At 40.6% G+C, this 288,358-nt stretch overlaps 1 protein-coding gene and 1 non-coding gene across 2 annotated transcripts; both read right to left on the bottom strand.

The window, feature by feature from the left end:
* Positions 1-72,611: 72,611 nt before the first annotated feature.
* epha7 (eph receptor A7) lies at positions 72,612-266,392 on the bottom strand. Its single transcript, XM_042333027.1, has 17 exons — positions 266,272-266,392; positions 262,626-262,690; positions 254,023-254,692; positions 195,659-195,814; positions 194,606-194,941; positions 124,599-124,723; positions 118,552-118,720; positions 113,720-113,873; positions 109,359-109,414; positions 102,468-102,593; positions 100,788-100,973; positions 94,255-94,316; positions 92,893-93,120; positions 86,824-86,973; positions 84,967-85,160; positions 82,952-83,107; positions 72,612-74,514 (listed from the first exon to the last, which is right to left on the bottom strand). The coding sequence occupies exons 1-17, from the start codon at positions 266,369-266,371 to the stop codon at positions 74,400-74,402; spliced, it is 3,048 nt and encodes a 1,015-aa protein (XP_042188961.1). The 5' UTR covers positions 266,372-266,392; the 3' UTR covers positions 72,612-74,399.
* On the bottom strand, positions 119,801-119,872 carry trnav-uac. The gene has a single exon. It is a non-coding gene; the product is annotated as a tRNA-Val (tRNA).
* Positions 266,393-288,358: the final 21,966 nt, after the last annotated feature.

Genomic DNA, 288,358 nt, shown 5'->3' with positions numbered 1-288,358 from the left:
ATGAAGTCAAATGTATATTAAAAATAGGCACTTCAGGTTAATATAGGACTAAGAATTTCTAATATATTATAATAAACTGAAGCCAGTGATGGCCTCACAAAGTGGAAGTGAGCATGCAATTTCCTTTGTTCTTTGGTTTAGATTTAACACCTCCATTTGTCTTTTGAGCTCTAAAATTGCAAAGCAATGAGTGAAAGTCTGGTATAGATCCCATGACCTGGGATTGACCAGATCAACAAAATGATCTTATCTTAAAAAGATAACATCTGATCAGCAGGGATTGGGCATTCTCCTTTTGATTTGTCACCAAAATAAACAGATTACAAACATACTTAGCATCAGAACTGATATTCTGGACTCCCACCCCCTGAGAAATAGACTGTACCAAACTACCTCACTGCCATCTTTCCCACTGCACCCACACACACAGGGACTCAAGACACATATAAAGAACCATCTTCAGACATTTATGCCAACTGACTTAGAAACTGCCTTCACGTGCTACATGTGATAGTGGCGCACAAATATCAACCAATGTAGATAAATAAAGGAGCATATGCTCTTGTTTGTGTGTCTTTATCCACACACAAGATAATAAGCCAGGTCAAGACAATATTCAATTGATCTAAATTTGGTAACATTACAAACAAGTTTGAATTAATTCAATTTGAGTCACTCCCATTATGGAATCAATGTTGTATCTTACTCCTGTGATCACAAGTGTTTTGAAGGTTGGTCTACATGTTTACAGGTTTTTAATTACGTGGAAAAGCCTACTATTCAATTAACACAATTCCTTAATATGTTGTTCCCTAATGTGTTAGCAATTATGCTCTTTAAGTTTCATATAGATCAGACACAAGGTTTGAGTTCGATGGGGAAATCAAGTTTCTAATTAATGTTATTTGCATATGCAAATTAATCTAAATTGTTGCAATTGAATTATTGTATTCCAAATTATATTCCTGCATTAAAATAGTGTTTATTGACTTTAATTTTAAAGGAAAGTCTGTTTACTATTTATTGTAATTTACATAATGTAAACTGATCTGCTTTGTAATCAATGTGACAATTTAAACATTTGTCTTATCTATTACTTTCTTTGTTAACAAACTGGAAGAACTAAAGTAACAGATTTTTGAAACACCATTGTTTTGGATGCTCACTGATATTTCATTCAGGACAAAGTGTGAACGAGACTCATTCATTTACAGAAATTTACTATAATTAAAACAATATCAATTGAAAAATGCTGAGATCCATGTTATAATAATAAATAATAATCCTTGCATTTGATATAACGCTTTTCACATCTTCACAGAATATACTGTAAAGTGAATTGACTGCATATTTGTGGGTAAATTTGTTATGAATACTTCATGAATTGAATAAGTTCAAGCTTCAAAAAATTAATAGTCATTTGGATGTGTGCAACCTGTCTAGAAAATGCTGTGAGGAGGAAATGAAGCAGCAGAGATACACACCTCGGGCAAGATAGAGAACAAATGCAGAGACAAAGAAAAGCAGTCCTGACAAAGAAAGTCTATGTTTTGAACCTGCTCTTAATATCTTTTGTGTCTTTTCCTTAATCCTTTATAATCTGTGCTATATACAGTGATGCCCCATTATAAGGCGCACCCTTATAAGGTGGGTTCGCTGATAAGGCAAGAGGCCTGTTGGTTTTGGCACTCAGACCAGCTGGCTTTCTGTGTGCTAAATGACTGATTCCTGGGTCATCTGGTCGCCGCTAATATTACTTCCTCGATGCTACACAAGCTCACTGTGTGTAGGAAGCGTTTGTGCATTGCACGTATGTACAACACATAGAAAGTGACATAATAATAATAGCAATAATAATCTATGCATTTGATACCATAAAGTTACCAGTTGCACACAGTAGTGTCCCACAAACAGCCATAGAGTGAGTGACCAATTTTATTTATCTGGGGGATTGTTGGCCCTGGACACCAAGAGAAACTCCCTTCTTTTTTTTAATAGTGTCATAGGATCTTTAACATCCACCTGAACAGGCTTAAACCTGGTTTACCGTCTCATCTGACTGATGTTGCAATTACCGCCCGTGGAAAAGGCTACCCCCTGAGACCCTCACAAAGGCCCTCTCATCAACAAACATCCTATCCTTCTGGCCTTCCACCTGCAGAGATCCTGAAGCAGCCGTCCAGCTACTCCATGATCGCCTCTCCTCCACCTTCAACTCTCTCGTCCTCCTGAAATCCAGCACCATCTCCAAACCCACCCGATCCCCCTGGTACAACAATTATCTCCGCTCTCTAAAAACCCAAACCCAGCTGCTCAAGCGCAGATGGCAGAAAACTGGCCTGACAGTTCACCACCAACTGCGGCTCGAGCATCTCCACAGCTACCGCTGTTCTTTGACGTGCGCGGAAACAGCCTTCTACTCCAACATCATCTTGGATCCGAGAGTCTTTTTATCTACCACCCACTACCTCCTCCGTGTGCCTCCTCAGGCCTCCACAATCTTCATATCCAATGCCAAGTGCGAGGAGGACTTCTTTTCATCCAAAATACATAACATCTGCCAGGCAGCCTCATCCACCTGCCTCTTGTCACTCACCACCATTCCCTCTCAGTACCCTCACCCTCCCCATCATCAGCTCCTACCACGAGCCCCATCCTACATTCCTTCCTCCCCATCTCTCCCTCTTCCCTCTCACCCACCATCAACTCCATGAAACCCACCACCTGCTGCCTCGACCCTCTCCCCACCAACTTGCTGGTCACCCAGCTCCCCCTCCTCTGCCCACGACTGGCTGATGTCATCAAACAGTCCATCTCCTCTCGATCAGTCCCTGCCCCTCTCAAAACTGCTGTCATCAAACCCCTCCTCAAAAAACCTTCCCTAGATCCCTCAAATCCCAGCCATTACTGCCTTATTTCAAACCTGCTCTTCCTCGCAAAAGTCCTAGAACGCGTTGTTGCCAATCAACTTCCCGCACACCTCTCCTCCCATTTCCTCTTCGAACCCCTCCAGTCTGGTTTCCCCCCTGCCCACAGCACAGAGACTGCGCTTGTGAAAGTCTCAAATAACATCCTCTCTATCTGTGACCAGGGTTCCTTCTGCCTCTTTGTCCTCCTGGACCTCACCGCCACTTTCGACGCAGTCGATCACGCCATCCTCCTCCACCGCCTTTCCTCCGTCATCCACCTTAGTGGGACTGTACTCGTCTGGTTTGAATCCTACCTCACGAACCACCAGCAGTACATCTGCACAAACAGCTTCTCCTCCCGCTCTCACCCGGTTACCTGTGGGGTACCCCAAGGATCCATCCTTGGCCCCCTCCTCTTTCTGATCTATATGCTCCCTCTTGGGGATGTCATCCGCACACATGGAGTATACTTCCACATGTATGTGGATGTTACCCAACTCTATTTTTCCACCTCTCTTTGCAACCCCCATTTCCCTGATGTTCTGTCAGCCTGCCTGTCAGACCTCAGAGGCTGGATGAGCGCGAATTTTCTTCATCTGAATGTTAACAAGACGGAAGCCATAATGTTAACGTCTAAAATTACATGGTTCTCACCTCCTCCATCTACTCGACCTCCCCCTAAAACTCTCCGAACCCGTGCACAACCTAGGCATTAACATCGACTTCAAGATCCTCACCCTTGTCTTCAAATCCCTCCACTCCTCTGCACCCCCCTACCTCTCTGACCTCCTCACTCCTCATAACAGTACCTTTTGCCTTCGCTCCACTGGGTCTGGCCTCCTCTTTGTCCCCCAAATCCTCAGCTCCACCATCGGCAGCCGTGCCTTCAGCCACTACGCCCCAAGGCTCTGGAACTCCCTTCCTCACACCCTTCGCCTCGCCCCCCCTCTTCCCATTTTCAGGTCTCTGCTGAAGGCCTTTCTTTCCGACCGCGCCTTTGGTCACCTTCTTCCCCCTCCCCCTGGCTCGGCCCCGGGATCCATTACTGTGAAGTGCTCTGAGACGCCATCCGGCATGGAGGGCGCTATATAAATCCAAGTTGTTGTTGTTGTTGTTGTTATCTGTTCTGTGACAAGTTGAGCTTGTCATTTGCACCTGTGGATGTAAGGTCACACCACACAGGCTGGAGAGGAGAAGCTTTGGGAGCAGCTGAAAGTGACTGCCCTCCACCCTCCTCCCATTGAAACTGAGCAGGTAACGGAGGCTTTCGATAAACTGAAATTGTACAAATATACAAAATTGTGGCATGTAACTTTAATGTATAGTCAATCAGAAATCTTTAAAAAATAAACATTCCTTTCAGAGGAAACATTAAAAGTCAATTGAGGACATTCAGCCCTTGTCATAGATACCTTCACAAGCTGCTCAAGCACGTCAAACAATTTCCTTTTACAAATGAAGTCAGTAAATAAATTCCAGATTTGCTTAATTACCTTGGGAATATGTAACAAATCTCGACATGCATAAGGCTTGTGTTGTTAAAAAACTCCAATAATTACAGGCGAGATATTCTGATTGCAGCTAAGTGTCGCATAATTTCACGATGGTCATTTATAATGGCAAAATCCTACTATAAGTGCACATCATCAAGGTTGGTACGCTCAGCAGCAAGCAGATATCAGCCTTGCATTGTGCTGGACACATGCACCAGATAGCAGACACCCTAGAATACTCAAGAATAAGTGGGAGGAACCAAGTGAGACAATACCCACAGGCTAACATTTTCAATATTTAGCATATTCCTTCACCCTAGTATTTACATAAATGCAGAATCTGTACCTGTAGTATACCAGATATTATTTGCCATTCTGATATTGAAAAATGGCAAAAGACAAGCTTGAAATTATATAGATCAGTTGGGCTAAATTTGGTTGCAGGGAGAATAATTAAGAACATATTACAGGATATTATCTGTATTCATTTAAAAATTGCACAAACTGGAATATTGGGGTCTGAATGACAAAATTTGTAATTAGCAACTCTGCAACTAAGCTCAGATGCCAATCTCTTGCCAGGAACCAAGGCCACAATCGAAAAGGTGAAACTGCATTCAGAGTCTAAGTGGATTTCTGGAGAGATGCATCTACGTACAGTACATCTTGGATTCTCTATTACATAAATGCTTTGGTGAATCTCCTGTTGTCCCATCAGCTTTTGAATTAATATCATTGTTAATATTTTATAATGCTTGTGGTTTGCTGTAAACAACAGCTCATGATTTTGTTCATCTGCCTCTTCACAAGAATATAAAAGCCAGAGTATGAATACGTCATTCAGTCCATAAAAGCTCATCTCTCTCTATACCCTCTAGCTAACTCCTTATAGAGTCCAACATTTTGTACTGGACTTACTTGAGGAATCCCATTTGAAACAGTTGCATTTTATGCCCAATTATCTTCTCAATGCTCTTTCTCACTTTGTGCTACATTTTGTATCTCTCTTTGAAACTTTGCGTTTTATTAGATATCTGTCAGGACAGGATGCTTGTCTCCTTATGTGTGCCAAATTCCCTCCACAGTTGTAACATTTGCTAACTGTAAATGGTACTGTAGTTATTATAATAATAATAATCCTTGCATTTGATATAGCGCTTTTCACGTCTTCTAGATGTCCCAAAGCGCTTCACTGAATATACTGTAAAGTGAATTGACTGTATATTTGTGGGCGAACGCGGCAGCCAATTGCGCACAGCAATGTCCCACAAACAGTTATGGATTGAAAATGACCAATTTGTTATTGTTTTTTTTTGAGGGATTATTATCAGGCGTGTGGAGTAAGGAAACTTGCCCAAGGTTTCGCCCTGCCTGGAATTGAACTCAGGTCTCTCGCTTGCAAAGCGAGTGCTCTAACCACTCTTCTTTGTTGCCATATGGCTTATGTAACGTGTCCTTTGGGGGTGCATTGTCTGACCCTGTTAAGTTTGTTCTCAACATTTTGGACTTTGTTCAAGTCCTCTCTACATGTAACAACTCTTTTAGGGTCAAATTTGACTCTCCCTTTCCTGTCACTTTAAGCAGGAGGAGGTACAGCTCAGGATAATTTGTACCTTTCAATCCCTTATTCACATCTGTGCACTACAGCTGGTGGTTGTCAAAAATATATATGATAGGTGTTCGATGGCTCACTCATCTGTCCAGCTTGTCTGAATGTATGGACTTTATATTTTACATTCCTCCTCAGCGTAAAATAATCCCTGAGTTTTCTCCCAGCTCTATTCCCACTTTTATACAGCCATTTTGTCTCTCTGGTTTCTGATGGTGCATAAAAACATCATGAAACTCTTCACCAGCACAACTGTAATAACATGACATTCTTTGTAACCTTGTCTGTTATGTCTCAAGCAATGAAAAAATGTCAAAGAGTTGATTTCACTTTCTGCAAGTGAATTTGTGCAGAATCAGTGTCAGCCTGTAAATGATGTAAACTTGTACTATTTCCATTTGCTTTTAGTTCGGTGCCCTGCACCGCAAGTTGCTGAAATGTTTCCCTTTGTACAAGCTGCTAGGTTAGGTTTTTTTCTCAAACACATCATTTCTGCAAGTCTTTGAAGAATTTAACATCCACATTGACTACATTATACTGTACTATTATTTATATTCAGTGACTAAAGAATACAAGGCATACTAGTATCTCAAACCTATCTTAAAGCATGATATATAGTATAATTATTACCAAATATGGAGTGATTGTTTCTAAGGAGGGTGGGGACAGGGATGGATTTGAACAGGCAAGATTGGCTGTTCTAGATATCAATCCAGGACTCACCCAATGTTCTGAAGTAAAGAAGCCAGTGTCTGACTTTCATTGTTTGACTGATACTGTACCTTTAATGATTGATATGCTGGATGGTGCTTAATAAGCAGTACTTTATTTGCAACCCAGACTCGTCCAACAAGTCTGTACCTACTGATAAAAAACACCACCAGAGTATTCAAGCTAATCCTACTACATTCTTGTACTGTTTAAAGTACAATCTGAGCATAAAACACATGTCCTTCAGGAAACAAGTGTCTGCTTTACAGAGTGAGCCACTCACAGGTCAGAGACGAGAAACCATTAATTTATCTTTACTACTGTGAACCTGAGACTTCCAATTTGAATATATGGGTGGAGGGATGCACGTTTTTCACCTTCTTCACCAGATAATGGCCTCAAAGTATTGAAAAATTAAAGAATTTAAGGTAAAAAGGAACTTTGGGTGTGGTTTAGGAGTCAGCTTGACTCAACAACAACAAGTTGCATTTATATAGCGCCCTTCATGCTGGACACATTCTCAGAGCACTTGGACTGAGTTGATAGTACTTGTAAATCTCCCTTTAGCCTCAATTTCAGATTTGCAGGAATCAGAGTCAATCAGGAATCAAAAGAAACCTAAGAAAGATGATTAATCCATCTTCTGCTATGACCAAACAACAACAACATTGATGCATTTATATAGTGCCTTTCATGTAGAATAACAACTTGAAGCACTTAACAATAATGCAGTTGGATACCAAGCAGGGGAGAATAGGGAATGGGCAGGGAGAATGGGGAATGGGCAGGGACCATAGGCATGTTGAAGAGGTACGTTTTAATACAGAACTTGAATATAAATACAGAGGGGTAAGATGGAGCGGTAGAAGGAGGGAGGTCCAGATGTTAGGTACCTAGAACCTAAAAGCTTGGCCACCGATTATGGAGAGCTATTATGGGGATGCACAGCAAGCTCAAGTTAGCTGAGTGAAGATAGCTAGTGCTGGATTGAGCTAGGAGGGTACTGGAGAGAGATGGGATCTTTAACATTCACCAAGAGTCAGACCAGACTTCAAACTTTGGTCTCATCTTATGCAAAGTCAGCACTTTCAAAAATCCAGCACACCACCATTGGTGTATTGGAGCGTCTGCATAGACAGGAGACAGTGGAACCTGGCAAGGACTAGGATGATGGATGTGTAGAATTTGGTCTGGGTGAGAACGCAGACAGCAGAATTTTGGATAATTTGGAGTTTATGGATGGAGAGCTAGGGAGATCAGCGAGGAGTGTATTTGAAAAGTCCAGGCAGGAGGTAGAAAAGTGAGAGCAATAAGAAGTTAAGCAGAAGGCCCATGAATGTCAACTCAGTCGAGTTCAGATTTACATGGCCATATGTTGTCAGGCTACACCTTGAGTACCGAGTACAGTTCTGGTCATTGCAACATATGGAGCTGACCAGGACCCAAAGAGATTGCAGTGAAGAGCAACTAGTTATTCCCCAATGTTAGGGGGATGATCCATGAAGAAAGATTAGATCAGCTAGGGCTTCTCAACTTTGAAAAAGAGAATCTCAGAGGACAGAGGACAATGTGGATCCTCTGCACCATATATATAGGATAAGATCATAATTGCCCAAATCATGAGTTCCTGATCATAATTGTGCTAGCAGATACATCAAGGGAATATTATAGGATGAGTCACCTTATAGCAAAGAGATGAATTATGTTATCTTCTCTGCCTTTTGCTTTCCCAGGCACAGGGAGATCCACAGACAAAGGGGAGAAAATCAAACAGTAAAATAGAGGTAAACCCCACGGTTTTAACTATTGTTCATTATTATTAAATGTTAGATTTTGTACTTATGACGCTCGCCTCCACTCCTTTTGCTGAGATATCTCACCCTGTTGATTTCAGGGCACAAAGAAAGGTCATAACTCCTGTCTCAGAAAGAATAACAAAAGTGCTTCCTGTTTTCAGTCATTGCTGATAAAGAAGCAAATCTCTTGAAAAGTAATCCTGTTTGGAATGTAATTCACTCCCCCAACCCCCCCCCCCCCCCCCCAGTAAACTGTTTTACCTCTTTTCTGGACAGAAAAATAATTATAAGGCACTCTAGCTTTAAAGAACAGTTTTCTGGTAAAAAGGGTTCGAGTCAGAATGAGTGATCTCAATGCCTGGAATGAACAATAATGATCAAGCTATGATCATAGATATGAGGGCTCACTAATTTACAATACAAAGCAATTTGCTCCTACTGCAAGGGCAAATTATTGCTGAGAGGGATTGTATCTTGTGGAATCTGAAGCAGAGAAAAGGAACAAGAAAGGTAACAGCAATGCAGGTCGCTTAATAATAACAGAAGTCGCTGGGAACACTCAACAGGTCAGGCAGCATCTATGGAGAAATGAAAGTGAGTCAACGTTTCGGGTCCATGACCCTTCATCAGAACTGGGGCATGTTGAGAGGGAGAGGCTTTTAAGGGCTAACAGAGAGTGGGGAGGCAGGGCATGGAAGACAAAGGAGAAAATGGGGTAGAGGATAGGGGATGATCGGTTAAAGAGATGTTAATGATGCAAAACAAAGGAGGGAGGATTGCAACAAAATGGGAATAGAGATGTTAATAATGCAAAACGGGGTGGGGGGGTGCGGGGGAATTGCAACAAAACAAGTTGCCTGTTTTATTGCAATCTTTCCCCCTTTTGTTTTGCATCATTAACACTCTTTAATCCATCTTCCCGTGTCCCTGACTTCTATCCCATTAACATTGAAACCATTTATGATACGTAACAATTTCTTAAAACATGTAGGCCTAGATATCAGCTTGACTTAGTTAATCACACTCTCACCGCTTTTGAGTCCAAATACCCAGTGACTTGAGCTCAGTCTAGTGCAGTCTATTAGCATTCAAGTGCAGCACTGCATGGTGGAACATGCAGTCTTTAGAATGAGATTTTAAACAGAGATCCTTTTCAGATGGAATTTAGAAGATCCCTTGACACTACGTGTTTCAGTACTTCGAGACACTGTCCCACGTGAAGGGTGTTATGTAAATGCTAGTCGTTGTTGTTATTGTTGCACATGAAAAGAGAAGGAAATTAAATTTTTTGTCTTGGATATGCATCTTCTATATAAATTGATCTTTGAGCTGAACTCATGGCTATTTTGGGAATTTTGTGTTACAGACACTAAATTGAGAGTAATTACCTATGAAGCTCTTTGAGATGTTCTGAGTTGTTAAAGCACATTGAAAATACACTATGTTCTCTATTTATTCATTCTGTAATATGGTCTGATTCGTCTATAGAGAGTTTATTGATGTTGGTCTACACTTACAGTTTGATGTATCCTGGAGTCCCAAAAGACCACTTCACAAGATGGGCATAATTGGAACTCTAAAATACAAAATAATAATTATAATTATACTTGTAGTTGGTTTTATCTTACAAGAAAATGCTACAGAAATTGATTTTCACATGTTATTCATTGCCATGGATGTGCAGTACAAACTGAATGTAGGAATAGCAGATTATAGTAAACAGGTATGGCTGAATTGCTAATATACCTGACTCCTACCTGAGGCAAATGGGAGTTAGGTGTTACTGTACTCATTGATTTAACTCCCTTAAACCACCAGATCTGATATGTATCTTCTGCTTAATAGCATCTAGGGACAAAAAATAAAACATAAAAATGTAAATGCACTGCAGGTCGATCAGCATCTGAGAGAGAAAGACAGGTTAATGATTCATGTGTGACCCTTCAGCAGAACTTCATCACAAAGGGTCATGCCCAAAACATTAAATTGTTCTCTCTCTTTCAGATGCTGATCGACCTGCTGTGCATCTCTAGTATTTTTGTTTTTCTATTTCAGGTTTGGATCATTCCGTTTTTCTCTTTAGTCACAAGGGGAGAAATTATATTCACAATCCAACAACAACAACAATAAAATGACATTTGTATAGCACCTTTCACGTTGGGAGGACGTCCCAAGGCTCTGGACAGACAGAGTTATGGAGCCGGGCTGAGGGTCGGGATGGGAGAGGGGGGAGGACAGGGGGAAGCAGGGAGATTGAAAGCACGGTCGAAGAGGAAGGTCTTGGGGTGGGTCTTGAAGGTGGCGAAGGTGGGCACGAGATGGAGGGACTGCGGGATGGAGTTCCAGAGGGTGGGTGCAGAGTGTCAGAAGGCCTGCCCGCCGATAGTGGGGCGAGCAAGGTGGGGGACATGAAGCAGGCCGAAGCCCGCCAAGCGGAGGGAGCGAACAGGGTGGTAGGAGGTTAGGAGGTCAGAGAGGTAGTGGTGGAGCAAGACCCTGGAGGGCTTTGAAGGTGACGACTAGGATTTTGAACTGTATCTTCTGTGTGATGGGAAGCCAGTGGAGTTGGGCAAGGATGGGGGTGATAGGGTTGCGGAGCCTAGTGCATGAGTTCTGGATGATCTGCAGCCTGTGGAGGGAGGAGTTGGGGAAGCCGACAAGCAGTGAGTTTGCATAGTCGAGCCTCGATGTAATGAAAGCGTGTATGAGGGTTTCGGCGGCCTGCGGTGTGAGACAGTGTCGGAGCCGGGCAATGTTGCAGAGGTGGTGAAGGCAAAGCGGGTCATGGTGCGAATGTGGGGTAGAAAGGATAGTTAAGGGTCAGACAAGACCCCAAGGTTCCGGACTGGCTTAGCAAGATTGAGTGTGCAACCATGGATGGTGATGCTGTCAGCGCCTGAGGTGTGGAGCCACCGATGGGAGCTAATCAGGAGATCCTTGGTCTCGTTGATGTTCAACTGAGGAAAGTTAGCTCTCATCCAGGACTTGATGTCTGATAGATATTCTGTCAGCACAGCAGTGGTCCTGGAGTCGAGGGTGGAGGCAGAGAGGTAGAGTTGGGTGTCATCTGCATATATGTGGAAGTTAACCCCATGTATGTGGATGATGTCACCAAGAGGAAGCATGTAGATGTTGAAGAGGAGGGAACCAAGGACGGAGCCCTGAGGAACGCCACACGAGACGGTGTCGGAGCTAGAGGAGAAGCCGTAATGGAGGAGAATCCCGAATGTAATGAATGCAGTTTTATAACCTGGTTTATCTGCATATTTACTGAAGAATGTCTGTCTCTCAGTCCCTTTTTTTATTATGGATGTGAACACGGATGGACAGAGGCAACCTAGGAACAAACATTTCTGTAGCCTTTCCCTACACTGACATCATAAGGTTCTGCTTCAGCAGCATAATAACAGCTCTAGTGATTCTAAATGTCACTGCGTAATATGCATTTTCCCAGACTGCTTGTATCTAAAGGTTTTATAGGATAAAACGTGGAAACAGCTACAAGACTAAAAGGCAGCATTAATATACACGTGAGGCCCTTTATAACATTTAGAATTATGTGATGATTTAGATGAATGCAGTTCTTAATAATATTGGTTCTCTGCATTTGAAATTTAGTGCCCTGTTAGTATAAATTAAGAGATTGAAATTCACATCAAAGAATTCTGACTTTGGTATTGCATTGACATTTTATTCCCGTGCAAAGCACAGATACAACAACTAGCAAATTCAAAAGTACTGTACACTTCATTAGTTTAACAACAGGTCTTACTTGAACTACAAGGGTGAAAATTGCAACCTGGGATGTTTAACACTGGTTAATTAACACATTCCCGTAACTGCCGCCCAGTCGATAATTAAAGACATCAACTGGTCTGCGGGTGTGAATTCCCCTATGACTCCACTATAATAGATGGGCCCAAAGCTGGATTGTGGTTTGTGGTAATTGGACTGACTGTGAGCAGAATGTGGATTTGGAGGTTTGGTTAGTAGGACACTTGATATACTTTGATATTTTTGTTTGGGTTTAGCTAGTATCCCATTAACCAGCATACCAACATGTAGTTCATTACACATCATTGTATAGCTACAGGTCTAACCATAGGGACAGAAATGGGGGAGAGATAGGTTGAGGGATGGGGATGGTTATTGACAAGATGTCTTTAGTTATTGATAAGATGGAATTATAAATAATTTGTTAATTAACACATCACAGGTGACAATGTTCATGCCACAGTGTACTAATTATGGTAACCTTGCTAATTTCAGGTTTAGGTGTTGTAGCAAGTTTAGTGACAATGCTTTCTTGAGGGAATTAGAATTGTTTACTGTGATAGTATGGATTGCAGGAGGGTAATATGAGAGATAGAGAGCAACAATATTTTAGAAACTGGGAACAGTTCAGGCAGACTTAGTGGTCCTTGACAAATGATATTGTACTTTCCCACAGAGAAATTAAACAGTTTGTACAATACATGATATTAGGTACTGACACGGACAGGTTAGTGAATGTAGTCACACAATTACCTGAAATGAGGTTTTGTGGTTTATATCCTCAATCAGTATTCTTTGAACATCTGGGTTGACATCCAATGGAAATATTGCAACTTCACATCACTTGGCTTCAGAAGTTAGGTAGGGTTTCCTAGTCATAAAGAGGTTGTTCTGCTTCAATTGTTAAATGGAACAAATCCATCAGGATGTACTGGTCTATACTGTTACTTTTGTTTAGGTTAGAGAGTTGTGTTCAAAAATAAATAAAAACACATTAAAAGTTGAATAACAATAAAATCCCAGAAAATTGCAGCATCAGGAGACCAATTGGTCCATCCAGTCTGTACCATTTCTGAGAGCAAGCTGTCCATTCAATCCCACTACTCTGCCCTACCCTCTTACCCTTTGGTGTTTTTCTTTCATATACTATAAAATATAATTCAATAATTTATAACTACAAAATGTTATTAGTATGCAACAGTGACAAAAATTGCTAAACATAGAAATCCTCAAACACAATCCTCAAAGAGGTTAACTGTATATATGTTGGTTAAATATAATTTCAGGTTTGTGTCTTCTGATGAAATTATTATATCTTCTTATATAGTTTCCTTGGGATTAAAATAGCAGACCTATTGCTGGGCAGGTAGCAGTGTTTGCTGAATCAGCTGTATATATGCTGTACCAAACAGGCATTTATGACATAACACAATGGGAATAAAAATTATGACAAATGCAGAATTTTCCAATCTCATCCAAGGCTACTTGTCAATAAAAAATAGTTTCACGAGTGGTATAATATTTTATTCCTATGTTTTTGTAAGTATCGATCACAACTACACAGGAGCTTTTCCAAATATTTTTTGCTGCAGTGTTAAAATAACCATTTCTTTGTACATGAGTGTCAATAGTTCAGATAGAATTTGCTTGCATTGGTTGGTTATTATGTGTTGTATTTATTTTTTCCAAAACAGTTTGGAAAATATCAGTGACCGTTTCAAAGTTTTCTTCGGAAGCTTGACAGAGAATGAATTAATTCTCAAGTCTTACGTATGCTTAACAAATTTGTTTGGAGTAACCTTAATGAAATCCCAATAGTGACAAGCATCCCAAATAAAATTATACAATCTGTAAGGAATCACCGGCAAGACTCAGATAATAATAATTCTTGCATTTGATACTGCATCTTATCACATCATTGAAACACCTGAAGGGCTTCATATATTTTTTACTGTAAATTGTAGTGATTATGTAGTGTTAGGTGAACATGAAGCAGTTTAACTATCAAATTGAGGTGTAGAAAAGTAAGAACATCTGTGAATCCAGCTGCAGAGTATGGCTTTCTCTGAGCCATGGCTCAATGCCAACATTACAAAAAAATACATTTTTTAAAAAAGATTATGTTCGAAAGATAATTTCTGGAGTTCATGCAGACTGGAATGGACTGATCCAATTTAGTTTGGAGAAAGAGATTATCTCTTAACATACAATTCAATACTGAACATTTGAATAGATTTCCCTTTACCAATATAGAATTGAATAATAAGGGTTATACTTATTTCTAATGAGGGGGTACCTCCTAATAATTCCATAATAAAACAGTAAAATATTCATCAGACAGCGCTGTGTTTGGAAGTCATGTGAAAGTCTGATTTTAAAGAAGAGTGAGTATGAGGTACTTATAGGTTCCTACTATATACTTCATTAAGAATGCAAGCATGACCAACGTACATTTTTTGACAGATTGAGATGCTGCATGTCAGAGTATGTTGGAATTCTAAGCTTTTCAATATTGCTCAAAACATTTTTGGGCTGTACATTTGTGCTTCTTGTGAGTGTTGCTCCAATACGTATGCAGTCATTTTATTACTGATATTGGCAAATTAAAATTGTGACTAACATAAGATTTCTAAACAACATTGCACAGTTCCTGCATTAACTTGTCGATTTGAAATCTTTAAAATCAAATAGCCCTCCTTTATCTACTCTTCAGGCTCCTTCTGTTCCCCCATCACAAACATTTTGCCACCAGTATTCCCAAGTTAGCTGTAGCACCCACTTGCTGTAAAGAAGAACATCTGACTGTGACATTTCCCTTCTTATAGAGCTCTCTTTGTGGTCTTTCTTTGTGTCTACAACAAATGTGTAGGAATTTTCGAGAAATTGACTAATTTTCACTTGGAACTGAGTTGTCTCTTTTCACTTAGAACCATTAGAGTCAACATAAAGAGAAGTCTATCAACTCATCATAGAATCATGCAAGTCTGCGCTGTTTTTCTCCACATAAGCCACCTAGTCTATGCTCATGGCTTTGCTTTTGCCCCATTAACATTTTTTTCATTAATCTAATTCTATTTTAAATAGTCTAATACTAGGTACGCTATTGTACCCCCATCATAATCTTGAATAACTCTTTCCGACCTTAACCCTTTCAACTCAAATGAATAAACTTTTAACTGCTCAAGACTCTTAACTAAAAGCTTTCATTCCTGGTGATATTATCCTGCAACATCTGTTCTGGCTGCAGTCAAAGGCAAGTCCCAGAAATCAAAGAACAGTGCTCTAATCTACCAACCTCCCCACTTCCAGCAACAAATAAATTGGAGGATATCTTTTACAACACTACCGAAGAAGAGCTAGCAAAACAAAACACTGAAGAGTGGGGTTTGGTGTAACATTGTTATTGTTGGTTATTTACACTGAGTTATTTAAATTGTGATCCCAAGCATGTTAATCTTAAATGGATTTGTTCTTATCAAAGATCCTAACTCTCATTTTCTGTGCCTTGATTTGTAAACATTCAAGAGGAACTCACCTCAAGTTTTAATACTTGAGGATTCAAGTTTGGTATTATAAATTAGAATAGTCCATTACCAATAATTCTCTCCAGTCTGATATCCTAAAGTCAACAATTGTCATCTGTTGGCTCAACAATGGAATGGTTGCAAGTCTCCCACCCCTGGGATGATAAGGAGCTGATTATTTCATTCCTTTGTATCAAAGAAATACTCTCAAAGACCCATCTGATGACTTTAACTTGAAGTGATGGAACTACAGTGTCACTATCCATTGTTCAAACTTTGGGCATCCAAATATGTTAAATGTAAACATGACCCCATTTATACAATACATTTTAAAAAATAAGTTATGCTACATTTGTTAAAAATTATAGTTACACTAATGATCATGGTTTAGACAGCAATAAACTGCTATCAATTTTCTCTTAGCTAACTAAAGAACACTAAACTTTTGGTACTGTAAATTAGATTAGTTTCAACAACAACTTGCATTTATATAATGCCCTTCACGTGGGGTAGCATCCCAAAGTGCTTGACAGTGGCGGAGTCTGACACCAAACCAGGGGAGAGGGAGGTGGAAGGTGACCATAAGTATGATCAAAAAGGAAGATCTTTAGGCAGGATTTGAAAGTGGGGAGGGAGATAGCAAGGCAAAGGGATTGAGGGAGAGAGTTCCATAGCTTTGGGGTGTAGTGGCTGAAAGCATGGCCACCAAAGTTTCACTACTATATGTTGTGATTCCCTTCCTGGTGTTCTTCAAGCTGCTCAATGTTTTTAATCTTATTTGACATCAAAGTAATCCTGTCTGAGCAGCAATGCGGATCTTAAAGATGCCAACAAGGGCTTACAGTCCAGCAGAACGAAGCAGTCACTCAAGCAGTCACACAACACCATGCTAGAGGTGGGTAATCAAATAAAGAAACCCAAGACCTGGATGTATTGCCACTGAGACGAACCATCTCAATGAACCAAATACTTCTCTATCCTAACACAAAGAGGTTTATCACTCCAGGAATCTTGCTTTCAATTTCACCAAAATAAGATGTTGCTTCGAGCCAGTTTTACGTGACTAACTCTGATACAATCAAATTGAGTCATGTTAGTCTGGCTGGATTTTTAAATCTTTGCCTATGTAATGCAGATAGAGCTGTCAACCACCGATATAAATTAAACTATGGAAGAGCTTAAGAGTGTGCCATTCTTTTACAATGTGAGAAAGATATATTATTTAACAATTTAAGCTTTTCAAACTAAAAGGAACACCTGTGACAGATTAATCAAAAGAGAATACAGTTATATGCAGAAGAATATCAATCTGATTTAAACAATTGCAAAATATTACATTCATGTCTGTCCTACATCTGCTTTCCTCTGCTCCTGGGTATATAACTCAAACTTTTTATAAGGGCAAGTGAACATTTACAGAGCAAATTTCTTCCAGAAATCCCCCACATTCTAAAATGTCAGATGTTTCAGTGGGTGAATAGTCTAATGCTTGGTGAATTCTGCTTCACAATCATAGGAAGAGCGAACATTAAAGAATTGAAAGCAATGCCGTTGTGAAACTCCCAGCAGCCACAAGCCAGTTGTCCCTGTTATAATATTTCTGACATCTCCTGCTTAAACCGCCAAATCCAGAAAAATCCCCCCTGGTAAATATAGTTTTATGATTAAGTTCTGCTCACTCCAAACATGGACAGCACAAATAAAATCATAAACAAGATTGAAAAACACTGTATGAATGTATTCTTGCATATCTGAGGAATGCGACCACAAGCTTGTGTAAATCATCAGTCGAAGGTGACTAAATTAATATAATGTTGTAAAGGAAAATAGAAATGTGATTTGTGTAGAGCAACGCAAAATTAACCAGTAACAACAACAACAACAAAATTAGTTGTTAATTAATTGTTAACAACATTAGTCAGTAGTGGGCTACTTGTGGCCCGCGGGCCAGAGGTGGCCTGCAGTCCAGTCAAGAAGCATCCGCCGAACATTCTCACAAGTCTAGGCTCGATCAATAGTTCGTTTTCAGTTTTTCTTGATTATTTTTCAGATTATTTAAGAAAATGTGTTTGATGGCCGGCCATAAAAATTGATAATCACTGAAATAGACAATGATATATTTTTAGCTGTATGTAGTTGGAAATGTGCTTAGCATCAAATAGTTTTGTTTAAAGGGTAGGTTTGACAAAAATGTTGTGCAAAATAAAGAAATGGCAGATGCAGACCTTTGCCCCATCACTCCCTGGTGCAGCATTCCTGAGATTGGCTCTTGAGAAGCACATTGGATCGGACTTTGGCCCCAGTGAGTCAAACTGATCTGACAGAAGATGTAATTAACAGTCTTTTAATAACAGTTACAACAACAACAACAAGATTCCATTTATAGAGCGCCTTTCAAGTTGGGAGGACGTCCCAAGGCGCTGTACAGTTGGGTCAGGACCCGAACAGGGGGGAAATTGTCAGGGTGAGGGGAGGGAAGGGAGGGAGTGAGGAGGGGGTAGAGAGTCGAGAGGAGAGCTGAAGGCACGGTCAAAGAGAAAGGTCTCAAGACCGGCCTTGAAGGAGGAAAGGGAGGAGGCGGCGAAGGCACTGGGGGATGGAGTTCCAGAGCTTGGGGGCTGAGAGGCTGAAGGCCCAGCCACCGATGGTAGGGCGGTTGGGGCGGGGGATGCGGAGCAGACCGGAGCCAGAGGAACGGAGGGTACCGGCAGTTAAGTAGGGGGATAGTAGGTCAGAGAGGTAGGACGGAGTAAGGCCGTGAATGGCCTTGTAGGTGAGGATGAGGATCTTGAATTCGATCCTCTGGGGGATGGGGAGCCAGTGGAGGCGAGCGAGGGTGGGAGTGATGTGGTCGCAAAGCCTGGTGCGGGACAGTACACGAGCTGCAGAGTTCTGAATGACCTGCAGCTTGTGGAGGGAGGTGCCGGGAAGGCCGGCGAGGAGAGAGTTCCCATAGTCCTGCCTTGAGGTGATAAAGGCGTGGACCAGAGTTTCAGCAGCGTGAGGGGTGAGGTAGTGCCGTAGTCTGGCGATGTTTCGGAGGTGATGGAAGGCGGTGCCAGTTGTGGCGCGGATATGAGGAAAAAAGGACAGCTCAGGGTCGAACAGAACCCCGAGGTTCCTGACTGGCTTTGAGAGGTGGAGAGTGCAGCTTTGGATGCTGATGCTGTCAGCACCAGAGGTGCGGAGGCGCTGACGCGCACCAATCAGGAGGGCCTCAGTTTTACGCAGGTTGAGCTGAAGTTACTTTCTTATTGGGCTTATGCTTTGGGCTACTTCACTGTTCAGTATAGATTGTATCATTTGTGCTATGTTTCCAGAGTTTGACATTAAACATTTTAGTCAGACACACCCACTGTTTACACTACAACATTGGTGGTCCATGGAAATGGGCCATGTGTTTTGAATTTCAACCCAAGTTTTTTTCGCTATGCATATCATTGAATATTGCAATTGTGGAGGAAATGAAGGGATGTTGGTGAGGTCAATTAATTCTCACTTGCACCAGTGCAAGACACTGTACCTTATTTTCAGCTTGCTTATTTTGTGTCAATCCTATGATATATGAGCTATTCCATTGATTTTACTCAGCACAAGGATAATGTAGTGTTTATTGTTTCATCAACTGAAACTCAATTTGGGGGAAAACTGGCACATGTGATGTGATAAGTATCAGGCTACAATGAACATCTTCTCACCTGGAAATATCACAGGGAGATAAACAAATGACAGAAAATAACACAAAATAAGAACATTTGAGACAAATTAGACTGAGTTGTTCAATGTTTCATGATACCTAATGGCGAAGAAGAGCAAGGGTGGGTGTAACTTAGCTTTCTTGAAATGATGCTTTAAGACCTTGAACTAGTGAGTGTATGAGAGTTGTCTTATGCTGACTCACCCTCTGATTTTCCCACTTTGATTACCTCCAAGAAACATTCCCAGTGCAGAGGATTACATCTCACTAGCTTTCTTTTCTTTTCTTGATTGTTGACCCTGGTCCTCTCCGCTCCACCATCAGGGGCCATGATTTCAGTCAGTACACCCTGAAACTTTGGAGTTCTCTCCCTCAATCCCTCTGTCTTGCCCCCTCCTTCCCCATTTTCAGATCACACCTGAAGACCTTCCTCTTTGACTATGCTTATGGTTATCTTCACCCTCCCCCTGGCTTAGTGTCAGGCCCTGCCAATGGTTAAGATACTTAACTATCTAAGTGCAATATGTTGTTGTTGACGCTCTAAAATACAATGTCAATGATGATTCATTGCTTCACAAGCTTTCAATTTTCCACCAAGCTCAATAAAGCCAAGATCATGATAATATTACACTGGTATTAGTTGATGCTTATACTGAAAGAACCAATATGTATAGGAATGGTGTAAGTGGAATAGAAAATCCAGTATTTCCAACCTGGATTTGTAAAGGATTGCAAGTACGAAATCCTTATAGAAACTGTTTCGCAATAGCAATGACTTATGCTCTCTGCTTGGAAGCACTTGGAAAGAGATTGTGTTGGAGCAAAATTCCTGTGGTTTGGGGTGATCCACATCTGGTGATAAGCAGGATTTTAATATTTTACAATAATTTCAGAAGCCATGTTGTGAATAACTTAAAGAATGGTAAAAAATCCCAGAGAATGGAGGCATTGAAGTATGAACATCCAACTAATGACAGGAATATAGTCCAAAGAAAACTGGAAGGAACAATGTCCAGAAGACAGAGATAGAAGATCCAGCTCTGTTACAAATGGTATTGGTAATTTGACCAGAGAAATTGAAATATTTAATAATCAGTGCTCTATCAATTGATCACTGATGGCAGCTGAATTGCATGTGATTCCTATTGGGAGACTGAAGCTCCTTGGAGTCTGATTGTAAAGTCTGCACTTTGTTTAATTTATAAATCTGATAATAGATTTCTTCAATAAAAAATGGAGACACTTGGCCAAGACCATTTATGAGCAATGAATACAGTATAAGAATTCTATTGGCTGGTTTCCTAAGAGGAGAGTGGCTAGAGACCAAATGCGGCAAAGCATCAAACCATGAGCAGCTGTTCTGTAAGATTGCATCCCCTCCTGCCTGGAGCATGCTCAATGAGTAGGAAGAAAGAGACTGCTGCTCCATTCTGCAAAGATAAATACGAAGTTGGCTCATCCTCATAGCAAAACATTTTGAAGGTCATTTAAACTACACCACTCAAGTCTCAGCTGATGTCTAGCCAATTTGAAGGCTGAAGAATGATGTCCCCACCTTGATATCGAATTTATTTTCCTTTTTGCAACTCTGTTGTCCCTGAATGAATCATGTATTCAGGACAATGGAAAATGGTGACTGCCTCAATGACTCCATTCTGGATTCCCTCTGACTCTCTCCCTCCCTCACTTCGCTCAAGGTCCATTTCAAGACCTATCTCTTTGCTTGTGCTTTCTCTCATCTCTCCCCTCCACACACCCCATCCTCCTCAGTGTCCACCTCCAGGTCAGGTGCCAAGATAAGATTGTCCTTCTCCTTGGGGAGTCCTCCCAACATGAAAGGTACTATATAAATGTAAATACTCATTGTATTGTATTGTCAATTCTGTCTTACCAGTAAGCTTCTTGGGACCATAACATTTTGGGGAAGATATGGGGTAACCCATTCTAAAACAATGTTCCAATAGATAAGTGCAAATTAATGCTTATGTCTCTTAGGGTATATATTTTACAGCAAAAAAATTAATAAAGTAACATTAGACTTACAATTTCCCCAGTGTGAAAACAGTAGAGAACATAGAATCATAAGAATTTATAAGGCAAAAAAGGAGACTATTCGATACATCACTACTTCTCAGAGAATACTCCACATTTAATCTCACTGCCCTGCCCTGTCTTATCCTTATACCCCTTCAAGCCTCAAAATTTCAAGTATCTGTCTCTTCAAAGGTAAAGTCTGATTGAGAAGATATGCAGAGATTCAACCTTGTATTCTCTAACCATGATTCTAAAAATCCTCTGTTAGAAAAATAGTAAGCAATTTTCACACATTCTAAGTCAATGGGCAAATATCGACCGATTAGCATTGGAGGGTATGTACAGGCCTTTTTGTCAACATTTTATGATAATCTTAGTGTCATGAACTGTAAGTTATTTTATACTTAGTAATTCCATGAGTTAGTGGCATCCACACATGACGTAGCTTGAGATAGTTGTTTTCCAAATAATAATAATAATCTTTGCATTTGATATAGCACTTTTTACGTCTTCTAGACGTCTCAAAGCGCTTCACAGAATATACTGTAAAGTGAATTGACTGTATATTTTGTGGGCGAAACGCGGCAGCCAATTGCGCACAGTAGTGTCCCACAAACAGTCATGGACTGAAGTGACAAAATTATTATTTTTTTTGTTGAGGGATTATTATCAGGCGTGTAGAGTAAGGAAACTTGCCGAAGGTTTCGTCCTGCTGGGAATTGAACCCAGGTCTCTCACTTGCAAGGCAAGTGCTCCAACCGCTGAGCTACAGAACTCCACGTAACCAAATGTAACCAAATAAATGGGACAATCCTAGTTGAATTAAATCATATTATTTATCTACATCTTCTATAAAATGGAAATAGATCAGGTTGGGGGATCTCAAAATGTTCCAGTGAAGAGATGCTTACAGCAATTATCAGTAACCCTAGTAAACCTAGTTAGCCTACTGTACTAATGAAATACATTTTAGTCAGAAGTGTCCTTTCTCTGTGGCTTTTAAAACGTTCAAAGAAAAATTGCTGTCAGTGCTATAAAATCTAACCTTCTTCACTTGGCAATGCATCATCTGCACTGCAGAGCACATTGGAAGATAATAAACTCAAGTTGGTTATTGGCAAAGGAACAAATTGATTTGATGATATTATTTTCCCTATGGACAGAAACCTGAGTTCTGCCCTGGGACCATGTATCATTGCAAGCTGCCTGGATGTGTTGCCTATTTACTCTATGGGCTTTATCTTGGAGTGATAAAGTTTATCTTGGAGTGATTCAGTACACATTCAAATTTGTTTTGAACATGAATCTTAATTGATGAAGCCATGCAAAAAGTTGCCCGTTGAGTTATGGATTTCAGATCAGAATTGCTTAGGTGTTGGTGTAAATATAGAACATGGTGGAGGAGGGAGGAGTATCAAAAAGGACTCAAGCCTACATTTGATCCTGACTGATTACTGTATTTATGGGAAAGAGGATTATCCCAGTGTAGCAATTTAATGTTGTCACACCATACTACCTTGCATCTTGAGGATTTGTGAAGCTGGATTTAAAGGTTAATGCTTAGAAATGAAGTGAGCTACTTTCACCAGAGAAATAGCCATCCAATTTACTTCATATCTGCCCTTGTGTTGAGACGCATCACTCAGTAGCCGGCTCATCGATTGGCACTGGGTTCAGAATCAGGTGAATTGTACTGGAGATTCGAAGGAATCTGTCATTCTATTCACCCAGTTTGTTAGTGTACAGCACAACTCCACTAATTATTCCAATGATCGCCACTGATAGCTCTTGCATGAGATGACAGCAGTGGATAAAGCAATGCAAAGCATGGCATAGATTCAGGAATAATAGACAATGACCGTGGGAGGGGGCAATTCAGGCGGCAGTCGCCTTGCCCTTGAAAAGGTAAGAGTAATCACAAAGACAGAATCTATAGCCTGCAGGTCAGTGAAAACTTCAGAAGGCTGGTAAAATTCACATATAGTACACAGTAAGCATTATTTTGTTGTAGTTTTCACATTGAATCAATGCTATAAGTGTAGTATTAGTCCAGTTTGTGACTCAATCTAGAGCCCTTCTCCTCAAACCAAATACAAAAGATGATTTCAGAATTGGATCAATATGTGGGATAAATCTGATTTTATTGCAGCCAGCTCAAAGGGACAGCTGAAAGACTTGTTAAACTTAAAACTTAAAAGATTTTTAGCAATATTACAGAATCTTTAACACTCCCAGCTATCAAAAATACCTTTAAGAATCAAGCATTGTTTGGTCCAGCCAAGAAAAATTCAGAGTGGGTAATACAACTGTAGATACGCATTGCAATCACCCCACTACTGGAAGCAATGTCACCTTGTTTCTGTAGAATGACAGGAGCAAAATAAACCCATTACATATTGAGCTAAAAATCAGGTTTAAAATCACATTTAGGGATGTTGTTACACATATAGTATTTTAATATTTCCCCTTGAGGCTAACACTTCTCCATTAACACATTATTGAACAAGTTTGGTTGATCTCAATTCTACGACATTGGTCAAAGAGTTGGAAACTGGTTGTGTTACGACAAAGGTCATGCAAACATATAAATAGAGAAATGTCAATTTCAATGGAAAATGTCTTTAAACATATGACCAGAATGTTTGGAGCTGTGCTTACAACTAAATAAATGCAAACCACTCAGTCCCATTTTCAGGTTGTAAGGATTTGCATCAACCTTATAAAACAGCAATGTCGAGGCATTTGTGCAATCTGAGCGTTTAATTGTCTCTGAGCATCTTGCCTTGCTAAATCCTACAAGGTATTTGACACCAAACTATTTCTGCTCGCAATTTGCTCAATCTGTATTTTGTTCTTTGGACATTTACTTAAACAGTTTCTAATTTATTCACCTGATGTTTGCTCCAGACATTTTCAAGAGCCAGAAGACAATTGATGTGGAGTCAACATTTCAATAGGGTCCACCAGCTGGTCTGAGACCCACAACTTTTTCATCATGCAGGATTCATTGATACTTTTCTTGAAAGTGGAAGGTCCTTCTGATCTGAAATGCGCTATACCAAATGCAAGGATTATTATTATTATTATATTCATATAGCACCTTTTACATTGGGAGGACATCACAAACTGTTTAACACCGCTGTCTGAGGACCCAAGCTAGGAATCCCAGACTAGATGGTCGTGACAAAGGATTAGGATTTGGATGACACCAATTGATATTTCCTGTGGAACAATCTGATATACTGCTAACGTACCACGGTACTTTCTGATAGTGAACATTCATCACGATTGGAGGTCATGCTGAAGGCCAACCAGCCACAAATATAATAATAAAAATAATCTTTACAGTTGATTTAATGCCTTTTACATCAATAGGATTCCTTAAAATGCTTCACAGGATATACTGTAAAGTGGAATGACTTTATTTTGTGAAAGATTTTGGTACCTATGATGGATTTCATGGCCTGCATTATTGCTACCTGTGAAGCTTGGATATGACTGACAATGTTTTGGGGAAAAGCATGGACATTATTTGTAAAATGATCCACCTTGTTCATTGCACAGCTTGAACAGCTGTGATGTGTGGGTTTGGGACTCTTTCATCTGTCTGCACATCTTCAGCATCAGCTGGTTTCTCCCATGCCAGCATTATCATAAACATTCCCAATGACCAAATGCTCACGTGTGCCACCCATTCCTCTCAGCAGTATCTCTGTTCTCTTCCTCCTCTGCCCTGCCTTATGCACCGACAGGACCATCAGATGCTTTATCTCTGACAGCACTTCCTTTGTTGTGTCCTATTTATCTCTGCAATGCCTCATGACAAACCATGTAATTGTCCTTTCTCTGCAGTATCCTTTGAGGTGCTTGTTTTTGGAGAAGCGATGTGCTGGGATTGTGCTGTATGTAGAGTCTGATTGGATGTGGTGTGTGGGCCTTCACCAAGGTCTTTAATGATGCTCCCTATCCTCCTCCTCTTGCTTCTTCTCTTCTCAATTTCTGCTTTATTTGTTGAAGGGCAGGTGGAGTAGATGGTGAAAAATTTAAAATATAACAATGGGGAAACCGGAGAGAAGATTAAGAAGTTTATTCATCTTTACAATATATCATTGATGATGCATTTCATAAATATAGACCGGCCTTGAAGCAGTATAGTTTCTTGAAATTTGCTTACCTGTAGACTTACTTTGTACAAGTCCTTTTAACAAGTGAAACTACCATTTCCTTTGCTATTGATGGCTTTTCCTTCACAACTTTCCCTTCACATGCCTCCCTGTGCTCTCTAATGTTGTTTGGGATCTTCTCCTTGAGGAAATCCTCATCCTCATATTCAAGGCCCTCCATGCTTTGCTCCTCGCTACCTCTGTGACCTGCTGACCCATATCAACCTGTCCGCTCCCTCCGCTCAGCAGGCTCTGGCCTGTTCCACGTCCCCCTGCCCACCTTAATAATAATAGTAATAACAATAATTCTTGCATTTGATATAGCGCTTTTCACGTCTTCTAGACAACAACACAACAACCACAAGATTTCATTTATAGAGCGCCTTTCACTTTGGGAGGACATCCCAAGGCGCTGGACAGTTGGGTCAGGACCCGAGCAGGAGGGATATGGTCAGGGTGAGGGGAGGGAAAGGAGGGAGCGAGGAGGGGGTAGATAGTTGAGAGGGGAGCTGAAGGCACGGTCGAAGAGAAAGGTCTTGAGATCGGCCTTGAAGCAGGAAAGGGAGGAAGCAAGGCGAAGGCACTGGGGGATGGAGTTCCAGAGCCTGGGGGCTGAGAGGCTGAAGGCCCGGCTACCGTTGGTAGGGCGGTTGGGGCGGGGGATGTGGAGCAGACCGGAGCCAGAGGAACGGAGGGTACGGGCAGGTAAGTAGGGGGATAGTAGGTCGAAGAGGTAGGAGGGAGCCAGGCTGTGAATGGCCTTATAGGTGAGGATGAGGATTTTGAATTCGAACATCTGGGGATGGGGAACCAGTGAGGCGAGCGAGGGTGGGAGTGATGTGGTCGCGAAGCCTGGTGCGGGACAGTACACGAGCTGCAGAGTTCTGAATGACCTGCATCTTGTGGAGGGAGGTGCCGGGAAGGCCGGCGAGGAGAGAGTTCCCATAGTCCAGCCTTGAGGTGATAAACGCGTGGACCAGTGTTTCAGCAGCGTGAGGGGTGAGGTAGTGCCGTAGTCTGGTGATGTTCCGGAGGTGATGGAAGGCGGTGCCAGTTGTGACGCGCAAGAAAGGACAGCTCAGGGTTGAACAGAAGTCTCAAGGCGCTTCACAGAATATTCTGTAAAGTGAATTGACTGTAGTATATTTGTGGGTGAAATGCGGCAGCCAATTGCGCACGGCAGTTTCCCACAAACAGTCATGGATTGAACTTATTATTTGATTGAATTCATTATTGTTTTTTTTCTTGAGGGATTATTATTAGGAGTGAGGAGTAAGGAAACTTGCCCAAGGTTTCGCCCCGCCAGGAATCGAACCCAGGTCTCTCGCTTCAGAGGTGGGTGTTCTAACCATTGAGCTACATATCTACACCATTGAGCTTGCCCCAACATTGGTGGTCGGGCCTTCAGCCTTTTTGTCCCCACCCTATGGAACTCCATTCCACATTCCCTTCACTTTGCTCCCTCCCTTGCTTCCTTCAGGGCATGTCTCAAAACGCTCCTTTTTGACTGAGCCTTCGGCTACCCTCCCTACCCTCTACCCTCCCCAATCCTGACCCCAGATGGAGTCCAAATCCTTGACTGTCCAGCGCCTTGGAATGTCCTCGGAATGTGAAAGGCGCTGTACAAATGTGATTTTGTATTTTATTGTATCTGTTATCAACTGTTGCATTTTCACCCCAATGTTAAATAAATATTGAAATGCACATATAATAAGACATAAGGAGAATGATATTGGAAAGTTCTACCTAGCTATGACTGGCTAATCATAAGTCTGCAGCCTCGGAGGATGTTCTGTGATATGTATTATCTAGAAATAGTGGTTCTGTGGAGAATAAGGTATCAGCCAATCTCCACCAGGTAAGGTTCCTATGAGCTATACTGAAGTTTTTCAGAAACTATACAACGCAACTTACTTTAACCTTTTCCACCCAGACTGGTCGACCCCAATCATGCTGTGGCAGCTTTTATTAACTTCATGCTGTTAGAGATGAGGAGCTGTGCTGGGCTCAGTGGATATTATAGGAATCAGAGTTCAGACTGGAAAATCACTGCTCAGGTGTTTGGGCTTTTCTCTAGGCAGACGATAATGGTTCATTAGTTGGAAATCCACTGAATTACCGCTAGGGCACCAATTGTACCACATTAAGCCATCCAACTAATTGTTAGCTGAAAATAAATTAATAGTTAATAGTTGTAATTGAACTACTGGTCTGTTTCCTTAGGTGACAAAGTGGCCAAAATGCACAAAGAAAACAGATGTTTCAAATGCCCTCGTTGCCGATCTCCCCAACTCCACCATGCACAGGACCCAGCTGATCCAAAATGCCACCACCCGCATATTCACCCAAACTAACTCTGTACACCATCACTCCAGTTCTAGCCAGTTCTGGTACCCTATCGCCAAACAGACCGATTTCAAGATCCTCACAGTTGTTTTCAAATCATTTTATGCCCTGGCACCTCCCTACCTCTCCGACCTTCTTACCCACCAACCCACAACCCTCTGCTTGACTGGCTCTGGCCTTCTTGGCTCTGGAACTCTATCCCCCAGTGCCTTCGCCTTGCCTCCTCCCTTTCCTCCTTCAAGGCCGGTCTCAAGACCTTTCCCTTTGACCGTGCCTTCAGCTCCCCTCTCAACTCTCTATCCCCTCCTCGCTCCCTCCCTTCCCTCCCCTGACCATTTCCCCCCTGCTCGGGTCCTGACCCAACTGTACAGCGCCTTGGGACGTCCTCCCGACGTGAAAGGCGCTCTATAAATGGAATCTTGTTGTTGTTGTTGTTGTTCTGCATGTCCCTCGTGCCCTCCTTTTCACCACTGGTGGCCGCACTCTCAGCCACTATGTCCCCAAACTCTGGAACACTCTTCGTCTTAACCTTCCATCTTGTGCCTTTCTTCCCCCTCTTCAGGTCATGCCTGAAGACCTTGTTCTTCAACTGTGCATACTATCACTTTCCCCTTCCCCTGACTCAGCATCATGCTTCACCACTGTCAAGCGCTCTGTGATGTTACCATGCATGAAGGGCGTTATATAAATGCAAGTTGTTGCTGTTATTATAGAGACATATCTTGCCAGCCTTACTGATTCAACAATCTCAAATGCTTTGTTTAGGGGGAGCAGATGTTGGTGTTCTCAATTATCCAAAGCATTCCCAGGTTAGGGAAACGTATAATCACCTCAGAATCATCACCCATGCAGAGTGTTATCCAGTGATCCCTGCTGAAAGAGTATATCTGCAGATGTTAGAAGAAATGACAGGATCATGCTCAGCTGTAATGGAATAATTAATAATTTATTTATAAATTTTACAAGATTTTTTTCTTGATGAATATGTAGTTTAAAAAAATGCATAACCCCCAAAAATTGCATTTATTCTATTTATTTTCATACATGGTTTATATTTACATATAAATATAAAATATAAGCCTTTCATATTGGGAGATGGGATACTTTAAGTATCCAAACCAGACTCATTCTGCTTCACAATTTCACAGTCAACTTGCTCACCCACACTCATTGCCTGTGAAACTGTGAAGCAGAATGAGTCACTGCCTCTGTGAGAAACTGGCAAGGGAATAAGAACAGGAGCAAACATTAGAGTATGCAAAAGCGGTTTAAAAATTATATTCTAAACTGCTCAACTCACAGTAAACAAAATATTGCATTTTTCATTGTTTAAATAAAATTCCATCAAATTGTAATTTGATAAATAAATTGTTAACTTATCCATTAATTTATCCATATACATTTTTCAAGTCTTAATTTAAAAAGTACATTAATTAGACCTCAGAAGTCAGACCTGTAATTTTTTGGGGGTCAACCGGATGTTTAACATACATGGAAATCTACCACACTTATTAATAAGACTTATTTTCCATTTAAGACAATATTAAAACAATTTGCATTTCATATAATGCCTTTCACATCGGAAGATGGGATGCTTAAAATATCCAAACCAGACAGAGATTCACATTGAAATTTTCCTCCCTCCCTGGAGGGATTATAATAATAATAATAATCCTTGCATTTGATATAGCGCTTTTCACGTCGGGAGGGCGTCCCAAAGCGCTTCACAGAACACACTGTAAAGTGAATTGACTGTATATTTTTTGGGCAAACGCGGCAGCCAATTGCACACAGCAATGTCCCACAAACAATTGTAGATTGAAAATGACCAATTTATTATTGTTTTGTTATTTTGGAGGGATTATTATTAAGCGTGTCGAGTAAGGAAACTTGCGCAAGGTTTCGCCCTGCCTGGAATTGAACTCAGGTCTCTCACTTGCAAAGCGAGTGCTCTAACCACTGAGCTACAGGACTTTTGTTTTCATTAGAGAAATTTTCCTAGTCTGGAATGGAATGTGTACTCTCTACCTGGAGAGCTGCACCATGCTTACCTTATTCTGGAGAAAATTAGGTACATGTTAGTAAGAGCCGCAGCTTGGAGACCTCAGAATGGTACTTTTGGGGGTACTGCTGTAGTTTAACCAGCTAAAAATATATTATTTGGTATTAAAACCAAATAAAGTGTGTGATAAGCTTCCTGATGCTTGTCCAGCTAGGACCACCCACCTTGTTAGGGCTTTGGCTTACACGAATAACAGGAACTGAGTGGGAAGATTCCTTGCTCCCAATGACAGAGCTGCTTGTCCCACTTCAACCGGTCTGCTCCTCTGCATCCTGCCAATGAGCCAGGATAGCTTGTGTGATATTAGCAGTGCCCTAGAGTATTGAGGACCCATCTGACTTTGGAACCAAACTACCAAGTCTGTCACAGAGGATCGAATAAATTATGTTATTCTGTTGCCAAGCATGTTATATTGGAGCCAGCTCAGCTGCAAGGAAACCCAGATTACCTCCTCCCTAAGGACAATAGTCAAAAGAACAGAGCTAGGCTGTATTGCATATTTACTTTCTCTAGATATCTACGGCATGTTCAAGGTCTCTTTACCAGCAATCCTTTCACATGTACTGTGCAGATACATAAATAATAGGCAAATCTTGCTTAATTACTGTATAACCAGTAATTTTTGCTGTCCCCATATTTTTTGCATGTTCGTACATGGAATTTTGTTTTGCATAATTAAAAATAAATTATATTTTCCTCATTAAATTGAATAGCCAAGTGCAATCCTTAGTAATTGTGTGAAAATATAGATCTGAGAACCAAGAGCTGTGCCAAAGTAAGCAGCTCTACATCATAAGTAGGCTGTAACAGGAACAATGGCCAGTTGTTGTTGGTAATTTTGCTAAATTATTTAAATTTGAAGATCCTACAGCAATATTCTGCCTGGGTTTGCCAAAGCTCAGTGTTTCATGAAGTTGAAGTGGGACAAATAGCTCTTTTATATTGAGAGACATTCTTATACGATCTTTGACCTGCTCAAACTGAACTCATGTCAGTAGTGTTTAACATCGACTTGTGATTTGACTATTTTTGAGTTTGAGTTACATCCTAGCTTTGTTATTGGATTAAAAGTTCCTTTCCCTCTGGGTATCATTGCTGATAGAAATTGTGAATTAATGATAAATCGACAGAATTTCATTTATACACTATTACTGTCCATCTTCTATTTCTGGTTGGAAAACCGAGCTCTATTAAAGCAACAGTAGAGTATAGCAATCACTGTACACTACTGAATAAGGGAAAAAAGGAACACACCCAAAATCTCACTGAAATCAAGTATATATTTATTTTAACACAACACTTTATAGTGAGCACTAAAATAAACTCAGTTTCTTTATAAAATTATGTCAAACTAAATTTGAGCAGATACTAATTTAATCTCTCCTTGAATAAAATAAAGCAATTTGTTCAGAAAGAAAAAGAATGGTTAAAGGGCATTCAATAATTCCACTGCAGCACGAAATTTTAGGACCAATCACCTCAGAATCACCACCTCTGCATAATTTTGTGCTGTAAATTTCAACGTTTCTATATTTGGAGAAAAACCTGGTTAGTAAGGTGATCATCCTCCTTCTTGAGGTTATGTCTCCCACGCTCACAGGGCCTCCAAAGCTTCCTACATTAGAACCCATAGGGATGCCTGTGTTTTCAGCAATACTGTGAAGAGTCCTGCATGTAATGATAAGCTGGCAAACTTTAATGGAGGTGATATTCCAATGCTCCTCCAGAGTGATCCAAACAAAGGAAAACTGCTTAAAGGGTGTCCTCAATTACAACTTTGCTGCTTGTATGCTCTCTACTGTTAGGCTTTTATACATCTGGGTGACAATTCAATAATGGTGTCATTAAGCATGGACTTAAAATATAATCCATGCCCCCAATTAACTTTGCAGCCTCGCACCGTCCCATGGCACTTGAATGAATTACAAGCAGATGATGCATGGAAAACATGCGAGTCGTTTGTGAAATTAGGTTACCAATAAGTACAATGTAAATTTCTACCATTGGTGTCATAATACAAGGGAAATATGTAATATGTTTTGGATATATGTTTTGGAGGGAGAAAATATTTCATTGCGCCTTAAGGAACGTGCCTGTTACTTCATCAGAGAGTGGCCTAACTTTAAACGTGAAAAAACATGAAATTAAAAATATGTTAGAGTGGCTAGGAATCGATTATTAAAAATCCTTGCAAGGTTAAAATTCAAGATGGCAGTGAATAGATTCTTCAATGATTACAGGGAAAAAACATTCTGCAGCATTCATCTTAATTGATACCTTCGGGCGGCATTGAGTGCCTTTATAAAGCCAGGGAGCAAAATGTCATTGGCCTGTTTCACTTTCTGTTTTTTTTTGGCATTTTGACAGATTTCAGATGTCAATGGTTTAGGAAAATCAAAAATACGTCTCAATAAATTTTTTTCTACATTTTACCATCTGTTCCTCGATCAGAAAAGCACATGGTTATTTCCTACCTTCCCATTCTTTAATGTCATGCCCAGGGTTGGCATGACATCTGCATTTAGTTTAATGACTGTGGAGTTTTAACCGAAAGCCCAATTATTGGAGGGTTTGTGCAATTTCTGTGAAGAGTTACAGTAATTGGTTTCTGGAAGCCACTGTTGAAATTAGTGTCTCCTAAATCTAACAAGGCAGATTTCCACACATTTATTTAGACTGATTTTTATGTCAAATTATAACACTGCTTGTTTTTATGCACCTGACTAATACATCAAAGGATGAAATTTACCTCAGAGTGTGTTATGCTCATATTAAATACATAATAACGCATAAAGGAAAAGCAATCAGCCCTCTTAAAGTGAGGGTAAAAGAGCATAAAGGTTGTCAAAGAAGAACATCATATTTTGACAAAGCTGCCATGTAGGATAACTCATGTTGCTGTCAATTGTCCATTTCCCTAATACAACACTCCATTATTTATCGAAACAATGCATGTTCAGACTATGTAAAATTATAATTAAAATGTTCCATGTTTCCAGAATTTCACCCAGTGGATTGCAAAGTGACTCACAGGCATTATGCCTCGATTACTAAGGTTTTGCAGCCAGTACATAGGTGATCGGCTAACAAAGTGAGTAAGGGAATTAAACTGAAGTTAAGTGTTTATTTGCTTTACTTTTTATATGAAAAGGTAATTTCATCTGCAGAGTAAGAAGTGTCGGTTATTCCCCATACCAGCTAATTTGAAGAACTTGGCTTAGAATTCCTTACTTTTCTCTATCAGAAAATAAATAACTTTATTGCAGTATATTCAATCTCTCAGCACAGCCCCAGGTTGTGTATTTTTTTTAAAAAAAGACTATTTCTCCCAGGAGGTAGGAGTGCTGCATAGACAGATAACAAACTCTTAAAAAGAGTTCTAATTTGCTGTATTTCTTAATGGGATTCCTTAATAAGAAATTTGAGTTGCAAGCTCCTTCTGGCAGCCAGAAGTTCCTCCCGGTGAGCAGTGGGATCTCTCCTCCGACCTGACAGACTTTCAGAGCAAAATTCTCCCGTGTCAGTAGGATTCTTCACTAAAAAATACTGTCAAGAAATACAGTATTGCAAATGAGACTCCCTTATCTTTCAAACTCTTATTCTACAACGAAAAGAAACAAAATTAAGTTTCTGAAAAAACAAGATGTCAAACACTGCCTTAACAGGAGACAAATGAGCTCCTCTAGCCAGTATGCATGCCCCTCCCTGGCTCCACAATCCCATTCAAAATTCTTCAGAGCACTGCAGTCAAAGCTCCTTCCCACAGATACAGCTCACGATCCTGAATGAGACAGGGGAACCTCCACTAATTATGTCAAATTTTGACGGATTCAAAGACAGTGCAGTGATGTTCTCGCTTACTTGCTTCAGTTTCCTGGCATCCCAGAAGGTAAACCCCAGGATTAAATAAAAAGGAGAGGTGCCCTGGAATAGATTGAGCTCTGGCCCCAACAAGCCATATGTGACTGAGCATTATCTTGAAATGAATGGAGATTTCTGGCGTAATGTCTAGTCGTAATGAGAAAAAAAGGCCTGGCCAGTGGCCACCCATTGTCCTGCTTTTGTTAAAGGAAATAAGAGAAGGCTCTCTTTCAGCTCGGTTTGTTTGGATGGCTGAGGGGAATGTGGCCAGAATCCAGCTGAGTGTTTGATGTCTTCAGTTTCCCCTTCTCTCATTCTTGTTCTTTTAAAGACACAAGATCCCTTCAGTACGCTTGTGTAGAATCAAGTGGTCTGTCAACAAAAAAAGCACAATTTAAAAAACAGAATTCTCCTTATGTTTGGACTGATTACAAGCTTACTGTACAGGCATTCTGAGAAGCTGGTCACAAACATTCGCTGTATAACTATCAGCTGCCAGCCTTTAATTACTGCTTTATACCCACTTCTGTGAAACAGTCACTGACATTTTGTAACTTTCTTACAGAAAGAGACTGAATGTTATCGATTCATGTTATGGAGAGTGGAGGTTTTCAGTTTTGGCCACATTTTAAATCAAAATTAACAGTTCTTTGCTTTCTGTATGGCCCAGTTGTAAAATGCATCCAATCTAAATTGAATTCCTCAGAAATAAGCATCATTATATTAAATTAATTTGCTTTTATTACCATGGCTATGTGAATGGGGTCTAGGGTGACTTTGCACCTGCTGCCACTTAGCNAAAAAGAACCATGAAATCTCCCAGAGGGGCCAAGGTGTTCATATCCGCAGCCTGTGCACAGTGCAGCTGACAGATAAAGCATTTGACAATGATATATTGCTTTAGGAGAAAACTAAATGACTGGAATTTTAAAGCGTGATCTTTCTCTGCTTCTGGAAGAGCTGACATCTTCAGGAAATGATTTGTGCAGAGATTAGGGCGACTGTCTGTTGTTTAGCCTTTTGTTTACAGATAAGGAAATGTCGGTAATCTCTTTGGATATACCTCCCTGGATACTGATGTTTCAATAGAAGATGAATTATTTTCTGAATCATTTGAACAATCATTAACTCTATGTGAGAAATATTCATTATTGATTTAATCTGGAATAATGACAACAATGTAGATTAATATAGCGTTTTTCACGTCTGGAGAACATCTCAAACCACCACTTCACACAGCTAAGATATAACCAACTACATCCCAAATATTGTTACTTATTAAGCCACAATTTTCAATTTTAACTGAAAAGGAATGAGGGCTGATGAGATTTTTTATTCTTCACCCACTCTGTGAGTCGATCTCCAACTCTTATTGAATTAGGGCTTGGGATAGGAAGATTCTGTTTGGAGGGCTATGTGTGATCTCTGACTCTGTGTCCACTCAGTTTACCTCAGTATCACATCCACACATTGTTCTGCCTTGGAGCTGCGTCTGAGAAGTGGTGAGAATTGAGGAGAGCTGGAAATCAATACAAAAATATCATTAACAAGGTGAAACCTGGGGCAAGTTTCCTTACTCCACACTCCTGATAATAATCCCCCAAGAAAAAAAACAATAATTTAGTCGCTCAATTCACGACTGTTTGTGGGACACTGCTGTGCGCAATTGGCTGCCACGTTTCGCTCACAAATATGCAGTCAATTCACTTTACAGTATATTCTGTGAAGTGCTTTGAGACATCTCAAAGATGTGAAAAGTGCTATATCAAATGCAAGGATTATTATTATTAAAAATTAAATAAGAAATCCATAACCTACAATCTTACTATAATCTTAGTATTACTGGCATGCATGTACTTTTGCATTCAGCCTTGGAAGACAACCCTTCTAAAGCTACAAATAATAATCTCTGTAGCTTTTTCTTATCTGGATATATGTTTCAGAGTGCTGGATAACGAATGAATGGAACAGAATGATGGGATGCAAAGGGGTAAATGTATTACGAAATAAGTGTTGAAATAATTTTATCTAGTTCAGATTGGTATCTGAATGTCCATAAAGTGTAATTGTGCTACTTCACTAGAGAATAAATTTACTAGAATTGCTGTGTATTATAATCATCCCCTTGTCAATAAATTGGCTAACAGTATGTGTATTATAATGTCCATTTGTCAATGAATTTACCAACATTTGCAGCATGTGATCAACTGAGAAAATCCAATTCTTTATGCATCCTCAAGGCCAGTAAACTTAACAATAAGCAGGGAAAGATACCCTCACAATTCCAAGATGGGTAAATCTATTACAAGCGTCAGAGTAACTTTAAGTGTTTATTTACCCCAACAGGCACCTCTTCTCTTTCCCCCACTCAGTGTCAAGTTCCAATACTGTTAAGTGCTCCGAAACACTACCCGCTTGAAGGGGGTTATATAAACACAATTTTCTGTTGTTATATTAATGTATATCATATTTATTTCTTATATAAGTAAGAAATGTAAATAATTTGGACATTTATACAAAATAGAGTCTGTCTCTCAACTAGTCTTGTGGGGTTTGGCTCCCAGTGTTGCAATTGCCGTAACTGACTCCCCTCAGCTCTCCCCGAGTCAATAGATGGAGTGCAGGTATGGCAGGATGGTCACAATGCAAGAGGGACAATTGGTATAAAGGATTGCCCTGTCACAAGCACATCTCCTGCTGATCAATAGAATTACAGCATGGGCACTGATTGTAGTGTATTCTATAGAGCAGTTATTCCTGTATCTCCCACCCCCATTATAAGTAAAGAACCATTGTGAATGGATCACACCTCTGATTCCAGAGAAATGCTCACTGTGGAGCTTCTCGAACTTACCTGTCTTCATGGCTGAATGGAGCTGTTGAACAGTCAGTTTCGACCCAGACTGACTTGTCCTGGCAGTGCAATGAATGAGATTGTACAGTAATCAGTAAACAAACTGATCAGTACTAACAACTAACTATATAGGTTACTAACTATATAGATAACTACTTCAGGTCTTTGAACATACCGTCTAGGGTAGACTTCATATTCTGTGAAGTGCTTTGAGGCCTCTAAACAATTTGATAAGGTGCTATATCAATTGCAAGGATTATTATTATATTAATATAGGATTAACTAAATAGTCTACATACAGTATTGACAGTTTTTCACAGTTCTTGAAAAGTACAGGCTCCAAAATTAAAAATGTATTTAAGAATTTGCCTGGAATTCTGCACAATCTTAAACATTAAAACAAAGTAGCCTTGCAGGCTAAGACAAGGTTGAATTTTGGGCTCATTGTATTCACAGAGGATTTATAAATAATGTAACCAGCTGTGCATCATGCAAGAATTCCGCTCCGACAGAATCCCCTTCGGGTCATATCAGTTCCCACTGATCTGCGCATCGTGACCAGCAGGTTTGAAATATTTATGAATTCTTTGTGAATCCCATTACAAATGTCATATTTTTAATAATAATATAGTAACCCTTGCAATTGATATAACGCTTTATCATGTTGTTGAGACGTCTCAAAGCGCTTCACAGAATATACTCTAAAGTGAATATACTTTGTGGGTGAAAATTCGATTCCTTCGAGTGCAGGAGCAGGCACTGTTGTAATAGAGCATCCACTCTCTGCCTGCATTCGCTGCATAAGATTGCTCATAAAAATACTGACACAGGTGAGGTACTGATCGTGTGCTGGCAATCCATACAAAGAATTTGTGGCACTACACACTCGTATGATACACCATCCTGAGGAGATAGAGAGAGAAAATTAGGGGAAAAATTGGAAGAGTACATTCAAGCCCAAGGTTCACATACAAACCTCTTCAACAATTCAATTATATTTCTGCCTTCTCTTGACTCAAGAGTGTTTAAAGTCTCAGCTGTTTACTTTTGAGTAAAAATACTGACAAAGGAGGCTGCCTGCCAGCCACTGCTCAATTTAAACTGATAAACTTTCTGATTCACTTTGAAGATTGCACATTGGGGTGTCATGTCAGCCTTGCAATGGCTGTTGAGAGCCCCACAAGAGTCTATTCTTTCATAAGCACTGGCAGCCAGTTTGTGCTGTCAGAGACTCTTTCGTTTACATCCCTCACAACTATTTACAGCTCGAGTGTCAAGAGATAGAATTATCTTGTTTCCTCAGTCTTATGATTCAAACTCAGCAAAGGGAATCAGCTTTACAGCTCATTTAATGAAAGCCCACATATGAATATACAAAGACAGAAGTATGAGTAGATTATTTAGCCCATCGGGTCTGTTCCACTATTTTATTGTGGTTGATCTGCAACTCAGTAACATTTCTCTGCCCTGTCACCATATCACTTGAAAGCTCTGCCCACCAAATATTAATTTGACCCCCTGTTACAGATTGTAACTGATTTGGATATAGGTGGGAATCCAAGCAACCGGAGCAGAAATTAAATACTTAATAATAGGGAAACTCAGTCACATAAAATCGCTAACATAAACTTTGAAGTGAATAGTTTAATAGAGAATAGTTTTCACTTGGACAGCGAAATGTCAGTATTTTCACAGTACAACAAAATGATCACTTTTTAATAGAGATATATTCATTCATTCTTTGGGGAAAGAAAAATCCCTTAAGTCATACAGCAATCCTGTTGTTTTTATGATTATTGGACGAGTGTTCATAGTTTAGGCTGACAACTCCAGGTTAGTGCAGAATGCAGATGCGGTGTGGTGGTGGGTGGGGGGTTGTTTGGGGGGTGGTGGGGGGAGATGTTGTACATTGTCAGACTAGTTGTCATTTGGATTAGATATTAAACCGAGATCTTGTCTGTCAGTTCTCCAGGTGCCTGAAGGGGTGGGTGGATGTTTTAGCAATCCTCCAGAATAAATTGATCATTCACTTGTGGCACTTTGTGGGATCTTGCTGGCCTCAAAATGACCATCACATTTGCCTACAAATATGCTTTTGTCACTCCAGTTGACAGTAATTACCTATGAAATATTTGGAAATGTGTTAAAGCACTATAACAATGCAAGTTCTTTCTATTTATAATTTTATTTATCTCACAAGCATTGTAGTGATAATAATAATCCTTGCATTCGATATAGCCTAATCATGACTTCAAAATTTGTCAAAGTACTTTGTAAGATTTTTCCGTAAAGTGTATTGTGTATTTTATAGGAAAACTACAAAGGGGAATACTATAGTAAATTCCTGATAACTCAAACCTGTCTTAACTTGTCACAACCACTTAAGTCATCATGCTGTCAATATATTTGCTGTATTTATTTATGTATTTATACATATGCCTAACTAACCCGTCACTGAGCCTTTTCACTTGAAGTGATGAGTTATCAGGAATTTACTGTGTTTCCTCTCCATGAACTAAAAGCAAGATCCATCCTATGTTAGCTTTTCCCAGTAAATCACACAATCTGACAACAGCAGTCACATTTCTGTATTCTGCCAAATAAATTAGAATATAAAAGCGTACTATAAATAGAGTCCAGGTGTCCATTCTCTAAAGTGTTGAATACCTAATAAACAATCATGTAAAATTCCAGGGTAGCTTCATAAGCTGGTTACACAACACATTAATTTAGAGATATACAACATCAACTAAGTATTGAGGATGTTGACCCAAAGCATAATCAAAAAGAAAGTTAGCTTTTTAGCACACAAACGTCCAACTAGCTTCACAACATTGCTTATGAATTGGATAGAGCCTTTCACATCTGATAGCCCCACTCTGCAACCTTGCATTGGCCAGCCACACAGAAAGAGCATGACAGAGCGAGAGCTGGTAAGAATAATTGGTAAGAAATCATTAATAATCGTCATGACAACATCACATCCAAGTGCTTGAATTCAAGTTCAAGCATTTTATCAGATAATGGTTTCTCTGATTCCTGAAAATATTTTTTCAATGTAATCAACCTTTTCTGTTTCTAGTGATTGTTACTTTCTTTTCTGCTCTTACTATGTTACTCATTATTCATTGAGCTCAGTCCCTTTCTTTGTTAAATTTCAAATAACCGTTAGAAAAAGAATGTATTTTCCCTCTTTTTATTTCTCAAAACAAATTAACTTCAAACATCAGTTACCTAGTGTTTTTCTTAATAATAATAATCCTTGCATTTGATGCAGCACCATATCACATTTTTGAGACGTCTCAAAGCGCTTCACAGAAAATACTGTAAAGTGAATTGACTATATTTTTAATATAATACTCAGTTTCGCCTATTTGAAGATGGGAGCAATATTTCAAACAAAATGTATTTTATTTGGTTAAAATCTCTCTCAAGGAGTTTCTTGTTTGTCTAATTGAAAGCCAGAAGAGGTACGGAGGTATTCATATTGTAGAAGTTACCAATTCAATCTGTGTCCAAACAACCAGCTCAGTCTCTAATGCTTTATTTTTGGTCAAAACAAGAAGCAAGTGCCTAGTGCCTAGTGCCAAAGTAAAACAAAGGGTTCAATCCCCTGCTATTATTTCCTTTTATAAGCAGAAACACATCACCAACATTAGATAATAAAATGAAATGCAAACAAATGAAGTTAGCACTATACTACAGAGGGAATTTTAAATGATTTTTTTTGCATTTAGAAAAGGATTGCCAACAATGTGTTGGCAGTTAATATCTTAAACTGCAATAATTTATGCACCAAAAAACATCAAAGTTGATGGATTGCACTGTGTATTCGTAACCATTATGTCTTGTGGATTGACCAAATGTTTAAATGTTGTGGCCCACTGAAAATAAAATGGTCCTATTTTTAAAAGTACTTTTCATTAAAGGTTTTCAAAAGCCTAAAGGCAACACCTAATACAGATTGACCCACATCAAATCTTTAAACTGTTGTGAGAATAAGTCATCACGTCTCCCGTTTCACCCCGAAGATTGGCTGCAGAGATAACCTCAGTTCTCTCTACAAGGCAATCACGTTGATGCTAAGCATATTGTGTGATTTATTGCCCATTAACTATCCTGGGATGTATCCCTAGAACTAATGAAGGCAAGGAGCTCTATTGAAACAATTGAATGATCAACTTGCAACAGAGCAAAATCTGAATTGGGTTCAAATATAGTTATAATGATTTATCAGTTCACACCTTTAAGTATGTATGTATTTAGTATACATTTTCTGTAGTTGTGTGCCATTCAGTTTGTTTGAGATTTTATAACATTTGCAATAGTTTTTTAGTTAAATTATATCATCATCTCTCCCAATGCTTCTGATACTACTCCTTGCAGGTCAAAACTGAGTGTAGCATGGAGACACAAATAAACAAAGTGTTGCCACTTTTTATTATCTCTTACCCAGAACAGTGTGAGACTTTAAGCACGCCGCTTCACTGCGGCTGATGAAAGAGGATGCTAGTGACTTTAGCTTTCTGCAAAGCCTCTTAGCTTCCTTTCGTAACAACTCTTCATCTTACGGCTCAGTTATGCTCAAGGCACTGTGCCAAACCATTGCCTGCAGTGCAGTAACGTCTGTCAGCAGAATGCAGTTACAATCACAACTAGATTTAAGAAAGCATCTCACTGCACACAATAGACTTACTCTCATGCACAAGGCTTCGCTAACCAACATCCAATTGCCGTTCTTGTAATGTCAGCGATCAACTGGTCAGTTTTTCACTAGGCTACACATATGAAGAGTGGGTTCAACAGACAACCCAACAAATCTACAAACTTTAAAGATGTTTTGTTTACACCTTTAATCTATANTTTTTTCTTCTCAACAGCACTGACTTAGACTGTGGTGTGGATTCACACACTATCCCTCGGTACCTTTTCCATTATTTATGAGACATCACAACCAAACAGATATTGTCTTTACCTGATATCCACACACATATACTTTCCAACACAAACTAGAGCATAGGGTTTAAGAATAGAAATCTTCCCTATCTCAGAAAGTACTGGAAGTACTTCTAACAGGCAAACTATAACTATAAGTTGATGTCACATGATCACTGATGCATAATCAATATATTGGAATCTACTTCCTGGAGCTGGTCTCCCATGACATCTATCGAATAGAAATGCACTCCTTAAACTGCACAACTGCAACATCTGATTGTGATTGCATCACACGTGTTCTGTGATTTGAACGATATTCACACAGCATTTGCTTTCCAACATAAACTAGAGCATTCAGTGCGTTCAACAAAGAATGTTTGGTATCCATTTTTGGTGTCCGTTTGCCACCTAAATAGATAGTCACAACACTTTACAGTAAATCCTGTGAAGTGCTTTGAGACGTGCTCCTGACGTGAAAGATGTTATAGCAAATGCATGGATTATTATGAATTTATTATCTCCTGTGTTGCTGTCCGTGTTGGACTGCATACATGTCCAAGGAAATCCTCCACAGTTATACAGAATCATACAGATGTGTGCACAGAAACAAAGGAAGACAAAAGTTTAGGAGCTTTCTCCTTATTATGTGTGCCAGCCTGGTAGAATTCCCACCTCTGAGTTAGAAGGCTGTGGGTTCAAGCTCCACGTTGGGTTTGGAATCATATAGTCTAAGATGACACTCCAATGTAATGCTGGTGGGGGTTGCATTGTCAGAGTTGCCATCCTTTGGATTAGACGTTAAACCAAAATCTCATTTGCCTGTTCAAGTGGACATTAAAGGTCCCATGGCACTATTTGAAAAGGGAAGGGAGCTTCTCCTGGTGTCCTAGCCAACAAATCCCCCAAATAATGATCATTCGCTCAGTGGATGTTTGTGAGACACTGCTGTGCGCAATTGGCTTCCATGTTTCATTCACAAAATACAGTCAATCCACTTTACAATGTTGTGAAGCCCTTTGAGATGCCTGAACAACGTGATAAAGCACTGTATAAAATGTAAGGATTTTTATTATTATCACAGCTTTAGAACTGAGGCACAGTTGTTGCCAGTGGGAAAAAAAATTATCAAATGCTTGACCAGCTGTCCCTCAAATGAATAAATGTTGGGTTGGCTGTCTTGACATTTCACTCGCAATATTTTACATTTTTGCCTGCAAAATATACAGTCATTTCACTTTACAATATATTCTGTGAAGTGCTTTGAGACGTCTCAAAGACGTGATAGGGCTATATCAATTGCAAGGATTATTATTATTATTAATATCTCAGTTCTATTTTTAAATGATGAATCTCCCTCACTACCTGCGGCATGTATCCCAGATAAGGACAATTGAAATACTGGGAATCTGCCCTGCTCAGTGGCCCTGATTATTAGTACCAACTGTGTCTCAAATAACTGCAGGAACAGCCTGCAAAGGATATCCAGGGTTCGAAGGGTTAATCGGAATACTGCTCTCACCACNAAAAAGGGGATTCTTGTGATATGATTAACACTCAGAACTCCAGACCATTTCTTCCCATCAAGAAGAATTAGGCTGAGCGAAGACAGACCTTCAACAGCATGAAGATAGTGAATGTCACAAGAGATTTTTAAGAAAGCCAGCTCCAGTAATAACCTGATTAGTCTGCTTTTCATTTGCTGCCAGTGATTAGCTCGCAGACATTTACATTCCTTTCATTAGACGCCTTGCTTCCTTTTCTTCTGGCAGGCATACAATAATTAACCAGTGACAGCTCTCACATACAGAGCACTGAAGCCACCTCGAATGCTTTTGGTGTAAGGGCCAGGCACCATATGTCAAAGAAGTTCCCAGTCATGACACTGACAGGTATCATCCCAACCCTCACCTCCATTCTTTTGAGAGGAAAAGTGACTCTTTCCCCGGAACATTTTATATCACAATCCTTGTATTATCTATAATTCCATCCTTGGTGGGGGATGGGCATTTAAGCAGCATCTTCTTGAGGCTTAGATAATTCCAAGGTTATGTGCTTTGCAACGGAATGTTAGAATTGACTTAGCCCACTGTGGCGGTCTCAGTCATCCAGTTCCTAAGCCAGGCGGGTCCATGGTATTCCAGGACAATACTGATAACAGACCATAGCCCTGTCTTTGGGAGCAGGGGTTATTTCCACTCACCTACAAGCTGGAACCTGTACGGATAGGGTGATCTTAGCCTGACAAGCAACAGGAAAGCTTACCAGACAGTGTTCTGAATGGTAAGCTGTGTGATTTTAGCTAGTTACCACAACACGCACTTTGAGGTCTCCAGGCTTTGGGTCTTCCCAACTTCTACCAAATATTGTCCAGAATTAGGTAACCAGGCAGAGAATATGCTTTCCATTCTCAGGGAAATTTCTGTGTGTAGGCGGCATAGAAATGTGGATCATTGGTTTGGATATTCTAAAGCATAGTGATGGGTTTTCACAGGTTTCAGGCACCCAGTTGACCAAAAAAACCTCTTAGAATTCCAAAAGACGAAATAATTTCCCATTCATTTCTAGAAAACTAATCCCGTTTAATGTTTTGGGTTTTCTGATGCACTTCCTTTATTTCCTTTGTTCAGTTTTATTTTATTTTCTCCTTTTTTATTTTAAATTAAGTTTCCCACAGGCCACATCCCTCCCCAGGCAAATGGGTGGCTAGTAACATTTTACCCGACTGCTCTTAGTGCATGAGGTTACCTTGGTCCCCACTGAGACACCTCACTTTCATTTTTAATTGCCTGCCCTCATCTGAATCTCTCTCTTAACAGTACAAACTGTGGTGGCAAATTACCTCATGCAAATTCACAGTACCTCAATTTCATTTCATTCTTTGAACTATGATTCATCCTAATATTAAGCTTAAGAATAGACTTCCACCCCCGCCCCATGTGGCTGGGCCCTTTAATTCCATCAGATTTCCATATCATTCCTGACTCTGTACTCCTTGATTTATATCACACTGGAAGGCTATATTGCCTTTTTTTAAATGTAGTCAATAGAGGAAGTATGCTAATGTAAGGGTTAGGGAAAGGAACATTTCACTGAAAACCATGCAGAATGTATCTTTCCGTCACTTTTAGTTTACCTTTAGTCATGGAATGAAATTGTTTCAACTAACACAAATGCAGCAATTTAACAGGTGTTAATTAATGTAATAATATGTTCTTGAAATCTACTCACTTAAATAACACAAGACTTTCCAGAATAACTAGCTCACTTATTTCATTACAACGTTAAAAAGCATGGCTCAGAACCGTTTAACAAATTTTGCTCTGACTTGGAAGTTAGAGGCAATAACTTATACAACAATGTTATCACATAGTAATTTTTGCGATGCATATGAAGTGGAGGGACAGTGAAGAGAGTTATAGAATCATAGAATCATAGAATCGTACACCACAAAAAGAGGCCATTCGGCCCATTGAGTCTGTGCCTGCTCTTTGAGAAGAGCAATGTAATGTCAATCCCATTCCCCAGCCCTTTCCCCATAACCCTGCAAACCCGTTCTCCTCAAATACCCATCCACTGCGTTTTTAAAAGTAGTTATTGAATCAGCCTCCACCACCCTTTCAGGCAATGCGTTCCAGATTCGAACAACTCACTGCGTGAAAAAATGTCTTCTCACCTCCCCTCTGCTTATTTTAGATACTATTTTGAATCCGTGACCTTGAGTCACTGACACACCCACCAGTGGAAACAGTTTTTCACTTTCTAACCTATCAAATCCCCTCTGATTTTGAAGACCTCTATTAGGTCTCCACGTAACCTTCTCTGCTCCAATGAGAATAATCCTAACCTCTCCAGACTTTCCTCATATTCAAGGTCCCTCATTCCTGGTACCATCCGCGTAAATCTCCTCTGCACCCTTTCCAATGCCTTAACATCCTTCCTATAGTGCGGTGCCCAGAACTGGGTGCAATATTCTAACTGAGGCCTAACCAGTGTTTTATATAGGTTAACCATAACCTCCTGACTCTTGTACTCTATGCCCCTATTTATAAAGCCTAGTATCCCACATGCCCTTTTTACAGCTTTATCTACCTGTCCTGCCACCTTCAAGGATTCATTTACCTGAACCCCCAGGTCTCTCTGTTCTTCCACCCCCCCTTAAGATTGTATTAACCAGCCTATATTGCCTCCCCTAATTCTTTCTACCAAAATGTATTACCTCACATTTCTCCACATTGAAACTCATCTGCCATGTGTCTGCCCATTTTACCATTCTGTCTATGTCTTCCTGCAGTTGGCTCCTATCCTTCTCACTGTTTACCACCCTACCTAACTTTGTGTTGTCCGCAAACTCGGAAATGGTACTTGCTATACCCAAGTCCAGATCATTTATGTATATTAAGAAGAGCAGTGGTCCTAATACCGATCCCTGGAGGACGCCACTGTACACTTCCCTCCAGTCAGAAAAGCAGCTGTTCACCACAACTCTCTGTTTTCTGTCTCCCAGCCAGTTCTGGATCCATGCTGCCACTGTCACTTTTATACCATGGGCTTCTATCTTTCTTACAAGTCTTTCATGTGGCACTTTGTCAAATGCCTTTTGAAAGTCCATATAAACTACACCAACTGCACTATCTTTATCCACCCTCTCCGTTACCTCATCGAAAAATTCTAATAGGTTTGTTAGACAACATCTACCTTTAACAAATCCGTGCTGGCTGTCCCTAATTAATCCATATTCTTCTAAGTGAAGATTTATTTTGTCCCGGATTATAGTCTCCAGGAGTTTCCCCACTAATGATGTTAGGCTGACTGGCCTGTAGTTCCCAGGTTTGTCCTTCTGTCCCTTTTTGTACAGGAGAGTCACATTGGCCACTCTCCAGTCATTTGGCACCACCCCTGTGTCCCCTGTGTTTCAATCCAAGATCGAAAAATTGTAGCCAAAGCCTCTGCTATTTGTACCCGTGCCTCCCATGGTAACCTTGGTTGCATCCCGTCCGGACCGGCGACTTATCTACCTTCAGCCCAGTCAACCTTTTCAGTACTTCCTCTCTGTTTATACTTATCTAATCCATTTCCTCTACCCTCTCCTCCGATACTGCGGTATTTGGTGCTTCCACTTCTTTTGTGAAGACAGATGCAAAGTACTCATTCAGTACATCAGCCATGCCCTCTGCCTCCACAATAAGATTTCCGCTTTGGTCCTTAATTGGCCCCACCCTATCTTTGACTAACCTTTTTTTCTTGATGTGTTTGTAAAATATTTTAGAATTCCCTTTAATGTTACCCGCTAACCTTTTTTCATATAATCTACTGTACGAAATCTATTATGTTCTACTGAAATGGAATGAAACTTCTGATTTATTCATACATTGCTGAGGCCAGGGCAGCTCTTGTGTTGTCGAGACCTGTGGCTGTACAGCATTGAATTACATTGTGAGACAAGCTGGTAAGCAGCAGGGAATGGGATATATGGTTAAGATTGAAACCAGACTTTGCTCTGATTCAAAAGCCAGGAAATAAACTGTATAACCAGAGTCCATTATAGGTTTGAAAAGGGCAGTAGACAGGAATATGAAAGTTAGAGGCTTGAAGGGCAGAGCTGTACTTTCAGTCTCACTTGCTCAAAGAGCCATTGCAGAATCGATGGGCTAAATGGTGGTCTTCTGTGCTGTAAATTTCACCCACAAAATATACAGTGAATTCACTTTACAGTACTTTCTGTGAAGCCTTTGCGATGACTCTAAAATGTGATAAGGCGCTATATGAAATGCAAGGATTATTATTATTACATTTCAAAATTTTAACCTTTGAAACATACAGCACTGAAAAAGGCTATTTAGCCCCTTTGTGATGTGTTGGCTCATTCAGTCCCATTTACCTGCTTTTCTGCATAATACTATAGATATAAACTGGCTTGATGACTCATATTTGCAGCAAATTATATATTAAATCATTAAAGGATGGGTTTCTGTTGCATCATATTTCTGACTTGCAAGCCAGAAAGTCAAGTTTCTAACTAACAAAAAGTGTGATTGGCATTGCAGTACTGATGTTGGCAGATTGTCCAGCATGCACTTTGACTGCTGCAGCTGATATCACAGAGAACTATTATAGCACCAAGGATTGGATTTTGCTGTGTTAATGGTGATGTCCGGTTTGCGAATATTGGATTGCAAAATTAAAGCTTCAAAGAGCACAATGGGTCTGGGTTTGATAATATTAAAAATTGCACCCCAATATTGTCTTGTAATCTAATTATTCATGCCACCAGACTTTGCAATTGGTTGCCCTATTGTTGCAAACTTTTCTCTGAGGATGGTGATATCAGCACATTCTCAGTGGTGTGAATCAAAGGTAAGCATCTGTACCAGCAAACTTCTCATTTTTGCATGGCTAGCAATGCTATCAGTTTGGAGGTGGCACTCTGAGTCAGATTGAGGCACAGGAGGAGATCAGACACATGAGACTTTGCTGAGTCAGCCAGATGGAGCTCTTGCAAGCTGATGGTCAATGAACATTGGAAGGTAACAATACTGGACAGGATACAAGAAAAGGCTTATCGTCTGGTAAGCGATCCTTCTCTCACCTTCGGCTTTCAATTCTCTCTGCCCATCATAGGCTTTCTGTCCTTATTTATTTTTACAATAATAGTAATAGTACCTTATCACGTTGTTGAGACATCTCACAGAGCTTCACAGAATATATAGTAAAGTGGATTGACTGTGTATTTCGTGAGCAAAACGGGGCAGCCAATTGCGCACAGGAGTCTCTCACAAGCAGTCGTGGATTGAGTGACCCAAATTTTTTTGAGAGGTTATTTCCCCCCGGAAAGCGACTAACGGCTGGGTTCCTACTTACTGCTAGACAAAAAGCGGTACGTGGAGTAAGAAAACTTGCCTAAGGTTTTGCCCTGCCACGGAATCGAAACTGGGTCCTCTCGTTTGCAAGGCAAGCATGCTAACCACTTCGTTATGCAACCCCACATTTTATTGATACTATTAAAGCCATTGCTGCACTGAACTTTCCTGTCTTGGTGCTTCTGAGCTCCAAATATGTGTATCCTCACTATGTTGAAAACAAAATTAATTGCATCTCTCTTTGTCTCTCTCTCTCTCTCTCCCCATATTCAATCTCAAGCTGCACCATCTATCTCTTTCTCCCAGCCACGTTGTATCTCTCTCTCTATCTTTCTCGCCTCCACCTGACAGGACCACATTTTGTACTTCGACTAGTGTTGCCAGCTATGTGACCTAGATAAACGAACATGAAGTGTTCCAATCTCTCTTTGCTAATTGTCTTTATGTTTTCAGCTCCCAGACCATGATATACAAGTGCCTTGAGACCTTGGTATGGTAAATGGTTCTATTCTAACAGCAAGTTGTGTAATTGTTGATAATTTTTCTTCCACCTTTCTTTGAGAAAAATTAACACTTAAACACAAAACTTTAATACCTTTTCTTACCTTCTTTTGGCTGTCACTTTGGAGTCAAGAAACATTTTCTTTTATTGGCTTCAAAATGTTATTTGTTTCAACCCTGAAAAGGCCGAAGACTGAAGATTGGCCTCAGATCAGTTTCTATCAACAAAACAACTACAATTTACACTTGTATAGCACCCGTCACATTGGAAAGACTTCCCGGGGCGCTGGATAATCAGGGGTTTTTGACCCGAGCAGGGAGTTGGGGTCAGAAGGGTAGGAGGGAAGGGGGGTAGGGGTTGGAGGGTGGCTGAAAGCACGATCGAAGAGGAAGGACAAATGGGACTTGAAGGAGGCAAGAGATGGGGTGAGGCAGAGGGATTATGGTATAGCGTCTAGAGTGTGGGGGCAGAGATGATGAATGCCCAACCGCTAATAGTGGTGCGGGAAATGCGGTGGGCCTGAAGCCGGTCGGTGTCCGCCGAGCAGAGGGAGCGGACAGGCTGATATGGGTTATGAGGTTGGAGAGATAGGGGGAAGCAAGACTGTGGAAAGCCTTGAAGGGTATTTCTATATCACAAAAAAATACACTAAACCCAGTGGATTATCCTTCCCTCTGAACAATTAAACTCATTCACAATATCTGATAGTTAAAGTGGAAATACTTTTTTTTTGAAAATATCTATTTATTTATGAATAAAATATTTGGTATAACAGAAATCCAAAACAAACACAAAATCTTCTGTTACAATGTTTCCCTTTTCTCCCGATACAAAAAAATTCCGTTGATTATGGTACATTCCTTCACTGCACATAGGTTGTGCACATGTTTTTTGGGACATTCCCTTTAACAGGCGGGCAGCGTCCCTTTGTACATCACATCCATGTGCACGTCTGCACACACTCTATTAAGACGCGCTTGCTGCTTTCGGAAGGCGCCCCAATGTGACCGTATATGAACATGTTTACCATATATACATTTTCGTGACAGTCTTTGGTTACATCTTGAGTGTCCTTCTGTACTCTTACTTCAGTCAGTTTTGGGTGCGCTCGTGGGTTACTTGGTGGGTGCAGCCTGAGTGGTTTGTGCTGGAGCAGGTCCTGATGGGGACTGTCCCCTTGTTTTGCCAGAAGTACACCTGGTTTCAGGAGCCAAAGAGCCTCCTTTACCGAGCTTATGATCTTCCAGGCACACTTGATGTGGGTTTCACTGTGAGTGCCAAGAAACAGGCCATACAGCACCGAGCGGGACGAACCGCGAGAAAATCCATTCCATCTTTTTTCCAAACTGCCTTTGTGAAACAACACTCCAGGAAGAGGTGGTCCACTGTCTCCTGGCCTCTGCAACTGGCCCGAGGGCAACGTGCTGACTGACCCAGACCTCAACCGTGCATGAAAGCCCTGAGGGGGAGGGTCCCTTTTATCGCCAGCCAGGCCATGTCCTGATGGTTGTTGGTTAGGGCCGGTGACTAGGCGTTTGCCAGACGTAGCTAGCCGTCGCCACAGGGTACATCCCGATCGGGTCTGCCTTCTCCCCGTTTTGTATTGTTTCAACTACCTGCCGCACAGACCACTCAGTGACTGCACGAGGGTCTGGATGGTGTTCTTCAGGAATTTCTCAACATAGGATAGGTGGTCAATAAAGGCATACACAGCATGAAATGATGGTACAGTAACAAGCTAACACTGTGCTAATGTGCTTGTATACATCTGTAATTCATGTTCTACTCATCGTAAATTGCTTTTGTTCCTTTAATAAAAGGATGGAATCGTATGTCCGTGACAATCGGTGAAATCAGGATTGATTTGCCACAACTCCCCTATGAAACTTTGGAAATATCCTTGTGACATTTTCATGGCCTTTTCCGTAACAGGATTCCACTCTGTTTAGCTGAGATCTTATCTCTGTGAGTGCACTGCAGTAAGGCTTCCATTTCCACTGAAGGGTGAACTCTCCTTCAGGCTCATCACATACAACACTAGTTATACAGCACATTAACCAAAAGTGAATGAAGTGTGGATTCGGCTCTGGGATTAAGCCTCATGTTGATATGCATATCTGACCCTTTCACTCTGTTCAGAACTGCAGTTGATGCCAGCCTCCAGGGCTCAGGTCAGCATCAACAGTTGTTCAGGTACACAGGTCTTTCATTTTATATACACTGAACTGTTTGACCAAGAAATCTCACACATATTGTAGAATTTTATAAACTGAGGTTAAACAGCTCCAGTTTCTAAATCATCACAGCAGATTCCATTGCTTGGCATTTTCTACAGTTTAATGCACGCAAAAACAGGGTGGAATTGTACTTCAGCATTCCGAGATGCTACCTCATCATGTCAAGAGTGAAATATAGCCGCAAGTTGTTGCTGTTGTTGTTGTATGTCCGTTCACAAGGTGAAATCATGACCTCTTCACGCTCAATGTGACTTCCAGTTTGTGCTAGCGATCATCATTCTGTTTATCAACTATCGTTCTGCTTTCAACCCATTTCCCATCTTGCTGTCTTCCCCGTCTTCTCTCCCTCCTGGACCCTCCCACAGCCTCTCTCTGCTCCAGTTTGGGCATCCTCCGCTGGGCTCACAGCGGCACTTTGTGCTAGTTATCCCAGAGCAGCCACCCCCAACTGCCACATCGCCCACCTACTCCGCAAGGCCCTCCTTCGACAGGTAAACCTCCCCTCTCTGATCCACATCCTTCTCTACTCTGGCCCCTCATCCTTGACAGTCATTCCCTCCCACAATCCACAACAACACCTCAACTCTCTCCTGCCTGTGTTCCCACGTTCATTAGCCTCCAAAATGTCTGCTCCCTCTCAAATAAAGCTCTTGTAAACCACAGCCTCATCCTGGAAGAGCAAATAGACATTCTTGAGTTCATGGAAACCTGGCTCTCCCCCCTGTGACCCCATTCCCCTCATCGAAGCCTCCCCACATGGTTACACTTCTCACCACACCCCCCGCTTGAACCAATGCGGCAGTGGGGTGGCTCTCATCTCCCAAAGCTCCCTTAGTCTATCCCCCTATTCCTCTGGCTGTTTCCCCTCTTTTGAACACCTCATCCTCTACCATCCCTCCTTTCTCTCCTTCAAAATTCTCCTTGTCTACCACCCCCCCAAACCTCCTGACTCCTTCCTCATGGATATTTCCTCTCTCCTCTCATCCCTGTCCCCCTGCACAAAACACCTGTTCATTATGGGCAATTTCAACCTTCATCTCAATTCCCCGTGTTCCATCTCCTCCAACTTCGCTGCCCTCCTCTCCATCCTAAACCTCACCCTCCACCTAAACTTCCCGACCCACATCTGTGGCCCTTCCCTCTACCTCATCATCACCAATGGCCGAGACATCACCAATCTATCCATCACAGACAAGGCTATCTCAGACCACTTCCCCATCTCCCTTTCCTCTCACATTATCCTCCCCTTCTCCAAGCCCTCCACCATCTCTATCTGCCCATGGAAAAAGCTTCCCGCGATTCCCTCACAAACGTCTTCTCATCCTCGGACCTTTTCTCCCTCCAGCCTTCCACCCAGACACAGCTGTCAAACTGCTAAACGATCACCGCTCCTCAACTTTCAATTCCATTGTTCCCCTGAAAACCAGGTCCGTTAAGACTACCTCCTTCCCCTGGTACAACAATCACCATCAATCCCTCAAATCCCAAACCGGTTGCTCAAGCGCAGATAGCACAAAAGCAGCCTCACAGTTCACCACCAACTGTGGCTCGAACATCTTCATACCTACCCCTGCTCCCTCTCTCAAGCCCAAACCACTTTCTACTCACAAGTTCTTCTCAAGGTCAAGAATAACTCCAAAATCCTGTTTTCTACTACCCAGCACTTCCTCCATGGCCCCTCTCCAGCATCCTCGATCCTCACATCCAATGCCAAGTGCAAAGAGGTCCTGGATTTCTTTATCGCTAAGATAATAATAACAATCCATCCATTTGATAGAGCGCTTTTCATGTCTTCTAGACTTTTCACGTCTTCTAAAGTGAATTGACTAGATAGATAGATAACATCCACCTGGCTGCCTCCTCCTCCTCCCCCCCACCCCTCCCCCTGTCCTATGTTGCCTTCAGTAACACTTAAGTTAAAACAATGTTTCTTTGCTTTTCAATCAGTGAGACGACGAATGCTACCAACGCCTCGGAGAAATGGGCAATAATAACTGCATACTTTGCAAGAGACAGGGCATAGATGAATGTAACATGGGCAAAACAATGTCTTGCCAAGGCTGACTGACGGGGAGGAGTACGTTTCTGTCAATCTTTCTGCCCAAAGGGAGAGAGATTTTGGCTCACAATTACCACATGCCTATTTATATTATAGTTCCTCTGGAGCGATGCTGGTGAGAAATCAAGCCTGCAGGAAATAAACTTCAGCAGTGTTTATACGACAGGTTAGCTTTGAAGCCAGGCAGTGCATCATCTCCCTGTCTACCTCAAAAAGACTTTGGCAGTGCAGCTGGATATAATGTATCACTGGGTACAGAAAGCAGGCATGCTAGGAATGTATTCCTTTGATGAAGATTGAACAATCAGCAGTTTAGGATGGGTAACATGATGGAACCATTCATTTTATCATTTTCATAATAAAAATCCTTGCACTTGATATATTACCTTTCATATCAAGAGGATATCTAAAAGCACTTTACTATAAAATTTAGTGTATTTTACAGGTGAAAACATTTTTACTGGCAGATTTAGATGTCATTTTGTAGCCTATTTCATAATACATCATTGTTAAATGGGTCCATTATTTACAAATTCATTTGTAAATCTCACAATGTCAGTCATTAAAAGCCATAAAAATGTCAGTGGGAAATAGCTTTATGGATGACTTAAACTTCGTTGGGGTAGGAGAGAGGGTAAACTCATATTCCCACCACCTGCACCATTATCCTTGAGCTCTCTTTTTTTTACATTCATTTTATTCCAACTATGTTTTTGGCTCTGAAAGTTTTTTAAGGAAATCATGCTTCTCTGGTGCAGTCCCATCCCCAACCTGCAGTTGCATGGCCGAGCAGAGCATTCTGCAGGCCTGCATGCGGGCCTTTAGTAACGTTGTTCATTAAATGAGAAGGATCTTCCCCCCCCCACCACCACCACCACCAGAGTGGTGGATTGATAAAACATACTTCCAACAAGAGCAATTGATGTGTTGGTTTACTTCCTCAAAAGAAACTAGATACATATCAGTTTAGGAACAGCACTTAAGGTCATAAGAAAAGGTGGAAACTGAGATAAGTAAATGCTCTATTCAGACAATTGAGGTAAGATGGTTTCTGTGCTACTGGGAAGTGCAGCATGGGCTGAATAATAATAAAAATAATAATCCTTGTATTTCATATTGCACATTTCTCATTGGAAGAATGTCTCAAAGTGCTTCACAGCATTTACTGTGAAGTGGTGAATTGCCTGTGTGTTTTGTAAGCAGATGTGGCAGCCAGATTTGCACAGCAATGTCCCATGAACAGCCATGAAGTCAATGACCAGTTTTATTTGGTGGATTGTCAGCCAGAAAACTAGGAGGAACTCTCTTCTCTTTTGGAATAGTACCATGTAACATCCACCTGAACAGGTACAGATGGGACCTTGGTTTAAAGGTCTCAAAGGAACATAAGAAATGCTAGGCGAAAAAAGACCAAGGTCCATCTAGTTTGCCTTCCACTTTCCTGGCAGTCGCGTATACATATGTCCTGAACTACCTATGTACTTCCAAAGGACAGAATAGAAGAAATGTGGAAATAGATGAATATTTTACATTTGTAGCTTGATTGCCTTAGGGAAAGCAGAGGGTATCTTTACAGAATGTTCCTTTGGAGATACTTTGTGTGGGTTTGTGAAGTTCTAGGTAGGATAGGTTTTGTTTGGCTTTGTGGAAGGGGAGAAATTGATGGGCTTTTCACTGGCAGAAATATGAGAACAACAACAACAACAAGATTCCATTTATAATAATAATAATAATAATCCTTGCATTTGATATAGCGCTTTTCACGTCGGGAGGACGTCCCAAAGCGCTTCACAGAACACACTGTAAAGTGAATTGACTGTATATTTGTGGGTGAACGCGGCAGCCAATTGCGCACAAACAGTCGTGGATTGAAAATGACCAATTTATTATTGTTTTTGGTTTTGGAGGGATTATTATTAGGCTCTGTGTGGAGTAAGGAAACTTGCCCAAGGTTTCGCCCTCTGCCTGGAATTGAACTCAGGTCTCTCACTTGCAAAGCGAGTGCTCTAACCACTGAGCTACAGGACTCCACAATATAAAGCGCCTTTCACGTCAGGAGGACATCCCATAGACAACTTTCTTTAATTTTAACTTGTTCGCACTGGATATCACTCGAGCTTCTCTCTTCAATTATGTTCCTTCCTCCTGCGTTCACAGTGAAATTTGATTTATTTTGAAATCTGAAGCCTCTCAGCTTCACTTCAAATGCTTGACGTCTTCAGTTAGTTTGGTATTCGAATTGCAAAACAAATTATGAAAAGCATTTAATGAAATACTTGAATAAATATCTTGGTGCCTCAGTATTTGTTTCTGCTGAAAAAGCTATCTTTTGATATTTTTGTACTGCGAGCGAGTGGGGTTGAGTTTGAATGCCTGCCTCAACATGATTGGTTTCTGGAGCTCAGTGCACCAGTGGGTATCCATGTTGACCAGCTCTGGGCTCACCTGCAATATATTCTGATGAAAGCTCTCCATCATACACACACACACACACACAAACATATAAACAAGCTAGTTCTACAGAGGTACACTATTTCTGGGAATCTATAACCTGAAATACACAATACAATTGAGGTCTTTTTTATTTATTTTTATTATTGCATTTCTCCCACAAAACACACAGTCACTACACTTTACAGTATATCCTGTGAAGCGCTTTGAGACATCTCGATGACGTGATAAGGCACTATATCCAATGCAAGAATTATTATTATTATTATTACAATATAATTTACATTCATATAATGCTTTTACGTCAGGAAGATGACTCAAAGCACTTGATACTACTAGCTGGGGGTGGGAGTCAAGAGGAGCGGGGAGGGAAAAGATGATTCAAAGCACAGCCAAAGAAGTACATTTTTAGTAATACACTGGATAGTTTATTAAAGGTTAATCTCACATGTTGCTTGCAATGTTAATATGTATCTGTACTGCTTTATGAGCAATTTATTTGGTTAAAGCCTGGCCTCCAGTATAAAACCCCTTCCAAAACAAACTGGCTCCATAGAGGTACATCATATCTGGGAATCTACACCATGACATTAATATGCATCGTGAAATGATAAGGTTTAATCTCCTATGGTGCTTTCATTTCTAACATGTATCTGTATTTTTTTTAGAGCCAGGTGCATTTGTCTCTCCTGTGGTTAGTAAACAGATGTTAAGAAAAAGAGACATTGGTCTAAAGTGAAATACGACAAGGTCATATCTGATGGAATGATTCCACCTTGTTCTTATTGATGGGGAATTGTTGCTGCTGTAAAGAGACTGGCCTGAGATGTCCTTGTTAGTTGATCAAATCAACGTGAAACTAATTCAATCTTGATTTTGTTTGTAGAATAAGTGTGCAAAGCGGTTTGATTTCAATCAAAGTTTTATTGAGAACAAAAGATTAAGCTGGAATGAATGCAAAGAGTCTAAGGCTCATGGCTGCCATATCTTTCCAACAGCGCCAAGTCATTACTGCTTCAAGACATCTGAATAAAACAAGCGTTGGATCTTAAGATCTTTCTGGGCTCTAAATATCTAAGATGAATTGAACTTTATTTGAGCTGGGGTGAGGGACAAAACATTTTCTGAACCAGAACTGGCTTGGGTTGACTCGAATCAACGTTTTGGATATTTGGAGGAACACAAATTTCATGTTCATTTGGGTCATTGAATGTAAAAATGCTGACCATTTCTCCAAAAATGTACATTTTACCTGGTTGATCTGCTGGACAAGTGGAGCGGGACAAAGAGGAGTTATCTTTTATTCATTTTCATATTCCTTTTTTTGACCGAGGGCAAATTTATTCATTTTCACCACAATAATCGAGTGGTTTTGAAATTACTTACACCTGACCGGTTCCTTGTAATCTCTGACAGTCAGAAATCTGTGAACTTATAGTGGGGAGTTTCAGTATCATTCTTTCATCAGATACATTTGTGGTGTTTTCATTGGTAATGACAGTGAGACATCTGGATACCTTTTCCCATTGGGTATTTAAACTGGTACTGTTTTAATATCTGACAAAGCCTGGCCTCCCTTTGTATTTCTGCAGCACAAATATCTTTGAAGTAGCATAGACTAAAACACCAGCGAGCCGGGCCGATGATTGGGGGGTTGGGGGTGAGCGGAATTTCCGGCTAAGCGTAATTGCAATGCCGGTATCATCACTTACCATCTTGTTTGGCGCCAGCTTTTTTCAGTGGTACCAGCATTGTAATTGTTTGAATCCTGTGAGTAGAAGACAATGAATAAACTGTCTTCTACTCGTAGGATTCAAACTGAGTCAAAGTGGATATCCCTGGCCACTCAAGGCTAGGAAGTGAGTTGGGGGAGTACGATAGAAGAGTGGGTCAATGGGAATCTGCAAACAACTTGCGTAAATGTTTAAAACATTTTTTGCTTTTGGGCCCGGGGTTTACTGTATATAATAATAATAATCCTCGCATTTACTACAACGCCGTATTACATCATCGAAACGTCTCAAAGCACTTCACAGAATATACTATGTGACAGCAATGTCCCACAAAGTCGAGGATTGAGTGACCAAATTACTATTATTGTTACTTTTTTGAAGGACTTATTACCCCCGGAAAAGCAATCCACCAATCGACTAACAACCGGGTTCCTACTTACTGCTAGGTAAACAGAGGTGTGTGAAGTAAGGAAACTTGTCCAACGTTTTGCCCTGCCCATAAATCGAACCCAGGTCCTCTTACTTAGGAGGCGAGTGCTCTATAATAATAATAATAATCCTTGCATTTGATATAGCGCTTTTTCACGTCTTCTAGATGTCTCAAAGCGCTTCACAGAATATACTGTAAAGTGAATTGACCATATATTTGTGGGCGAAACTACTAAGCTACAGGATTCCACACCCCATTATAATAATGGATAGTTCAATTACCAACAACAAGAAATTGCAAATTTCACCTTTCACATTCCAAGGTGCTGGAAATCAAGAATATTCTGCTAATGCTCTGGTGAAAATAGTACTCTAATGCCTAGCATTTCAGTGTTTGATGGAAAAATACATGTGATGATAACTATTATCGCTGATAATTATTGTTACTATCCACATTCTGGAAAAATGTAATATAAACCTTGTGTTTAATATAGCGCCTTTCACATCTGTAAAAATCTCAAATTGCTTAAGAACATAAGAACATAAGAATTTGCCACACGATAGAAGACCAAGGTCTAAAGAATTTGCCTTTCACCATCCTGGCAGTGACATGACATGTCGTATCCCAAACTATATATTGTATCCCGAGATATTATTTCCTTACAGGCATCTATATAATTTGTTCTTGAAAGAATCAATGCTTCATAGGAACTACTATAAAGTGAAGTGACTGTGTATTTTGCTTATCAACAGATTTGGAAGTCAACACATTTGGACAAGTTAGAGGGTACTGTCATCTGCAAGAATGCAGATGACAGTACCCTCCAGACAGGAAGGGAAATAAACCAAGGAGAGTAAAAATCCTTCATTCCTCTGTCAACAGAAATGTTAATTTCACTGAATTTTCTAGGTTTTCAATGTTTGGGTTGTTCCCGATCTTTGCATTAATATATTCCTAAAGAAATCTACTTTCTAATTGTGCCATGCTTGAGTTCCAACTTTCAGGCACACAGCTTTAAGGGTTGTCCTGCTCTCATGGAGATGCGAAAGATGACATTTTGTCCTTCATATTTTCATTCTGATCTGAATTTGTCACCTGGTGCCTCTATCTCACAGCTGACATTTTCAGGAAATAATGACATTTAAAATGTCATGGCAAACAAAATTGAAGTAAAAAACATACATAAATGTTCACTCAGTTGAACTTTCTCTTCCCATCACAATCGCACTATGCAGACTTTATTTTTTCTGTATCATAATCCTGCTCTTTTGTCCTCACTTCCTCCTCTCTTTTGTCCTTACTCCTTTTCCTCCCTCTCTCTATGCTATTTCTATTTTCTCTCTTCTTTCTACCTGATTATTTCTGTCTCCCTCTCTTGTTTTTTCTCTCTCTTCTCCACTCTGCTATCATTTCCCTCTCATCTCTAAACTAAATTCTTTGCTCACTTTCTTCTGAGTTTGAGTTCATGAAATGAGTCGTAACTATAGGTTTAACTCCCTTTCTCTCTCTACACAACCTATCAGATGTACATTGTTTACCTTTCCTTTCCCCATTAATCTACTGGAGACACAAGACATACTAATCCATCCCAACTAGTTTGCTGCAATGAGATATTCAGATACCTCTGTTTAGTTTGTAGCTCCAATCAAGGATGCCAGCTGTCAGCATTATGCAGAGGAAAAACATTTGAAAGACGAACTATAGATTTATACTGAAGCATTTTGTTTGCCTCCACATGTTCACGATCATTTGTGTTTTAAAAGGATGCATTGGATGGGCTCGAATCAATCTGGCCTCGCTGGGGAAGCATTTCATTGTCAGTGTTGTCATCCTTCAAACGAGATGTTAAATATCTATTTCTCCTGGTGTCCCAGCTGACAACCCTCTAGATAAAATTGCTCATTATTGTTATATTATTATTATTATCACTTTCCAAGTCCACACTTGGTGAGGTGTAATCAAGAGCAGGAGATAAATGTTATTGACTTTTTGTTTAGAATAGCCCATTGTACACCATTTATCTTTCAGCACTGAAACCTGTTTTTGATTTCACTGCTAGTTTTGAATTATCCAGTCCTCAAACTAAGCAAATTAGCTGTGATGCAGAAATCCTCCCTTACTAAGATACTGACAGGGAGCACAAACTACCATCTTGTGGCCTTCAATTCTGCTGACTGAATCAGGCTGACAATCACTCATTGGTAACATAATACTGTCTGCAATATGAAGTAAGTGCACATAAATTTAAATGTTACGATCCTGATCTGAACTAGTTCCAGTGATATGTCTGAATTCAGCCATACTTTCCAACAAGCTACCGTCAAACTAATCCAATTAATGCTGCAAGCTCCAATATATGTCACACAGAGTACATGCAAGCCACGCTTAATTCTGTCACTGGTACACAAAGAACTTCTACTAATTCCACTTTATTGTTTCGTTCTAGGAATTGTGTTCATTTATAAACTCTTTCACTGTGAGCATGTCCGGTCTTCTCTATCAGGTACACAATAGCTGAGGTACATTCAATTCCCTCCTTCTTGCACTTATTCAACAAAATTACTAAGCTCCTTAGGAGATTAGAAGCCATACAATAGCTCTGAAAATGCCCAGCTGTTTTAAGTTCTGTGTGGAATGGAAAAGTAAGAGCCTTTTAGAATATTTCAGTGTCTGGGTGGGTGGGATGGACAGCTATGGCAGATAACCAATATATTTGTTGTTTATACATACAAGCGTATAAAATGTGCTTAAAACAAATCCTGAATCAGCAAAACATATCAAGGGAGTGGACTGTAATGGGTGAGAAGCAATTCTCCGATCTTCAACACATCTATTGACCAATTGAGAATAATATTTGGTTGTCTGCCCATGGTGGTAAGTTTACTGTCGATCAGATACATCACTCCTCTGATTTTAATTTAAGGGACAACAGAGGATAGAAAAGGAATGAGAACATTCCCAGAAAAGGAATGAGAAACAGATCTGACGAGTTATGGGAGACTGCAATCAATCCCACCAATGAAGAAGTAATAAAACGTTAATCCTTACATTTGATATTACGTTTTATATGTCAGGAAAAAGTCTCAAAGTGCTTCACATGATAAAGTGTAGTGACTATGTATTTTAAAGGCAAACTTTTTATTATGAATTGTTGGACATATAGCATGTCGGCAATTCAGTCCTGCCTCAGTTGTTAACATTAGCGTTATGAAAAGATCAGTAGTGTTAGCAATTAGCATATAATGTAATCACTAGACTTGATATATATATAATCACTATACATATAATCACTAGACTTGATCATAATTGTTGAACTGCTGTTATGCCAGTTCACTATGTTGGCACAATTATGCTTACTCTGCTACGACTGTGCATCCCTTCTAAACAGTATAATCTACACAGCCAAAATAATGACAATAAGACTTGTATTTGATATTATTCCTACAATGCCTCAAAGTGATTTGCAAAGTTTCTGTAAAGTTAGTGTCTGTATTTGTAGGTGGACTCGGCAGCCAATTTGCACAGAGCAATGTCACAATACAGACACAAAGTAAGTGATGAATTCTATCTGGGGGATTGTTGGCCAGGATACCGGGAGAAACTCCCTCCTATTTTTAAATAATGGAATGGGATCTTTAATGTTCACCTGAACAGGCAGGTGGACCTCATTTTTAACGTCTCATCCAAAAAATGGCAACTTTGACATTACACTTATATGTGTTACAGTGTTTCTCCAGAATGAGTCAGGAGTTTATGAATCTTGGAGCATTTTTGTTAACCTTTATACTCTGTAGCTACAATGCTGGAGTAAATGACAAAGTAATATGTGACCCAGAATAAAGTGGAGCATTAGATAAGTTGGACCATACATCATCATGCAGCAGCAACAATGAACTGAGCAAGATGGAGTAGTACAGTTCCTTTAAATAATGGATCTGCCACATGCCGTTCAATTGGTGAAATAATCCCAGTGACACAGTATAGTATGCTGAGGCTGTGATTGTGTGTGCTACTGGGACATCAAAGACTCAACATTTCACATGGTCTCAGCTTTGAGATTATTTCCTTCAAAATTGCTGTCACACAAACCTTTAAAAAATCTTAAATGCAGTAAATTAAAAAATGAAGCTAAATTTTAAAAAGTTCCAGAATTCTGTTCAAAAACGTATATTTTAAGACCATAATAATAATTATCTTTACAGTTGATATAGCACCCTTCACATAGGGAGGACATCTCAAAATTCTTTACAGGGTTTTCACTATAAAGTGAAGTAACTGTTTTTTGTGGGCAAACAAAATACCATGGGATATGGTATTTTGGGTCTTTGCTGGATACAAATTGAGGTAATGTTACAAATCCTGCAGCCTTAAAGGGAGTAGATTTATTGTAGTTCTATTGTTCATCTCAATCCACAACTGTTTGTGGGACACAAAATACACAGTCAGTTCACTTTACAATATATTCTGTGAAACACTTTGAGATGTCTCAATGACATGATAAGGTGCTAAATCAAATGCAAGGATTGTTAGTATTATGTTCTTTTGCTCCGTATTGAGACTGCACTTAGCAGTGTCCCACAAACAGTTGTTATACCTCAAAAACACTCCTCGACGGTCTCCCCAGCTCAATCAGAACACTGCTGCCTGCATGCTTACCCGGACCAAACCCCATACCCCCATCTCACCAGTTCTGGCCAGGCTCCACTGGCTCCCCATCAGCAGACGGATCGACTTCAAGATCCTCACACTCGTTTTAAAATCTCTTCACTCCCTGACACCTCCCTACCTCTCCGAGCTCCTCACTCCCCAATCCACCTGGTGCCTCCACTCGACTGGCACTGGCCTCCTGCTTGTCCCTCGCACCCTCTACTCCACCCTCCACTCCGGAACACTCTCCCTCAATCCCTCTGCCTTGCCCCCTCTCTCCCCTTTTTCAAGTCCAGCCTGAAAACCTTCCTTTTGACTGTATGCATAGTCACCTTCCCCTCCCCCGCTCGAAGTCAGGCTCCACCACTGTTAAACGCCCTAAGACACTTCCCTGCGTGAAGGGTGCTATATATGTGCAAGTTGTTGTTGTTGTTGTTAACCCTGACACATCAAAAGGAAGCATTTTTAAAAAAAATAAAGAATTAATTCTCTTTCCTCTTGCAGCGATGGGTTGATCGCAGCAGCTGTTCAGTTTGTGCAGAAAGCGACATGATTTCTCTATGGTACTGTCTGGCATGTTTGTTTAGCAAGTAGTTGATTTCTGTGGGCAGTGTATCACCGTGGTATCATGTCCACAGGGGCAGGGGTTGCTGGAAATCCTTTCACCTGTGAATCTTAACAGCTGTCAAAAAATTTGACCTTCTGTTGCCCATCCTTGGGCTGCATTTGGACCCAAGATTCCTAATGTAAATAACCAGGATTTTAGGACACTGCACCATCTGCTTGTTCATTCTCTATCAGATAGGATAAGCCTTCATACTCCACCAAGGAAAATGGACCACAGCAATGGTACAACCAAAGCTGGATACATGCCATTGCAATCGTTGCAAAACGTGAAACTTAAGGGTACAAATTGCGCTGTTTCTTAACAGACTCAATGTGATAATTGTCACATTGAATCCAGTAAAATTACAATATTTCTTAACTGATTTGATGTGGTAAATATCACATTGAATCTGTTAAGAAACAATGCAATTTTCATCCCCAAATTCTGATTAGCACCAAAAGGATCAATATATTATCAGTGAGTAGAAGAATTCATGACTATCACCCCTGTATCTTTTGTTCTATCTGCTTTTGTTTTCTTAGGCCTGCCCTGGTTATCCTCTTGAACCCTAAAAAAGGAGATTCATCAGACATTTTAAGAAGGCACAAGTTTAAGATTGTCATGGGTATTTTTAGGACAGATGTTAGAAAGAATTGCTTTACACTGATGACTGGAATGGGTTACCTGGAAGTATAGTAAAGGCCACAATGCTAGGACTCATTTAATAAACACCTTGTTGACCAAAATTCTGGATTCATGTACTGAAAGGCTGAGATCAAGATCAGATTGATGGAACGCTTTTAGCCTTATGCTTTGACTTAATCTGATAATCCAGGCTGACACTTCAGTAGAGTACTACGGGACCCTGAATTGTTATAGTTGACATTCTTTGGACGAACGTTAAACCCAGATCCCATTTGCAATGCTAGTTAGATGTTACTTATCATAAAGACTGTTTGTAAGAGAAGAATAGAGTCCTCCACGGTGCCCGCATCCAAATTCATCTAAAAAAAATTAATAGCTCATTGCTGTATGTGTGATTTTGCAGTTGCAGAATAATTGTTGTGTTTGTCTGCATAACAGCATTTAACATTACACATTGTGTTAAAACAAAAGCTATAATTTAGACTTAATGAGGCAATGTATTTGTTTTTTATTATTAATTTTGTCAGCAATGTTAAAAGTTCATAATAATGCTTGCATTTGATATAGTACCTATCAAATCATCAAAATATCTCAGAATTTTTAACGACTGTATGTTTGTAGATGAACACAGCTAATTTGTGCAAATAGGCCCTCTGATGTGCCAGCCTGGAATCTGTCAGATCCTACCTCTCACACCATCTCCACTTCATCTCCACAAACGACTTCTCCTCTAGCCCGCGCATTGTCTCGTGCAACGTTCCTCAGGACTCTGTCGTTGGTCCCCTCCTCTTCAATATCTATATGTTCCCTCTTGGTGACATTATCCACAGAAATGGGGTCAATTTCCACATGCATGCGGATGACACCCAACCCTATCTCTCTGCCTCCAATCTCGATTCCAGGACCACTGCTGTCCTGACAGAATGCCTGTCAGATTGTCAGTCCTGGATGAGAGCTAACTTTCCACAGCTGAACGTCAACCAGACCGAGGCCTTCCTGATTGGCTCCTGTCAGCGCCTCCATACCTCAGGCACTGGAAGCATCTCCATCCAAGGATGCACACTCCACCTCACTGAGCCAGTCTGGAACCTTAGCGTCTTGTTTGACCCTCAACTGTTCTTTCTACCCCACATCCGTGCCGTGATCCACTTTGCCTTCCCCCACCTCCGCAACATCGCCCCACTCCGCCACTGTCTCACACCGCAGACTGCCGAGACCCTCATACACCCATTCATAACATCCAAGCTCGACTATGCAAACTCACTGCTTATTGGTCTCCCCAACTCCTCCTTCTATAAGTTTCAGATCATCCAGAACTCTGCAGCCTGTGTCCTCTCCTGTACCAGGCTCCGCGACTCTATAACCTCCATCCTCGCCCGACTCTGTGGCTTGCCATCACACAGAGGATACAGTTCAAGATCCTGGTCCTCACTTTCAAAGCCCTCCATGGCTTCCCTCCCCACCATTTGCGGGCAGTCCTTCAGCTATTCTGCCCCCACTCTCTGGAACTCCATCCCGCAATCTCTCTGCCTCGCCCCCTCCCTTGCCTCATTCAAGACCCTCCTCTTCGACTGTTCTTTTGGTCACCCTCCTGCCCCCTACCTGGAGTGTGGAGTCCCATAGCTCAGTGGTTAGTGCACTCGCCTCTCAAGCAAGAGATCCAGGTTAAGTTCCTGGCAGGGCAAAATCTTGAGCAAGTTTCCTTACTCCACACACCTGATAATAATCCCTCAAAAAAACAACAATAATAAGTTGGTCACTTCAACCCACAACTGTTTGTGGGACACTGCTGTGCGCAATTGGCTGCTGCATTTCGCCCACAAATATACAATCAATTCACTTTACGGTGTATTTGGTGAAGTACTTTGAGACATCTCGAATATGTGGAAAGCGTTATATCAAATGCATAGATTATTATAACCTAAAACCTCCCGATCCTGATTCCCCAGCTCGGGTCTGAAACACTAATGGTCCAGCACCTTGGGATGTCCTCCCGATGGGAAAAGCACTATACAAATGTAATTTTGTTGTTGTTATTGTTCAGTGTCCAATGTGAGACTTAAACCCACAACCGTCTGACTCATGTGTGAGGCATTCTATAAACTGAGCTAGACCGACACTTAAAGGGTGAGATTAATATTAACACAACAGCAACAAGAAATTGCATTTGAATAGTGCCTTTCATATAGGGAGGATGTTACAAGACACAGGACAATTGAGGTTTTGCATCTGAGCTGGGGGTTGGATTCGGAAAGGGTCGGGACCAATGGTGTGGGGATGGGAAGATGATTGAAGACACGGTGAAAGAGTAAGGTCTTGAGTTGGACCTTCGAGGAGGTGAAGGAAGGGATCACTCGAATGGACACTGGGATGGATTTCCTGCATTGTGTCACATTTCTAAATCACTTATTTTTTTCTTATGTATGTTAATAAATACATTGCAAAGCAGATTTAGCATTGTGCTAAAGCCAGGCAACACAGTCATTATAAAGTCAGAAGGAAATAGTGAAGGTTAGAGGCCCAAAGTCTATTTAAATCTGTAGTTACCTGATAAGGAAAATAATATTCTTTTAAGCTATTCCTACAATGTAATTATATCGTGCCATTATTGTTTGAAGATGAAGTCAAAATTAATTTGTTCAAAGTCTTCATTTTGTCTTAGGGAGCAGTGACATCATGCAAGAGCATGTATTCCATAGCTACCCACATGAATCAACTGTTTCTTTGTGACTTTGAAGCAGTCTTCCACATTGGGTGCAGGTAAAACTTCCATTTTTCCCAGCTCTCTCTGTTTTTGTTTCAGATTCCAGCATCTGCAGTATTTTGTGTTTTGTCAATATAAACAGGGTTTTAATGTTTCAATTACTTTCTGACCTCAGCCTTTTGGTGATCTCTTTATTTTATCTTTACTACATGCCAGCTGTGACTCTAAAATGCATGCAAACCCCTCGCTGTGATTAAGAACGTTGATTTCCAGTTACTTAAAACTCTCAGAAGCAGCGTTTGCCAGTCCTGGGATTTGAAATCCTCCTAGAAAGACATGCTCTGCTTCCCTCAGCCCGGAAAACACTGGGGAGGGCTGGCTGAAGCCAAGGCATTAGAGAATCCAAAGTGTGCACTAAGGGTACAGCTGAAATTTAAGCAGTTACAAATGTGGAGCTTACCAGTATGAGACATTAGTACTTTTCCTACTACTGTATTTGTCTGTCTGGGCTCATCCTGTGATAAGTGTGTTAGTTTTCAGGGTTATTAGGAATCGAGTGATGAGAATTATAATCCCCAGTGATATGTTGATCTCTCCAAGTCAAATTGATGAGTAAGTAAGACTGGTCTACCATCAACAGTGCCTCAGAGCACTGTGAATCTGCTTGGCTCAGGCATCTGATCACTCAGCCCATCAGAAAGAACTAATTTGGCTATAATCTGCTTTAACCAGGACTATCATCTTCCTGTAAGTGCGCCTAACTGCAGAGAGATCCCACTTAATAATAAAAACATAAGAATCTTTTTTTTACCATCTGATGGTGTGGCAAATTGGGTGGGGGAAATGAAGCAGGACTGTGAGCAAAGGGAGCCAGTACGGTTGCAGGAGATGGCAGATGTATGGTGCGGTGAGGCCGCGGAGGAGTTCAAATGTGAAAGCTCAGTGAAGGCTGTACTTGTTGCTTATTCTGAAGTATGCAATTCTGTCTAATAATGCTATTATTCTGAAAGAAGAGATTAGGGGCATGAATTATAGTGCTGTTTATACAGTAATACAGAAACACAGTGATCTTTAATAATGTGCATCAAAAAGCAGGATTCTATATTAGCATTGTTAAGAGATAAAATCACTGAAATCAGCACTGACAATCTACCAAATAAAATATGTTTTTGAAAAAGTAATTACAAGCGGTCCATACAAGGACTCCAAATTTCAAACTGGGCACGATGAGGGGACTATCACAGGACGTTTCTGATCATCTGCAGCCTGACTCTGTTTCTCTGGCAGTCAGTGACACATTGACAAATGTGCTAGGTTTCTGTTCGCATCTGCCACTTTGACTGAGCCAGAGGTAGGGTGTAAGGGAGGTGGGATTGTGTGAATCAGAGGGAATCAATTCCTCATAAATCTACTGTAATTAAAAGAAAATCCCGTTAGGGCAGAATAAGCAAAGAAAATTTGCATTTAAACTTATTAATAGAATGTGCTAAAGCTGCGGACCTCCTTTAATAATGGCTGCTGATGTTTTACGGCTATGGCAACATTTGAATTTCAATATTTAACACACCGCAAATTGATGGCACAAAGCCAATTTGCATAGAACGGGTACAATATCAAGTGGCACGGAGCAGAAAGCTGAACCCATTTATCATCAGTATTTCTGAGAAATTGAAAGAAAAAAGCAAAGTTTGCCTCTAAATCTTTGGAACAATTTTGATTTTTCAAAGGTTTAGTAATACTGTAATGGCAGTGACTCTTTAAGAACATTCCCTGGGAGTTTCTTTTGTTGCCTTTGCAACACTGCAATTCAACCGAAAACAAAGAAGATAAAACCAATATGTGACGTTTGATTAAAACATCACTTTCTTCACAATTGTTTGGAGATCTTCAGAATATAATATTAAATCCACAAATGGCAATGGTTCTAAGATGCACATAATTGGTTCTGAATTCTGGGGTATAGATTAATGTTGTTTCTTATTTGTAGGGGTAAACTTTACATTGTCAATGTTACTTTTAGATAAGCCACAATGTAACATGTAGCTTGGAACAAGTAGCCCAGTGTGTTGCATCCTTTGAGTAATAGAACAAACTGCATCCCTGATGCGATGCATGCAATGAAATGATATTCAAAAGCCTACTGATTGCTACTAAGCCAGGCTCCACCCACTCGAGTAGAATATTTTTCCAGAATAAAGCCATCATCCTCTGACAGTCAGGGGCCTGTGGGATTGCTGTAGTGTCGTGAGGGATATTGTAAGATTCACAAACTACTAATGCTATTAAAATGCAATAAAAGAATAAATTCAAGTGGCAGAACCATGAGAATTAATGCACGCTGTGCAAACAAACATGTCCAGTTATACGCAAATACATTTTTAGACTGTATTTTGTGTTATTGCAGAGGCTGTCAATTCTATTACTTGCGTATTGTGACAGATTAACATAGCTGCAGAGTAGCAATTGTATGCATCCTTTGTGTTTCTTGTACCTCACATCTACTGAGGCATAAAATAGCATTTGTCAATGCATGGCCATTTTCATTTCACAGCCAGAATCTAACACGAGCTGTTCAAGCATTTTTAATTAATTGTTGCATTCAATGGGGAAAATGGCTGAAAATGCAACATTTCAGAGATTCGATCATCACCTGGAATCTTCTGTGAAACATGGTATTTTCAGTGCAGCATTTCTGAACAGAATATGCTCTTTGCAGTCTTTTCAAATAAGAAAGACAAATGAATAAAGAGAAAAGATACAGAGGACATTAAAGATATATTTTCGCTCATCATCTCAAGGTTATCTTGAATATCAGTCATATCTGGCAATATATCACACAATGCTTTGAAAACAGGGTCAATCTGAGTGCCACAGGGGCTTGAGTCACTTAGCCGACTCGTACTGAAAATAGTCGTGGGCTCCCAGGAATGTATCATTGCTTAAAATTTGGATACTTTCGCCCCCCCTGAATGTTTTGTGCATTTCATAAACACAGGGAAATGCAATATTTTCCTATTATGGGCATTATTATTATCATTACTATTATCGATCACTCTCAGGTCAGGTGCAGCCCCGGCAGCAGCAGAGGTATGTTTACTCAATGTGAGCGTAGGGCAATTGTGTGCAGATAACAAGATTGGTTTACTGATTCAAGTAAAGGAGTAAACCAAGCCTTGTCAATGATTTGCTTTATCTGAAATCTTAATGTGCAAGAATATGTGAGATTTCCCATCAGTGCAGAGTTGATGTGATGGGTCTGATTTCCCCCAGATAGATGTATCCATTTTCTCACCTTGGCACCGTGCATGTCCTCACTGTCCTTACCAGTGTCCTGGCCAACAATCCCCCAGATAAAATTAGTCATCCACTTCATACCTTCTTTTGTGTGTGTGTGTGGCACTGTGTGTGTGGCTGTTTGAGAGTGTGTGTACTGTATCGCTTCACAATGCTGCGTAGGTCTACAATATATAATCCATGCATTTATCATCATCAGGCTAGATAATGCCAACTCTGTGCTCACCAGATTATCCGCCTCTCCCCTTCAGAAGCTGCAGACTATCCAGAACTCTGCATCTCATGTCCTTTCCTGCACTAGGCTCCAATAGCTTATCCACCCCCATCCTTGCCTGGCTCCACTGGCTCCCCATCCCCCAGATGATCAAGTTCAAAATCCTCATACTAATCTTTAAATCTCTCAAACCTCCTCAAACCATACCAACCCACCCTGCTCTGCCGTCCAGTACCTTGGGATGTTCTTCTGATATGAAAGGCATTATATAAATGTAAATTTGTATTGTACTGTAAGTAGACTTTACGTAAATCCTTTGAAGCTCTTCAAAGTGCAGTTATGTGTTTTGACAAAATCACCACCAGTGATAACATATTCAGAGCAGATATGAGCTTCCCAATTGCAAGCAAAATAAGTGTAGTCATCGAAGAAATCATGTGTTAATATTTGACACACTCAAGTAATTATGTTCTGTAAAGTCTAAATATACTTCTTACCTATTAGTCACCACATGAATTCAGTGACCAAACAGAGTTTCAGATTGGTGGCCTGAGATAAATCAGCGTACCTGCAGGATTTGCTACTGATGTATTAATTTGTGAATATCCCAAATTGCACTGTAATATCTGGGCTCTTCTCAGATTATTCCTAATTCATATTCTCCCTGGACGTCATACCAGTGCTCCCTGTCTTACCACTGTATTTTTCCGTCATTAATATTATCAAGTTGACCATTTTACAGAAGGGATTACATCTGGTTTCAATGAAGCTGCAGACCAAGGAATATCTTTCGATACTTCAGAAATACAAAGATCTCATTGGGAAAGATATGGCTCCATTGTCTGTGGTATGAGACATGGCCACCTTCTTTTGGCTCCATCCATTTACAAAATTCCACTAAAGTGATGGGTGGTGGTGGGCGGTGGGGTCGGGGGGGCACGGGGAGGGAACCACACTTCAGCACATGAGCAAACATAAACTTCTTGACCCAATATTCATGCTTATTCAGAAGAAATTGCCTCTGGCAAATGTGGTCAGACAATTATTCATGATGACAGTACATAATTACTTAGACTTCAGAAGGATAAACAAAGCGAAATAAAAAGTCGCAAAAGTCAATAAAATTGACCAAAATAAAACCACTGGGAACCATGAAAGTACTTTCCAAAAAAATATATTTACAGTCTTTTACAAAGAATTGAAAAATAAGACCATCAGAATAACAGAGCAAAAAAAAACCCTAATAAAATATTTATACACATTCCAAGTTAAAAGAAGAAAACATATCCTGGTGAAATATCTTCATGAAATTATACTGGTTCCTAAATTAAAAACAAATAAATAATAGAATGTACAACAAAAAAAGTGAAAAAAAAACAATTATAAAAACACAGCAAATGATTTGAAAAATTTAGGAAATGTCATCTCTTCAGATTATTTTTTAGACATTGTTTACTAATCTAAAACCTTCTTTGGTCCTAAATGGGATTTTTTAAATTATTATTATGTACAACTGAAAATAAATGAGTTGTCTGTGATTCTCTGTAAGTGAAATAGAAAAATATAGTGCATTTTCAATGTGTACTGAATTCACTACAGACAGACCTGTGTAAAAAAATGACAGTATAAATAAATTACAGCTTTTACATATAAGCGTTCACATCTTGCAACGCCAATGAATGAGACTGGAATTTCAATCTGATCCGTGGGATCTTTCATTACACAATCAAAAGCAACGTAATGGCTCCTCTCTTTGGAATCCTCTTGTAGTCAACGAAGGCCATGTTGCCACAATGTCCGCAAATGAATGAGCAAAAATCTGGGTTGGCAAAATTCAGGTTCTTCTGACTTTGGTTGACTTGAGAGGCCAACACCCTTTGTTTTAGTTACTTTACCCATGTCAAATTAGTTTAAAAATCTGGAATTTTGAATTGGACCTGGATTTTAACCCAACTCGCTCAAGAAAAAATTGATTTTTCTTGAGGTTTCCTGGGATTGGAGTGATTGGAGATTACTTATCTCATCTGTAGATTCTGTTAAGGATGCACAACCTGCCCACATTTTGAAACTTTAGGAAATTTCACATTCATTCCATATACTGTAATCTCAGCTCATTTGGAACATAAATTTCCTAACATTCGCACAGGATTTGTCAATTCACTTCACTGACAGGTTCAATGTATTCTTTGTCTTGGACTGGTCAAATCTATGAAGTGCAGAAAGAGTGATTGTTTTCATTAGGCACACAATAGCCTTTCTTTTTATACTGTTAATGTCTTTTTATTATTACTATTGTTATTTCATTTTATGAGGGTCGCTGTAGCTGTATTTGTATTTAGAAAACAACAAATTGCATTTATATAACACCTTTCATGTTGGGAGGATATTTCAAGGCGCCAGACAGTTAAAAGTTGGCACCTGAGTTGGGGGTTGGAATCAAGAGGGATGGAGGGCAAAGGGCGGAGGGGGTGAGAGGATGACCGAAGGCACGATCAAAGAGAAAGGTCTTCTGTCAGGCCTTGAAGTTGGCATGGCAGGAGGTGAACTGGAGGGATTCTGGGATGAAGGTCCAGAGGATGGGACAGAAAGGCTGAAGGCCTGACCACTGACAAGGACTGAACTATGAAAGTGGAGCTGAGTGGAAAGGCAATGGAGAAGAATAGAGTGGTCAACAGTGTCGAAGGCTGTAGAGAGATTGAGAACGATGAAGAAACAGACACAGCCCTGGTCACAGATGGACAGAATATCTTTTATAACTTTGACCAAGGCTGCCTCTTTCCTGTCGACAGCATGGAAACCCAATTAATGGGGTTTATATAGGGAGAGGAAGTCTGAAGTTGGGAAGAAAACTAATTCCAGAATCTTGGAAAGAAAAGAAAAGGAAGGTTGGAGATGGGACCATAGTTAGAGAACAGAGGCAAGTGAAGGTTTTTTGTGCCTGGGATTGATGACGGCTGTTTTTAAGTAGGTGGGAATAAAGCTAGTGGACAGAGAGAGGATGACAATGTCTGTTATTATGGGGCAAGTAGGTCAAGCTGGGAGATAAGGAAAGGTGTACAAGTAGGGTCAAGGAACAGACGGTGGGCTTCATTTGGGAAATGATGGAGATGAGGGAAGGGAAAAGGGGTCAAAAGTGTGGAGGGAGGGATTAACTGGAGGCCAGATGGGCATGGAGTAGGTGGGGAGGCAGTGGTGGTAGCAAGGATAGAGGCAGCAGACTGGATCCCATCGATTTTTGACTTGAGAAAGTCTCCTGGCATTTGGAGTTTGAGGAGAGGGAGGGTGGGCAGAGGAGTTAATTTGTGGTGGAGAAGAGGAGCCTGGGGGTTGTCCTTGGCCTCCAGGATAATCTCGGAGTGGAAGAACAATTTGGCTGAGGTAAGGGGAGGTTTTGATGCGATCCAGCCAAATTTGGCGGTGGACCGTTAGATTGGATTTATGCCAGAAAATTCTAATGTGATCTGACAAATATTACCCCTTTTTTTACACACACAATCCAGCTTATTTATATAAAGGTTCTTATAAACTCAATGAATTTCTTAGGAAATGGCAAACTTTCTACCGAAAACTATAGAAATGGTTTCATCACACTGAATAGTCTTAGGAAGGTCAAGTGCAGTGAAATGGAAAGCATACCCAATTAAAAGGGCCTAAGTGCACCATGTATGAAATACCAACTAACTTTAAATCATTAAGCAGATAAAATATGGTAATGCGGATAGAGGCAGGTCAAAGACTGATAAAAACCCAGACGGGGCAAAGAGGTAACCTTCTTTTGCTTCTACCCAATATTGCAGTCTATTAATGAGAAGATGGCTGAATAACCACATAAGTCAGCAAGCAGAAATCTTGAAAATAGTTTCATTGATCAACCATAATGTGTTGATTTTTTTGACAAATATAGTCTTTGTAACAGATATTTACACTTTTAAAAAGCCCAGTAGACAAAAAGGAGGTTAGAGCGCTCAGTTTTTTTGGGTGTATATGTAAAGTTCTATATGTTGCAGGTAGTAGTTTCTTCAAAATGCGCATATTCCAACCATCAATACTGTGTCCTAATTTATGTCCTTTTTGTTCTTTAGATGGCCTAGGGGAATATTGTAGAACATCTCTACACATCTCCCTGGATTCTCTGATTCTTATCAGGAAGGAATGGTGGTACAGACAGTACTTAGCAGCAAACGGCATCTTTTTTCCCCCACATTTCTGTAAAAGTCTGTTCCCTTTGTACTAAGGGAAACACATCTGTTACACTTGGATTCCTGTGCCATGCAAGTGCAGCATCTGGGCTCTCATAGTCTGAATGCTGCTCATGATTTTCTTCTGGTGGCCTACTAGTGTAATCCCCAAACTCATCACGTCCCTGTATAACAGAAAAACAGCATGGTTAGAAATTGAATCACTCAACTCACAATGGCATTTTGAGATTTTCAAATTTTCAATAGCTCATTCATATAAAAAATACTTTCGATGTTCCCATCCCTAATTCAGTTACATTGTGTAACTATAGCATGAAACTACAGATACATTGACTGCAATGACTGAAACTGAACACAATAAATGGGAGTTATTCTTCACTTTAATACATTTGTGAGAAAATGCCTTATACATGCATGCTGCCAAGTTGGTAAGTTTCCCATCAAGTGGAAAATAACCTCCAACATGTGGGCTCTCACTACTGCTCTACTAAATGATAGGGTCACCTATTTGGATGTGTACTTTATGGATCAAGTTGGGAGTTACAGTATTTTATTTGCCTATCCAAATACAACCATACATAATGGTGAAACATTTATCGCTTTAAATCCTGTTTCTCCACACACACAATATTAACTAAAAATCTAGACTCTCCAATTACAATACCCTTGAGGTACCTTACAAATACTGTGAACAGCAGGGTCCCCCTGATCAATGGCTTGAATATTCTAATTGGAAATATCACAATTGATAACCCACATTTCTTATTCAGTTTATTTATTTCAGAATTTACAAATAACTTAGCTTCCTGTGAATTTTCATTAGAACCGCAAGCTCTTGAGAAGGGTTTCCAATTCATTTGTTACGTCATGATTTGGTTAAGTTGACTTGTAAATATTACCCTCACTTTATTGACTACAATTCAATTTCTTCCTTCATCTTGAAGTCTTATCATTTTTCTATCAAACCTCCAATTTTCAGGATTGTGCTGCTGGCTTTTTTATACAGTGCTGGAATGTTTCTGTGGTCAGGTATTATGGCCATTTACACTGAAATCGGTCAGTAACAGACCAATTTATTTGACTGCTAAAATATGAATGGTAATACTAACCAATCAGTCAAAGTAAGGAAGCCCTGCAGTACTCAATGTCTTCATAATGAGCTTGCAACAAGGTCATTTTGAGAGAATGTGAAGGAGGTTTGAAGGTTTCAGATGCAACACCCTTAATCGCTTTGGGAACCCCACACCTCCCAAGAATCCGCTCCGCGGTCACTCCCCCTCCAACTTCCACCCACCCCCCACCCCTTCCCTCCCACACTCCGACTCCTACCCATCCTCCCCTACACACCTTCGAACCCGTTTCCCCACCCTCTGTCACCAAACTCATCCTGTCCCTGAAACCCACCACCTGCTCCCTTGACCCCATCCCCACTCCACTCCTTATCTCTCAGCTCCACCTCCTTGCCCCAACAACAACAACAACAACAAGATTCCATTTATAGAGCACCTTTCACGTCAGGAGGACGTCCCAAGGCGCATCATCAACCTGTCCCTCTCCTCTGGCTCTGTTCCTATTCCCCTAAAAAACATCACTCCCACTTTGAAAAAATCCTCCCTTGATGCGTCGCAGCTATCAAGCTACCGGCCCATCTCCAACCTCCCCTTCATGTCCAAGGTCCTTGAAAGAGTTGTCGCCTCCCAGCTGCGCTCTTTCCTCTCCACCCATGCATTATTCGAATCCCTTCAGTCGGGTTTCCTTGGTGCTCATAGCACAGAAACCACCCTGGTCAAGGTCACCAATGACATCTTGACATCAGCGACCAGGGCTCCCTCTGCCTCCTCGTCCTTCTCGACCTGTCGGCAGCATTCGATACGATCGACCACGCTATCCTCCTCCACCGCTTGTCCTCCCACCTCAACCTTCAAGGCCCTGTCCTTGAGTGGTTTAGGTCGTACCTCTCCCACCGTCTTCATTTTGTTTCCACAAACGGCTTTTCCTCCAGCCCCCGCACTGTCTCGTGCGGTGTCCCTCAGGGCTCTGTCCTCGGTCCCCTCCTCTTCACCCTCTATATGCTCCCCCTTGGTGACATCATCCGCAGACATGGGGTTAACTTCCACATGTGCGGATGACGCCCAACTCTACCTTTCCTCCTCTACCCTCAACTCCACGACAGCCTGCCTGTCCGACATCGAGTCCTGTACAAGAGACAACTTTCTACAGCTCAACGTGCGCAAAACTGAGGCCCTCCTGATTGGCTCGTGTCAGCGCCTCCGCACCTCAGGCGCTGACAGCATCAGCATCCAAGGCTGCACTCTCCACCTCTCAAAGCCAGTCAGGAACCTCGGGTTCTGTTCGACCCTGAGCTGTCCTTTCTTCCTCATATCCGCGCCACAACTGGCACCGCCTTCCATCACCTCCGAAACATCGCCAGACTACGGCACTACCTCACCCCTCACGCTGCTGAAACTCTGGTCCACGCCTTTATCACCTCAAGGCTGGACTATGGGAACTCTCTCCTCGCCGGCCTTCCCGGCACCTCCCTCCACAAGCTGCAGGTCATTCAGAACTCTGCAGCTCGTGTACTGTCCCGCACCAGGCTTCGGGACCACATCACTCCCACCCTCGCTCGCCTCCACTGGCTCCCCATCCCCCAGAGGATCGAATTCAAGATCCTCATCCTCACCTACAAGGCCATTCACGGCCTTGCTCCCTCCTACCTCTCCGACCTACTATCTCCCTACCTACCTGCCCGTACCCTCCGTTCCTCTGGCTCCGGTCTGCTCCACATCCCCCGCCCCAACCGCCCTACCATCGGTGGCCGGGCCTTCAGCCTCTCAGCCCCTAGGCTCTGGAACTCCATCCCCCAGTGCCTTCGCCTTGCCTCCTCCCTTTCCTCCTTCAAGGCCGGTCTCAAGATCCTTCTCTTTGACCGTGCCTTCAGCTCCCCTCTTGACTCTCTACCCCCTCCTCGCTCCCTCGCTTCCTTCCCATCACCCTGACGATTTCCCCCCTGCTCGGGTCCTGACCCAACTGTCCAGCGCCTTGGGACGTCCTCCCGACGTGAAAGGCGCTCTATAAATGGAAACTTGTTGTTGTTGTTCTTGTTGACTGACAATGATGGTCCATGAAGGGAAAATAAACAAAGATAAATATCCTTGTTGGGATTTGCTGGAACCTATGTAACAATGGTTTACAAAGGTCAGTGTTTCCCGGCAGGATGCTGCTTGATGGTTCAGTCAATATTATACTATCCATCCTATGGGGCTTCAAACGTTTAAATGGAGGCTGCCATTTAATTACTTTAATATTGCTTTCTACTGAGTTTTCTTTCTGAGCACTTCTCTAAGTACATACAGTAAATGAAGAAATGCATATCTGAGACAAATCTTGACAAATAGCACTCTCTGCAGCATTGCTATTCCCTAGCAGAATCCAAGAATTCTTCAAAAAAGAGACTTCCAATATAAAGAAAAGGGATTGAAGTGCAGATGTTTTTCACAAGTATGTTATACTCATAATGCTTTGAGATTCCCTATTTCATGAAGAATGTACACCAGCCTGAAATAGATGGCATCTCTTTTTACCGTTTCTTATTTCCACAGCATCTATGTCTATTTACTGTTCTATCTAAATCCATCTCTCCAAGTCAAAACCATTACTTGGAAAGATATGAATTAGTTAATCTATGCAAACTGCAGATGCAATTACTGAACATGATAAAAGACAACAAGACTGTTTGGAGTGAGTTAATCATTGATTTCACCATAACAGTATGTTAGTAGGTTAGTGCTGTATATTATTATATGATTATTGTTAGTATAGACAGTTCCATTGTGTCCACCATAATCTTAATCAATAAGATACATTCATTCAATACACACACTTTTATTTTGCTGTTCTCAGGAACTATACACTCAACAGGATGTTCTTTGAATTCTACGAAAGCCACTTAGGAATTGGAATGAGTAAGTTTCGGCTGTGCAATTACTGAGTTCTCAACACACTCTGCCAAAGCTAAAGTGCTCTGTGAGTAGATCAAAGCATTACCACTAACCATGATTAGTAACCCATGTCTGGAAAGCCTCAGCACAGCGGAAAATATATTTAACTAGGATTAATTGGCTTGTAGCTACAATTAAATGCCTTCATTGTTGTTCAGAGCACTTTGTGAAACAACTGGTATCCAAAACTATTATTGGAAGGTAGAAAATTGTACCCTCCATTTATTGTGGAAGACAAATCCGTACTGTTCAAAAAGTGATTTTCTTTCCAACACCAAGAATGCTGTAACTTTCCCACCAGGGAACATTTTCCTCACTGAAACATTAGCTTTTTCCATTAATTGGGAACAGCACCAGTGGTCAAATAAATAGTTTAAAGTTTCTGCTACAGCTAGCTCCCTCTACTTCCACCCATCATTTAGAAAAATAACTGTAAGGATGTAATGCCACAATCTCTGAATATTTAAGCACTCAAATTTTTCCCTTCATTTTCTACCCTCCATAATTGAGCACATTGATCCATGCCGAAATAAGATTTTCAATGTCACAGATACACCATGTTATTGCTTGACATCGCACACGGGCACCTTTCACAGGGGTCACTTGACAATGATCAGGAGCGGAAATCCTGACTTATTTTTCCTTTTCCCTAACCAAAGCTACTGAGGCTAACTGTAGCACCTTGATTGCTGCCAACCTGAGATTCAGTTATTTCAACACAAGATAGGTTTCAAATCAAAACCTCCCCAGTTTATCTATCAGTTTCACATTAGGTAGTAGTTTTACCAACTGAGCTTTTAGGATAGTCAGCCTACCAGGTTTTTAAATAACTATTTCCTCACGGACCTATAAACATAAAAGCAACCCATCCATCTGATACAGAACAGAAATACTTTCTAGAGTGATAATACTGTGGAACAAATCTATTTCTAAATCTTTTGCGATTCTGTTTATTTCATTTACAACCTCATCTTTCTTATTTCTCATCTCACAACTTGTTCTTTCATACATTTGTTCCCAAGCCTATCTAAAGAATTCCTTTTTTTCCCCCTTGATCCATATTTGCATCTTCGTTAATGAACGAGTGAGCGCTAATCTGCCTAGCAGTAGTTGTTTCACACAGACCTGCTGCCATGCGGATAATATCCATTCCAGGTGTCAAGGTGCATTTGGGCGGTATTAATTCTCCTTTACAATTTCTGATGTTGGTTTGGCACAGCGGTACGTCTTTTTTGCTGGTGTACTAAAAGCATCAATTAAACCAATTATATGGGGGCTGATCCAATTAGTTTTAGTCATGTCACAATTCCCAAATGGTTACATGTTCACTCATCTGGAGTTATTCCACACTGATCAGACTATTTTCTTTGGTCATCTGAAATGTCTGACACCTGCAGAAATCCATTACCAGGCTTACGAATCTCCAAACAAAACTACTGAGTGTTCCACACAAATATGTATGGAACCTTATCTTAAGGTGGTGGAAAGTCAATGGAATGAAACGTAGTTCATATTATCAGTAGGAATATCATATTGAAACGGAGTGACCACATTATACTGAAACATTTGGAGCCATCAATGCAGAGTGGTAACAAACGTTGGTTTGTGTGCTACTCATCTACTGTACAGTACAGCGCAATGGTGCATTGTTAGGAATTCACACCTCCATGCAATGTACACCTAGTGGAAATAATTAGGCTCTTACAGGGCAATCCTCCATCTAAATGTTACAATATCCTCCAAGAGAAATGACTTAAATCGAATTAAGCATGACAGAGAGACACATCCATCTGGGAGGGTGCACATACACCATGGTGAAGGGTTAACACCACACATCAATTGAGTTTGAAAGAGTCGGAAAGGAAGAGGAAAAGAAAACACTGGAGACGTAAGAGAGAAGAATGAATGCCTTTTACTTCAACAACTAAAAATGTTACAGGGAAATCAAATATTATTATTCAGTAGAAAAGTAATTGTAAAGATTATTAAGCTGGGAAATTTCCAGGTTTCCTCTGTCTCTGAGGTTTACTGAACATTGAGGTATTTAATCATGGTCTGAGAAGACAGTAACTCTGAGAGTTGTTGGTCTATTGCTGTAGCTTTGGCACATTGTGGTGCGATGTCTGTGTTTGGAAACACATTTATTTACTACAATTGTAGCTGCCATTGAATTGCCCAAGGAGAAGAGGAGAATATTGCCTCACAAGTGAGAACCTGGGTTCAACTCCCAGCAGGGTAAAATGTTGGACAAGTTTCCTTACTCCACACGCCTCTGTTTACCTAGTATTAAGTAGGAACCCGGTTGTTAGTCGATTGGCGGATCGCTTTTCAGGGATAATAATTCCTTCAAAAAAAAATAATAATAAATTGGTCACTTCAATTCACGACTGCTTGTGGGACACTGTTGTGTGCAATTGGCTGCCGCATTTCGCCCACAAAATATAATCAATCTACTTTACAGTATATTCTGTGAAGCGTTTTGAGACGTCTCGAAGATGTGATAAGGCGCTATATCAAATGCAAGAATTATTATCATTAATATGGGCCACAGTGAGAATTTTCTTTTAGAAACCATATCAACGAGAGAAAGTCTGCAGATCTGTACTGTCCATTCTGAACCCCACTGTTACTGTTATCCTGATTGATGGTGATATTACTGATTACTGGTGGGAATCCTAAAGGCAGATTGTAAAGTTCCTGCCCAACAGCAGTGTGACGTGATCATTTAGTAATGCTAAACTATAGACTAAATTATAATACAAACAGCATATAAAAATGTTAGAAATAAGCCCTCAGGACTGACAGAACATTCTGAAAGTTTTTTCCATTTGTATCTAGATTTTTGTATTTGATGTAAATAACAAAAGAAAAATTTGATCCACCAAACCATATTTCAATGCCTTCATATCTTATAGTTATTTCTTGTTTTAGATAATATACAAAATGAGAACAGTATTTTTGCGAAACTAGATGAAACCTGTTTCTCAAATCATTATTTTCCTGAACTATTTTAAAACTCTCCCTCAAGTACAATTCTGTGGTCAAGAGGGTGGGCAAGTAACCTGTCCTCAGGTTTGCCAAAGTCACTCTTCAAACCACTGCTGGAAGGTTCATGAGCACCTCTGACCTGCCCTCTGTCCTGTGATGAAGAGAACAGCTTGTGCTCAGTATCTCTCTGTGACAGCTGAGTTTGGATCAGGATCTCGCCACGTGTGGAGTCGCAAGCATGAACCTCTGACTCAATTAGTGGATTGCACATCATATTTTGAAATCCTACACTACCGCTGAGCTTCTGCATATATTCCAAAAGTAAGAGGAGAAAGTTATAAATGTATGAGGAAAGATTAGTCAATCTGGGACTTTTCACTCTTGAACAGAGTGTAGGTTGTGGAGTGTAGTAGGAAGACTTGGAGGATTTAACAGCTACGAGTGGTGGAATAAAAAACAATAACATCTTTCAAAAAATAATAAGCAAGTTCCAGGAAATGCAATGGATTCAGGGCTACTTGACAGATGCGCCACATGAAACTGTTAGTAAATTGGATGGATAACTGTATGGTCTATTCTTGCTTGAACTTTACTATGTTAATATGCAAGGCTATGTTTAGTGGGTACAGCAGGAATTCTGATTACTGATGATCAGTGCAACTACTGCAAGGTATTGGCGACTGCAGTTTGCTAGAATGTTAGTTTTGTGCAAGTTATAGACTAATAATGCTGATAGTTGTTTTAGTATGTTTTCAAAAAAAGATTAAAAATCAATTATACAAGTATTACTAAAAATAAGTATAAATAATGAATGGAATTTTTTGTGAAAGAGATAGCGAATGAGCTATAAATATAATAGTTAGAACCTTCCACAAGGCCTTGAATAAGAGAAGACAAAGAGAAGAGTTGGGAGAAGGGGAATTCTGTAGCCAAACAGCATGATATATAGCACAATGAGTTAATGCTTTACATTAATTCATAACCATTGTTATTTTTATTAGGATTTTATTATTTTTAATCCGTGTATAGTTTTCTCTTCTATACTTTTTTCCCAAAAGACAATAAAATGTTAATAGGAACAGTAAACTCTTCTAGTATATGGGCTTCATTAATAACTCACACCTCCACACTTTAATATGCCACCTGTGGCATTATAATTGTGCTAAAATCACAACAAACTATCTCAAGGTTTAAAAATCCACAGGAGCTTATCTTAAAATATACATCATGATCATAACAACATCTTTAACCAAACAATTTTCCACATCCTAAGATTGGTTGGGGAACAATAATGGTAAGACAATATCAAAGCGTTGGGTATGTGTGTGTTGGGGGGCAGCTTTGCAATTCCTCTGCCTTGTTTATGTCCACCAGAAAAGTGTAGAATCCAGATAAAGAAATAATTAATAGCCACTGCAATGTTCCTCGCCCAATAATATCTGATGTCTCCCAATTGACGTGTGGGTGAAGAATAATCATTCAGAGATAGCTGTCTGGTTTATCACCCCAGGGATGTGTGGTACAAATAGTAGCAACACACACTAAAGAGGCAATCTAGTCTCACATGTCAGTCTGGTTTAGTTTGGTTCTGATTGCTCAACGTCAAACTCACTCAATAGTCATCCTGGCCACAGACTCCAGCGTGCTGTAACCTGCAGCTGTGAAGTTATCCTTGTACCGTTCCATCTTGATGGCCTCTAACCAGTCGCCCACACAACGAAAGGAGGTGAAGTCGGGAGTGTTCTGATCTAGCAGAGGATTAATTGGCCTGTGTAGAAAAAGAACAATGCATAAGAGCGGTGCATTTAAATAATGAAGGTGATTCACTCATCCAAACTCCTGGTATTTTATTAACTGGATCACTCACATTAAAAAAAAAGCAGCTTCAGGAAGTTAGGAACAACAACAACAAATTACATTTGTATAGTGCCTTTTATGTCAGGAAGACATCCTGAAGAGGTGAACATTCAGAGATTTGGATCCGAGCAGGGGATTGGGATCAGGAGGGGTTTGATTTCAAGATCCTCATCCTCACCTACAAGGCCATTCACGGCCTTGCTCCCTCCTACCTCTCCGACCTACTATCCCCCTACCTACCTGCCCGTACCCTCCGTTCCTCTGGCTCCGGTCTGCTCCACGTCCCCCGCCCCAACCGCCCTACCATCGGTGGTCGGGCCTTCAGCCTCTCAGCCCCCAGGCTCTGGAACTCCATCCCCCAGTGCCCTCGCCGCTTCCTCCCTTTCCTCCTTCAAGGCCGGTCTCAAAACCTTTCTCTTTGACCGAGCCTTCAGCTCCCCTCTCGACTCTCTTCCCCCTCCTCGCTCCCTCCCTTCCCTCCCCTTACCCTGACCATTTCCCCCCTCCTCGCTCCCTCCCTTCCCTCCCCTCACCCTGACCATTTCCCCCCTGCTCGGGTCATGACCCAACTGTGCAGCGCCTTGGGACGTCCTCCTGACGTGAAAGGCGCTTTATAAATGGAATCTTGTTGTTGTTCTTGTTCTTGTGGAGGGCAGGGCGGTGGAAGTGGAGCAGGCCAGAGCTTGCTGAGCAGAGGGAGTGGACAGGTTAACATGGCTAGTTTACACAATTATGAATACTGATGTGTAGTTAATATTTGGGGGTGAATTTAAGGGCAATCTAGTGAAAGATCTTGTTCCTGGGACATGAAATTTTTCCCATTTCAGATAAGGAGTGTCAGCATTCTCAGCTCAGTTGAAGGTCAGTTAGATGCAATGTAAAGCTCACCCTGCTCTTCCCAACCAATCTGGTTCACCCCTAACTTCAGAGGAACACTCTCTACTATACCATTGCGATATTTTCTATTTCCCATACTTGCCCTTCTATGTGAGATTGCTAACTCGGTGATACATTAAGGCAGCATTGTGCTGTGAGTCAAAATTCACCAAGTCTTTGTTGAGACTTTTCTTACTCACTTCACGTAAAATACTGATAGAATCCTATAGATGAGGTGCTCGCTACATCAGTAGGATTGCAATGAACTAATAAACAGGCAGATCAAGCTTGAAACGCCAAATAGCCTTCTCTTGTTTTTGTGTTCAGCATAAATCTGTATAATAATCATTATTTGCTTACAGCACAAATGATGGACCATTGTCACCTTCTTAAACATTGTCAAATGTACTTGAATTTTTCTCTGACAAAAAGGGAGGTAACAACAATAACATGCCTCATGAAATTACTAAATCAATGTTGCTTTTAACATTTTTACTCAAGCTTGATGGTTTCAATGAGACTGATGCATGCCAATCCCTTCCTCTTTGCTCTTTCTGTACCTCCCATATAATTCATGATTTAAACTCAATGGGACTGAGTTTGCAGTATTTTGAGAAGGAATTGCTTAATAAGGAATGAAAAGCAGGTGATAACAAAAAATTCTTCCAATAACTAATGGTACTTCAAGTCATGTTTTTATTAAGGAATCATAGTAATACTGCAAATTAACCTCCAGAATATGTGTACTGCGATGTTGACAGATTTAAGAAGCTAAAACTGTATATCATCCTTCTACGACAATTCTATAAGCACAACTCATTTAATCAATGCAAGAGGTAGTATTCACCTCTCTGTCCCTCCAATACATCAAATACACGTTTGGGTTTTCCTCACCTACTGCAGGAGCCCAGGGGAACCTTCAGGGTATTTGGATTGCGGATCATTTTGTCCAAGATGCCCACTATCTGATCGAATTTGGGTCTCTCATTCCGTTCCTGCTGCCAGCAGTCAAGCATCAGCTGGTGAAGACCAGGTGGACAATCCATAGGAGCAGGGAGACGATAGCCCTCATCAATAGCCTTTATAACCTAGGGAAGGAATAAACAAACAGATAAGGTATCAATATAAATTTGATTTTCCCTCACACCCATTAGGATTGAAAACTGAAATTCGCAAATTGAAAAAACATGCTCTGAACTGCACTTATAAAACATTTTGTACAACATTGAAGATAAGCGAGGAAGTATTATTTTTCTTTCAGAGAGGATGCTAATTTCTTCCTCCCCTACACTCTTCCCTCCCACCTCACTGACTTAGGGCAGTAGATAGAACATTTTAACATAAAAATTATAGGCTACAGGAAAGGATCCAGAACAGAAACCATTGCTGTCATCTGTGACATGAAAAGTCCCAGGAGTTTTCTCTATATAACTCCTGTATTCTATTGTGGGGAAAGTATGGACATACCTGTGTTAAAAGCAACCTCACTGGCCTCACTTTGTTGCCCTACCTGACTGACCCCGAAGGTTTCTAACGTTTTTGTCAGGCCAATTTAGAACTAAATAAAGTATGGAAGAGATGTGTCAGAGAATGAAACTTTCCCTTGGCAAGCTCTGTCCAGGGATTGGGAATCTTTCTCTGCTGCTGCCATGCTTGGATCTGTGTTTTCTCCTTTCTGACAGTCTGAGTTACCTGAGTTACACTGAGAGCTGTCACGCAATAGCAATTCCAAGCCTTACACAAAATTGGCTCTTCAAGATATGGTCTTTGGTGCCTATCATTTGAATTGGAAAAGCTAATAAATCATGCAGCGGCTTCCATTTAAGACAAGAGACATTTCAATTGTTGTCGTTATGGGGTCTATGAGGAATTAATTATCATTCTCTTGCACAGACTAATTAGGAGCCTGCATACATTTGTAATTTATTTATACAAATGAATAAATAAGACGTCCTTCCCAGCGCTTTGGGACATCCTCCCGACTTATAAAGGTTTAGCAGAACGTCCTTGCTTTTGTACGCTATAACTCTATTTATAAAGCCAAGGATCCCATGTTCTTTTAACAGCTTTACCAACCTGTCCTGCCACTTTCAAAGACCGGTGTATTTGAACCCCCAAGACTCTCTGCTCCTGAACCCCCTTTAACATATGCCCACAAAATGTACAGTCAATTCAAATCAGCCCCACCCTTCCTTTGACTGTCCTTTTACTCTTTATATGTTTATAGTAGGCTTTAGTGTTCCCTTTTATGTTACCCGCTAATCTTTTCTCATATGCTCTCTTTGCCGCTCTTAATTCCTTTTTCAGTTCTCCTCTGCATTTTCTGCATTCTGATTGGTTCCCTAGTGTATTTTGAACCTGACAGTTATCATAAGCCTCCTCTTTCTGTTTCACTTTAATCCCGATTTCCTTCATCCAGAGAGCTCTAGCTTTGGATCCTCTACCTTGCCCCCTCATGGGAATATATTTGGTCTGTACTCTAACAATCTCCTCCTTGAAGGCCTCCCATTGTTCATTTACCATTTCACCCATCAATCTTTGTTTCCAATCCACCCTTTTCAACTCACTGAAATTAGCACTCTTCAAGCTGAGTAGCTTCACCATAGAGTGTTCCTTGTACCATACCATTCTAAACCTTACGCGCTGTTCTCTCCTTGTTTAGATCAGTTACCATTGATGAATGATGTAGAGCTCGTCTTCAACGCACGCTGAACAAATGCTGGGATAATCGAGGCATAAACAGTAACTTACATCCTGATTGGACATATCCCAGTAAGGTCGTTCTCCATAAGACATCACTTCCCACATGACTATTCCATAACTCCACACGTCGCTTGCTGACGTAAACTTGCGGAACTGGATGGCTTCAGGGGCTGTCCATCGCACTGGAATTTTACCACCCTGTGTGGACAGAAGAACACGGTTGAAATGTTGCCAGTTCATCTTTAACAAGTAATGAAATTAAAAATGGTACAATGTCATTATTATCCATATTATTGCATGCAGATACAATGGAGGCAATTATAACAATAACTTGCATTGTTGCACCTCACCCTTGTATTCAAGTCCCTGTGCTCCTCTACACCCCCCTACCTCTCTGACCTCCTCTCTCCTCAAAACAGTACCCATTGCCTTCGTTCCTCCAGGTTTGGCCTCCTTCTTGTCCTCGAGTCCTCCGTACCTTCAGCCACTATGGCCCGAGGCTCTGGAAATCCCTTCCTCACTCCCTTCACCTCACTCCCTCCTTTCCTATTTTCTGCTGAAGACCTTTCTTTTCGACCGCGCCTTTGGTCACCTTCCTCCTCCTCCCCCTGGCTCGGCCCCGGGATCCGTTACTGTGAAGCGCTCTGAGACGCCGTCCATCATGGAGGGCGCTATATAAATCCAAGTTGTTGTTGTTGCTATTTGCCTCCATAATACAGTCATTATACCTTACACAATATCCTGTGAAGCACTTTCAGATGTCCTTCTGAAGTGAAAGACATTGTATCAAATATAAGGATGATGATTATTATTATCATTATTATTTTATTAAGTCGAATGGTGGTATTTTTGACGCTATGCAGACTTCCAAATTCTATAGCTGGTTCAGAGATTATCAGATTTTAAACTTGTTGTTTACCTCTACGTTATCCATTCCTCTCAACAATTTACAACTTGGATCATGTTTCCTCTCAATCTTTTCCTTAATGGAAACAGGTTTATTTCTGTGAGATTTTCCTTGTAACTTAAGAGTCCTGAGTGCTGCCTAATGCTGCCTGAACCTTTTGCAATGCACCAATGTTATTTTGAAGGCAGAACACACAAAATGGCAAGCAGTATTGTAAATCTTGAAACTTTTGTGTAAAGTTTATAATTAACGGAAATTTAAATGTAATGGGAAATGTTGGAGCTAGGATCAGGGCTGAAGCAGAACTTCAGAGATGTTGGACATCCCTTATAATAACTGCCCTTGTAGCAGAGCGGCATGGAAACTCAATAAGATAATGTTATTCCCTGTTAAATATATTTTAAATCATAGCTCAGTTTAGGCTGGGAGCATAACGTTGTTGAGCCATGTTGCGCTGAGAGTAACATTACTGAGCAGGACTGGGAGCATGACTGAGCAGGTAATGTGACAGCCTATGAAATACATTTTACGTGAAAATGCTCAAAAGCTCAGAGTGCGTGAAATATTGATTTCCAGATTTCCAGTATTGTAAATGTGGCCTTAGCAATGAATTAGATACCGATTACAATAACTTAGTTTGAGTTACGATCAAATGGCCCTGAGACATATTCTTTTATTGATTAGTCTTTCTTCTATAAACCTGGTGGCGACTGAATACCATCAGTGCTCAATCACACAGAAATCTTGTACTGCTAATGGACACCGCTTCAATTTGTATTGCCCTCTTTCCTGGTCCAATATGCAATATCATTCGATGATTTACATTAAAATCCATCTTGCATTTCTTTGCCCATCTGCTTATTTTCTGCACATTCCCCATTGAATACTCTGAACCTCTGCACTGGTCACCAGACCACAAATTTGTGGGGCAGTAGTGAGTGCTATAGTACATTACAAAGAGCGGCTAATTGCTTCATTTTGTTATGAATAGAGATCAACAAGGATGAGAGTGCAGATACTGGCAAAACTCCACTAACCACAGTCCCCACACAGAGCTTTTTCCGTTCACCATCATTCTTTCATTTTCAAATTGCTGTATTTCTTGCTGTATTTCTTTCATAAATCTCCATCTCTTTAAAAATAGCCTACAAATGCAGAACTCTTATCAAGCGCCTTCTGAAAATCCACCTTTATGACCTTCACTGGATATCCCTTGTTCATGATGTTACTTACCCCCTCAAAGAATTCCAGTAAATTTGTGAGCCATGACCTATAACTTCTAAAAACAACCACGACTATTCCCTACGGTCTCTGCACACTTCAGATGAATTTTAATAGCATCCTCATAAAACTCTCTCAAGCAATTTCTGCAACAAAGCTGGTAGACTAGCTGATCTATTATTTCCAGGTTCATGTTTCTCTCCATTTGTGAACATATCTTTCCTTTTCTCACAAAAATATTATCAGAAATGCCTCCATTTCTTCTGAAGGATTCTACAATTTACCTCACACAGACTAAATGGCCTACACACAATTTGGGTGAAATTCTCTTCCTTTTTGGCAAATGTGGGAAATTTCCCTCTTTAATTCCTTGAATTTCATCAAAAGACATACTTTACTGACCTCTACACACAGGATAGAATCTTGTCTACTCAATGCGTCTCTTATAAGAGCAATTTGGTTTTCAACACTTCATCTACCCAAATTGTTTAAATAGTTATTAAGGGTTTTCCCCAGGGGCCTAATGGGTAAATGAACTAAGTCATACAGGCTAGAAGAACTTAATTGCTGGTCTGAGCTGCATTAGTTTATTACAGCCCACTCAGCACGGGAGGCAATAAAATTGGCCATAGCGCTGCTGGGCAAGAGGAGAAATATTGATTAGAAGTTCTTCTGATCACTGTGACAGGAGTCCCTCTTGAAAATATGTACAGGCAGGTATTATCCAATTCTCACTCCCACTGTGGTCAGGCTTGACCGTAATAGCACTCATAATTAAATAGTCCGCCGACATTCACTGTCCAGCTTCACATATGCAGAAAGCCCTTTGGATAAAGTAGGGTTGTTACAAAAGGGGAACTGTTCAGTACTTTCTGGATAGCAGGAGGGGAAGAAAATGGGAAAACAGATTATTAAATACCACCTCCTGCTGCTACCTATAACATACGTGTCTATCTTTGTTCTTTTACTCTGTTTTGGCTTTTGTATAACATCAGGTCCTCACTACTTTCTATTCCCTTGCACCTATGTGCCACTTTGACTGTCTCATTTATTCACTCTGGTCCTTGGCCTCCTACCTTTATCCTTTTTCTAATGGGATGATATGTATTTCCATTTCCTTTGAAGCCTTTTTTTCCACACAAAGATTTAGTTTCTCATCTGTTTTATTTTCCATTTCCATTTCCCATATAAGCCTCCATAAAGCTCTTCTAAAGACATTCACCTCTGGTTGATTATGTTTGACCTCATCCTTTAATACAACTAATTGCGCAATGCTTACTGGAGCCCAAGTGCTCAGCCAAGTGCAGGTCACTAAACATTAAATCAAATGGAATATCTCCCCAAGTTTCCTGTCTTGTGGGTTGTGTCAAGAAGAGGTCACAGGTTGGTTTAGGACCAGAGGTGAACTCTCTCAACCCATCTGATCCTTTCAATGATGCATTCCTGACAGTGAAACATAGAACTTTGTAGCACGGAACGCGAATTGTCCCTTCAAGCTGTGCCATTCACCCTATTTATTAATTGCCATTCCCCAAATCATTTCATGCTTTACCTTCATATTCATTAATCCAGTGACTAAATACACAGTCCTACACTTCATAGTAAAATCCTGTACTTTGAGAAGTATCGGCGACATGATAAGGTGCTATGTCAAATGCAAGGATTATAATTATCTTGCTGAACCAGTCTGAATACATACATTGAGCTGTATCTAAAGTAATAGTGAGCTAAGCAGGAAGCTGAAATTGACCCTAGATGGACTTGTGATTCCAATGGACACAAATGAGCCATAAATTGTTAATATTTCTATCTAACAGCTGAGAGGGAGTGTGTGAACCAGCCCACCCAGAGACTGTCCAAAGCTATTTATAAATCCAGGCTACACTAACAGGATAAATATTGTAACACAGGAAATCTAATTGGTAGTGTAGAATGTGTAAATATGTGATCAGAAAAACATTTAAAAATTAATATAAGTCATTGATGGCCAATTGAATAAGGTACTACCCAGTACAGCAGTTGGCAGCTTCAGGAATAGAGACCATCAGGTTGTAGATTTGAATCTGAGTCTGTGCTGAGCCACCTGTTCATAGCAAGGAAAGGCTGTTGGGGTGCTTCAATTGGCCTGAACTAATCTGGGATTCCCGCTACTTACTGTTCTACAGACACCCCTGCTGGAATATGCCAGTGTGTGGACATCAGGTGAGGATAGGTCCAGATGTGAGTGTGATACCATAGTATATATACCATAGTTTCCAATCCGCCAACCCACAGTTAAATTGTTTGCCAAAACACACTGGCTAATGTATATTGAAGGATGAGGTCAAACATGATTGTGAATGAGTTTAGGAAAGCTTTAAGAAGGCTTAAATTGGAAGTGGAACTGGAAAATAAAACAGATTAAAAACAGAATCTCTGTGAGAAGATGGTGACTTGAATGAGATACTGGATAATAATAATAATAATACTTGCATTTGATACAGTGCCTTTCACGTCTCAAAGCACTTCACAGAATAGACTGTAAAGTGAATTGACTATATTTGTGGGTGAAACGCGGCAGCCAACTGCGCACAACAGTGTCCCACAAATAGTCTTGGATTGAAATGACCAATTTATTGTTGTTTTTTTTGAGGAATTATTATCAGGTGTGTGGAATAAGGAAACTTGCCCAAGGTTGCACCCTGCCAGGAATCGACCCCAGGTCTCTCGCTTGCAAAGCGAGTGCTCTAACTACTGAGCTATCCCGTGGGACTGTGCTCCAAATGGAAAAAGAGGAAGGAAAGGTCTTCAGGAGAGCAAAAGAGGAGAAAACTGATGAAAAATCTCAGAAAAGAAGAAAGAAAGTAAATGACCGACAGAGCAGGAGAGAAGCAGTCACTATATTGTGGTTAATTGGGAATCAGCTCAAAGCCTCTCTTGCAAGAAATGCTTGGAACAGCCTGTGACCTTTTAATCTCTGTGTGCTTAAGAAAATGCTCAGCCTCTGATCCACAACAGTGGTATAAAGAGGAAGTTATGATAGCCTGGGCATGCACTTCATCTTGCTGAAGGGAGTGTCGACCCATCATGATTTATTGAGAAGGAAGATCAGGTAACTGACTCACACGTTCTGACCTGAACTTAAGCAAGAAAAATTAATCTCAGCATGTGTGTGTGTGCATCGCAATAGGATAACAGATACCTCGAGCTGGGTTATGAAGCAGTGATACAATCAGCGACTCAAATGTTATGAAGGTTTATGAACACAGTTATTCATCAATACTATCTGATACCTTGTTTACAGTGGTAAGCAGAGGTCAAATCAATCTATGTTTTAGCTTCAATTTGCCTCTATAAATGAGACGTTTCTAACTCCCTGACCTAAACCAAATCCTGTGATTTCTGTTGAAGATATGACTTTGCTTTGGCATCACTGTAAACTACTATTTGCTACCATTGGCTTTCTTTCACAGCTGAAGCCATCAGTTTGGCTATCTCCCATCCACCTGTCCAGCAGTCTTAACACATTCTGAGGAATTTACTGGTATCATGGGCTTCTCTAAAATACTGGACTAAGCCAATAAATAATAATAATCCTTGCATTTGGTGTAGCACCTTATTACATTAGAAGGATGTCTCAAAGCGCTTCACAGGAATCAGTGTGAAATGGAGTGACTCACTCAATCTTTTGTTATTGGGGCGAAAGCTTATGGAGGCAGAACAGCATTATGACTGAAATGTGAAGCAAAGAGAAATCCAACATCAAAACCTACTCCTTGACTTTATAGTCTGTAACAGTTTAAATTATTCGTTTTATTAGAATATGAGCTGAAAGTGGGTGTAAAGGTTTCTCAAACAATTAATTAACAATCAATGTCATGAAAGTTAACAGTCCATCAATCCTCTGCCGATTCTACCATCACCACTGAAACTAATCCCAATTTTGTATTCTTTCTCTGTACCTCTCTATATTGTTTCTTCAAATATTTTGCAATTCCCTTTTAACTTACACTTTGTACTTTACTCACTGTTGCAGTGTAGACAGCCTCTGGATCATCTTCAAGAATTCTTGACAGACCAAAGTCAGACACTTTGCAGACCAAGTTGCTATTGACCAGGATGTTGCGAGCTGCCAAGTCCCTGTGCACGTATCCCATGTCGGCAAGGTACCTCATGCCAGCAGCTATCCCACGCAGCATTCCCACTAACTGGATGATGGTGAACTGGCCGTCATGCTTCTGATGGGAGTAAAAATAGTGCCTCTGTTTAACATCTGGAAGTGTAAATGTGTGCACTGTGCTGTTTCTTTTACACTTGGGGATACCTTCCAAAACACTAACAGTACCAGTCATGCAAAAGTGAAAGTGAGAGGGTCAAGCAAACAAGGCAAATAAGCCTTTGCTTTCAAGTAAAAGATTTTGCTGGATGTTAACAAAAAAAGGGGTGGGTGGGTACATGCTCTGGCACATTTATCCTTCCCAAATAAACTACAAAAATTGATCAATTGAACTCAATGAAGATTTAAAGGTACATTTTAAGTTCCATTGAGAAATAATTTTTATTAGCTGATAGGGAGTGGGTCCCCTAAATGTAGAGTTTGACTAAGTTTCATGTTATCGGTCAATACACTCATGGCCACTGGAATCAAACCGGGATCATCAGTTTGTATCTTGGTTTGAGCCCCAATCTATCTCTGGGATTTCCATGTGTAGGTGGGATGCATGGAAATCTCAGCTTAGTTTGAATACCCTTAAGCACAGTGATGGGTTTCCGCTTGTGTCACACACCCGGCAATCAAAAAAAATTAAGACCAGAGGAATAGAATACAAAAGTAGGGAATTAATGTTATGTGGAGTATAAACACTGTTACAGATTAGCTGAACAGAATGGCCTGTTTCCGTGCTGTGATGTTCTGTGTAATTCTATGTAACAATGGGTGAGGCAGGTTTCTTAACAATGACTTGCTTCCAAATGAAGACAAAATTGAGAAATTTTCCACAATTCAGTGTGATCTTAAATGTTAAGACAAAATGATCTAACAGGCTAAGACCTGGCAGTATTACAGGCCCTGGAAAGGTAAATAATCCCCTTTTTTGGGCCAGAGTTAACATAGACACTAATAAAAGTCTTTGATATGTCTGCAGAATTGTATTTAAACTATGTTACTGTAACCTCAAATGAAACTTTTAGAAAAAATATAATAAATATATCATGGGCATGTTTGAATTTCAAAAGTAATGAAATATAATCTAAATAATTTATACTGGTAAAACGCTCTTATATTACTTTAACTGTAAAACAAGAAACTTCTTACAATTTCCCTTATATATCTTTATGGCAATCTGTACACTTGTATTTATTTTGGTACTTACCCGAAGGAATGAATCCAGTGCTCCATTCTCCATGTATTCTATTACAATCATGATTGGCTTACCTGTACAAATAAAGCAAGTGTATTGTAAGAGACAAATCTCTTTGGGCAACTTCAGAAGGTTTCTCTTTTGATACNTTTTTTAATGAGTCTGAAATTTGTCTTTGGCCCTGGCTGGAGGTTAAGTCATGAAGATGTGAGCAACGGTGCTAACAGGAGCTTATATAACACATAAAAAGAGGTGGTCACGTAACTGCATAAGATATGTGTGAGGTGAGATTGCGGTAGGCATTAGGTGCTCCCCCTTTGGTAATGCACAGTTACAATGGGAAAAATCCCATTAGCTACTGATATTGCCAGAAGTGTTACATGTAACGCTGACTAATTTTAGCCCACTGGAGGTTATGTAAATGTGAAGGTGTGAGTGATAGAGAAATAATGCCCTCATCGTTTGGACTTTTTCAAATGTACTCCTCTCTGGTCTCCCAAGATACACCATCCATAAACTCCAACTTATCCAAAACTCTGCCGCCCAGATCCTCACCTGTATAACATAACATAACATGTAGGAGCAGAAGTAGGCCATTCGGCCCTTCGAGCCTGCCCCGCCATTCAATCATGGCTGATCTTCTAATCTAACTCCAGCTAATAACCTAACCCTGCCTTATCCCCATATCCCTTAATCCCTTTTGCAATAAGAAATCTATCTATCTCAGTCTTGAATATGTTCAAGGACTGAGCGTCAACAGCCCTTTGGGGTAGCGAGTTCCATACATTCACCACCCTTTGAGTGAAGAAGTTCTTCCTCAAATCAGTGCAAAAGGGCTGGGCTCTGATTTGAAGGTTGTGACCCCTAGTTTTGGTTTCTCCAAACAGGGGAAACAATCTCCCACTATCTACTCTATCATGCCCTTTGATGGTCTTATAGGTTTCTATAAGATCCCCTCTAATTCTTCTATATTCCAGAGAATATAGGCCCAAATTGGTCAGCCTATCCTCGTAACTCGTCCCCTTCATCCCTGGTACTAACCTAGTAAATCTACGCTGCACCCCCTCCAAGGCAAGTACATCCTTCCTTAAATAAGGAGACCAAAACTGCACACAGTATTCCAGGTGTGGTCTCACCAGGGCCCTATACAGTTGCAGCAAGACTTCCCTACTCTTATACTCTAATCCTTTCATAATGAATGCTAACATACCTTTCGCTTTCCTAATTGTTTGCTGCATCTGCAGACTAACTTTCTGTGATTGTGCGTCCCTCTGGACGCACATTCCAGTCTCTCCCCTTTTAAAAAATAACCCGCTCTACTGTTTTTGCTACCTAAGTGAATGACTACGCACTGCACATACATCGTCCCAATCCTCACCGTGTTTCTACCCCACCCCTTTGCTCTCCCCTCCACTCAGTTAACTTGGGCTTGCTTATGCCCTCACCCTCTCCATGCCATCAGCGGCCAAGTTTTCAGATTCTACTGCCCTAACGTCTGGAGATCACTCCCTCTACCTCATCCCTTCTCTATCTGTCTTGAAGTCCCACCTTAAAACCTGCTGCGTTCATTGTGCCTATAGTCACTTCCCCCTCCCACCTCCCACTGCTCGGCATCTGACACTGTTATTGTAAAGCACTCCAACACATACTACATGAAAGGCACTCAAAAGACAAGTTGTTGTTGTAACTGTACAAGATACCATGAGGTTACGTAACAGGTAAAGTAAGCAATTGTCAGGAAACCACACGTAGGGAGGATATCACAACAACTTGCATTTATATTCATGCCAGATGTGTCAGATAGGTTTCTCATATGACAACAACAACAACAAGATTACATTTTTCTAGCGACTTTCACGTCGGGAGGACATCCCAAGGCACTGTACAAATGACTGTAAATGGGGTCAATAAAACAATGGTTTGTGATGAGATTCATGAACCAAACCTTGTTCAAAACAAAGGTTACAACCCAAAATGTTTTTTATGACAGCAAGGCCCAGCATGGAGCACTTTATGAACCCTATGGGTGAAAAGCAACCTAGTTGGTCTATCTCTGTTGCCAATTAAAAATGAAATCTTGGTGGTAGGCCTTTGATTCCATCTGCTGCATCTCATATAATTGTAGCAGAGTTTAATAGTCTAGTTTTTATTGCAGTACTCTTTAAATGTCAGGCCATGTAAATGATTGCTGAATTAGAGTTCTTGTGTTGTGGACTTATGTACACAAAGAACTGAGTTTGCTGTCCAAACACACTTTACATAGGACCCTCACAGTTAACAACAGAGGGATGAAACTGATCAGTTTGGGCTGAATTCAAACCCAGCTCCTAAAGTTTAGTGAACTAATTTATTGCAACATATAACCCTTCCCAAAATGTGGCTTTATTGTGCTGACTATGCCAGACTCAAATCCCCACTGACTAGTTGTTTTCCTCCTTTCTTTTAGCTTCCTTGGACCATAAACCAGTTCCTAGCTCAGAAAGAAGGCAATTACTTGACCTCAGTCCTCTCACAGCAATGATCTACAGCTGGCTGCAAACAGATGTATGAGGGAAGCCGGGCTGGGTAGGAGGGGTTGATGGAGTGACTATCCTGTAGATTTTCTTCCTGCCTGGGTTGGACAGTGGCCAGCCTCCGGTGCCATATTCTGCACCTAAATTGGTCAAATCTTTTCAAACATTGTAAGCTATTTTTTGCCCATATAAAATATTCTACATTACAGAAATTTAGCATTGACATCCAGATTAACATGCTATTGTTTGATTATGTTATTTATTTAGGTTCTGTCTACCAGGTCAATATTTTCAGATACATCAATAAAGCAGAAGAGGACACACTTTTAAGGTCACAAAGAGCAATATCAGGACAGACCCCAGGAAATATATATTTTCCCAGAGAGTAATTAATGACTGGAACAGGTTGCCAAGAAGGCAGTTGGAACCAGGACACAAGATTCCTGTAAAACACAGCTTGATGCTGTAATGGGAGGATGTGTATAAGGATCAGATGGGCTAATGGGAGTTTTTTTAATCAAAACTAATCATATCATCTTACTACTTCTAGTTTGCAATATTCATAAAACTTAAATTGGCAAATTACAAAATAGTTAAGAAAATAGTTGTGGGAATCTCAGGGCCATTTTGCTCATCCATATTTACCCCAAAATTCTTAATGGTAGTTATAATCCCAAATTATTAATTACACCAAAAGTAAATGATTTCAGTCATGCACAAATATGGACAAAATACACTTGCACGGTAAATTTCTTGTGTATATTTATTTATATTGTGCTTCAGTTAAGGTTCCATCTATTTTCTGCCGATCATCTCTCCTCACCCCATTCGACTCCCACACCCAGCTCGGTTACCCCTCTTTGGGATATCCTCCCGATGTGAAATCACAATGAAAATGTAGATTGCATTGTGTTGAGTGGTTGGAATTCAGAGAGTAATAGCTATTTGGTACATAATTTGAGGAGAACCACAATTTGAGTCAATATATAATGTATGTTTGTAATTTGAAGTCAATGACCGGATTAAATTATCACTGCATTTACACAGTATTTAACAGGAAGGAAATTCCATCAATCTGCTTGACAACAATCCCATTTCCTGGACGGTTTGACAGAACTAATTAGGAACATAGGAATAAATAGGAAGAAGTCATTAATCTCATTAATCTGTTCCACCACTTTGTTAGATCATGTCAGATTTTTAAATCCCATTTTCAACTATACCTTAATTTTTTTTACTTCCCAATTATCTTTCTATCTCTCTTTTAAACATTCCACAAATAATTCTCTCTCTGTTGCTTTTTGTTGCCAAGAGAAGTGTTTTCCACAGCTTCACAACCCGGATTGTGAAGAAGCATGTGCTAATCTCACTTCTAAACATCCTTGTTCCAATTTTAAGGTTATGTACACTAGCTTGGATCTTTCTACCACAAGCAGAGTTGTCCATTATCTAGCTTGTCAATTCTATGCAATATTTTAAACACATCAATCAGATCATCCTTAAACCTCCTTAACTACAAAGACAACCCAAATCTACCCAACCCTTTCAACATAGCTAATTACTGAAATTATTCAACAATTTATAAATTTAGTGATGAATTCAATATTAATCATCACTGGTGCAAATGATCACTTCATTAACAAATCGACATGGTTTTATTTATGGCTTGGCTGTGGATATCTTCCCTTCGCACCCTGACTCTGTCACAATGGTTGAGTATGAAGCTGCACATCTGGCCCTTGGATTGCTGTTGAAGTCCAGGTCTATCTCAATAAAAAAAGTCAAGCCGGTACCCCACTAACCAGCTAATGCAATACTGCAATCCATGGGAAAACTTTAAGATTCTCACAATCAGTCTACCAATTAGGACAACAACGGGGTAGAATTTTCTATAATGTGATAATTATTACTGGTGACAATTAACACATCAATGGTCATAATTTTCACTCTAATAAATTAATGATTTCTCCTCCCTTACATCCCGCCATCAACTACACAATAGCATCAGTCTCTTTCCCTGCACAATAGCACCAGTCTCTTTCCCTGCAAAATTTTCATTTACATTGGTTCTTTCATGAAACATACATCAATGTGCTTCAGAATGTGGAGTGGGATCCTGAGCGAGGTGCGAGGTGGCCAAACGTTTGACGAAAGGATCGGTTTTAAGGTGGTTTTGGAAGCAAAGAGGAGTGACCTCTCCAATCAGATTTGCATGCTGACCACAGCACAGACACACCCCTGGTCAGAGTGACAAATGACATTCTGTCCATCTGCAACCAGGGCTCCCTCTACCTCCTCATACTCCTTGACCTCTCTGCTGCCTTCACCACCATTGACCACTCTAGCCTCATCCACCGCCTCTCCTCTCACCACAATCTTCACGGTTCTGTCTTGACTGGTTCAGATCGTACCTCTCACACCGCCTCCACTTCATCTCCACAAACGGTTTCTCCTCTAGCTCCCGCACAGTCTCGTATGGCATTCCTCAGGGTTCTGTCATTGGTTCCTTCCTCTTCAATATTTATATGCTCCCTCTTGGTGACATTATCCGCAGACATGGGGTCAATTTCCACATGTATGCGGATGACACCAAACTTTACCTCTCTGCCTCCACTCTTGACTCCAGAACCACTGCTGTGCTGACAGAATATCTGTCATACATCAAGTCTTGGATGAGAGCTAACTTTCTTCAGTTGAGAGTCAACAAGACCGAGGCTCTCCTGATTAGCCACCATCAGCAACTCCACACCTCAGTTGCTAACAGCATCGTCATTCATGGATGCACACTCCACCTCACTGAGCCAGTCCAGAACCTTGGAGTTGTTTGACCCTCAACTATCCTTTCTACCCCACATCCATGCCATGACCTGCTCTGTCTTCCCCCACCTCTGCAACACCACCTGGCTCCGCCACTGTCTCACACTGCAGGTCTCCTAAACACTCACACATGCATTCATAACTTCCAGACTTGACTAATCAAACTGCTTGCTTGTCGGCCTCCCCAACTCCTTCCTCCATAGGCTGCAGAACTCTGTAGCCTGTGTTCTCTCCCGCACCAGGCCCCATGACCCTATCACCCCCATCATGGCCGACTTCACTGGCTTCCCATCACACAGAGGATACAGTTCAAGATCCTTGTCCTCACCTTCAAAGCCCTCCGTGGCCTCTCTCCCCCCAACCTCTGCAACTTCCTAACCCCTTACCATCTTGCCCATTCCCTCCACTCAGTGGGCTCTAGCCTGCTTCACGTCTCCCACCTTGCTCACCTCACCATTGGCAGGCAAGCCTTCTGCCACTCTGTCTCCACCCTCTGGAACTCCATCCTGCAGTCAGCCACCTTACCCCCTCCCTTGCCTCCTTCAACACCCATCTCAAGCCTCTCCTCTTTGACTGTGCTTTTGATCACCCTCCTTTCCCCCCTGCCTTCCACCCTCCCCAATCCCAACCCCCAGCTCGGTTCCGAAACACTGACTGTCCAGAACCTTGGGATGTCCTCCCAATGTGAAGGGCGCTTTACAAATGGAACTTTATTGTTGTTGATGTGGAGCAGGTGGATTTTGGGACAAAGTATTTGAAAGCAGGGAGAAAATCACTAAAATCTCACCCACTGATTCCAGGATGCGGACATGAAAGGGAGTTGAGTTGACAGACCCAAGGGAATGGGCGGTGGACTAGGATTGCAAAGTATTCCAGTGACAGGGTGGGGTAAGGGCCATTTGGGCATTTGAAAGTTAAAACAAGGATCTTCAAATTGATGTGATGCACGATAGGGAGCCAATAAAACCAGGCAAGGATGGAGGCGATGGACTCACAGAGCTTTGTGTGGGAAAGAATGTGGGGCCTGAGTTCTGGATGAGCAGGTTTGCAAGCAGTGGAATAGAGAATACGGGGACTAGTGGCTTTAATAGAGCTCATACCATATTTGATCATAAAATTTCAGTGAATGTTAATTGCACGTTGTTTCACCAAACTGACTTGCGGCAGTTAATACTGTAGTCATTTTCACATAATGGACCGGACACCTAGGCTTACCCCGGGTAACGACTCCTTCCAAGTGCACCACATTTGGATAATCAAACTGCCCCATGATGCTCGCTTCACAGAGAAAATCTCTTCGCTGTTTTTCCGTGAAACCCACTTTCAGTGTTTTGATGGCCACAGCTGTGTCCCTCTTTCCTGGGAGCTTCAGTCGACCACTGCACACCTCTCCGAATTCACCTGAAGAACAACAGCAGCTTTTGTGTCAGGGCAGAGATGTACTGGTGCACATATTCCCTTCTTGATATAATTACTTGGAACATTTTACACACATCAGCTTTCAGCACACCATTGCAGTCCTGCTTTACCGAGTTTAAAAGGGGTTAACAATGAAACACGGATTACGCCCAGCCAATACCCAGCAATCCAGTCTTTCTTCCTCTCAGCCACTTTTTCTCCCTGATAAACAGTGTATCATTTTGAACAAGTGCTGTATTTTAGATGACACCTTAATGCTAAAAATAGATATTGTTTAGACTTAACTATCCATGTGAGAATACAAAGTAATTACTTCTTTCTCTCTGTGTACAACCTGCTCTTAGTTAATGGCCTTTTTGTTGTCTGGTCAGGGTACAATATCCTCACTGCCACATAATGATATCACAGCATCATGGGTGAATGCTGAACCTACACTTTTCTTTACTCCTTCAGATTTCAGCGTGCATTAAAGGTTATTTCAGCATTTGAGTGTAGTTACTTTAAGGCTTAAAACAAAATGTACTTTATTGCAGGAGCTATGAAAATGTCCTGGCTTTAACATCTACAGTTGGTCAAAATTTCTCCACTTTGTTTTCATCCAGCTTGAAAGGATATGCATGTGATACAACACACAGATCTAAGCAAACTGAGTCTATACATGCATGGATACTTAACTTCAAAGTTCCCATTTTACTCAACATGAATAAACCAAAAGTAATCCCAATCAGTACAGGGAATTGTTTCCCCATTGAGTGCCCACTAGGCTTTGCATAACATGCAAAATGCCTATTGGATGGCATAATCCGCATATTTATTCATACAAATATATTATGTATTAGGAATCAGGCACTTGCAGTTCCTGCCAGTAGTAAAGGTAACAGGAGACATCAGATGGAATGTTTGGCTGACTATTTATTTAAGTAAATCAGAAATCTTTGTCAGTCTGATGGGCTACGGTATCACCTGGTGTTCCATTGGGAACAAGACTATTTCTGAAGGTATTTTTTCTTCCTAACAATATTAATAAGCGCTGAACTTGGAGCATTATTGAAATTGCTAAGGTTATAATAATAATTCTTGAATTTGATATAGCTCCTATAATGTCGACAACGTCTCAAAGGTTATAATAATAATCCTTGGATTTGATATATAGCTTATAACATTGACAATGATTCACAAAGTTTCTGTGAAATGCATTGACAACGTATTTTTAAAATGACCTTACTATGAAACAACAGGGTTTGGCAGACAGTAGTTTCTGCAATCTGAAGCACATGAACCACCCACTGAAATGGTAAGCGTTCTGGACACAGGCATCACATTTGCTCCATGTTCCTTTACTGCATCAGATAAAACTCCTGAACCAAGCACGTGGCTTATTTCTGAAACCTGCTGACTCGTGATTCAAATGGTCCCTGGCTGACGTTCTCCAATACATATTGGCACTAAAGCTTTTGATAGGACTGGATATCTCACCTGCTCCAATCACTCGTTCAATCTTAATACAGGAGGCATCTAATTCCTTGGCAAATTGATGAACAGCCCGATTTGGATCCTCGTAGGTTTCCGGATCGATGTATGTTCTTGTACCCGGCAACTTAACTGGAAGAGAGTGAGGGAAGAGTGATTCAGACAAGTGACTAGGGGCTGCTGTCTCGTGGTCAATGCATCACTAAAAGCACAACACTTAACAACTGAAGAAAGATGCTGTCATGAAAGCAATGAAGTCACAGACATGATGGGCTGATTGGCTCCACCATGCTGTAAATGTATTTAGTTCTATGGCCAGACATCAGGTTTTCTCCATTATTCTGTTACTAGGATGGAAGCCACTTCTGTCCTGCCCTTGCAATCACACAAAGAAGTCTGAGAGTAAGTTGTTTGATCACCTTTCTGTACGGAGTCCTGGTTCAATCTATCTGAATGCTGCATATAATTCTCGTTGTATTATTATAATTGAGGGTTTACCTTATTACAATTGGTTGGAGTTGGAGAGAGTAGGACAAAAGCACCTAATTCAGAGATGCCAATTGAGTTAGAAGAAACTGGAGAAGATAAGACTCAGAAAGATTGTCTCAAAGTATTGATGATGCTAAACATTACAGGTGCACTGAACACTTTTATATTTATGTAGTGCCTTTCATGTTGGGTGGATGTTTCATAGCATTTTACACTGCTTGGTGGGGGTGGGGCAGCAGCTAACTAGGGTGACCCAAAGCGAAGTCAGAGGTAAGTCTCGAGGTAGGCTCCGAAAGTGGGGCAAGAGGGAATCAGTTGGATGGATTTCAGGATGGAGTTCCAGAATTGAAGAGGATTGGATAGGGGACATGAAGCAGACCAGTGTTTGTTGAGTGAAGGGAATGATCTGGTTGGTAGGGTTGCAGAGATAGCGCGAGGAGAGACAATGGAGGGAATTGAATGTGAGGATCTTGAATTCAATCTGCTGGGGAATGAGGAGCCGGTGCAGTTGTGAGTACAGGGGTGAAAGGTTCGCGGAGTCTACTATGGGAAATTATACAGGTTGCTGAAATCTAGATAATCTACAGTTTGGGAGGAGCTTGGGTGTTAGGATTCTGCAACAGGGGACACGGATCCAAACTTGGAAGAGGGAAAGTAAAGAGAGAGTTTAGATTTAACTTCTTTACAAGCAAGAGTTGAAAATGCATCCTTCACAACAGGGAGGAGATTGAGTCAGAGCAGAATGCCCTCGGGTCGGTGTGACACATCTGGTTATTTGCAGGTTTCAATATTTAGGAATACTTTTGAATCCTGTTATGAATACCATATTTCAGACCCAGAGTGTGGAGAATATTTGGAATGGACTAGTCAGAGAGGTAGTGGAAGCAAATTGCGTCAGGTAATTCAACAGGGAATTAGACTACAAACCTGTATGCTTCACTATAACCTGGGTTCACTTGAGTATGAACCCCGATATCTACTTACACAAAAAAAACAGAAAACCACAGGCCTGCTCCATCACTGCTTCAAAACACCGACCGGCATGGGCAAGACAAAATATCTGACAACTGGATCATCAGGTCACTTCTGACATCACTCTTGCCTGCAGGAAGTGGTGGTGTGGTGGTTCCCTTCACTTCAGTGGTGACCTGATGATGTGGAAGTCAACCATTTTGACTTCCTGTGCACTGACCGGCTTTTTGTCTGACTAGACAAAACATGACCGTTATAGTGCTGGTTGGGAGTTTATTGATACAGGTTTCTACTTTAGAAAGCCAATTGCTGGAGTTCATATGAGAAAGAGAAGAGGATATAGTTTACTTTAGTTGTCAGATGGATCGCAAAGGTCTTTTCATTTACATGTGGTGTTAACACTTTCCATTTTGTTTGTGACAGATTATCTCAAAACAGGGATGAAATTCTCTTGTCCTTGCAGTATTCCTGATTAGTTTTATTCATTCCATGATCACATGATGCTATCCCCCTTCTGCTCCTCCCCTCTCTCGCTTCAACACTATTCTAATAATAGGAATAATGTGAAGTAAAGTTTCTATCTGTGGATGCAGGCAGCCAGCAGATCATTCTCTTCATTCAGCTCAGTGAAAAGCAGCGTATAGACTGAGGTAATCTTCTGAATCCCAAATAGCACTGGAACAATCTTATCTACGAGCTTGTTGTCATAAAGCTTTCTAAGAGGCTGAGGCAATTTCACTATATGAACAAAAACAGCCAAAGTCACCCAATTACTGGTGTGAATGCAATGCAAAAATGCTTCTGCTACCCAGCACCTCATTAAATCCGAGTTCTCTGTAGACCTGTTCAGATGTGCAGCTGTTAATTTTCATTGGCTGAAACTCTCCAGCCACCTTGGCCACAGCAGTTGAGTATCAAATGGCCTGCGTATCGCTCAGGGAGAAAAAAATTCTTAGTGTTTGACCTTGGCTGGGTCTAGGTTGTGAAGCAAAAGACTGACATATGGTTGGTAGAAATGGTACAATTATTAGCTGCAGCAATATATACCCACTGAGAATGCTTCAGTTAAGGACTGTGCAGAATCACAGTCTAATGGTAACCTCTGTTGAATGTTGAGGAGAAGTAGAGAAATTTAACAAGCAATAACATGAAGCATCAGTAGTGGTTTTCTAAATGTATGACTCTTGCTCAATCACATAAAGTCAATGTAGCCAGTTTTTTTGTTGACTAGACTTTAGTGAATTAGCAAAACAGGTAAATTGGACATTCCTGGCCACTTAGGTACACTTATGCTTTGTCGACTAGTTTTGTTCATCTATAATGGTTTTATGATTATTATTGTCAATATTTGTAAAAATAATGCAACTTGCATTTACATAACGCACTTCACAAAGGATAGCATCTCAGAGCGCTGCACAATTATGGGATTGAACACTGAGCGAGGGAGAAGGGGGAAGTCGCCATAGGCTTGGTTGAAGAGGTAAGTCTTAAGGTTGGATTTAATGTTTGATTTTAGGATATCCTGTTGTCCTGATTATGAAGTCAGTGAGAGGCCAATAAAACAGTGACAGCCTAATTACAAGCCTGAAATTCCACCTTCTGTAAAACTATTTTGGCTCAAAATTTGAGATGCAGAATTGTGGAAAATGTCTTAAATTTTAACCTTGATCTGGAAATCTGTTCTTTTTTTATGTATTGCGGCAAAACTGCCTTCCAAATTAAGACTGAGTTTAAAGTGTTTCCACAATTCTGTACGACTTTAAACTGTAAAACAAAATGGTTTCACAAGCTAAGACTAGGTGGAATTTCGGCCACGTATCCACACAAGATCATTCACTGATGCTACCAAGGCCTGGTTAGAATAACACTGAGGGCTACAATGTGCATGTGGCAGATAAAATCATAAGAATATCAGCACAGAAGGAAGCTGTTCAACCTATCATTTTGTGGCATGCCTGCTCCCCACTGGAACTATCTGCTATAATCCCACATCTGTGCTCCTTTCTCAAAGCCTTTTATAACTTCACTCTTCAGGTGTTTATCTAATTCCTTTTTGAACATCATAACTGCCTCAATAGTCAGTTGTGGTAATGCATTCTCTTAACCTTCCCGTTAAGATCTCAATGAACAATCTTGTGTTTATGCGTTCTTGTTGCCGATCGCTGGAAATCACCTCTCACTATTTAGCCTCTCAAACCCTATCATTATTTTAACACTCCTATTATCTGAATATAATTGGGAAACCATGTTTCAATCTGGCTTCATGTCCACTCCAATCTTTTGGAAACCCTTGGGTTGCACTGTGCTGGGCCAGTTCTTTTTAAAACATAACTTTCCTGATAGGTTTTTTAATGTGCAAAATATCCAGTAGTAATTTCCTCAGATTTTGTCCCTTGTGTGCTACATTTTGAGATAGCTGCTGTATTGATGCTCAATGCAAAAATTCAACTCAATGCAGTTTCCCCACGATCTATTTCAGCAATGTGACCACAATGCAGTATTTCCTTGAATTTTACTAAATGTCCGTTCCTTTACACGTCTTCCTTAATTTTTTCTACAAATACATCGTCACTACACTTAAGAATCTTGTGAAGTGCTTTGAAATGTCTTGACGACGCGATAAGGCGCTGTCAAATGCAGGGATTATTAATAATTTCAATTCCTTGATGTTGCTGGGTTCTTGTTATAATAGCTTTGCTGTGTATATCTCCCTCTCAGATACTGATTGGGACTTCCTCCCTCAACCAACAAAGAAGCGAAAATCCCCTTTCACTCAACTCATCTGCTGCTATTAAGGGCAAAATGCAGGTAGTATCATATTCCCTTCACAAAAACAGAGATCTATATTCTTGTTTAAGGGTGTGAGGAGTATAAAATCTATGTAATTCAGAAACTCGTGACTTAGAAGAGTGCATTCAATGGTTGGAGAAACTTGCAACAAATGCAGAGTCTATAGGCATTTACAGACCAGCAAAGATTCTGATCAGAAAGGTAGATGTCCTGATGAATCCTTAGCAAAAGGATCAATTAGGACATCTACAGACTAATTTACAAGCAACGATGATATGGCCTTCAAAGCATAAAGGATAAATTCTAACGTATATATGATCTTTGAAAAGACTGGACATAAATCATTAGCTCATTGGCTTCTCTTCTAGCCAGCTACATAGGATTTTTATTGTGGTATAAATAAAATCTGCCTTTCCAGTATGCTTCATCCACATCTCATTTTACAGAATCACTATGGATCAATGCCAGTTGATTCGTCCAAATCTTATTCAGAATTGCTTTGCAAGACCAAATTTTCTCTGAATCTGATAGAAATGTCTTATTACAATCTCCCTGGAAAGTTGCATGACAAATTAGGTCTAAAAGTAGAATTTATTAATGGGATTTATCTGCTGTCAGCAGATAGACTGTTCATGTAACATCCAGGTAGCAGGTAAATGCATTGGTGAGAAAGGCAATCTGTCCTTAACGTAGTAAGATTAATCTGCTGTTCATACATTTTATTTCTCATGTGCCACTTGTAAGTGCAATTTCAAGGCTTTGGAGAGATTTTTTTTCTCTCTCCCTCCCCTTCTCTTGCAGCCTGTCCAATCAGCCCATGCTTATGATGTGACAACTTCTTTTGCTTAATCAGTGCTTTGCCTAAGGTAGTGAGTGAGTGAGCTCTGCATGTTATCCACAGAGCTATCACTTACGCTGCCTCCAGGGGCAAATCGTTTTGACAGTGGGAAACATTAAGGGAAACACAGACAAAGTCTCGAACTTTAAAAACTGATGGACGGTGAGGACTGTGACATTACCAACAATACACGGCTGACCCTGAGCAGTTCTTGGGCTGCATGCACTGTTGATTGATGTGCTCTGTGGAACTCAGTATATGGCAGTTTCAAGCAGTGATTTATATTGCCACACACGCACATTCACTCATGCATGGAGACAGATACAGCTGATTTTTTCCTGCTGGTTATAATAATACTAATAATCCTCGTTGAATTTCACTCCTATAACACTGAATGTCTCAAAGCGCTTCACAGGTAATTGCTATGGAGTATAGTGACTGTGTAGTTGTAGAGAATTAATCAGTTGTTAATAGGGCTCACAAGAGCTAATGCCAGAATTTTTTAGTGGGGTTTAAAATCAGAGATACAAAGATAATGCTCAAAGTGGTTGGATTGAGAAACTGATAACACCTAAGCTTGTCCCACTGAACTCATTCAATTGACAGGTTCATAGATCTTAGAACCCTGTTGCTATTTTAAAAAAATGTAAATGCATTAGTGAGAAAAGCAATCTGTACTTAATGCAAATGGGGAGTTTGTGTTTGTGAAGATGAAGGATGGCATTGCTAGGCAATGGGTCACCTTGTGCTATCATGTTCAGCATCAACCGCTCCCAGGTCAGGTACAATACTGCCAGCTGCAGGGCAAAGCTTTCCCAACAATGGACCTTAACGTTAACCTTAAAACGGGGACCTCTACTTCACTAGTGGGACATTTCCATTTCTCATACCAGACTTCCTTGCAGTGAGAGCTTGTGTCAAATTAAAAATGGATTTACACAGTCCAAGCTTATTTAACATTGGAGTAGTATAGCCAGCAGAGAACGGGTTTTACCATGTTATGAGTTTAGGATGGATTTGAATTCGGGTTGCAGAGGATAATAGTTTAACTCACTTTGCAACCTGGGCCTATTCTATCAGTAATTATAGGACTTCACTCTACATAAAACAGTCACTACATTTGACAATAATTATAAAAAAGTTTGAAACGTTTCAACCATTCACTGTTTGGATTTTTGAGACTAAATGGTCTTGAAAGCTAGAACTGAGTTGAATTTCAGGCCTATATGTTTCGGAAATAAGGGTATTGAGTAGAGTGGAGAAAGGTAAGATTTAGAAAGATAAAGAGCTGCCACGCTACCAATGAACTAGTGGAGTGGGCTCAATGGGCTGAATAGCCTACACCTTTTCCTATGTCCTTCAGAACATTTTCAAAGTATGGACTTGGTGAACGTAAGACACAATGCTACAGCAGTGGGAACCAGTGGCTTTAAGTACTGACAGTGACCTGCAAATTAATCAGTAGAAACTCTGGAAAAAGTAACGGACGTAAAAATATTCAGTGAATATTCCTGAATTTACAGCAATAGGAGAGTCGCGTGTTTTGAGGATTAGACATATGCCTGCATTTCCTGGATGAAGGATGCAATATTTTCAGCAGTAATTAGAGACTGACACAGGCAGTTATTGATTGGAGCCATGGTTTTGCATCCTATTTTACTTATGCATTCTATTATTACAGGGTATAAAAAGGGGAAAACATGACAAAATATATACATATTAAGACACAGTGACAGAGAGCAAAGACTGATTGGGAAATGACCCAAATATTTCTGAGAGCGACACAGAAGTATAATTAGCATACTTACAGTGGAAGTACAGTTCTTCATCCCCATCCTGGTCAGCTTTACTGTAGCCACAGTGTCTGAAAAAGAGGGCAGACAATTCATTAAAGTTAAGAAACTATTCGCTTTGTGCTGTGAGTAGCCATGTCCATGTTTCCTATGTAACTAACGGATAGGAGTTGGTCAGACCAAGCACTCTGGAATTGAAGACTTGTGCTTGGTTCCTACTTGTGAACTTCAAGGCCTACGCATCTCAATTTTCAGATACATGTTTCAACATTAACTGGTGACCTTATAACACTGGCTTCGAGAATATCCAAGATTTCCAATTCAGGATATCGGTTCCCGATATCTATTTGGAATTTCTACTGAAAAAAAATCAACAGTGCACAGAGTTTAAATAACATTTACAACAGGAAAAATCAAAAGTTACAGTTGGAATCCCACCTGTGCAGTATTTCTTAAGGTAAATCGTTAATAAGAAATCCAATTGGAGTTCCTTGTCATCCTGTGAGATCACCACTCTGGAAGCAGATCGTATCAGAAAGTCCACAGTTTGGTGGAATAGGCTCCCTATCCTTGTTAAGGAATTCCCATTAAGAATTATCACAACATAGACCCCGTTTAAAACATTTCAGACATAATAATGTCTAACCTGCCTATTGACTTGTTTTTACAAAATATTTCTCAAAATGCACTGACTGCTCAGTTTCCACGTTTAATTGTTCAACCTTTTATCAAACCCTGTGATAAAAGAACACAAGGCCACAACTCAAAGGAATCATTTATTGAGTAACTAATTGAAACATTTGTGCATAATCAGTTACTCTTCTCTTGCCTTTCATGTACCTGTTATCTGTCAGGCATCTTGTCCAGTGCCCCATTGGAAATATAGCTTTAAGTTTAAATGACTATCCTGATAAAATATCTTTAATAAATGTGGAGTCTTTATCTAGTCCCCAGATAAAGATTCTTTAATAATATTCAATAAGGGTTGACCTACAATGAAAGTTTTATCTTCATTTGAGAGTTTGAAGATGCAATGGCCAAGGGGAGTGGGGGGGAGTGAGCTGAACTCTATTTCGCTCCCAGTTCTTCCCAAATCAGATAAAGCCTCAATAACTGTTCTTCATTATTTGCTTTGAAATCTGAAAGACTGGAGGAGAAATTGGACGAATAACTAAAAGGGCTTTCTTTAGTTTGTCCACTTTTCGTGACTGAGATAAACAGAATAAAAAATACAAATGTGAAAACGGAAAATGGAAATTGAAAACAGAAAATGCTGAAAGTCCTCAGAGAGTCAATTAGCATCTGAAAGAGAGAGAAAAAGCTAATATTTTGGTCCTGATGCTTCATCAGAACTGACCAGGCTGTCTCTTTCAGATGTTGATGTATCTGCTCTGCTTTCGCATCATTTTCTTGGTTATTTTTGCTGGGTTGATACAATGGCTTTGACAGTGCCCTCACTCCTGCTGTCACATGGCAACCCATAATGAAAAATACCAGCAGGATCACTTGTCCCCACCCTTTGGAACTCCACCCTGTAGTCCCTTCGCCTCATCCCTTTCCTCACCTCCTTCAAAGTCAGTCTCAAGACCTTCCTCTTTGATTGTCCTTTGGTCAATTTTCCGCCACCTCTTCCCTTCCCTCCACCCTCCCAAATCAAACCCCTAGCTGAAGTGCAAATTCTTGACTGTCCAGCACCTTGGGTCATCCTCATGACATGAAAGGCACTATATAAATCCACTCTGTTGTTTTTGTTTGAGGCATCCACGCACACATCTGATCCTTAACCAAATGCCGCTGCCTTCACTCCTAGGAACTGAATGTATAGAAACTGCAATGTTTCTGTGTTGCCTTTTGTATAGAGCATATGATACTATCATGGGTGACTAAATAATGTTACAAAACGGGGGGAAAAAGTCTGGGAACAAAATAGTCTTATATAATGGCAACAGATTCTCACCCACCACTACTGCTCTTTTTGTAGCAAGAACAATGTGAAAACTTATGGGGATATTTAGAACATCTCACTGCATCCATCACACATATTATTATAAATATATATATAGATAAGGCGGATGGGGGACATGGTGGAGACGTGATCGAAGAGGTAGATACTAAGAGGGATTTGAAAACCACAATAAAATGCTCCCATTTTCATTACCATCCCTCCTTCTGGCCTCTCTGAGCAAGATGGTTAATTTAGTGGCAATGTATTTTGAACAGTTGGTCACATTGTGCTATGAACTGCTTAAGCTCATTTTAATTTAGTGACCCCATGGCCGGGGGAGGAGATTTCAGTTTTCTCACTAAGGATTGGGTTCAAGTCCCAGCCTCAAAGGTCAAAGGACAGTGTGCTGATCAGATGATACTCATTTTCTAACATAAACATGACATGTTACTATCACAGTACAGAACAAACACAGCCAGAGAGAGAGAGAAAAAAATGGCCTAATCGTAATGAGAAACATATGGGGTAGCAAACCCATTCGGACTGAGAAATTGCAATCCTATGTAGGGCTCTTAAGGTCATCTCTTCCACTGGGACATTCAGCATATTGTCACATTTTTCAAAAGTCCCAGGTCATTTCATCAACCCTCTAAATCACTGTTGATCTGCTTTCATATGTTTTTTTTAAAAAAGTCATATTCCTTCAACTAGGTTATTTGTACTTTTTTTGGCGCAAAAATGTTGCATTACATCCTTTCTCACCACACCCATTTACGGCGCACTTTAAGGTACATGAAAGAGCCCTTGAATTGAAGAGCTTGTCAAGTCATTAATTCTGTTTATATTATTTCAGGATTATCACATCCTATTGATTGTTCGAGACCTGCAAACCTTGTAAGGAAACACAATTTACGAATCAAAAGCAACGACTCAAAAGATCACACAATTAGAATATTCCAGCTGATCTTCTCCACCGTATCAGTTTGTTTAAAGCAGCAGTATGTAAATCCTAGTGTCTTGCTGTTCAGCGATGCGGTACCCCAAGCAATTAACTGTAGACATCATAGTTCTCTCCAAATGAGCAATGGCATCAACATTTCCAACCCAGGCAGGAGAAACGAGTACTGGTGAATATATATCCTGACTTATTTTTTATTTAGGGATTTTTATTTAAAAGTGGTTCAATTTGTTTTATTTTACAATTTGTATTAAGTCTTGGGGTGCTCACCAAGATGAAGGTGGTTGGTACTTGGAAATGGAATGCTTGTTCAGCACCTTGGGGTGTCCTCCTGAAGTGAAAAGCGCTATGCAAGTGTAATTTGTTGTTGTTCGTGCACCAGTTTCCACCAATTAGTCGCCCTTGGCAACAGCTGCTGAGTAAATGTCTGTTAATGCTGGTGAACAATGTGTTAAAGATTTTAATTTATCCTCACTCACATCACCTTTGGCAAAGGCATTGGACTTAATGCTGAACAGAATTTGATATAGTGCCTTGTCACGTTGTTGTGATGTTTCAAAGCATTTCATAGGATTTCACTGTGAAGTGTAGTGACTGTACTTTGCAGGCAAATAAACTTGACAGCCAAAAAAAAAGACTTGTCAGAAAAGCAGTAGCTGGAATCATATAACTGTAACCACAGAAAAGGCTTACCGATCTTCTGATTAAAAACACAACAACAACTTTTACTTATATAGCACCCTCCACGCAAGGTAGCATCTCAGAGCGCTTAACAGGTGCTGAACAAGCATTCCATTTCCAAGTACCAACCACCTTCATCTTGGTGAGTCTGAGCCAAGGTGGTGGGTGGGCGGTGGGTGGGGTGGGGGGAAGGGGGGGGTGGCGGGAGGTGACTGTAAGCACGGGCAAAAAGGAAAGTTTTCAGGTGGGACTTGAAAAAGGGGATATAGTGGGCAAGGCGGAGGGATTGAGGGAGGGTGTTCCACAGTTTCGGGATGTAGTGGCTGAAAGTGTGAGCTCCAATGGTAGAGTGGAGGGTGCGAGGGACAAGCAGGAGGCCAGCGCCAGTCGAGCGGAGTTCTGGGTGATGGATTTGGGAGTGAGGAGGTCAGAGAGGAGTGAATGGATTTGAACACGAGTGTGAGGATCTTGAAGTCGATCCAGCGCCTTGGGACGTCCTCCTGACGTCAAAGGCGCTATACAAATGTAATCTTGTTGTTGTTGTTGTTTGGTGATGGGGAGCCAGTGGAGCCTGGCCAGAACTGGTGACATGTGGGTGCGGAGTTTGGTCTGGGTAAGTATGTGGGCGGCAGTGTTCCGAATGAGCTGGATTTTTTGAATAGTGGAGTTGGGGAGACCGGCGAGGAGTGCGTTTGAATAATCCATAAATAACATATCATTAAATATCCCACAGTAACAACCACCCCTTCCAGCATTACATGTCCCAAAATTGCATATCCCACTATCACGTACCCGTCTATCGCGTACTCCACGACTGTGTGCCCCACAATTCCATACCTTCGTCCAATAATGAAGCCAAACACCATAAAGACCAGAATGATGGTCCCTGCCACAGCGACCACAGCGATGATAATAACTGGGTTCTGCTCGGTGGAGGCAGCTGTAGCTGGGAATACAATAGAGAATATTTCAAAACAGATTGCCCCAATAATTGATTTTAGATATAAACCACCTTATTACACGTTATTAACTGAAAGCATTGCTCTTTAAAAGAGTTAGCACAGGCACAATGAGCCGAACAGCCTTCTTCTGTGCCAAAAATTTCTTTGATTCTATTGAACACTAATTACTGTCAAATAGTCATTGTGCATTTTGTAAGGCAAACATGCATCGATTTGCATACAACAAAGTCCCACAAACAACCATGAGGTGAATGCCCAAAACAATGTGAAGGATTGTTGGCCAGGACACCAGGAGAAACTCCCTTCGTGTTTTGAATAATGTCATAGGATCTGAAGAGCAGGTAGGCAAGAACTCTTAGCCAAAGGCCAAAACAATGCACTGACTGCACCTACTGCAGTCTCAGCCCAGCCCAGACTGTGAGCTCAAGCCCTGACTTGGACACACAATCTTCTGTCCCAGAGGCAAAAGTGCTATGAATTGAGCCATGTTGACACAGTGGGACCGAATGTTAAAAGAGAGAAACACTAAGGAAAGGAAACCTTCAGTAATATATTAGAAAAGCACAAGAAGAAAATGAAAAGAATCCAGTGAAGTTCATATCACCTTTTGTTTTGAAAAAAAGGGGCTTGAAATTCTAGTTGAAAAACCTGTTCATCTTGTTCACAGCAAGACTTTTAAAGTGTATTTTTGACTTCCCAAAATATGTGTGCATCTGGCTATCATGCTTCTCTCTGCTGAGAGTCCTGTTTAGACTCTTCCAGTGGACTGCTGTTGAAAAGACCACAATTGCCTTGTAGTCCCCAAGCATAAAAGAGCTGGACGTTTCCTGTTGGATCATCAGAAGTTCTCGCAAATAAAGCAACCTTTCAGAAGGCTGCACACCAGCAGTAAACCAATAATGTTAGTGAAAAATGAGCCAATTAAAACATAAATGGTAAATAAAAATGGAACCAAATCACAGTAGTGACGTCATATCTTTTATTATACTACTCAAATTATCTGCAATTAATTTACTGTACTATTCTGTAAAAAAAACACAATGTCTCATTCCTCTGGCTAATAGACTGGCTGGGTTACGAATCAATGGTAAGTGATGTGGTTGCAGGTTTGGGTCATGAGACTTATGTCATGCAGAGCACAGTTTATGCAGACCCTGTGTGTCCTAAATTACATCAGCTACCCGTAATTTACAGAGGCAAACAATAAATTATACAAAACTTTAATTTGCAGACACAGACCATTTACAGGAGATGAATAAAAAAGAGTTAATAGACATTGCTGCTAAAATTAATCAGAGAAAAAACGGTATCAAATTATACATTAAAGACCATCAACAATATTCAGGCTTTAGCTGTGAATTTCCTGAATAGACTGTGAAATTATGTAAAATAGAAATTACCCTATTGTTATAATATACAGTACATTCCCATAGAAATGAATTGACAAGGAGGAGGGTGGGTGAGAAATCTTGTCTTAACACTATACATATAAGTGGAACGTTAGTTGAATTCTGGAATGGTCGCATGCATGTAGAAATGTGTGCTAACAAATGCTAATACACCTTTGCACCTTTGGCAGCTGTGAGGCAGGCATCTTTTTATCTATAGCCAAATGAATCATCACTTGAATCTTTTACCATTGCAAAATTGACAACTGTGCCTTTCATTTATTGAAGTCAATTTAGATAACACACTTAATGTCAGTTCTGTGTTTATACTATACACTCACTGAAAAAAATTATTTTCCCATACAGTGATAATAAAGTGATGTTCGGAGAGGTGTGTGTACATCGCTGTATTTAATATCTGTGTAATTGTGGGCAGCAATAAGACTATTGGTCCCCTGTTGATTCTCTCACTGAAACTAGGTCGGACTGCAGTTCTCAAATAATTCCAGCAGTAACCAAACTCGGGAGTCAGTCAAGCCGACTTCAACACACTATATAAGTGTTGAAATCTAGCTAAAGGGTCTGGAGCTCCTGTCATGGAGAAAATTATTATTCACTGCCTATAACCATTCACTGTCTGCGTGATGAATTCTAAAATTCTTTGCTGATTGCAAAACAAAGAAGTCATTTCTCATCAATCTAGTGAGAGAGTAATAAAATTCCCTCCTTACTACAAGCAAAGCATTTATGACAATGTTATCTCATTAAAGAAATCTAAAATGAGCGAAAAGCCAACATTATGCCTGTGAGTGAGTGCACATGAATACGAGAAGAGAAGATGGCAACAAGAGCTTAGTGTAGTGTATGGGTGTAGTGAAATCTCAGCTTCCTGCAAAGTATCAGTCCCAAATGGAATAATAACAATAATCTTTCATTTGTTATAGTGCTTTTCATGTCCTCTAGATGTCTCAAAGCGCTTCACAGAATATACTGTAAAGTGAATTGACTGTATATTTGTGGGCGAAACCCGGCAGCCAATTGCACACAGCAGTGTCCCACAAACAGTCGTGGATTGAAAATGACCAATTTATTATTGTTTTGTTTTGGAGGGATTATTATTAGGCGTGTGGAGTAAGGAAACTTGCCCAAGATTTCGCCCTGCCAGGAATTGAACTCAGGTCTCTCGCTTGCAAGAGAAGTGCTCTAACCACTGAGCTACAGGACTCCACGGTTTGACCCAATCCTTCAAGTGAAGGCTGACCTGGAGGCAAGTTTAGAAACTTGTACAGGTAATCCACTTACAGTGGAAGAGATGGAAGAAAGCCATAGGAGATATGGTGGTGGGGAAGTGGGAGATTAATTGAGTAGGAGGCAATTTCATTTGTTTGCAAATCTTAATTGAATAATGTTTAAATAATTTCCTTTCTTTCTGTCACTGTTGTACATTCGTAGCATTCTGCATGATTGATTTGATGCCTTCCTATCATTTATAAAATTCATCTACAAATACGCAGTTACTCTATATAAAATCTTGTCAAGCACTTTCAGACATTGTAATGGCGTGATAAGGTGCTACATCACATGCAAGGATTATTCATTATAATTTTTATCAATAAAATTATATATAAAACAATTGGTAGAAGATGACACCAGCAGTCTGGAAACTGATATTGAATGTTATAAAGTGTGGTGAAGTGAAAATACGGGCCACTGAAAGAGACTCACACATAGGCTCAAAACACACGGTCTCAACCTTCAACTGCTATGTGGCCTTTTACTGAGATGTGGAAGTTGTTAAAATTCAATGTGATGGTAAAATAAATATGGAGTAAACAATTAAAATGCAAGTGTTAGGACAAAAGGGGTCAGGACAATATTACAATTCCTATCTGAAAACTAAACAGCGATCACAGCCTTGAAATCGCCAAATACCTTTTTATGTTCTACATTATACACTGAAAAGCAGGTGGGAAGTTTTATTTGGCTTGAGAAAAGTTTTGTTGTGCTGAAAATGTACGTCAGGGCAATGTCAAGGGCTGACGCTTTCTATTCATTGACACGCACTGAGATGTGGACTAAAGGATTAATGATGTGGATGGTGATTATCAGACGATAATCCACAGATGATTAGTTGGAAATAAATGTATATCAGGCACCACAGTCATGCAGTGAGCACAGTCAGCATATACTGCATGTTTTTTTTCACTGGTGAAATTGAAGCCAGTAAGTTAATTAGTCAGTAGGAGCTAACCCCCAATGGGATGTGGGTTTAAGTATTAATTCAGCACAAAAAACATTATTGTGGCCCTGTATATTACAGTGTGATTGTTGATGGTAGCACTGACTTTGACAGTGGAACTTCAATGTTAAATGGGGAAGCATTTCCTTCAGAGGAGAATAACAATCTGAGGCTGCAGGACAAAAGAGAAGACATTCTCAGTAGTGGTGAATATCGAGCTGTCACATGTACAGCTGGCCACCACTTCCTTGTCCCACACACACAGTTGTGTTTTTATGCTGTCTGAAAAATTTGAAAAAGGCCAGAAGACATAGAATTATATAGTATTACAAAGAAGGTTACAGCATGGAAACGGGCTCAACCAAAAGCTAACGTTTCAACAATCTTTATCTTTGCAAGGTTTAAGATCAGATTAAATCTTTGTTGGGGGAATGAGGTAGAGGTGTGTTTGGGGTTAGTATATAATCCCTTTTAAATAAAAAAAATTATCCTTTGGTTTCCTTATATACAGAAACCAGTTTCTATTTTAAAAAGCAGTCAGTCAACCTGTAGCCAACACTTTGTTAAACCTTATCTTGAGACACAGTCTATATAAAGTTATATACAGTGATTCACACGTAACTAGGCCGTTTGGTCCAACTAGTCTGTGTCACCTGTCCCCTTCTCCTTTACGAATGCAGAAAGTTTTCTTTTAAATACACTGATGCTATGTGCTTCAACCACAGCTTCCAACAGTAAGTTCCACATTCTTACTACCCTCTGCATGAACAAGTTTGTCCTAACTTCCCTATTAGATCCACTACCACCTATTTTGCATTTATACCATCCAGTATTGGACTCACCAATGAGTGGAAAGAGCCTACGAACATGTACCATATAGAATTAATAATCTTAAGCACCTCTATCAGAGATGTCTGGGTGACTTTTCTCTTGCTTCACTTGTTTCTCCATTGCAGATTTAGATTTTAGGAGTTTAGTTCAACTTTGAACTTGTTCTCATTTAAACAATAAAAAGGAAATGCTGAAGACTCTTACCTGTAGCTTCCTCAAGGGTTAAGACCTCCAGCCTGGGACTATAGTTCCCATAGCCAGCTGCAGTGAAGGCTCGTATCTGGAATATGTATGCACTGCCTGGCTTCAGGTTATAAATAGTGACTGATGTTGAGGTAGTTTTGACCGTAGAATAAGTGCGTTCTTTTATATTCTGTAAAATATAAAGAATTCATATTATAAATTGGACAAACATCAAATTTGGAAAGGAATGTCATTTTCGCATCCATACTCTCACTTTTTTTAAAAAAGTCAGGAACATTAGCTAAATTTTTGAATAGTTTCTCTCTCCACCAGTTGAGACTGTTTAGAGGTACAACAACAAGATTCCATTTGTATAGTGCCTTTCACATGGGCTCAGGGAGGGAGAAGGGAGCAGGGTCTTGAGGCGGGACTTAAAGGAGGCTAAGAAGGGAGCGAGGCAGAGTGATTGGGGGATGGAATTCCAGAGGTTGGGGGCAGAGTGCCTGAAGGCTCTCCCACCAATGGTGGAGCAGGTGGGTAGGGGGACGTGGAGCAGGCCGGAGCCGGCTGAGCGGAGGGAGCGGGAGGGTTGGTAGGGGGTTAGGAGGTTGCAGAGGTAGGGTGGGGTGAGGCCATGAAGGGCTTTGTAGATGAGGACCAGGATCTTGAACTGGATCCTCTAAAGGATTGAAAGCCAGTGGAGTCGGGCGAGAGTGGGGGAGATGGGGTCACGGAGTTTGGTGCCGGAGAAGACACGGGCTGCAATAGTTCTGGATTATCTGCAGCCTGTGGAGGGAGGAGTTGGGAAGGCTGACAAGCAGGGCATTGCATAGTCGAGCCTAGATGTGATGAAGGCCCTGAACAAGAGTTTCAGCGGCCTGAGGGGTGAGGTAGTGGTAGAGTCGGGCGATGTTATGGAGGTGAGGGAAGTCAGAGCGGGTCATGGCTTGGATGTGGGGAAGAAGATAGGTAAGCTGCTCTCAGAGTAGGCTGCTTGCAGCTAGGTGTGCAGAGAATTCCAGGGCGGTTCAATATAATAATAAAATAATAATCCTTGCATTTGATATAGCACTTTTCACACATCTCAAAGCGCTTCACAGAATATACTGTAAAGTGAATTGACACTATATTTGTGGGCGAAACGTGGCAGCCAATTGCGCACAGCAGTATCCCATAAACAGTCGTGGATTGAAAATGACCAATTTTTATTGTTTTTGTTTTTGGAGGGATTATTGTTAGGCATGTGGAGTAAGGAAACTTGCTCAATGTTTCGCCCTGCCTGGAATTGATCCCGGGTGTCTCGCTTGTAAGGCGAGTGCTCTAACCACTGAGCTACAGGACTCCACATTATCCTCCTTACTATAGGAAAGAACAAAACCAATGTCTACCTCCTCACAACTCATAGTACAAATGAGTTTAGGAACTCAATGTGGGCCATTGTAGCCTCTGAACATCCCTTGGCAGCACACTGAAGCATTCTCACTAATTTACTCTGCCCTAGTTCATCAACCTTTGAATGACTGTAATATATTTTGTATCATTTGAACACTTGAATTGATTTAGGGAATTTTTTGGGTCAGCCGGATGTCTGAGACATGCGGAAACCGATCTCCACGATTGGGAGTATCCAAACCTAACTGAGAATTCCATGCATCCCACCTATACATGGAAATTCCCGAGATATTTATTGGAATGCAATGTGCACTCTCTCCCATCCTGCTTACTGCAGAGATTGCCACAGAGGGTTGGCTCGATTCTGATGTGCCATTGCCAGGCATGTCACCTTGGAGCCAGTTCAGCTCCAAAGAGACCCCACTTAGTCCCCCACAAGGAGGATAGTCACTAGTTGGTCATTTGACATCTGACAAACAGGCATTTGAGCCCTCACGAGGTAGATGAGATACCAGGAACTTCCTGCAAACTTTCTGGTTGGCAACACGGCTCAGCATGAAATGTGTGAGAACATTACCATCATCTTATTGCTCACAGCTCAGACACACATCCCTTCCCATCGATAATTGGAGTTGGAGGTGCAGAGATTGAATGGCTACTGCTTCTTTCTCTACAAACCAATCAAGATGGATTTCAAATGCTGGATGTATGAACAGATGTTCATAAAATCCATGTAATGCTTTTCAGCAGCTGGCACCCCAAGCCTCAGAGCCTCAGACGCATCAGCTATCTGGCTGACATCTGCCTTCAGTGTGGTGGGAGGACCTTTACAGGACAACTTATGACTTGCTAGCCACCTTGATGTTCTCGAGGTCCAAATCAATTGTTGCGTACCAGGCTTACTCAGCACCAGCTTCTTAATCCAGGTCCTCATGTGAGGGGCCTTGGTAAATATATATGTCCACTGTGAAGCTGTCTCTGCCTCCAGGGTGCTCAGCGACAGATCAGTGTAGATTGGGGTAACTCAGCCCTCCCTTCCCTGTAACTCATTCCATGGTATCCACTGAATTACTGTCCTGTAACTTGAAACTTGCTCCATGCTATCCACCGAATTACTGTTCTGTAGCTCACTTGATGTTATCTCCTGAATTATAGTCCTGTATCTCACTCTGTTATACACTGAATTACAGACTAGTAACTCACTTTGTGTATCAATTGAATTAGTCTTCTGTCTCACTGGGTGTAACTTGACTTTCACGGAGTTAATCACTCTGTGTTATCCACTGAATCACAGATACGCACCACACTGTGTTACCTATGACTATTTGCATTTATATATCTACTGAATTACAGACTTGTAGCTCACTCTGCATACTTATTGAGTTAGTCTTGTAACTCCCTCCATATGTCTATTGAATAACTCATTCCATCATCTATTGGATTAAAATTCTGATCTTACTTTCTGATATCTATAATTTTCTATATGCAGTGTCATTTTCTTTTGTTAAATTAAGCTCCTAAAATCTGTCCCATTCCATTATTTTAATTCACTTGCATTTCTCAAAAGATTAAACTTTTTTATAAGTAAACCCAAGGCTACAAACAGCTCATGTTAAGCTTATACATAATATAAAGAACTCCATTCAAACAATTCTGTTTCCTCCGCAAATGCATTTTTATCATTTCATCTGCACGGCATAAACAGATTTCAAAGCAAATATTTTTTTCCACTTCCACTTAGTGAGAACAGCCATATACTGCAGTCGAGAGAGGGTTAGCAGTAATCTGTCCCAAGGGTGGAATTATTCCCTGGGGGGCCGTTAGTGGTGTTATTGGGCAGTAACCGCCCATTAAATCCAATTAGTTACTGCCTAAAAGTTTAGATACCAATTTTCTGTTGCACAGATGTGGTATTAATGAACTGATATCAGCCTGGCCAATTCCTGTATCATGATTGCGGCCTATTTAATGCATGGTAATGGAGGCACCAGCTCTGAAGAGTTTTTATTGTGACTTGGAAGGGTTTCCTCTCTGCGCAATTACTGGCAATGTATTTTGTTGAACATGAATAAAAATTGTGGTGGAATCAGAGCTGTGCTGAGTTGTGCAGTGAGGGCCAGACTGTAGTCATAGTGGAGTCCCTTCTTTGTGAGCAACAAACCCAGGTAGAGCTGGCATATCCATTGATCCATTAGGAGAGTGCTCACATGTCAGTGGATTATGAATCGTTCGGAGAAATTGGTGTCCGCTCCTAACTTTGTCTTTACAGATGTTGGTGCAGCAAGAAAACCTAGCATGGAGCTCCTATCACACTATTAGGCTGTGACAATAAATCTTTCCTGCTCAGATATGCCAAAGCAGCAGAACAAGAGGACACAAGTTCAGGGTTTCAAAACAGTAATTTCATGACAAACACCAGAAATTATTTCTGTATAATTAATGATTTAATTCTTACTTAATAATCAATACTTAATTCATAATGGCTGGAAGAAGTCACCGGAAAGTGTGGTTATGGCCAGAATTCCTTTAAGAAACAACTTGCTGCTGTGACAGGGCAGAAGGTTGGGTATTCTGGAAAGGTGAGATCATATGTGCCAAAAGACCTCTTTCATTCTCTCTCTCTCTCTCTCTCCAAGGGTCTAACCATGTGAATGTTAAAACCAATGTGGGCATGGACCATTTTGTATGTGTGTGGTGGGGGGCAGTGGCAGGCTTCTTTATCCTCCACAAAACTGTATCAGTTTATACGTTTTGTTGGTCCAAACACATTTTCATTACCTGATGATTAATTAATGGACCTTTATGATTAAAGTATAAAAACATTTTAAGAATTGCTAACAAATTTAAATACATATTTTTCTTACTGTGGGCATCAAGAAAAAAACAAGGTTAGTGGCTGCTGCCATTTCCTGCCCAGCATTGGGCTTTACCACTCGTCTCCAGCATAATGTTGCCAATAGTTTTTGAACAAATACACAAAGGGAAATCTGGAGATGTTGATAGACAAAATATGGGGGGAAATAATTGACATATACAATGATATCTGCAATGAAAACATGAGACATGTTACATGGGAGGATGCTTTGCATTGGGGAATTTTATGAAAAACAAGAGCTAATTTTTTTTTAGAAAGAATTAAGTCTTCTTTTTAAAAAGCTCCCAGCTGTTACATAAACAGAAAAAAAATGGATTCTGGAATTGACAGGATGTTTCCTGCTGTTATTAGCACACTTGTTTCTTGCATCGATTGTGTGCTAAGTGATTTGTTTTGCTCAGTGTGTCACACCTCTGCTCCTGTACTATCTTGGACATATATCAGATTATCAGAATAAAACGCTAATATAATTAATGCAGGGGTGACACTCCAATGGATACCTTCACATCACACAGAAGAGAAAGCAGTCCCATGTTAACCCATTACTTTACCAGTAGCCTGTTTGTTTGGGAGTTTCACAGTGGGCTATGCACCGCTGTCTGGTGGAAACACTCTGCTTCACAGCTGAGTTTACATCAACGTCCACAGTTGGGCATTATTTTAATCCTCATCAGTGATAGGAGTAAATACTAACTAAGTAAAAGCTAACTGTGGGAGCCACTTTCAGCAGAATTTACTCCTCAAACACAATAACAGCAAGGGCTTGTATCAGGCATTGCATTTTCCTGTTTATTCAGGCAAAAGAAGGCTTTGTCATCTTGATTTTATACAAATTGAAATTTTGTTGTTGTTTTTCATTTTCATGTGGTGAATAGTTAGTTTAGTCACTTGACATCAACTTGTGCTGAAAGCCCTTTACCTCCTCTGTTTAGAGAGGGGTGGTGTGTGTGCTGGGTGGGGAAGGTTGAGGTTTACTGTTGTAAAGTGTTTCAACAGACATTTTTTGCAGGATTAGTATGCAGAGGGGAGCTCAGTGACTAAACCATCAATTCTAATAGTTTCTGGTCTGATCGCTCTATTTTGTAAATGATAATTTGATCAAAACTAAGGAGAATACGGCAACCATTGCTGTAAGAGTTCACTTTACAGTAGTTGTACGTGGCCTGTACCCTCGTTGTAGAACAACACCATTAGGTGGTATCTAAAGCCAACTAGAGTTCCATAGATGCCACCTACACATAGAAATTCCCATGTATTAATAATAATAATCCTTGCATTTGATATGGCGCTTTTCACGTCTTCTAGACATCTCAAAGAGCTTCACAGAATATACTGTAAAGTGAATTGACTGTATATATTTGTGGGCGAAACGCGGCAGCCAATTGCGCACAGCAGTGTCCCACAAACAGTTGTGGATTGAAAATGACCAATGTATTATTTTTTTGTTTTGGAGGGATTATTGTTAGGCATGTGGAGTAAGGAAACTTGCCCAAGGTTTCGCCCTGCCTGGAATTGAACCCAGGTGAACTTGGAATGGAATGTGCACTCTCTCCCTGGAGGGACACATTCTGCTTACCTAAACCCAGAGAGTACAAGCAAATTAAAGTGTCCCTTATTCCTGGCAGTGCAGGTATCAAGTTTGCCCAAAAAACTACCTTTTATAACAACACCAGCCTTTTACCAAAATAAAATACTGCAAACATTTTTGCACCAGACACCAGGAAGCCTCACGAGCTTTGTTGGCTGAGTTTGGTTGAGTGAGTTTGTGTGCAGCTGTGCGTGTGCCAGTGGAGGCCCTCACCTTTTCGTAGTACTTGATTTCATATTCCGTGATGACTCCGTTCGGATGCTCCGGTTCCTTCCAGGAGAGATTGACATTCCTCTGCTGCACTCTATCCTTCAATACACCGGTAACCTGCGAGGGGGCTGTTTGGACAAACAATGTCAATGAGTGCTAGATAAACATACTCTCAGACTGAAATCAAAATGCCAAATCCTAATCAGCCCCAGATCCTTGAAGTTTCATTCTATAAAAAAAACTTCCTATTGTCTTTATCTGAGAAGCTCATGAATATTCAAGACAGAGCTTGTTAATGTTTACAACCCATAATAGGAATTTAAATTAAAGTGCAAGTAGCAGAAGATAATATTGTTCAACACAGTGCAAAATAACAGTGGTTTGGTTTTGAAAGAAAATTATGTAAATTTATTTAAATTGAGGCAACAAAAATAGTTGTAGATTATTCTCATAGAAAGAACACAGGACAGGGTTGGGTTTGTTGCCTGAAATGTGCTTTTCTTTCCCTGTAATCTCCATCTTAAAGTTGTGCTATTTTCCTCTTTAGTTTGCAAGTGCTTTTTTCTTTATTTTCTTGTGAGAGGGGGTCAGGGGAAGGACATTCAGATATCTATTGCTGTAATAAGGAAAATATATTTCTTTGGGTGAGAATTCTATGCCACGAATACCAATTGTTTGCTATGTGCATTAACTTATTTGTTTATCAATGAGGTACCTATTTGAAGGGCTGGGGTTGATAGTGCAGGACAGAGTCATGGTTGGAAGAAATAGGAGACAGTGCGATAATTCAAGAACAAGTGCTTAAGTGATGGCAAACATGGGTTTTAAAAGTCAGTAGATTGTTGGAAAAAAGGAAGACAGAAGGAGGTAAAGAATGCTGCAGTCTTGAGAAAGAATGGACTGGAGTAGCAGACAGGGTTATAAGTATTGATTTAAACAAAGTGAGAATGTAAGGAGCAAGAACATTGTGCAGGATGGTGCAAAAGGATTTTGAGGAGAAAAAAGAGAAACATCAAAGAAGTAATGAACATTTGTGGACTCTGAATAACACTGTCCAGCGCCTTGTGACATCCTCCCGACGTGAAAGGCGCTATACAAATGTAATCTTGTTGTTGTTGAGGCATAATGTTTCAGCTGTTAAAGTAGAAAAGGAGACAGATAGACAATTATGCCTGCATGTAAATGATAGCTGTGCTATCCTCGAACCTTTCTCTTAGTTTAAGTACTCAGTAAAAACTTTAAAGCATTCTGTTGTGGACATTTTGTTTTACCACTAATTCAACAACAACAATAACAACAGAGCGCTTTACAGTTTCGGATCCCGGGACCGAGCCAGTGGGAGGGATGGGAAGGTGACCAAAGGCGCGGTCGAAAAGAAAGGTCTTCAGCAGAGACCTGAAAATGGGAAGGGAAGGAGCGAGACGAAGGGAGTGAGGAAGGCAGTTCCAGAGCCTCGGAGCATAATGGCTGAAGGCACGGCCACCAAGGGTGAGCGGAGGACTTGGGGGACGAGGAGGAGGCCAGATCCGGAGGAACGAAGGCAACAGGTACTGTGCTGAGGAGAGAGGAGGTCAGAGAGGTAGGGGGGTGCAGAGGAGTTCAGGAAGTTGAGTACGAGGGTGAGGATCTTGAAATCGATCCTCTCTGGGATAGGCAGTCAGTGCAGTCTGGCGAGGACTGGGGTAATTGGGGAGCGGAGCGGGTGAGAATGCGGGCGGCAGAGTTCTGAATGAGTTGGATTTTATGGATGGTAGTGGATGGGGGACCAGTGAGGAGGGCATTTGAAAAGTCCAGCCGGGAGGTGACAAATGTATGGACCAGAGCTTCAGCGGCTTTTGGGGAGAGGTATTGGCAGAGACGGGTGATGCGTCGGGAGGTGGAAGAAAGCGATGCTGGTGAGGGACCAGATGTGGGGGAGGAAGGATAATTGGGGTCGAAACTGATGCCTAGGTTGCGTATGGATTCGGAGAGATTTAGGTGGAGGTCAGGTTGGTGGAGGAGATGAGAACCGTGAGATTTTAGACGTTGACGAGAGCTGAAGAGTATGGCTTCCGTCTTGTCAACGTTCAGCTGAAAGAAGTTTGCTCTCATCCAGCTCCTGAGGTCTGACAGGCTGACAGAACATCAGGGGACTCGGGGTCGCAAATAGAGGTGGAAAAGTAGAGTTGGGTGTCATCTGCATACATGTGGAAGTGTACCCCATGTCTGCGGATGACATCCCCAAGAGGGAGTATGTAGATCAGAAAGAGGAGGGGGCCAAGGATGGACCCTTGGGATACCCCACAGGTTGAGAGGGGGAGGAGAAGCCATTTATACAGATGTACTGCTGGCGGTTTGTGAGGTAGGGCTTTTATTTCAATAAAAGTCACATGTAGGACTTTTATTTCAATAAAAGGTCACATCACCCTCATTAGAGAACCTGAGGCCAGAACTTTTTAACAGTGTTAGCTTTAAGACCATGATCTTAAAATTGATGATTGTGCATTTTTTGGAAAATTGTTCACTTCAGCCTTTAATTTTGAAGCTTTTTTCCGAGCTCTTAAAAATGAATTGCGGTAAATTGGCATCCAAATTAAGACTGAATTTAATAGTTTTCTAAATACTGCTCGATATTAAACAGTAAGTTAATCTTAAGGCTCAGACAATGTGAATCAGTAGTATTGGGTGCTACAGTGCATGTTGCACAATTTGATGTCAGTGCAGCATAATAATAATAATAATAATCCTTGCATTTGATATAGCGCTTTTCACGTCTTCGAGATGTCTCAAAGCACTTCACAGAATAGACAGTAAAGTTAATTGACTGTATGTATATTTGTGGGCAAAATGTGGCAGCCAATTGCACACAGCAGTGTCCCACAAACAGTCGTGGATTGAAATGACCAATTTATTATTGTTTTTTTTCTTGATTATTATCAGGTGTGTGAATGCATTTGATCAAACAAAAGTAATGTCACAGCCATACAACAGATTATCTCTTAAAAGAACAACAATCACTTGCATTTATATAGCTTATGTGCGATAACATTTCGGAGTGCTGATTAAAAACAATCAGTAGACAAGTTTTACACTGTGAGTAGAAAGTAAGCACACCTTTTCGAGGTGTTCTGAATTGAATTAGCACAGCCAACTTTCCTCTCTGATACAATATGCAGTCTTACTAAGACTGCATCCCTCACAGAGTTCAATTTTGTTTGGTCAGCCAGGAGCCTGACACATGTAGATACCCATCAGAAGGTGTAAGAGTATTCAAATCAAGCAGATTTTTCCTTGCATCCCACCTACCCTTGGAAATCCCAGAGATAGATTTTTGGAATGGAATACACACTCTCCCTGGAGGGTCACATCCTGCTTATCTAATTCCGGAAAATATTAGGTGCAGGTTGGCAACAGCCAGGGCTTGAGGACCACAGAGTGTGTGTTAGGGTATTGCTTGAGGCTAACCAACTAAAACCGCATAGCTTGCCTTTGATACTGCTGTCTGGCAGACTTTCCCGCTGCTTGTCTAGCTAGGACCACCCTACACAGAGGGCTGGCTCGATTCTGACATTCCACTGCCAGGCATGTCACCTTGGATCCAGTTCAACTAAGAGAGTTCATATAACACATTGAAAATGAAAATGCTTCAAGTTGATCAGAATCTGAAAGATGAAGATAAGGTAATACTGCTGGCGTGGTGCCATGTCTCAACCAAAATAGCTAACCTGCCCTTCTGTTTCTGATCCACAACTTATATGTTTTCAGCATTTTCCCTTTTTCTTTCACAATATTCAACATTTGCATGTTATTGCCCATACTGTATAAATCACTCGCTTTGGAACCACCCCACACCATTTTGCAACATCAACAATAATGGCCCACATTTGTATGGCATCGCCACATAAAAGAAACATCTTGAAGCAGTTTCCAAAATGGGATTAAGGAGAAATGAAGTGAACGTTGCTATGGAGACGGGAACAGCAGCTACTTTGTGCCCAGCAACGCCCTACAACGCCCTTTTTGTGCTGTACGATTCTATGATACAAACAACAATGAGATAAGTAGCCAATGTATTTGAATTTGGGGTGAAATTGAAAGAGGGGGAAATAGAAGCAGGGGAGATGATCTCTATGTTTCTTTGCGATAGTGCCGTCAGGATACAGGACAGTGGGGGAAGGTGCCTTAATGTCAACCAGATTTAGAAGGCAGATGTATCTTAAGGACACAATCAGAAAAAGAATACGATGATCTGAAAATAAATACACTTACATGTAATTTAGAATGCTAATTTATAGGCAAGGAGTAATATGCTACAACTACAACAACCACAAAGAGGACGTTCCAAGGCACTGGAGAGTCAGGGATCTGGACCCGACTAAGACATCCCAACTAAGACTGGGATGAGATTTCAAATACAGTATATTTGGTTTTGGGGAGGAGGGATTTGAATTCCCCATTAGGGAGGAATATTATTCAGGCCACATTGCAGATTATACGTACAATTGACAAGGAAATAGAGGGAAATTTAAAAAAAATTGCAGGAAGGAGGGAAGAAAAAAATGAAACAAAATGGAGAAAAAAAGTTGGGGCATCATGCTCCCTGTACTGGCTCTCAGACACAGCTATGGGAGGAGAACACGGCAGTTCCTTTAATGAGTTACCCTCTGTCAATTATTTGATGCTCATTTTACCATTAACTCTTAGCTCTTTATTCTTTATCAAAGTCCCATTAGTAGTGAGAAGTCAAACTCAATGATGCTTGGGCTTTGAGACAATTCCTTGTGGATTCTCCCTCATCTTCCCCCCTTCCTTTCCCATGACATTGTTACCTCAAGGGTTTAATCACAATTGTTAAAACTACCATCATCTTTCCTTGAAGACAGCTGCCAATTTTCTCCTGAAGATTTATGATCCGTTGACCCATAATGCTGTTTAAGATCATTTCCTGTGGAACAGGCAAGGTGGCAATGACAGAGTCCGCTTACTACTGACTATTCATCCACTTGTCACAGCAATTGTTAGTCTCAAGAAAAGCCAATGAAACAAAGACCACTTTAATGTTGACTATGCAATTTAATACCAATTAATTCAGATGGTTCTACTATCAAAATAAAGTGCAAATCTCTCAGGTTTGTGGGGCATGCAGAATGCTTGGAAGAGCTGTATCCTTTTATTCTATCTGTGGACTGGAATGTTACCTGTTTTTTGGTTCAGGAGCCAGCTCGAGTAAGGAGATTGTTTCTGTTACTGCCTCCTAATTGAGATCAGTGCGCAATAGTCTTCAACGTGGTATATGACTCGGTAACTGAACAGAAATCTCTACCTACTGCCATTGCTGAGCATTTGCTTGTGAATATTGGACACCACTACAACCCTTGAGGTGGGGGTCAAAAAAAAACACAATCAGTTGGAGTTTCATATTCACTGGGGAAATTTTACAGAAGCAGAAGAGGATGAGCAAATACAATTACAAGCCACAGAAACTGTGGGCTACATATGACAGCAGGGAAATAATGGCACATCATCCAAAGACATTCTGAGGAATGGTCATTGGATAATAGCCATCAGCTGAGGTGGACTTCATTGGAATACTCATTGTAGTTACATCCACCGTCATCAACCCTTTTGTGATAAGATGTCGAATTTAATGTAAGGGGGATTTAGCAAGCTCGTAGGCATTACTAGTAAATACCGTTCCTTGAGATGTTTTAGTATGGCCTGCAGCCATATACAGGCTTTTGTAATACGGGCCTTTGGTCACCTTCCTCCCCCTCCCCTTAGCTCAGCGCCAGGATCTGTTACTGTAAAGCGCTCTGAGACGCTGCCCGGTGTGGAGGGCGCTATATAAATCCAAGTTGTTGTTGTTGTAGCATTCCTTGACTGGGAGTGGTTTCATCACAGCAAAGCATCAATGAACTCATGCTCAACATCACAATCAATACTTTCTCAATATTATTACTTTACACTGATCAAAATTAGAATAACCCACCTGCAGGCATTTTTTTATCTGAAAGAAGTACAGAGTTGAACATCAAAATTTTGTAAAACGTGTTTTAACACCCTCAATAATGAATAGAGTGCAACTACAAAAGGGTCTATTCTGCAAGTTGCATAAACCATGTGTGAAGGGTAACTTATAGGTTTACAGCAACAACAAAATTACATTTGTATCACACCTTTCATGTCAGGCTTAAACCTAACACAAGCAGATTTACTTCAGATCCAGCGTTACCCTAATTGTGACTATGGTAAATGTTGTCCGACTGATCTTCTGTTTAGCTACTGCTTCTGTTGGTACAGATCACTGACAGTAGACCAGAAGCCTGATATTCCACATGGTAAAACATCACCGTCTTAAAAATCAAGATTGTGCAGGATTTTGAACTCTTATTTTTTAATTTAACTTGGACGTTGGTTGCCTGCAGTTCTTTTTAAGAATTTTCTAAAATTCTACAAGGCGATATTCTTAATGTGGAGACATGAGAAATTTCAAGCCTCCGATGCCCTCAGCTGTATAACTATGAATACATAGAAATAAATGTGATATTGCTAACCTTGATAATCCACCCATGGGTCACTTGATGGGTCATTTATTGGAAACTGCAACAAACTCACATATCTCCACTTTGTGTACCATGCTACAGTAGAAGAAGCCTTCTGCATGCATTTAAATCAGTAGTTTAATCTTTTTTTAAGCATTCTACAAGGTTCGACAGGATTCAGTCAAGCAGAGAAACACATTGACAGGTAACTGAATGACTCACTGTAGCAGAAAATGCCTTAATTGTTATGCTTGTCCTAAACCATCTGTTTTCGCACAAACCTCTGCAACTGTACTGAAACATTAAGGAATGTGTTGGTGACCCTGGACTCTCTGTTAAAGGTTAACGTATTTCCTAAATGATCTCTATCTGGATCCAGAGTAGAAAACATTATGAAAATGCTTCCTGCGGGAATTGCTGCATTATTTCTAGTCCACTTGCTGGTTCAGTCAGAGTACTGCTATGGAGCTAACGGTACGAGCCAACCCAGTCGGCTGCTATACAACAATTTCCTGAGTGGTTTTACAGCTGAGGAGCTGTGTGGCACCTTGTGGGCTTTGCAGAATACCTTCTATTATATACTGTGCCATTAGATAGATCATCGAAGTGACATGGTATTAGCATCATAAAACTTAACCTAGTTTAAGCTCTTACTGTAGTGTTCAAGAAATTATATTGGTTTCCCACACAAAATTATCTTAAAGTATCTCTGTTTCTAAATGTGACAATTTAATGTGCATCAGAGCTGAACTTTCAAGAGCCTGCTGTATCCTAAAACATTCTTTCTGACCCAGACCAGATGCATTGATCACAAGTAAGTTTAACCTTGTCTTTGACTGTCTCCTTTGTGTTTAGTCTGTCTCATTTTGTCCAACTTTTACTTGCTCAGTTAGTCTACAAAGTGAGTGGCTATGCCAAAAAGACTTGGATGGTTTCTGGATTGATCCAGGATCTGAGTTAGTTGCTCAACCAAGGCAGCTATTGGTTGGGGAAGGGGGCCACATCGATTGACTTCAGTTGGACTTGGGAAGTGTGTGAGGAAAATCAACCAGAATTCTGCTCCTGATGGCTATCCAGTGATCCCTGCTGGAAGGTGTGAGTGTGTGGACACAGTGGGGAGAACAGATCAAATTCAGCTGTTACATTCCTCTCCTCCAATACTGGCCATTGGGCAAATAATCTGCTAAAACTCACTGTCAAGGTTCATTGGTGCAAGGACACAATAAAAGTCAACACCCTCACTGTGGACTTATTCTCAATCAATCCATATGTTTACTGATATTGGCAACACACTGGGGATTAAAATGTGAAGTTTGCATACTGGAATTGTGTTAATATGTGAATACCTTGGGATGTCCTCCTGATGTGAAAAGCACTATACAAATATAATTTTGTATTGTATTTTTGTATTGCATATTGGAGAGTCAGATTTGCACTGGATCCTCAAAGTGCTGAATCAGGAATCTCAAGCCTACAAGTCAGTGAGTTAGATCCTTTAACTAAGAAATAGTGAATAACCCCCTTTCACCCTTTAGTCTTAGCATGACGTTTAAAGGTTGTGCTCGGATGCAAATAAACAGGTTTATGAACCACATTTTTAATGTTCTAATTGAGTTTAATTTGCATGTCTTAAAATGAACTAAATTGTACTGATTCCTGATATAAGCAAACTTTCCTTCTGTTGTCAAGACAGATAATGGCACTGCTGCTTAGTGTAGCTGGCTCTACATTTTTGCTGAGGTACTGCTGTTATATTAATGCATTACAAATATCTTGAAACTTTACCTGAAGAAGGATTGATCTTATCCAGAACCATTTTTTTAAAAAAAACTACTGCTGAGAAACAAACCTAAGTAAAAGGCCAAGACACATAGCACTGGATGTCACAAACACCATCAACACAGGAACTTTGTAAAATGTTTATAAAGATGATTCAAGTAATGAATTAAATGCATACTGAGGGCCATGTCTCTGATACATAAACCAAATAAATGAAGAAGATGGTAGAAGATGCCAGGTTTGGGTGTCTGCACATTCTAGGTAGCCAGATGGTGTTGGCAAACATTTGTGGAGTATTTCAGGCAGTGGCCAAAAGGCAGACCAAGTGTTCTCTTTCCCATCTATTTGACTTGTCTCAAAGTGGCCCTCTCAGACAGCCCACATCTGCTCATTATATGCTGTTCTCTCCTGGTATGAAATTGATAGTGATGGAGATCAATATACAGAAACCATAACTGGTACGTGGGGGTTGCCCACATTCACTCAAACTTTGTACCCTTTCAACACAAATGGACCATTTTATAGTAAGGAAGGGGGGGTGGGGTGAAATTAGAGGCAAAGAGAAGACATGGAATTATCAGACAAATGAATGAGGATCTGATGTTGTTTATCAACATCTGTTAATTTTCACAATGAATTTGGCCCAATGATACATGGAATGTTTTATATTACTGCACCAAATTGTAATACATTCACAGCAACTCTCAAAGACATTGTAACAAGAGGTTGTGTTCCATTCCTGTGATTTATTTATTGGAGATATTTGACACAGCCAATACTGTGACTGATTTTTAAGGGTCAAAACATTGGGAATTTGCACAAAGTGAGTGTTGGTGTTGATGAGAACGTAAAAGCGCCTAAGGCTTTAAAAAGGCCATTACTGTCTACCACCAGATCTATCTTAGTTATTTTTCTTGCTCAAGGTGCTTCTGTTCCCCATTGCTGGCTACTTCAGGAGTGTCTAAATGCATCATTGTCCCTCGCCCGCTTGTAATGAACGACTGATTTAAGGAATGCTGTGTGGAGGTGGATCTCTCCCAGCCTTCCTTGCACTATAGATAGTATTTCTGCCAAATAGGTCATAGAAGCAATTTAAATATGGTTACCAGCAGGAGGTTATGTGGTTTCAATGAGTGACCCTTGGCCCATGTGAACAAAAACAATGAACACCAAGCTGTGCTTTAAAATGACCTGAGCCATGTATCATGCTGTAAGAGTTGCGTCTAGCCCTGGGACAATTTTGTGTACATTCCTCATTTAAATTGCACTGTATTGTGCCATTTGAATTCCTGAGTCAATCTTTTGGGAATGACTCCACTAATCTTTGTCACTAAGAATACACAGGTATATTAATTAAGCACAGTTTTGGGGGACTGTGCAAAGGCGGCTGACAACATCTACAAGGAAATCTACGACTCTGCCCAAGGCCTGCTTCTGCATAGATGCTGTGCTATTTAGATTCTGCTGTGAGTTACTAATGGAGTTCTCAGCAGCTGAACCAGGGTTCTTTCTGGAAGTGGTTTCAATCAGAAAGCAAAGGTCTTTCAATCAATCAGTGGGCAGCGCACACAGACCAGACATTAAAAAGCACTGAAAGAATTCACTTTGTGTTCCATCCAGTCAGCAGTGGCTCAGTGAGTCGGAAAATAAAATTTCAGATGATGATAGGGACTTGCTTTGATAAATGTCGAGGAACTCTTTTGGCTTAGTAATATGACAAGGCTTCAGCTTGGAGGCTGGCTTCAATGTCTGCCTGTACACCCATTCTGCCCGTGAGTGAATTCCTCACAGAGGCCACTTATTGTCCCTGAGATGCTTTGGCTGAAAGCTGTTTCTCTATTCACAATAAAACCCAAGAAAGATTTGGTTGAAACATGCTTTCTGTACAAAGGAGCAAATTCAAGCCTTCAGTGTAGCAAACCCAAAATGATTATGCACTAAGGTACAATGCACAAATTGTATTTGTGTCAAATCTCTGATAACAGAAGCAATGCAAATCATATATGTATGCCGGAATACATGTTTGAAGTAGGCAGCACAACAGAATCCTAGATAAATATAAATAGCACAGAATGTTCCCTTGGACCAGTTTTGATGACTTGCAGATACAAAAAGACAGTTTGTAAATTTCTGTGCCACAGGCCATTGAATCAGTCATTCAACAATTTCAATCTAAACTCAAATTCAAAGCACTGCACAGAATCATATTTTATGAAACAGTGATTACATTTCTAAAATGCAATTCTGTCTCTGGGATAAAAAAAATGGCAGTGATTTAACTATGCAGCACATCACCTGCTAACCAGAATGATGGGCGCTGATTGTCTTGTGGCTCTGAATACAATCTGGTTGTCAGATAAACTCTGGCTGAGGCAATAAATAGTTCAAACTGGGTTAGCAAGATTGGAACAGCCTGAAAACATAAATCTCCCTGTCGAAAACAAGCTGGACTATTTGTGCACAACCCTACTGTCAAAATATTCGGTGGCATTTTCTCCCTATTCATGTAAACGTTTCTAAATACACACTAACACAACACTTGTTAAACATAACCCCAGTTCCTCACAGTGGAAAATCAACCATGTCACTCACCAAGCAGTTCCATTTGCTTTCAGCATTATGTTTGGCATCATGTGCATTGTTCATTAAACCGTTGATCACCACAAGGACCCAAAAGACATTCACCAGAAAGACAAAGACTGTACTGCATGGAAACTACAGCCAGTACAATGAACAGTGTTACCTAAAATAATCTTTGTTTTCACATGATGGGGGTTTTCAAAATTTCTCTATGAATGATGTGATTGACAGCTAAACAAAACTGTGGTATGTTGGTGTAGGGATAAAGTGTGTTTCTTTACATTTAGTGCACTAAGCATTAAGAAGCAGAACATTGGAGAATGTTTTATATTTGTAACAAAATTGAGCATTTAAGTGTTATTTGTAGATCAGGTAATGAAAGTTATTTGGTTCACTGGAATTCTATGATTAAGTCAGATAAATCTGATTGCTTTATATCAGTACCAGCCAAACTACGCCCCGGTTCCAGCCCACTGGACTGTCAAGAAGCAGCCCTCTCGAACATTTCCATGAGTCTAGGTAAGTACGTTTTCAATCAGTAGTGTGTTTCTAGGTTTTTCTTGATTGATTACTTCTTGATTTATGCCCCAAATCAAGAAATATTCAATCACGAAAATGTATTTTGTTGACCACCACTGCCTTATGTCAACCGTACCTCTTTAGTCAGCCTATTTTGGGCTGGATTTGGAAATTATTACAGATCTATCTTAACAAATGCATTGGCAATCTTTGGTAAGGTGCAGTATGTCGTCTAATACTACTTCATTTATTTTGTCCGATCACCTCCTTTTTACATAATTCTTCCCAGAATGATTTCACCAGTAATAGAATTGTTAACTACTGAGAATGGTTTGGGGCTTCTGTAGTCTTCAGATTAAGAAGGTCTGAAGTTTGAGTCTTTGAATGTTGTACTCAGTGTTATACATACAAAGAATCAGAAGAGGATACAGACATCCTCCTCCTGCTCTCAAAGACCACCAACGATTAAATACACATTTATCAATAGTCCATGTAGAATTGAACTCACACTCAAGAAGAGTCCATTTTAAAATGCCAAATTTCAGTTGTATACTTAGTACCAGACTGCCAGGAATCAACTCATCTGCTCTCTCCTGCTGGACAACTGGTTATAAATGTAAAATAATCAATTTAATACTATTCCCACTTCCTTTGTTGCTTGGGCTTCAGGCACAAAACAGCAGCTCCTAATCTGTACATTTGCAGACACAATCTTCTGTTGACAAATTAAATGTTAGTTTTAGGCCTATGGAGCTGCTGGTTTACTCAATAACTCCAGCTGATCTGTAAGTTCGCTCACTACTTCTTACTTGATTGTAGTTGTGGCCTGGAGTTATTCTTTATTAAATAATTCACCATCACTATAGAAGTTAATGTGCACTCTCTTATCTACGTCTCCAGTTGATTCAATAAGCAAAGCTGCAAAGAAAAAGTAAAAAGGTTTGGTACGAAAGCTCACCCTGGCTTTCGCTAGATTAATAGAAGGTGGTGGATTTCCGTATTCACTATTACTTGGCCAAGATTACCACACAGTTCACACATTATGTTGAAACATTTCTAAGGTTAGAGTTTTCCAAAGATCCTTCCCATTAACTCTATAGGAAGTATTTGCTGAATTGACTAGACCCCAATTTGTGGTATTTGCAAAAAAGGGCTGGGAAGCACTACATGAACCGTGTTGTTGTTTGTGTTTTTAAATATATACACAAATAAGCAGTAACAATGTGGCAAAATAGAAGTAACAATTGACAATTTCCTCCCCATTTGTGAAAAACATATAAAATCCCACTACATACAAATTCATGTTGTTTCCTGTATTTCTCTTGTATTAGTTTGCCACAAAAAATATTCCCAAAGTGCTATCCACAAAGAACCACGGACGTTAGTGATCAATTTTTATTTGGGGGATTGTTAGCCAGTACAAAATGAGAAACTCCTGTCTCTTTTAGAATAGTGCCATGGGATCTTTTACATATACCTGAATGACAGGACCTTGTTTTAGTGTCTCATCTGAAGGACAGTACCTCAACAATGACCCAAACCCCAGCACTGCGTTGGAGTGTCAGATTAAATTATATGATTCCAAGTTCCGATGTGGGTCTTGAACCCACAACCTTCTGATTCGTGGGAGTGCTACCACTGCCCTAGGCTCACACATGATGTGTGCAACAAACAAAATACAACACAAATTTCAATTTGTAAAGCGCTTTCAAGTCGGGAGGACGTTCCAAGGCGCTGAACAGTCAGGGATTTGTTAGCCAGAACAGCTCAGTATTCTGGCTAGTTATTGCTTTCCATGAGTACTTACCTATTTATTGTTATCTCAGACATGAGTGGGTTAAGTTCATAATAGGGCAAAATTAACATGGTCTGTAGAAGTATTCATGTGGTGGGTTAAGTTGCCTTATTTGCAGTCAAAGCTTCCTTCCCTTTGGTGGATGGATCCAAATGGCAGAACAGTAAATCTGACAAAAGAGGCATTTAGTATGCCTGCGTGCAGAAAGATATTTAAATTTACGAACAGAAGCTTTGGAAATGGTTAACGATTAGCAGCAAAGAGTGCGTGGGAGATGCTGAAATTGACATGAAGTGCACATTAAGATAAAATGTGACAGTTGGCTTTGCTTCATTTTCAAAGTAATCCTCCTGTGCATTATTTACAAATTAATGCACATCTCTGGGTTTAATCTCCAAAATCAATTGCAATTCTGCTGACTGATATTTTAAAAATTAGATATTGATCAAATATGTTTTATTTTGGCACACTGTTGCTGGGAGAGCTCAAGAATCTATACAGAAAAAAACAGACCATTTTTTGTCAATGCATCAATTTGTTTCAGAAAAGATGTCGAAAAGTCTTGTTCAGCATTCACACATTTGCCAAATATTTCAGTTTTTTTTCCATACTTAAGCTGTAAATTTAATTTAGTCTGAATCTGCACTTTCTCAAAATGCCCAGTACAAATTCTACCTTCATGTACTCTAATAGAAAGGCAATAAATCACTTGTTCACTCACTCTGAAAATCTCTGAAAAACTGAAAATTGCAAAAGATCTCCTAGATTCAAGAAAACTACAAAACAGAAGCAAGTCATTCAGCCCATCAGGTCTGTTCTTTTCTTTTTCTCCAAAATGTTCCATCCAATTCCACTCTATTCCTCACTTCCCATATCCTTTGACAACAATAATAATCCCTGTATTTGAAATTGTGACCTTTCAGCTCAGAACCCTGCTGACTGCCACTAAATTGATCCTCATGAGTTGGGGTTGTTGTTGCAGGATAAATTGTACATTGGAAGACATCCCATTCACGTTGCCTTTGTAGTACTGCTTGATGACAATTTTCATTCCTTTGGGGAGACGTACTTCACATTAAATTCAATCAAACCCTATTAGGTTTGCTTATTGTTTTAAAATTTGCATTATTTTTTATGTTGTCTATAACGTTTGCATTGTATCTAAAATATAGTAAAATTAAGTAATGCAGTTACAAAATTTAAGACATAGGTTTTCTATATGATTCTTACTGGTTATGTTTCTGGAAGGGAAACTGCAAATATTGCTTATGCAGCCTGCAGATGTTTCTCAAATCCGGCATCCGGCCTTTGGCAGTCAAAAGATTGGACCACCCAGATGTAGACAAATGTAAAATCAATAGTATAGGAACAAGGAAACAAACTACGAAGCATGTATTACGTTGAACAACCAATACAGCATACAGATCAAGAAAATGATTTGGTGGAACATAAAAATAATTTCTATAAACAACTCTCCTGGTTATTTTGTTCTTCAGGTTGCTTTAAACCTGCAACCTGAAGAACAAAACAAATTGGATGCATTCGAACCCGAAACAACTCTTCTCGTTCAACAAGAGTTGTTTTGGGTTCGAATGCATCCAATTTCACCTGTATTGGGTGACTTGTTTAATTAACGCACAAGTCCTCTATATTGTTGCACAGGAGCTTCTCAATACAATTTTCTGAGCAGCAATTTGCTGTGAGAGAACGGACATTCTGGGTTGAGAGGAGCTAAAACTTTATGTTAAATATTTAGACACAGCAGGAATACTCAGCACTGGTTGACTGATCGTACCCTATGTCAAATTATCCAGAAATTATGAAGAATCAGACCGTGAGATAGCGCTCAGGTTAGAACAGTTTGAAACTTTCATCAGATGTTTCAATGACAGGCACCGCCGGTGAGCAAGAGGGAAACTGAAGAGAAGTAATGGGATGTCTGGAAGGCTTTGATCTGCTGGCAGAGACACTGTGATCAATGGTACTGCAAAGCTCCAGGTCGCTGAGTGACACCTAACCCAAGCAGTGATGAGAAATTGATTAACACAAGTATGACAGTTGGACTAGGGAGTCTGACAGGACTACTAAAATGGAGCAGCCCATCACATTTGCACTTTATGTCTTCAGAGTGTTAAGTAATTTAAGAAGCAGCATCAACCAGGCAATTGACAAGGAGGTGTCTTTGATCGGATAATGGTGCCTAGTTTGACATTGTTCAACTCTTTTAACATTTCAATAAATGATCCTCTTTGCAAGTGGCTCACTTTGTTATTTTTGTAACGTTCCATTTTAACAGCAGGATAACAAATAGTGAATTTATTGTGGCAGACACAAGCAGTGTCATAGCAAAATTAATGTGTCAATCAAGCCTTCAAGTCCTCATCTGTGTAATGAAGGACGTCTTTTAAGTAGCTTCCTGGTCAAAGTGAAGAATGCAGTAATATTTCAGCTCACCTCAAAGAGCCTAACATTTGGGTTCACAATCCTAGCATCAATACTTTGATAAGCATAAAGATTCATGAAAATTATACGATAACAAAAAAAATAAAAAATGTGGACATTCGTGGGATACTGCTGTGCCTCGTTTTGCCCACAAAATATAAATATTCTGTGAAGCGCATTGAGATGCCTTAAAGACATGATAAGGCACTATACCAAATGCAAGGATTATTATTATTATCATTTAGGATCATAATAATATAATAATAATAATAATCCTTGCATTTGATATAGTATCTTATCACGTCTTCGAGATGTCTCAAAGCGCTTCACAGAATATACTGTAAAGTGTAGTGACTATATTTTGTGGGCAAAACGCAACAGCCAATTGTGCACAACAGTGTCCCGCAAACAGTCTTGGATAGAAGTGACCAAATTTTTTTTTTTTTAAGGGATTATTATACCCCGGAAAATCCATATAGAATCCTGGTTCCTTAAAGAGGAGTTGAATCTTTTAGCCAGTGTTATCAGTGAGGTTCAGTAGAGTGCAATGGTGGGTGTGTGGAATTTTCCCACTGTGTCCACTTGAAATGTGAAAAGCAGTGAGTGATACATTATAGATTCTTGTCCTTCCAAACCTGTGTCTGGGGACAGCATGTTGAGTGTTGGAACAGAAGAGCAATGGTAATGAGAGCAATCTGTATTTGAGGTGCTGAATTAAAAGTACAAGACAAGGAAGCTGCTTCACAACATTATAAATATGTTAGTACCAACACGCTAAATGAACCTGGCAATAACGCTGTAGGATGACTTCAGGGTAAGCACGATCTGATTATTACACCCAATCCTCTAATGGCAGTTTGGGACACAGCTCAGTGCTGCATTCGGCAAATGGCTAATTTGGGGCATTGTTTCCTGATCCGTTGCCTTCGATAGCATTGACCAATCTATCCTCCTCCACCGCCTCTCCTTTCAGCTCAACCTTCATGGTTCTGTCCTTGAATGGTTCCAATCCTACCTCTCACACCGTCTCCACTTCATCTCCACAAACGTTTCTCCTCCAGCCCCCTGCACAGTCTCATGCGACGTTCCTGAGGGCTTTGTCCTTGGGCCCCTCCTCTTCAATATCTATATGCTCCCTCTTGGTGACATCATCCACGAACATGGGGTCAACTTCCACATGTATGACATCCAACTCTATCTCTCTGCCTCCACCCTTTACTCTAGGACCACTGCTGTCTTGACAAAATGTCTGTCAGTTACCAACTCCTGGATGCGAGCTAACTTTCCACAGTTGAACAACAACAAGACTGAGTCTCTCCTGATTGGCTTCCATCAGCGCCTCCACACTTCAGGCGCTGACAGCATCACCATCCATGGTTGCACACTCAACCTTGCTAAGCCAGTCCGGAACCTTGGGGTCTTGTTTGACCCTCAACTATCCTTTCTACCCCACGTTTGCGCCATTCTGCCCCCACCCTTTGGAACTCCATCCTGCTGTCTCTTCACCTCGTCCCTTTCTTGCCTCCTTTCAAGACCCGTCTGAAGATCCTCCTCTTTGACCGTGCCTTCAATCACCCTTCTTTCCCACCTGCCCTCCACCCTCCCCGATCCCAACCTCCAGCTCGGGCCTAAAACGCTGAATGTCCAGCGCACGTGAAAAGCACTATACAAATGTAATTTTGTTGTCGTTATCAATGATAAATTTCTCCCCTTTTAGCCAGAATCTGCATGCATTACAGAACAGAAACAAAACTACTGTGGAATTATTTCACTCCAGGGAGTCTGTCAACAACACATTAATGTGTAGGGGAAAAACAACCCTTTTAAGTGGATACATCTCTTTGAAATTAATTCTCTGATTTGCAATGGAATTGCCAAATATTGACTGTGTTTGGTGTGTCAATTTCAGTGCAATTGAATGTGCCAAAGAATAAAGACTTGGGGGGGTTTGGGATTTGCTGTGGCAGATCATTCGAAACATGTCCACTAAGTGAGGAGATGGCACTGCACTCTGTGCTTGCAAACACTGAAGCACAGACCCAAACATCAGAGGTCTTTCTGTGCTAGTGATAATACAATGAAATCTCTTATGCACAGTTTTGTTTCAAGACCTGGCTCATTGTTAAATGTTTGGAAAAGAGTAGACAAAGTGGGTAATCAAGGGAAAGTATATTTAGTTACTGTTATTTTTTCCAGTAATTAACCAATTTGAAATTGCCAGTGGAAATAAAGTACACCACAAGTGTTTTCAACTCACATTTCTTTACAAAAGAGGCTCCTAGTACTGTATTTCCTTTAAAGTCGCAGGTCTGTTTGTCCATGTTTTTGCACATGTCCAGGTCTGAGCTAATTTTATTGATGGGTGCTGCATGCAGACTTAAATGCTGTTCATAAATAGAATACTTTGAACGTATGATTTGACTCCAGTGAATATCTGGTGTGATCAATCCTAAAATACTTTCTATCTATACCTATGCTGCTCATTCCTGCTAACTCAATAGTTTCAGCTGTTTGAGCCATCATGTTTTGTTCAGTTCCGCATTATAACAACCTGACCGCACACATTATGGACATTACTGTATTTTTCTAACTTACCAAGATACAAATTCAAAGCAATAGCAATATCAATCATTTTACATTTCAGGCAATATTCTGCTATAATTCAAATTGTACTAAAAAGAACTGGTGACTGGGTAACCTTACTAACACTTTCCCTCTTAATTGCTGACAAGCAAATAAAAGGTTTTGGAAACATGTCTGTTTAATAGGGATTGGGTGTAATGTATCACATGGAGCTTGGTGGCAAAAGGGAATACAATATTTATACAAATTTTATAATACAAATCTACATTTATATAGCATCTTTCACATTGTGAGTATGCCCCAAGGTGCTTAACAATACTGGCTTGTCACTAATAAATGGAATGAAATGGAATCAACAACAACAAATTGCATTTCATAGTGCCTTTCACATCGGGAAGACACTGGACAATTAAGGGTTTGCATCCGAGCTGGGAGTGGAGTCAAGAATGGTGGGCGGCAAGGGGGGTGGAGGTGGGAAGATGACCGGAGGTGTGGTTGAAGAGGAAGGTTTTGAGACGGTCCCTGAAAGATTGAATCTCCAACCTCCCTGTGATTGTCACTGTTCCAATGTGAAAAGCACTTTGAGACATCCTCCCAATGTGAAAGGAGCTATATAAGCATACGTTGTTTTTGTCCCTGTAAAATGGAGATCACTCAGTAGAAATTTTGCTGGTATTCTAGGACTTATTTGACATTTTCACACTAGTAAGACTGCATGCAATGTCACTCATGTTAACAATTCTCCTCAGTAATCGCATTGCCTTGTTGAAGCGTTCCAGCCATCAACCTATCAATAGTCACAAAATAATTGAAACTCAAGTGAGAGTTTCTATTAATCATTCTTCTATGAAATTTCCCCATGTCCTGGTATCAGATACAGTTGTTGCCAATTAATATGTTGCTGCTAGGCTTCAGTTACTTTCCAATGTACTGTGCTTAATGGGAATAATTCTATTCACACCAGGGCATCTACATTCTATATACAAGATAACAATTTGGGGTAAATAAAATCAGATAATCAAGCGCTCCATTGAAGGACAACTGGTCAAACTTCCAGATCTTCTGACTGCGCTGACGTCACACATGTACAGTGCTGTCCACGACTCCTGCGAGTATTTTCCTACCAGGGGTTGCTAGGACACTTGGAGGTTTTCTGAGCATATGCGCTATGTGCAGGAAACTAGCCAGTCAACACAGGAAGCCAGAATTGTATCGCCCTTCTGGTATATTTCAGGTTTACTGAAAACTCATGCTATAAACAGACCTGCACTATATCAAGGAGAGTTATAATGGCCTGGCTGGAAGTTTCAATGTCCATATCATAATGACCTGAATAGTTATCTCAGATAGTTCAAACTGAACATGGTAATTACATTTGACAACTGGATGCTCTCTAGGTCAGATAGGTAGACCTCTGGGACTTTGGTCTGAATCCAATTTTAGACTGAGACAATCAAAGTGTTCTCTTCTGGCTGTAAGGGTCCTAAGTGTAAAGAGTTGCCATAGGCATAAATTTACATTACCTATAATTTGGAAATAATCTGTACAACTTAGCTATCTCACTCAAAGATGACAGAATAGTTCAAGTGTGAAATAGATGTCAAACTGATGCAGCAATGTGCTCTTGAGGTTGTTGAGGTTAACATTGTTGGCAGCCTAACACTGGTTAATATAGGTGTCAGCTGGGCCCAACTGGTACCACTTTTGACTGAAAGTCGTTGGTTCGAATCTGTCACGGATTTGGAACTCCTGATTTAAGATTGCGCTTCAGTAAAGTACTGGGGATATGCTCCATTTTTAGAGGTGCTATTGATCAGAAGAGACTTTAAACCAACAGTACTCAAAGTGTGTGAGGCTTCGAAGGAGATGATTTCAGTGGTGCTCGAGGCGGCAACTGGAACAAACAGTCGCCAGCGGCTCGAGCAGTTTCTGCAGTTCCGAGAACTGACCAGAAATCACGAAAATCTGTCCAGTCAGGTCAGACAGTGCCAATAATGGGAGAAGTGAGAGGAGTGAGGTGAGAAGCAACTTATTCATTAGGGCCTACAGAACCCAGAGTTTGTGTCATATCTACATTCACATTGCAAGCATTGCATTTTATTCATTTATTTAATTATTTTAAAATGCTGTTTGCAATTAAAGGTACCAAATTTCTGATATCATGGCGGGGGGAACCTTGAGTCCATAAAGTTTAGGAACACCTACATTAAACTAAGACTCAGTTTGCCTGTTCAGATGGACATTAAAGATCCTGCGGCACAATTCGAATAGAAAAGGGAGCTTCTGCCAATGTTATGGCCAACATTTCTCAAGATAAATTGATCATTCACCTCCTAACTGTTTGTCGGACATTGCTGTGCACAAATTGTCCGCTGATTAGCCCATAAGTCACAGTATAATAATAATAATCCTTGCATTTGATATCACGTCTTCGAGATGTCTCAAAGCACTTCACAGAAATATACTGTAAAGTGAATTGACTGCATACTTTGTGGACGAAGTATATTACTGTGAACTGCTTTGAAATGTTTCAAAATGATAAGATGCTATATCAAATGCAAGGATTATTATTATTGATTATTATTATTAAGACAAGAAATTCCTCTTGTTGCTAAGAGTTGTGACCTTCCAATGTTCCCTTATAATAATGGAATTTTCTAATTCTAAGACCACATCTTCAAAGGCCCTAATTTAATGGCAACAAAATTATTAGACCCATGATGGGATGCATTACAGTAAACCTTATGCAGTATCTTGGCCCTGCTGTGTCTGACCTTGTTGTTAAGATATTGACATTTGACAAAGTATGGTACTAATACAATACAACTTTTGCAAGTCATTCAGTTAAACAATGAGAAATCTCATTCCATTTGAACACATATCTTGACTATTCAACAATTGGTTTCACAAGCCCAGTGCCAGCTTCATTTTGTGAACTATTCTTTGTTCATTCACTCTCTTAAACCATTTGAATCTAACCATTTATTTAGCAATAACAAATCTCCAAAATCTCCTAACAAAAGTGTTGGGTGGTCTCCTAAAAGGACTGGAAGGATTCCAATTACATCAGTATTTAAGATTTATGTGATTGCAGGAGTCACTGGAATGAGCTCTGAAAAATCTTGATAAGTTACCAATTGCATTTGCTCATGCCTAATCTGCAATGAAGAGGGTTTCTGAGCTGCAAGTTCTTTTTCTTTAAAAGAGATCTAACAAAGATGGCAGCCAACTTGTTTTCAGGATTACACCAAAGATTATAGTTAATTATAATACCTCTGCATTGTGACGCATCATAAGACTGAGCAATGGAGCCTCACATAATTGTCTTCTGTCTGCAGTGGAGTTCAGGGTTGGGTAAAAATGACACACTGCTATTCATTCTGTAAGTACGAGTTCACCTGCAAAACGCACTGTCACTGCACTTTACAGTAAGTACATCCTGTGAAGTACTCTGAAACGTGCTCCTGGTGTGAGAAGCGCTACATCAAATGTATTATTGTTACTGTAGATAGTGCAATGACTTTGAAGCACTTGATCATCTCTTTATGCCACATCAGAGCAATATGCATGATTGAAGCATGCATATATATATTAGATATAACTTATAGTACTTTGTCCTTCAAAAGTTCTCAAAGGTTTTTTGCAGTGTGGAGACTTTTTTTTAAGGGAAGCGAGGCAGTCATTTTGCACACTGCAAAATTCCACAAAGTCCCATGAATTGATGGACCAACATTTTGCTGCAAGATTGTTGGCAGGAAACAAGAAGAAGCTCCCTTTTCTTTTCAAATAGCATCTTGAGATCTATAACATTCACCCATAAAGGCAGCCACGACCATGGATTAATATACTAACTGAAAGATCGCACCTCTGACAAAGCAGGGCTGCATCAGCACTGCCTTGCGTATTAGTCTAGACAAAGAGCTCCAGTCCAGATATGGATGTGAGCATTAAATATATATAAAATATAGATCACTGACATACCAGCGACCCTGATGGCTTGCCATTTTTAAGCCTGAATGCCATTCGCTTCAATATATTCCCTCTTACAGCTCTGCCAGTCCAGGGAAGGACTGTCATTATTCTGCGCATTGACATGAAAGTATACCAGTAAGTCAATTCAGTTTATCCCATTAATAATTATTCAGTGGAATGAAATGGCTTTTAGAGCATTAATTGTCGGTGCGGCCAAAACCCACAGAAAAGAGAGTGAAATTCAGACTCTCTTTAATTACAGTTCTATACAGCTATGAATTTAGAGTGACTACGAATCCCAGTGCCTCTTGTTAAAAAAACAAACTCTTAATGAAGAATTACGATTAACTGTAATGACCTTTAATGTCTTTCTGTTCTTCAAAATATTTCTTTTGAATTGTTGTTTCAAACAATGACTGCTGATGCCATCAGGGAGAGTTTAGAGCATTTATTTAATGGAAAAGGTTAGTGGAATGCATTATCACAAGTGGCTATTGAAACTGAGTCAATTACAACATTTAATAGGGCCATAGATTGGCTCTTGAAGAATGAAGTTGTAAAAGGGTATTGGGAAAAATTAGCGGAATAGGTTTTGAGTGTATAGCTTCAGTTTGGGAGCTAGCTAGCGCAATGGGAGCAGACACGATGGGCTGACGGGCGTCTTTCTTTATTTGCTGATCTTTCTGTGATTCCATGATCATTGGAGTAAATTTGTAATTGGAGACATTTCTGAATGTTTCATTTTGAAGAAGGTTTCTAAATCATATCAGTTTTTAATTTCTTTCTGCATTGAAATATGGTGAGATCAAGATGAAGGATATTAGCGCTGGGAAATTAAATACTTTCATATTTTTGCAACCCAGTCCCGGCATTTAAAAGATGTACTACAGTGGGATATGACGTAAAGCCCTCAATAATTTGACTTAGCCGTAACCTCCTCGAGGGGCCAACATTGTGTCATTTTTTCCATTTCTCATATCAGCCAACCCGTACTTCGCTGAGCGAGATTGTCAATCAAGTGCCAATTATGTGCTGAATTAACGCATTAGGAATTGTGCTTAGGCTGCCCAAAATCATTTAACATGGAAACCTTACAGGAAGCAGACAGATGAGATGTGTGTTCCGTCAGTCTTTGCTGTATTTAAAACCAAGTCCTAGAATGGGTTGAAGTGTCAGCCCATCGCACAACTGAATCCCAACCATGCCCCTTTAACTGCATGGAATTTATTTCACTCCATCATAATTGTCAGGTTCAATATCATCTTTACAACAGTTTCCCATTAATTACATAGTTTCTGCATTATGATATTAGTTATACAAAGAAAACCTTGTAGCAGTACTGAGATATTTAATTTTCGTAAACTAATACATTTACAGACTCTTTTGACAGCAATAATGCAATTGCTTTGAATAAAAATAGCAAACACTTTACATCAGATTGAACTTGGTTTCCTGCCAAACAAACTAAAATTGACTAGACTTCATTGTATATACAGGGACCGCCTGAAAAAAAACATATTTTATTAACTTTAGACAAGAAATGCGATGTTTGAAGCAGGAATTCTGTGAATTGGAGATAAAAATTGCCAAAATGCAAAACTTTGTGTCTCAGCTCAGTTAATCATTTATTCCACTGAGTCGAAACTAAGGCAACTAGAATTGTAACAAATCTCTGAGCTGGTACAAAAGTGAATAGGCAAAACGTGCAATGGACTGAATGATGATCTTTGGTCACTATTCTCTATTTAGTATGGTGGCTACCACAAAATAAATGGACAATTGGGAAACAGACACTGGATCAAGATCAGGGTGTCAATTTGGTTGTAATAGTCTCGCCTCTGAGTCAGAAGGTTGTGAGTTCAAGCCTTACATTGGAACATTGAACTCACAGTCTAGGCCAGTGGTGACCAATATGTTGCCTGTGGGCCAGAAGTGGCCGGTGAGGCTGTCAAGAAGTGTGTGTGTCCCCCCCGAACAATTGTACCAGCCTAGGTAAGTCCGTGTTTGAGCTGTGGTGTATTTTCAATGTTGTCTTGATAGAATATTTCTTGATTGATGGCTCCATCTTCGGCGGTCGTGCCTTCAGCCACTATGCCCCGAGGCTCTGGAACTGCCTTCCTCACTCCCTTCGTCTTGTTGCCTGCCTTCCCATTTTCAGGTCTCTGCTGAAGACCTTTCTTTTCGACCGCGCCTTTGGTCACCTTCCCCCCCCCCTCCCCCTGGCTCAGCCCCGGGATCAGTTACTGTGAAGCGCTCTGAGACGCTGTCCGGCGTGGAGGGCGCTATATAAATCCAAGTTGTTGTTGTTGTAAATATTGAATCAGGAAAATTTATAAACCATAAAGGTTAGCCACCACTGTTCTAGGCTGACACTCCAATGTGGGAGGAGTGTTGCATTGTTGGAAGTGCTGTTCTTTGGATGAGACATTAAACCTAGGTCCCATTTGTTGTTGAGATGGGCGTTAAAGATCCCATGGCACTATTCAAAAAGAGAAGAGAATTTCTCCCAGTGTTTCGGCCAACAATTCACTTCACTTCATGGCTGTTTGTGGGATAATGCTGTGTGCTAAGGAGTTGAGTCATGTCTGGATCAAGCATCCTTTCATCTGAAATCAACTGTGCTGAAAAACACAGCAATGCATTTCCTCTTCTTTTGTAAATGAAAATATCTCTACTTGCAATTGCCAAACAAGTGTATCAGGGACAAGAAATAAAAAGCCAATCTTGTTTGTATACTCTAAAGGTTCTTCCACAGGTAACCAAGAAGTGGCATAAACTCGGATCATGGAGCAAGGCTAAAAGACACAACTTTACGGTTCACTATCAAGAATGTTAACAATTGAATCACAGAGACACCTGGAAATATAGAGAAATACATAGTGATCTATTGTTACATATCTTGAGATTGTATGTGTTTATTGTATTGTGAGTGAGACTGCATGCACTTGCATGTAGAACTGCAATTGTGTTTTTGTTCTCAGATGTGAAACGATTTGTTTCTGATCGGGATTTAGGAACTAAAGAAAAGTCAATTACATTACCAGAATCTGTCAGTTGTGTTTAGTGGGTGCAATTGGTTAAAGCACATTAGAAGTAAAGAACTTGCATTTCTTTAGAGTCACATCACTTGTAGACATCTCAAGGAGCTTCACAGGTAATTATTGTCAAGTACACGCTTTTTCTTGGGCAAAAGGTAGTATTCTGCCAAGGCTGAATCTTTTCATTGTTTTCTCCTCTAAATAAACACCTATTTATATGTTTAAATGTACACAGCAGCAAAGAGAGGGCCTTTAACAGCAGAACTGCTAAAGCAGCGATTCCACATTTAAGGTAAAATGTTAATTTTGCATGTTAAAATCGCAGGTTAACAGTTCAATGTCTATTCTCTGCATTCTCTGGGCTGAATATTATCTTTCCCCTTGAGTGAACACTACTGATACCAGCTAACAGAGAATGGTAAGTGAAATCTAACTGCTACGACTGAGATTAACCATGACTGATGTGATGTTTTCTGTTCCAGTAGGCAGAAGTTAGTGTGTGTTTCTAGGTGTGGTTAGTTGACATAGACAAAGGAAATGCACAATGTAATTCACATTCAGTAGAAGGTACTGAAAGGTACACACATGTCACTGCCATTTAAATGACTGCAATCCATCTCATTCCATGAGGGAAAATCACATTGGAATCACATTAATCCTCAATGGCAATGTTTAACCAGGACTCCACATTGTGCTGGATGCTGCTGGAGGCCAATGAGCCCCTGGCAGCAATCTATCAGTGATAACGCCAAATAAATGCCATTAATTTGGGAAAGTTCAACAAGCACACATAATGTGACTGAAAAGAGATTCCAAGAGCAAACATCAGGAGCTAAGTGCTATCACTAGCTCCAGCACCAATAAACAATTGCACTGTTCACTGTTCACCTATCCTACTGCTCCTATCTCCCACCCTCAGGCATCTACTCTATCTCTGTAAAGTACTTAGAGACATTCTCCTATGTGAAAGACACTATGTTAATGCAAGTTGTTTCTATTTTTGTTATGAAAGTTCAAGATGATAAACAAATTCCATCAAAGCATAGATCTATAACTCTGGTATGTTTTAAGTTCAAGCAAAAACTGAACTGGGTGTGTTTGATATATTACACAAGTACACTGAGTTTACTATTAATAAGTTGATATTGTTTCTTTATATGGTTACAATGAGCATTAAACATACGCAATACACATAAAACAACAAATTAAAGTTACATCTTACTACTGCCCGGTATCAAAGTGGTCCTGTTACAAACTGCAACATAATGATCACCACAGGGAAATTAATAAACGCTATTGTTTCCATATAGCTTTGTGATTAACTGATATATAGTGCACTGAAACATCTGCATTTGCCAATCGCAACACTAACTGCCTGTTAACCTTTCTTGCTGCTGTGAATGACAGTTCATTGCTGCATTTCTGTCATTGGCAGATAAAGTTTAGTTACAGTTTACAGTTCTGCTTTCCATACACCCAAAGAGTTTTATGAAATGTGCTTCGCGATTCATTAATTAATTCAGCTCATTTCTATTCCTGCAAATAATTTGAGTCTTACTCAGCCTGCATAGGGCAGACCTCATTGTGCACAAGTGATATGATGATGCACTTCAATGGCACTTTACATCACTGGATTACATGGTTGGAAAAAAATGAATTAAGGGTTTACTGAACATGTTTTCAGGCAGGCCTTGGGTCTTTTAAAGAGGAAGATTTGACACCGGTACCCTTTTAAAGAAAAGTTACAAAGAATTATCATTAATCTTTGCAACATCATCAGCTTCAAGGGACTGCATATGGATTATATTTCCACAAAGCAACTGGGTCAGTTGGGATACTGCCTAAAATTATCAAGGAAATTAAATAGGTTAAGCTCAGTAAATATATTTAGAAGCCCTCGAAGCACTGGAACTATATCTCAGATTAGCACATGCTATCAAGTAATTCAAAAGCAAAATGAGCCAAAGCCTGAAAATAATATATTAGCAAGCTAACGTCTATAGTGGGGAAATGTTTGAAAGAATCATATAGGTGTTAGCAGAGGGGTGTGAAGTAAGGAAACTTGCCTGAGGTTTCGCTCTGCCGGGAATCGAACCTGGGTCCTTTCGCTTACAAGGTGAGTGGGCTAATCACTACGCTACGAGACTTCACTTTATTGCAATATAGAATGCTTATGTGAAGAGCAGACACTATAAGAACTGTAGTCCACCTGGATTTAGACTCACTTGGTTATGGTCTAACAAATCTGCTGAATTCACCTCCTCACCTCAGGTGATGACAGCATCACCATCCATGGTTGCACGCTCCACCTTGCTAAGCCAGTCCAGAACCATGGGGACTTGTTTGACCCTCAACTATCCTTTATACCCCACATCTGTGCCATGACCTGCTCTGCCTTCCCCCAACACCGCAATGTCACCCGGCTCTGCCACTATCTCACACCGCAGGCCACCAAAACTCTCATACATGCTTTCATTACTTCGAGGTTCGACTATGCAAACTCACTGCTTGTTGGCCTCCCCAACTCCTCCCTCCACAGGCTGCAGATCATGCAGAACTCTGCAGTCCATGTCCTCTCCCGCACTAGAGTCCACGACCCTATCACTCACATCCTTGTCCAACTCCATTGGCTTCCCATCACAGAGGATACAGTTCCAAGTCCTGGTCCTCATCTTCAAAGCTCTCCACGGTCTTGCTCCTCCCTACGTCTGTGACCTCTTAACCCCCTACCATCCTGGTCGCTCCCTCCACTCACATCCCCACTATTGGCGGGCGGGCCTTCCGCCACTCGCCCTCACTTTTTGGAACTCCTTCCCACAGTCCCTCTGCCTTGCCCCCTCCCTTGCCACCTTCAAGACCCTCCTCTTTGACCGTGCTTTCGATCTCCCTGCTTCACTCCCTGCCCTCCATGCTCCCCAACCCCAACTCGGGTCCATAACTCTGTCTGTCCAGCGCCTTGGGACATTCTCCCGATGTGAAAGGCGCTATACAAATGTAATTTTGTTATTGTTGTTGTTGAATTCCTCAAGGAAACAAGAAAACTGGTGGATGATGACTTTTTACTGAATGCAATTGACTTGGATTGTTAAGAAACATCTGACAATGTTCTACATGTGTCACTTCAAAAGGAAGCTTATGGAATTAATAGAAAATTAGCCAGCACTATTGAGAACTGGTTTGGTAATATGAAACACAAGGTGATGATGAATTAAGAAAGCTCGTTCTGGTGGCAGGGAATAACAGAATTACTGGATCCCCTGCTGTTTACACCATTTATAGCTGACTTGGGAGGAGAATAATTCTTGAAATATAAATGTTACTGATAATACCAAGCTACGGAGTAAGGTAACGAACACAAAGGTGGTGAAACTGTATTCCATAGAATCTGGATCAATTATGTGCTGCAGCGAGATCAATGAATAAAAAGTATTTTATTTCTTTTATATCCCAAAACATTTTCATTGTTTTTCTGTGCATGCTTTGTTTATTATTTAAAATAACAAAGATAATTGACAAGCTTAGATGGTGGACGATTCTCCCCCCTGCGAGAGGGATCCAAACTAAGGCGACACATGGGACACATTTGATGGGGAAGGACAAGGTGGAGGAATAGAGGAAGAGTGTTCCAGAGTTTTGGGGCTTAGTGGCTGAAAGCATGGCTGCCAATGGTGGAATGGAGGGCATGAGGGACAAGCAGAAGGTCAGAGCCAGTTGAGCAGAAGTAATGGATAAGTTGGGCTGAATAACCTCTTCCTGTTCCTAGGTTCCTGTTATCACTTTCTGCAGCTTATACATATATAAGTAACCTTTAGAAACAAAATGCAAAAGATTGCAGATGCTGGAAATCTGAAAACAAAAACAGAAGTCGCTGGTAACACCCAGCAGGTCAGGCACCATCTATGGAGAAAGGAAAGTGAGTCAAAGTTTCGGGTCCAAAACTCTGTTCTGACAAAGGGTCGTGGACCCAAAACGTTGACTCACTTTCCTTTCTCCATAGATGCTGCCTGACCTGCTGAGTGCCCCCAGCGACTTCTTTTTTTAAGTAACCTTTAGCCCTGAATGGCTCAAAAGCAATTCTAAAGATTGTACTTCAAGCATCAGAAAATAGAATGTATAAGAAACAACCAGGTCAAAAAGTACGATCTGGTAGTTTCTAGGGCTGACTTGCAGAAGCTTGAATCCAATGGTTAATATCTTGGTTAGTTTTTGGTGACCTAAAGGTTAACGTGACAACCTTTTGTGTATTTCTATTGATTTTGCTGGATATTTTTATTTAAACAGTGAAAGCTGACAATGTTACTGGGGCAACGGTCCCAGCGGACCTACAATGCAAAACAATGGGAAAGAATTGAATTACCACACGTGGTTGAAATGAGTTTCTGAAGCACTTTTGTGAATTGAGCATATTCTCACCAATGCTAAAGCACCTTTTCGCTAGTTTCTGCCATGACAGCCATTAGCACTCACAGGATGCGTAGAAATATTCAAACAAGTCACCAGAAATGAAAGGTTAAGAAAGAGTCCGAACATCTTTTAACTACTTTTTCAAAAGGTCTTCTGGTGATGAGAATTCTCTTTAATATGCATGATTTCAGGAGACTCAAACATAATAGAGCAGCTAATAGGATCTACAATGGCGAAATTTACATATTCACCTAGAAAATACAGTCACTACACTTTACAGTTAAATCCTGTAAAGTGCTCTGGGATGTCCTTCTGATGTGAAAGGTGTTTTTATGGGAAAGAGCAAAGGTTGAAGAGGGAAATGAAAGTGCAACTAACAATTGGTTTTAAATCTACTTCCCCATTTGGGATTTGAAATATGTGACATTTTCTTGCAGATTCAAAGTGCTAATTATTCTTGAATCCATTAAGAAACATAGCATCTTTCACCCCTTGGTATTAACAAAAGTCTCCATTAGTTTTGAAGATTATATTGTTTATTATTTTAATAATATTGTCACTTAATCCACGACTGTTTGTGGGACACTGCTATGCGCAATTGGCTGACGTGTTTCGCCCACAAAATATACAGTCAATTCACTTTACAATATATTCTGTGAAGCGCTTTGAGACGTCTTGAAGACTTGATAAGGCGCTGTATTAAATGCAAGGATTATTTATTATTTATTTAAAGGTGCAAAATCAAATGCAAGAATTATTATTAGTAGTAGTAATAAATAGGTTTTGTTATGTTAATTGCAATTTCCAGCTTGTAAAATTTGCGAATCATAAATTGGTACAAAAGTACAAAAAAACTTGCAGAGTTATTCCTAAAATTTCCCCCCACTGTTTGCTTGTCGACATTTTCATGGTTTACTGATTAGGGATTCACAAAGGTTGTAAACTGGAAATTGCAATTAACATAACAAATCCAGCAAAAGCAGAACACCCCTCTGATATATGTGGCTGCACACATCCATACATATCTAAGGATAACTATGTGCTATGGAGCTAATTCAACCCATGAGATAGTAGGACAGGGCAAGCATCAGGTGGTAGGTGGAGAAATGGTGAATAGGAGAAATGATTCCTTGGACAATCTTGGAAGTCCATTACCAACATGTCCTGGTAACACATCTGCTCCATTGAAATTGCTGCCACCACAGGACTATTGGGATGCTGTGCTCAGCATCTGCACCCATCACTGTAACCTTATCCTAAATTAAAGGTGCTATATAAATGTAAGTTGTTGTTGCTGTTGCTAATTCAGAGTTAATTGTTTCTACATGTTCAGGGAGAAACAGGGTTAAATTGTAAGAAAAAAATGGCATCTGAAACTGAACATGACTGGAATATACACAAGTGAGTATTTTACATGTGATAACAAAAGTGCAAATTTTACACTACATTAAGTAGGCACTTAAGTCATTTGAAATGATCAATGTAAGGAGAGGATTAACCATATCACAGAAACCTCTGCATGCTTATTAGAACTGGAAGCTCTGTCAAAGCTGGTTGAAAACTAATTCAAAACTAATTATTTTTATGTGCATTTACCCTTTGCATCATTAAGCACTCGAGAAGGGGTCTGCAAGGAAGCTGCAAGGGTGCCTTTTCATGTTTAACAAGATTTTTGGGGCACATAAAATCTGCTGGACATGAAAGGCGCTTTTTAAATTCAATTTGTTGTTATTGTGTTGTTGTTGAAGAGGTTTAACTTGTGAAACTCTCCATATTTATGTATAATAAATAGCACCTCAACGAATGGACACTAGGAACTCATAGAAAGTTTCTTTATAAGGGAGAAAGCACAACAAGTATCAATTGGGGTTCTGAATGCACAGACTGTGTCAAAAAAGCATTATTTTATGCGCTGTGCATTTTACTTGTAAACATGAAAAGGCACACTTACAGCTTCCTTGCAGATCCCTTCTCAAGGGATTAATGATGTAAAGAGTAAATGTACGTAAAAAAGAATTAGCTTTGAATTGGAAGAGAAGGATTTCAAGTAAGTCTTCTGACAGAGGTAATTATATTGTAATCCTAAATGTGAACTGCTTTCAGGATAGTCTGAAATTGATCATTTCCTTAATGTAGAGGTGTATCAAGTATTCAGCAGCAATCCAACTTAGGCCAACAAATTCTGTATCAGTGAGAAAATGCTTTTTAGATTAGCAAAGGGAGAGAGAGAGACTTGCAAGTCTTCTGACAGACAGAGTTCCCTTGTATTCCTTCTCTACCTGCAAACAAGCAGCCACTCTGTAAATTCCCAGCATTAATCTCTGCTGAGTGATATGCTGCTTAATGGCACAAAGCCCCTCAGACTAAAGGAGAAGCCCGGTCAGTCCCTTGACTCTTCAGCCTCCTTCTGAGAACCTCTCTGAAATCTCCAGCCCTGTGTTCTCCGCCGATCATTTGCACCAGCCATCTCGTTCATTTTCAATGAGGCAATGAAAGATCTGTCAGAGAGTTGTCCCATTATTAATTATGAGATGAAACAGCCAGCTCCATTTTTTTCCTCTCCCCAAATAAGACTTAATCCTCATTTAGTTCCTTTGTATTCAACAAGGCCTCAAAATTCCCATCTGGTGGAATGCAAGCTAAGGATTAAAAGAAGGGGGCTAATCTGTAATAAATTCAGGATGTGATCTGCTCTGACCTCATCAAATAAATCAGCTGAAAGTTACTTTATAAATCCCCCAAGTCATTCTTTAACAGGATGAATGGATGGCAGGACCTCGTCATTCCTGCTAGATTACATTAAAACGGTTTAATTTATGGAATTCTTCAATATGTTCGGCCAGTGCAGGAAAGCAGGATTAACACTCTATTGGAACAAATGAAAAGACCACAGAGATGCAATGGCACACAAAAGTAAGAATGATTAAAGCCAGACTGTGTCTCCGAGATTGCAGCCCAAATACAACTCTGCTCGCTGGCTTGTATTGAAATGCTAATAGCTCTGCTGCCTGTGTTAAAGTATCTACAGTATCAGCAGGAGCAATAGCATGGCTATCTCTGGAAGCTCTCAAGACCACGTTAAACACCAACATTTTAGTATCAAATCCTACTTTATTTTAAGATATGTGGTGGTGGTGGTGGTGGTAACCTTTTGAGCGTATCTCGTGCTAATCTTATGGCGGTATCTTGTGAAGCAACAATAAAATTCCCTGATAAGAAAAAATAGCGCCGTTTTCTGTGATCACTGATTTAAAACTGATGGCGGTCAGAATCTGTTGATTCAACATCAGGGAGCTTCAACAGCACAATTCAATTTACATTTATATAAAAGGACATCTCAAAGTGCTTGACACTACCAGCCAGCACCTGAGCTGGGGATGGGAGCCAAGAGTGTGTGTGATGGGGAGAGGAAAGATAATAATAATTCTTGTATATTGTATTTGACATAGCACTTTATCATGTCTTCAAGACTTCTCAAAGTGCTTCACAGAATATACTGCAAAGTGAATTGATTGTATATTTTGTGGGCAAAACACGGCAGCCAATCACGCACAGAGTTGACTGAGTGATCAATTTGGATTTTTTTTTGAAGGAATTATTACCCCCGGAAAAACGATCCGCCAATCGACTACAGCTGGGTTCCTACTTACTGCTAGGTAAACAGAGGCGAGTGGAGTAAGGAAACTTCGCCCTGCTGGGAATGAAACTCAGCTATACTCGCTTGCGAGGCAAATGCTCTAACCATCGAGCTACAGGACTCCAAAAGTATGATAAATAGAAACCTCCTCCTCCTCACCATTCAGTGCTAAGCATTGGTTGCTTTGTTCATATTTACATCACTTATTGCAGTTGCAATAATTATCACTTATATCTGCAGCCCGTGTCCTCTCCCGCAACAAATTCTGTGAACCCATCTCCCCCACTCTCGCCCGACTCCATTGGCTCTCTATCCTTCAGAGGATCCAGTTCAAGATCCTGGTCCTCACATACAAAGCCCTCCATGGCCCACACTACCTCAGTGACCTCCTAACCTTTCCCCCCAACCTCTGGAATTCCATCCCCAGTCACTCCGCCTCGCCCCCTCCTTAGGCTCCTTCAAGTCCTGTCTCAAGACCCTCCTCTTTGACCATGCCATCAGCCACCCACCTTCTCCTCCCCTCCCTTCTCCTCCCCTGGCTCCAGCTTGAGTCTGAAATGTTGTACACTATCCAGCGCCTTGGGACGTCCTCCTGACGTGAAAGACGCTATACAAATGTAATCTTGTTGTTGGTTGTGATTGCATTCACTAATAAATATCTCAGGAATTTCTCAGTGGATGGGATGCATGGAAATCTGTTTGGTTTGTATATTCTTAAGCACAATGATGGGTTTCCACACTATCTGATCAAAATAAATTTTGCACTCCCATTAGTGCAGACACACTGACACATGCTGAGGCTCATGCTAATTTTCCACAGGCGTCTAAAGAACTGTCTGATTCCTTGCTCGAGTGGTGGTCTTTGCATCTTAATTTTTCATGAAAAATTATGTCACTTGAATGAGGTATCAGAGGGTGACTGCGCAGTTGCATATCAGCATGAAAAAAATGCATCCATTCATTTTTATATAAATGTGTGCAATGTGATCTTACAGTCAGAAGTCTCTGCTGATCATTGTGTTATGGCCTTATGGGCTTTCATGCCAGTGAAATAATTCCAGTTGGTGCAGCATCCAGAATCTTGTCGAACATACTCGGAAATCATCAGGGCATTGCAGCACTTTCTGAAGTGCCGAAGGAAACAGCAGTCAGAGGCAGGTTCATTCCAATGGAGAGAAGAAAACAGGACTGGATCTAGTCCTGGGAATGAAGTGGGGCAAGTGGAGTGGGTTTCAGTGGGCGAGCATCTGGGTAACAGTGAGCACAATCTCATTAGGTTTACAGTAGTTATGGAAAGGCATAAGGAATGATCAATGATGAAGATACTCAACTGGAAGAGGGCTAATTTTAGTGAGTTGAAAAAGGATTTGGCCCAGTTGGATTGGAAACAAAGATTGATGGGTAAAACAGTGAATGAGCAAGGAGACCTTCAAGGAGGAGATAGTTAGGGTACAGACCAAACAAGTTCCCATGAGGGGGAAATGTAGAGCATCCAAAACTAGAGCTTCCTGGATGAATAAGGAAATTGGGATTAAAATAAAACAGAAAAAGAGGCTGATGATAAGTGTCAGGTTCAAAGGGGAAGGGGCAAAGAGAGAGTATGAGAAAAGATTAGTGGGTAACATAAAAGAGAACACTAAAGTCTGCTACAAACATATCAAGAGTAAAGAGATGGTCAAAGGAAGGGTGGGGCCAATTAGAGACCAAAAAGAAAAACTTCTTGTGGAGGCAGAGGGCATGGCTGTGGTACTGAATGAATACTTTGCAACTGTCTTCACAAAAGAGGATGCTGCCAATGTCACTGTAAAGGAGGAGGAGATAGAGAAATTGGATAGGATAAAAATAGATACAAGGAGGTAAGGTGAAAAGATTAGCAGCGCTCAAAGTAGAAAAGTCACCCGGTCCGGATGGGATGCATCCAAGGTTGCTGAGGGAAGTTAGGGTGGAAATAGCGGAGGCTCTGGCTACAATCTTTCAATCCTCCTTGGATATGGGAGTAGTGCTGAGGACAGAAGTTTGCAAATATCACACTCCTGTTCAAAAAAGGAGAGAGGAATAAACCTGGTAACTACAGGCCAGGCTGCCTAACGTCAGTGGTGGGAAAACTTCTAGAGACCATAATCCGGGAAACAATAAAACTTCCCTTGGAAAACATAAGTTAATTAATGACAGTCAACACGGATTTGTTAAAGGCAAATTGTGTCTGATAAACTTAATTGAGTTATTTGATGAAATAACAGAGAAGATTGATGAAGCTAGTGCAGTTGATGTAGTGTATATGGACTTTCAGAAGGCGTTTGATAAGGTGCCACATAATAGACTAGTTCGCAAAATTGAAGCCCATGGGATAAAAGGGATAATGGCAGCATGGACACGAAATTGGCTGAGAGACAGAAAGTAGAGGGTAGTGGTGAATGGTCATTTTTCAGACTGGAGGGAAATATAAAGTGGTGTCCCCCAGGGGTCAGTATTAGGTCCACTGCTCTTTTTGATATACATAAATGACTTGGACTTGGGTACAGAGAGCAAACTTTTTAAGTCTGCAGATGACAAAAAACTTGGGAATGTAGTGAGGAGATGATAGCAGACTGCAGGAGGACATAAACAGACTGATGAAATGGGCAGACACATGACAGATGAAGTTTAATGCAGAGAAGTGTGAGGTGGGCATTTTGTGAGGAAGAATGAGGAGAGGCAATATACACAAAATGGTACAGTTATAAAAGGGGTTCAGGAGCAAAGAGACCTGGGGTTCACATACACAAGTCTTTGAAGGAGGCAGGACAGCTCGATACAGCTGTTAAAAAAGCATATGGGGTCCTTGGCTTCATAAATAGAAGCATAGAGTACAAAAGCAAGGAAGTTCTGCTAAACTTTTATAAGTCACTGGTTAGGCCTCAGCTTGAGTACTGTGTCCAATTCTGGCACCACACTTTAGGAAGGATATCAAGGCGTTGGAGAGAATGCAGAGGAGATTTACTAGAATGGTACCAGGGATGAAGGACTTTAGTTATGCAAGAGACTAGAGCAGCTAGGATTGTTCTCCTTAGAACAGAGAAAGTTAAGGGGAGATTTAATGGAGGTGTTCAAAATTATGAGGGGTTTTGATAGAGTAGATATTGAGAAACTGTTTCCACTGACAGATGAGTGAGTAACCAGGGAACATAAATTTTGCACTGCCTGAAAGGGTGATGGAAATAAGAACTTTCAAAAGGTAATTGGATAGATACTTAAAAATGTAACATTTTCAAGGATATGGGAAAAGAGCAGGGGAGTGAGGCTGATTGGGAAGCTCTTCCAAAGAGCCTGCGCAGACACGGTGGGCCAAATGGCCTCCTTTTGTGTTGTTATACTCTATGATTCTATGAATCTATTCTATAAGCACAGGTTGAGGTGTTCTGTGCTTTTTTTAAAATTTTGTATTTGGATTAATGCCATTTGCTTAGCCAAAATATCAAAGGGCAAAATTTAAACTTCATTTGGGGCATTCACTGGAGATTAGACCCAAGTAGAGGTCACAGAATTGCTCACCACAGTTTTCCTACATCAACTGAGTCTGGTAAATGTTTGGGCAGAACATGAGTGGTTCAGGTGATGTTACCCTGAAGTACGCTCCAGCTGAATTAGATTTGTATTATATACCTCAGGAGAGCACGAGGGAGCTGTTATTACATTTTTGCAGTTTCTCTTTCCCAGTTGCAGGTGTCGTGTCAGATAGCAATGGACAACACGCACTGCAATCACATGATCTGAACTGAAGTGTCATTGAACTACACTGATATTGCCTTCCATTAGATTCCTTATTAACAGGGGAAGAAACAGAGTGGCTCCCCTGTATATAACACAGATCACAAAGACATGCAGTTTATCCACTCCACCTGATCTGGTACCCGAACGAAATCTGACATGTTATTTGACACTAATTTGCACCTTCTCATTCATTAGGGAGCGAATGGGCTCTTGCTGTTGCCAGGTAACGGGACTGACCAATGACAAATAGAATCCGCATCTGAGTGCACCTTTCGCTTGTGAAATCTTGACAGAAAACATTTCCCCTTTAACCGATTGTGACCGTAACAAAGACAGGATTTCTGCATTTCCCATTCTGTCCAAATCATTACCGATGCTTGGTGTTCTTGTTGAAACAACTGGAAATCATTTTACAACAAGTAAGTTGACAGATTGACAAAAACGAGTGGCATCCACTGTGCCCTGTGCCCCTTCTCTCTCCATCCACCACCAACATCTCCCAGAAAGATTTTACGAGCAAGATATCAAATAACAGGTTTTGGTAAGCAAATACTTTTAAATTATTTTAGCCCAAAACAGTACTGTAATTTATATTAACTGCTCTGACCTTTGGGGCACATACACAGGTATTATTACTTATTTCAGATCAAAGAAACGGCATATGGAGAACTCCTGAAGTAAAATCAATTGAAGTGCCTTAACACCAATGTGCAGGATAGATAGAAGAGAAATGAATTACGCAGTCTCTGAATACACAGGCACACACACAGATACATGCACAAATAGACAAACATACAAATCGAAAAAGTAAAATCCTCCCATTCACATATTGACTTCATTTGGTGAAGAAAATGGAAAAGGTTACAAAAATACTAAATGATTCCTGAGTTTGGATGAGGCCTTTGAAGCTAGGGGGTCTCTTGATTAAATCTTGGAGCACTGCCAATTATGCGGAGAGAATGCCCCCGTTTTGGTTTAGTGACTTTTTCTGCCTCCAGTACAAACAATGGGAGCTGGTGGTTATTTTAAATTAATCTTTCAGGTTTCCTTTGGGTAGTGAAAGAAAACAGCACACAAATGTCGCCAGCCAAGTGCATGTGTTCTCCCCCTCCCCCATCCTTCCCTGGCAAGCAATTCTGTAACTCCTATGTGGAACTAATCTCTAGTCAATGCCCTGAATGAAGTTTAATTTTGTCCTTTAATGTCTGGCCTTTGAAAATGGCATCAATCCAAAGACACAATTAAAAAAAGCACAAAACAGAATCCCATATCCGCTGTGGTTCGGCCTGTTTTGTGCGCTATTAAATGGGTTGAATTGGCTACTAATCCATGTTCTTTGGCTTTGGAGGAAAAATTAAATGATGAATGGGGGCGCATTTAAAAGACTCTCCGGCCCTCACCTTACCAAGTGCTTTATGGACATGAACATAGAGCAGATCTGGTCGCTGCTGTGGACCGACACTGCAGTGTTGAATGTTTAAGTGAAGATTTAATTAGCACATAGAGGATAATTTGCTAGAATTTTTTTTGTATAGATTCACAGTCATGTTTTTTAGTTACACTTTATGCATTTCTTGGCTTTTACCCTTCTGTTTAAGAGTTCTGATACAGCAGCTAAGTGCTATCAAGCTACAATTGCCAAATAGTTTGGCTCTAATTTGCCAAATGAAAAGGAACAGTCATGAATTAGGCTTAAAAAAATGATTCTGCCCACCCAAGTTTCAAATCACTGCATCACTTTATGCTGGGAATCAGGGTCGCTACGACCTCTTTTCACTCATGGAAGAGGTGAGCTGGCAATCTCCCCTGGCTTCACAAGTTCAGTACAGAGTACAGATAACGATTCTTACTACTGAGAGGAAAAAAGTCACCTGGGGTTCCACTACAACAATTTAACAAAATGCATTTATATAGCGCCCTTCCCGCGGGATAGAGTCCCAGAGAGCTTGATAGTAGCGGAGTCTGACCCCGATCAAAAAGGAACGTCTTTAGGCGGGATTTGAAAATGGGGAGGGAGGGGGCAAAGCGGAGGGATTGAGGGAGGGAATTCCAGTACTTTGAGGCGCAGCTCTCAACATCTGGAGAGACATATCTGATCAGCAAGAATCACGCAAATCAAAACCCATTCAAATACATAGAGATTTGCTTCCTCTTGTATGAGTCACAAGCATTAACAGACGTCACATTTTTAAAAATCAGAACAATTCTCAATCTTAATGACTGATGTTTAACTGGTTTGAGACATATAATAGTCTGTGTGTGTGTTTGGTATATTTTGTGTGTGTTTGTGCCGATGTTACCACCCCCTTCCATCCTGTTCGCTCCCTCCGCTCAGCGGGCTCCAGCCTGCTTCACGTCACCTGCCTTGTTCGCCCCACTATTGGCAGGCGGGCCTTCCGCCACACTGCACTCACTCTCTTGAACTCCATCCTGTAGTCCCACCGCCTCGCCCCTTCCCTCACCATCTTCAAGACCCACCTCAAGCCCCTCCTCTTCGACCGGCTTTCGATCTCCCTGTTTCCCTTCCTGCCCTCCACCCTCCCCCACCCCGACCCTCAGCTCGGGTCTGTAACACTGTCTTTCCAGCATCTTGGGACGTCCTCCTGACGTGAAAGGCACTATACAAATGTAATTTTGTTGTTGTTGATATTAGAAACAGTTTCTTACTGTAGTCTAAAGACTGCTTTGTGAATTTTCTCTAACATGGAACTGTCAGACAGATTAGGAAGGTTCAAAATTCAACCCCCAGTCTATTCACAGCTATAGATTGAGGTGGCGAGGGGCAGGAAGAGTAATTTGTGTAGCATCTTTCACATTGGGAGGACGTCCCAAGGCGTTGAAGGACGAATGAACAAAGCCAAGACTTTAGATGTCACTGCCAGGGCTACATAACCTCTCACATTCCCCTTTCCTCATCAACAGGCTGTTAGAAAACAATTGACAGCTGGAAATGCAATGAGGCAAAAGCACTCACTAATTCGTGGGGAAAATAATATTGTGTGAAATATTACCTGGAGAGTTCTGTTGCCAAAGTTCTGTACCAAGATGTCAACAGCAACACGACAGGTGCACATGATACATTAATATTCCAGCTCACTCATAAATAGTTTAATAGTTTCTTTGCAACTTCGTTCTGTATACCACAACAGAATTCTTATGGATCTTTAAATAGGGGAGACAGTGATTTCAGCAGGCTGAATATTATATCATTCATCTTAATTTCATGTATAACTTAATTCAAAATACAGTACACTGGTCTTCACTGCTGCAAGAGATATGAAAATGGCAGACATTAAAATGACAGTTGATCATAAAAGATAAGCATAGCCTCACCTTTCTGCTGTGACTTAGTAATGAATTTAAAACAGCAGCCAAAACCCCTCCCCCTCCATTAAATTGGTGCAGATTCTGGCACCAATTGTTCCTGTGCATTTGAATTACCCCTCTTTTTATCTAATGTACCACAACAACAACTTGCACTTAATGTCTTAACAGAGCATTTAACAGTGGTGGGGCCTGATTCCAGGGCCTGGTGGGGGGTAGGTGACCGTAAGCACGGTTAAAGAGGAAGGTTTTCAGATGGGACTTGATAAAGGGGAGAGAGGGGGCAAGGTGGAGGGATTGAGGGAGAGTGTTCCAGAGTTTTGGGGCGTAGTGGATGAAACAGCGACCTCCGATCGTGGGGCGGAGGATGCAAGGGACAAGTAGGAGGCTGGTGCCAGTCGAGCAGAGGCGCTGGGTGGTGGTTTGGGGAGTGAGGACATCGGAGACGTAGGGAGGTGCCTTAGAATGAAGGGATTTGAACATGAGTGTGAGGATCTTGAATTCGATCCGTTTGGTGATGGGGAGCCAATGGAGCCTGACCAGAACTGGTGAGATTTGGGTATGGAGTTTGGTCCGGGTCAGTATGTGGGCGGCAGAGTTCTGAATGAGTTGCATCTTGTGAATAGTGGAACTGGGGAGACTGGCGAGGAGTGCGTTGGAGCAATCCAACCGGGAACTGATAAACCCATGCACGAGGGTTTCGGCTGCATTTGGGGTAAGGTACGGTTGGAGGTGGGTAATGTGTCAGAGGTGGAGGAAGGTGTCCTGGTCAGGGAACAGATGTGGGGGAGGAAGGACAGCTGGGGGTCGAACTGAACACCTAGATTGTGCATTGGTTCGGTGAGTCTGAAGGAGAGCCCAGGGAGGTTGAGGAGTTTAGGTCCGCAGGAGTGAAGACGTACAATTCCACAAGCAGTTCATATCTTCCTCCAGAATGTAAATGAAAGTTCTTTTATTGCATTTTATTACTATTATTATTATTCAGTTCATAGCCTCCAAAGACTTAGTATAACTTGCCCTAGTGTGGATTCTTCTTAAACCACTCAATTTCTTGAAGGAAGCAACCAAATATAGGTAGGCTCTCCAGGTACATTTCACAGTGACCCTAGAAGTGATTGCCACAATCCAGGAAAGTAATTAATCTTCATCAACCCCAACATCTTCCTCATCTTCCTCCAGTTATGTTTCATGGGTGACCAAACCACAATCTCTTTCTTTAACAGAAGTTAAATGAGATTGAAAAAATAATCCCAGAACAATAGTTTTGAATGCATCAAGATGGTAGAGCAAGAGAGCCCAGGTTCAGAGTTGTGAAGGGCAAATTCAGGACAAGCGTCAGGAAGTTTTTCTTTACCCAGAAAATAACTAACAACTTGAATGGGTTTTCAGGAACACTGGCAGCATATAACGCACAATAAAATAATAATAATAGTAATAATATTGCTTGTACTCATGGAGTCCTGTAGCTCAGTGGTTAGAGCACTCGCCTTGCAAGCGAGACACCTGGGTTCAATTCCAGGCCGGGCGAAACCTTGGGCAAGTTTCCTTACTCCACACGCCTAATAATAATCCCTCCAAAGCAAAACAATAATAAATTGGTAATTTTCAATCCACGACTGTTTGTGGGACACTGCTGTGTGCAATTGGCTGCCGCGGTTCGCCCACAAATATTCACTTTACCGCATATTCTGTGAAGCGCTTTGAGACATCTAGAAGACGTGAAAAGCGCTATATCAAATGTAAGGATTATTATTATTATTGATGTACCTCCTTTCATGTTAGAAGGACGTTTCAATGTGCTTCACAGGATTTATTGCAAAGTGTAGCGACTGTTTATTTTATAGGCGAATGCTGCAGCCAATTTATACACAGCAAAGTCCCACAAACAGCCATGAAGTGAATGGCCAATTTTTTGTAGGGATTGGCAGTCAGGACACAGGGAGGAAGTCCTTCTTTTTTTAAATAGTGTTGTGGGATCTTTAATGTCTCTCTGGAGCTCAGTTTAACATCTTATTCAAAGGATGGCACCCCCAACACTACATTGCAGTGTCAGCCTAGATCATATAAGATCTAAGTCCTGAAATGGGGCTTGAGCCCAAAACTTCGGTTTCAGAGATTAGGGTCACGACTGAGCCAGGCTTGATATACACATATATAAAGGCAAGGGAGAGGCTTCTGCCTCCTTAACCTATGTAACCCTCACTCTGCTAATTTTTGGGTCAAATTTATTGGATTCAATGCAATTTAGTTAACATTTTACTGAAGTAAACATTTTGTTCCAAAAAATCTGACTGAACATTCTGGTTGCTGAAGAATAAAATATGAGGATATAAATTCATTTGTCTTTCTTCTTTCTTGACAAATTAGAGAAAATAGTTTGAGTAAAAATGAATTAAAACATCCCCAAATCCCTTTTGAAGTAATCTTTTGCAATTGGATTTATCAATCTCATTACTTGAAGGTACAGATGAGTCTCAAAGAGGACAGCTTTATGATCAAAATCAGCCAGTGATGGCAAATTTGTGCCGTGAGGAAGATCATTTTGCAACTGCTCATAAAAGATTTAAGATGTCTATGAAATTGTGTCCAAAAACAATGCATGTCTGTTTATCTGTTTGACAGCTTGGCATAGAAATTCCACCTGGGTCTTATTTTACTCTATTTATGTCATGTTTCAGAGAATCCAGAACTTTGAAGCCAGTTTTCTGTAGTTCTTAAAATAAATTCGTGAAAAACTCTTTCAAAATTATGACTACGTTTAATAATTTTCCAACTTCTGGATGCTCTAAAATGTTAAGAAAATAGTTAAACCTAAACTCAAATGGAATTTCTTTCCCGATATCCTGGTTTAGAAAAAAATACCTGAGTGTAGAAATTGTGGAGGAAATTGAAGAATACAAAGGGTCAGTGTAGATTTAAATTAACCACTGAATGGATAATATGGTAACACTCAGTTGGTAGCACTCTATATTCTGAGTCAGAACATTGTGGAGACAAGCCCGATTATAGGACTTTGAGTTGATAATCTAGGCAGACATTTCAGTGTAGTGTTGGGGTAGTATTGCCATTGTCAGAGATGCCATCTTTCAGATGAGATGCTAAACATTTAAATTCAACTTTAATTTGGAAGCTGGTTTATCTGCAGTTGTTTAAAAAAACTGTCTACTAGCTGTTGTGAGTACCCTTGTGCAATAATTTACTCAAATGTCTGTCTAAAGTGGGTTTAGTAACATCACAGTGGGGTCTATCCACAAATAGGATTGAAACTGCTCATTCCAATTTTTGTTTGCCAATATTGACAGTTGTCCATGGTGTGCACAAATTGGCTAACAGTAATTTCCCAAAACCATTTTTCAAACTTTGCTGGGTTTTAAAAATTGCTATGTTCCTTTTTGCAAAATTGGAAATGAGATGCCTTTTGCCATTGACAAATGGAAGGCGCAATAAATGCTTTTAATCTCATTTGGAAATATTGCAAATTACATCCCAGTAACAATTTCAAGCAGGAGTGGACCATCAGCCCATCTATCTTAACCATCCAATTTCTCCACAAGATTCCTTTAATATTTCTACCTTAAATCTAATAACCCTGAATCATTTTAGCTGAGCGTTCCTTCTACTTGTCTAGTTCCTTTCTGAAACTCTTGAAGTCTTGTATTGGTTGAATGAACCAATACCTGAGTGACGCGCAGAACACAATGACATCTGCTTCTTTCTTCATTACATTCCTTGAAGTGTCCTGTTGACAAAATGTGTACAATAAAGGATACTCTACTGGAGTTGAACATGGACTCTTCAATAATACAGCTAAACTTGTCAAAGAGATTTCTATTATGAGCGCAGAACTAAATATTTTCTACGTGGGCAAACAGTGCATGTTAAGACCCCACTTGCCTGTTTACTGAGAAGCAATATAGCCACTTTTTGTATCACAGACTCTGCAACCCAATCATGCATTTCACTGAGAGAGATGGGCAAACACAGAAAAGGTTTGCAAAGCATGTCTTCTGAAAAACATGATTCAGCTTCAAAGGAATTGAACCCTGGTACAGATTTCAAATGATTATCACACGTTTGAGATAAACAATGGTCTGATGTGAACAGGGTCCCATTGTTGTGCTGATTAAATCAAGGGTGATTGATCCAGTTAGATTGTTCCACTGCTGTTCCCAACCTGTTCTCCTGAAAACTCTTCTATTGATGTTGATTTTCATGTGTTATTTGTATCTCGTCTTGCATATAAAATGACATACAGCAGGTCACCCTGGCTCCAGGGCACTGCTGATGATAGCATAGCATAGCATCCTGGCTAATTGGCAGAACTTGGAAGGCTAGATCAGTTACTGGGGCCAGGGACTCTTCACACTCAGCTCCTGTTAACCCTGCAAGCCAAAGCCCTAACGGGTGGGATGGTTCTAGCTAGACAAACAGTGGGAAAGCTTGCCTGACAGTGCTCTCAATGTCCACCTATTAAGTTTTAGCTGGTTAGATTCAAGCAATACCCCAACACATTCTCTGGTCCCCAAGCCTTGGGAACACCGCACATTCCACTCCAATAAACATCTCAGGAATTTCCATGCATAGAACTAACAGATTAGATTGGGTTTTCTTAAGCATAGTGATGGGTTTCGATGTGTGTCAGATACCCGGCTGACCAAAAATTTCTACATTAGGGGCTTTGAGCTCACAGTCTAGGCTAACTAGTGCAGTGTTGAGGTACTGTTGCTTTATTGCAGGTGCTATACGTCAGGGTGCACATTAAACCGAGATCCCATTCGGCTTCTTGGTAGATGTTAAGATTTTAATACACTATTCAAAAGGAGCAGGCTGCTTCCCTTAACCACCAACACTCCCAAAAAATTGCTCATTCACTTCCCGTCCAGGGATTTTGCTGTTATGAAAATTGCCTACAAATGCACACTCACCACACTTGGGATTAAAAAACAATTGCATGTTTATAGCACCCTTCATAAAGGGTTATATCTCAATAACGTAGGGCTTTAATAGGATGGGGTTAGACGTGGTGCAAGAGAGAGGGGAATGGGAGGGTCTACAAACACATTCAAAGTTAAACGTTATACATTAAACTCCCAACAACTTCAAACTGATAAACAAAATTGATCTTTGACAGGCTACATGGATGATGGAAGGATCCTGTTAGAAACAAAGAGCAACAAAATGCTGAATTCAAAGGTCACTTCAGTTCATTTGTGGAGTTATTCGAGTTGCACAATACAGTTGGCTCTTAATCCACGGGCCAATGTAGTCCATGCTGTGAAGAATATAGCGCAATCCTGATTCCAATGACCTTCTCAAAATACCCTTCTGCAGATTGCACTACAAGCATGTCCCCTATAGGCCAGTTTGGCCATCCTTCCTGCAGTGAATGAAATTACCTCACTACGTCTGACAAAGCCACCACTGTGGTTCTGATCTCACTTTCAATTTTGCTGTAACTGAGTCAGGCACAAGCAACATTGGCTGTTGGGAGATAAATGCCCTTGAAAACAGTAATCTTGACAGGTGAACTGAACTTTGTGCCAGTCTTAACACATCGATAATACCTACAATAGAATACAAATTTACACATATGTATAATGCCTTTATATACAGAACATCCCCAAACACTTAAGTTTATTCTACATAGAAAAAGGAGTCCATTCAGCCCATTGAGTCTGTTCTGCCAGTTTATTAGATCATGATGAATTTATCAGTCCAATTTCTCTGTCTGCGATACCGACTAACCTCCTTTCTTCCCAACATTCATTTCAGAGGCACTGTGTATTTTTGGCTGAAATTGACGGTATCACTATACATACATAGGCATCCACACTACTTCAGGTTTCAATGGACACTTACCAGTGCAATAGATTAATTCCCCTCCCTGGAGAAAAACAGTTCACAAAGTTTGTGCACTGTGTACGCAGTTCCCCCACCACTGCTACAAGCCTGTCAGTGAAGGGATGGCTTGAAATCTCACCGGTGAACAGACTGAGTGGTTTTAATGCGTATCATGACATCAGTTGTTTCTAGGACTCTAAAGGTTATTTTCCACGTGATATTTTACACTTCCCATGCCAGTCATCCACTCTGAGCGAAATTGCCAATTTTGTTTTGTGCTGTGAACCCACAACCACAAAAGTGTCTGGGAAGTCCAAATTCATTTACTATAAATTTATTATACATTTGACCCTTTGAAGTGTGTTTGTGTGCGTGGTGGGGAGAGGAATAGGCCATCATTTTGGATCTTTCTCATTCAGATGGACTCTTCTGATATAGTCTGCTGGAATCCAAGATCATCATGTAGTATTTCACTTCAGAGACTCATTCTACATGATCTGTGAAATGTGTTCAGGTTAGTCTGCTGTTCATTTCCAACATATTATTATATTTTTTCTAATATTAGCATTATCTGTGTTATCTTCTTGTCTTTCTCTCAACTTCTTAAATAAGTAGGTAGCTAGATAATCCTTACACTTGATATAGCATGTTTCATATCAGCAGGATGTTGCATAAACTGTAGGGACTGTATATTTTGCAGGCAAAACGTGACAGCCAATGTTCCCCACAGCATAGACCCACAAAACAGCCATGAAGTGAAACTTGACCTTTTCCATTTATCTCAGATATGTTGCTATTCATTTTTAGTTTAAAGTTCTAATATTTTTTCAGGTTTTGGGAGGAGGGACCTCTGAATTTCTTCCCTCACAAGTCAGGTCAGCCTCTGTCCCATCTTCCCCCGACCATGTGCCCATGAATTGGGAATGGGCAGTCTTCTCTCATGCAGACATACTGGAAGGGAAAGGAACACTGACCCAATTCCCAACAGTGTAAGAAAGCGAGATTTCTTTTCAAGCGATGGAATACCACCTCTGGAAATCGCATTTTCAGGTTAACATCTGCTCGGGCAAACAGAACCCATTCCCGTTGCCACAGCAACAGAAATCGGTTCAGATGTTGATTTCCTGTGGTATGAATTATTGATGTCTCAATTGTAGATGGCCCCCTCCTTTTATTAAAAAAAATCCCCACAAAAGTGCAATAAATTTCATTTCAGAAGCAATATAGCTGCAGTGGAAGTAACACAAGAAGATAGAGGGTAGCCTGGCACACCTGCTCATGGTTAAAAGTCATTCCGTTCCATTTCCCAGTGATTAGAGCCAGAGAATAAAACAACATTGACAGGATGTACCTCTGCAACCAACGCTGTGCAGGGAACCCGCCCAAGGAACCAAACCCCAACACGCTCAGCGCAGGTCAAACTAACACATGGTTTCACTTTAACACAAACATCTCTTCCCATGACCTAAGCTGGCCAGATTTAAATCCCTTGAAAAAATAGTTTCAATTGGGGTCAATTTCACAAATTTAAAGCCAATGGATTTAAAGCCAATAGCGTGACATTGTGTACACGCTAGGGGAGACCTGCATTCAGGGCAGTAACAGTAATAGATTTAAGCAATGCAATTGTGGACAGTGATTTCCTGTTGCAAGCATTTCCTGTGGCCAGGAACTTCCTTTTGCAGACATCTCCTACACAGCTTTGGACAGATATATCTCCCCAGTGCTGCACTATATAGCAACAAGGTGAAGTTGAAACAGTTCAAAGAAAATACAAATAACCTTTTATGGAAAAATCAGCATATCCAAGGTAAGAAGTACAGTACAATCAAACACAGGAGCTGCCCAAGCACAGCGTTCTTCATTGACTGACACCTATGTTCAAACAGAATTATGAAAGCCTGGACTGATTAAACTACAAATCAAACCAAACTCCAACTGAATGCAGCACTCGCTCTTGTCTCTTTCTGTGTTCAGCTATTTTTCGAGGCTGAATAATGTAAACAGTGCCATAATGGGAGTGGAATGCTTTTCTCCTGTTCTGGCACCCAATACTGTATTACCATAGACACCTATCAGGAAGTATTTCTTTAATCAAATGTGAATTAGCGGCTGGAGCAAGGGATTGAGATCACGATGCTGGTCTCATTTAAAAATAACACAGTCTGATGCTAGTATGAGGAGATGGTAGGGTGGGTATTCTGGAAAGGGCATTTTTCATTCAAATCTCTCTTGCATTCTTGTGTGAAGAACTACCCTCCAGTTAAAACACAATGCATATTTAAAAAAAAACATTTTGGTTTGATTTGGTGGCCAGTTTGAAGTCAATCAGAGACCATGCTTTTTCTCCCATTTTCAAATTGGTCAATGTCCATGCGACCAGAAAGGTAGAGGAGAGCTTCCTATAGAACCAGAAACATTTACTGCCCAGAAGAAGGCCATTGTGTCTTTGCTGGCTCTTTTAAGAGCACTCCTTTCAGTCCCATTTTACCTGCCCTTTCCCCATATTCCTGTAGCTGACTCCTTTTTATGTATTTATCTAATTCCCTGGTAGGTGACGTACTCAAAAGTTATTCTATTAAAAAGAAAAACGTGGTTAGAATAAGGTAATTAGGGAATGACATAAAAATAGAAAGTGAAGAGAAATGGGAAGAAGGTAACACACAATGAACAGAAACAAAATGATTATGTTTTTAAACATTTCACATAATATTTTAATACAGTGTCTATTTTGTAGTATAAAACTGATATTGCAGCAATAAAGCTTCTCTTGACATTACTAACTATATTATTGTAATATTTGTGCTTGTTTCTATATTACATTGAGTGAGCTGAGAAAATAGCCAACCCAGAGAGCCTGGATGCTCCTGGGACTTAATGGAATATCTATGGTTTGTAGACTCCTGTAGTGCATTTTCTTCTTCTAAAATAAAACAAGACGATTCTCCGTCACATACGTTTGTAGCACTGTTTGTGTACCAACATTTCGCACTAATACAAGCTACATTTACACAAGCTAGCAGTTCCAAAAGCAGGTTTACAACAACAACAACTTGGATTTATATAGCGCCCTCCACGATGGACGGTGTCTCAGTGCGCTTTACAGTTTCGGATCCCGGGGCCGAGCCAGGGGGAGGCGGGGGGAAGGTGACCAAAGGCACAGTCGAAAAGAAAGGTCTTCAGCAGAGACCTTAAAATGGGAAGGGAGGGAACGAGACGAAGGGAGTGAGGAAGGTAGTTCCAGAGCCTCGGGGGGTAGTGGCTGAAGGCACGGCCGCCGAGGGTGGAGCGGAAGGCTCAGGGATGAGGAGGAGGCCAGATCTGGAGGAATGAAGGCAACGGGTGCTGTTTTGAGGAGAGAGGAGGTCAGAGAGGTAGGGGGGTGCAGAGGAGTGCAGGGACTTGAATACTAGGGTGAGGATCTTGAAGTCGATCCTCTGGGATAGGCAGCCAGTGAGGACTGGGGTGATCGGGGAGCGGAGTTTCGTGCAGGTGAGAATGAGGGCGGCAGAGTTCTGAATGAGTTGGATTTTATGGATGGTAGTGGATGGGAGACCAGTGAGGAGGGCGTTTGAAAAGTCCAGCTGGGAGGTGACAAAGGCATAGACCAGAGTTTCAGCGGCTTTTGGGGACAGGTATTGGCAGAGACGGGCGATGCGACGGAGGTGGAAAAAGGCTGGTAATGGACCGGATATGGGAGAGGAAGGATAATTGGGGTCAAACCTGATGCCTTGGTTCCGTATGGGAGTGAGGATGGGAGTAACAGGTTTACTGTTACAATTAATCTGCAACATGCACACTGTATTTTAGGTAAGACATCTTGTTACAAATATGATCCCTAGTAATTTTCTTTTTGCAACTATCTGGTGTCATTCTTTCTGTAGGTGCTACAGGAGCCAGCCTGAAGAACATGTATGTAGTTTATGACCGGTGAATACTGAGTGCAAATGACCATTAATCCAGTTTATGCTGTAATGAAATATTGTATGGGATCAAACCACACGAGCGTTTAATTTCCATTGTCACTCTCTTATACATCTTTGCAGGAAATGAAACACTTAAATGCTGTGACTGCTTCAACCTGATTAAATGTTTGGAAGAATAAGTCACTTTTCAAATGTGCAACACATGTTGGGGCCAAATAATTGATGGAGAATAAGTCATACCTGAGGGGTAAATATAATGCTCTATGTTCTTGAACTCAAGAGTGATTGACAGTTTTTACTAAAAGGTCAAACAACAAAGTTCTACTTTTCTGAAAATAATTGCCTTTTTAGTGCATAGTGCTCTTACTTACAGAACCTATCATTACATAAAAGGTTTGCTTTTTTAAAGTCCACCGGCAAAAAAAAAGTTTCTTTTAGATTGTATTTTAGATGAGAAATGCATAATAGCAAATTTGTTATCAGCAAATCACACTTATTTTCATAGAGATGTTTAATGCCAAACTCTGCTGTCCATCTGGTAACAGCAAGAATAGGTTACATCTCGCACTATCTCTACACTAAAGCACGCGCCTAAAACTGGAGATTAGAAAGATTGCTGGAACGACATCCACAGTAAACCACTGACAAACAAGGATTTGCTTTATCACATCAAAGCGATGTGAGAGACCATCAAGCGGACAAGAAACATACAATGATAATTTAGTACAAAATAAACTGATAATTTGATACAAAATGCACTAATAAATTCAAACAAAATCCAGTGATAAAGTATTTTAGTGTAAAATATGCTGATGATTTAATTAAAAGAACTGTTAAGTTATTACACAATTAACTGATAATTTAGCACAAAATGCACATATGCAGTACTATAGCATGATAAATGCCTGATGATTTAGTGCTTGTATCTGCTGTTCTCTTATACTGTAGCACCTTGTGTCAAGAGTTACTTTGCCACTCTCTAGGTAACTTGCAGAGTGGTCAAGTTGGTGACTGCAGTTGAGTTGTCTATTAGACTTCACTTTTGACAGGAGTCAACAGACGAACACTGCTCAATTGTTCCCTTCAGGGTGAGGCATTAAATATTAAATATTAAACATTAAATGTAACATTCCTCTCACTGCTGCTGATGAACAATGTAACCCCTCAACAAAACTGAGAAGAGATTAGATTTAGTTATTCACAATTTTTACCATGGAACTAATTTAATTGAAAACTGGTGTCAAGATTCCTGGGGTTGAAATTCCAAATGGGTTCAGATTTACTCCATTTATGTAGTATTTTAGAACATCCAGTATTTGGCAAATTGTTGAATTTAGTCTTGACTTCGAAGTTAGTAGTCTTTAGTTCCTAAATGAACTGGTTTCCTAAATAATTGGCTTTAAAAAGGGCTGTATATAAGAATTTGTCAAATTCAGATGCTCAAAATGTGACCTTTGTCTAAAGACTGTTTCTACTGTAAGGAGCAAAACCACTTCAATGTAGAGCTTGATTTATACTTTCCAAGGTTTTCTTGACATTGGTATTGATGAGTGTGCATATTGGCTGATCACCGGTTCATAGAATCCCTTGGTTTCTGGGAAAGCATCTTTGAAAAACAAACTGCAGAACTAGCCTTTCACCTGCTGTAAACACAGACCGTAGCCTACATGTTGTTACCATGGCCAAAATGCTTACATTGCAGTCCTTAGATTAGGATCTCTGTGCTTGACTGAAGGTAATGTGATCCGTTACACAAGGCCATTGTTTTACCAATTGTGTCATTGTGCCCTTTGCTTTTTATGTACATTTTAAAATATCTTGCAAAAGACACTGCTTCTAATAGATAGTCAATAGGACATGTATTAATTTCTGCAGATCATCTGAATGCTATTGGGTCCAAGGTTCTCTGACTGGTGAATCTTTGTAATGGGATAACCAATTATAAAGATTTAGAGAAAACACTTTTTTTTGCAATCAGCACAATTTAGGTCCCATAAATGAGGATAGATAGACAAATCTGGCATATCCCTGACCTCTGATAGGATCGCCATAATTCAAATTGAGGAGCCATGCTCCCAGAACAATAGACCCTTTTCAGTTCACTAACCACTCCCATAAATGCCCCATCCTTTAGAGGAGACATTAAACCCAATGTCCTGCCTGCCTGATCAGGTGGACGTTAAAGTGGCACTATTCAAAAAGACAAAAGAATTTCTCCCATTTTCCTGGCCAACAATCCCCCAAATAAAATTGGTCACTCACTTCATGACTGTTGGGGGATATTCCTGGTGTAAATTGGCTGTCGCATTCAATCACAAAATACTCATTTCACTTTACTGTATTTTTTTGAAGCACTTTGAGATATTTTCCTGATGTGAAAAGTGCTATATCAAATGTAAGGATTATTATTACATTGATCATTTATCATTATAAATAGGAACTGAGCTTTAAAGGGAGACACACTTAGGCCTAAAATGCCACCTATCTTAAAATTTTAAATTGTGCAGAACTGTAGAGAAATATTAAATTCAGTTTTAATCTGGAACCCAGTTTCATTTAAAAACTGTGGAAATTGGTTTCCAAATTAAGACTGAATCTCTAATTTTCCACAATTATCAGCATATTCAAATTTTATGATAAAATGGCCCTACAGACTAAGACTAGGTGCCATTATGGGTCTACTTACACTAAGGCTACTATATTTGCAAATTGTAAACAATCAGGGGCTTTCTCCAGAGTGAAGAGTACCTCTAGCTCACCTGCAGAGGCACTGAAAATAAGAAATAAGGTTTATTTTCAAAGCAAAACATTTTATTAAGCAAAATAACATGCAATTGGTTGCTGTTTCTGTATTGCTTTGAGAATAATTATCCTAATTTTCACTGTAGTAAATAAACATTTTAACACATTCACTAGAAGGTGTGACATCCCCAGAATGCAGCTCAGCTGTCATCTCTTTTGCAGCTCACAAACTTCCAATAATATTTGTAAAATGATCTGGTTAAAACTGGGTAACTTCCTTTACAACAAATGGCTCTCCTGTGGGATTTTGAAAAAACACATTAGCGCTCAACAGTGGAGGATTCTTGATATGAATTGGGCGGTGGTGGGGAGGGGGTTGAGAGGTAAAGGACTATTGTGTTTATCATGTGAAGGAGACCAGCCTCATTATTCAGTCGTGTCAAAGTTGCAGTTGAGTTACAGATCAAGCTGCATCATGTGCTAAACACTAACAATAATTCTTTGTCCTTTGGATGAGACAAGAGGGAAAACATTTCCAATTCCGCCATTGCTACACACGCAATAAAGTTCCAGCTGTGCATGTCTCCAATTTGGTCAAGACTTAAATATCTCAGGGGCACGTTCATGTGGTTATTTTCATGAGTTTGTGATTTGCAGAAAAACTGCTTCTCTTTTGCCTCATTCCCTCTCAATGCTCACCAAATTATAAGGTTTACATTTCTAAACTGGATGGGGTGGGGGTGGGGTGGGGGGGCGAACTCAATCACATTTACTTCTCACTAAAATCTTTCTACATCTGTTATGTCTCTGGCAGGCTGTGGGCTAAACTTTATCATGTTGTGATGTGTTGACACTTTTGAGCTCATTAACACTGTTCAACACCACCCAGGATGAAGGAGTGGAAAGGATGTGAGAAACCAATTTGATAGATAACTGCAAACTTGTCCTTAAAGTTTGTCAATTGCATGGGGAAGTACAGAGTTCCCCTGTCTTAAAGTGATGGGAAAGAATGACTTTAAACAGGGACTGTTGCATTAAGTCTTGATTTAGATATAAAAGAATAATGTGTTGAATAGTGGGTTTGGAGCTCACATTAAGAGAGAAAAGGTAAGGGGCACAAAAATGGTTTCCTGCAGTTCTTCAAAAGCAATGGTTTCCAAACTAACATTGATTTCTAAAATTACCACAATTCTGTATCATCTTGAATTTGAAGACAAATGGGCTAAGATTTTAAAATAATGAGACTAACACTACATTAACAGACTAAAAGGCTAATACTTAGTGGGATTTTGGGCCATAGTCTGGGATGTCTTTTCGATGTGAAGGGCGCTATACAAATGTAATTTGTTGTTGTTAGAGGAGCAATGTCTGAATTGGCACTGATAAAGGTTGTGAGCAAGAAAGAAATTGAAGGCAAGAGGTAAGAGAAACATCCTCTGTCAAAGGACAAACATTTTATTGTATTTTCTTCAGGAGTGTGAAAGAGGTGCTGATGCAAATCTAGCAGCAGCATTCAGACGGGAACAGAAATGGCATGAAAGAGGGAAATCAAGCTACTTGCAGTCCACTTCACAATAAAGGTGACGTGGAAATGCTATCTGAATGCAATCTTCTTAATCTATTTTTCTTCCTGTGGAAAGTATTGTCCAATATCCTGGTATATATTCATATTTGGATTCCTCTTCTACAGCACTCAGAGGACATTTTCAGTGGAGGACATGACAGATGTGAGTAGCACTGATTCCTCAATGAATCTTTCTGAAGCATCTGTGTAGCACTTGCTTAATGTCCTCTTTCTCACCCATGGTCAGCCTATGCTGCTTATGATATGGTCACTTTTTGTTGGCATTCATGTAATAATTCCGGAATGCTACCACACGTGAAGGGCGCTATATAAATGCAAGTTGTTGTTGTTGTAGTTGGTTTTGCAATTAAACATTCATCTCAATTAATAATAATAATAATAACAATAATAATAGTAATTCTTGCATTTGATATAGCACCTTCAGGATAGTAATAATGAATGCCCATTCTAGTGTGTCTGCATAGATCAAAGCACAGAATGAATGTTTTTCTGGGGAAAGGTGTAGTGCAACCACAACTACTTCTGTGCAATGCCACCTCTTAAATATTACACTATTAATGCAGAATAAGATGTGCTACAGACTATGTACATCAACCCCTCACACATTATTTCTAGCTTCTCTATCATTTACGTCAACTCAAACAAAAAGTGAACTAACCGTAAATGAACTAAAGATACCAAGCTGGCTGATCTCTACATACCTGTCAGCAATAGACAACACCAGTGATCCAAGAGGAGACATACTAGCATTTGCGGCGATTGGTTAAAAAGATTTAGAATGATCTTTATATTTGTAAATGATATAGAATTCTGCACATACTCAGGTGTACTTCAACAACAACAACAAAATTACATTTATAGAGCGCCTTTCACGTTGGGAGGACTTCCAAAGCGCTGAACAGTCAGACGTTGAGGCCCGAGCTTGGGGGGGGGGGTGGTGTAGGGGTGAGGGAAGGCAGAGAGTTGGGAGGGAGACCAAAGGCACGATCAAAGAGAAGGGTCTTGAGACTGGCCTTGAAGGAAGCAAGGGAGGTAGCGAGGCAAAGGGACCGTGGGATGGAGTTCCAGAGTGTGGTGGCAGAGAGGCTGAAAGCCTGGCCACCGATGGTAGGGCGGGTCAGGCGGGAGACATGGAGCAGACTGGAGCCCGCCGAATGGAGGGAGCGGGCAGGTTGGCAGGCTTCAGGCTGACCTACAGGAACTCTGCTCAAATGCCAATCTTATTTCCGACTTCCATGAAGTCAAAGGAGGCCACCAGTAGTAGATCAGCATCTGAGCCGAGTTCCATCAGGTAAGCGCGGAACACATCCAGTTACTGGCAGGATTTGGTACTTACCAATCCATTTACTCGTCATTGCAAATTACAGCCCTTTTTCAACAGGTTTAAAACAACGGACGGTTCACCCAAAAGAAAAAAGAGCTTGGGAGTCTTTTGAAATAAATATTCAGTGTTTCAGCCCAGTCATATTTTGATTCCAAATGATGACAAAATGCAGCCATTACGCCAACTTCCTTTCCTGGTGCCAAGCTCATTAGATCTGGCGACCTCATGTGAAAGCTTTAATGATATGAGAAAAGGTCCCAATCCCTGCAGAGATACTGAATACCTGCACAGATCCTCAGAAATAGCCATGCTGCTCAGTCATGATGGTCGGCTCTTCTGGAGAAACTCGAGACCTGTCACCCTGACAAACTAGAGACATGGCGATTTGAGCACCATAATGAACTGAAAACTTGTTTGAAAATCTCTCTGTCAAATAACCCTGAGCACCCGCTCATGCACACACGATTCAGGGGGCCCGTCTGCCAGCAATAAAGGCTGAAATTGGATACTAGGAGAGATTAATTACTGAGATAGGGAATGATAATGCAAGTTAAATGGGAAAGTAATTAAAGTGCACCTTCCATGAAAATTATTCATTGCTGATGGATCAGGTGACAGATAAATCAAAAACCGTTTAAAAAGCTACGGGTTAACCCAGGCAGGACTTTCCCTCGTGAGACCTTGGTAGTTTCCGCAGCTGTTGAATTGAATTATGCTGGCCAGCACTCATCAAATTACTTCTCTGAAACATACTTTAAGACCAGAGAGAAAGGACAAGGTAATGTAAAACCACTAAAATAAATGTTTGTAGGACCGCCGTCACAGACTTTGCTTTAAGAAGAGGTGAGGAAGAGTGGAGGCGCTCAGCCGTGGAGCTCCAGCTTAGTGGATCATTCGACACCATTCAGTGCTCATCTTGCAACTGTGTCCATCAAACCACAAGTGATAAATTAATACATTTTCATCTCTCTGATGGATAATTCTCACAGATTAAAAGACAATATCCCTTTTGCTGGTTTAATATTTCAGTAAGGTTATCCTTTTTTCCCTCACCTGAAGTTGTTATCGTCCTGATCAAAAAGAGGGGTTATTCTGGCCTCAGTGTAAAGTTTACTCTGTGAATTCTGGAGTGAATGCATGCAGAGAATAGTGCTTGTATTTGCAGCCCTGGAGTTAAATTACTCAATATTCCTCCAGGAGCTATTAACACTGCATTTTCTGTGCACTAGTATGATACAGCCAATTAAGCGCCAGGTTTTAGACTGGCCCATGTCTCAGCTCCTATTCTCAGTGATAGCTCCACATTAATACAGTATTGTGCAGTTAACTTGCTCCATCTACTGCGTTTCTGTTTTTGGGAGATACATTGACAGGCAAACTATAAAAGCTGTGTGTAGTGAGTAAGGAAGCTTCTCAGAACAATTGTAAGTGCCATTATATAATGTAGCAAACAAACACAAGCAGTTACTGATTGATCCCGACCACACCTCTCACTCAAGGCGGCCAACAGAGCTCAGCAGACCTGCCAGGCAAATGCAGAGGCTGTTGGCCAAAAACTTGCTAACTGGGCAAGTCTGAGATACAATCCATTCAAAGGTGAAGAATAGTCTGAGAGACTGTTGTGGATTTGTGCCACATGTGTCTGCATAGAATCAATGGAAATTTTCAGTGCAGAAGGAATGCCAAGAGTGTGCATTCCCTCAATGTCCAGATGTTGTATATTTATAGAAGGAAAATCTGGAATGTCAATTCCCCAAATTAGTAAATTTGATGCTTTTGACTTGGAATAAGAATGCTACCCTTTTAATGTCTACTGTATGATTGCCTTTGTGCTGTGGGCAAACAGTCATTATGTTCTGAGTTGAGGCCGTCTGAACAAATGCCATGTTGGACACTTAATAATAATAATAATCCTTGCATTTGATATAGCGCTTTTCACGTCGGGAGGACGTCCCAAAGCGCTTCACAGAACACACTGTAAAGTGAATTGACTGTATAATTGTGGGCGAACGCGGCAGCCAATTGCGCACAGCAATGTCCCACAAACAGTCGTAGATTGAAAATGACTAATTTATTGTTTTGTTTTTTTGGAGGGATTATTATTAGGTGTGTGGAGTAAGGAAACTTGCCCAAGGTTTCGCCCTGTGCCTGGAATAGAACTCAGGTCTCTCGCTTGCAAAGCGAGTGCTTTAACCACTGAGCTACAGGACTCCACTTCCAGCAAACAAAGGGAGGATTCTTCAATCTTAATAGACTGGGATAGATTTGAACCAATATTCCCCCATCCAAGCTTGACAGACAGTGATATCAATGGCAAGAAATGCAGTTTTAGCTGGTCAGACTCCAGCAGTCCCCAACGCACACTCTGGGGTCCCCATGCCTTGGGTCCTGACAACCTGGGCTTAATACTTTCTGGAATTGGGTGAGCCGGGAGGGGAGTCGCACTCCATTCCAACAAGCTATCTGTGGAATGTCCATGTGTAGGTTGGATTGATGGAATTCTCAGTTTGGTTTGGATATTCTGAAACATGGTGATAGACTTCCGCACATGTCAGACACCCGGCTGATGGGGAAAAAAAGGCAGTACCAAATCACCAAAGGTGTACTAGAGAGAAACTCTACCTGGATCTATATTTACTCTATTTGTATTTGTATAGCATTTCAGGACATTCAAAACCCAAAACAATAATAAATTGGTCATTTTCAATCCATATGACTGTTTGTGGGACATTGCTGTGCGCAATTGGCTGCCGCGTTCGCCCACAAATATACAGTCAATTCACTTTACAGTGTGTTCTGTGAAGCGCTTTGGGACGTCCTCCCGACGTGAAAAGCGCTATATCAAATGCAAAGATTATTATTATTATTATTATTCAGAGTTTGCAAAATTGTTGAATTCAGTATCGACTTTGTACCCTTATCTATTTCATTGTTTCCTCTCATTGTACTTTCCAAATGCACTCATTGCTGGTCTACCTAGTTCCATCACCAACATTATTACCTGCTCTAAACTCACACACCCTTCAGCCAGTTTATGCCAGGCTCCACTGTTACCATGACTCCCAACTTAATCTCTAATATCTAGTGGTGCAGTTAATAGTCCTTGCATTTGATATAGAGCTTATCACATCTTCAATGCATCTCAAAACACTTCACAGAATATACTTTAAAGTGAATTGACTTTATATTTTGTGGGCGAAATACGGCAGCCATTTGCGCCCAGCAGTGTCCTAAGTACAGTTGTGGCCAATTTATTATTATTTTTTTGAAGGGATTATTATCCCTGGAAAAACGATCCACCAATCAATATCAACTGGGTTCCTATGTACTGCTAGGTAAACAGAGGTTTGTGGAGTAAGGAAACTTGCCCATCGTTTCTCCCTGCAGGAATCATGCTTGCAAGACGAGTGCTCTAACCACTGAGCAGATATTAATGAGATGAAGACAAAAAGCATAAGTATGTATCTTATGTATGACAATTTGAACACCTTAAAAGAGAAATAGGAGGGGCTAAAGACAAAGCCAGATGTACTTCTCAGGTCACTGTGCGAAGGTGGGAGGAGAGGAGAAAAACTCCAGATGTTCATCACTGTAATCCTTGTGGGGGCCAATGATCTCCCGTCTCTCAATGAATCGATTTCAAAATCCTCATAAACACCTACAAATCCCTTCCCATCCCAGCACCTCACTATCTCTCTCAAATCTTCCTATCCCACTCCTTTGCCCTCCCTCCCCCCCCGGCTTGGCAAACTCAGGCTTTCTGCTTGTCCACTAACTTACCCATACCATCAGTGACCAAGCTTTCCAATTCTACATCCCTAACCTCTGGAACTCCCTCCTACCACGTTACCCTTTTCTATCTGTCTTCAAGTCCTGCCTTAAAACCTTCCACTTCGATCATGCTTATATAGTCACTTCTTTGTCCCTCTCTCTCCCCCCACCCTCACTCTCTAATGCTCCAAGATGTTATTCTTCATGAATGGCGCTACATATTGTTGTTGTTGTCCCTTTGACTGTCTGCATAGGTAGAATCAATTCATACTTTCAGAGATTTTTCTTAACTTAGCACAGAGAAGACTCTTTACGCTCACTGAATCCCGGCCTGGAGAAGCCTTTGCAATGTATGGGTCAGAACTAATTTTCTATTAATAACAGTGTTTCACTGCACAAGTTTTAAATTGTTTAGGTGGGGATGGGGAAGCGGGATTTGCTATGTCTTTGTTCAAACTACCAACATCTGAAAAGTAGTCATTTTGAAGATCAGCTGGAACTTTGAATGAGAGAAAGGACTCCATCCAGAAAATACCAGAGCAAATAGTTTCTTTGACACAAAGCTTGTGAACAACAAGCAATGAAATTATATTTATGGACTCAGTGGTCTTTTTGTTGAGGAGATAGAGAGAATAATTGGTGCTCATTCCCAGGTCACAACTTTCCTTCACAATATTTGGAGTCACTTGGGCACTAACAGCCATAGTGTGCTCTCAGTGCTCGTGCCCTAACCGGCATATGCTGGACCTGTGGCATGATTTTGAATGTGGCCCATCATCTCCTGGACCAACATGTTGATTCTGTCTGGGTTTACTTTCCTCAAGAGCCCACTTCACTTTTGCTGATGTTCTACCCCAAACTCTGCTACCAGACCCTGAATTTGGAACTGTTTTCTTTTCCCCAACTACTCCTGCAACATCGTCTCGTGCTTAAACAGTGATACTTCCCCCAACAACCAGCGGCTGATGACAACTTTCAGCATTGCCATCTTAAATGTGCAGCCTTCTGTCAAAGATGCAGGGGATGAACAGGCTGAGAGTGGGAAAAAGGGCTCCAGCCAGCATGCAGAAGGCTATGGAGTACATCACCATATTTACGGCACAGGACTATGGAACTACTGCACAAACAACAACAATTTGCACTTATATAGTGCCCTCCATGCCTGGCGGTGTCTCAGAGCGCTTAACAATGGTGGAGCTCAAGGCCGAGCCAGAAGGAGTGGGAAGGTAACCGTAGGCGCTGTCGAAAAAGTCTTCAGGCGTGACCTGAAGATGGGAAGAAGGGGGGCGAGGCAAAGGGGTTGAGGGAGGGAGTTCCAAAGATTCAGGGCATAGTGGCTGAAGGCACGGCCGCCGATGGTGGAATGGAGGATTTGAGGGACACGGAGGAGGCTGAACCCAGTAGATGGAGGCAGCGGATATTGCTGTGGGGAGAGGGAAGGTTAGAGAGATAGCGGGGGTGCCAAGGAATGGAGGGATTTAAACACCAGAGTGAGGATTTTGAAGTCGATCCACTGTGTGACAGAGAGCCAATGGAGTTTGGCAAGGACTGGGGTAATCGGGGTGCGAAGTTTGGTGGGGGTGAGAATGTGGGCGATGGAGATTTGAATGAGCTGGATTTTGTGGATAGTGGAGGAGGGAGACCAGCGAGGAGGGCATTAGAGTAGCCCAGCCGAGAGGTGACAAAAGCATGGACAAGAGTTTCGGCAGCTTTTGGGGTGAGGTATTGTCGGAGACGGGCAATGTAGTGAAGGTGGAAGAAAGCAGTGCTGGTCAGGGACCGGATATGGGGGAGGAAGGATAACTGGGGATCGAACCTGATGCCTAAATTGCGCACGGGTTCAGAGAGTTTTAAGGACAGGTCGGGTAGGTTGAGGAGGTCGGAACTGGGGACAAAAGACATCAGCGGGAGCCAAAGTGTATGGCTTCCATCTTAACCTTTAACTGCAGGAAATATGCGCTCATCCAGCTCCTGATGTCCGACAGACAAGCTGACAGAACATCAGGCGACTGGGGGTCGCAGCTGGAGGTGGAAAAGTAGAGATGAGTGTCATCTGCATGTATGTGGAAGTTTATCCCATGTCTGCGGATGACATCACCGAGAGGGAGCATATAGATGAGGAAGAAAAGGGGCAAAGGATGGATCCTTGGGGTAACCTGCAGGTGACCGGATGGAAGCGAGAAGATAAGCCATTTGCAGAAACGGCAAACAGCAACCCTTCTCTATTTCTTAAAGTGCAAGTTACAAACTGAAGCTGAACAAGACAATAAACTATCTCAATAGCCCACCTTGCTCAAGGCTGCCATCTTTTCAACTTGAGTTACAGCTACTTCACAGTTCACAGACTTCAAAGACACAGACTTCAGAGACACTTGGACATAACCTTTTGATTGTGTTGGAAAAGTACAAACAACATCTAAAAGATCATCCCTCAGTTATTCCAGATGGAGATGATAAAACACCTTTAAGGAACTGCTGCAAATTCAGTCTCTTGATAATATATTTGTGTATGATGTTAAAGAGTGTTGCTGTAAGGTTACCATTATTTTCATTCTTGAAATCTTGTATCATTTTGGGGGTTTTGTTTTCATCTCTGTTTTTGTTTGACATGTACGCACTTTGCAAAGCTTTGTAAGTGATGCATATATGGGGAGGGGGATACAATGGAATTAATAGCATAAGATAGTCTAGCCTGACACTTCAGTGCAGTGCTGGGAATGTGTTGCATTGATGGAGATGAAGTACTTCAGGTTAAATTGAGGTTTCATCTGTCTGTTCAGGTTGACGGTAAAGATCCCATGACACTATTTGAAAAGTGAAGGGAGTTTCTCCTGACGCCCTGGCCAACACTCCCCCAAATAAAATTGGTCATTCACTTCATAACTGTTTGTGGGACATTGCTGTGTGCAAATGGTTTCTGTATTTGCATACAAATAGTCATTTCACTTTACACTGTGAAGTGCTTTGAGACACCCTCCTGATATGAAAGGCGCTATACCAAATACAATATTATTATTTATTTACTTTGATTAGCCAATATGTGCTATTATCTTTCCAATAATCTTTCATGTTTAATACTGTTTCCTATTTTCACCCCTTTGTCAGAGGTGTGACTTATGATGTTCAATTGAAAAAGCATCTGCCTGTTCAGGTGGATTTTAAACGTTACATGACATGATTCAAAAACAGAAGGAAGTTTCTTCGTGTCCTGGCTAGCAATTCCTCAGGTAAAATTGTTCATTCACTCCACTACTGCTTGTGGGACATTGTTGTGCGCAAATTGGCTGTCACAATCACTTTACAGAAAAACTGTGAAGGACTTTGAGACATTTCAAATGTAATAATGCTCTGTCAAATGCAAGATCTATACTTAATATCTAATTTCCCAAGAATTTCACCATAATATGCCAAAGAGAGCTGCAGAGGACTATGCTCTGGCCTTTCTGATAACAATGCATCTAGTCTGACTCTTCACTCTTCTCTCTCACTCTCCCTGTACTCCAGGACCCAACCTCTGGTTGGTACTTCACTTGAACAACATAGACCATTTCCTTTCCCTCCCCCAGTGAGGAACTGCAGGTACAATCCCACTTTTACCACCCTGTGATACAGTGTGTTGGAGCTCATCACCATAGCAACAGTCAAGTAATTATTACCAAGTCAGCTTTTGTTTCAGAACTAATAAAGAGAAAAAATACCTTTCTATCTCACATAAATACAAACACACAGCGAGACCACATTCCTTATGCAAAAAAAACTCAGGTCAGTGGTGAGCACAATTCACTTGGGAGGTGTCAGGATGTACAATGATAAATCTGTCTGGCCCTAATGCACTCAAACTGGTTTCGATTATATTTTGGGTCAATTTTTTTTCCCGCATGTAATTACGTCAGGTCAGGCTAACTCCTCTTGTGAAGTGCCGCAGTTGAAACCCGAGCACAGTGAAGCTGTAAGGACTCAGGTTCCCGGCAGCCGGTGTGCGTCCACCCTGGAACTTTATATTTTTCAGCCAGAGGCATAAGGACAATGATCATGTGAAATAGCTGGCACACTTCAATGTCACAGATTATTACCTTTTTATAGAAAAAGTTTAAGTGGTACCATCCCTGTTTTGAGGAGTTTGGAACTGGGTTCTGTGCAAACTGGATTCAGGTAATGCAACAGCCAAGCATCACTGTTAGGGCCAGTGTAATGCAGTGGGGTTACTCGGGTGAGGGTGGGAGGGACACAATGGTATGTTTTTGTGTAACTACATGTTTTGGGTTGCAAACGCCCCCAAATTGAAAAAATGAAGCCTAAACGTCACGAGCACCAGAAAATCTGGTTACAGGATGTAAAGCACAATGGCCCAACTTGCAAGAACTCTGAATTGCCTGAGATTACCTGGGATACGAATTCTCATGAGTTGCATGAAGTACATGGGATTTACTGCACACAATGCACTTTGCATACTAGGTGTGTTTTTCCAACACTTGCATCAATTACATTGCCGTTTTCTCATTCAAGCATTTCTCATTCATACACTTCAGTGCCTTGGGACATCCTCCCAACGTGAAAGGCCCTATACAAATGTAATTTTGTTGTTTGTTGTTTTAAGTGCTCCGAGACATTGTCCAGCATGAAGGACGCTATATAAATGCAAGTTATTTTTGTTTCAACCCCTTCCTTATGCATAGAATTACATGAAATGTTACAGCACAACCAGTTCCCATACCAGTGTTAATACTCCCATCCCTCATAATCCTAACCTCCCTCACACCTCTATCCCTCTCTTTCCTTCTCTTTCTCTCATGTATTCATCCTCTGCCAGAAGTAGGATTTCCCAACCTACACACTTTCTGTCCAAATTTGGTAAATTTTTCACAACGGGGAAAATAATCCACCCACGACTTATTCTGTCCTGTATCTAAAACAAAAACTGAAAATGCCATTTAAGTATCTTTATGGAACAGTAATGTCCCCATTCAAGGCAGTGTATTGCTACCATGAAGATGATATCCATAAGGTCTTTAAAATGAATAGTTAGCGGTATGAACTTTGAAAGTTGAATCACTTGAAACATTCCCCCCCACACAAATATACACACTCACGCACCCAAATTCAAAACTTATCAGGATGTAAGACAGAGTTCACCAGTGTATTGTAGTTAGCAAACAACCAAGTATTTAATCTCAAGCCTTAGGAAAAATGAGAACCCAAAGTGCCTCAGATGTTGGTTAATTTCCCACTAGTGTGTTACACATGGTATTTTGGGTAGCGTACTTTACTTTGAAAGGATTTCTCTTAAATTCTGTTTGGAGGAATGATGTGTTTCTTGTCCTGTATGATTAAAGACGAATTGTCATGTCATCAAACAATGGCCGGTGCACAGTATCATAAAGATAATGGTTGAACTGCAAACCTGATCCATGCAATACAAAAAGAGCAACATGTTTTCTCTTCGAGTTTCTCTCTTCCACTCCTCTCAAATTTAAAAAGTACATTACATGCTCTTTGCTCCTCTTCTGCATTCTCAGTGTATTGAAGTCAAGACTCAACAACAACAAAATTACATTTATAGAGCGCCTTTCACATCGGGAGGACGTCCCAAAGCGTTGAACAGTCAGGTGTTTGGGCCTGAGCATGGGGAAGGGGTGGTTTAGGGGTGAGGGAAGGCAGAGAGGTGGGAGGGCGACCAAAAGCATGAACGAAGAGAAAGGTCTTGAGACCGGTCTTGAGATCTTGACTCATCACAAGATCTCTTAAAATATATATTTTCCTTGATGCTGACATTTCTTTCCCTCAGACATCTTTTTCTCCTAAATTTTATAAGCTTTAAAATCCAAGCTTGGCGTCGAGTAACCATAACCTTGTTACTTATCTTGTTCCTCTCCTATTCTGTTTTATGTACAAAGGTACTGATTGAGATGGCATTGATACAAATACTTTTTATCAGTCTCAATCAATTTCGCCCAGAAAATATACAGTCAATTCATTTTAGAGTATATTCTGTGAAGAGCTTTGAGATATTTCAATAATGTGATAAGCCGCTACATCAAATGTAATAATTATATTATTATTTACAAATAGCAACATCTAGATTGAAGAATGAATCGTGTTATCTCATTTAGCATCTGAACTTATAAAATATTCCATATTGAGGTCTAACTTGCGAGAGTCTCAAACATGTTTGTACCTAACGACCTCTGCAAGTATCTGAAAGTGTTGGAGGAAGCCTTTCCAGAACCCCACTTGGCACGGACCTCCTCCCTGGTGGCAGGGATCTGACTTTGCAGAAGATAGGCCTTCCAGTTCCAGAACACAATTTGCTAAACTCACAAAACCGACCCATTGTAGATTGTCCCAGTTGAAAGAGTAATCCTGCCTGTCCACTGCAATATTTTATCATTTAGATACAAGCACAGAAAGATGAGCTGACATGACTCACGTCCATGCAAATCGAGCCAATGCCCTTTTCCTTGTGGCCTTTTTCTGTCATTTTGATCCAGACGGAGCAGTTTTCTTCTAGCAGTTTAGCAGTTTTATCAGGGAAAATGATCAATATCCAACTTGGAGGAAAGCTAAGAGGCATCTCCTTGGAACTGAGCTGGCTCAATGTGGCATGCTTAGCATTGGAATGTCAGCATCTTCTCAATCAGTCCTCTGTGGCAATATCGGAAGTTCGGATCCTAAGACAAATGGGTCCATGGCACTGCAGGGGAGTCCCATTGATGGCAGACTAGCCAGCCTGGCTTATCAGCAGGACTTGGAGGGGCTGACTAGTCATTGTGAGCAGTATTCTTCTGATTTGCCTCCTGTTAACCCTGCAAGCCAAAGCCTTACTGGGTAAGGGGTCCTAGCAGTGGAAAAGCTTGCCAATCGCAACTATGCAATTTTAGCTGGTTGAACTCTAGCAGTACTCTAAGGTCCCCGAGTCTTGGTTCCTGCCACCATGTGCCTAATGTCTCCAGAATTAAGTAAACAGGGTTTGTCTCTCTGGGGAGAGCGTACATTCCATTTCAGATACAGGGACATTTTCATGTGTAGGTGGCATACACATGTAGAAATGTGTTTGAATATTCTTAAGCATGGTGGTGGGTTTCCACATGCAGACTCCAGGCTGATCAAAAACAAAAGATCAATCAGAAAAACTCCTAATAACCTGAATTGGACAAATGGTGAATTTGTGTCCAAAATGGTACATTCAGAATAACTTTATGCCACATTTTCAAAAGTTTTGACAAGTATTCCATAGATTTTTGATGGACTTAATTTCATATTGTCCGTCTACTCTCATTTGTAATTGCTCGACACAGCCTCATACATCAGAAAACATCAGCAGATTCCTTCTGTGTTGTTTCTGCTCTTATTGATTACTTATCTTTAGAACAGTTAACTCCCTCCCTCCCGCCCCACCCCCACCAAAACAAAGCTATTCCTACCTCTGGACTAATTGAATAAAATCATAGAATATTGCTGCACAAAAACAGATCATTTGGCCTATCATGTGTGGGGTGGGGAAATTTGTAGTCTATTACACATCAATCACTGAAAATAGCAATGTTTCAATATGCATTGATATTGTGATTTTCCATATTAAAAAGGAACAAAAAGATCTCTATACATAGCAATTGACACATGATAGACCTTGGCGCTAATTATCAGGTCTATGGAAGCTAATAGTTTACCAACAAACCAATGTTAACGTTGCAGATGGGGTAGAATCAATCCAAGAGAGGCACTGTTTGTATGAATTAATAGATTTGAGTGCGATATCGCGATGACAAGACAATAAAGGATTACTGAAGCCTCTATCTTGTACCCTTCTTAACCTCTTCTCTTGTCTACTGTGTGTTATATGAGGAGAGGCTCCAAAATGGGCATTTCCTGTCAACTCCCTCTCAGCTGCATTATAATTAATGGCTAAATATTTTAAAAAATTGAGGACACTAATTGTCTGTTGCTGACATGCCATGGCTAATTAAAAACTGCTAGCTCGGAAGAAGCGCTAATTGTTTTTCACAGGTCTCCTTCTCTCGTCCTTGTGTCCTTGCCAAGCTGAACAGTCCTAGGCTCAGGCGTAAATCTCTGTCACACATCTTGTCATCGAACATACATCATCACTTTCTGCTCATCCCCGATTCATTCTGCTTGCTTGCAGCAATTATCTCTCTCTCAGTGCTTGACCTCTCGGCAAATGGAGTGCAGCAAGGTTGCTAATTTTTTTCCCATGGACTTTGCAGTTAATTGATCTCCATTCGGCTGCCGAGAAACATTTTCACAGAGCCGACTTAATGAATCAGCTCGTGCTAGTTAAAACCCTCCGCTTCCTTGGCTGTGCACATTCTATCATGGCCTTATTGACCAGGGCCTTGGATTTGACATTCCGCAGCACAAATCAAACCAGTGCCAACACACCAAAAAAAATTGCTGATGCTTATTTATCATCTATTTACAATTCCTGGCACAAGTCCTTGCTCTGGGTGGTTTATATAGTCACCTAGACTAGTCAAACCAGAGTCTCGTTTGAAGGTCATAAAAGGCCTGAATTATCAATTCAAATCGTATCATTTTTCAGCATCACAAAGCTGTTGTTTCCTGGCATCATTTTGCTTGTCAAGGTTGGGCAGAGTAATGTGAGGGCAGGGAGTGAGCAGAGTTTTATGGGCTTTATAGACAATTACAAAACATTGCCAGGAAGGGTTGGGGAAGGAGGAGTTCACTGAAATGAGTCTGCTCCATGTCACTCTATCTATTCGTGAATGGACAAGGTTAAAATTGTTCAGCCAAAAGGTGCAAGGAATTGGTTCAAAGTTTCATGTGGGTGCATCCACTCTGCAGCCCTATACTATTAACCAGTACTATTATTTGCATTCAGAATTCCGGAGTTACTAGTTAACAATCTTTCCACGAATCTCAAAATTTACACCCCTTTGTTGAATGAACAGGTTGACAAATGTCTTTTGGACCAGTTATAGTAAGAATGAATAGTAAGAATTGGACTGAGTTCTATTTGTTTTACTAATAGCAGCTTTACTTTAGAATCCTTCTGCTCTTAAGAGACATTCTCAGCAGCTGCACTCCTGACTGTATATGCCAGGTATACCTAACAGAGTGTAATTTGAGTCACTGTAGTGCAACTGCACTCAACCATTTTTTTAACCAGGAAGGCACTAAAAAAGTACAAGTACCAATTACTGGTCCATAATAACCCCACTGCCGGTTCACAACAGAGATATGCTTTGACTGAGTGACCTGTCTGGCTCATTTACTAATAGTTCACCAGATGTTTTCTCTTATAAAATACAAAGCCACTACATTTTATAGCAAATCCTGTGAAGTGCTTTGAGAGGCTCTCACTCTCATCTATAAATTGCTTCACAACCTAGCACCACCGTATCTCTCTGATTTCTTCTTACCCCACTCCCCTGCTTGTTCCCTTCCAATTGGCCAACTAGGGCTTGCTGCCTGTGTCCACCCTGCAGGAGCAATTCCAGTCCCACAATCGCTGGACGTCCCTCCTTCTATCCATCTCACTTACCCCCTCTCTATTGATCTTCAAATCCCACCTTAAAATCTATCTGCGTCTACGCCCCCCCCACCCCTCTCCCCTGCTCAGCCCCTCATAAAATTCACTGAGGCGTTATCCTATGTGAAGGGTGCTATATAAATAATAATCATTGCATTTGATATAGGGCCTTCTCACACATCTTTGAGACGTCTCAAAGCGCTTCACAGAATATATTGTAAAATGAATTGACTGTATATTTTGTGGGCGAAATGCAGTGTCACACAACTGATAATAAATGCAAGTTATTGTCCTCACAACAAGAAAAGCAACATGTCAAATGCAAGGATTGTTATTATTTCAAGAAGAAACTGTGAAATCCCCGATATCAAAAAGAGTAAGAAACACTGCTCCACAGCAAAAATAGAAAGAAATCTCAACAATGTCCATATATCAACTATAAGTTTTGAATGTCTAAACTCTGTAATGATTCACAAGGTCACTGTTCATAGAGGAAAGCAAAGCTGGAATCCATAGGCCGATCAATCAAAGGTGGGGAAAGTGGCACAAAGACAGCAGTAGGACAGTCACAAAATAAATTTCAGATGAGGGAGTGAGCAGGAATGGTAGTTGAAAACAAAATGGAGGTTAGGTAGAGTGAACCATTGCTGAGAATAGGTTGAAAAGATACATTTGCAAATGTAGATAAATTAAATCTAACTTACAAGTAAACATGTAGAGTTAGGAAACGGGGTAGACATAAAGCTCTTTTAAGTGAATTGCAAAGGCTCAATTATTGGCACACAGTCAAAATTGAGAGGATCTGAAGCTGGAAGAGATGCGACAGAGACAGACAATTATCTGTAGATACGCTGAGCGAGGTATATGCCTAAACATGTGTTTGGTCAAGAAATAATCACTACGCATTCAGTTTGTTGCATTGTGCTGTGCATCAATTAACTTTTGATTCCTGTTGATTCAGCATCTTACCTGCCTGACTTGTAGTAATGGTGACGGCAGCAAAAAGCCTCTGGGTCCGGCTCAGGTCTGAAACTCCGTTCACAGCCTCCACCTCAAAGGTGTAGTTGGCGTGGGCCAGCAGGTCTGTGACTGTCACATAGGTCTCCACCAGTCCTGACTGCTGGGGTATGAAGCTGATGCTGTTGCCACAGGGCATGCACTCACCCTGCTCCCAGCTGCACCTCTTACAATTGATTCTGTAGGTAACGTCATCCCGACCCCCATTGTCCGCCGGTGGGCTCCACTCGAGGCTCACCGTCGTCTGGTTTATGTTATAAATTAGGTTTTGTGGTGCAGAAGGAGGTCCTTGAGAATAAGAAAACAAATTTTCTTGAGAGTAGGACAACGGACACAAAGAAGAAAGAACTTCCATTGATATAATGCTTATCCCATCAAGGTGTCTCACAAAGCTTTACCAGTATCACTGTTAAATACAGTGACTGTCTTTGTAAGCAAAAACAGCAGCAATTTTGTACAGCAAGGTCCTAGATACAGCCATGAAATTAATGACCAATTTATCTGGAGGACTGTTGGCCAAGACATCAGGAGAAACTCCTTTCTCTTTTACAAATAGTGCCACTGGGTTTTTAACATCTATCTGAATAACAGGTAGGACCTTAGTCTAATGCCTCATTCAAAGGATTCTGAAAGCCAATGCTAGTAAGATAAAGGTTAAGAGGCAAATGAACACACAAATACACAGCCTAAAAATGTCTATTGCTGTCCACCTGGGCCAGAGAAAAACAATGAATCATCCAACATGCCTCTACCTCTTATATTCCAATTCGATTTCTTCACCAAATCTAAAGAGATCTAGATTTTTGCATTTTAATTATAATTCTATAATATTTCATATGAATTCTTCAATCAAGAGATTCTCAGAGCCCTTCTCAAATATTAACAGTGGAATAATATCTGGAAAACCAGTCAATCCAAACTATTCAGCTCCACAAAAGAGTAAAAGCTACACTGTATGTTTGAAAACGTCAGACATTGACTTCACTGAACTAATAAGGAACTTACTTGTGCAAGGTACTGAGGGACGGTCAGTGAAAGCTCTGTAGTAGCCGTCTTCACACTCACAACGTGAAGAGCCTTCCCGTTCTGTGTGACTGTGAGCTGGACAGCGAGCGCACTGAAGATCCTGCGACCATGACTTGTAGAATCCCCGGCCACAAGCTGTGAAAAGGAAATATGCTTTATTAGGCCTTTAAGAACATCTTCAGGGTGATCCAACAGGGGGTCCACGGGGCGATTTCATCCGCCCCCCAACTCCCTTCCATTTCATCTGACCCACCCGCTCCCTCCATAACCCATAAATGTTATGTTATGTTTCTGGAAGGGAAACACAAAAATATTGCTTCTGCGGCCCACAGACATAGGGCATGTAGCCCTCAGCAGCCAAAAGGTTGGATTACCCTCTGTTAAACTATGGATTTATCAGCAATAAAATATATATAGGCTCAGTATTCAGTGGAGGCTTTCATTACAAAAAGGGGGGAGGGGGAATGCAATATGATATTTATCAAAAGAAAAATTGTAAACTGATGCATATGGAAAATATGGAATGGAGTAACATTATTAGTAATAATAACAACAATAATAATAACCTCTTTCATTTGATATAGTGCTTTATCACGTCATCGAGACGTCTCAAAGCACTTCACAGGATATACTGTAAAGTGTAGTATCTGTATTTTGTGGGCAAACTCAGCAGACAATTTGTGCCCAACAATGTCCCACAAACAATCATGAAGTGAATAACCAATTTTATTTGCGAGACTGTTGGCCAGCACATCGGGAGAACTTCTCTTCTCTTTCCCAGTAGTGCCATAGGATCTTGGTCACCTATACAGGCAGACAGGATCTTGGTTTAGCATCAAATCCAAAAGATGGATTTGGAAGGGCTCCAGAAGCAGCGATCAGAGACGCTAGTGTGAACCTTGCTTTATGGCGAGTTCAATTTTAATATCTCTTCGGAGGTCTTGGCTGAGATTTGTTCATCAAGCACAAGCCAGGGCTCAAACCTGAGACCCCCTTGGACAATATGGCACAGTTTCATGCTGGGCAACAAACGTACCAATTTAGCCATTAGTGGAACTCAAAGTATTATTTTCGTGTTAGTTTAATAAGAATGATGATTAAAAATGATTAGCCCTGCAGCAGATTCAGCAGCTGCTCCAAAAGTTAGCTTTCCCAGCAAACTCTCCATTTATGCACTAATACACCTATAATTTAGATTACAAATAACAAAAAAGTCCTATTTTAGTATCTATATCTCCTCTTTGCATAAAGTGCAGGAGATTCTTCTTTTATTCAATATAATTTAAATGAGTCCACTGCTGTGGCCTCTACCATTCCATCTGATAACCCTTTTCAACTATTAATAATTATAATAATAATCATTGCATTTGATAAACAAACAGCCTGGATTGAGTGACCAAATTATTTTTGAGGCACTAACAACCCCGGAAAAACAATCCACTAATTAACTAACAACCAGGTTCCTACTTACTGCTAAGTAAACAAAAAGTATGGAGTAAGGAAAGTTACCCAACGATTCACCCTATCTGGGCTTCTAACCCAGGCCCTCTCGCACGGGAGGCGAGTGCTCTAACTGCTAAGCTATAGGTCTCCACAATTATTCTGTGTAAAGAAAAACCTTCTGGTGTATGTCTTAAAATTACTCTTTACAACCCTGAATCTGTGTCGTCATATTCGTCTGTCTTGGCATTTCATTTTCTGCCTGGGAAGTATTGTTCCAGATTTACTTTCCTTTTCTAATTTAATATCTTACAAACATCTATCAAGTCCCCCCTGTCAAACAAACTACTGCGCATTACCAGCGAGAACTCATCTTGAAAAAAGTACTTATGATTGACAAGATTGTTAAATTGAACAAATCACTTGATCGGCCCCAGACAGTTTGGAATTGCAGTGGAATATCAGTAAAAGCTGGGTAAGATGTCACTGTGAGCTCTCAACACAGTGCAGTCTTTACAGACATTACAGAAAGATTCCAACCATCAGCACAGGCCCTGCATATGGACCTACCTGCCTCATTATTGTATACACTATTATTTATTTAAAACGTTACATATATATATACTGTATACAATATCTGCATGAGTATCGTATTTGCTGCCAAAGATTACATGTTTCACTCAATTAGTAAAAGATCTTACCCAGGAGATATCACAAAGCCTGAACGGATCTTGACCCAGCCTCATATTTGGAGCAAAAGGTCAGCAGAGCTTTGCTTGCTAACATGGCAACCAGGGTAAACAGGCAGTCGAGCAACACAAGAGGAACTAATGATAGGAGACAAGTCAATAGAATTAAGCCTTCTAGAAATCAAACTAATCCACGCAATGGCTTCAACGCAGAAACTGCACCAATTACCAAAATGCATACTCACAACCAGAATAAACCTCAATGAACCAGCTCTCCTTAGGACGATTAAGCTCTCAGCAGATAACAATTCTACCATTTGTTCATTAAGGCATTTGATGTATTGCTGTTCTTTCTTTGCTGTGTTTGCTTTACTTATAAAAAAGAGCCTGGTTAAAAATACATCAGACTTGTGTTATTTGCTGAGAATTATGTTGTGGTATTTACATTTTTAAGGCATTAAATTGTGATGATACTTTTATATCTGAACAGCCTGAGTTCCACAGCTAGCAACGTTTCAGAATGCAGTCCACATACCACTGTCAGACTGCAGTGAAAGTCTCAGTTTCAAGACTGTATCGACGGTTCTGGGACTGGAAGAGCACATGCTTTGCAGAAAGGGCCCTTGTGTTTCTCTTCCATTTCAATGTCTCCTGACCCCATTCACTATTTCACAATCAAAAAGGAGCTCTTCCTCAGCACAACAAAATAAGAAAACTAAAATAATCCATGAGAGAGAAGTTTTACTTTAGCCTTCTTCTCCCTACCCCATCACATTGGCCTGTCTGAGCTGGTAGCAATCATTACTGTCAGTGTTAGAAACAAAAGGAAATAATTGACATCAGAACAGCAATTTCCCTTCAGGAGCCCAGCTGAAAGTATGCGAAGAGGACTACCATGTCTTACTGCTCTGCTCCACAGCACAGTTGAATACCAACACATTGGCCACCATACTAGCCTTTCAACACCGAAGGCTACTTACAGTTTTATCCCCGAGCTGCTGAATAAATGTGTCATTTCTAACATGGTGCAAAATGAACACTAAACAAATGTGAACAGAAGGCACCCATGGATCAAACTACTACATATTTTTGATAGTATTTCCATTCTTTTTCACCTATTGTTTAGGGCTGACAGATTTCCTCAGTCCTACGTATTTTAAGCAATTCAACAGCTGGTTGGATAAGTCAACACACTTATCAACACACCATCAGCACCCTGATGACTGAGGTATCTTATCTAGCTGGTAGCTTTGAGCGGGAGCATCACTTGCTCAATCTCTGGTCTAAGAAAAATCAGGCTTCTCCTGAAGACCCTCTCCTCCTCCCAATGCAATCCCTCCTGCCAAACACGCACCGAGAGATACAGCTCAGATATGAATTCCACTGCAGTTGAATAATTTGTTTTTCTTACTGTCAAGACTTACACATAACTAATGGATGTGGGGTGTTGGGAGAGGAAGGTAAAAGACCTTGCACCTTGCATCATTCAGCACCTCACCTTTCTCTAGCCCAAAGGCACAACTAATGGGGTCAATTTAGCAATACATTCATTATTTAGTGCATCAAATGTACACCTCCCAGGGTGAAAAAAGCCAAGTGTCTCCCTAAGATAATAAGTGGAAAGAAATCTAGCAAGAATCCCTTCCCACCCATCTCAACACAAACAGATTCAGTAGCAATTGTTATAGGATGTGCTCAGAATATGCAGTGTTGAGGCCATTCAATCATTCACGCTGCCAAACAGAAATAAAACATTTGCTTTTGATTGTATCTCACTTGATGCAGAATACTGCAGGGAAAGCACAGTGTACATCATAATCCTTGCGTTTGATATAGCACCTTATCATATCAAAATCTTACAAAGCACTTTAAAGAATTTTTCCGTAAAGTGGCATAACAGTGTATTTCGGGGCAAAGGCTTAACAGTCTGTTTGTGGAGTATTGCTGGCCACAAACAGCCATGAAGAGAATGACCATTTCTTTCATCGACCAGGATAAAGGGAGAAACTTTCCTTTTCTTTTTGAATAGTGCCATAGGCTCTTTAACATCCACTTGAACAGGCAGACGAAACCTTGGTATCATGTGTCATTCAAAACACAAACATTAACAATACAACAATACAATACAACAACAACTTGCATTTTTATCACACTGGGTACTCTCTCGGAACACTGAAGAGGTTTATAACATTGGGCTAAATTTTACTGTAATATTCACATTCTAATTCTCTTTGATTTGATTTGACCAATCCAGAATCTCCTCAGTAACATTTGAATGTACTGCAATTGCTTTGCCTTGGTAGCTGGCAAGGCTTGGAATACAGTGGTTTATTAAAAAGTATTTTCTTTTCAGGTTGATCTTCAGAAAATGGAGCAGCTTGAGAATTCTGTAACTGTTTGGGAAACAGCAGATCCTTCAAAATGTTATCTCTCAGCTCTGAGTGATTTGGCATTTACTGTTGACAACTAAACACTGGGGCAGATCCTGACAGGCTGGACAATAGGACATGTCATTGGGAATCAGAATCTACTTCAATCATAGTTTGGGAATGGATTCCTCTGTCTGCAACTATGTCATTCTTGGACCACAAACAACAGCAACAAAGAACAGGAACAAGCAGAGCTCAGCGTTGGGAGGAATCACAATGGGGTTGAAAAAGTGGTTGAACAGAAAAAGTGCAGCGTAAATGGTGCGAGCAATGGATAAAGCACCCGGGAACATAAAGTAAATCTTGTGCTGGAAAATATATCACTCCGAGTTCCGAGATCCCTTCTCTGAGACAATCTCAGGTACATTTTCTTTTCAACTTTTTTTTCTTTTTCATACTTTTCTCCCCTCAATTTTACCCATTTCCATTTACATTCTTCCCCTCTCCTGTATCACCCATCTTTCGCCTCCTAAAGTGCAAATAGATGAAATGACCCTCTCAGGTGCTGCCAAAACCCCGTTTTGTGCCAGCTCAGAGTGGCTCATCCTTTCATTTCTCTACTATTTCTGGGAGGGGAGGAAAGTAAAAACCTGGCTGACATTGAACATCTCCCCGCCCACACCACCTCCTTCCCCATCACCCCAACCACTAAAGCCCAGTAGCTCAGCCAACATCACAAAGCTGCCACTGAGAAAAGATACATTAAACATGCATGAAACACCTAGCATGATTCTTTAAAGCACTGAGGATGCATGCACAATTCAAATATAATCAAAAACATAATCTTTTCATCTCCCAAAACACTCTAAACATATTTAGTTTCCATTGTAAACAATAGGGCTTAAAGTCTGATTGGTATTAGATGTAGTGCCTTTGGCAATGTTAGCTGTTAATGGAATTTTCCCAATTATAATTGTGCATTGCCAAAGATGTGAGCCCTAACCCTGACTGGATTTTCAGCCCAAATATGTTGTTTCTTAGTAGTAATAGGATTTTTCATGAGTAGGACAGTAGGACAGAGACAGGAAGGCTGGACTATAAATACATCTCACTTGCTCCCTTGTTGATAAACCCAATATCTAGAGTGGAACTGAGTCAAACAATCAAGTTTCCATCTCTGCTCTAGGTTGAATTAATGTTGCAAAGGTACAGTTGGGGTGCAACAACTAACTTCAATCCTCAAGGATAGAATCCCTCCTGATTGCTATCCAGTGCCTGAATCCTGCAGCAAAGTATATTAATGTGGATACCATTGGGTAAGGTCTGAATCGATCTTGGTGGGGATGCCCCCCACAGATAAATCAGAAATTTACGGCACAGAAGAAGTGCATGTCCTGTCTCTCTGAAAGATTTAATCATTTAGTCTAACACCATTCTGGTATTCTCGATAACACCATTTTATAGTTATCTTTCTTAAATATATATCTAGAATCAGTTGCCAACATTCACTGTCTGGGTTCACACATGAAGAAAGGTCACTTTGACACAATACCTAAGTTCAAGCCCCATGGAATCGGTGTGCGCAAGAGCAGAAGGCTGAAAATTGGAGAAGGAGGTGAAAAGAGGTATTAAAATCAATGTTTAATTTTATCCACAGAGCTACTCCCACATCAGTAACTGTTAGGGAGCTCTTTCCTCTCACGCACAAGCTATGTTAAATGACCTGAGGCAGTTTGGCTGATGCTTTTTCTGAACCCCTGTGATTATTTTCATTATCAGATCTCTAATGGCAGCTTGGCATAATTACAGTCACTGGCCATTTCTTCAGCTCAAATGCCTCTTAAATACAGAGTGTGTTCGTTGTGGCTTCTTCAATAATTTTCTTAATAAAGTGGCTTTTCTTTATAAACAGCAATTAATTTTATGAAGCCCAGTAACTGATTATATGCACCCACATCCAACTCCAACAACATACAACTTTCCCTTAAATTGCCTACATTACCACAGAGAGCTCTGTGGAACGATGCCATCTCCTTTGAAGTGAATGAAAGATCTGTCTCACATACTAATGTCTCAGTAAAAATAATTTTTGCATTAAATCACATACTAATCACATACTAATATTTTTGCATTAAATCACAAATTTCCAAACCAAAATGCTTTCAAAGCAAACTACACACAAGCCACAGAACTATTTTTTGAGAATATGAAGTAGATACATTTTCATTCCATTTTCACGCATTTCTTCTCTACTAAGGTCAAGAGGGTGGCAGTCAACTTGCAACCAGGCACCTGCCCACTGCTGCTCTTCAGCCATCTCCTGCAAATGACGTGCTGTTCTGCCGATAACCCACCCTCTGTTTTTATTACCACACAGAGGCACACCTATTATTACTGCAGTTACTATAACTCTTACAAAAGGAATGTTCCCAAACTCTTCAACCATCTAACAGCCACAGATCTTCTACACAAATACATAGATGGCAAATAGGGCAATTCATTTTTTAAAAAAGAGTTGTTAGAATATGGAATACTTCAGCACAACTGGCTGCTGAAGCCAAGTCCATATTGTGCTTGGATTTGACATAGCGCCAATCACAACTTTGAGGCATCTCAAAGCACTTCACAGGATTTTGTGTTGTGTAATGTGTAAGTATTTGTAGAGAAATGTGGCAGCCAATATGTGCACAGCAGTGTCACGTAAACAGCCATGAAGTGAATTTTAGTTAGGGGGTTTTTGGCCGAGGCATAATGAAACTCCCTTCTCTTTTGAATAATATCCTTTAAAGGATCATTAATGGATAATTGGATAAATACTTGAGGAAAATTAGTATCAAAGTGGGAGAGCAGGAATTGTAATAGAATTGATAGCTCCAGAAGGGGAGCTGGCACCAGCACCGATACAATGGACCAAAAGACCTCCACCTGTGCTGTAAACGTTCTATAATTCTGATTCTAAGACGTCTACTTGGTGGCCCCATAACTTCGCCTTGCGTCAGACTTGAAAATAGGATCTCCCCAGAGTGACAGGAGTAATGCAGTCTTCTTCCCTTTCATGTTGCTGTGCAATGGTGATGTGTTATCACTTTGTTTGTTATTTCTGTATTTATTTAGATATAAAAAATGGTGCATTCTGAGGCCGGTTTGCCGAGTCAACAGGGATTTCTTTCCACTGCAGTGGATTAGATGGGCAGACAAAACAGGAATATGCAATAATTAAGCGTGAATCAAAGCTGATGAGAAAATCTGACTGCAAATAAATAATTATGCAATAAATGTATTAAATTAGGTAATTAAGTTTTATTTGCACAGAAAATAAAAGGAGAAAAATTACGATTTCAAACTATCACTGTAAGGTGCAACAGTCAATTTTTTCAAAAATCCTTGGATTTGATAAAGCACCTTTTTCTTTGGGAGGCCATCTCAAAATGCCTCAAAGACTTCCTATAAAGTTTAATATCTGTGCATTTTGTAGGTAAATCGCAATTATGGTGGGCGTCATTATATTTAGGTGAATAAAAATAAATGAAAACAGTCTCTTACATAACTAACAGAGCACAGTAGTCTCATTTTAAATAGATCAATGCTTCACAAGATTGCTCTGTAAAATGTTGTGCTATTGTCACCTGTGTACAGGGAGAACACAAGTTCCTGTTTATCCCCATAAAAGATCATCAAACCTTGTTGTTGGAAAAGGTTTGCTTGCAAAACCTGTCACAACACTTGATAACAATTACTGCAAATCACTTTGAGATGCTTTGACATTATAAGGTGCTATAAAATTATAAAATTCATTTTTTCCCATCATCCAATAAATTCCTCAAGAGTGGAGACAAGGTTCAGTGGGTAAACATGTTACTGTGTAAACCAGATGAGGATAACTCAAACTGTACATAGCAAAGGTTCCCTCATAGAAGTGCATCACACATGACTGAAACAGATACAGAGTCTGTACTTAGTGCTGAATGTACAATATAGGCAAAATTTAGTGTGTGTTTACAGAGTCTGTATTTAATGTGATATATTTGGAATGGGTAATATTTAGTGTTTCTTTATACAGTCTGTACTTCATGTAAGATGCACTATGTGGGTAATATTCAGTCTGCTTATCGAGTCTGTATTTATTATGAGATTACTGGGGGCAGCTGGGTGTCTGATATATGCGGAAACCCATCACCATGCTTAGAAACATAGAAATCTGGAGTGGAGAAGGAGGCAATTCAGTCCATCAAGTCTGCACCTCGCAGAGCAAGGAGATCAATCCCAATGCCCCATCTTATCATCATTCCCCTTCAAGCCCCTCTCTTTCATATAACAATAACTTGCACTTATATAGCGCTCTCCATGCAGGGTAGCATCTCAGAGCGCTTAACAGTGGTGGAGCCTGACTCCGAGCCGGGGGAGGGGATGCGGGGGCGGTTTGGGGGTCGGAGGTGGCCGTAAACACGGTCAAAAGGGAAGATTTTCAGGCAGGACTTGAAAAAGGGGAGAGAGGGGGCAAGGCAGAGGGATTGAGGGAGAGTATTTCAGAGTTTCTGGACATAGTGGCTGAAAGTGCAACCTCTGATGGTGGGGTGGAGGGTGCAAGGGACGAGCAGGAGGCCGGTGCCAGTTGAGCGGAGGTGCCGGGTGGTGGATTGGGAAGTGAGGAGGTTGGAGAGGTAGAGAGGTGCCAGGGAATGAAGGGTGTGAATGAACACGAGTGAATGAACACGAGTGTGAGGATCTTGAAGTCAATCCATTCGGTGATGGGGAGCCAGTGGAGCTGGGCAAGAACTGGTGAGATGTGAGTATGGAGTTTGGTTCTGGTCAGTATACAGGCAGCAGAGTTCTTAATGAATATACCTATCTACTTCCCTCTTTAAAGCTACAATGGACTCCACCTCCATCATCCAACACAGCAGGGCACTTTACTCCCTCAACTACTCTCTGGGTGAAGAAGAAATTCCTCCTAAGTTCTCCTTTTGTTGCTCTTGTGGCCATCTTATAAGTTTGACTCCAAGTCATTGATTCCTCTACCAATGGAAATAACTTCTTCCTATTTAACCCTCTCATACTTTTGTGCACCATGTTTAAGAGTATCCAAACCAAGTAGAGTTCCATCTACCCCACCTTCACATGGAAATACCTACTCATTAGAATGGAATCTGAATTCTCTCTCCAGAGGGACATATCCTGCTTACCTAATTCTGGAGAGGTTTTGGCTCAGGTTGGCAAGAGCCAAGGCTTGGGGACACCAGAGTTTGCATTGGGCACTGCTGGAATTTAACCAACTAAAATCACATAGCTTTGCCATTGAAAGCACCACCTGACAAGCATTCCATTGCTTGTACAACTAGGACAATCCTTCCTATTCGGGCTTCGGCTTGCAGAGTTAACAGGAGTTCAGTGGGAAAAATCCCTGCCTTCATTGTCTGGTCTGCTCTTCCAAGAGCAGCTAGTTAGCCAGGCTGGCTGTGCTGTCATCACTCAGAGTCATCGAACTGTGTGCAACTTAGTCGTCAGATTTGACCCACAGCTGTCCCTCCTCCCCCACATCCAGTCCCTGACTAGGACCGCCTTCCTCCACCGCTGCCACATTGCCCGCCTCCGACCATACCTTAACCCAGACACTTGTCCGTGTGTTCGTCACCTTCCAACTCAACTTTTAAAAAGCTCTCTTTGCCAGTCTCCCCAGCTCCACCATACACAAGATCCAGCTAATCCAAAACTCCGCTGCCCGCATACTCAACCGCACTAAAGTCCGTACCCCCATCACATCAGTTCTAGCCAGGCTCAGTTGGCTCCCAAAGGCGAACGGATCGATTTCAAGATCCTCTCACTCATTTTCAAATCTTTTCATGACCTGGCACCTCCCTACCTCTCCGACCTGTTTACCCCCAAACCATTACTCACTGCCTCCGATTGACTGATTCCTGCCTTCTGCATGTCCTTCGTGCCCTCTATTCCACCGTCGGTGGCCGCTCTTTCAGATACTACACTTCGAAACTCTGGAACACTCTTACTCTATCCCTCCATCTTGCCCCTAACTTCCCCATCTTCAGGTCGGGCCTGAAGACCTTCCTCTTTGACCATGCCTACGGCACCTCCCCCTCCTCTGGCTCGGTGTCATGCTCCACCACTGTCAAGCTCAATTCTGGACATTCTATTTCCAAACATTTCGCCTTGGAGCCAGTTCAGTTCCAAGGAGACCTTGCTTGCTGCCCCACCCCCAACAAGGATAGTGTGAGAATCACTGTGTGGGTAACATTCAGTGTCGCTTTGCAGAATCTGTATTTAATGTGAGAATCACTGTGTGGGTAATATTTAGTGTGGAGTTGAGATTTAGATCAGAATACAAGACTATGTGTTTATGACTCTAATGAGATCATACATTTTAAATCAAGAATTTGTAACCAACATGTTTACAACAACAGGTTCAAATGTTTTTCAATTGTTTCTACGCTTAAAAATCTTTTTTTTCTTTTTCCGGCCTTTCTTTTTATAAAGAATCACAGAAAGTTTACAGCACAGAAGGAGGTCATTTGGGCCCTTGTGTCTGTGATGGAACCAGTGCAACTCCTCCTGCAACGTCACCACCACAATGTAACTATCTACTCTCATACCCTTTTGATATCTTTGCCGCAAGTGTTTATCCAAAAGTTCTTATTGACTCAGCTTCGGACCACATGAGCAGCAGAATTCCACAGTCTAACAACATTCTGCTTNAAAAATCTTCCGAAAGGCCTCTTTTCTCTTCTCTTTGTTGTGCAAGAGGTTTCTGGATCAGTTCTGTGAGAGGAGAATCCAGCAGAGAATGGAGAACCAGTGGAGCCGGGTATCTGGGGAGGAGGGGAAGTTTGGACTCTCATTTGTCCTGCTGACAGACTTGCAGTGAGAGTAATTATAAGCACAACTCCCCAGCCCGGGCTCCCTGTCACTGATAGATTGTGATACACACTATTTAATGCTGAACAGCAGTTGGGGAGGTTAGTGTGACGTCACCTGCTACATTATAACTAAATCCAATTACCACATGGTGGGAGTAAAACTCTCGATTCACACTGGTTGTCTAACAAGCAGGATTCAATATGGCTTTGTCACTGTCATATTTTTGAAAATAAAATTTGATAGGTTTCTATCTATCCATCTATCCATTATGGAACAGGAGCCTTTGAGCTGAATGAAGCTTCCAGCACATGGTAAATTAATCAGCTGCACATCCCCCGTTCACTCATGGACCACAATACACCTACAAAACACACAGTCACTACACTCTATGGTAAATCCTTAAAGCATTTTGAGATGTTCTCACGAATGAAAGGCTCTATATCAAATTCAAGGATTATTATTATTTTAAGTGTTGTCCCTGTTTTTACAGGTCAATTTTGTCATAAAGAGCATTTTCTACATGGAATTAATTCCCTGCACATCATGCAAACCTCTGAGATTTCAACTTGGACCCAAATTGGCATCAGCGTTAAAGCCTTAGGACTCCGTGTGATATATGGAAAAACTCTGTTGAAGTCGCGGGTGGCTTTAGCGAGTTCAATTTGACAGTTGCACCACTGGAATACTTTTAGACACTTCTGCTACTACTGAAAATAGTCTGCTATTATATCTGTCTGTTTTTCAGAAACCAAGAACCAAATCTACAATTTGTGTTAAAATGCAGCATAGCACTTGTAGGCAATATCACAGCGGTGAAAGAGAGCACTCATTCTTTCTCCTGTACACATTAAAGAAAGTGTGTTTTTCGGAATCAAAAGGGACAGAAGCACAGTTAGAGGGGAAGTGCTCAATTCTCTTCAGTCTGCTCAGTTTCCATGCCGAGTTGTGCTGACAGTGGGGACTGGGCAGATGGTGGTGCCCATCAGGTCATGCACCTGGGCAAGGAATTCACAGTGAAGTAAGTGAAAAAGTGAAGAGTTAGCAGGTCACCTCTCCTAACAGCTAGCCAGAGAGTATCGGAGCAGGGCTTTGACTACAAAAGCCACATTCAAAAGTAAAACTGAGAATCATTTTTTTACACAGCAAGTTTAAACAAATAAAGAGCTTTCTAAGGACTAGTTCCTGAATCCTGCTGTGCTTGGAAAAAAATAAAACAACTTTCTTTGTATAAACTATACAATCATCTAATGAATGAAGCGGTTCCATTATGGAACAGGAGCCTTTGAGCTGAATAAAGCTTCTACCACATGCACTTTAATCAGCCACAAGTCCCCCATTTACTCACATACCACAGTCCTATTGAAGATCAGTGGAGTCTGCCATTAGGTAGCTCTTCTGTATTTGAACATAACTGACCTTTAATTTTTCATGTGGCTGCAGGTTTATTCGCCATTTTTCTTTTAAAGACTCAGTGTCTCCAGGTAAAGAAAGCGCTTGCATTTTTATAGAGCCTGATCATAGTGGCTAAGAAGTAATTATTCTCAACTCCAGTGGCTTTATTTTTTTGCAGCCATTTAGCACACACAAAATCCCACAAGCAGCCATGAGGTGAATGGCCAATTAATCTGGAGGATTCTAGGCCAAGACACCAGGACAAACTCCCTGGTAAATGTTCTTAAAAAACAATTTACGAGGTTGGTAAACAGAGGAACAAGGAATGGTGCAATTACCAGTGTGATTACCCCACTGAATCACTGATTGCATCTGCTGCAAAGTGCTGTTTAATGTGGCTATTTAACGTAACCATTATACTTAATGCAGCCACCTCACATTTTTCCACAGTGGTTGACATAGTAAACAGTTGAGTTTAATGTATCGTAGGCACTAAAAATAAGATCTTTTTCCACAAGTCTTTATAATGGATTTCCCACAATTTAGTAGAAATGAGGTATATAAAATGCACAATGAGAATGGAGAAAGAAAAACAGAGAGAAATATTTTCAAATATACTGAGGCAGAAAGAGAAAAGAGCACCGGTTTGGGGTGGTGAAGGCTACTTTTTGAGACATACATTAGGATGTATTTCTTTGCACAGAGGATAATCAACAGCTAGGATGGACTACAACAACAACAATAAGATTACATTTGTATAGCGCCTTTCACGTCGGGAGGACGTCCCAAGGTGCTGCACAGAGTACAGCATTTCAGACCCGAGCTGGGGTCAGGGGGGAGAAGGGAGCGGAGGGGGGGTGGCCGATGGCATAGTCAAAGAGGAGGGTCTTGAGGCGGGACTTGAAGGAGGGTAAGGAGGGGGCGAGGCGGAGTGACTGGGGGTTGGAATTCCAGAGGTTGGGGGCAGAGTGGCTAAAGGCTCTCCCGCCAATGGTGGGGTGGGTGGGTCGGGGTACGTGGAGCAGGCCAGAGCCGGCTGAGCAGGCGGGTTGGTAGGGGGTTAGGAGGTCGCAGAGGTAGGGTGGGGTGAGGCCTTGGAGGGCTTTGTATGTGAGGGCCAGTATCTTGAACTGGATCCTCTGAAGGATAGGGAGCCAATGGAGTCAAGTGAGAGTGGGGGAGATGGGGTCACGGAGTTTGGTGCGGGAGAGGATACGGGCTGCAGAGTTCTAGATTATCTGCAGCCTTGGAGGGAGGAATTGGAAAGGCCGACAAGCAGGGCATTTGCATAGTCGAGCCTGGAGGTGATGAAGGCATGAACAAGAGGAAAGGGATGAGACGAGAACACTGAACTCATTTAAGAAACAGCTTGATGGTGTAACATGCAGCCTGTAGGGTAGGTATTCTGCAAGAAAGTGATCAATTTGACCAAAGGGTCTTCTTCATCCAAACCTCTCCTATGATCATGTGATCAATCAAGTAATTGATTTAGGATGGGGGTGGGGAGGTGGAAAAGAATGCACAACAACATCCGTGTCTGGAAGAGCATTTACCAAATTAAATTCAGCTGTCTGACCCTTTCATCTTCAAGTCACGGCTTTTACACTACACAAGCAGCAGCTCTCGAATTAAGTGGTCTATTTAAAGGGATGCCTACTGTCTTCATGAAAGTATGATTGCTAAACCCCATTCTCATTCTCAGTTTCTTATAAGCACACAACACGATGAAATGCATTTATTTATATTGAACACATTAAGTCACCTTTGCAGTAATATTGCCATCCTGAATAACAATTTTCCCTTTCACCCCCAAAAGAAATCTTGCCAAACATTTATTTTATTGAGACAGTGTAGTGTCCATTAATGCTTTCAATGAGAAACCCAACAGGAAGGATTTCGCCTGTTTCTCAGAGAGCACCGCAACAACAAATTGTATTTGCACAGAAGGACAAAAAAGTGCCATCGCAACAGGATTAAGGTCACAGAAGTAGGTCTATGGGATGCTATTTATATCCCCCTGACTCGCTATCTATAAGTCTGGACTCTTCCTATCCCAGCGATATCACACCTCAGGTAAGCAATTAAATATAAAACGATAAGCATCAGAGATGTTCATATCAATGTCAAATATGAACTATATCGATGTGCAATTTTTACTGCTTATCATGACATCGCTTCACCTCCATGAAATCAGAAATATACTGATAGAGTTAATGCTTCTGATGCGTTGGGGAGTGGAAATTATAAATCAGGCTTCCAGCTCCACATTTCACCATTGCTGGAACTCAGTTGGCTTCACTTTCATCCCAGCAATTTTAGTTAGATTCCCAGAGATGAAAGGATAGTGTTCTATCCACTCACCGTTAATTTACAGTAACCTCCTGATAACTCGACCCCGGCTTAACTTGTCACAGATACTTAAGTTATCATGCTGTCAATATCCCAGATGCATTTATATGTTTATTCATGTATTTATGCGTATGCCTAACTCACCACTCCAGATAGCTCATTACTGAACTCTTTCCTCTTGGAGTGACAAGTTATCAGGAGTTTACTGTAGATCATTCATAACTCATAATTCATTGCTGTAGATCATTAATTCTTGGGTGAAAAAATCAGTACTGTCATTAAAATATCAATGAACTGTCTGCACCATGAGTTGATGGGATCGCTATGTATTCTTCTTAATTAATTTCTTCAAACTCCCATGGGCAGTCAAGAGTCCTCACAAAGACTGTCATAAGTTCTGTGGTTTGTTCTCCCCAACTTGTAATACTGTAACACCACTGTATTTCAGAGCTAAAAACTATTCTATTGTTTTACTTTTTGAATAAATAACATTATGTTCCAGAGGCTGCGTTGTTTAAGCCAAGAAATATGTTTTTACTAACTTCAGTTATCAGGAGAGGCTGGAGAAGCTAGGATTATTATCCTTGGAGCAGAGAAGGTTTAGAGGAGACTTAATAGAAGTTTTCAAAATTATGAGGGAATTTGATAGGGTGAACAAGGAGAAACTATTTCCACTGGAGGGTGGGTCGGTAACCTGAGGACACCGATTTCAAATAGTTGTTAAAAGAAACAGAGGGTTGATGAGGAGAAATTTTTTTCAAACAGCGAGTGTTCGGATCTGAAATGCATTGCCTGGAAGGGTGGTGGAAGCCAATTCGATGACAGTTTTTAAGAGAGCAGCAGATAATTATTTGGGGAGGACAAGTTTGCAGGGCTATGGGGAGAGCACGGGGGAGTGGGATTGATTTGGAAGCTGTTTTCAAAGAGCCGGCACAAACACGATGGGCTGAATGGCCTCCTTCTGTGCTGTATAATTCTATGATACTAAGCTCATTCTGTTCAGATCCTCCCCATTCAGGTGGCAGCCTGGCATAGTTATGATTAAAATAATCCTTATTTTGGGTATAGCACCTTTCATCTTACTCCTATCTCAACTAGATACTTCTCTCTCTCTCTTTCTTTTCTTTATTATGCATTAGGCTATAATTCTGCTTCAGAATTGTACAATTATTCCCTTATGGTACCCGTTAACCATATGACAGTATTATTCTGCTGTGATAACATCACATTAGCTGCTCATAACCTTCAATCAATATAATGGCTGCTCTGCTTTTAACCATCATTAACATTGATGGTATGGTAAAGGATTGTAGGGAGTGAGTAAAAGGCCATACAGTAATTTCTTTTCAGTTCAGATAACCTCCATATGCTCTTGTAATTTACAATATTATCTAACCTTAAACATTTAAACAGAACCACATTGTCAAGGATCCGGATTCTGTATATTAACATTCCTCACTTTAATCTACTTCAGTTTATGAATATCACTGTAATGACTGTTTCCAAAACGGTTAATGTTATAGTACAACAACAATTTGCACTTATGTAACGCCTTTTACGCAGGGAGAATGTCTGAAAGTGCTTTACAAAGAAGAAGTGGGAGCCCAAACTGCAAGGGAGACAGAGGGAGGTGGCCAAAGGCACAACCAAAAAGATAAATCTTGAGACTAGGTTTGGAAGCAGAGAGACAGTGAGGATGAGGGATGTCACAACACAGTTCCAAAGGACAGGACAAAGCAATTGAAAGCTTACACAAAGGTGGAGCACATAAATGAGGAAATGGAGAGGATGGAGGACAAAGCCCTGAGGAAAACCCACATGATTATGTGGGAGTAGGAGGAGAAGCTATTCGTGGAGACAAACTGAAAATGCCCAGCCAGATAGGAGTGAAATCAGGAAAATTCTGAGTCATAGAAGGGTATAGGAAGGAGATAAAGTGGAGAAAGTTGAAGTGGTGAACAGTGTCAAAGGTGGCAGATGGAAGGACTGGTATAGGGAGTGACGGACTGGTATGAGGAGTGAGTAAAGAGTGAAGTTGGAAGGCAACAACATGGTCTATTAGTTTGGCTCAGTTGGTAGCTGCTTTGTAGCAGCCTGTGAGTTCAAGCCCATTGTCAGGATTTAAATTTGTGGTGTAAGATGACCAGTCATCCAGTGTGGTACTGGAGCAGTGCTGCACTATGGGAGATGGCGTCCTTTGGATGACAGACTAAACAAAAGCCCATGACAATATTTGAAAAGAAAAGGGAGTATCGTCCAGCGTCCTGGCCAACAATACCAAAGAAAATTGATAAATTCGCTTTATGGACATTATTGTGTGCAGAATTGACTGTCGCATTTGCCCGTACAAATTCTGACATGGAACTTCATCACACACCCTTCTGACCTTGTGGCAAGCATGCAATCAGCTGAGCCAAACTGGCGCATGTGTAGAGTAACATTTCTATTGTGGAAACACAACACAAAGTGATAATACAGTAGTAGTAATACAGTAGTAATGTGGCCTTTTAAACCATCTTCTTTATCCTTTATAAACCATTTTAAAGACATTTTATTTTCCTTTTGTGAAGCACCTTTTTTCTAATTCCCCCCATCCCCAACTATTCCCCAGCTGTGAAGAAGCCTCTCTGTGAATACAGATTGCTCACACACTGCTCCTAATTCTAGAGTTCAATAATCTTAGTAGATCCATCAAAGATAGTTTGAGAAGATCAAAGTAAAGATTTTTGTATCTGACCCGAACAAAGAAAGTGGACATGTTGTGAATAACCACAATTAACTATTATAAATCAGATTCATTTAGAATTTTTCATCTAACTGAACTGTGGTAATACTTCCTGAAGTTTTCCTTTCTACAACTCTCGACCGACAGCACAAAGGCCTTCTGTATTCACGCTACAGATCAGAGCGGGACCAGCAGGTTTGGGTACCAGGGCATGGCCCACCCTGGTCTCTCAGAGGTTTCCTCCTGTCTGGGCATGTTTTGCTTATTAAACACACTTAATGACCCTGTGAACTGCTTATTATGTGGCCAATTAGTGCTTCATGCTGCTTTTTATCTGATTATTCATGTGCATGTTGGGATTCTTTCTGTTGGAGTAGAGACTGTTGAGGGATTGTGTGACAAAGATGCTTAAGATAATGAAAGGTTTGGAAGTATTAATTGTTGAAAAGCTCTTCTGGCAGGGGATTCGAGGACAAGTGGGCATGAATTCCAGATTGTGACTAGGGGAGTTCAAGGAGAGGTTTGTAAGAGGCTGTTCGAGCAGACTTGATTTGGCTTTTATAAGGGAATTAGACAAACAGCACATGTAGAGGACATCCTGCACGTATGGAATCCTGTAACTCGGTGGTCAGAACATTCGCCTCGCAAGCGATAGACCCAGGTTTGATTCCCGGCAGGGCAAAACGTTGGGCAAGTTTCCTTACTCCACACGCTTCTGTTCACCGAGCAGTAAATAAGAACCTGGTCATTAGTCAATTGGCAGATCGCTTTTCTGGGGTAATAATTCCTTTAAAAAATTGGTCACTCAATTCACAACTGTTTGTGGGACACTGCTGGGTGTAATTGGCTGCCGTGTTTTGTCCACAAAATATACAGTCAATTTACTTTACAGTATATTCTGTGAAGCGCTTTGAGAGGTCTCGAAGACGTGATCAGGCGCTATCTCAAATGCAAGGATTATTATTATACTTGACGTTATGGGAAAGGAGCAGGGAATTTGAATTAGAATGGCTTCTCGATATATAATATTAATCCTTACATTTGATAAAGCTCCTTATCATGAATTGACTGCGTATTTTGTATTCAAAAATGCTGCAGCTGGTTGCGCACAGCAATGTCCCCCAAACAGCCATGAAGTGAGTGACCAATCGAGAGTCAGCATAGATTATACGAGTTCAAAGTCTTGACATAGGATTTGAACCCAAAACCTTCTGATGCAGAGATGAGTGTTAGTGTTACCAACTGAGCCAGACTGAAACCCTTTTCCGCACCAACCCACAACGTGACTGCTCTAACCCACATGGCATTTTCACTCCTCCTCCTTCTTTTCTCTATCTTACCTCTACAAAACACTGCACATGGCATAGATTTTCCAACCACCTGCTTCTGCTGCTGCATCAGGAAATTCTGTTCTAATGCACAATCAATAAACGGTTCCTTAGAGAGTTGATCGCAATCGTACACAGCAGGCACACAGCACAAGGCTCAGCTGTTGATTAATAAAATGCACAACCAGATATTCTTTGTACAAATAACTGAAGCCTCCATTACCTAAATATAAAGCAGCATAAACCCACATACCTCGTGAAGCTCACCTACCCAAGCCTCCTGTTAACACTGATTTATCTCAGTTGAAATAAATTGCTGCTGTATATATTCATGGCACCAAGTGGACATTGATTGGTGTAATCTATTGTACTATTATTTTCCCCTTCTTAGCAGTTTGTATTGAATGGCCATTCAATGAACTCCTCGTGCACTTTATTCTCATCCTCACACTGTGCACTCGCCTTGCCACCACCCTATCAAAAATAAGGCATTTGTGAAAATGAAAAAAATAACTATTTTTACAGCAGCTGTCACTTCATACTTTCACAAAAACATGAAGATAACTTTGTGTCAGATGGACTAATAAACCAAGATCATTTGAAAGGAGAGCTTCTGTCATACAAAGTTATTATTCAGTAGTGGAAAACCCACTTCAGAAAGCTTGAAGTAGACGGTTTGGAGTGAACATCTGAACAACAACAACTTGCACTTATAAAGCACCCTCCATGCATGGTAGTGTCTTAGAGTACTTAACAGTTGCGGAGCCTATCTTCGAGCTGGTGGGGGAGGGGTCCTTAAGCACGGTTGAAGAGGAAGGTTTTCAGGCAGGACTTGAATAAGGGGAGAGAGGGGTCAAAGTGGAGGGATTGAAGGAGAGTTTTCCAGAGTTTCGGGGAGTAATGGCCAGTGCCAGTCGAGCTAGGCACCAGTGGTGGATTGGGGAATGAGGAGGTTGGAGGTTGGAGAGGTAGGGAGGTGCTCAGATAATGAATGGATTTGAACATGAGTGTGAGGATCTTGAAGACTTTATTTACGTTCGATGTTAGGGAGCCAGTGGAGCCTGGCCAGAACTGGTGAGATGTGGATATGGAGTTTGGTCCGGGTCAGTATGCGGGTGGCAGAATACTGAATGAGCTGGATTTTTTGAATACTGCAGCTGGGGAGACCGGCGAGGAGTGTGTTTGAGTAATCCAGGCGGGAGGTGACAAACGGATGCACGAGTGTTTTGGCTGCATTTGGGGTAAGGTAATGTCGGAGGCGGGCAATATAGCGGAGGTAGAGGAAGGCGGTCTTGGTTAGGGACCAGATGTGAGGGAGGACAGCTGAGGTCGAACTGGATGCCTAGATTGTGCACTGGTTTGGTGAGTCTGAGGGAGAGCCAAGGAGGTTGAGTTGTTCAGACTCTCTATGCATGTCAGCACTGCTATACCTCTTTATTTACCCCACGTGAAACTGAAATGTAAAGGCATACTATGGGGGTGAAAATGTGGCATGTGATGTGATAATTATCACCTCACCTTTCACTTTTTCACTATTGTATATTGAAAGGATAAAAAAAGTTTCGGCAGACATTCCTCCGTGCCCACATCTGTCGTTCCGAACATGCTTGGCCATAACCGTGACACAGAAACTCAAGGTCGGCGCTGGACGCTCATTGTTGTTAGCAGATGTGTCACTGAAATCCAGGTGAAATAAATAAATGAGCCCAGCATGCTCGGACTAGAGGAATGAGAAACACTCATGGTATTTCATTGAAGGGAGGGATATAATGAAAGAAATGACTTCACAACAGCAGCTCTCCTTTAAAATGATCGTAGTTTACTCGCCCATCTGACACAAATTTCTGTTCTCCCCCATTCTCAAATCTAACACTTTCTGGATGTTTGCACTCAATTCCCTTCTCCTGCAACCTTGGGATGAAAAGCCATGAGAAAGCACCTTTGGAGCAGTTATCTGACAAGCACAAGAGCTCTTTTAATGCTGATTGGTGTCTATTGTTAATGGCATGTATAAACAACGTTGGTCTAAGAGATCACCCCTGCAACACAGGCAGATGGATAGTTAAGGAAATAACTTACAGGCATAGTTACAGCTTCATTACCTGACAGCCAGTTTTCATTGAAAGCCCGCCACAGATGTGCCTGGGCAGCTTTGAGCAGGGACTCTTCATATTTCTTCCTGGATTTTATTTCATGCACCACTGTCAAAAAGCCCTGCAGATAATTGTGCTGGCATCGAACAGCTACTCTTTCATCTTCCTTACTAACACCCATCTCCCAAGGCCCAATTGCCAAGGGCAATGCAAACGGAATAAGAAAGCCACATGAATTCTATAATTAGCCAAAAGAATATGCACCAAAATATCATTGAACCAACACCTCGTATTTCACACTGTCAGCGTGTGTTAAGAAGAAACAATTATTTATATTTTTAAATGCAACTCGACACATCTGGAAGCTTGAAGGTCAGATTCCAATCACTGTGAGTTGGGACTTGCAATATGTACAGGGTGCTGTGTAAAATATTAACACATACAATGTAGAGAAATATCCCATAGCACTATTATGCTGAAATTAATAAGTGTCCTGTGGCAAAAGCAGATTATCTTCCCGAGAGATCAAGAAATCAATTTTCAGCATCAGTCAACAAGCAGGAGAGTAAATAAAAACTTATCCACATTTACTAAACTCGCACATCACCGGATAAGATTATAAAAAGGCTGAGGTAGTATCAATTATTGTTACAAAAAGCAATTTAATATCTTGCAGTCAGGTTTAGAAAAGTGTGTGGTGGGGTTGGGGGGAGAAACCATTAGAATCATTAGCTTTATCTATGCATCTCAAAATTAGAAATGGAACATACTGATATACATACTGCTACAGGGTTTTTAGCCAGTACTGCTGTTCCCTATGTTTTACTGCAGCGGTTATTAGGTTGACACCTCATCCTCTGATACATATGGAATTCTTGGTATCACTAGATCTGGTTATTCATTAATGTCCCATAAGCATTCAATTTAATTGGCGTTGCAGGGAAATCACCGGAGATGCCTTTTATTGAATGGCGTGGTGGCAAGAAGAGAACACAGTGTGAGGGTGGGAACAAAGTGTACGAAGAGTCATTGGTTTGGTAGGTTCTAACTGACCCCAAAAAACAACAATTGACAATGACAGAGGGCATCTATTGAAAAGAGGTGAAATTTTAGATAAAATGTATAATAACAGGTGGGGATTGATAACAAAGGAGGAGATAATGCCAATATATGGTGAGCACTGTAAATGGTAAGACCCTGTAAAGGGTATGGACTCAATTTGACTACTAATGAAATATTCGATGTCCTATCCAGCTACTCTGATATGTTCTTAGTGTATTTAGTGTCTTCAGAGAACACCCTTTGGAAAAGAAACATCAAATGCATTAAGACAGTGCCTGACAGCTAGTTGCTTTAATATAATGTGATCACAATTCCCTCCCGTCCCCCCCACACAAACACCCACATACTACTCCACAAAATGGAATGCTCATTCCTGCACTGTCATCATGTGTTAATATCTAGGCCCTGTGGCTCCTTTAAGAGAGTGCAGTAAAACTGTTTTTGTCCAAGTTAGAACATATTTTGCATGCGGAATTGTAACTGGGATTAGCATCTCCTCAGTAGTGCAATAAGACTCAACGCTGAGGTTGGAATTTCCCCTTGATCAATGAGCAAAGAAATTCCACTCTTTGTCACTTGAGCTGACTGATCTATTCTTTCAGAGGATGTCACTTTGAGGTAGTGATTTTCTTTAAACTTGCTTACAATATTTTGAAAAGAATTTCCAAAGGGTTAACCGGCTCCCTCAGTGTTAAACTGTTTTAAAGGGGCAATGTCTTCATGAAGAAGTGTGCGCCAAAGCTTTTTATACATTGTCGCAACCATTGTGTGACAGCATTACCAATGTCAAAACTGATCTATTCATTCTCTCTGGACAATATCTGTCAAATAGTCTCTTTTCATGCCCCTGTAATAAATTAATAACGTGTTGATCAAACAAATGTCCTTGACATTGCAGCTTCTTTAAGAATCCTGTTGTAACTTGTTTGAAATTGGGTTTCAATTTTTTGTACATTTTACTTTGATTTAACCTGACTGCATTTCTGCCTTAACCCCTTCACCAAGTTCATATTCAGAAGGGAGAAGGGAATTCGATAAGATCCCAAACAGTGAGCTTGAAGGGTGGGGGGGGACCAATATCTAAGAAAAAAAGTCATCAGCACTCACTGTACAACAGTCTCTTCTGATCTGCAAGGTTACACATTGTTCTGCTAAAGGACACATCGGATTGTCCTGTTTCACACGACAATGGACAGCTGCATCTTATGACTGCTTGATTTTTCTGTTTAAAGTAGTCTTTAAAAGCCCGCAGGGAAAAGGCACGTAGGTTGTTCACAAGCGAGTCTTCAGCAGCCGCAGACAAACAAGAAGCCAATTGCCTTTCACAGAACAATTACAGACAGCAGTGCCATGAATTTCTTGGCTGTTCACATCTGCTGGGCAAGGTGCTCTTCAACCAAAGGTGTCTTGATGCAAAATCAATCACATCCTCAAATCTTTCATTTCTCGCTCAGAACAGCTTAACAAAAATGTCTGCTAGGAACTCACGCAGGGTTTTTCTCCCCCCACAAAATCGAATAATTCTGTTCAGTTAGTGGGATCACTGGTCAGTGTGGCTGTTTGTTGTGTGTCAGTCATTGGCTTCAAATGTCTCTGTCACTGTTAGTGAAACAGTGGCGTCATTGATTCTGTGTAATTACCAGCTAGTTGGCACTGTTCAGTAAACAAATCTGTTAGATTAGTCGTACTATTGGATTGTTCGGGGATATCAGTTAATTCATATGACCGTTTTTAGAAGAATCACCTTTATCATCCCTTCCGTAAAACAGGATACTGTCACCAGTTGTCAGACAATTCAAACAATTTTGTATCTCAGATATATAATTGAGGTGAAGTGTGCAGTGAAGTGTGAGCCTTTTAATAAGTAGTTTGTGAAAGCACCACTTTACAGTGGACCTGCTGAGAATTATTCAGCAATGCTACATTTAACATTTGTACAGGGATAGTTTGATGAAGCTTTCAGTTGGGCTCAGATCGCATCTGGCTGCTGGCTCCAGATACTAGGTTTTCAGAAATACCATGTCAGCTGCAGGAAAGATTGTGTTGCTGACAAATGTGATATCTGCCACAGCACAAACTACCTCGGTGTAATTTTCACTCCTTTACCTTTCTTGCACCATGAAAGGGTTTTCTCATATGGCATGATAACACTGGTAGCAAGCAGACAATAATCCCCCAGATAAAATTGGTCATTCACTACACAGTTACTTGTGGAACATTACAATGCACTAATTGGCCAATGAGATTGCCTACAAAATACAGTCACTACACTTGACAGTAAAATTTGTGCAGCGCTTTAAGGAGTTTCTATGAAGTGACAAGGTACTATATCAAATCCAAAGATTATTATTACAAGTCATCCCTCAGGTGCAGGTTGCTCTTTGAGACTTTAAAACACTTCTATTACTGTAGTGATTAAATGTGATTTTGTGCTGATTTGCTGCCAGATGTGCAGCTCAAATGGGATTTCAGACAAGAGCTGTGCTCCTGGAGCTACTTGGAGGCGATGTGTTCACAATCGGTGTGGTTTGTACAGTATAAACCCAACAATTGTGACTTGCACTGGGCTCATTCCCCACACTCTGTTCAAAGTTTACGTTAAGCACCCTGTACAGCATGGATAGATAATTCTGAACCTGATACTTTTAGCATTACAAAAGAGATGGTCATGGTAACAGTTCTTTAATGCAATTATGTTGAAGAGCAAAATGCATGATTTTGGCATTCTGTGTTTTTTTTTCTGGATTGATTGATGCAATCCAGATCATTATATCACTTAGTGCAATGTGGCTTCACTTCCAACATAACAACCACAGCATGAGGTTCACCTGGTTTGTCTTATTATTCAAACAGCTGCATTTTCTTTCCCAATTTTTGGAAACTTTTGATTTCAGGCAATTGTTTTTAAATGTGAAACCAGAGCCACATCAAAATAAGGAGTACAATGAATTTAATTTATTTAATTAGAACAAAGCAAATGAAATCTGGAATTTAAAATAAGATAAAATAAAGGCAGAGAGAAAAAGGAGAATATAAAATACAACAACAACAAGATTCCATTTATAAAGCGCCTTTCACGTCAGGAGGACGTCCCAAGGCGCTGATAAAATAGAAAGGAAAGGGGAAGACAAGGAAAGTGCTTCAACTTTTCATAAAGGTTCATGTAAGATTAGGTATTTTAATTCAGCTGCAAAAAGTTTACCTCTCTCACCATCGGCAGTCATGGTTTCTGCCACTCTGCCCTGATCTTCTGAAACTCACTGTTTCAATCCCTTTGCCTTACCTCCTCTTTTATCACACCTAAAGATGTTCCTCTTTAACTGTGTCTATTGTCACTTCGCTCTTCTCTCTGGCATGGCCTGCTGCTGCTGCTGTTGTAGCTCCTTCTGACATCCGAGTAGTTGTGTTACTCTAATACATATTTTTTTAAAGTTACAGCGAATGCACTAAAAGTAAAAATGACAAGTAAAAGAAGACCCAAACTATCGAGGATCTGATAACAAGACTTTATTACACTATTTTTAAAGACAACAACGGTGATATAAGTCACAACCACTTCCATTTGCAAAACTAGCAACTAAATAAGTGAAATGAATGTTATTATGCCAGTGTGAAAACTACCTTAAAGTATACCAGAGCAACGGTATAGTCGCAATCTAAAACGTTCTGGAATTACTTTAGTTTGTGAAACCATTCAATTAGCATGATCAAAGCAAGGAATTCCAGTCATTGACCACATCATATTATTGGTATGGCTGACACTGATTTATTTGGTCAGACTGAAAGTTCCATATATGCCACCTAAACATGGAAATTTCCCTGGGTTTGTAATGAATGCACAATGTTTCCCTGAATTAATGCACTCTGTTTGCTTAATTGCCGGTTTCCAACATCAGAAAATTGACAATTGAAAATAGGTAGACTTTAAATTCCACAAACCGGGATCTGACACTGACCAAAAGGTGAAGCAGACAGAGTGCAAAAACTTTAGGAGGCGTCAGCAGCCACTTTTCTGGTGAGATGATCCAGTGATGAGAAAACAACCTGTTTATTTTTAAAGCATAGATGTGTCGTCTAAATATTTATTGAAGAGCTGCTCTTTTAAAAAAGAAATTTTTCTTAGAATTCAAACTTCTTTTGAACAAAGAAGAATATTCCACAATAACGACAACCATTTGCATTTATATAGTGTCCTTCACGCAGGTAGCATCTCAGAGTGCACACAATCGGAGCAGCAGCTTCTTTTTCCAGCATTCTACAAGTGAGCAATATACTTTAGAAAGGCCTTTCAATGGAAATGTTCGGAATGATTTAGGATGCTGTACAGGATGTCTTTCAACATTATCAGGAACCAGACTGCTGATTTCTGAAATGTCCACTTGCAGCACTTAAAAAGATTTGATGCACAATTTAAAATAAAATGTTTCAATGTTATAATGTAAAGTGTTACAAAATGATAGATTTATTTTCAGAACTCTGGGTATAATAAAGGGTGAGGTATTTTACGCTGTACTGACCAAGCTGGTTATATGAATAATAACGCTTGGATTTGATACAGCAGCTTATTCCATCAAAATGTCTCACAGCATTTCACACACAATGGGCTGCTTTGAAGTATAGTGACTGCTGTTACATGGGCAAGTGCAGCAGCTAATCTGCAGCAGCAGCAACATTCAACAAACTGCAAAAAAAGTAACCCAGGAAATAGGTGCAAGTGTTTATTTTGTAAAGACGAATACCAGGACTTTGAGAACTTTTTAGAGATGTTGTACCATGGGAATCTTTAATATCTACCCAAACTGCAAGACACAGAATCAGCCTAACATATCATCCAAAGGACGCACCGCCTCTGAGCCAGAAAGTTGTGGGTTCAAGCTCCACCTCGGAACTTGAAATCACATTGTTTAATCTGACACTCCAATGCAGTGCTGGGGGCGGTGGGGGTTGCATTATTGGAGCTGCCTTCCTTTGGATGAGTCGGTTAAGCCAAGGTCCCATCTGCCTGTTTAGGTGGATGTTAAAGATCCTATGGCACTATTCGAAAAGAGAAGAGAGTTTCTCTGGTATCCTGGCCAATAACCCCTCCAAGTAAATATTAGGGAGTTTCTCTTTCTCGGTATCCGGTCCAACAATCCCCCAGATAAAATTGATCACTCGCACCATGGCTGTTTGTAGGACATTGTTGTGAGCAACTGCTGCCTTTCCCTCACAAAATACAGTCAATTCATTTTACAGTATATCTCGTGAAGTACTTTAAGACGTCTCAATGACATGACAAGGCGCTATATTAAACACAAGGACTATTGTTATATTACTTGCTATTAATGCTAAAACCAGACGTTAGGAGTATCTCAGAAACAGCCGAGTGTGATTGACCCTCTCTCAGGATGCCGGTGGATGGGTATGCTCTATGAGTGATGGGAGATGTAAATACAATTTTAACATTACACAGCTTGCCACAGAGTGGTGCCAATTTCACTATCATACTTAATTCCTTGTGCTGAACCTTTCTGTGGAGAGTAGTTAGGCTTCACTCAGAGCACTAACACAGATTCACAGCTACACCCTGAGTGACATATGAGGCTGTTTTCACTCACTGATGTATTATTGACGGTCATCACTTTTATTAAGATAAGCCTCTTATCAGAGAAGGTGGCCCAAGTGAGGTTGTTAAATAAGACCATGATACAAAGAGGAACAACTGCATATTATGGAATATGTATGCCCAGCATCTAAAACCAGAGTCCTTTGTAGTTTGCGGCCTGTTAGCTGGGATTCTGCATCTTTTAAGATTCACTGAGTCAATCGTCCCGTGCTGATAACACTTTCTTTTTTGCAAACTCCACACATTTTGTGTTCTGATATTGCAATTCCATAGCAATACATTTATCTAATAGTTGTAATAAAATGCAAAAACTACAAATGCTCTGTATATCAGAATGCTTTCTCTGGTTGGGAAAGACAACATTATGGTTTACTGTTGGCTGGCTTTTCAGAGTCGAAACATCAGAATTTCATACATCTTGCCTTGAATTTTACTGAAATCCAAGCAGAAAATCAACAGCATGGCTGGAAAACAGAAATGCATTTCCATGCCCGCCTGTTACTGATACTTAAGTGATAACACTGATCCCACACAGAATAATAGGTTCAGCTCACCCCCAGCTCCCAGAACCTTTGTTTATTCCGCCTGTAATCAGAGACAGGCAAATGGCTCAGAGTGTTCCACTCCCCCATTCGGAGGAAGCTATGTTTTCCATTCAGTGCTCCTTGGAATGACAGAGACTCGGTTTTGGCCTACTTCTTTCTTATTTTTCTGTGGTACAACATATAGGATTACCAGTACTTGTTTTTGTTAAGCATCGCTTACGACCACAAAACAGAATGCAAAAAGGCTACAGAGTGTTTTAACTGTGTCACTCTTATCTCACTGGATTGTGTTACCGCCAAATCTGTTCTCCAGCAGTAGACTAATGGAGTGAATACAAGATGCATTGGTCTGGTCAGAGAGCTCTGTGCTGCTATTGAGCTTTTTGGCAAACAGCAGAGCTCTATCTTGCCATAGTTAATCATCATTACTGGGTAAATATGCTCACAATAGGGCTGCAGCCTGAGGACAACCAACACGTGGTGTTAACAAACAAATCAAAAACCAGCCTGTCCGCTCTGCATCTCACTGATTCGTCAGCTGATCCGCACCGATCAAATTAATATTTTAAAAGGAAATAAAAAGCTGAGCTAATGTTCCAATAGTTATTAGGGTGAAAACTGTAATGATTCTTGACAGGTTTACTGTACTATTGAATCAATTCCTGGTTAAAAACCAAAGACTGTGGTAATCTCCTACAACAGACGTAGAATCTGTTAACATCACAATCTTCATAATAATCCTTAAAATAATCATCACATTTGTTCTAGAGCCTTTCGGGTCAGGAAGATGTCTTAAAGCACTTCACGGGATTTGCTATAAAGTGCATGTGGATTTTGTAGGCAAATGTGACAAACAATTTGGACACAAGGTCCCACAAATAGTCAAGAAGTCAATGAGAAATTTTATCTGGGGGATCATTGATGAAAGTTTTGGAAGAAACTCCCTTCTCTTTTTGACTAATGCCATGGGGTCTTTAACATCAACCTGAACAAGTAGACAGCACCTTGGTTTAATGTCTCATTTACTCCAAGATTGGCACATGCCCAATGCAATATCCCAGGGGACCAGCACCCAGAGCCCCACGCAGGGTAAAATACCATGTCACATCATCTTAACCCAGGGTAAGCCTGACTCAGCTTTAATGATATTTTTCAACATTTGAAAATATTTTGAAGTGTATTTGTTCATGCTCATTACATGTAAAGCACTATTTTTATTTAATTTTTTAAAAAAAGTCGGACTGCACATCAATGTTGCTGTCCTCGTGTTCAGTGGGCTTGCCAGCTCCTTCATCACTCTTACATAATGACTGAAGCATACAAACACGTTGTGTTAAAAGCTTTATCAAATTGCAAAGGAAGCATCAATCTCCACAGATGTTCTTAGCTTCAGAGATATTCACGTAGTAAAGGCAAGATTGTTTTATGGAGGCGTGGAGATCTGAAGCGAGCAACACATTTACATATTATTTCCACTTTAGAGAAAAAGTTCAATCGCAGGTTGTTTTCCTGTCACAGACCAAGACCTGTTATTCAATTAGACAAACAACAGCTCATTCACTTATTCATTCATTTTGCCAGTTTACATCCAAACACACATATGTACACAACCATTCATATACATCATCCCCACACACACATCTGCAAACACAATCCAAACACACCATACAAACTATATACACAATATGCTCCTCTACACAGTACACACACATACACACCATCACAAAATACAGCCTCTAAATTTCCTACAATGTTTGCTTAAATCCTAAATCTATATTTGAGATTACATTTAAAATGGAGGAATTGCATTTTTCTCTTCCCTGAGGAAGCCCTGCCAAAATAATGCAATTTTCATGCTTAATGCCTTTTTCTGTCAGAATTTTCTATTCAAAAAAAAGGCTTTAAAAAAATCGCAGTTCTACTGACATTGTGACGCGGAATGAACTCTGGACCATGGAAGGCACTTCTTTTGAGATTCGTGGCAGAAAAAAGTGAAAATTAACCTTTATTCTGGAATAAAGAGAGTGGGTTACAGGCTCTGCCGGGGCCTTGCCCCACTGCCACTGAGACTAATCAGAAGCAAAAAGAGTCAGCCTCCCGCCGAGGATACTCTCTACTCATTCTCTGCAAGCTCATCCACCTCCTCACGCTGACAGACACAGCTTGGCTGGGCCACAATGTCGAAGCAGCTGTGGGTACTGTTGGCTTTCTTTTTAACAGCTCAAACAGGAACCAACAAAAAAGAAAGCAAACAGCTTTCTCCCCAGATACTCAGGGATAATTCTGAGCTACAGACAGACATGAGCAAACCCAACAGCTCACACTGACACCTGCCTCCAAGAGGATGCTTTGTTGGAAAAATATTTGTGCAGCACAAGGCCCAGTCTCCCAACCCAGTCTAACTCTTTCACTCACTAATTCTATCCCAGCCTTTCAGTCTATGCGCTATCTCTCATGTACTGTATAAAGAAGCATTGGTTGAAGAATATTGTTCTAAAGGTATATAAGGAATTTCTCCCAGAGTCCTGATCAACAATCCCCCAAATAAAATTGATAATTTGAATGTGACAATTGCAATGTGCAAATTGGCTACTGAGTTCGCTTGGAAATACACAGTCACTACACATCAGGTCAGGCTACACCTGGAGTACAATATACAGGTCTAGTCGTTGTGACACAAAGTGCTGATAAAAGCCATTTACCGATAAAAGGAAATGTCAGTAAAACTATTATGCCTGTGCCACTTTCTGTAAGTCCCACTGCCTTGCCTTTTCCCCCTACCTCAAGCTTTCTGAAAAGTTCATTTCATTTAGAAGAAGGTAATGTATCCTCAAGGCATATTTTGGAAAGTTGGATGGATAGATGAGATGATCCAAAGGTATAGCTACTGTGTGAAAATGTTACTATGTTTCTATGGAGTTAAAATTGCAACATGTGATGTGTTAATTATCTCTGACCTGATTTCCAATTTCAATCCTCATCTTTCCCTCAATATTCTCATCCTTCTCTTCTTCTGCTGACTATGCTTCTTCCTCCTTTTCCAACATACACTCCACCAACGAGGGATATTTTACACTGGTGTTGCTTTCCTCAGTGGAAAATATTAGTGGAAAATGAACAACGTGTTGATTCAAACCATTTCAACAGCCAAGGCGGGAGATTGTTCCCCAAGCAAAACACTGAACTGAAAGAATAGCATCATTTCCTCAATTTGTACAAATAAACATGTTCAATGAGGTGAAAAAAATCAATATGTGTTTTTCTAAGAAGTGATTTTGAAGTTGTTTACATGGGGAATTCAATATCATGCTGGTGTGATCGCTCTCATGTTGTCCCATTTATACAGCAATGAGAGCAGATCTGATGTGTAGGAACAAGAGGGCCACAGGAGGGGTGCAGGAAGGAGTGGGATACAAGACCAATTGAGTCAATTGTTAAATGGATGTTAAATGGAACAAGAAGCTAGTGCTTATGAAAATAACAATAACAACTTGCATTTATATAGTGCCCTCCATGCAGGGTAGCGTCTCAGAGCACTTGAATAACTCATATGATTATTATTAAAAAACTTTCAATTTTTTTTAAATTGTGGTAAAATTTGCATTTGTTTGAGATCAACAGTATTATCAACAGTAAGAGTACAGTATTGCCTTGAATACTCGGTGATTCGTTTATATTTATTTCATCAAATCCATACTAATACTTTTGACCAATGTGTATCTATTATATGGAGTATTTAATTGTGGAGTCCTGTGGCTTAGTAGTTAGCGCATTCACCTCGCGAGCCAGAGGACTCGTATTTAATTCATGGGCAGGGCGAAACTTAGGCAAGTTTCCTTATTCCACACGCCTCTGTTTACCCAGCAGTAAGTAGGAATCCGGTTGTTAGTTGATTAGTGGATCACTTTTCTGCTTTTTCGTTTTTCCAAAGAAAAAAATAATAACAATTTGGTCACTCAGTCCACAACTGTTTGTGGGATACTGCTGTGCGCAATTGGCTGTCGCGTTTCACCCACAGAATACACAGTCAATTCACTTTACAGTGAATTCTGTGAAGCGCTTTGAGACGTCTCAACAATCTGATGAGGCGCTATATTAAATGCAAGGATTATTATTAGTATTATTATCAATCCTCGTCTTATTCAAGGAATTTTCAATACCTACCAGTAGTTGGCTTACTCCTCTCCAGTTCCTTTGCGCTTTCAGTTTTTTAACCATAAAGCGAACACTGTTTATTTTGTAACTTTTGGGCCTCAAATCAAACTCTGTTTTAGTTAAACAGTGCGATTCAAGCATTAATCTACTGAGAAAAGTCTAATACACACTATCTCAGCCAAGAGTATTCATTTTTAGCCATCGCAGATTTTATTCACTATATTCCAACATTCCCTTCTTAATCCAGCGCTTATCGTGGTTGCAATCATTCTGTCTATTTGATGGTACAGTTCAGCAGAAAATGATGGAAACAAACCTGTTTGGCAGCACTGTGTGGCCAGTAAATCTGAGTACCAGGTGATTTGCAACCAAGTTTCATATCAATGTAAAGCCACGGATGGATCCAATTCAGAATCCTATTTAACTTGGGAAGGCACAAGAGAAATAAGGCTCCCAATCCTATTTGTTGTTCTTGTTTAAAACTGTAACAATGGAGGGAACCGGTGCAGGGGTGAAAGCACTTTCACCTCCAGTCCAGAAAGGCTTCTCTCCATGCCAACTGCACTAGACCTGAGTGAAATGAATTTGGGCAGTGTCAGCCCATTTGCTTGTGGTTAAGGACTTATAATTCACCATTTTTGGCAGCAGAGTGGCCCTCTCTCTCAGTAAGGCAATAACAACAGCTGGTATGAGAAATGGAAAAACTGAGACTGCCACGTTGGGGGAAGCAAGTGATCTTCTGAGGTCAGGGCTAAGGGACCTTGTTAGGGGTAGAATAGAAGCTTTACTCTGTCTATTGCATGTGCAGAAAAAGTGAACAAAAAGCAATAACTGCTTCAGTGAGACTAAAATCTGCTTGTTATATTCACATTTGCCACGTGAGATTTTCATATTGTGCAGCAGTATTAGATTTAAAAAAATGACAATTTCTATCCACCAAAACAATTCAACCAAAACTTTCAAAGGTTTTTTTCCCCTCTATTTTAGAAAAATGACTTTATTTTCTCCTAGCTTTTGCTTTTAGCCATTTTATAAAAAAAACTTGCAGAAAACTGCGATGCACTTCGGAGTCTGTGAGATGAGAAGGGCCAGGATGGGAGGCGGTCATCTTTCACACTGGCACGGAGGTTGAGCTTGTGTTAAAGGGGACCAATGACACCTCCTCCCACTCTCCCCCCCACCAAGAATATTTTCGCCGGCTCCCTATGTTCAAAATTTAGGCCGTATTAAGAATTTGCCGAATTCTAGACGCTCTGAAATGCTGCATAAGTAGAGTCAATACAGATCCAGGTGGCCTTTCTGCCCCTTAATGTGCAATCGCAGTGACATGTCTGGCTGCTCTGTGGTACAGTTCACCAGAAAGTTTTAACAAGAGCATTAACAGCTTCTGCAACAGGGTAAAGGCGGCATATTATGTAGCATTAATTATGCACATTTAAAAGTCACAGGTTGAACAATTTAATTAACCGCACGTCTGAAAAACAGAGCTCCAGATGCTATCCTGTGTGAAGTAAGCTATACAAATGCACATTGTTGTTGTTAGGGCAACAGTTACCCACAAAAATAAGCCTCTCAGCAGCTCTGGGATAGAGAAGGTAACATTAGCTGCTTTTCATTCATGTTTAATCCATTAGTTCCTGCTGGAAAGGGTGGTGTGGGGAGAATGTGATTGTGACTCTCCCCTAAAGTTTAATCACCTACCAATACTCTTGGTCTAGACTCATACATAAAATATGACTACATAAAAAATAATAATCCTTACATTTGGTGTACAGCATCTTTCATATCATGGGGACATCTCAAAGTGCTTAATAGGATATACTGTGTGATTTTGTGGACAAACGCAGTAGCTAAGTTGTATACAGGAATGTCCAAAGGTGAGGTTAGCTTGCCTTCAGAAGTGAACGAAAATGGAGAATACTCTCCTACCCCACTGCTCTACAGAAAACAATACATTGCCTGGGAATTGCAGTCTTTTTTCCCCCAGTTAAGCCTCATCATGTGCAGTATTTATCTAATCCTGCAAATGGGGAACTTCAATCTATGAGCTGAAATAGTGCCATCAAATATTAGCAATTCAAAAATTAACTATTTAATAACAGAATGTCCTATACCTTATAAGTGAGTGTCCCAGGAAAACATTCCCAGGAAATGATTGTGTTAGTTCAAATATAATACCTTCTGCAGTCCCTATGAAGATGGCATAATATACATATTGAAGACTTGAAGCACAATAAATATTGCTGATTAAAGTAAATGGGGAGGAGGAAATCACGTTAGTTGTTTTTCCTTACCACAAGCAGCTCACAGTTTCCTTTTCAAAATGTCAAATGCCATTATTTCCGAAGCTGCACTGAGGTCTCTTATTGGCTATACATTAGGTCAGTGAATATTAACTTCATTTACACTTGGCTGGGAATTGGCTGGTGTTAACAAAAGAATCCCTGCTGCTTCTGCTGAGGTGGGGGGGGTGGGGGGGTTAGCCAGGACCTGACAGAAAGCTGCCACTGAAGAAGATAGATGATGAAGCTGGCTGACCTTGGCCCCATGTACACCACCATCGCAGCCTCTCGCTCTTTCTCTCCCCCGCTCACTCTCCGCAACAAAAGAGGTCTCCGACATTCTCACTTGCCTTCATCATTATTGGTGCTAACTGGTCGAGACATCTAAATCGATTCAGCTCTGTACCTTTTAAACCCTCAAGCGTGCCCTCTTCAGATAACTAAAGCTTGGCACAGATGTCTTTTGTGTGCATGTATGTGTGTGTGTATAATCACTTACTGCAGTCTGCTGTACAGGATGCAGCAAGGCAGCTGAACACAGTGTCAGCCAGCACTGTGCTTCAACAGTGAAGTCCCTGGGCTTTATGCTCTGAAAGGGCTTGATAAATGATAAATGACAATTAGTGCTTGAACCTACTGCACTGGGGATTTCATACACTGTGGAGCTTAACCAGAAATTATATTTAACAAGGTTACATCCAGTTGTTTCAAAACTCTCAAAATCTAATTTAACATGGATGAGTACAACATATACAAAGCCAAGTAACTTAGCAATCAATCTGGTCCTAATGTTTCACATACTCATTAAGAGGCTGTCCCCCTGTATCACCATTGAAGACTGGTTTCAGGCGAGAGGAATTTAAGCTTTCGGGTTAGGTCCAGGAGTGATGTTTGAAACTGGGCACGGGTCCAATATTTATATCAACTGATACAAAAGAGACAGAGAGAGAATTATTCGAACAGGGCCATCCCTCATCATCCCATGATGGTATTAGCATTTAGCTGAGGTGACCAGCGAAAGAATGAATGCAACATTTGCATTGTAAAGAAATCTCCAGTTTGGGGAGTTCTTTGGTTTGAACAGCTTTTGACTGATAGGTGCAGACAGAAACTTTCCGTTTCATATGTACAAAGGCCTGGCCATCGATCACTGTCAGATTTAGCATGTTAACCCTTTATGATCTGAGACATTTTACACAGTGTAAGGCTCAGGCGGACAGACAACTGGCAACTATTTGCAATACGAGTCTATTGACCACTTTGAAACGACCCAGGGATATACACAAATGTTGTGAAAGGGTAACCCGTAGGGACAAAGGATGAATGCCCAGTCATTTGCTCTTCTTTTTGTTTTGTTTGTACTCCAAATAGTGCAAAGATTCCTGATGGCAACCAGTTGGCATTCAGAAGAATGAAATTATCCAGAGTTGATTAAAAACATTCAGAACACGTAAACAAATAGCAGGCAGAATCAAAGAAGCACTAAGATGTTATGCTATACATTTACTATCCACTGCCTAAAGGTTGTTATCCAAGTAGAAATTAGTCTGGATTGGCAACCAAATCAAAATCAGAAACACTGACTTTTAGCCTCCAGGCAAAGACAGGGACATCACAAGTAAAATGTTTGATTTGTCTTGTAAATCCAGTCAATCAGGAGAGAAGAACACATTATAGTCATTGGAGAGTATGCACCATTTCTTCTCAGTGCTGATCGTACGGAGAGAAAATGTGCTACTGCTCACTTGCTCGTGGTAATAAAAGTAAAGACACTGGCTTGCAGGTAACATGAGGATGCATCCTGTTGGTGTTCTAATAGATTCCAACACATGGATCTGTATTTAATAACAGCCCATATGGTTTGTGACACTCATCTCATCAGGAGATTATGGTTTCAAGCCATAACGTAGTATTGGAATTCACTGACTTGGTGATATCTAACCTGGGAATGGAATCTGCTCACCTTAAAGAAAGATATCACAGACTTTCAAATTTGTTGACTCGATATTATAATAATTAGATAATAATAAAAATAATCCTTGCATTTGATATAACATCAGCAGGATATTTCAAAGTGTTTCAAAGGATTTAGTATGATATGTAGTGACTGTATTTTTCAGGCAATCGTGGCAGTCAATTTATACACAGCAATGTCTCTAAACTAACAGGGTAATGAAATCACTTGATAAATCTAATGTTAGTGGATTCGGCTCATTTGTCAAACACAGTGGATGCTGCCCACGTAGCAATACACGAGTGGTGGAATTAGGTGAGAAAGAGTGAAAGTTGAGCTACCCATTTTCACAAAGCTGCAACTATCTATTCAAATAGTTTGTTTCCAAAGAAATTAAACTCCAGAACAGTGATGACCATTGAAGCATGCATAAAGATCGCTGTAGATCCCTAGTATGACATCAAGTGAATAGGTGTAATCACCATGACTTACAGCTTACACTGGCAGAAATTGTGACCAAAAATCAAACTCCCAAGAATTGTCTGGTTTCAAACTCTGGTTTGTTTCTTTACAATACATTCCAATTTGTATTTATATGGCTCCTTTGACATAAGGAACAGTTCAGAGCAGGCTGAATTTTGACAAATTATTAAATACAGTGTTTATGTCTTTATATAGGACCTTGTTTTCTGTGGGCCTTGAAAGAACCTATGGAAAACTGGCTTCAAAATGAAGACTGACTAAGAGTTTGCCACAATTCTGCATGCTCTGAAATGTCAAGAACATATTCCAAGATGGAATTTGAAGCCACAGATCTCGCTCTCCGCTAACCTCCTTTTAAGTTTTACCTCAAAAGGCAAAGAAGGTCATTGAGTACATTGAAAAGTTGAACACTATATTTTTTTACATAAGCAGCAATTCAGTGGCAAGAGGCGATGGAAGGTGAGAAGGAATGAAATATGAGCTGCCCCTTGTCACAGGCTATGATGAATGAACTTATCACAACATGGTTTAGCGAAGACAGAGGCAGAGCTCAAAGGGAGCTATATGAATGTACACAACTGGCATCCCATGAGTTTACTCAAAACTCATTTCCTTTTAATATTTTACGCAGCATGTTTAGAGTTGTATTAATCTGTCCTCTACTCCACAAAACAAAGCCTCCTTAGGCATTTCCTTCTAACAAGATTCTGGGAATAAAAGGCACATTGCATTGGACCAAGATTTCTATAAGCTTTTATAGCACCTGAAAAGAAAAACATTTTTTAACTGTTTGGTACAATCAATGGCTATTTCATACACATTTTTAAAGTTTTTTTTAATTTATTGCCAAGGTGAGTCACAATATTCAAGAAACATCTATTCAAATGTATATTGAATTTTAGATTGAATTAATTTGGACCTTGAATTTTAATTGTAACAGTGACCACAATGGTACTGGTAATGTGTGCTCACAATAGGATCTGTAATACTATCTGTAATATGCACCCACAGTGTGCCTGCTTTCTCTGGTATTCTGCAATCTTACAAATGTACCTGATTTTGGGCTGATGTTAAAAATAGTAATTTGTATTCATATTGTGCCTTTAATGCAAAGTAAATGTCTCAAAGCACTTTGTAAAAGGTAACCGAGATGAAATCATGTAGACAATATGGTACTGTTTTGCGACACATTTGTGATCCAGCAACTATCCTGTGTTCACACATACAAGTTTCCTAGTCATGAATGGTGACTCTCTTAGGCTGCAGACTTCCCTAATATCTGGGGAAATACATTCAAGTGATGTGAAAAGATGACCTGAGCTTACAGCCTATTCATAGCTAGAAACATGGGCAGCTGGCGAGGGAAAGTGTTTATATTTGCTGCCAGAAACATGGCTCGCTTCAGAGAAGCAAGGAACTCTCTTCTCAAGATGGGTCTGGACTTCTCTGGACTGAGCAGTGCTACTCGCTTTACCCTGCACTGCAGCATCAACAGCAGCAGAGGTAGGTCTCTATTCTCCTCCAGTATCTAGACTGCTGCTCTTCCTACTTCACCCAGGAGGACAGCACCAGATGAACAATGGACATCCTCACAGCTACCAACACTGCCTTTCTGGGATCTCCTGACAGATGCAGTGTATTGTCTAAAAGATGTTACCAAATATCACTGAATCTGTGGATTTGAACTCAGCCCCTCTGAGGTGGGAGTCAAACCGTCTGTCACTACTGCTACCAGGCTGGTCCAAGATTGGTGATCTGTGGTCATAAAGTTTCATTTGCTTCTTGCTATTTTTCTCAGTTGTAACAAGTTGACTAACAGCCAGGCGGTCTGGATTGCCAATGTCTCCATGTCTGGTGTCAGTATCAGTTTGTGATCGGTCGACCAACAGCACAGTGGGAGAAGTCAGCCAAAGTCAACTTTTATTACCTTGCACCCCAACCATAAAGAGTCTGTACCAAGATTTTATGTGCTTTCTCTAAGCCATGGTGAAAGTCAGACAATTTACATTGAACCTCATTAAAATTGACATTAACAGTTCTACATTTGTGTACTTCACTCTGTCGGTGATGTGCCTTTACCAAATCTTGTTTTTTTATTGTTGTTTTATTCTTTATCCATTTCTCTACATCAGTCCAGCCAAGAGGACACTATCCAAAACTAAAGAGAGCACTGGAAAACATGAAAAGTGTTATATCAAATACAAGGATTATTTATTTATTATTATCCGAGCCACAAAAAACATCTCCAGCAGGAGATCACCATCCAAACCAACAGAGCACCACTTGAGCCAAAATCATGCTTCGCCAGACAATAAAGTATCATCTTAGCTGAAAGGAATCGTCTGAGCCTAGAAGGCACTATCCTGGCCAAAAGGGCACTATTCCAGCCAAAATGCAAGCCTGATCCCAAGCCTCTGCCAGTTCTGCTCTGAAACTGATTAACAGATATTTTCATAAGAGCTGAGGTGACTCCCTACAATTTTCTTCCCTGTTAGAACTTCACACAAGCTCCCCACAAGCTCTTAGATCAGCGCAGGAATGTACCTCATGGGGAACTGAGGTTGTGTCCTACCATTCCACGGCACAGTGTGTTACAGCTGCAGTGCTCTGTGCCACTAATGCTGCTGTTACACCTCCATTAATGGCCTAAGGGAAACGCAGGCTTTTTTTCTTATTTCCTGCAATCATGATTACAGAATTTTGGGATAAAAAACTGCAAAGTGGTCAATATGTGGAGCTCAAATAATACCCCATTCAATGCTTTAAATAAGCTTCGGGCTTAAAGATGTGCCATCTATTCCAGGAAAGAAAACTGCACTTTTGATCTGTTTAAACCATTAAACAAATTTATCCCACTTTCCACACTGTACTGAGCGTCTGCACACTATTGATCCATGGGGAATCTTTGAAAGAAACTACCACTCTGTTAAAATCATTGTTTCAGTTCATTATTCTTTACAGTAAAGACACTTAAAATAAGGTTTTCTTTATTTTTTATTCAATAAAATGTCCAAGCTTGCTTCATCTCATCAATTGATCTGATATAGACCTGCTGACCGAAATACCATTACTTTAAATTTAGCAAAGGAATGTTATTCAATTCTGCAATAAAGGACAAGCAACAAATCTTGAAAGTTGCAAATGTATAACTTAATGAAACAATGTTAAGGATTATCTGGAATAAAATTCCACCTGGGTCTAGAGTTACTCAGGTGGAATTTGGCAAATATCAGTTGCAAGCATTATTATTTATTATAAATAGCATATCAACAGTGTAAATCTGGACCCATGTGAAATGTCACCCCTCTCGTTGTTAGTATCTGCCTCAAACCTAACTATTTCATGACCGAACATTATTTGGGATGAAATGTGCATTGTTTCATACCTTGTTGCTTATGATTATTATCACGAGGTGAGTTATGAAATAAGGCATATTTCACCCCATTATCTCCATTACTTGTGAGAACAGTTGGATTTCTCCATCCTGCTGATACATCCTGTTTGAAAAAAACACAACAATGTTGGAAACCTGAAATCAAACTAGAAAATCTTAAAATGGTACAAAATGCCAATCAGCTTCAGATAGAGGAACACCTTAACTTTTTGAGCATTACCATTCATTGACCTGTATCCCACGCACCATCTTTGCGGCTCTATCAGTCATTTGAGGAACAAACTTTGTAACTGGTGGCTCAATAAAGGGCAACCCCATTATGATGTGCTATACACAATTGGCTGCAGTATCTCACCCACAAAATATACAGTCGATTGACTTTACAGTATATTCTATGAAGCGCTTTGAGACCGCTAGAAGACATGACAAGGCGCTATATGAAATGCAAGAATCGTTATTATTATCAGCAACACTGAGGACCTCCTGATTGGCTTGCGCCAGCGCCTCCGCACCTCGGGCGCACACTCAACCTCACTAAGCCAATTAGGACCCTGGGAGTCTTGTATGACCCTGAACTGTCCTTTCTCCCCCACATCCACTCCATGATCAGCACTGTTTACCACCACCTCCGCAACATTGCCAGACTCTGCCACTGCCTCACCCCTCAGGCTACCGAAACCCTCACCCTCAATTCGTCACCTCAAGGCTCGATTACGGGAACTCCCTCCTCATTGGCCTTCTCAACTCTTCCCTTCACAAGCTGCAGATCATCCAAAACTCTGCAGCTCATGTACTCTCATGCACCAGGCTCCGTGACCCCATCACTCCCACACTCGCCCGACTCCACTGGCTCCCCATCCCCCAGAGTATCGAGTTCAAGATCCTCGTCCTCACCTTTAAGGCCATCCATGGCCTTGCCCCCTCCTACCTCTCTGACCTGCTGACTCCCTACCAACCTGCCCGCTCCCTCCATTCATCAGGCTCCGGTCTGCTCCATGTCTCCCACCCGACCCGCCCTACCATCGGTGGCTTCGCTTTCAGACTCTCTGCCCCCACACTCTGGAACTCCATCCTACGGTCCCTTCACCTCGCTTCCTCCCTTGCATCCTTCAAGGCCGGTCTCAAGACCCTTCTTTTCGACCGTGCCTTTGGTCTCCCTCCCACTTCTCTGCCTTCCCTCACCTCTACACCACCCCTCCCCCATGCTCGGGCTCTGACATCTGACTGTTCAGCGCTTTGGGACATCCTCCCGAACGTAAAAGGCGCTCTATAAATGTAATTTTGTTGTTGCGTATTATTAATATAAAGTGATGCATTAGAGCACACATTTGCTTATAATGGGATTGTCCTGTGGATCTGAAGCTAGCAGAAATGCAGGACACTTTGATTTCTACCTCAGACTAGCCAGTTTCCTGGGCATTTGCACAGTGTGTAGAAAACCATCCAATCAACTACTCTCATATGTGTTTCTAGTATGCGGGAAAATAGCCAGTACACACTGGAAGCCAGAGGTAATGACCCAAGAATGGGACCGGCGGCCGTTTTAACAGGTCTTGTTGTAACACAGTGTCTAATTTTATGGACACTAACTTATAATGGGATCAGCCCTTACTTGGAGGATCTGAACAACCTACAAATTACCAAATTGTCAATTCCAAGGTTTTACTTCTCACAAGTACTTGAGAAGATATAAATGGGAAAATGACATTCAGGATAAACACTGAAATCTCAGCAAACCCAACTCTGGAATAGGAAAGCTACTACTGAATAGGAGCAATTTTAAAACAATGGAAACATAGAGCTTAATTACAGAAATTAAGGTGGAAATTTACTTTATGAGTTTCCTCCACCAAAACAAATCTCAGGTAAAGCTTTTTCTGTCAAGATAAACGTGCCTTTTGTAGCTTAATTTTTGTTACTTTCACGACAAGCTAAACTTTTCCACCTGAAATAACTTTCAAAAGTTTCGTGACTTCCATTACAGCTGAAGAGGAGCAACTCTGAATATACTTTATACACTATTTCAATAGATGTTCAAGAAAGATCAAATGCTAAAAAGCCTGTCAAGACCACTCTTTCTACAAACCCTTTAAAACATACTTTTTCATGGTGTTAACTCCTCAATTTTATCCATTTGGGAAATATTTTATAGTTACTCTCTGAAGCCTGAAGTTCATTACAGGTAATTAAACTAGTTCATTCAATCATTTTCATTACATAACTCTCTTCCTTGCGACAATAGTATTACCCCCCCCTTCAGCATCACAAAACTCATAGTGTACCATGAAGTAGTATTTTTGTTTATCTCAATCTGGAGCTATACCTATATACTCCAATACTGTTCCGCTTTATTTTTGAACCAGTTGCTGTGCTGAGAAGTAAAAGGTGGCATATAAATCCAAAGTCCTGGGTCTGGAATGTCCACTGTCTCCCCTTATCTAATTCTGGAAAACATTAGTTGCAGGTTGGCAAGAGCCAAAGCTTGGATATCCCAGAGTGTGTGTTGGGGTACTGCTGGAGTCTAATCAGATAAAACCTCAAAGCTTGCCATTGGAAGCAAGTTTATCACTGCTTGTCCAGCTAGGATAAAGCTTTAACTTGTAGGGTTAATGGGAACTGAATGTAAAGAATCCCTGCCCTTTCCAAGTCCTGAGTTCCTATTGCAAATGATAGGAAAGTCATGGCGTGCAAAAGAAGTCATTGCATCTGTAAAAAGTCGGACTTCTTGAGAAAGATCTGGAGTTTACCGAAAGGGCAATTTGCTAAACAAAAACTGGATTTTTGTTTTATTGAGGCAACAGTGCCATAAAGGACTGTTCAGATCCTAGAAACAGGGCAGAGGAGAGCAACACAGCTGATCTACAGGAATGAACTGAGCGGCTAGATAAATTTTAACCCTGGAAATCTCCAAGGGAATTTTATAAGAGATGGAAGTTTAATGGCACAGGCAAAGTAAACCTGGAACAAGATTGTCAGATATATCAAAAGCAGCAGAACAAGTGGACAGAGGTTCAGGGTTATGATAGATTTTTGGGTAGACACTAAGAAGCACAAATATAATTCACCTAAAAATCCACAGTCACTACACTTCACAGCAAATCCTTTGAAGCACTTTGAGATGTTTTCACAATGTGATGACACTATTTCAAACACTAATGATTATTATTATTATAAGCATATCCTTAACAGAGATCAATCAACAGTTGAAATAAAGATACCAGGAAGAGTAGTTGAGGCCAGGTTAATAAACACATTTAAGATAAAGCTTGCTGCGGTAATCAGAAGAAAATAAGGTAGGTATTCTTGGAAGAATGAGGGGTCTTTTTATCCCAACCTCTCTTATGATCTCAACAAAAAAGGGCACCAAGCCTTGAACACAGTTGAACTGTAAGGAAAAGGATTACCAATAGTTTGTATTTGGGGTTACTAAATATAACCAAAATGCAGGCTGACTGTCATCTCTTTCTGCACTTTCTTAGCTCAGTCTGCTCTCCTTCTCCTCTATCCATTCTCACTTGCTACACAATTCGCACTTACTTGGGAAACTGGCAGCAAATGGAAACTTGCAGATGGGTAGGTTATAGGAGTTTAGCTGCAGTAATAGTGTAAGCTCAAGAAAGAGCAAGAAATCCCTGCCTGGAGAGACAGCTGCTTAACATCAGAGTGCTACCAGATGTGTTTGTGTAAAATGTAGAATGTGGTTGGTGAACTATTGGAAGACTGGGCTGGTGCTGTAGGCAGAGCAAATGGTAGGATCGTGCTGTTCTTTATATTCTTTCAGTAATAAACTTTCTCTCAAAGAGAGGCTCTATTAATGAAATATATGAAGGTTCTTACATCTGCTTCCTGGTTAAGTGCCAACATCACCATCTTGGTAAGAAGTGGCCAATTATGCTCAACAGCTCGTCAGCCTCGGAGCACAAATACAATATGAAGGCATCACTTGGGCACATATGTTTTCTTGAGGGATAATAATTCCTCAAGAAAAAAAGCAATATTAAAATTGGTCTCTTCAATCCAAGAGTGTTTGTGGGACACTGCTGTGCGCAGTTGGCTGCCGTGTTTTGCCCATAAATATATAGTCAATTCACTTTACAGTATATTCTGTGAAGTGCTTTGAGACGTCTAGAAGACATGAAAAGAGCTATATAAAATGCAAGGATTATTATTATTATTATGTTCTTCAACAAGCCTGAATCTAAACAAGGTTTGGAGAGGATGGAGAAAAGCTTGAGAGATAAAAGCATCTAGAAATTTGGGGCCAACTTTGCTTTTTGCATCAAGCATACAATGTTGCCGTGTATGAAACACAGCAATTTACAGCATTGAAAGGAGGCAGGCCTCTTTGAAAGAGTTATCCATTCAAATTATATTTACCTGCTTTTAACTCATATCCCTGCAGTAAGTCCTATTCAGATATCTATCCAGTTTCCTTGTGAAAGCTCGTATGGATCTTGCCTCGACCAAACACCTAACAGGACATTCCACATCGTAACAACACTCTTTGTAAAACAAAATCCTCCTGTTCTCCCTCTTGCTCCCTTTGAAACGTGATAACGCCATGTCAATTCACTTGCTGTAAGTGTAGCAGTAAGAAACACCTGTCCTATTGTCAGCACCTCCATGTTGACAACCCTCTTCTTAATTGTGCTCACATAACCCAAACCAGCCAATTAGCAATTGTATATTCAGGCATCACTGGCCCAAGCCTATGAGGCATAAAGAGAAGAAACAATACATCATAACTCCTGACATCTATAAATGAAGGTGATCTGAACCCCTCTAAGTGGCATAACATGGAAACTTTTGGAATTCATGATAAAAATAACAGCAGCAATATCTACTACTGTGGAGCACTGCTGTACACAAATTGGCTGCTGTGTTTACCTACAAATACAAGGCCTAAGTGAAATCATTTAGTGAAGTCCTGTGAAGCAACTTGAGACATCGCGACAATGTGATAAGGTGTTATAGGAAACGCAAGAATTATTATTACTACTATTTTGCAAGGTTGTAAAAGTATTTTGATTCTTTATCATTTAGTGAAAACACAGATTAGAGTCACCAAACACATCCAGTTTGGCACTTATTCTGTTTCCAGAACATCCTAAAGCAAGAAGTGAAGTCAATGCTGCATTCAAAGAGAAAGGATCTTTATACTAGAAACTTTCCATCAAGCTCATGGTCAGGGACATCCTGTTCAGAAACTCACCCTGCAGCAAACTGTTAGATCAACTATATCACATATAACACCTTATCACATTGTTTAGACATCTCAAAGCGCTTTACACAACAATAATAATAATCCTTGCGTTTGATATAAAGCTTTTCACGTCTTCTAGACGTCTCACAGTGCTTCACAGAATATACTGTAAAGTGAACTAACCGTATGCTTGTGGGCGAAACACAGCAGCCAATTGAGCACAGTAGTGTCCCACAAACAGTCGTGGACTGAAAATGACCAATTTATTATTGTTTTGGTTTTGGAGGGATTATTATCAGGCGTGTGGAGTAAGGAAACTTGCCCACGGTTTTGCCCTGCCTGGAATTGAACCCAGGTGTCTCGCTTGCAAGGCGAGTGCTCTAACCACTGAGCTACAGGACTCCACAAATTCAATATGAAGAAAAGATAATAGGCCATCATCTGTGCACATCAAATTATTTGGGGGTAAAAATGAATTCAAATTCTGCAGTGATTACTTTGTACTACCAATTCTGGCCTTGACATTTTATAATGCTTGCACTGCTCAACCCGAACCTCCTGCCATTGACTTGCACAAATTCAAATGAAGTTTATGAATATTAAAAAATGCTGTTTAATCACAATGACCTCAAAATCCTTATAGTCACAGTCCACATTCCTGGACCCGGCTCACAGGTTCCTCCTTACACGTTCCATCTGTTTCAACCTGTACCGTACTCACCATTGACACCATTGACTTTACAGTATATTTGCAATATACTGTAAAGTGAATTGACTGTACTTTGTGGGCAAATGCTACAGCCAATTGTGCACATCAGTGTCCCACAAACAGTCAGATTGAGTGACCAAATTATTATTATTATTATTTTTTGGAGGGATTATTAGCCCCAGAAAGCAATCCGCCAATAGACTAAAAACCAGGTTCCTACTTACTGCTACGGAAACAGAAGTGTGTGGAGTAAGGAAAAAGGTTTCGCCCTGCCTGGGAATTGAACCCAGGTCCTTTGGCTTGCGAGGCGAGTACTCTAACCACTATGCTACAGGACTCCTTGCATTTGGTATAGCACATTTCACATGAGGAGGATATCCCAAAGCACTTCACAGGATTTACCGTGAAGTGGAATGACTGTGATTTTACAAAATATAGTACTTTATCTTTAATGTGGACGCAGACAAAAGGCGATCAAATCATTACACACTCCTCTGCATACAGATATTCTTGAAAGGTGTTCAAGGGCACTACACAAGGTGACAACGTCCCTTTAGCCAAGACTTCAGATGGATTACAAGGACTATTGAATCCGGTCGAAGTTGAGTGATACATTGCTGCCAGCCCCAATATCCTGCTGGTGCTCATCTCACCCTTCAGCTAAGGGCTGTCGCTCGGCTTTGCTTCTACCACCCACTGCCCCAAAACAAAATAAGTTTGCAATTTACCAGTTTGTGCCTTTATGTGTTTGTATGTGTTTTCAAATATTAACAGGATTACTGAAAGGATGAAACGGTGCAAACAAGACATTGGATTGCTTCCAGAATAGCGTATTGCCACAAAAGATTGTCTTGGATTGGTTCCAAGGATGTGAAGTGCACTTCTAGACATACACTGCAATACTCCAGTGCAAAGATAATATTCCTCTAAAATAATAATAATGCCAACAAAACTGTGGGTATAAATTAACAGCCCTGGGTTATTAAAATCATTAACGCAAAAATCCAATTATAACTCACAGCTTCTTTATTTTCCCCCAATTTTCTCCCCTCCTCTTCTACAGCTGAAGTAGCAGTCAACAGATGCTGGCAGCCATCCAATATCTCACCCAGTGGCCATTTTTCATTCTAAATTCCAGACAGCAAGTGTCAGCAAGTTGTTTGACCATGAGAGAGCATCACAGCCAAGCCTGAACTTGCTCTCACTCGATATCTACAAGGTGCTCTTTCTAGGAGTCATTGGGGGCAGCAAACCTTCCCACTTGTCTCCTGTTAACCCTACCAGATAAAGCCCTAACCAGCAAAGGGAAGCTTGCCAGTCAGGTGTTCAAAATAACAAACTGCGTGTTTTTTTAATTGTTAATCTCCAGCAGTACCACAACATTCACTCTGAAGCCTCTTGCCAACCGTGCCCATTACTTCCAGGGATTAGGTGAGCAGAGTGTACCTCTGGGGAAATTTCATTGGATATGTGGAACTTTCAATACTCTTTACCATGTTGATGGCGATCCAGGAGAGACACTCTGACCCAAAAAAAAGCAGGAATCACAGGACAAGTCAGTAGCAAGAATCACTGCTTAGCTTACGAGTGCAACATTCAATTGGTATCACCCTGGCTGAGATATCATCTAACTCAGCATAGATTAGGAAGCTCAATGTGTAGCTCAATACCATGCCATGAGGTTCACTACCCCCTGAGTCATCTGGGAATCCACCCATTTTTCTTTGTTTCTAAATGAACTAATTTTTTTTAATATAAAAAAGCATTTGTCACTGTGAATGTTGTCGAACAAACCAATGCTTTGAATTAGCAATTCAAATTTACAAGGCACAAATGGCGAATAATTATGTTGAAATTCATAGAATCATAGAATTATACAGCACAGAAGGAGGCCATGCGGTCCATCTTCACTGTGCCGGCTCTTTGAAAAGAGCTTCCAGATCAATCCCACTTGCCCGCTCTCTCCCATAGCCCTACAAACTTGTCCTCCCCAAATAATTATCTACTTCTCTCTTAAAAGTTATTATCAAATCAGCTTCCACCAGCCTTTCAGGCAATGCATTCCAGATCCGAACAACTCGCTGTGTGAAAACATTTCTCATCACCTCCCCTCTGTTTCTTTTACTAACTATTTTAAATCAGTGTCCTTGGGTTACTTACCAGTGGAAATAGTTTCTCCTTGTTCACTCTATTGAATCCCCTCATAATTTTGAAAACTTCTATTAAGTCTCCTCTTAACCTTCTCTGCTCCAAGGAGAATAATCCTAGCTTCTCTAGCCTCTCCTGATAACTGAAGACCCTCATTTCTGGTACCATCCTGGTAAATCTCCTTTGCACCCTCTCCAATGCCTTTATATCCTTCCTAAAGCGTAGTGCCCATAACTGAACACAGTACTCTAACTGAGGCCTAACTAGTGTTTTATAAAGGTTCATCATAACTTCCTGACTTTTGTATTCTATGCCTCTATTTATAAAGTCTAGTATCATGTGTGCTTTTTTAACAGCTTTATCTACCTGTCCTGGCATCTTCAAAGATTTAATTATATTAACCCCCAGGTCTCTCTATTCCTCCCCCCACTCTTTAAGATTGTACCATCAGCTTATATTGCCTCTCCTCATTCTTCCTGCCAAAATGCATCACTTTGCATTTCTCCACATTGAACTTCATCTGCCACATGTCTGCCCATTTCACCAGTTTGTCTATGTCAATTTGAAGTCTGCTACTATCCTCCTCACTGTTTACTATTTTTCCTAGCTTAGTATTATCTGAAAACTTTGAAATTGTACTCCCTATACCCAAGTCCAGATCATTTATATAGATCAAAAACAGCAGAAGCCCCAATACTGACCACTGGGGGACACCACTGCACACTTCCATCCAGTCAGAAAAACAGCCGTTCACCACCACTCTCTGCATTCTGTCTCCCAGAAAATTCTGTATCCATGTTGTCACTGTCCCTTTAATACCGTGGGCTTCTTTTTTGCTTACAAGTCTCTTATGTGGCACTTTATCAAATGCCTTTTCAAAATCCATATAAACTACATCAACTGCACTACCTTCATCCACCCTCTCCATTATTTCATCAAAAAACTCTATCAGGTTTGTTAAACACGATTTATCTTTAACAAATCTGTGTTGGCTGTCCTTTATTAATCCATATTTTCCAAAGTGAAAATTAATTTTGTCCCAGATTAGTCTCTGGAAGCTTCCCCACTACTGATGTTAGGCTGACTGGCCTGCAGTTCCTGGGTTTATCCTCCTGCTCTTTTTTGTACAGTGAACTAACATTTGCCCTCCAGTCCTCTGGCACCACCCCTGTGTCCAAGGATGATTGAAAAATTGTCAGAGCCTCCGTTATTTCCACCTTTACTTTCCTCAGTAGCCTAGGATGCATTCCGTCCGGACCGGGTGACTTAACTAACTTGAGCACCGTCAACCCTTTTAGTATTCCTCTCGGTTTATTCTTATCTTATCCAATTTCTCTACCCTTTCCTCCGATACTGTGGCATTGGCTGCATCCTCTTCTTTTGTGAAAACAGATGCAAAGTACTCATTCAATACGTCAGCCATGCCCTCTGCCTCCACAAGAAGATTTCCTCTTTGGTCCCTAATTGGACCCACCCTACCTTTGACTAACCTTTTATTCTTTATATGCTTATAAAATACCTTGGGGTTCCCTTTTGTTACCCGCTAATCTTTTCTTATACAATCTCTTTGTCCCTCTTGTTTCCTTTTTCAGTTCTACTCTGTACTTTCTGTATTCTATTTGATTATCTTCTATATTTTGGACCTGACATTTATCAAAAGCCTAATTTTTCTGTTTTATTTTAATTACAATTTCCTTATTCATCCAGGGAGATTTGGATGCCCTGCCTTTCCCCTTTGTGGGAATGTATTTGTTCTGTCCCTGAACTATCTACTCCTTGAAGGCTTCCCATTGTTTGTTAGCTGTTTTACCTGCCAATCTTTCTTTCCAGTCCACCTTGGCTAGATCACTTTTTAACTAATTGAAATTAGCCCTCTTCCAGTTGAGTATCTTCACCTTTGATTGGTCTTTTTCCCTTTCCATAAGGACTCTAAACCTAATGATGTTGTGATCACTGTTGTCCAGATGCTCTCCTACTGAAATCTGCTCCATTTGCCCTACTTCATTCCCCACAATTAGATCCAGCACTGCTTCCTTCCTCATTGGGCTGGAAACTTACTGATCCAGAAAGTTACCCTGCACACATTTTAGGAATCTTTCCCCCTCCTTGCCCTTTACACTGTTATTTTGCCAGTCTAGGTTAGGATAATTGAAGTCCCCCATTATCACTACTCTATTGGTTTTGCATCTTTCTGAAATCTGCTTGCAGATTTGCTCGTCTATCTCCTTCCCACTATTTGATGGTCTATAGTATAGACCTAACAGAGTAACAGCTCCTTTATCTGCTTCTTAACTGTAACCAAATTGATTCTGCTTTTGGACCGTCTAGCACATTGTCCCTTTCCAGGGCCGTAACTGTGTCTTTAATCAATATTGCCACCCTTGTTTTGCCTTCCCTCCTGAATACATTGTAGCCAGGAATATTCAGCTCCCATTCCTGCCCTTGTTTGAGCCAGATCTCCGTTATTGCCACTACATGATAACCCTATGTGGCAACTTGAGCCTGCAGCTCACCAATCTTATTTGCAATTACGCACATGCACTCCAAGACTGACTTAGTCTGTTCTGCATTTCTTCCCCGTCTAATCCCTCCTTTTTCTGGATTACTCCTGATTACACTGCTATTCGTCTCTTCCAGCCCTCAATGTAACTTGTTTGTCCTCTCCAATGCTACATCCTGATTCCCTTCCCCCCTCAAAATTGTTAACCTCCCTGCGAGGACATTGGTCCCAGCCCTGTTCAGATGTAACCCATCCACCTTGTACAGGTCCCACCTGCCCCAGAACTGGTCCCAATGATCCAGGAACCTGAAGCCCTCCTTTCTGCACCATTTCTCCAGTCATGCATTCATGTGTTTGATCCTGCTGTTTTGATACTCATTTGCACGAGACACTGGGAGTAATCCAGAGATCACCACCTTTGAGGTCCTACTCTTTAGCTTTTTCCCTAGCTTCTGATATCCTCCCTGTTGGATCTCAGCCCTTTTTTTCCCTACGTCATGGATCCCAACATGGACTACGACTTCTGGATGTTGCCCTTCCCCCTGTAGAACATTTTGCACCTGTTCCGTGATGTCTTCAACCCTGAAGGGAGGCAACATATCATGTGAGAACCATGTCTTTGACTGCAGAAACACCTGTCTACTCCTTTTACCATTGTGTCCCCAATGACAATTGCATTGAGACTCTTCCCTGTGTCCCCTTGTGCATCCATTTGCTTTTGACTCCCCTCCCCAGAGGTGTAATCACTCTGACTGGTATTCAGTACAGATTGTGTCAGGTCAAAACAAAAAGGCAAGACAGATTGGCTGCTTGCAAACTGAGCAAGGATAATATTGTTTAATTTCATCACCTCGATTAATCTAATTACCGCAAATGACTCAAGTGCCAGCAGCTTTCCCATAATATACAGTAACTCCCTCACGACTCAAGGGAGCCAAGCCTGCAAGCTGAGGGTCTGGAGAATGATCACAAATGCATTGAAATGTAATCCGAGGTCATTGTATAACAGGATCATTGCTTTCAGAAAGTTGCACTTTGCTCTGTTGGCTGCTTTGCCGCGTCTGTCCATGGAAATATTATTTGAATCGCAGAGCAAAAACATTAACATTCTGCCTGGCTCAAATAACACAGACAACCTGCTCCTGTGCGCTCAACAGAGCAGTCTACCAGTAAAACAAGATCAGCAACAGTTTTGATATATTTAGAATATGTTACCATCATAAAACTAATGGCTCTCAGTTGCTTCTAATACTATATCTCCAGATGTGCACTTCAGCTTCTGGTAAAATTCAGTGTAGTGTGCTAGCTGTTAACCCCTAAAGTGCCAGTAACTGCATTCACTGTGTGACAAACTGAAAAGAACAGCAGTTTTATTTAGAAGATTTAAAGCTAATGGTTTGCTGTGTTTGTGGCATATTTCTTCCACTATTCCAAATCATACCTTCTACCACCGAGAGCAATGAGCTTCTCCCAGGAGATCACCAATGCCATTACATATTAAATGGTAGAAAGAGCAACCAGATAAGGACTCCCCTTAGGATTTTCTTCTCCACCTTGCAAGTATATCCCAGGTCCTGGTTTGCGCCTCTTTACAGCCAGCACAACCAAGCCCAGGAACTCAGAAGACTGTGGATAATCAAGCTTCCCTCTCACAACTATGTGAAGCTGAACATTGATCCTCCAACACACTGCTATGGTCACATCGTATTCATTGTTACTGCCAATGTTACAACAAAATGATTTTCTAACCTAACATAAGAAAGTATACAGGTCACAGAACCATTCTGCCCCCAATCAAATTGGCAAAGACTGCTCACACTGGTTATCCCGAAGGTTAGTATGTTATCCAAAGGTTGCAGATAAGCAGATTGTTCTATACTCTCTTCCTTCTTGAGTACCATGTGCAGAAATGAATCCCCACACCCAGGAGACACTCCATCAATTTCCATTAAAATCTTCTTTTAAGTAATGCACATTCATATAAGAGTCCATGCTTAGGAGATTGGTTCAGTCTGGGAAGATCTGAACAGATTTTTTTATCAATACTCCTCCTTGGTTGTTCTTTGAACTTGTTATCCACACATCAGCAAGTTGTTTCCGTTCACTATTAGAAGAGGATGCGTTGTGATCAAACAATGATTGTTTCCAGGTAAGATGCTAACACTAGCAACAGCAAGAATAATTCATGTAACCTGCAGAGAATGCTCGCAGTTTTAATTCTATTCCCTCTAGGCAACCCCTTACTTGCAGATGCTGCTCTGTCTATATAACCATGGAGAAGTGTGTAAACTAATAAAGCAGAAGAGAGCGGTAAATCAAGACTGTAACGCAGTGCTTCAAAGTTAACAGAGGTAGAAAAGCCAAAGGAAATGAATCAACATAAGGTGCTAGGGAAAAAGCATCAATAAGTGAATATTTATTAACGCATTAAAAATAAAATACAATCTGGAATCTGGAGGTACTAACTAAAATAGTGTATCAATACAAAACATTTAACAGAATCCTGGCTCTTACTCAGGAAGTATTGGTAAGAAAATGTATTAATCAGAGATTCCATTAAAGTAATAAGGATATTGTAAGGGCGGTGTACAGATGGAGTTTTTCTAGCTAGAGTTGTGAACTAATGAGGAATCTGTCATTTAATTAGAGTGCAATATCGACCGCCAAATTAATTTTCTGGCTTATCACTCTCTCCCTACATTAGGCATCCTCCAGTCCAACAGCATTATATTCAATTCCATTGTTTGGACAATTAGGGTTAGAGCCTCCACTGTGTGCTGTACGAACAGTGTTATAATAGCAGATTTTAATCATCCATAGATAGCCGAAGAAAAAGAAAATGATGATGATCACAAATGGGAAGTTTGTTTTTACAATACATTTAAGCTTGTTTTTCGAACCAATATGTATTACCATCCAAAAAGGTGGAGGCGAGGCTAGGTTCTGGGTAATGTAGGAGGTCGAGCAGGTGATCTAAATATCAAGAAACATTTGGGTCATATAACATAATTGTAACTAATATGAGATGAAGTAGGAAAAAGAGAAATAAAGAGATGTAAAGAGAAATAGAAGAGGTTTTGTTATATAAGTTAATGGTATTCAACTAGAAAAAGGAAAATTTCAGTGAGAAAAAAGGGATCAAGTCCAGAATTACTGGATGAGAAAATTGGCAGATAAAATAGCAGATCATCAGTGGGAAATATTTAATTACGAGATGGATAGAACCTAGGTTAAACATCTTGTTCTGGGGTTCATGAAGGCTAGGCTTGCATAGATTAGATCAAAAAGAGACTTACAAAAGAAGCCTGTAATGAATATAGATCTGATAATACAAAAGAAAACCAGAAAGGTTTACGAAAAGTACAGAAGGGAAGCAAAGCAGAAGATTAGAAGGGCTAAGAATAGATGACGAGGGCTAATGTAAAAAGTATTTTCAAAGGCTTTATCAATGTATAAAAGTAAGAGGATCATCGAGGAAGGGTCGGGACTACTTCGAGTTTGATGATGGCAAACGTATGGATGGGAATGAAGAAATTGCATATTTGCTTAATAATTAGGGATATGCCAGAAAACTAAACGTCACTCAGTCTCACATCAGCTGTGTGAAAACTTCCATAATCCACAACAAAGGATCAAATGAGGAACCATTTAGAAAGTCAAGGGTCAATTAGGAACAATCTACACAGATTTGTTAAAGGCAAGAATGTGTCTGATGAATTTAATAGAATTTTTTGAGGAAACAATGGAATGTTTAGATCAGTGATGGCCAATTTTGGTCGGACAACAAAATACATTTTCTTGATTGAATATCTCTTGATATATGGCATACATCAAGAAATATTCAATCAAGAAAATCCTGGAAACACAGCACCAATCGAATACAGTCTTATGAAGACTATTGCGAATGTTCGGGGGGAGTGGAGGTGGGGGCCTCATTGAAGGCCTTACGAGCTTGCCTTCAAGGCCCTCCACAGCCTTGGTCCTTCCTACCTCTGTGAAATGTTAACCCCATATCAACCTGTCTGCTTCCTCCACCCAGCAGGCTCCGGCTTACTCCATGTCCCCCCGGCTGGCCTGCCCCACTATCAGCGGTCGGTGCTTCAGCCTCTCTGCCTCCACCCTTTGGAACGCCATCCCACAATCCCTTTACCTTGCTCCCTCCTTTGCCTCCTTTAAGGCATGTCTCAACACACTCCTCTTTGATCGTGCTTTCGGTCACCCTCCTATCTTCCCTGCCTTCCATCGCCCTGATCCCAAACCCCAGCTTGGGTGCAAATCCCTGACAGTCTAACGCCTTGGGACATTGTCCCAACGTGAAAAGGCACTATTCAAATGTAATTCATTGTTGTTGTAATTTGGCCGGCACTGGATATTGTGCCTATAGATTTCTAGAAGGAATTTCAATGTTGTCATACAATAGGCCTATTGCAAAGATTAAGCCATATGTTATTTTAAAGGAAATGTGGAGCATGTATATAGGGCAATTCAGCCCCTCAAGCCTGTTCCTCTATTCTATAAGATCATGGCTCATCTGTACCTCAGGTCCAATTACTTGCCCTTGCCCCATATCCCTTGATACCCTGACCTAACAAATCTCTATCCATCTTAATCTCAAAAATTTGAATGGATCCAGCAACCACAGGCTTTTGGGGGCAAGATTCAGATTTCACTACCCTTTGAGTGAAAAAATGTTTCCTAATGTCACTCCATAGCTCTAATTTTAAGATAACAACAACGACAAGATTACATTTGTATAGCGCCGTTCACGTCGGGAGAACATCCCAAGGCACTGGAGAGTGTACTGCATTTTAGACCTGAGCAGGAATCAAGGGGGGAAAAGGGAGGGGAGGGGAAGGAGGGTGGCCGATGGCATAGTCGAAGAGGAGGGTTTTGAGGCGGGACTTGAAGGAGGCTAAGGAAGGGGCGAGGTGGAGTGATTGGGAGATGGATTTCCAGAGGTTGGGGACAGAGTGGCTGAAGGCTCTCCCGCCAATGGTGGGGCGGGTGGGTCAGGGGACGTGGAGCAGGCCAGAGCCGGCTGAGCGGAGGGAGCGGACAGGTTGATAGGGGGTTAGGAGGTCGCAGACATAGGGTGGGGAGGCCATGGAGGGCTTTGTAGTTGAGGACCAGGATCTTGAACTGGATCCTCTGAAGGATAGGGAGCCAATGGAGTTGGGCGAGAGTGGGGGAGATGGGATCACGGAGTTTGGTGTAGGAGAGGACATGGGCTGCAGAGTTTTGGATTATCTGCAGCCTGTGGAGGGAGGACTTGGTAAGGCTGACAAGCAGGGCGTTTGCACAGTTGAACTAGATAATGCCCCCTTTTCTCCAAAAATAAAATTAAAAAAGATAAAAAAAGATATAAAACAGCATATATATATAATAATAAAAAATAAAATGCATGGAAAGTATATGGTAAGAGCAATGGAATGTTTCTCGAAATAGAAAGATATAGCAAATGACACACCACAGGAATCTCTACTTTAAGGCCTTACTTAATTTGAAACATGTTCAAGGATTATGGACTGAAGCATGGGGCTAAGTTTGTTGATGATTCAAAATTGGGGGCATGGCAAATTGTGAGGTCAAGTATAGCATATTACAAGAAGACTAATGGAGTAAATAAGTGGCAGATGGAATTGAATGAGAAAAAATGCAAAGTTGTGCCTTTTGGGAAGAAGAGCAAAAAAAGGAAATATATCCCAAACACCAATACAGGTTTGTGTCAGGGAAGAGCAAAGTAGTATAGGTGGTGCATAAAAGTGTGAATGCAAGTAGAAAGGACCATAACGTATGAAAATCTAGATTTTAATTATATGGGGCAATAAATACAAGAACTGAAGTAATGTTATATTTGTACAAAGCATTGCATTCAGACTATTATGTACAGCTTTGTCACAAGATTACAGAAATGATATCACTGCCTTAATGGCCTTAAAGTAAAGATTCCTGTGGTGTGTCATTTGCTATATCTTTCTATTTCGAGAAACATTCCATTACTCTTACCGTATACTTTCCATGTATTTTACTTTTTATTATTATATATATATGCTGTTTTACATCTTTTTATATCTTTTTTAATTTTATTTTTGGAGAAAAGGGGGCATTATCTAGAGAGTACAGTGGAGATTTACTAGGATGATATCAGGGATGGCAGGTTACAGATATATAGAGAGACTTGAAAAGTTGAGACTGTTTTTTATGGAGTAGAATAAGTGAAGGAAGTGAATGAATAGAAATGTTCAAAATGATGAATCATTTTGAGACATTTTGGATGACAGCACTGAGGCTGAATGATATTAATAATAATAATCCTTGCATTTGATATAGCACTTTTCACGTCTTCTAGACGTCTCAAAGCACTTCACAGAATATGCTGTAAAGTGAATTGACTGTATATTTGTGGGCAAAACGCGGCAGCCAATTGCACACAGCAGTGTCCCACAATCCCCAAATTTAAGAAGCAACGTGAACAAAATGAATCAATGGAAGAAGAGGTTGTAGATGGAGCATGGCTGAGTCAACTAGAGACCAGAAGGTCTTGTGTATGAATGCTGCTTATTCCACCTTTCATGTGGGATACAATAAGTAGTGTCTAAACATTGTAGTTTAGTATTATCCTTGAGGAAAGAGTTAGCAGCATCATACTGGGGTTGAACTGGCTCCAAAATGCAATCAGTAATATAAGACAAGGAGAGACATGTTCTCAAAACTGCAAGGTGGAACCCTAGTTTGTAGAATGGTCCTAGCTAGACAAGCACCATGGTGTGCATTGACAGAAACTCAGGCATCTAAGACACAAAATTCCAACTAGTCTCAGCCTGTAAGAACATTTCATCTTAACATTTTAAATTGTGGAGAAGTCTTCAATTCAGTCTCAATTTTGAAGCCAAATAGTTTTAAAAGGAGCCGGCTTCCAAATTAACCCGTAGGAATTTTCCACAATTCTACACAATCTCAAATGTTAAGACAAAATGAGTCTAAACAGGTTTGTAATCTCAATAACCGACAGCTAACATTTCCATATCCAGTATAAAGGAGCACTTACCTTCGCACTCATCTCCCTTCTGTTGAAACCCCGATTTGCAGATACACTTCCCGATGGGAACCAGCCACTCGCCCTCGGCACTGCAGTGCATCTTAGGAAGGTTGTCTGCCTCCTCCTCGGCGTCAGTGACACATGTGCCTCTGACCTCCACCAGGGATGAAAACTCCGATCCCGTCACTGTGTCCGGGAAAACCGCCAAATTCTCGATAATGGGCCAACATTTTTTATAGTATACACGCACGGACACCAGGGCAATGCAGGCGCCCACATCCTGGAAAGCCAAGTAGAATCCTTTTTTCAACAAAGGCCCAATTTCACGTACCTCAGTGTTGAGCTTCATTACACGTTCCCCAAGGTCCCCTTGAGTAAAACTTTCATCTGCTGCAATAGTGTCTATTTTGAGATACTGACTTTCCTTAATACCCCTGCCAGTTCCTGAGTCTGTCTCAAAGTAATATAGGTTAAATGTCTCTTTGCATATCCCCAGTACTCCAGGAATGCTATTACAATCCCTTAGGGTGAACTTCATTTCCACAAATATCCTCTGAGCAGTCCCTCGTGCTATCCAGTTCGTCCGCAGCCAGTTGTTCTGATTAGGTTCCATTACTCGGCACACCTGGTACGTGCGTATGGGGATGTAGTTCTCGTCTACTCCACTGATCTCTTCCCACTGAAAGACAACAGTGCAAGATGTAACCTTACCACAGAAAGCAATAATAATCCTTGTATCTAATCAAGTGCCATCACATCGCCGGGACCTCCTCAAAGTACTTCACAGGACTTTACTGTAGGATGTAGTGATTGTATATTTGCAGGTGAATTCGGCTGTCAATTTGTACATTGCAATGTCTCACGAACAGCCATGAAGTGAGTGATCAATTTTATTTGTCAATAATATCAGATTAAAAGGCATTCTGTTTGTCCGTATGGACTGTATTTCAAATACTGTAACAACAAAATAAAAATTGACACCAGAACCCTTGACCTGGATTCAAAGCATTGAGTTGTTTTACTAAATGAAGAAACTTATGCATGGCACCACTCAATAAATGTAGCAAATTTGTATGTAGAATTGTTATGTCAACAGTTTAATGCCCTCCCCCCTTCATTGTATCACTGGCAATTTGTAACTTGCAAGACATACATTTTTACTTCACAGGACGGTTAGTTTGATGTACTGGAAATGTGAACTTTACCATAAAGGTTTATTCCGGATGGCTTCATAAACAGTAAAACATTTTAATTGAAGGTCACCATTTCAAAACTGCAAAAACATGTGTGGTCTGTATGAAAAATCAATCGATCACAGCAACTTGCATATCTGCCTCTCCTTAAGGTTATACTCAGTTGATCGCAAACTGGTAGCAGCTGAGGGCTATCCTGGGTTATTATAAGCACTGAGGTGCCTCGGCTTTCTCCCCCATGGGATGGCGCTGTGCCTTTAAAGCCATATTTGTTGGCAACAGGTTAAAACACTATTGTGCCAATTTCACCGCTGCTAATTGACAAATTATTGAAAACAAAATGTTAATAAACCAATTTATTACAAATTTATTTTTGAACAAACAGTTGTTTTATTAACTCAGCAATCCTGAACCTTATCCATGTTTTTGAAGGAGGCATCAAGGGACAACTCAAGTGTCTGTCACAGCAATCATCTGCTTCCTCCTCCAGTGTCAACTATGTCCATTCCCTCCACAACAAACACCTCAGTGTCAGGCAGGGACAGGAGACCACTGTTTGATCCTGAGATAGTGTGCAATTGAAGCAGGATTGCTGACACAGCCCCAGTGCTGCAGAGGATGCATTATTTTGGTGAACGCATATTTGAAGCTGCGATGTTGAATAATGTATAAAAAGAGGAAACAAATACATCATTTAAAATTTCCAAAGTCTTTAACAACAAGATTCTGATCTTCCTTTCATAAGAGGAGAGGGATTTCTTTAATGAATGCTGTTTACACCACATTAATGAAGAACAAACTCTGGCTGGAGGAATCTAACTAAATAGGCTTCAGGTTTACTAAATTCCCTCAAAGTGCTACTTGGAAAGACTGCAGAATGTAATAATTACATTTTCCCACTTATAGCTCAGAAGAAAAGAAGCCTAGCTATATTTTAAACAAAATACTGTCTTAAACATGTTGAGATTGTGAGAATTTTCCTGTCTACCAGTTTTGCCATGAGAGTTAAGTACAAAATGTATGCATTCACAGAGATCTTTACCAGTGTGTTTACCCAGTCACAGTCAAGAGGAGAATATATAAGCCACAAATGGCAGTAAAGCAAAGATGATAGAGTTATCAGTGTGGGAGATAATAGGATTGTTATTGGGGAGACAGTGGGATTCTTATTAAGGAAGATGATAGATTGTTATTGGGGAAGTCAGTGGGGTTGTTTCCATGGAAAGATGCTAGGATTTGTTGCTGAAGAAGAGTGTTATTGTGGGAAGAATAAGGATTGTTATTGGGAAGACAGGGTGATGTTATTGGAGAAGATGGTGGGTTATTATTAGGGAAGACAGGTTATTATTGCAACAACAATTGCATTGTATAGCAGCTTACACGTCGGGAGGACGTCCCAAGGCGCTGGACAGTCAGGGGCTTGGACCCGAGCTGGGGATTGGGATCAGAAGGGGTGGAGGGCAGGGAGGGTAGGGGTGGGAGGGAGACCGAAGGCACAGTCAAAGAGGAGGGCCTTGGAAGACAGTGGGTTATTAGGAAAAATGGTAGGTTATTATTAAGGAAGAATGAGATTAAATGAGCCAAAGGCCCTTCTTCATCCATACCTTTCTTGTGATCTCTTGCAATAAACAAATTACATACTTCTCCATATCAATAAATTTCTGTAGCTCATAGCCATGGAGTGAAGAAATTAATTTATGAGTTACTGTCTTTTAATTTCTCCTGTGTACATGCTTACCTTGAATTTCCATTAACTCTCTTTGCTGTGTTTAGAGATTTTTGCATTTCATTTGCATTATCCATTGATGTGCATTTTATTGTGCAAATTTTATATATTTTTAAAAACATTAGCGAACAGCCAGTGAGAATTTTTCTCAATCATACATGTTGAAGCATTTGCTTAAGAATTTTAGTTTAGATTGGGTGAGAATTTCAATTTAATGTAGATCAGTATTTTAAGAATTAACTTTGCTTAAGCTGTTTAGCTGAATTGTAACGGGAGAATGATTCAGAGATTTCAGGGGGACTGAGGCATCATGGTCGGGTTGTTTTTGACATTAGAATGATGCATCGTTGGACTACATGCTATTGTTAAACTTTGCCAGCATGAAACATGTATTTGTAATCACTTTAACACTGTAGATTGATGACATTTTGTTAAGTGACAATTATGCTGTTTATAGCTGTGCATTGTGCCTATAATGGAAAATTACTCAACATGTGTACTGCTGTACAAGTTTTGCTAATGATTGTACTTGTGTAGCTTATTTACTTGCCAGAAATGAATAGGGTCTGTCTTTTCTAATGTCCTTGCTTTGGCTCGTATATTTATGTAGAAAAAGGAATGTGCAACATGTGCCCTGTGCTTTGTGAGAAGTAAGACAAAGAAGTGGTATCTGTGTAGGATAATTAGGTGATGGGAAAGTTTGTTCAAATGAGATAGTCATTGTTTAGTGAAGAGTAAAAACCAGAAAACGGTTTCTGTGAGATAAAGAAGATGGTCCCGAAGGTTGTGAAAACTTGTTTGTACACGTGACTTGACTCTGCTAACTCCCTATTCACTACACTTCCCAATTCTTCCCACCACAAGCTGCAGATCATTCAGAATCCTGTAGCTCATGTCCTCTCCTGCACCAAGATCCATGAACCAATCATTCAAATCCTCACTGAGCTTCAATGGCTTCCCATCCCGCAGATGATCGAGTTCAAGATCCTTGTCCTTAGTTTTGAAGCCCTCCATGGTCTTCCTCCTCCCTATCTCAGTGACCTTGTAAAACTTTACTAACCTGTCCGCTCCATTCACTAAGCAGACACTGGTCTGCTCCATGTCGCTCACCCTGCCCACTCCTCCATCAGCGGTCAGGCCTTCAGCCTTTCTGCCCTCTCCCTCTGGAACTCCACCCCTGAATCCGTTCGCCGCACCCCATCCTGTCTCAAAACCTCAAGACAAAGGGATTGTGGGATGGAGTTCCAAATGGTGAGGGCCGAGAGGCTGAAAGCCTGACTGCTGATGGTTACAAAAAATACCGCATAAAGAAGAAACTTCCTGCAACTGTAGATTCTGTTCTCTGGATCAATAACTATACCTTTCTATATGATACACATTGCTATAAATAGGTTGTAAAATTAAATTTCATCTGTCTGTGTGAGCTTGATTTTCTCAGGGCCCAAAACCACACAAATACTCGCAAATGTTTGAGTCAACAATTTAATTTATATTAAATACAACTAAATACACAATTGACCCATTGCAGTCAACAACTGGTGTCAATTCTATCATAATAATTATAATAATCCTTGCATTTGAGATAGTGCCTTATCACTTTTTCGAGATGTCTGAAAGCGCTTCACAGAATACACTATAAAGTGAATTGACTGTATATTGCGCGTAGCAGTGTCCCACAAACAGTCATGAATTGAAGTGACCAATTGATTATTGTTATTATTATTTTTATTATTATTTTTTGAAGGAATTATTACCCTTGGAAAAGCGATCCTATATACTGCTAGGTAAACAGAGGTGTGTGGACTAAGGAAAATTGCCCAACATTTCTCTTTCCATCAGTCTGACTCTCCCAAGTTAGCTTCGATCTGTAAACATATTGCAGCTTTTTATTGAATATGTCATTACATTTTTAATAAACTGGATTTTATTGTCTTGTAGGCACTGGTGAAGGCTCATTTCACTTGTGTCATTAGTGCAGATGATCTGATATGATCTGAATGTATAAAGTGTCATTTTACAAAATCCCTCTTCACAATAGGTCACTTGTCAATTTCAAGTCAGTCTGGTGAACAGAATCAGACTGGTTTACAAAATAAGTTGATGGGGTGTTGATGCAAAATGCATGCAATATTTTTAAAGGAAACAAACACTTGAAAGAAATAAAGGAAAATTAGACATCACCAGAATTTTTAAACACAATTATGTCATTAAGAAAGTCTATTAAAGACACAAGAAAAGGAAGTGAGGAAATTTTAAAGTTTTAACTTGTCAAATGAATCTTTGCAAAATCAACAGGATGAATGCAATGTTTGATGTTGCAGTAACGTGTTTTTTCTAATGGGGAAAAGAAATAAATTATTCCAACTTTAATTGTACTTTAGAAAATTCTACATCAAAGGATAATGCATGTAAGATTATTGTAAATATGTAAATTTAAGGATTATTACATTAAGTATACACACTCAAATTCTCACAAAAATACTCTATCAAACACATGGACTTAGTCTATCTCGTACCAGATATTGCTGATTTCTGAGGATAACCTGTTTTTAAGGACTTCTCTATGTCAATTAAACATCATTTGTTGATGACAACATAACGTATTTTATTACCTTTCAGAGGATTTTTAAAAAATGAGATAGAAATAAAGAGTTAAAGACTCCAATTGAAAGAAAACAGGCAATTCCAGTACAATGACAGCACCAATAATGCCAGAGGTAATGAATGAATTAACTAAATAAGCGCTGCCATGTGAACCAGAACAACCAGGGAGGTATGTATTGACCAAACCACAGTGCAAAGAGACAAGCTCAGACCACAAAGCTACTCAATACAGTCACCTTTTGCCAATATAAAAAATCTCTTTTATGTGACTGCATCGAAGATAAAGTTAAACCTTTCTGAAGAGCAGGGTTAACACCCTTTTTTAATTCCCATTTTTGAAAAGCCCCCTGTAAAGGGCCAGGCAACTTGTGGAATGTCCAAAGCATTGATAATCTTTCACCTCAGACAAATAGCTACTGAAGCCTTTCCACAGATTCCAGACCACAGGGACTTAGAGAACTCTCAAAGGAGGCAATGCTGAAAACCTGAATGTAGGGGACACGAGCCACATTGCAGGAAAAAAAGGTGTCTGTTTTACTACAATGTCTGGTACATTACAATGGGCACTTTTCCTCTGACCTCTTAGGAAAAATGATCAAATATCATATCTATCCATTCAGCAGACACTGAAGAAACGCATCACTGAATGGGCAAATTTACCAACTTATGACTAGGAATGAGAAGCCTGAAATTCTCCCTAGCCTTAAGTCCTGAACACCATTGTATTAATATTAATGATTGTACAAAATTTTGTGAAATATTTTATTTAGAAGCTAGTTTCCATTTTTTTCAACAAAAAAACCTACAGAAAACTGTTTTCAAATTTTATGAAATTTCCAAAATTTTGCAAGAACTTAAATTTTAAGACAACAATCTTAACAATGACAAAAACAATTTGCATTTATTTAGTGCCCATGCAGGGTAGTGGCTTGGAGCACTTGACAGTCTTAAATTCTAAGACTAAATTAAATTGCTGGTCTCTAATTGGTAAATTTACTGACCAGGGGAGAATTACACCTAATTTACACTAGTAAATTATTGTAAGTTAAATTGTAGGTTTGTAAGTTAAATTGATGGGGATTGATTGATAAATTAAATTGATCTGTGATTGTAAGTTAAATTGATGGGCAAGAGTGAAGTGAGCTTTGCTCTGTATTATCATCCCATACCTGAAATGGAAATGTTTGAAGCTAATAATGAGTGTACAATCCTCCTGCATCCACATCCCTCACCTCAATAAAACCAATAAAATAGTAACAAATGTAAAGCATTCAGCCTAACATCTGTTTTGTCATTTTATTAGATCATGAAAGATGTTATAATCCCATTCCCCTACTCCTTCTTCATATTCTTATTTCTCAAGTATCTAACAATCTTCCTTTTAAACATCTAACTCAAATTTGTGGGGTGATAATAAAGACTACTGGGCCTAAAAAGTCCAATCTTTATTGATAGTCTTCCACCTCAGCTAACTGCCTTCTCACCAAGTTCCTCAATCCTTTTCAATAACAACTACAAGTATTTACACAGAGCCCTCTCGCAGAGTAATCTCGGAGCGATTTTCTTTCTTTCTAGAAACAGACTCAATTGTCTCCTCATGCCACATATAATGCCCACGAAGCAAGACATGTCTTTGGTGAGAATAAATTTTTTTAAAAATATTTTTAATAAAAGAGTAAGGAGAAGGCTGCTTTATTCCCATTGTTTAACAGTCAAACATCATACCCATTGACAAAGTGAAATTGGATGCTATTCTTTGCTTCATGTACCCATGTTGGTAGACATTCTGCTGCTTCACGAGACAGCTGAAAGCTTTACAATCATAGATTTTCTGTGATGTTTAATCTTATAATTTTCTATCTTTGTTATTTTAATGTGTATACTATGGGCACAATTGTTAATTCACCCCATATTTAAGGGATTAAGTATGAAATTTAAATGGGGAATTTAAACGAACCCACAACCTACATTCTGTGTAGTTTTGTCAGTTCTTTCATTCTTTAATCTATCCATTTATACAATTATTTGGAAGCCAATGTTTTCAATTTCAAGCACAATCCAGCTCATAGTTACACTACAAACACCTCAAATGCCTTGGAGGAAGTGAAACAGATTCTAGTAGATATAAGATCACTGGTGGCCTCAAGTTTCTGCTTGCTTTTGGTTGAACCAGTTAGTGGAATTCTTTCACAACCTCCCACAGGAAGGCAGTGTAAAGGGGGCATATGTTTGTCAAATTAACATTTTCCATTTTACCTCAAAGATGAGCAAGGCAGTTGTAAGAAAAAAAATTCTCTCACCATTTGGAATCTATTTCATGTTTGTTTTTAAAAGAGTATATCTGCAATTTTTACAGCCAGTTACAGATTATGCATGGATTTGATTTTTTAAAAAAAAATGCAATTGCTTTCGAATATTTGTTGCATTAAACTTTAAAATTTTGATTAATTAGCCCTCGAAAAAAAAGTTCTAGCTCAGACAATTACAACATCATATTCCAGACCCAATTTTTAAAAAAACAAACTCATTCAAAAATGTTGTAAGGACTTTTTCGTGTTGTAATGAATTGTGAAACAATTATTTCCTGAACTAAGCAGATTACTTTAAGGATATTAACTTTTTTTTAACGTTTCTTGAGTGGGTAATAAACTAAATGAACGTTATATGCTAAATCCTCACTACTCTGATTAAATTGAACCGAGAGATAGTCTTGCATGCTCACAATGCACGTCTTACAGACGTGTGATAATGCATTGATGTGGGTATAGCTGTTGTGTATGTAACGTAACACTCTCTCTTAGATTAACTCCAATTATTTCAAACACTCTGTATCTTCCTCTCACTAATTGGGGCCGGAATATGGACACAAAGGGAAACTGTGATGGATTACATTGAAATCCTCTTGAAATTGAAATGTGATCGGCCATACAACAGGGATATAAATATATATGTGTGTATATATTGTATGTGTGTGTACATATATATACATATACACACACACACTCGTCTTCCATCCCGAATCAGGCTGGAGATCGACATTATTAGCGAAACATTGATGTGAAAAGGCTTGGAGAGACCTGAAGGCTTACCCCATCAGAAGGAGACGAGATCCACTCCAAATTGGTCTGCTGCGCTTTGGAATCCAGCAAAACAACTGTGTTTGGGGGGAGAGGAAGAGAGAGAGAGAGAAAAAAAAGAAAGTGGGTGAAACTGCAGGCACCTACTTATGCGGACACACTTTTATTTCCGATGCACATTTTCAAAACGAGATCAAAAAGAAACCAATCGCCAGTTTTGTGCAATGTGCAGTTCCGATCCTGCAAAAAGCGTGTTATTAGATACAAAATGCGTTCGTTAAAACAACATCTGGAGCGAGTGAAGTGTTTTACGCCCCGATGTGGGGCAACGAAAAAACACTGAAGCCACAGCGTTGCATTCGTTCACTGTGCAAAACCCGCAGCTTTTTGGATTGCAGAGCGATTTCAGACAGGAGTTCGCATTGCTCTTCTCAAATGCCAGTTTGCATGTCCCAAGTAGTCATTTGCTATTTTAAAATAAATAGTAATATGACAACCACTGTATCTCTGAGCCACTCTCTCTCTCTCGCTCTCTCTCTCGGTCTTTCCTGGTGTTTGATCCCCCAAAACCTCTCCCCAATTCGATGCAAATCCATCATCGCAGCTAACAATCTGTGTTTGCTCCTCGCTGTATACGGGCTCGGGAGTTTATTTTCATTGGGAAATGCATAGCGGGCGATTGGGGGCGATTGGGGGCGATTAAAGCAGTCTGAACGAAAATCTTTCTCGGCATCGAAGTTTTATTCTCCGACAGATCCGCTCAACTTCTTCAGGAGACGGGACGTTCCTGGCGACTTGTTTGCAGACCGAAATACGGTGCAAACGTGGAGAGAGTGGCAGCACAGGGCGATCTCACACACCCTGATGTACACTGATGTCCAGTTTATATCTGGATCAATGGGAGAGGTGTCTGACTGGTCACAGATGGCTGAAACTGCCTGAGAGTTTATTAGACTTTTTTTAATATACATACAGAGTAGTGATTTAACTGTACTATATATATACACACACACATATATATATATACATATATATATATATGGAACCTAAATGACTGCCGCCGATTGCTATTTAACTCAATTTGTTTTCTTATCTTGACTTGAAATTGTCCTTTATGAAAGCTACTTTCTGCATTGTCAGTGATCTGAGAGCTGAGAGATCCCAGTCAGCAAATTGCTTCTCACTGGAGAGGCTCTCTGTCTGTCTGTGTGTCTGTCTGTCTGTGTGTATGTCTGTCTGTCTGTGTGTCTGTCTGTGGGCTGTGTCCGGGCTCTGTATAAACTCTGTCTCTCCCCACAAAAGGCAAATTACGGGAACCATACAAACTAATGCCAGTCACTAAACGTCTGGATTCCCTTTGCTGGAGGCTGGGACTCCCTGATCTGCACACGCCTGATTTTACACTCATGTCCAGTTTATGTCTGAATCAATGGGAGATTTAAAGATCCCTTTGAGCCGCCTGGCAGGTCATAACTGGGTGAAACTGCCTTAGAGGCGAAGCCGTTTTGTTTTCGGAGGGTGTGGTGGTGCTCGGGGAGAGGGGAGGTGCTGGGGAGAAGCTGTTGGCGGATGATTTGGACCTGGTTCAGGCTGATCCGGCTTCAGGTGGGAGTCGGGGTGGGTGAAGAGTAGCGGCAGCCCGCCTCCAAGCGACAGGTAAGGCGCACAGTCCACAGCCACACACCAGCAAAACACACACACACACACACCCTGAGCAAACCCTGCAGATCAATACATGTTGAAACCAAGAAAAATCCCAGCCTTGCTTTTTTTTAAATAAACACACCTGCAATGCCCGGTTTGTTTTATTTTTACAGAGTGCAGTGTTTCAAGTTAGTGCACACACACCCACACTCACCCACACACACACACCCACACTCACCCACACTCTCTCTCACACACACACAGGCATCGGAAAGCTGTGTTGTGGTTCAGGCTCATGGAAAACATTAAAGATCAAATCCCTCCTGTTTTAGCAATGAACTGCAGAAAGGACTCCCTTCTCACCCAGGAGTCAGAGTGAGTCGAGGCTTTCTCTCCCGAATCCAAGGAGCCGCTCTCCCATCTCTGTTTTATCACTGACACTGTGAAGTTTGCAATGCATCTCAGGTCAGGTTTATTTTAGCAAATACGGTCAAGCACGGGAAGCTGCACCGTACAGTATATCACAGACACACTCAGCGCCTGCCTTATCCCAGTGCGATGACCAAAAAAAAAAGTGAAATAAAACTGGGCGCTGGTTTTGCAAAGTGAAATAAAACTGGGCGCTGGTTTTGCTTTCAATGCAGATCGTTGGATCGTTTGAAAGAAAAAACAACACGAGAGCCAGAAAGAGAGAGAGAGAGAGAGAGGGAGAGCTAAGAAATAAACAGTGGAAAAAGTCACTGGGTGCAAAAAAAAAGGCAGCATCAAAAAAATTAAAGAGAACTGAGCAGTGCCAGAGGTGGCAGCTCACTCTCCTGCTCTCTCGATAACGCGCTTTCTTTTCTCTCCTCTGTCCCCAGTGGGAAGGAACAGTGCACTATGTGTAACTTTTGCGCTCATGTCGAAGCTCTCTCTGCTCTCTCTGCTCTGTGTGTGAAGAGGCTCAGCATTTCTCGGCATTTGCGTTGCAGAAGAAATGTAATACGCGCGATTCCAAACTTTTAAGGCAACTTACAACTGCTGCCCCACAGCCCCACAGCCCCGAGCTGCTGCCCCACAGCCCCACAGCCCCGAGCTGCTGCCCCACAGCCCCACAGCCCCGAGCTGCTGCCCCACAGCCCCACAGCCCCGAGCTGCTGCCCCACAGCCCCACAGCCCCGAGCTGCTGCCCCACAGCCCCACAGCCCCGAGCTGCTGCCCCACAGCCCCACAGCCCCGAGCTGCTGTCCCGGCGATGGACAGACAGTGGTGAGATCGAACCCCGAGACCCCAAACCACGCCGCAGGACTCTCGGTTTTCTTTTTGAAATAAAACATGTCTGTAATGTTGTGAGTGTGTACCGACTGCAGACTGCGAGCGCCCTGTGTGTGTGGGGGGGGGGGGGGGGGGAGTGGGGGGGGGGGATTTGGTGGATAACCAGTGACTGCAACAATTTCAATCCGCGGCCAATATATTTTCGATTTCAATAAGAAACGGACAGAGCAGTGGGGGGTTACACCGCAGTGGGACTGCACTTATACATAATCCCGTTTGGGAAAAAGTGTGCAAGTGCAGCGGCGGCGCTGCGGGCGATTTGCAACCGGAGCTCTCCGTTGCCTTTTGCCATTTGCTCCGTCAAAGGAAAAGTGGGCACCGAATGTGCCGCAACGACGTGAAAGTGCGAGGTGTTTTGGCGTTGTTCTCTGAATATCTCCCAACTCTGTGTGTGTGTGTGTGTGTGTGTGTGTGCACACGATCTGCACAGTCTCCACTGCACTGGACCCTGGGGGTGGACGTCTTTGGATTGAATTCCTTGCAATCGGAGGCAGAGTGTGTGTGTGTGTGTGTGTGTGGGTGTGTGTTTTGTTTTGGAAGGGGGAGAGGACATGGAAGGGAAAGGGGGAGCGAGTTTGCCACTTGTGTCCCGTTCCGAAGAAGTACATCGCGCCCGGGGGGGGTGGGTGGGGGTGGGGGGGGGGGGGTCCCGTGTCAGAACGGTTTGGGGAGAGGGGGAAGAGGGGGGTGAGGTCCTTACCTTCTCTTGCAGCCCGAGTCAGATCTGCAAGAACGGCGGCGAGCAGAGGGATGCAGCAGCAGCACGTAATCCAGAGAGCGCGGCTGAGTTGGGAGACCATGGTGTGCGGTGTGGGGTGTGGAGTGTGCGGTGTGGGGTGTGCGGTGTGCGGTGTGGAGTGTGCGGTGTGAGCCGATGGAGCCGCGGACGTCTCTCTCTCCCTCTCTCCCTCTCTCTCCCTCTCCCTCTCTCCCCCCCACACCCCCTCCCCCCCGCGCTGTGGGTCCGGGACTCTGACGGTCACTGCGCCCCCACACACACAACACACACACTCAAATAGCGCCCGCCCGGAGCCCGCGCCCCGTCAATCACCCGCCGGCCGCCCCGACTGACAGGCCGGCCGCCCACTCGCCAGCCGCCGGGGCGGGGCCGCCGCCGCACTCGGGCCAATCACAGAGCTGCCAGACAAAGGGAGGCGGGGCGAGGAGGAGAGGGGAGGGAGGGAGGGAGGGAGGAGGAGGCGTCTTCCCCGATGGGTCCGGTCAGTGGCTCGACTGGTGCCCGGACACACGGACAGACCGAGTGGGGGGGGGGGGGACTGAGCAGCTGCGATGAAGTCGGCGCAGGGGGAGCAGTGACTGACCGCTCGGGACACACTGAAGTCACTGGAGGGCTGCGAAAGGGCTTCTTATTTATTTTTACGCGCGCACGCACACGCTCGCAGCGAAGCCGCGGAAAATTGGCACAAAGCGAACCAAGTTGCACTGGTGGGTGTGGGTGGGGGTGTGTAAAAAAAAAATGCAGCCCCTCCAGGGAGTGCAGGCAATCCCCCCCACACCCACCCCACCCCACCCACCCACCCACCACACACACACACACACACAAGCAGCGTTTGGAAAGGATGCAGAAAAAGAATAGGATCGGTTCAATCAGTTACTTTGCAACGAAACTGCAGTTGCTCCAGAGGGGGAAAAAAAAGGGGCTTTTAAAGGATTCAGCAAAAGCTGGAACCAGCAGCAGTCAAGAGTTCATTCATAATTGTGAAGCTTTTTGTCGATGAAGTGTGCTCGGTGCAAGATACGAGATCTAACGTAGGGAAAAAAAATTAGTAGATGGTCACTCTTGAGAACTGGAATCGTTCCAGGGACAGAATTTATTACAAGAGCTGGAAGAGTTACTGTGAAGTGGACATAATGACAACATAACAATAATAATGGTAATCCTCGCACTTGATATAATGCCTTATCGCTTAGACGAGACATCTCAAAGCGCTTCGCAGAATGAGCTGTAAAGTGAATTGCGAGTGATTAATAACAATCCTTTGATATAATTTGGCATCAATGACGATGTTTCATAGCTCTACGGGATTTACTGTGAAGTGTAGTGATTGCATTTTGTGGACAACACGTGTAGGTAGGTGGAAACAAAGAAAAATGCAGACCAATAACAATTCTTTCTCCTTTTTGTAATTTCTCTCTTTCTAAAGAGTTCACGGACAGACTGAGAAATGGCTTCATAAGATACCGGCAGTACTCTTTCCGCCTCCCCATGTCCCGGTGACTTGTGGGCCTAGTGATGTGACCATCAGCAGATACACATTCCAAGTGGAGTCACTTACTATAGTTGTCAAATGCAGTACACTATTCCACTGAAATTATTGGCATTCACACTCGTTGTGGGTTTGAATCCCAAACCAGAACTGAGTTCCTCAACTAGACTTTGCAATGCTGAGAGAGTGCTGCATTGTTGGAGGTGGCATCCTTTGGAAAGACAATAAGTCAAGGTAGCCCATCGCCTTTTCAGGTGAACGTTAAAGATCTCATACCATTGCAGATGATGTTCTCATATGCACATGCCAGATACCCTCACACCTGTTCAACCATAACTTGGCTGAGTGTATAAAATAATAGCTGGACATCTTTAATTGTGTATTTAGCTATTCTAAGCATAAGCACCTTTTAACTAATTAAAATCTAAAATGAATATATTAGTAAATGTACATTTAAACTAGTGGCAGGAATTTTTTCAAGTTGGGTATTCACTGATGTAGGAATTAATAGAGAGAGAAAGCTGAGTATTGTTTGGGGAGAGAAAGAAAGACTCATTCTCTGGTACTATAGTGACAATATAACCATTGGTTGAAGACTTTTTTGTTAGTACTGTACATTGTGTTTTGTATGATAACCTGATATCCATACTGTTTCATATTCTACAATTGGACTGATCCCAGTTAGTGTGGGTATCAAGCTCTTTACTACATAACAGAGAAGAAAGGGAGTTTTCCCAGTGTCCTGGCCAAGATTCTTCTTTCACTCAAATTCACAAAAGAAAGTTTATTTTTGGCCAGTTCAGCTTATTGTTTTTTTGTGGGGGTCTTGATGGCATAGATTAACTATTATATTTGTTTAGATTACACGGCAAAGTAACTCAACATGTAAAATATTTTGAGGCACTTAAATATGATGAAGCACTTGCATCAAATTGCAACTATTATGTGTAAACCTAAATATGCTGGAATTTGCAGTATTCCAATTTGTCTTCCTGCTCTCTGGCACCAGTGACCTCCTGTCCAATGATGCAAACACAAATGAATAAACTTTACACAGAGCATTCAGCTTTTACAAAGCTTTATTTCCGTTTCACTCCAAAATATCTAGTTGAAGTGTGCATTAAAAATACTTGCCTGACAGGAGATGGGATCTGATCTTCTCCAGTAGTACTACATTTAAAATCTTAATCAGCTTTGCACCGAGTAGTGTTAATCCTTTCCACTCAAAGCACACGCTAACTGCTATCTAAAATGCGGTGTTCCTGATCATTTTGACTGGAAAGTCCCTTTTAACAGCATATTCCTGTAACCATTTTGACTGGTTCCAGTTCAGGTCTGTGGTCCATGAACTCTACAGCTCAAAGGAGACGGTCAAGCAAGTGGCCAGGATAGAGTGCAGTGTAGCCCCTCCAGCAACATGCCTTTAAAAGCTATCTCAACAATTTTAGAGAAAACTTGCAGGGATGTTATAGCACAAAAAATATATTTCATTTAACTTCAGCTGAAAATGTCTGCAGTGCTTTTTCAGAAGGAGTTTTTTTTATTTTACTTATTCTTCAAGCAAGGTTGTTAAGCTGTTTTTTGTCAATTTTAGAGACTCCTCCCTCAAGTAATTTTCATTCTTCCAGTGTTCCCATAGATTTCTCACTGCCCTCTTTCTCTCTGAAGGCAGTGTCTCAGGCTCAGGTGTGGTTAAATATTGGCAACTCTCCAGGATCTAACACCAGTAGCCCTTTTCCACATTTCAACCCGGCTAGTGAATGTTAGTGAACTCTGGAACTGTGAGGGGGATATTGCTGATACCATCTCTGCTGTGGTCTACAAACATGCATACCCAGGAGTGGCAGGAGGGGGAATGGGGGCCTGGGGGGGGGAGGGGGGGGGGGGTAGGTGGGGTCTCCTTTGAGGTGAATTGGCTCCAACGTGCATGCTTGGCAATGGAATGCTGGATTCAAATCAATCCTCTGTGGCGTTCTTGGTAATCCATTTCCTGAGCCAGGGGAGTGTGCAGTACTCCAGAGTTCACTGTTGATGACAGACCAGCCAGCATGGCTCATTGGCAGGACTTGGAGGGGCATCAAGAGCAAGGATCACTTAGCCAGATAGTGCTCAGTGGCAAGTTGTGGGTTTTGCTGCTTAAACTCCCAACACACACCCTGGGTCCCAAGCCATAGCTCTTACCAACGAGCGCTACATAATTACTCTCCTGAATTCTGTGAGCAGTGTATGCCCTACAGAGAGAGAGTGTGCATTTCATTCAAAACACAGGGATATTTCTGTGGGCAAGTCACTCGCATATGTGACTCTCTCAGTCTGATGTGGATATATTTAACCCTTCATAAAAGAATCTATGTAAGTGCAAGTTGTTAATATTTATATATTACATTTGTATATGTGTGTCACATAGACAAGGGAGAATGTTTAGAGTGTAAAAGTAGTAAAATTGAATCAGGCATGACAAATGTTATTGTGTAGATGTAGCAAAAATTGTATATCCAAGTAATAATCGATGATATTTGACTTTTTGTATTTCAATCAACTGGATTTTGACCGAAAGTTGTAGCCAGGGGTTAGGGGAAAGTCAAAAGAAATGGTTACAGAGGGCATGCGACACCCAAGGGGTCATGACCTGACATTTAGGGTGAGGTAGCATGGGTCAGGGCTGCAACCAGCGTTCAATGGGGGAAGAGAAGATGAGAAGAAAGATGTTACAGTTCAGTCGGACCCGGATCAATTGGTCTTCACTTTTCGTTTGAGACTCACTGCCACTTTGGAATGCAAGGCAAGAATCGGACTGATCTCTTCCCCACTTCCCTCAAAAGTGGGTCAGTTTATTGTGGAATGAAGATTATTATGGATTTGAGATTCCTTGAGAAATTGGCAGTCTCACTGAAACAACATCCCACTTCTGCCCTGTACGCCCACCTCTGTCGGGGCTCGTGTTAAGGCAGACAGTGTGTTAATCCAAGTTTGATTGATGTCTACATCAAATCCTTTTGAGTTTCTTTTTTGCCTTTACACCTTTGTGACTGCATCTTTCTTTATTTTCAACTTGCTCCTTTGTTTTCAGACCTTCTTGTATTCCATTGGTGGGTCTGTTCCTGCTTAAAGAAGATGTTTTGTGTTAGTTTTCTTGACTTCATCAATGTTTACTTTGTTTAGCTTTGGCACTTTTTATGTACCGTATTGTATTACGAATCTCACACAGATGAAAAGCTGATCCTGGTCACACCAGTCTGCTGTATGAACTGATCCAGCTAAATCCTCACCCACACCCTTCATGGCATGCTGAATTCAGTCACTATGTTCCCCTACCTTGCCTTCAAGCATAAAAGTCAGAGGTATTTTTTGAACCATGTGCACACTTAACATTTATACCGCATTATGTATTTATGTTCCTAATCTCCCTACCAAAAACCTTCTACAATGAAAATCTGTCACAGACAATAGTCTTTATTCTCTGATGTGCTCACCTACCTAGCTTGCAAATGAACAACAAAGCATTTACTCAGATTTTTTAACATGCAACTTGTGTAGGTGTATGTGATAACAATTATACATCCACAGTTGAGGCAATTACAAATAAGTCATGATTATCTCTCACAATTGAAATTAATTGTTTATAAAACTTTGAATCTGTGATTCATTAGGTGCAAAAAAACATCGCTTTTTAGAGTTAAAAAAATGTTGTTTCAAAATGAGAAATGAGGGCTGGGTGGAGCAGGGGCTTGTACTTTGGTCTTTCACTCTGCAACCATATTTTAATCCACCCAGGCTAGATTGCCTGCTGGCTGCAAAAATGCTATGTTAAATGAGCTTAGGCGGACAATTCCTAGTCGATGTATTCTCACAGTACAAAGTTGCTTTTAATTTGGAATTAAAGTGGCAATCTTATTCAGAGGTTGCTGGTGTAATAAATAGAACATGTCATAATGGTGCAGACAGAGTCGTGTTGAATAGAGGGAGCTTGGTGCTCATATGACTGCAGAAAATTCACAAAACAGAATGATATAGTAAAGCTCACAGTTGCATAATGGATACAGAAGCATAGACATAAGATTTATATTTCCATCAATCAGTGATCAACACAAATGGTGAAATGTTGTCTTCAGCAAGGACCCCAAAGGAGTTTGTAAAATCTTTATTTTACTGAAGAAATTTCATTTCTAGCCTTTTTTTGCCATGCATGTATAACATTTTGGTTAGTTTCTAAAACATATGTATAGTTTCATATGGGTAACTATTTTCTCTCTCTGGTATTAAAACTTCAAGATAAAGCCCCATCTAACAGTGAAATCATCAGTGGAAAACTATTGAAAATTCCTGCTAAAGTTGTCTCAGTGACTGAGGTCAGCAAAAGAAAAACCTTCAATCTGACTAAAATTCTGTCATGGTAAATACTATACTTTTAGACAGTGGAGTCTAAATATTAGCATATCTGCCAACTTCTGATACTCTCAGGGGAAAGTCTACGTGAAAAGAAATTGGTGGGATCTTCTGGCTTTTTCACAGCTCCATGTTACTGTAGTAAAGTCAGATTTCCATCAGAAATAATTGATGATGAAATGTTATGTAACACAGCACATACAAAATAGGTTTTAGAAATGACCATCGATACATCACCTACACTCCAAAAGCTGTGTTTCTAACTGAAGGGTGGTAACCTTGCACTCCGTTTCAGTTTAATGCATTAGAATATACAGCACAGAAAAGGCCATTCGGCCCAACTGTCTATGCCGGTTTAACTTTTTCTCTCCCCTTCAGAATGCAAGCTATCATCTACACGAGAAATAGAGTATTTGGAGACACTTCTATAAGTACGGATAACAATGAGGCTCTTTTTATCAAATCATTCTCTATAATTGGCAGCTCATTATCATTGCACTACACTTATGTCTTATTTACTTCTAAAAGCACAAATTTGTCCATTTCCGTAACACTGAGTTTATTGCTAAACAGTATTCATCTAAACCAAAGCTCACCACTGCTGACCTGAAATTAAAGGTAAACTTCAATTGCTTTATGATCATGTTGCTCCACAAGTGAGAAAATAATGAAAAATATAGCTGCAGATTATTTTTAAAAGAATCTAAGGAGCCAATGAAGTTTTCGCTGGGGTGGAGGTCAGAATCGTCTGAGGAGCAATTCCATTTGGGCAAGATTTATTCTATTTTCTTAGCATTCCAGTGTCCAGAATTTGACAAATTGTTTTAATTCAGTCTTAACGCTAAAGCCATTTTTTGTAGTTCTTAAAATAAGCTTACAGAAAGACAGCTTCAAAATTAAGATTGTGTTTAGGAATTGGCCAAATTCTGGATGCTCTGAAATGCCACGGAAATGGAGTAATTCGAAACGCAGGTAGAATATTTACCCAATACAAAAATAATTTTAGACGATGACATTGTGAGGTTCCCCGATGGTACAGTTGGCAAGATCGCTAGCCAATGTCTAATTGAACCATCTAAAAAGTCATTCCCCAGATTGTAATGAGCTAGTTGATCTCAGCTGGAAAATAGGGAATGGGGAGGGAACAAACATCCAGGCGTCACTTCAAGCTTCTGCTAACCATCCAGTCCCCTTGCTTAAACTCAGATTTTATGGATGACAGGATTCTCTGTCCTCACAGTGAAATATTACACATACTGGAGTCTTATTAGTATCAGTTTATTAATATAGCAACAGTGATTTTTTTGTTTATAATCCGATTTTATGATAGATCCTTCTTTCCAGGTTGATAGATACACATTTAAGAAACAGTTTAATGCTGTAATGGGAAGACAGAGGGAAGAGTAGAAGCATAATGTTAAAAGGATTAAAGGGCTTTCTTCTTCATCTGTACCTCCATTATCAGAAGAAGATTGACCACATGGGCAAGATACTAGAAGATGTACTCCCAACATAAATAAGTATCTTCAGGAGAGGAAATATGGGAAGAGAAATGTTTTTTTGGTGGAAACAAAGGAAGCAGCACTATGTATGCATGCTATGTTCCCAATGCAGCTGAAACCCTGATCCACGCTTTCTTCACCTCCTGTCTCGATTTTTCCAATGCCCTCCTCACCAGTCTCCACCATTCATAAAATCCAATAAATTAAAAACTCCACTGCCTGTATCCTAATTCTACCAAGCTCTGCACCCCCATGCCTTCAACACCCCCAACACCCCTTGCCTTGCCAGACTCCATTGACTCCCTATTGCAGAATGGATTGATTTCAAAATTCTCACATTCATGTAAAAAGCACTTCATTCCCTGGCTCCTCCCTATCTATCTCAACCTGCTTACACCCCACTCTTCTTCTCGCCCTTTCAGTCAGCTGGTTGGGAGGGCCTTGCACATCCATTGTCCCCTTCGTTCCCCCATCAATGGCTGTGCTGTCAGCCACTCCACCACCAAAACCCTTGTAACTCTGCCTCAATCCCTCCACCTTGCTCTTTACTTGCCTTTCTTCAGATTGCACCTGAAGACTGTCTCTTTGACCTTACAGTAAATGCCCCTCTCTCCCTGGCTTGGTTTGAAGCTCTGCCACTGCGAAGAGCACCGAGACACTACCCTGCATGAATGATACTATACAAATACAAGTTGTTGTTGGAAGGAAAAAGAAAAAACTTTGATTGATTTCAGTGAATTGGATCATGAACAATATCACATGTCAATTACTCACAAAATGGCCTGACATTCTTAATGGAAAGTAGAAAGGGTGTGGATTTTCCATTTAAAACATTGTTAGGTCTAATTTCATGCGCAATATAGATAATTATAGGAAGCTGTTGTGATTTGCTTTCTGGTTTGCTTTCTTAGAGTGTCCCTCAAACTGGAAGGAGATTGCCACAGTTTTATAACTCATCTAGAAGCTTGACACTGCTTCTGCTGCATGAATATGTTTATTTGTTAATACTCCAAATTTGTTAGATAATTCTTCAATATTGTATAAATTTATTATTCATATTAGCAGTCAGGAGGTTCTAGATTGAAGTCCCCCACTAGGATATTGAATTCACAGTCTTGGCTGACACGCTAGTGTGTAATGGTTGTAAATCCAAGACACAGTTTAGATTCACTGGTTCCTTTATTTAAACCTGACCCTTCCACTCTCTTCCACAATTTTCCCAGTCACTTTCCTAGAATCCTTTTATGCTTGCTTCTCATTGTCAATGTCCAATTGCCAATTAACGCAATGTGCAATGTCTTCCTTCTTTTAGTTTCTTCTCTTTTTTTTTCAATCTTGGATAATGTGGCCCATTATCATTCTTTGTGGTCTTTTTATTTCTCTTCCGCATCTGGTTGTTCTTATTGTTTCTGCCACTCCTTGATCTTCTTTCTGCTTTTCCTTTTCCTCCTGTATTTTCTTTACTTTTCTTTGTATGATTTCCCATGATGTTCATCTATAATTTTTTCCTTTTTCATCATTTACTCAATATGATCTGGGGTTCTTATCTTTCCCCCAATTTTTTCCTTTTATCCATCCTTCCGTTTTTAAGTTTTTCCTCTGAAACCATACAGCTTCCCCATTTTTGAAAGTTTTTTCCTTCTATGGCTCTTGCCCTTGTTTCTTCCAATTTCTTTTTCTTGGTACCTGTGGTCTCGATTTTGTTTCCTTCCATATTAACCAATCTCTTAATCTTCTGGACATCAACATCTGTGTTGGTGACTGTCCCTGGTCATTTATCGGTGTATTTCTGTTGGCTAGTAATCCCAAATCTTTGTTTGATTCCTCGGCTTTCTTCCACATTTTATTTATTATCTGTGCTGTTCCGCCATCCCATTGTTTCGTGGATATCCTGATGACAATGTTCTGTGATCTATGTCCCACTGTTTATAATCAGCACTCGCAAATAGTGGCCCATTATCACTTATTAATTCTCTTGGTGTTCCATGCCTGGATAATATTTCTTTAGTCTCGTCTATTACTGTTTCTGCTGTTGTATTATTTAATTCTGTATATTCACTATACATCAAGATATAGACTACAATGAATAAACTTTCCCATTATAACTGAACAAATCTATTCCTATTTTTGTCCATGCTGTGTTTGGTCTCTGGTGCCCCATTAAAGGTTCATGCCTTCTCTGTTTTGATGTATCACGCATGTCTCACACTTTCCTACTTAGTCCTCAATTTGTTTACTTATGCTCAGCCCAAATCTCTTGCTCTTCGCTTCACTTTTTCTATTCCCCAATGCCCTTCATATAAGTTTCTCAACATTTTTTTTCTTAACTCGCTTGGAATTATTGTCCTAAGCCCTCTATATATTATTTCTTTTTTGATGTATTTCACTTCTATACTCCCAATATGGTTGTACCTTTTCTGGTGCATCTTTTCTATTTTCTGGCCCATCTTTGTTCAACGTTGTGTAAATTTCCTGACTCACTTTATCTTTTAATCTATTGGTGTAGGCATTTGTTATTACTATTACCTTTTGTTGATCAATTTTTAACCCTTCTTGGGTAATTATATGTCTTAAGTATTTTACTTCCGTTATTCCTATCCTGCATTTTTCGTTGTTTAGCATTATATTTTCTTCTAAACATTTTTTTTAATACCTTCTCCAACCTTTCATTGTGCTATTTCTGTGTTTTACCATATATCAAAATAATAATAATCCTTGCATTTGATATAGCGCTTTTCAAGTCGGGAGGACACACTTTACACACTGTAAAGTGAATTGACTGTATATTTGTGGGTGAACGCGGCAGCCAATTGCACACAGCAATGTCCCACAAACAGTCGTAGATTGAAAATGACCAATTTATTATTGTTTTCGGTTTTGGAGGGATTATTATTAGGCGTAGTGTGGAGTAAGGAAACTTGAATTGAACTCAGGTCTCTCACTCACAAAGCGAGTGCTCTAACCACTGAGCTACAGGACTCCACAACCCTCCACTATCCTTTGACAATTTGACTTGCCAGTACCCCGAGGAGCAATCTAATATTGAGAAGTAACTAACTCCATGTAGTAAAGCATCCACATCTTCTAAAATGGGAATTGCATAATGTTTCCTTGTTACAGCCCTGCTTAACTGTTGTGGATCTAAACATATCCTTTAATTATTTGTCTAGTTTCTCTATGATTACTATTGGACTCATTCACTCATGGTTTGTCCAGTTTTTTTTATTATTTGATCCCTTTGATTTGGTCTAACTTTTCTTTTTATTGTCTCTGGTACTCTTCTTAATGGCTAAATTACTGGTGGTACTATTCTCTTCTAATCTTATTGTGCAATCTTCTTTCAATAATCCTCTGTTTATGAATACCTGTTTATATTTTGCTACTATTCTTCCTGTCTGCCTTGGTTCACTTTCCTCTATTTTCACATTCCCAATACTTTTTAACATTCCCGTTTTTAATATAACTTCCAGTCCTAATAAAGTATCAGCTTTTATTTTTGCAATGTAGAATTTTATTCTATATTTTCTTCCTTTGTAGACACTTCCTCTCTGCAACTGTTTGAATGTATCTTTGTTATATGCCATTAGGTTAACTTTCTTTCCCCATGTTTTCCTTGTTTGGTTCTCCCAACTTTATATATTCTTCCCATGGTATTATACTGGCCTGTGCTCCTGTATCTAATTTGCACTGAATGACTTTCCTTACTTTTTTTTAAACACCATAAATATACCATCCACTCATTTTTTTCTTTTGTGTGTACTCCCTTCATGAGTTCCACTGCTTCAAAATTGTACTCTCTTCTTGTTTACTTTCTCTGGATGCTATATCTGAGCTGTCTCTCCTTTCAGATTCCCTTGATTTAATTTGCCCAATTTTAGTTCTCCTCGGGTTATTTGGCCTCTTGTACTCTCTTCTCTCTGTTTCACTTTTCCTCTGTGCTTTATATCCTCTATATCTCTTCACATTTTTTTGTTGTCTATTCCTGCATAATCTTGCATTATGCCCATATCTTTTACATTGATAGAATTATTTTCCTTCTGCGGGATATCTCCTACAAATGATGACATAGGATGTTCTAATCTGCATTTACCACATTTGTCCATTCTGTTTGGCCTCCCTCTTTTCCAATATATTCTCTGCACTCAATACTCTTCATCTGTATCATCACAACTTTGTCTGTTGGCTAGTTCATCTATTTCCATTTCTGTTTCTCTCTCCATGTCTCACATTTATTTTTGTCACCTCTTCAATCTCCATTGCCATTTCTGACATCAGATCCTTTTTTTGAAAAGCTTTCCTCTTAAACTACTATCTTTTATGCCAACCACAATCTGGTCATGTATCATTTCCTCTCTTAATATTCCATAATTGTAATTTTTACGTAGGGATCGCAGTACCACACAGTACTGATTGAATGATTCTGTGATTCCCTGCTTTCTTGTTCCAAATTTAAATCGGTCAATTATCACATTATTTTTCCCACAGCATCTTTCCATCATAATAGTCATCATCTCATGCACTGGCATGTCCACCTCCCTTTCTTGGGTTGCAAAGTATTCCCTTGCTTCCTCGCCTGCCACATTCAAAAAAATCACAGACTGCAGTTCCTGCTGCAGATTCATTATGTTTGCTGCTCATACAAAAAAATAAAGTCTCTTTCAAACCATTTCCAATTGTGCCATAAACTTCCAACCAACTTTAGTGGTCTTAGTATCTGTACATACCTTGACATGGTATTCAATTTTGCTTCTCTCAGCATTTGCTTTTCAATCCGTATTCCATCTCGTAGTCCATTTCACTCCAGGTTTCATTTTCACTTCTGACACCATGTAATGTTTGTAGATCCAAAACATTTTAGATTCACTAGTTCCTTTATTTAAAGCTTACATCTCCACTCTCTTCCACAATCTGCCCAGCCACTTTCTCAGAATCCTTTTATGCTTGCTTGCTTCTCATTGTCAATGTCCAATTGCCAATTAAGTCTTAAAGCAATATGCAATACAGCTGCGTTTGCCTACAAAGTCACAACTTTGCTGCTTTGAGATGGTTTTATGCAATAAGCACTACAGTATATCAAATGCAATAGCTTTTAGAATGTCATGGATTGATTATCTTCAGTCTGGTATAGTTTCAGTTCTGTTTCTACCATCATTCATTTGCCACTGTGTCCCTGCTTCTGTCAAGGATTGAAGAAGGTAAATAAATTCTCCACACACATATTCGGGGAAGTGAAGTAACCAATGTTGTTCACAACAAATTTTAACTTTATTTTAAGTACAATAAGAGTGAGTCTACCAAGGTCAGTGAATATATGGATCTTGATAGGTGTGAAAATTGTACACACTGCTGGTCCATAAAGTGACATATCTCAGTGGTATGATTTTATAACCAATTAAAACCTTTGGAGAATCACCTCTTTAATGTAATGCTCCTTACAGGGTCAATTTATAGTTCGGCTGAAGGGGTTGAAAATCAATACATTCCCCGAGATGCATGAACTTTAACTCTGGGTAATTAAAGAGACAAGGGAGCAGATCTGTGAAGCATTGACAGATATGTGAGGGAGTCAAATGAATACTGGGAGTTTCCAACAAATTGGAAACAAGCAAAGTGGTTCCTGTATTGAAGAAAGGTGACACAGCTATACCTAATTAGTTACATATCCATTGGTCTAACTTCAACAGTAGCAAATAATGGAATCAATTGACAGGAGCAAAATGGAAGAGACCTTGTATGAAAATCGCCTCATAAGTGACAGTCAACATGACTTCAGAAAGGTTAGATCCTGTCTGATGAACAATGTAACATTTTTTAAGAAGATTATATCACAAATTGACAATGGAAAGTCATATAATGTAATATTCCTATATTTTCAAAAGTCTTTAATAAGTGCCACAAGAGGGACTCTTTTAAAAACATGGTTCAAATACAGAAAGGAGATTATTCTGGTATCCTGGCCAATAATCCTCCAGGCCATTTACTTCATGGCAGATTGTGGGCCATTGTGTACAAATTGGCTGCTGCATTTCCCTGCAAATATGAAGTCACTGCACTTAATAACAGTCACAAGTTCAGTGTTTTGAGATGTACTGACATTAGAGAACCTGTATTAAATATTCTTACTATTCAGGTTAAAATGAGAGAAAAAATAATTGGGCTGCCTCAAAATATAATTGGGTATATTGGGACCACTCCTGTTTCTTCTATACATAAATAACCTGGATTTACAAATTAGAATCAGTGCAAAGTAATTTAATGCACAGTTGGCTCAAAGCTGAGTGGGTGGAGAACTATAGATTCAGAGGAGGTAGCCCAAATCCTATAAACTCAGCAGTGTATGCCTCTGGTCTGATAACTGGCAGTGAAGTTTAACAAGTAAGCTACTGGAGAAACCAGAAACCCTGGGAGCAAAACTAGTTCATTCTCCAAAGCCTTAACAACAATAACAAAATTACATTTGTATAGCGTCTTTCAGGTCGTAAGGTTACCCCAAGGCACTGGACAGACAGAGTTATGGATCAGAGCTGAGGGTTAGGGTGGGGGAGGGGGATGTCAGAGGGCCAAAGAGGGGAAATCGAAAGCACGGTCGAAGAGGAGGGTCTTGAGGTGGGTCTTGAAGGTGGCGAGGGTGGGGGCGAAATGGAGGGACTGCGGGATGGAGTTCCAGAGGGTGGGTGCAGAGTGGCGGAAGGCCTGCCCGCCGATAGTGGGGCAAGCAAGGCGGGGACGTGAAGCAGGCCGGAGCCCGCTGAGCGGAAGGAGCAAACAGGGTGGTAATGGGTTACGAGGTCGGAGACGTAGGGGGGAGCAAGGCCATGGAGGGCTTTGAAGGTGAGGACCAGGATCTTGAACTCTATCCTCTGTGTGATGGGAAGCCAGTGGAGTTGGGCAAGGATGTGTGTGATAGGGTCACGGAGTTTAGTGCGGGAGAGGACACGGGTTGCAGAGTTCTGGATGATCTGCAGCCTGTGGAGGGAGGAGTTGGGGAGGCCGACAAGCAGTGAGTTTGCATAGTTGAGCCTCGATGTAATGAAGGTGTGTTTGAGGGTTTCGGTGGCCTGTGATGTGAGAGAGTGTTGGAGCCGGGCAATGTTTCAGAGGTGGGGAAAGCAAAGCGGGTCATGGCGCAGATGTGGAGTAGAAAGGATAGTTGAGGGTCAAACAAGACCCCAAGGTTCCGGACTGGCTTAGCAAGGTTGAGTGTGCAACCATGGATGGTGATACTGTCAGCGCCTGAGGTGAGGAGGCGCTGACGGGAGCCAATCAGGAGAGCCTCGGTCTTGTTGACGTTCAACTAAAGAAAGTTAACTCTCATCTAGGACTTGATGTCTGAAGGACATTCTGGAGTCAAGGATGGAGGCAGAGAGGTAGAGTTGGGTGTCATCTGCATACATGTGGAAGTTGATTTTGTCAGAGGTTCCACTCTTGAGTGAGATGCCAAGCCAAGGTACTTTGCCTGTTGAGGTGACTGTTAAAGATCCCATGACGCTATTCAAAAGACAAAACAATCTTTTCCAGTACCTTGGCTAAAAATCACCAAATTTTAAAAAAATGTTCATTCACTTCAAATGGGTCCTAATTAATAGGATAATTGGACTGGACTTGCTATACCCCAATTGACTGGATGTGATGCACTATATCAAATGCAAGAATTATACATTGATTGCCTTTATTTTGATCGACATGTTTGTTGGGCAGGACAGCCCTTTTCTCCCTCTCTTTTCAGATACAGTCACAAGATCCCGCTGTGCAGCCTACAAACCTCGGATTGATGCTTCATCCAAAGGATGGCACCTGTGACAACGCAGCATTGCCTCAGTACTGCGGTGGACTGGCAAATTAGCCTAGGAGCTCAAAGTTCCAAATCGGGGCTTGACTGCATAGACATATGACCCCCGAGAAAAAAGTGTTACCCCTTGAGCCAGGCTGACACCTCTTTCGCTCAGTTTTCTTATTTTTGTTCCGTGGCATCGGAGGTGATAAAAGTATCGGTTTCCCTGTGCCATCATTTTTGTAATGTTTTTGAGAGTGATTATATAATCACTCCAAACTATTTCAAATAAAATGGATGTGTCATTTTTAATGTGTAATTGTCCAGTTAAAAAGTGTCTTGAATGCAAAATAATAAATGCTTTTTTACCGTTTAAATCTTAATAAAAGGTTTTCTTAGAAGATCAAAGCGCTGCTTACTATGAAATGCCGCAAATCACCTTGCAGGTAATTACTGTTGAGTGGAGCCATTATTATTGTAGGACAATGCAGCAACAATGTCTTATTTACAGTCTCAAGGAGATTCACCAAATAATCTGGAATACTATTGGCTAGAGCACGAGGAGAAACTCTTCTCTTTTTGAATAGTGATCGTGGGATCCTTCATTTCTGCCTGAACAGGCAGACGACACCTCCATTTAATGTATCATCTAAAAAGCAGCACATTGGACGTTGCATGCTCCCCCAGTCCTGTACTGGAGAGTGTTGAGTTCATGTCCTGACATGGGGATTGAATCCACCATCTTCTGACCCAGAGGCAAGAGTATTACTCACTGAGCTAAGTTTACACTTTTACACGGTACTGCCAATCGTTTTCTGAAAGTGTGTCAGCCTGGTCCTTACATTACAACCATGCATTGGAGAATCTCTCTCTCAGGCTCTCCCTTACAAAATGTTTCCTATATATCTTCAGTTTTCCAGGTTATTTATGTATTATCCTTCCGACATCTACACATTGAAATCTTTCCTGTGACATTATGTTTGTGAACACTGAAATGCAAGAAATACTCCTAGTTATGATAGAATACTCTAGGATAAAATAGAAAGCATTGTGATATGATAAATATCTCCACAAGGAGGATAACACATTGAATGTTGAAGTCAGTAGGGATGTTTTATCACATATTTATCTCAATGCCTGCCATTGCATTTGTATTCTAACACTTACACTGCTTTGAGGTGTCACTACAACGTCATATCTGCAGCAATCTGATTTTATTTTTGTTGTTAAATCTCTTCAGAGACGGAGTATCGATGTGTGTGTGGTGTCAGCGCCATTGTTTTCACGGCAGATAATGATCCATTGCCATATTCAGTGCGACATCTTATTGTGGATGGACGGAGTGAGTGGCTAGGAGAAATGCATCTCTGATAGCGTGGAATCCTGCAGCCTGTTGGTTAGAACACTCACCTCGCAAGCGAGAGGACCCGGATTCGATACCTGGGCTGGGTGAAACCTTAGGCAAGTTTCCTTTCTCCACATACATGCCTTTGTTTACCTAGCAGTAAGTAGGAACCTGGTTGTTAGTTGATTGTCAATTGTTTTCTGGGGGTAATAATTCCTGCCCCCCAAAATAAATAAAATAATAATAATTTAGTCACTTAATCCACGACTGTTTGTGGATTACTGCTGTGCACAATTGGCTGCCACGTTTCATCCACAAAATACAAGTCACTACATTTTACAATATATTCTGCGAAGCTCTTTGAGACATCTCAATGATGTGATAAGGCATTACATCAAATGCAAGAATTATTATTATTATAATAAGTACAGTAATTGACGTTAAGGATTGTATTATCTACCTCAGGTTTCCAAAAGCTTGTGTAAATAGAATTTTCAGCTCCAAAAGATTAAGGTGCTACAGCAGGGCAGTAACAAAGGAAAGAGAAATAAAAGAAAGCTCAACAAAGTCTGAATATTGCAGCAATTTCTGTGCTTAATTTGGAATTATTCTGCTCTCTGTTGTGTGTTCCTTGGAACAAGTAGCAAAGCACTGTTGCTCTGTTTAGTGAGTTTGTCAGATTGATCTCTGTGTACCTCTAACAGTAATGCAATTTAAAAACATATAAAATGACAAACTTAATTTTGAATTATATTACATTTGTTTTTAAGGACGCACAAATTTCATTTGCTATACTCATTGAAAGGAACAGAACAGCACAGTGATGAATTTGTTACATGTGGAGCATGTAAAGCAGAATAACAGCCAATGTACTTTGGTTCAGGAAACATCATAATGTCTCAAGCACCTTGCAGATAATTACTGAAATTATTGAATTAACCACACAACAAGTTGCATTTCTACATTAAGGAATTAATGTATTATGCCACTTATATAAATTGCAAACTGCAGACACTTCTTATTTAATTTATTTTAAAAACTGCTTCAGCACATCAAAAATTGATCCACTTTTCCCCCTCTCACCAAAATAGCCACATTTAGAATGTTGAGCAAGGATTAAATAAAACACATGGACTTAGTAGCATGTTGAAGAGACTTAATTGTTTTCTTTCCTGAAGCATTATTGAAATTTGGAATTCAATTAATGAAATCAAATTATAATTGATTTAGTACTATAATATATTTATCTTATCAACTCACAGGAGTGAGGTGCCACCTACTTAACATTAACTGTTGCTCGAGGGACTCGCTGGTAGAGGGTCTCGCAGGTAGAGTTCAAAATGTGGGAGTGGAATAAATGAAAGCTCACCCACCGAAGGTGAGTTAACACTCAGCAGGGTACACTAAGGTCACTTGTTTGCTCTAGATAATGAAATGCTACTGTAAAACAAAAAAGTGTAGTGCATTTTTGTATAAATGTATCATCAGATTTCTGAGAACAAGGATTTTTCCACTATGAATTACAAGCAGTATGTAGAAGGATTTGTGTAGTTGATTCATCTTGCTCCTACTTTTTTGGTTGGATCTGTCCGCTAATAATTGACTAAACCTGGCAGATTTTGAGACTATGATTGAAGATTTTCACACATATATGTGTGTGTGTTGTGTTTGTGGGAGAGGACATTTGACTCATTGAGACTGGACTAAAGACAATTTTTGTCTAAATTCCTATTTCTAGCCTAATGTTAAATGGGCAGAGATTTTGCCTAAAATAAAAGTTGCTGGGAACACTCAGCAGTTCAGCCAGCATCTATGGAGAAAGGAATGTGAGTTAAAGTTTCAGGTCAAAGGCCTTTCATCAGACCTGAAATGTTAACTCACTTTCCTCTCTCCTGACCTGTTGAGTGTTCCCACCGACTTCCCTTTTCATTTCAGATTTCCAGCATCTTCAGTATTTTGTCTTTAGAGATTTTACCAAGAAGATTTCCTCAAATTTCCAGCGCTGACTTCAGACAATAAATGTAAAAAAAACCCACTCATGAATGCAGAGTATCTCATCACTTGAAAAAGGGTATTTTTGTGTCATTTTAGTGTCAAGAGTCTGCTGCATTCTGATAGCAAGATTCATTCAAATCACAAGATATTCCACTCAATAAGATGCTTTCTCTAAGATATGCATTAGCTTGTACACAATTACAAGAGTACTCTATTGAAACAGTGAAAGGAAAGGTATAATTTCTCCAGAAATCATTTCAGGGAACATTGAACTTCAGAGTTCTAAAAACCATGAAACTAAATCTAAAACAGAATTAATGGCAGTTTCTGGCCCAAGTTATGTAAAAAGGATTTATTTTTTACCAGGATTTTTCTAACCCTGACCTAATAACACAGTTTATAAAATAGGAGTTGTCTGGAGTTTGTCAGATGAAGTTTCATGTCACCTTTTTTGTGACACATCTATATGTCTGATTTTATTCTCTGGCTGCTCTTGTTTGAAATATGCCACAAATAGGACTTTTGCAAAATATCACAGGAGCTGCATTGTAAGTTGTTGAAGGCATCCATCAATATAAGATTGAGAGTCATAAAAGAAGTGTGTTAATATCAACAGAAGAGGTGCAATAGAAAGGTTCCATTAAGAGGGGTGCTCAGTAACATCAAAAGAAAAGGTACAATTAAAAAATTGTAATAATATCAGCAAAGCAAGTACATTGGAAAAGATACAGTAACTTGAAAGGCCCTATAAATTTTATTGTAAATTGTATTGTATCGACCCGAGACACTCTTGCATACAAATACACAGTCAGCTATTTCACAATAAACTCTATGAAGCTCTTTGGGACATCCTCCCAACGTGAAAGGTGCTATACCAAACGCAAGGATTATTGTTATTATTAAGATGTATCATGAATGATGTCCCAAGTCGCTAGTTAGACAGCGTTTTGGACCCGAGTCGGGATCGGGGAGAGTGGAGGGCAGGGAGGGAAGCAGGGTGATCAAAAGCACGGTCAAAGAGAAGGGTCTTGAGATGGGTCTTGAAGGTGGCGAGGGAGGGGGTGAGGCAAGCGACTGCGGGATGGAGTTCCAGAGGATGGGGGCAGAGTCGCAGAAGGCCCACCCACCAATAGTGGGCTGAGCGAGGCGGGGGAGACGTGAAGCAGGCTGAAACCCACTGAGCGGAGGCAGCAAGCAGAATGTTAGGGGGTTAGGGGGTCGCAGAGGTAGGGGTGAGCAAGACCATGGAGGGCTTTGAAGGTGCGGACCAGGATTTTGAACTGTATTCTCTGTGTGATGGGAAGCCAGTGGAGTTGGACGAGAATGGGGGTGATAGGGTCACAGAGCCTGGTGCGGGTGAGGACACGGGCTACAGAGTTCTGGATGATCTGCAGCCTATGGAGGGAGAAGTTGGGAATACAACATATACAATGAGTAAAGGGACAGTAACAACGACCAAAAAAGTTTAATGAGTAAAGTTATGTGTCAGCCTGGCTCAGTTAACAGCACTCTGAGTTAGAAAGCTGTGGGTTCAAGCCTCACTTTGGGACTTGGAACTCACATAGTTTAAAAAGACACTCCAATACAGTGCCTAAGGGTGTGCTGCGTTGCTGGATGTGCCGTCTTTTGGACGAGATGTTAAACTGACTGTCTGTTCAAGGGATACTATGATACTATTCAAAAAGAGAACCTCCTGATGTCGTGGTCAATAATTCCTACAATAAAATGTGTTATTCACTTCATGACTGTTTATGGGACACTGCTGCATGCAAATGGCTGATGTGTTTGCTACAAAGCACACAGTGACTACACTTTACAATATATCCTATGAAACGCTTTGGGACATCCTTCCGATGTGATGCTCGGTGCAAGGATCATTATTTATTAGAATAATAAATGCAAGGATCATTATTTATTATTATTATGGAACAGTAATACCAATAATGGAAGTCTGCAGGAATAATAGCAAACTTGTTACTGGTAGTGGTCTCTGCCACTTTTCCTGGCAACCTGTTCCATTTGTTCATTAGCCTTTGCATAAAGAAAAACTTCCTTGTATCTGTGCTGAAATTGCCCTTTATAACCCTAAACGCAGAAGCTAAGAAACAAGAGTAGGACATTTATCCCCTTGAGCCTGTTCCGCCATTCTTTAAGAACATGGCTGATCTATACCTCAAGTACAATTACCAACCTTTACCCCATATCCCTTGATACCCTGACCTAACGGATATCTATCCACCTCATTTTCCACATTGAATATGTGAATGGATCCACAGCCTTTTGGGGAAGAGAGTTCCAGATTTCCACTATCCTTTGGGTGAAAAACTACCTTCTGATTTTACTCCTAAATGGCCTAGCTCTAATTTTAAGATTATGCCCCCTTGTTCTGGATTCCCCCACCAGAGGAAATAGTTTCCCTTCTAAACTCAAAGAAATAGAGACCAAGTTTATGCAACCCATCCTCATCTGTGCTGTACCCCCTCCAGAGCTAATATAACGTTCCTAAAGTGCAGTGCCCAAATCTGAATGCAGTACTCCAGACGAGGTCTGACCAAGCCTCTATACAGTTGAAGCATCGTTTCCTCTCCTTTATATTCTAGCCCCCTTGAGATAAAGGCCAACATCCCATTAGCCTTTTGATAACTTTTTGTACCTGTGAGCTTGTTTTTAGTGATTTGTGTATGTGGACACCCAAATCCCATTGCTCTTCCACACTTCTTAGTTTCTCACTATATTGAAAATATTCTGTTTTGCTATTTTTGGATCCATAGTGGATGACCTCACACTTCCCCACATTGAATTCCATCTGCCACAGTTTTGCTCATTCACTTGATCTGTTTAAGTCCCTTTGTAACTTTCTGCTCCCATCTACAAAATTTACTGTGCCTCCTAACTTTGATATAAAACTCTATATTCCTTCATCCAAGTCATTTATATATGGTGATAAGCTGAGGCCCCAGTACAGACCCCTGGGGAACACCAGTTATCACATCCTGCCAATCAGAGAATGTTCCCTTTATTCCTACTCCCGATTTCCTGCCTCCCAACTAATTACCAAGCCACGTCACAAGATTACCTCCGATTCCATGGACTTTCATTTTTGTTGGTAACCGCTTGTGCAGAATTTTATCGAATGCCTTCTGGAAGTCCATGTAGATGACATCCAATAGACACTCTCTTATCCACCAGGTTGGTGACCTCCTCAAAAAATTCAATTAGATTTATCAGACAAAATGACCTTCTTTGATTAGCTCATACTCATCCAAGTGTTCAGTCACTCTCTCCCTGATGAGAGATTCCAGTAATTTCCCCACAACTGACAGGTCTGTAGTTATCTGGTATAAATCTATGGCCTCGTGTTTTATCATCTTGATGTATCATAAAGTATTGATCTGGGTTTATTTTTTCAATCCCTCTTAAAATGTTATACACCTCTACGAAGTCTCTTCTGAGTTGTTTTCTCTCAAGACTGAAGAGCCCTAGCTCGTTGTTAAGCTTGTAGCAGACAAAATATAGACAAAAAAGTACTTCAATGTATTCAATGTATTCATAAACAACTA

Source organism: Callorhinchus milii, unplaced genomic scaffold (assembly GCF_018977255.1).
Source record: "Callorhinchus milii isolate IMCB2004 unplaced genomic scaffold, IMCB_Cmil_1.0 Scaffold3, whole genome shotgun sequence".
In the NCBI taxonomy this organism is placed as follows: Eukaryota; Metazoa; Chordata; class Chondrichthyes; order Chimaeriformes; family Callorhinchidae; genus Callorhinchus; species Callorhinchus milii.
Note: the sequence above shows the minus strand (reverse complement) of the source record. Positions and strands in the feature narration are given on the sequence as shown.

Coding starts and splice junctions, on each gene's coding strand:
- epha7 (XM_042333027.1), bottom strand. CDS start 266,371: ATGGTCTCCCAACTCAGCCGCGCTCTCTGGATTACGTGCTGCTGCTGC. Junction 102,594..109,358: donor TGAAGAACTGTACTTCCACT/GTAAGTATGCTA, acceptor ACTCTCTTCCAG/TTAAGTTGCCGGGTACAAGA. Junction 74,515..82,951: donor GTGGCCAGGATGACTATTGA/GTGAGTTTGACG, acceptor TCTGTTATACAG/GGACGTGATGAGTTTGGGGA.